This window comes from Rhipicephalus sanguineus, chromosome 3 (assembly GCF_013339695.2).
Source record: "Rhipicephalus sanguineus isolate Rsan-2018 chromosome 3, BIME_Rsan_1.4, whole genome shotgun sequence".
Taxonomy (NCBI): Eukaryota; Metazoa; Arthropoda; class Arachnida; order Ixodida; family Ixodidae; genus Rhipicephalus; species Rhipicephalus sanguineus.
This window is the reverse complement of record NC_051178.1, coordinates 107,201,238-107,463,488: the sequence shown is the minus strand read 5'-3', so window position 1 is coordinate 107,463,488 and position 262,251 is coordinate 107,201,238. Positions and strand designations below refer to the sequence as shown.

Below are 262,251 nucleotides of genomic sequence, written 5' to 3'. Positions count from 1 at the left end.
TGGGCCGGCAAGCGGATGCCAACGGCCCAGTCGACGACATTGTGGGTTTGTGAAGGAGCTCGTCTCTTTTTTTTTTTTTTTGCCTATGGGCATTCTGCAGTAAAGAGGCGGCGGCATTTGTCGTCTTCGGGGTACGTGACCACTAAAAAAAAAGGAAAAGAAAACAGTAAACTGTTCGAACGTGCTGCACCAGAGTAGCAAAAAAAAAAAAAACTGAAACGTCTACTGCGAACAAGTGCGGAGTGTCGTAGGTTCCCCCTGTCCGGACCTATGTTGGTGTCGCGATTCGATAAAAATACAAAAGAACAAAATGACACGTGCAAACGATTTGTCTGCTTTGATGGAAGCGCAGTAAAGAACAACAAAAGGAAAAGAACGGCGTTTTCTACGCTGCCAGCTCGTTGCAGCGAATGTCGTCTGCTAGGAAACCGAGTCGGAGCGAGTTCGTCCCGGCGCGCGCGGCTGCTCTCGTCTCCATCCCTACGGTCACGTGCTCCCCGCGTCACTGCTCCCCCATTGGTTGACCTTGGGCAGCCGCTCTGCCGCTCGCGAATTTTTCCAACTCCGGCGAACTCGATCGCGCGTCCACTGGTCGCTCTAAAAAACCTGTTTTTTAGAGCGACCAGTGGACGCGCGATCGAGTTCGCCGGAGTTGGAAAAATTCGCGAGCGGCAGAGCGGCTGCCCAAGGTCAACCAATGGGGGAGCAGTGACGCGGGGAGCACGTGACCGTAGGGATGGAGACGAGAGCAGCCGCGCGCGCCGGGAGGAACTCGCTCCGACTCGGTTTCCTAGCAGACGACATTCGCTGCAACGAGCTAGCAGTGTAGAAAACGCCGTTCTTTTCCTTTTGTTGTTCTTTACTGCGCTTCCATCAAAGCAGACAAATCGTTTGCACGTGTCATTTTGTTCTTTTGTATTTTTATCGAATCGTGACACCAACATAGGTCCGGACAGGGGGAACCTACGACACTCCGCACTTGTTCGCAGTAGACGTTTCAGTTTTTTTTTTTTTTTTTACTACTCTGGTGCAGCACGTTCGAACAGTTTACTGTTTTCTTTTCCTTTTTTTTTTAGTGGTCACGTACCCCGAAGACGACAAATGCCGCCGCCTCTTTACTGCAGAATGCCCATAGGCAAAAAAAAAAAAAAAAGAGACGAGCTCCTTCACAAACCCACAATGTCGTCGACTGGGCCGCCTGCATCCGGTTGCCGGCCCATACGGCGCACCAACGCCTTGCGGCATTCGAGAGCAAAAGCCACCGAAAGCCCTGTGAAAGCTTAAAACCCCAAAAACAAATTCTTTCTTTTGCTTTTCCATGGCCAAGTGTATGGGCGTGCAACATGACTTGCGTGGTAAAAAAAGAAAGCTGGAACAGAAATAAACGTGACTACTGAAGTTGTTTAATTGCACTCTGATAAACTGCACATTTTCATCATTCAAGGTTTAGGCGCGTGAAAATCGATCACCGAAGTAGAAGGCTCGTGAAACTTGCAACCCAAGCGCACCAAAACAAGCGAGCCCGGAGAAAGGAAACCCGCGGATAACGGGCGCTTCCCACAACCATCACTGCGCATCGCAGAGGCGCGCGCCGCGCAAAAGCGGTGCATGTGAAACGAAGCCGCGTCCGAGCGTCCTGCTGCCGCTCGATCGCTGCGGGCCCCGCCGCTCGGTCGCTCGCATGTGAAACAGGCTTTACGAGGACGAGCGTCTCCGCGAGCATGCCAACAATGTCCGAAACAAGACCGACGGCTTTCTGGCTATTCATTGTGGCCGGTGGAGCTGCCGCCCCGAGTTTGACAGCACCACAGTTCTGTACCGACACAGAGACGAAAGAACTCGGGTCACTGTAGAAGCGGCTCACACGAAACGTGAAGGTCGCCCCTGCGTGAGCAAGCCCTCAGTTCTACTTTGTGATAAGGAGCTCGCGTTGTTGGAAGGGGCGGGTGTGCGCACACGGTGATTCCCCTGCCCGGTTTTTGTTAGCGGGTGAGAGGGGGGGGGGGGCGGGGTGAGAGGGTAGTACTTCTCTCAATTCTTCTTCTGTTACTCTCACAGCAGTCTAGACAACTTTCTTTCGTTTCCCAAAAAATATTTAGCTGAAAGTAGCGCGCGTCCTCGTCCAGTCTCTGTGTGTTTCTTGTGGTTATTAGTGCGCTATACCGTCTTATATACTGCTGAAGTTCATTTAAATCTCCCTTTAACCGCGTTACTTCTTCCCTTGAATTTTCCGCTTCGATTTCGGTCACTCTTTTCTCAAGAATATTTATTGACTGCTCTTGCTTGTCCAATCGCGTTACAAACTCATTATACTTATCAGAGAGCATTTGCACAGAATGCTCAATGCTATGAATGGTTTTCTTCATTTCAAGCACTGATTCCATTTTCTCAGAGAGGGGCAGCAAAGAAGTTAGCATTTTCTGGATATCGCTCATTTATCAGCACTATTTGGTTCTTGTGTTGCCTTATAGTCACCATATGATGGCCTTCTTTGGTCAGGATTTGCGAAAGCACTACATTGCCAGTCATCTTGCAACTGCGTGCTAATCTGCTTGAACGCCCTCGCTGTCACTCCCGAGCATTTTCCTACATGAAAACGTGTTTCACACTCACTGCATTTCAGTGATTGCTGATTACCTGAACATTCTTTCATGCAAATGCCACAAACATCACTTCGCTTCACTGAACCTTCTAACCCCCCCCCCCCCCCCCCATTAAAACATACATATGACACTGTTGCGATATCCCAATGGGACGGCAGAGGCAGCAGCAATGCTGTTTTGGTAGTGTCTTACGAAATAGCAAGGGAATTAGTTCACCAACCTGCAAATATGGAGGCAATGCTTTATGTCGGGAAAAGCGTTACAGATACCTGCCGCTGCAGCTGCCTATCCCAGAGTGAGTGGGTGCACACGGTGAAATCGTCCAGCTGTAGTGACGTCCACGCTCGGTACTTGTGTTTCTTTCGCAGGTATCGACGAGTCTGTTCCGCAGCCGAGGCGTAGCCCTTCCACGTTAAGAGCAGCAAACCCGGTCGGCAAGTCTTCCAGTACGGAGGCACTGGTTTCGGTCGGGTAGAGTGTACTAGAACAGGGGAGTGCCCGGAACGAGCTTCAAAAAGTGAAGCCTAGGGGTGCGCGAATTTTCGAGTTTCGAATTCGAATCGCATAATACCTAGTCGAATAATTCGATTCTACTTTCGAATAGCTAGTATTCGAAGTTTCGAATAATTCGATATGACGAATATTTAAAACGCGACAAAGGCCAACGGTGCAACGTGGTTAGGGTGGGGTGTATAAAACTAACGCTAACGCCTTTATAGTATGCCTTTCGTTAAAACTTTCACCGATGTGCTGGTTCAAAGCGAGCGCATGGTTATTTTAAAGGAGGTTATCTCATTTACGCAGGTGAAAAAAACCCACGAGAAAACTTTCAAGCCCTTCGCAGCTTCGCTTCCGAAAGGAAGGCACGAACTTCTTGCTTAGTTGGGTCGCGTATGCCGCAAGCGCCGTAAAACGTACCGAGTGTGGCCCGCGAAACCCTCTGTGATTGGCTTGACATGTGAAAATTTGTTCACGCTGTGCAGTCGCCACTGCCGCACCGCACCACTCGTTCAGAAACTCCCATCGTTACGGCGCGCGCGCAGTTACAAGGCTGCTGTGAACGCGCGCCCGAAAATGTTTGGCCCAGGAGCACTCATGACGATGAAGCACAACATTACCGTTGTTCTTGCTTTGCATTTTCAATAAAATCCTTTGTATTCCATATTCGACAATTTTGGCCACTGTTCGGCACAATTCGATTCGAATTCGATTCGAGATGAAATTGCGCTATTCGCACACCCCTAGTGAAGCCCAAACGGGATCAATCCGCTTGCGGTGCTGCGACCAATAGTCTGCAATGTGTCGTCGCTTAAGAGTTGCGCGCGGCTCCGCCAAAGTGGTGCAGGGGTAGAATGCCCGCTTCCCACTCAAAAGGCCTGGGTTCGAATCGCAGCTGTAGATGGTGGGTTTATATTGTTAGTGTCACCTTTTACAGCTGTATTGGTTTTCCTTTGTTTCTTAAGGCTAGCTTCTGTTGCTACGTGTTGCTACAAAAAGTAACGTAAAGTGTGAAATCTGGTTCCGAGTATTGCATTCGCGGAAATCTCGGAGGCTGTACTTTACGTTTTTGTTCAATCCCGGGCGGTGGCACTGCAAATAACAGCGCTCACTGTCAAATTCCTTCTATTATACTTCACATTTTGCGTTACCCTTTGAAGCAACACGTAGCTACTGAAGCTAGTTTTAAGAAACAAAAGAAAACCAATACAGCTATAAAAGGTGACACTAACAATAAAAACTCACCATTTATAGCTGCGATTCGCACCTGGGCCTTTTGAGTGGGAAGCGGGCATTCTACCCCTGCACCACTTTGGCGGAGCCGCGCGCAACTCTTAAATGACGACACATTGCAGAATACCGATCACAGCGCCACAAGCGGATTGACCCTGTTTGGGCTTCGCTTTCTGTACATTGGTGCTGCGGCCGTTCCGAGCACTCCCCTGTTCTAGTACACTCTACGTCAACGTTTTTAGAACCAGTACGTTGCTCTAGGTCGGGTGAAGCGTTGCAGCTACCTGCCGCTGCGGCTGCCGAACTTCTAAAACAACGAAGCTGGGCGAAAAATTCCGATTAGAAAGTAGCAGATCGGTTTTCAAAACGTACGATCAGACAGTTTCTAACTTTTTATCCATTAAGTATAAGTGTTTTCTGCTTCCTGCCAATGCCAGTTAAATTCATGCCCGCATGCGCGCCATAGTTGCAGTGATCCCTAACGTACGTCCTGCAAACGACCATAGCAATCTGCCACGTCTGCTGCAGCTTAAAAGGAGACAGGGCAGCGACGACGGTGGTGGCTGTGCGATGACAGACCTGTCGCTTGCGGTAGCTAAGTGATATCCTCTAAGTCTTCTTATCACTGTCACGAAACGCCGCGAAGGAAGCATGTCGTTCGTACGCAGAACGCTTCAGAGCACTGCAATTACGGCGCGCAAGCGGGCATGTCACATGGTATATATATATTTCTTTATTTAGCGGGCACCTATATTAAGCAGAAAAACACTATTACTTAGTAGATAAGGCATTAGAAACTGTCTAATGGGACGTTTTGCAAATCGAACTACAACTTTCCCACTGGAATTCTGGCCCATCTTCGTTGCTTTAGAAGTTAGTTAATTAATGTTGCCCAATTAAGCAGTGAAACAGAGCACAACAAATAGTGCGACTTACTCCATATAATAGTGAGTAACATGAATTTGGTCGCGTCGTCACAAAGAGCGTCGGCCCATTTGTAAACTCTGGCTAGCATTCGCTTGGGCACCGTGCATATCCGCCAGATAGTGACCAAAGCATCGCTGTTTTTTCTTTTTGTTTTTTATATTATAAACCAAATGCGAGCTAGCTCACACAATATACGTTTCTTTTCTGACAGTTTTGTCGGACTTTGACTGGGCATGGTTTCACTCAGCCGGGCTCACTCGGAGACACGAATCGGTCTGCTGTCTTAGTTTGCGAACTAATAAGGGAGTTAGCCGACCAGTTGTCGTAATATGCTCTACTGGTTTCCTCGGTAGTAAGTAACCTGTGCGGCGTTTACAGTGCAGCATTCAAGTAATGTAAGTGTGTAGTTTAAAATTCATAAATAAGACGGCGTACTTCCAGAGATGCCTTTGTAAGGGGATCCAAATTAAGTTTGACTGCGTCGAGCTATGTGCGTTCATGCGCATTTGTTTAACTGGCCCCTTCCTTTGTGCACATTTAAGTGCAACTCCCATCACAGCAAATCAAAGCTGCGGTGTTGTACGGAGCAGGAGACATCCTCATAGCCAAATGAGCTACAACGACAGGTTAAGCTTCTGCTCACGATTAAAATCATATTTCACTCTTCAAGCGCGCAAGCCATAGCCACATCAGCATTGCCACCACAGCACCGCGATCGCGTTGCCACAAAAGGAGCGAACGCTACAAGGCCTAGTTTTATTGTACGTCGTATATTCACCGGACAAACAAACGTGTACGCCGTCTCACTTACACGATGTTCGCGGTGCTTCGTTGACCGCAATACTGTAAATGGATGCAACACGAGTAGCGCTGCCTGCATTGCACGAGTGCGTATATCGTCCCGATGGGACCGATTGGATTTTGCCTAACGTTTCGCGCTCACTCCCCGCGGGCTATGGCCGCCGGCTATCGTCGTCATTGTTGGGCAACGCGCGAAAGACGCAGGAATAAACCTCGGTCACTGTCCGGACACCGGTGGTTTTTCCGATACACTTACGATTGCATTCTCACTCCGCTTTTCTCACGGTGTAACATGAAAAGGTTGTCAGGGAACGCAGTTGCTGTCCTGAGGAAAAGAAATCCTTTTGTCGAAATGCTGGCTGCAGCGACACCACTTGTTGGACGACTTTTCATCGCTTCTTCCCCTGAACTTCTGTCTCGTACGAACTATTCAGCATGGAATTCGGGTCTTGGGGAAAGCTCGTGGTCTTGTTGCCAGTGTCAGACATTGCGAGTACCGCGGCTGCACTTCGTCTAACTGTAAAATGAGGCGGCTGGAGCTGGACGGAGTCTAGCATTTTTTGCGGTAATTTTTATAATTTAACATTTAATGTGCATGGCTACTAAAGCGGCGAGAGGGGCGTGAACTGCGTCATTTCTCTTGTAGAAAAAGCAGACAGAACTAATGCATTTGAATTTTCTATGAAAAAAGAATTCAACCAGATTCCCTTCGCGGACACTGATGAAAAAGCGAAGCTGGTGGCCTTCCTTACGTCAGGCTATCGCATTTCTATATTTTGCAAGTCTTTCAGATATGTTTTATCACTGCTCTTTATTAAACACTCTTTGTTAAGCTTTGAGGTGTTAGCATAGCTTTATTGCATCTTGGCCATACCAGTCTTATACACAGGTTTACACAGAAGCTTCAACTGTTGCCTTCTTCATTTTCAGTGGACCAGTGCTGAGTAGTGGGATTTACCAAATTTATGTGGGACATACCCGTTTATGATGGTGACAGTTTTCTGATAGGCCTCACAGTGGCATATATACCCGTTTGATGACGAGTTTTCTTCTTCATTTTTAGTGAGCCAGTGGTGAGTAGTGGGATTTACCCATTTTCTTCGGCACATACCCGTTTATGATCAGCGTATACCCCGGCGGCGCTCATGAAAGCCTCGACTAAGAACAGCTTCGCTCTTAAAAATCAAAGTTGGTCCCACCGCAACTGAAAGTTGTACGAAGTGCGGAGCATTGATTCACCTATTTGTCTGTTGTGTTTGGTGTTTATGTTCTCTTTTCTGTTATTTTCTGTTCATTTCGTACGATTACGTAATATTTCATATCGTTTTCTGTTCTGTTCTTGTGACGATAAGATTTGCTTTATGATTACATACTTCCCTTCCATAGAGTTTCTCACAATAATACCTCAGGGAAATCTGGCGCCACCGTCTTTGTGAATTTCTTAAGGTTGTCGCGATGGGAATGACGGTATGTGTGTCTGCGAGGCTTCTGTTGGCTGATCTTGAGCGAGTGGATACGGCTGCGCTAATGAAGCTTCTCTAAAACAAAGCTTTTATAAATGGACCTCATTCACGCGTATTATATTCTATAATAAAAGTCCACCCTGTACTGTACGGCATAACCAAACAACGAACGAAAGAAACAGACGACGAGCAGTCACAGAGTGAACGCTGGCTCTGTCGTCTGCCTTCCAAGTTTAGCGGGCGTTCCTTACTTTTTAAGCTTCGTAAAATTGTACATCAACGCATAAGTTTCCAAAGCTAAATAAAACTCGTTTCTGTGCAATGATAAAAAAGAAATAGCTTACTACATGCCTATTCAGTACGAAATCAACCATTTTGACGCAAGGAACACTTTGAAGCCAGACGCGTCTTCGAGGCTCTTCGTGAACGACACCGATCCGAGCCAAGTTCGAAGCTCACATATACCGTCATTCCGGTCATACCCATGCGTCCAACAGCTCACTAGCGCCAGATTTCCCTCTAGGTAATTGTGAGAAACTCTATGCTTCCCGTTTTACTGTCCTCTTTCTACCGTTTTTTAGATGCGAAGTATCTTATGGCGGAGTTCAATCCGGTGGTGGTGGTGGTGGTGGTGTGCGGCGTGACCACCCTTACCGCGCATGCGCATACCCTCGCCACTCACTCTCATCCCCTCCCCCTCTCCACTTCCCCCTCTCCCATCTCCCTCACCACTTCTCCTTTCCCTCTCCACTTTCCCTCTCCCCTCCCCCTTTCCACTCTTCCTCTGAAGCGCGGGCTAGACATGCCGAAATTCTCTCCTGCGCAACGCCGCGATGAGCACCAGCGCATGCGTGTCTCCTCCCCCTCTCTCTCCTCTCCTACGCTGCCCCCCTCTCGCACGCCTGCCGACTGCGTTCCCGGCTCGCCCTGTGAGAATTAACGGCCAGGCTAGAGGGAACACAAGACGCGCGTAGAGTTCCTCTTCGCGTTCCACGACGCGAGGTCGGTAGCATGCCCAAAGAACGCCAACGGAACGTGATCGTGCAAGTGCTCCGGCTTCGCATCGCCTCATGGTCCCCTTTAGCGGGAAATGATGTAATTTTTCAACTGTTTGCTGCTGCGAGCGCCCTGCGTTTTGTACCGGCGCTGGCGTTTCGCCTCCGCTTCTCTCTTCCGCAGATCTGTGTCGAATTCCCGGCGATGGCGTTTCGCTGTCGCTTCGCTGGCTCGTACAGGCGAATTAAACCTTCGCTGACGCTGGTGTTTACGAGCAAGCAAGCGCTGGTGTACCAAACTACTCGGCGTATGTGTATGAAACGTGGGAACTGCGTGACGCGAACGCGAGACATGAGACGACGAAAAGGCGGTCCCTTAAACGGCTCCGCAGTGCGACCTACCTTAATGAAAGCCAACACACAATGAAGCCAAGGGAGTTATAAGGGACGTTAATTGTACTGCTTTAAGTGTATTGTAGTAATTGCGATATTAATTCGAAGAAAGTAAAGTGCACGAAAAGGCAACTTGCGGCCGGCAGGGGCCGAACCTGCAACCTTCGAATAACGCGCCCGATGCTCTACCAATTCAGCTACGGCGGCGGCGGTGGCTAACACTCCGAACTTTGCATGCACATGAATACCCGACAAAGTGCAGCAGAGGACGACCGCCGCCGTAGCACAACTGGTAGAGCATCGGGCGCGTTATTCGAAGGTTGCAGGTTCGGCCCCTGCCGGCCGCAAGTTGCCTTTTCGTGCACTTTACTTTCTTGGAATTAATGTCGCAATTACTACAATACACTTAAAGCAGTACAATTAACGTCCCTTATAACTCCCTTGGCTTCATTATGTGTTGGTTTTCATTAGGTGGTATTAAACAAAAAAACGAGCCCTAAAATTCTCTTCTTTCATTTATCCGCAGTTAGAAGTGTTTTATTCAAGGATATATTTTTCCTGCTCGCAACTTTTTATGAAAGTTGCACAGCAACAATGATCCTGAAAACAATTCCTTACAAAGACTGAGAGAAACCAATGAACGTGCTTCCATATGAAGAGTTGCTGCCTATCGTCCACCGGGTGCTGATTATGGAAGGTAAGGTTCCATCATCATATAATGTTCCATCTTCTGGAACGGAAACAGATGAAGATAAATGATGATACCACGGTTGCCAAGGAAGATAAATACAGTAGATATATATTACGCGCTGCTACTAAAGGCTATCAAATAACCGCTCAAAAGGTCCCCAGGTATGAGGTACTTTTACATCTATGCGATCTTTAGTTATCATTTATTGTGATTGCAAGACGAAAACCTTTGAACACTGTGACGTGACACGTACCAAGAAAATGATCAGATCCTGAGTGGCATTGTTAGCACTGGTTATACAGTGCAGTAAAGGTTGGAAACTATGAAGTATGTCCGGAGGCCGTTTAGCACTGCTCGTACTGTCATTAATGTGACCAGTTTTTACGTGACAGGGCAGTTAATTACGTGTAAGCTCTGCTTCCGATAATTGATCGTCATACTAAAAAATATTTATTACACGGTGTACACTGGTAGTACGAGTTGTACAATGCAGAGAAGGATGTTAGTGGACATTGAAGAACTTTCGTTGGCATCCTTATTAACTCTTTCAAAGAAGTTTTAAACTGCGCGAAGAAGACAGGAAGAAAACAGGAACACTACACACACACAAGCGCTTCTGTGTCTGCGCTTGCGTGTGTATATGTGTCCCTGTTTTCGTCCTGTCTTCTTCGCGCAGTTTAAAACATTTTTGAAACCATGAACCGAATAGCCCAACAACTTGTCTTGCATCTTAACGCTATTTGTGTAATGTTTTTGTTTGTTTATTTTTCTGTTTCTGCATGTGATGGGGACACTATATAGCTTGTCGGCTTCTCGTAATTTATACTCGTCTAAGCAACAGTGCCAGCTCTTGTCTACTGTGCACTTCGATGGCTTTTTAACGATTCTTAACATTTGAACTTGGCGAAATTATCAGATAAAATGTCACAGACACGTGTTTGAAAAGTCTTTGGCAATATACATTCTACTTAAGAAGTGTTCCAAGCACTGTTCACGACGCCAGATAATGGAGGCGCGGTCATGGCCCTAGATATGCTGCCCCGTCAAGTATTACTCTAATTAATTAATGTTTAAGATAAAGAATGGTAAGTAATAAGATTCAGTTTTCGCGGAGAGCAAGCGTTTTGCCGCGCCAGGCTCTTTCCGATGCAACTTCGCGTATCGTTCCTGATACAGGAATAGCCGCGTTTCGTAATGTTTTTTTTTGTTTGTTTTCTCGTGGGGTAATAGACCGATCTCACCGTGAGTTGCACTACGCCGCCGCTGCCGCAGTGCATGCCGGTACTTAGAGTACTCGGTACGTTGAGCTGCATATAGCTGGTGCATCGTCGAGCTGCATTATCGAGCTTTAGGGGCCGTATTTGGATGAATCGCGATGGTTGGGTTCACGTGCTGCATGCTGAGATGCTACAACAGCAACCTGAAGCAAAAGGACTCGGATTTTACGTGTTTTCAAATGATGTCAAGCTCCTACAGGAATGTGTGCGACAGTCAACGAAGTCGGACGGAGCGGCAACAACCGCGCACTTTCAACGTATTGTTCACCGTGTTTGTGAATTCCGTGTGTACTGCATGGTAATTTGGCAACATTATATTGCGTCATAACAAGCTTTGTGCGCTACTGATGTGCCGATCAGCGACAGCAAAACTTCATACAACGTGTGCTCCATCCCCTCGCCGGGGCGATCGCCGCCAGCGGCGACAGGTTGGACACAACGTGTTTTCCGGGCGAAACAGAGGTCGCTTAAATATATAGCGACACCTAAACCGACCTCTCATCAAAAGCGATGGACTGTGGAGTGTATAGCGTGAACGATACATCATACCTGTGATACAAGCCAAACTTATGTGTACAGCTCGCGCCATGGAGTGCACGGCGAAATTTCGACCGTGCCGACATCGCAGCCAACTTCGCCGCCGGGATTTCCCTATTCTTTTCAAAATGTGATATTATCGCGAACGCAGCGTAACGCAGCAACAGTGGTAGCAAAGCTTAGCTTCTTATATAAGCGTAGGCGGCTCCCAACTGCAGCTTAGAAGCGGTATAGGCCTAGCGACGATATCGGCGCCGAGCAGTCAGCTGAGGCTGCCGCCGCCAGCCTGAGCGGGCTACTGCTCATCCGCCACATTGTGTGTGTCACCAAAACCTCTTACTGACTCATCCATCCCTTGTGCAGCAGGAAATATTTTGCCGTTCACAAGATTTCTGTGACGTTAGGAGGAGGAGGAGGAGGAAGGAAATGAAGGAAAGGCAGGGAGGTTAACCAGACGCGCGTCCGGTTTGCTACCCTACGCTGGGGGGAAGGGATGAAGGGATTAAAAGAAAGAAAGAAGAGGGAAGAAGGCACTGTCAGGGTACATATGCACCTGTCCATTGAATGCCTACAAGCGGTCGGTTAAGCCGGTCGATTTTAAAAACAGCAGTAATGCTCGCGTCGCTTTGCTGGCCTGCGATGCGTAGGGCCACGATCCGAGGATCTTCTCTTCGGAAAACGGTCTGTCGTCTAACTTGTTCAGCGCATCGCGCAGAACGTTTCGTTCGTTCACAAAACGTCCACAGAAACACAGTAGATGTTCTATCGTTTCGTTGCTATTGCACGAGTCACATTTTGAGGTGTCTGCCATTCCTATGCGAAAAGAGTACGCCTTCGTGAAAGCTACTCCTAACCACAGGCGGCACAGTAAAGTTGCATCACGGCGGGAGAGGTGCGATGGAACTTGGAGCTTCCTCGATGGGTCTAGTTCATGCAGGCGACGGTTCCAGACACTGGGGTCACTCAACCAAGTTTGCGTCATGGAGTCAGCGAATGAGCGTAGACCCTTTGCAGCGTCTGTCCTCGACAAGGGTATTGGGGTTGTCTGGGCATCCTCGTGAGCGGACCGAGCAGCATCATCAGCGAGGTTGTTACCCACAGTACCACAATGTCCCGGCAGCCATTGGAACACAACGTCATGTCCCTTCGATAAAGCTTGGTGAAGAGCTTCTCTCATTTCGTTCACTAACTGCTCGTGCCCCCTTCGTCGTAATGCTGATTGCAGACTCTGAAGGGATGCCTTAGAGTCGCAAAAGACAGCCCACTTTTGAGGCTGGGCTTCCGCGATATAAAGGATAGCAGCACGTAAGGCGGCAAGCTCCGCTGCTGTTGATGTCGTCCCGTGTGACACCCTGAACTTGACAGTCACTTGGCAGGCCGGAATAACAACAGCACCTGTGGAGCTGTCGGCTAGGACTGATCCATCGGTATAAATGTGTGTCCTTTGGCCATACTCCTCGTTGAGTAGTGACAATGTCGCCTGTCGTAGAGCCACTGTCGAATGACGGCTCTTCTTCGTTATTCCCGGAATTGTGAGGCGTACCTGTGGTTGTTGTAGGCACCACGGAGGCGACAGTGGTCTTGCTGCTGGAGTAAAGCCCGACGGAAGGCATTCTCTATGAGTCGACACAATCTTTGAAAACATGGCTTGCGGTCTCTGAAGTGGCAACGCAGCAATATGGTGACCGGGAACTCGGCAGAGATGTCTAATGTGAGCTCTTAAATTGTCAGTAGTGACGTATGTTGGAATCGGATGCTCTCTTGCGATCGTAATTGTCCCGTGCGTGGAGGTGCAGCGTGGTAATCCTAAGCACGTGCGTAGTGCCTGGCCTTGCAAACTTTGGAGGGTGCGGATGTTCGTCTTGCATGTATTGGCCAGCATCGGCAAGCTGTAACGTAAAAATCCCAGAAACAGTGCTCTGTAAAGCTGCATCATGGAACGTATCGATGTGCCCCAAGTTTTCCCGCAGAGGAAGCGCATTATGTGAACTATGGAAATTAGTCTTCTCTTCAAGTAAACGCAGTGGGCGCTCCACGAAAGATCCCTGTCAATAATCACACCTAGGAAGCGGATGGTTCTTCTGGTACGAGACATTTTGGCCGTTGATAATAACAGGATATGGTGTCATGGCCTTGCGTGTAAACGCGACCAACGCACATTTCTCGGTAGAGACAGAAAGACCCTGTTTGCGGAGATATGAGCAGGTTAAGGTGGCAGCCTGCTGGACTCTTGCGCGCACTTGAAGACGGGTCACAGCCGAAGACCAAAGGCAAATGTCGTCAGCATATATTGATATGTGAGCAGTACTTGGTAAAAGCTCACGAATGCCGACCATCACAAGATTAAACAAAGTGGGGCTCAATACCCCGCCCTGTGGGACGCCACGGGAAGTATAGTGGTTGGCAGTGGGACCATCTTCTGTCTGCACAAAGAAGGACCTCCTCGTCAAATAATCGCGGATCCACTGAAACATCCGACCGCCAATTCCGACAGCCTCCAAGGACTCGAGGATCGCGTCATGTGTTACGTTGTCGTACGCCCCTTTCACATCGAGAAATAGCGCCAGTGATATGCGCTTGAGGCACTTTTGCTGCTGGACAAAGGTTGTGAGGTCAATGACGTTGTCAACGGATGACCTGCCTCGCCGAAAGCCCGTCATGCAGTCTGGGTACACATTGTAGCGCTCGAGATACCATTCTAGGCGTAGAAGTATCATCCTTTCCATGACTTTCCCGACGCAACTTGCCAGGGCAATAGGGCGAAATGACGTCAAATCGAATGGAGACTTTCCTGGTTTGAGTAGTGGCACAAGCCGACTTATCTTCCATTGCTGGGGAACAATGCCAGCATGCCATGAGTGGTTGTAATATCTCAACAGCTTTCCTCTGGCCTCTTTTTCAAGGTTGGCTAAAGCGGCGTAGGTGACGCCATCAGGCCCTGGTGAAGATGATCGTCGGGAAGCCGCCAAAGATGCGTCCAGTTCTTCCATAGTGAAATCTTTGTCCATTTCTGGGATCCGGGGCTCAGGAAAAACACTCTGAACGGCGGAAGCGGGCATGGCACACACACCAGCGATTCGCGTACAAAAATCATTCGCCACTTCAAGTTGGGTGCGGCCTAGATGTAGGGCTAGAGCCATGAAAGGATGTCTTTGTTGGGGAGTCGAGCGCAAGCCACGAATAGTGCTCCAGATGCGTGACAATGGCTTGCGAGGATCCAATGACTCGCAGAATGATTTCCAGTGCTGCTCTTCAAGTTTGTCCAAACGTCGTTGGACTTTTTTCTGTATGCGCCGTGCCAGCCTTAGGTCACATATTGCCTTCGTGCGTCTGTATCTCCTTTCCGCCCTTCGGCGAAGCGTGCACAGTTTCTCCAGTTCAACGTCAAAGTCTGAACGCTTGCCGGCAAACGGGAGCATGCAGGAAGCTTCTCTCATTGCCTCTTTGATAACATCTTCCAAGTTATGGCCAATGTCTTCTCGGCATGCATTTTCCATGAGACGCTGAAATTTTTGCCAATCGATTCTCCGTATTTTATTCCTAGAGGAGGAGCTGGTAAGACCTCTGATTCGCACATAAGTTGGAATGTGGTCACTACCATGTGTTTCAATGTCTGAAAACCACTGGACTTGCGACCGGAAGCTTCTGGATACCAGGGTCAAATCTAGGCAACTGCTGTACGTAAGCCCCCGCAGGTATGTAGGACTGCCATCATTTATAAAACACAGGTCGTGCTTAGAGGCGAATGACACGAGGTTTCTTCCTTTAGCGTTGATCGTCGAACTACCCCAAAGTAAGTGATGTGCGTTGAAGTCACCAGTTATGACCCAAGGGCCACTAGTTGCTGACAATATGTCTCGTAGTCTGTCCTGTTCAAATCGTCCGGCTGGCGATATGTAGACACCAATGAGTGTGAATGACACTTTCTCCTTTCTTACACGTAAACAGACATATTGATTGTCATCATGTGGTTGAACTGCGTGGTGAACATACGTAAAATCCGTGCGAATGTATACAACCACCTTGCTGCGTTCCACGCACGTTGAAGAAACAAAAGCTTCGTACCCTGATAGTTTGAGAGGTTTTTCTACGTTTGGTTCGCAGATAACAATTACGGGAATCCGATTCGTGAATACATACGGTCGGAATGATGAGATGCGGGACCTCAGGCCTCTTGCGTTCCACTGTAGAATCGACGCTTGTCTGACCTCGTTGCGGAATGACAGGATTGGACGAGCCATGGTTTCTACTGGAGGCTTGCAAATACTGGATTTAGAGCATCCAGTACTTGTAGTGCACTCTGAGCCAGCGGGGATTTCAGATTGCTGCAGAGCTTTCGCAGGGCATCCAGCAGCGTTCGAAACATTGTGATGACTTCTTTGTCCTCCTCAGGCAGCTTGTCGGCGGCTGGTTCGGAGGTTATGGCTTTCGATGTGAACTTGGAACTTGCAGGTGGCTGTGACTTCGGCAATGTAGGCCAAACTGATTCAACAGCAACAATGCTGTTCGTCGGTTTGTTGGTCGCGCTGGCCGCCTTCGGTTTTGGAGGCAAGGGCGGTGAAAAAGAAGGGTGGTGGAGGGGCGCGGCCGATGCCGAGTCTGTGGCATTCTTTAAAGAACTGCGGCGACGATGTCGCCTCTTTCTGACGGTCTTGGCAGCCTCCCGATGCGAAGAATGGTCTCTCACCATTTGTTTCAACACTGCTATTTCCCTTTGAATTTTTGGGCATTCTTTTGACGAAGCTGCATGAGATCCATCGCAATTCGAACATTTGAGGATAGTTGCTTTGCATTCATCCGCAGAATGGGTCTCGGCGCAGCGAGAACACACTGTCTTGTTTTCGCATACGCTTTTCACGTGGCCCATCTTCATGCAGTTATAACACTGTAGTGGCTTCGGTATGAAAGGTCGCACAGGATGTCGAAAATGGCCCACCTTTACGTGCGAAGGAAGAGAGTCGCCCTTGAACACTATCTTTAGGCAGTGCGAGTTGCCCAAACGGGAAACCTTTGCGATGACGCTGGCTTCATTTGCCGGCTTGACAAGGATATCGAAGTCGGAGCTGGGAATGGCAGTATCCACGTCTTGGCGATCGACGTTTCAAATGCTGCCGCACTTAACACACTGCGCAACGTCACCGAGCTGGATGGAATGAAGGTTCGTTCCTATATTCCGTTGGGCTCTGTGACGTTAAACTTTCGCAAACGGTATGCGGCCAGTCGTCGCCCGCGGGCGCGCTTCTAACCTGCTTCACGGGGACCGTCTCGTATTCATTCACGTTTAACGCATCACTGTACTCAAAGGCCTGCGCTGACAACGCAGTGTACGTACATTAAAAGTACTGCTTGAACAAAAAAGAAGCGCAAAAAGCTCTTTTTTTTTCGATCCATCGGTTTGTTTGTTTTTTCCCCGTCTTCGTAGTCGCGGAGAGCTCTACGTTTGGGCAAGTTGTTTTCCGCACACACGTAACTCGTATCGCTCGCGTGCTGACGTTCACTAAAGATTTTTGCTCTCGTGACGACAGGAACCTGGTTTCTTTTTGAACTAATACTTATTAAGGGAAGCGACGCGCGCCCATCAACACGACGAGACGACCTGGCCACATGTAAACGTTGTCTACTGTTCTTTTTTTTCTCTTAAAGCTAGGATATGCAGTGTAACCTGAAGTAAAATAACATACATCAGAGGTCCGGACACAATTTAACACAGCGTTCAATTGTCTTCTGTGCCGACGATTCATGCCAGACGACAATATACCTGAAGCACGCAGCAAGCAGCCGCACCAGCAGCGCTCAGAGTACTCCAACTAAGATGGCGGCAGTGCGCTGTCGGAAACTCGCGCATGCGCAGATCGTCTGGTGAGATCGGTCTATTAGGAACACTCGTGATCTGGTTGATAACTGCTCTAGTGATGCTTTGCGAAGTCAATTGGTGTGAAAATACGTTTGTTGCACTCTGTTTGCATTAATGTGCACGGGAACCATTACTCACATTTGACCTTCTCCATCTATCTTCATGGTATTCGTCACCTTTCCCACGCGCACAGTACGGACAAGCAGAAATCACTTTCCTTCGCCTCCCTGCCTTTCTTTGTTCAAGTATTTGACGCGACAGTTTAACACGAAACTTGACACGCTACTCAGTGCATCATTCATTCTGTCAAAACTTTTTTCTTTACGAAACTAATACGGGACTAAGACAAAATTTCAAAACACCCTGCGTCCGGTTTCGGTTTATTTCCTTTCTGCACTATCCATGAATCATCGTGCAATTAAAGTAACCACACATTTCTAATGTAATACCCGGTACCCGAGTCAGCTGATATTTAAGTAATCAAATCATCAAATACATAATTAAATAAGGAAGCCACCCCGGGTGTAATGCTCTATGCTGTCGCTATAGTGCCTCTGAGAAAAGAATGAATGAATGAATGAATTGGCTGGTGAGAGGATACTTGAAGTAGATAATAAAGAGGTGCGAGAGTGGTCTCTTGCGGGCTACCGGGCTTCCTGCAGAAGTATAGGCGCATGTGCTGATGCAGCTGCAACTGCATCACCGTTCAAGGCTTTCACCTTTCCGCCTCCTTTCCCGACGGCTTTTCCACGAACTCCCTTTTGGACCTTGCAGTCACTATGCAGACACACAGCTGTCCTTCATTTCACTGTCACTTGTTCGAGTCACTGTAAACTAACTCCTCAAACAGTCATCAAAATCGTCGCACTTAGCCGTTCCTTCAGAACGAGTGGAGTGGCCGGTGCCATTGAAGGCGCTACTCTCTCGAAAGAAACGTATCAATTAAACACAGAAAAGAAAGCGCATTCATACGTAGGACATAACAATAGAAACGCGCTCGTCCCGTATACCGACCGGCGCTATTGCCCGGTACCGGCCTCCGCTCAACGACTGGTGCGAGAGCGAAGTCGAGGAAAGGCAACGTGGGGAGAGGAGAGAGAGGGAGAGTAAGGAGGAAGAGCAGGCAGAGGAGGAGGGACGCCGCTTACCGTCGATCGCAGTCAGCGCCGGCACGGAGCGGGCCGGTTAGTTGGTAGCGGCCGCGCGACCGGCGAACAGCGCGGCGCACTCGGCTCTTGCAAGCGGTGCGTGTGGTGTGTGCGTGTGTGCGTGCGCCGTTGCGCCCTCCTCACACGCGTTTCGGACGAAACGGCGCGGGCGCTCCAAATAAACGCCAATCATCAGCCTCATCTGTCATTGCTCCCTGAAGACTCCGTTGAAAGGAAGCTTCAAGAAGGCCCCCTCTTCTGGTCTGCGTGGGAGAGCTCCTCTTTAAAGATTATCCACTGCTCTACAGCTGCTTTCTCTCAGTTCATTGCTCGGCGTTTTGCTCCCGGGATTTTCGTTTCCACGTACCCAACCTTCCTATTTTGAAACACACCCGCCAAACGTGCGTCCCGTACAGGACCGAATGCCTCGTCTCAGTTCGCACGAAGCGATGTAACGTTAAAACGCGCGCACCGGGATTCGTTGGAGTGTTCGGCTCCTCCGTCAAACCTTCATCTCGCTGTCTTCTTTTGTCATCATATTTTTTTTTCGAGCTCCATTTCTTTTTTCTCTGGAAAACCAGGAGAACAAACTTTCTCCATGACTTGAAGACTACCAGAACAACACGTGTGTGGATGTGACGTTCTACCTTTGAGAGGTTACTTTCTTGCGCTCGATAACCAGTGGATAGGTGCGACAACGTCCACAAGCACACGACGAAGAAATCTTCCGGCTCCCGACCACTGTAAGTCACGTCAACGATTTTCTTTTGCATTGAACCTTTGCCTCGGCTGTTACATGTCGTGGGTATCTTCGCATGCCGATGATGTTTCGATAAAGCCTGGTGCGAGAAATTGCACAAATTAGCTGAATTATTATTTTTTTTCTTTTGTGCGGCATGATTTACTTTTTCGTGTGGAAAGTACTTTTTAAGCTTTTGGAAGAACAAGAGAGTGGCGATAGTCTTTCTTTCGACATGTTATAGCCATCGCTCATGACGTCGTCAAATAAGTGGAAAAGGAGACAACAATTATATACGTAAAAAAATCAAGAATGTCGATTTGACTTGCAATCCGACGACTACAATGCATAGTGGAACAGAAAAATCCAGGTGAAAAAGTGGCATCTAAACATGGTTGCACTAAAATGAAGCAGTGAGTAAAAGACGACCTGTTGGAAGCTCGCCGAAGTGCACGCAACGAACGGCATGACTTACAGGTGCCTTATATTGTTACCTTATGTTGGCGATACAAGGCTTCTTTTCTTTTCCGCTTTATATTTCATAAAATCTGATTTTTTTATTAAATGTTCAAGCTTACAATTTATATTCATATCGCCGTCAGAAATAAAGGTCTCTGAGAAGGTTGTTAAGCCCCGTGTACTCCATGTGTTTCTTTCAATTATAAGCCCAGAAACTTGATCCTTGAATGTGTGTTCTGTCATTTTTTTTTCTTTCGATGGTATACAGCATGTATTGCGCCTACCACACTAAACGGAATGGCATGGAGTGTCCAACTTCAATGTGAATCAAACTTCAATGTGGTTCAGTGTGATTTCCTGTTGATGCAAAGTGAAAAGTGAGTGCGAAAAAAATTTATTTAAAAACCAAGGTATTTCGGTGGGCGGCTTTAAAGTAAAAAAAGTAATATAAATGCGAGTATCCTTTTTTCTCTTATTCTTTCACGCGTGATACCAGCGTACAAAGAAGAACGACAATTGATGCACGATTCCATGTTATCTGATCTGTTTCGAGCCAAAAGTTTTTCAGATGTAAAAGTTCGAGCCAAAAGCTTTTCAGATGTAAAAGCGATTTATCAACTCAACGCTGGAACATAACTGCGTTTCCCGAAGACAGCAGTGAAGTGCTAGAAATTGGTTCACCCTGTGTACGTCCCATTTCTTGCCTGTTGTCATATACAACATGCAAACGAACACCTTTTTAGTCCTCTTCAGTCCCCTACAGCTTCGAAATTGCCAGAAAATGAATAGAAATTTTCTCCGCGGATTTCAACTGGGATTTCAACTCGTGCCAGTGACGCAATATTCATTTGTGAGCGGAACGCGCTAACCGCGCAGCCATCCCGCATTATTTCTTTGTCTTGGTATACAGTCGAATTCCGCTACAACGAACGCTTCTAATGCGAAGTAGAGTTACTGTATATGCTACCTTTAGGTAGCAGAGTTGCGCATCTGTCTTCCAACGCCGCTAGCAACCATGCATTGCGGAGAAGCTGCCGCTTGGGCCAATTTTTTTATTTCTCGACACCGCCGCTGTAGCGAACTGAATTAACACTAGCCATCGACAGCCAATGTTTATCGCCGGTTTTCGACACGCCAGACAGGTTAATCGGCGACACAGTAGGCATGTCGCCTGCAAAAACGAAGTGCGACTTCACTGTATAGCTGTGGTTGCTAGCCGGACCTATGCGCTACTCTGCTACCTAAAGGTAGCATATACAGTGACTCTAATGCGAAGGAGCTTGTACAACAAAGCATGTCATGTGGCCTGGCCGAATTCCTACCTATCCTATTTATTCCGAACGCCCCTACAGAGAAGACCAGTGCAGCAAACTTGCCTGTTTAACGATGCAATTCATACTTTCCGAATCGTTGAATTGTTTTATATGGAATAGGCTCAGGGGCACACGTAACGCGAAGCAGCCGAAAGAAACGGACCAATGCGGCTGCAAGGTGATTACGCGCAAACTGTTCAGAACTATAAAAGTAAAAAGGGCGAGTAAAAATGTATGACTAATATCGGCAAAGCCCTCCCTGTTCTGTGCTGGGGCATTGTGACTTGGCGTGAAATCTATGGATCTATCTCTCCTCACTCCCTGATTACGCGCCGCAGCACTCCGTGAACGTCGGTCGTATTAGGTCGGTGGTGATTGCGCATTCAGTAAGTCATACTACTCTGCAGAGGAAAATTGCTGCATTTCAATGAACATTTTTTTCCGGTCGGTGTGCGCCTTTGCTTTAGTGAAATCGTTAAAGTGCGCGATGCATATAACGAAGTGACGTTTATAACGAAAAATTACCATGGCCCCACTCGCTTCGTTATACAGGCGTTTTACTGTATTTATTTCCGCATCTATTGGAAAATCAATACAGTGGGCGTGACAACAAATGCACCAACATAAAATGCGCTATTCAGTTCGAGGGACGGTTCATTAAAATGCTTAGAAACATTTGACCGGTGGGGGGGGGGGGGTCACTTTTTGCAAGGTGCCTTGCGGCATCTGTACGTGTACTTCATAGGCAGCAATACAGCATTACTATACTCTACTTGTCTTGCACTGTACACATTGCGTGACCTTTATTCTGTACAAGATTGCAGGATGAAGTAACGTGAAGTTTATTTTCATTTCAAACAAAGGAGGAAGCCGGGGCTAAATGCTGCATGCCTGACAAAGGCTTCGGCTCCCTTGTACAGTTTGACTTCAGTTAACACAAAAACAAATCTGAGAATATAACACAATAAATGCATAAATCAGCTGCATTTGCAAGTGTACAAAAAAGCAGTTATTAAGCATAGAACAATGAAAATGATAGAGCATGATGAAAACATAGACCAGAGTCGAGTAAATATTTCTTTGCTTTCTTTTTAGACATTTTCAATGAAACATCAAAATTAACATTTGTCGACAGCTTATTAATGGCCACAGTTATCTGATAACTGTGGCCATTATCGAAACGACGTTTGCAAGTACGTTGTTTTCTTAATGCACCTTGCTAAGACGACTATCAATGATGATAAACAGGCCTCAATCTTCGAACGCGTCCCACACAAATGTAACAATAGTAATATCTGGGGTTTAACGTCCCAAAACCACGATATGATTATGACACACGCCGTAGTGGAGGGCTCCGGAAATTTCGACCACCTGGGGTCTTTAACGGGCACCGAAAACTACGCATGCGGGCCTCAAACACTTTCGCCTTCATCGAAAATGCAGCCGCCGCGGCCGGGATTCGATCGCGCGACCTTCGGGTCAGCAGTCGAGCGCCATAACCACTAGACCACCGCGGCTGGTGACGAATTGTCTTACATATATTGGTTGAAATTCAGACATTTCTGAAGGATTTCTAATTAATACCTTAAAATATGCGTAAATGAGCCTTCATCAATAATCTCGACGTCGCTCGACGCGAGATTGCAAATTATCCTTCGGTCCTGGTATTATCAGTGAACCGAGCTGGTCACAATCGGTGAAGGTTCACGGGAAAGGGGTTTTTATTTCGTGAAAACACATGAGTTATACGGAAAAAGGCCATCAAATGGGACTAGTGGACGGCCATGAGAAAGGGCGCTTGCGCATTGCACTCGTAACTTCAAACTGTTGAGCTGTCTGGCCAATGTCGTCATGGCAGCAGTTATATGCCCGAGACTCGGGTAGAGGCCCATTGTTCTTTATATGACATTTTCCCCCGATTTCCCCTGTCTCTCCGCATTTCAAATGTTACCGTCGCAAGCTTCTTGGGATCGCCTAATAAACTCCTCCCCAGTGTAGCTGTGCGAAAGGGGGATGGCTTGTCGGTTTATGTGTTCCCTCCCATGCGTTTATAGTGACATACAGTCTATTGCCGAAATTCGGTTGCGCAACTGATGCGCCACTGAGTCTGTATACGGAGACAGACGGTCTTACACGGAAGATGCCTGTAAAACGGCAAGAGCATTAATCTCGCCGTAGTAATGGAGTACCAACTCACCCAGCGCTCAGTCCTTTTAAAGCCAAGATCATGTGTAGCAATCAAGACAGCTTTCAAAGTTTTGCGCGTACCACAATCATCCTATGCAATTAGGTACTGCGTACTACTACTACTACTACTACTACTACTACTACTACTACTACTACTACTACTGCTATTATTATTATTATTATTATTATTATTATTATTATTATTATTATTATTATTATTATTATTATTATTATTATTATTATTATTAAAACTAATATTACTAATAATAACAACCCTTTTTCGTTTGTTGTACACATTGTTTTAAAGTTGTCGCATAACACAATGGTGAGTTAATGACTGCGACGCTTGTTAAGGCATAATTATCAACCAGTCTTTCAGAATTTATATATCCTTGCCACAAGGGGCATGACACAGGAGCAAATGACTGTGTGTAAATTGTATTTAGGAGCAATGCCCTGGCTCCACACTGGATTTAACTTTAGCTTTTTTTGTTGTTATTTCATTCGTTGCCATGTTTACACGACCGATAATAGGCCACGATAATTCAGTCACACAGCGTACCCTCTTTTGTCGTATAAATAATTCCCAACCCTGTTTCGATGAGACAGAAAGGTAGCAGGAATAGAGAGAGAGAGAGATAATAAAACGAGAGAAAGGCTGGGAGGTTAACCAGAATTGTAGCATCCGGTTTGCTACCCTACACTAAGGGGACGGGGAAAGGGAAGGAAAGATGGAAAGGAAAGCGGCAAGAAGTGAGGCGCGCGATAAAATAAATATAAACAAAAGAAATATCGTTTTATAATGTCCAACGAAGAAATAAAGCGGCATAGCTTCTCAAAGGCGGGCCTCAGAGATGAGCATATGCGACGTAAGTGCGTTGAAAACCATCACTTCAACCCTGCCAGATAAAAAGAGAAACAAGCAACACTGAAACGGAGGGTCGGTGACAGAAACCCACAGGGCGATACGTATTACGAGCCATAGCGGCGTTTGATGTGTATGATTTTGCTCTATAAGCATCTCTTCAAAAACGTGTGGGTCTCCCAAAACTCACGGTTCTCTACTGCTGCCGCAGTTCCACACTCACTTCATATCCTCTACGCGCATAACTTACGAGAAAAGAAATAATGAGGCGACGCTCAGAGACGACGACGCAGAGAAGCGTGAATTCCTCGAAAACGCGAGCCCCGCGCTCCTTTAATCCTGCGTTTCTTGAGTGTGAGGATGCGAGCGCAATAAGCAGCGGCGTCATTCAGCGTGTACCCGACGGGACCACTGTCTTTCTCGTATCGTTTCTTTTCTTTTCTTTTTTCTTTTTAGCGCTCGCGCTTTATGCCGAAATAGCTCCTTTGTTTTCCCGGCGCGGCGCCTACCTAATAATTCGCCGTGGCTGCGGCGTCATTACGGTCGCAAAACAGCGCTCTCGGGTGCTGTACTCTATAGCTGGTTTGATGGCCGTCATGGGACGCCGTTGCAGCCCCCACATCGCCGTTAACGCGCTGATGTGCCCCCGTATAGAAGAATACAGCCAGCAGGGAGGGAAAGAAAAGGAAATGCCGTTGCTGAAAGGGACAAAAAAGAAAAGAAAGAAGAGTATCAAAAAGTATAGAGAGCTTCGCTGAAAAGACTAATTGCTCCCTGATTTTGTGTCTTCCTATACACGGGAAGTAACAGTCTCGCTGTACCCGTAAACCGGCGCTTGTTCTTCTTGCGGACAAAAACAAAAAAGAAGAAAAAGAGAAAAAAAGAAGAAGAAAGGGGAGAGATAAAAGGACGAACCAAGAAGCTCCCCTAGGAAATATCGCGGCTACTTTTAAGAGCGGCTGACACTTGGTGTTTCCCTTGCACTTAAGACAAGAAAAAAGAACCCTTTGACTCTTTCTTTTTTGTTGTTTCTTTTTTTCGTCTATGTAACTCTCACATATGTAACTCTTTAAAGAGACACGTTAACCCTCTCTTGCAGACTCGTGCGTCCCACGAATCCCAAAAAGAGAGTTAGTTATATATAACTCTTCAAAGAGAGTTATAGATGTGAGGGTTACATACGTGGTAAAAGAGAAATAGTCATAGGATTCTTTTTATTTTTTCTTAGAGTATGCGCGCTGGATCATACGGCGTTTAGTTTTTCTTTTTTTCTTTTTCATGATTGCAAGAACTGTCAACATGAGAGGGGATTAGGATTTATTGTCCCGCCTTGGGAACACGCAGCGGCGCCTTTCCGTGGTTCTCTTAATTAGGAGTACGAAAGAAAGTTATGCTTATCTCTTGTAACGACAATTTTCTCGTTTCATATCGAATCGTTCCGCTTTTGCGAGTACCTTGATAGTGTACGTTTGTTAGTACTTTTATAACCCGGTCTGGGTGGATGCGCAAGTAATGGATAGGGCCCCTATTACATTTTAGGAAGTTGCGTACACTGTCATACAACTAAGAAATGTGGGCCAAAAAGTCGTTAAGGCCGACTGTGTTGGAGGAAGGTTGTTTTGAGCAATTTGCGCCAAGTATTAAAAACAAACATATGCGCTACGCGTGTAGAACTGGCCGAGTATTCTTTAGATTCGTATGCAACACGTCATGGCATTTTATTTCCCAATCCCCCAAGTTGGATAACTAACGGAGATAGCTGTACTAACTTTTAAAATACAAACTATAGCAAAAAGTTTCAATACAAAAGTTGTAGCGCTTGTTTGGAAATGTCGGATTATTCCACCTCCGCTAAGGTGACTGCCAATCCGCTATGCTGAGTAATTAACAAAGGTTGCTCAATGACAGTTTAATAGAACAACTCTAGCGAAGTGTATTCAATACAAAAGTTGTAGCGCTTGTTCGAAACGTGGGATTATTTCGTCTATGCGAAGCTAACTGCCCTGATTTCTTTTTTTTTTCAGCCTTTCATGAAATGCGTGAACTTTAAAAAAATGTACTTGGCGCAAGTTAGCTGAAACGCACTGAAAATAGGGAATTTTAAAAAGCAAGACCTTTCGTGTTTCTACGAGTTTTTTTTTTTTCTAATGTGGTTTATTCCGCAAGGATTTATAAATTTATTCAATAAATTCACCCATACGCTGTATCACCATGGTGCTAACGAAAATGCGAGGTTTTTCAGTGCTAACCTGTCAAGTCTGTACGTCTAGAGAGATAACTGTGAAAAGGTTGTTTGATCGTTCGGGAGTGTATCTAATGCTAAACACTGTTCCTGATGGGGTTCGATATTGTACGTATGTACTCACACATGGTGGGCTATTAATTTCCGTTATGCTGTTTTGTATTACCTTAGGCTGGTGACTCGTGCGCTGTCGTAGAAACTGTGCAAGCCACTATTGCTGTTTGTGCGCCCTCTTTTACTTCGACTGCCAGACCTAAAACTCGTTTACAGTGAGATCGTTCGCACGTCACCTCCTTTACCGCATCGTCCGTGATTCATAATTTATTGTTCGTACGAAGACCAGTGACTCAGAGGTGATAATTTTAATTTTCCCGCCAATAAGTCAGATAACTAATTTCACGCCATTGTCTACCTACTACCCAATTATACTTGCTTTATTGCTTTTATTTATATTTTTTCGCTCTTTGGTGTCCACTGTCTACTCCTAACGCCAAAATACCAAACGTGCCTTTGTCGCTGATGCCCAGAAGCACGCACAAGGCGGGGGGGGGGGTGCAGTTGCCCCTCCCCTCCTAGTTATCTACAAGGAATGCCAAGGCTGTCTCATACCTTTATTCAATCGGGCCTTTTCCATCATTGCTTACAGTTCATGGTTACGGGCATGCGGGCTTAGGCGATAATGGAGGCCGCGAACCCCTAATATTGAATTCCAAGAATGCAGCATACTGCCTCGTTTACCCCTGGAAAGCCGACGACCAGAGGCGGCGGGCCGTTGTGAGAAACACGCCATCGCTTCTTTTTAATTTCTCCATCCATTGCGAAGTTTGGTTTCTTTCGGACTCGAGCAGAGGAAGTGGGGGAGAGGGGGAGGGGGAAACGCTGCTGTGAGATTTTGCTTCCCCAATGCTAGTGCTATATTTCCAAATCATGTTTTCAGTGCGGAACGCTTTAGGGGCCCGGGCTGTCGTACGCTGTCCTACGCTGTCGTCGCTTGGCGTAACGCCGGCAAAACTACGTATAACAATAGAAAAAAAAGAGGATAGCAAGCGAAAAATTGAGAGTGAAAAAAAATGAAAAAAAAAACAGGAAGAAAAATAGAAATTCATGGAAATAAAGAGACAAAAAAAGAGAGGAGAAACTGGAAAAGAGAAAAAGAAAGAAAAATAGGAGGAAAGAGAGAGAAAACCGAAGAGAAACAAAGAAGGCTGCCCAGCTCCGCACTTCCTTCAGGCTTGGCACCACTAGTGCGATGGTGCCTTGATTTTCTTTCTCTTTCTTGCTTCTCGCCAGCTTGAGCTGTAAGTGTGGCACAAGCTTCTTAACCCTTTCAGCCGCCACCTATGAAGAACTGTCTGTAATGGCGTCAGATTTACACAAGATTATTGCAAGGCACTCGACATTGTATGGCAACAGAAATATTGTCATGATACGTCAATTTCTGCGTTTCGTAATGATTAATCTTAATTGAATCGTAAATAAATACCTAGTTGTCGTGAGATCATTTACGTTCCCTTTTTGTATAAAATAGAATCAAATCTCAGTCTAGAAATACAATGCAAAGTGTTGTCGGTTTTGTTCATTTCGAGCAAAAGAAAAAAAACGGAATACTTTTGCTATAGCCCGTGGAAAGCGGCACGTCGAAAGACCCGTCGATCATGGCAGGGCCTTCAGCAAAGTGATCAGATGCAACAGTACACTGCAAAGTGAAGTTAAATGAAGACACATTTATTGCACAAGAAGTTCAATTCATCTAAACATCGGTGTATCTTGCTGTTTCTCAGCTACGTACTATTCGACACAAATGGCAAAAGCAAGTGATGTACACAACCGCGTACAAAGCGTCTCAAAGGGTGAATTTGAAAGACTGTACGCCATGTTCCGAACGTAACACGAGGTAAAAAAAAGATTTTCGAACGATCTGTAAGACGTAGGCGACAGCTTCTTATATTGCACAAAGACGGATGCTTCATTCTGCACGAAGAAACATGCAGCTTGTGTGTCGTAATCGAACACAAACGTCTTTCTATGACGCCACGAGCGAAATTATGGCACTGAATCTTGTGAGGCGCATTTTTCAACGTGCTTACATCGGTAGCCTAGATGGTTGTCGACACGCGATCGCGTTACCTCCAAGCGCCGGTTGTTCAGGCGATTCGATACGGTGGACACACTTTGGGAGGTTCACTCACAGCATCATTATTATGTCTTCCCATGCGGCATATAATACGTGTAGTATCGGAAGAAGAACGCGTACGGTACGACGAAGGCTACGAAGTGATGAAAAAAAAAGAAAAAAAAGAAACAAGTTCGAAACGTGAGCCCGTCAGGGTGACGCCATTGACGTAAGCGGTGAGGATCACGTTTCCTCTCGCGTCGTACGCGACGCCTCTATCATATGTGACACCAGGCAGCCCGAGACAGAATGAGACGATGACACCCGCCTGCTGTGAAAAAGTGTCCTCCGGACATCGACCTTGACGGCATCATCGTATACAGCGATGCGAGGAAGCCTCGAACGGTAAACTAATAAGCAAGCAAGCTAGAAAGAAAGAAAGAAAGAAAGAAAGAAAGAAAGAAAGAAAGAAAGAAAGAAAGAAAGAAAGAAAGAAAGAAAGAAAGAAAGAAAGAAAGAAAGAAAGAAAGAAAGAAAGAAAGAAAGAAACGAAGGTCAGCTGCGACCTACGTCTCAATCTTTGCACTCATATACCCCTAGAACACGACGTTTAGTATGGTATGATGGAGGGTAGCAGGTGAACAAGATGGCCCGCAAGAGACAGACACATGGCGTGTATTCGGCGTACCCAGGCGCAAATATCAAACGGCTAGTGATTCCTACTTACCCTACTCTCTCTCTCTTTATATATATATATATATATATATATATATATATATATATATATATATACGTACGAGACCCTTTGCGCTCGTCCGCTATAGCTCACCTTATCAGGAATGAGGCGCCCTGAGGCTTACGCGGAACCACAGCAGGCTGCGCCGCTCCGAAAGATCGGCGCAGGATAACATTCCGTGCTGTCGGTGTAGGGACAAACGACTGGCGTGTACGCTGCACGAATGATGAAAAGGAATGGCATCGCCTGAGCTTCACGAGAACGGATCGTTCGGCGTGTGTTTTCCTGCTCATCTGAGGGTATACATGCGAGTGTGCAGTTATGCTCCGTTTCTGTGGTGTATGCCTCCCGAAACAGGTAGATTGCGTTGTATCGCGTTTCCACCACCCCTGTTTTTGTTTTTTAGAGTGTAATAATATCTGATCTTTAACGTCCCAAAACCACGATATGCTTATGAGAGACGCTGTTTTGCAGAGTGAGATCTGATAGACGACGTTACGTTTCTCACAATATGAACCGGCATATGGTTTGCGAGGCACTGCGACGTGCGTCGTGACCGTATCGTGGCCTAGCTGCTCAGAATAACAGAATTCCGTCGTACCATCGCCAAGTGTGTGATACGTTAAGCACGTAATAGAGTTTTTAAGCAAATATAAATGTCACTTGTATATTTAGTTAGGCCATTTGTGTGCAGTGCTGTCAAGTTCTGCACACAAATGTGCCGAGTGTGTGCCCAGACACAGTTGTTTATGAGAAAGTGTGTGCGAATATGAGAAAAAAGATGCTTGATCCCTCTGTCATAGGAATCGGTATAACACGAAAGTGAAACGTGTCGTCGTAGAAGTAGTTGATTGCTTTAGTGCGTTGGTATATCAGAGCTTGTATAATGTCTATTTTTGTTTGGCAGATGTAGCGCCGCCTGATGTGGACGCACTCACGCTGACGCCTTGGCACATCTCCGTACCGACGACTAACGCCCATGATCATGATTTAACCCTTGCGGTAGCTGAAGTTCTTTACATATTCGTGGACACCGCATATGGGTGAATGCCGTGCAAATATGGCATCAACAAGCACATAATAAACACTGATACTCAGTATGCACTCCTCGAAAGCGCCGTGAAACGCGAAGAGAAACGTTACGCCCGTCGTGTCTTCCTTCTAGCCCGGCAGTTAATTCTCACAGGGCGAGCGGGGAACGCTGTGCGACAGCCAGGAGAACGTCGGATAGCTGTTTTTCGATATGGATGGACGCTATGAGCGAGGCTTGGGCTGAAGGCATCACCTCGTGGTGTATTAAACGAAATTAAACTTCTATTGGAAACGCGCCGAATGGGACTGTCGCAGCAACGGCGCGTTTTTTTTTTTTTTTCGAGCCTGGTGGCACACGTCACCACCCCGTTATAAAGGGGACGCTCATAGCACCCATCTATCCATCCACGCAAGATCACTGTGAGAGGAAAGTGTGAAAGATAAAGGTGCGTTCATGTAGCCTCCGTTAAGTGTTTGGCGGTAGCTCAGTGGGCTAAACGCTCGCCAGCCATCGTTGCGGACCGTGAGGTCATGGGTTCCACTCCTGCCATCGGAACTTTTTCTTATGGCTTTTTTTTCTTTGCCATCTGATGGCGTTCATTTTGCTGACTTATTTCCGTGACGGAAATACGTCATGAAAATCTGGGTGGACCCCGGCATAAAACACTTTCGCTTTAAAAGCGCAAAGGAGACATGTACAAATTGCAGAAGCATCTTCGAGTTCTTGTGGCACATGAGCCAATGCTGATCCATCTAATCCGGTCGTTATCTGGCATGTCGTTAAATTATTTCGTATTTTTTCTTATGGAAAGTCACGAGGGGTGGCGATTGTTATTCGTTATGGTAAGAGCCACGCCCTTTGAGGGAGAGTATTTGATTGAAAGTTGAGAATGTCAGCACTGCTATATGCGGAAGTACGTTGTGTTGTTGTGTTTGATACTAGCTGGGAGAGCTTTAAAAAAATACGGTAAACTAGTTGGCGCACGCGTTGATAAACTTACATTATACAATCAGAAGCTTGAAGCCATAAAGAAAGAAAAAAGCTGATGAAGAAAAAAGCTGAAACTAACGGTCTGAAACTAACGGTCTGAAACCACTGGTCGGCACTCCGTTTCAAAAGGGATGCTAGTGAATAGAGACCGGATTTTATACAAATTCCTATATTGGTCCTTATGCTCCTAATGCCCTACTTTGATATATGAGCATAACTTAGAGGTTGGCAAGGACTTTCATAGTGTTTTTATAGTGCCTATAAATGCCTATTTTGAAGTTTCTGCCTGAATGCCTACAAATGCCTATAAATGCCCTTTTTTTTCAAAATCGGCGCCTAATTAGCCTCAAGTTTCGTTTTCAAATGCACTACGAGACCTTCATTTATGTTGTTAGGCAACACTGACTGTTCGGAACTCTATGGAGTCCTCTATTTCAACCAACGGTGGCGTATGCTACTCGGCACGCGCCGATCAGCATACGCCACCGCGCTGTCATGGCACGGACGGTTGACGAATGTGAAACCGCGGAGAGCATCAAGGGGAAGGAGAGCATAGAGCGAAAGAAAAATGTGGTGTGCACGAGGCTTTGGATTCGTTCTTAATTTACATTTTAAAGTGTTCCCCGCCGGGGGCTGAAATCGGCTCTACGTAATTTGACCCGGCCAGTAAAAAGTCCCCCTCCCCCTCTGGTTTTTAGTAGTCTGGCAATCTTCTGCTGCTCTGCCCTTCTCAGTTGTGCCGAAAATAAAACGCACACTCAGGAGCGTGTTGATTCGACCGTGAACACTTGACTCGCCATGCTGCAGAATAAACGGAGAGATCGTGTTCTGCGAACGATGCGGGACAAAAGACATTTGCACGGCTATGTTCAACTGTTCTCGCCTTCATATACACAAACAATAACGTTTCTCGGCTTCTTGTTGTGGGTGCAAGTCGCGCGCATCTTCGTTTGAAATTGTTTGAATTTATGTAAAAATTTATTGCGTCTATATTTACGATGCTGCAGCAACGTTATTTTTCCTGCCTGTTTATAGCGCCTAATACGCGTTTCTTTGATTAAAAATCCGGCCTATATACTAATGAATATCACCTTTATGACGAGCTACGTGTCGCCACTGTTGATAGACAAGTTTTCAAGAAACTACCAAGAAAACACGCCAGAAAACAGAAAGACGCCACTTTCTTACTGCACCAACAGAAGCGCGGACGCTGGAACGAGTTTGCAAGACTTCGCGCAAAGCGTGTTCAGCGCACGCACACACACACACACACACACACACACACACACACACACACACACACACACACACACACACACACACACACACACACACACACACAAAACGTGAATGTAATCAATTATGCATAATTAATATGAAGTGAAAGTCAGCGCTCGTCCTGTGCAATCTTCATCTCGTGTTCATGTTTTATTTATTTATTTATTTATTTATTTATTTATTTATTTATTTATTTATTTATTCGCAGATTACCTACATCACCATAGAGGCATTACATAGGAGGGAAAAAAGTATAACCAGCAATAAATGGCAGTTCGTGGAATGTGCAGGAGTGATACGCTGTATACTGCTGCAACAAGTTACCGCTGCAGCAAAATTTTCGGCCCTCTTCTCTTTCAAATTGATAGGTATAAATTATTGTTCGTTATAGACGCGCAAACTACTCACGCACGCATGCAAAATACACGCTAAGACACACGAGCACTACGCGCGCACAGTCTAAACACGTGCGCACAGACAGTGGCAGGGCAAATAATCGAGCAAATATCGATGTTGTAGCCTGGTCAAGTTTAACGTTCGTTGCCCAAGAATCAGCAAAACGGGCTGCTTCGTTCAAGACAGTCGGTGGCGATAATATGCAAAGGCACTGCATAAATTTTAGCGGTTGCGCCACTTCCACTGTTCTGGACGTCGAGCTTGGACGTCTTCTTTCTTGTCAGTATAAATTAATTTAATCCTTACTTTTCTTTGCAGTCAATGCAGATATCAATACAGCTTCTCTGTTATATCTTAATTTTTCTTTCTTTCTTTCTTTTTTTTTTGTATCGCGCAACCACTTATTGAAGACTAGAAAAAAGGTTATGACCTGTGTTCTGTGCATGTGTAGCTTACGTGCTTACTTTCGGTATATATATTTTCTTCCTTTTCGTTGTCTTCGAGCCAGAGTAACAGCACGCAGAAGAGCCTTCCCTTTCGTGTTTACTTCGTCAAGCAATAAAACAAACAAAAACAAACGCATCCATATAAAAAAACGTGGAAAGTTCCTTGCTTTCTCTTTCTTTTTAGCTTAAGTCGCAAAATAATTGGCTCCTGTCGATTCAGTGGCCCGCTTACTCTTTGGTGTGTGTCGTTTCAAGGACGGCGCCACGAGGCAAACAAATTACAACGAAACGAAAACAAAAAATAATAGAAACACTTACAACCCAAAATCCCTCTTTGCTAACATCAATGCGGATGCTTTTAAAAAGCTTTCGTCGCGCCGATTGTTTTTCAAATCAAGAACCGCGCGGGAGGAACTTCGCTATACAGCATGCATTGCGCGGTGCTTCGCCGCCGAACCGTGTCGCAGAGCTTGCCGTGCGCGCGTGCGTTTTATTGACTTTTGCGAAACCGCGCACACGGACCCTCGTAAAAATAGCGATCAGGTGAGCACAGAGTCGGCGGAATTCCGAGTATTCAAATGCATCATCTTCTGCGCTCACATAATGCACTACGAATTGCCATTAGTAATTGTTCTGCTTTCTTTTATTTAATATTGTTTTTTTTTTCTTGAATTGTGTGACGTCCCGCTCCTCGCAATATGCTCGGAGTGTTTCACCGAGCGAATGCGTCGGTTATGGGTGATGGCGCGACCACCAGGAAAGAAAGTTTTTTGGCCAAGCTCCCTTTGAAAAAAAACGCCCTTTGAAAAAAATTGTTGTTTGATGCCCTTTAGCTCAGTCGGCGCAGAACTACAGACTCTCACAAACAGGCGGGAAAATTTTTGGCAACAGAAATAAACGAGCAGAACGAGTTTTGAACTTCAAGAAAAACGTGGAACTTTTTTCAGCCATATTTGTGATGGTCGGAAAAACGCTGGGTGATTTGGCATGGAATGACCCACACACATATATATATATATATATAATATATATATATATATATATATATATATATATATATATATATATAATATATATATATATATATATATATATATATATATGTATAATATATATATATATATATATATATATATATATATATATATATATATATATATATATATATATATATATATATATATATATATATACAAAGTAATGGAAAAGGAATTGGGGTTGTATTATAGACAGCACCATGTTTGACGTCTGCATCCCAGGTCAGTGGGCATGGGCTGCAGATTGCCGTTGCGAATGCTTCACGCCGCTTGAGTTACGTCGGCGAAAAGCTGGTGGAGATACAAATTTCAAAAAATATTTCTCAAGGTAAAAATAATACCCTTTTGTAACTTTGTCTATGTTCAGCTAATACATAGAGCTTTCAAATGAAGTATCGCGCATATTTTTAGTCCGACCACCGAGGCAAGTTTTTTAACGATGAATACAGAGCTTTTCTAAAAAAAAGTGACATTCGCAATTTTTTTCCGACGATTTGCTACGCCTTCAGCGACTAAATTATTTTTGTTTTGCAGTATGTCTAACAGGCTTCCAGTATATAATTAATTTCTACCCTTTGAGTTTGCCTTGTTCCTGGAAAAAAATATCAAACTTTGCAACTTTATTCAATTTTGCTCGTGCGAAAAGCCCTCAAAGAATCGATATACATAAATAAGTCATTATTTTTACAGTTTCATCACTTCATTAGCTTGCCGGAAATACCATTTTATTGAGTGCATCCTATAAACGCCCTTTGAAAAAAATTGTTGTTTGATGCCCTTTAGCTCACTCGGCGCAGAACTAGACTCTCACAAACAGGCGGGAAAATTTTTGGCAACAGAAATAAACGAGCAGGACGAGTTTTGAACTTCAAGAAAAACGTGGAAATTTTTTCAGCCATATTTGTGATGGTCGGAAAAACGCTGGGTGATTTGGCATGGAATGACCCATATATATATATATCTATATATATATATATATATATATATATATATATATATATATATATATATATATATATATATATATCTATATATATATATATATATATATATATATATATATATATATATATATATATATATATATATAATTTTAAGACGTTTATTGACGGCGAGATTGACGGCGACGATGCACAACGACAGAGCGCGGACTCTCACGAGCACGAGCACGAGCACGAGGGGCGTGCTCTCCGAGAATAGGCGAAGAGGGTGACCCACTAGAAGGCGCTTGAGAGGACGACCCATTAGAGCGTTCCAATGCTTCTCTACAATTACCCCGGGTACGAAAAGGGAGCCGCCTGGCGACCTAACAGCTGGTCACTATGAGCGGGTCATGGTAGGGCTTGAGGCGCTCCACGTTGACAATGTCGCGCCCTCGACGGCGCATGTCCGACGATGGTTCGATAGGTTCAATCAGGTAGTTGACCGGGATGTGCGTTCGACGACACGGTAGGGGCCTTCGTATTTGGGTAGTAGTTTGGAAGAGAGGCCAGTTGCAGTGGTAGGAACCGAGAGCCATACGAGCGCTCCAGGGAGGAACGTGGCTGCAGAAGTGTTGGTGGCACTGCGAATGCTCTTCTGCCGCTCTTGGTCCTGCGTAGTAAAGGTCCTGGCAAGCTCGCGACACTCTTCAGCAAGTCTGGCTGTGGCAGAAATATGCGCACACTCCGATCGATCCGGCGTGTATGGAAGGATTGTGTCGATTGTGTGCGACGGGTGCCTGCCGTACAATAAGAAAAAGGGTGAGAAATCAGTTGTGCTTTGAGGGGCGGTATTGTAGGCGTAGGTGACGAAAGGCAGAATCGAATCCCAATTTGTGTGATCGGCGGCGACGTACATCGATAGCATGTCGCCGAGCGTGCGGTTGAAGCGTTCGGTGAGGCCATTCGTCTGCGGGTGGTAAGCAGTAGCTTTGCGGTGAACAACGTTGCACTCTTTGAGGATGGCTTCGACGACTTCCGACAGGAAGACACGGCCTCGATCGCTGAGCAGCTCCTGGGGTAGACCGTGGCGCAGCATGAACCGGTGGAGCAGGAAGGAGGCTACATCGCGCGCTGTAGCCGCTGGGAGGGCGGCAGTTTCGGCGTATCGCGTAAAGTGGTCTACAGCGACGATGGCCCAGCGGTTACCAGCCGACGTCAGAGGAAGTGGCCCATACAAATCGATGCCAACGCGCCCAAACGGCCGGTCAGGGCAAGGTAAAGGCTGTAGACCTGCTGGTGACTGGTGTGTTGAAGCTTTGCGGCGCTGACAATCGATGCAGGAGCGAACGAACTTCTGCACGTAGCGGTACATCCCTCGCCAAAAGTACCGTTGGCGAATGCGGTGGTATGTTTTCGATACCCCAGAGTGCGCACACTGCGGATCAGCGTGGAACGATTCGCATATGTCAGAACGGAGACTGCGGGGTATTACTAGTAGCCACTGGCGGCCGTCGGCGTTGTAATTGCGTCGGTGAAGGAGGTCGTCGCGAATGGCGAAATGATGGGCTTGACGACGGAACGCGCGAGTGGATGGTGTTGCCGATGAATCAGTGAGCAAGTCTATCAGTGAAGCGATCCACTGATCCTTGCGCTGTTCGGTAGCGATGGTGTGAATGTCGATGGAAGAAACGGAATTGTGAGACATTGAGCTGTGGGTATTGTCGTCAGGCAAGGGGGAGCGCGAGAGTGCGTCGGCGTCAGCATGCTGGCGTCCGTTGCGGTACAGCACGCGGATGTCGTAGTCCTGTAGGCGAAGTGCCCAGCGGGCGAGGCGGCCTGATGGATCCTTCAATGATGACAGCCAGCATAGTGCATGGTGGTCGGTGATGACATCAAATGGGCGACCATACAAATAAGGTCGAAACTTCGTAAGGGCCCAGATAATCACCAGGCATTCCTTTTCGGTGACGGTGTAATTGGTCTCGGCTTTGGTAAGCGTGCGACTTGCATATGCCACGACATATTCAGGGAACCCTGGCTTGCGCTGCGCAAGGACAGCGCCAAGGCCAACACCGCTGGCGCCCGTGTGTACCTCTGTAGGAGCCGTAGGGTCGTTGTGGCGTAGTATGGGAGGCGACGTCAACAAACGACGGAGCTTCGCGAAAGCTTCGTCGCACTCTGACGACCGCGAATTGAGCGGCCCATTACTTCCGAGGAGCTTCGTCAGCGGCGATATGATAGTCGCGAAGTTTCGAATGAAGCGCCGAAAGTAGGAACACAGTCCTACGAAACTGCGCAGTTCCTTGACGGACGTAGGTTTGGGGAACTCGGTCACGGCCCGAAGCTTGGCTCGATCGGGGAGAATACCGTCCTTGGACACGACGTAACCGAGTATAGTCAGCTGCCGTGCTGCAAATCGGCACTTCTTTAGATTCAGTTGCAGACCGGCCTCACTCAAACGCGTCAAAACATGCCGCAGGCGTTGAAGGTGCGTGGAGAAGTCCGGAGCGAAAACAACGACGTCGTCGAGGTAGCATAAGCATGTGTGCCATTTCAGGTTGCGCAGAACGGTATCCATCATGCGCTCAAAAGTGGCGGGCGCATTACACAGCCCAAACGGCATGACGTTGAATTCGTACAAGCCGTCGGGCGTGACAAAGGCGGTCTTCGGTCGAGCGTCATCAGCCATAGGTACTTGCCAGTACCCTGAGCGCAAATCAAGAGATGAAAAGAATTCTGCGCCTTGCAGGCTGTCAATCGCGTCGCCTATTCGCGGTAGTGGATACACGTCCTTGCGAGTGATCTTGTTAAGTCCTCGGTAATCCACACAGAACCGTCCCTCTTCGCCACAAGAACGACAGGAGACGCCCAGGGGCTGTTAGAAGGTCGAATAACATCGCGGCGAAGCATCTCGTCGACTTGCTCGTTGATTACACGGCGTTCTGTGGGAGATACGCGATATGGACGTTGCCGCAGTGGCGGCTGGGTGCCAGTGTCGATGCGATGCGTAACGGCGGACGTGCGGCCGAGAGAAGTTTGAGCGACATCGAAAGAAGAGCAAAATTCTTCCAACAGGCCCAGAAGCTGGGAGCGCTGGAGTGGGGTAAGGTTGTCAGCAATGGAAGAACCAAATACATCAGCGGGTGATGAACCAGACGTGGAAACAGCACCGAGCGTACTGGAACTGTGGCAGTGCATTTCATCTGGTTCGTCCATAACTTGTGCGTCTTCAAAGGGTTTCACGCTACCGAGACATTCCCCTTGCACCAACGTGACACTGTACGGGAATGGATTGATAACAAAAATAGAGGTGCTGCCCTGAGTGACTTGCACGGTCGCGAAAGGCACCAGCAAGCCTTTCCTCGTGCAAACACGGTCCGATGGCGAGAGGAGTGCAACGGTGTCGGAAAGACTTGCGCAGTAGACTGACACCGCCGTTGACGAGTTTGCAGGCACCTTGGTGTCGTCTTTGACATGTACCTTGCCCGCAGCCGATGGATTGCCTGCCGGCGTCCAATCAGGGAACGGTGAGAGCTCTATTTCGGCTGGTGCGCAATGAATGACGGCGTCGTGGAGGGAGAGAAAATCCCATCCTAGGATGACGTCGTGAGAGCAGGCATGAATTATGATCAATTCGACGGCGTACAGAGCATCCTGAATAATGACGCGGGCGGTGCACACCGCTGTAGGGTGAATACTTTGGGCGCTGGCTGTACGGAGGGAGGGACCAGAAAGTGGCGTCGTCACTTTTCGCAGTAATCGGCTAAGTTTGGCGTCCATGACGGATACGGCGGCTCCAGTGTCGATAAGGGCAGATGCGCGAACACCGTCCACAAACACGTCTATCACGTTCGATGGGCTTCGCTGAGGGCTTTCGCAGTTCGATAGCGTCGCAGCCCTTGCCTCCTGGACTGCGACGACTAGTTTTCCTGGTCACGTGAGACCGGACGTGGCCGCATAGGCAACAGTGAGCGACGTCGTGGAGACGGTGACCGGCGGGTAGATGTTGCAGCGCGGGACGTCGGTGACATAGGCGGCGCTTGGTCATAATAAGGTTGGCTTGTTCGGCTGGGCAGGGCTGATGCGACCCGAGGCGGCTCCATGCGATTGCAGTAGCGTGCGACGTGACCGGCGCAACCGCACGCGAAGCAGATGGGGCGGTTGTCGGAAGTGCGCCAGCGGTTCGCGGGTCGCATCCATGCCGCATAACGGGGCTGATATGAGGGCATTGTGGGCAGGTGTCGGGGCCTGGGGACGACGTCGACGTACGTATGCGGCACAGCCGCGTCGAAGGCCTGGGGTCCGACGACGGCTTCGGCGTAACTTCGCGGTGCAGCCACAGGAATCGCTGGGGGCGGCCTGGCTACAATATATATATATATATATATATATATGTGTGTGTGTGTGTGTGTGTGTGTGTATATATGCATTATTATCTCTTGAGAAATACTGGGGTCCCGTCAAAACGTCGCCAAAATACACGGATGTTTAGAAGGCGCATATGCTTATATTAGAAAGTTGCAGTGCGTAGCCAATTTGTGGAGTACCCATTTTTTTTTAGAAATCACGGAGGTTGCACGTAATTAGCGATAGTCATTGTCGAATTTTGAGGGCGATGACCAAACCGATCGCGCTCGGCGCGCACGAAACGCGACCACTCAGTTACGTCAGACCGGAGGCATACGGGTCAGGAAAGTGAAAGTAAGGAAAGTGAAAGTGGAAGTAAGCCCTTCGTAGTGACGTCGGCAGTGGCGTAGCCAGGGGGTGGCACACCGGGAACGTGCCCCTCACCCCTAGGATTGTTTTTTTCCCATGGGATAGAGAGCACAAAATGACACTTGACGGATCAAGGAGTCAAGGATGTCGGATCAAGGATGTCGGATCAAGGAGGTGACCCCCCCCCCCCTCGGCCTTCCGGGGGGAGGGGAGTGGTCATAATCCGGCTGGGCCCATTGGGCAGCGACTAATTGTATACACACACACACATATATATATATATATATATATATATATATATATATATATATATATATATAATATATATATATATATATATATATATATATATATATATATATATATATAATGCCCACCTTTTGCGGGTGGGAGTGTAGTCATGTGTTATGCTTCATATTTCACGTGCTTTCTTTATGAGCCGGAAAAAATGAGCACGTAATTAGTACGTTGCTGAAAATAGCGCAGTTAGATGTGATATGAGCATGCCTACATTTGCCTCATTGACATTGTAATGATTAGGTGAGTAATTGTCGAGTTAGAAACATAACTGGGACTAATTAACTAAACCTCAATCGCGAGAAAATTAGTAATAGCTACTATAGTATACTGGCAACTATATATACTAGGTGTGCTTCGTGTAACTTCGTTGTTCCTTTTTTTTTTTAATTGGGCTGCGTGATAGCTGGGACGCCCTGTATGTATATACTACATATTAAGTGGTCAATGTTAACAGATCTGTTTGGGCCGATCACAGTGTAGTGAAGCACCAACTGTATCTAGAATTGAGCAAGTGCTCATGAATATTATACAAATAAATATGTTATTCCGAGTGTATTTCGGGCATTTATTTAGTGTGCCAGCCCAATCAAACGCTAAAAGAAATTGGCATTTTGGAAACGATTTTTCGAAAACAGTTCGGGATCTAAAGGCTAAAAGTTATGTTAGCTCAAACCAAATAACATCAGCTGACTCACTGCATTGAAGACCACAGGCACGATAATGCTATAAATTATTTTCACACCTACTTGCCAAAGAATGTAGGCAATACGCATGTATCTTTGGCATTACACTAGACTTCTAATGAGCAAGTAAACGAATGAAAAATTGACTCGTAACCTCAAGAGAAGAAGGTGAACCTTCACTGATTCACTAGCAGGTAGCTTCACGCTCATGTGCCTCATGAAAGTGTGTGCTGTGCCAAGAAGACTAGACTAACATGGCGGTTACCGCTGGTGTGCAGTGTCTCGGTGAACTGCATTGGGCAGTACGACGATACCTGTTTTCTTTTCCTGTTTTGCTGACGCCACATCAACCGAATAATCGCGATTAAATCAGGGGTGAGACAGCGAAGCGATGCGGAATCAGTGGTGACACTGCAGAGTGATGCGAAGTGCGTTTGTGTCGTCCCCCAGTAAGAGGGTACTATATACGTTTACAACGGCGCTACTCTTGCTGTACCATACGCATACGTTTGTCGAGATAGTCAGTGCGGCGAAGTTTCTTGGCACCCGCGGGCCGTGCCGCACTCTTGAACGTGGTCCCGCACGAGGCGGCAGCGAACGTCAATCCACTGCGCTTTTGCTGTCGCCTATTAAAAGCGTGCAGTACACTTGACGTTATGCCAACTGCATGACCGAGCAGGTAGCTGAAGGCGCTTACTGTGATGTTCTCCTGACAAAGATAAACACTGACCTCCAGGAAGCTCTTGGGAAGCTTGAAAAGATAAATAAGCTGGCGAAGGAGACGTACAAAAAGCGAAAGCAGTCATATGTTATAAATCATATCACTGATCTTAAGCATAGATGTACTGTTATGTGACTACAATTCTTGTGTAATCTCATTTTTTTTTTCAAGTGTGATGCTTTTCAGTTTCCTTGTTTTGTTTTGTTTTTCAAATGTTCGAGGTGAACCTAGTTTTCAGAACATTTTTTTTTCAATTATTTCGTGTTTGTTACACGGGCTAGATGGGTCGCGAGGTATGTAAAATGGTAGTGTAGTTCATATCTGGCGATAATCTGTTAAAAAATTTTTCTCTAAAGGCTCTTTCATTGTTATGCGTATTCTCAGCCAATTAAAATATGTACTTGTCCCCCAAGTTGCTAAAAATTTGTTTTTTCAAGGTCATAAGACGACATATTAAATGCCGCTAGCTGCTCCAAATCAGGGTTCTTCTGCTACAAAATCGAAATTTGGCCGCTCCAAAAACTGCTCCCAATTCAGTTTCAGCCGTCTCACACCTCTTAAATGATTATTCGGAAAAATTGGGGAGCTATAATTTCTCCGCACAAAGCACTACTGCCTGCACTACGAACTCCAGCGCTTGTCAAAGGGGCGTCGCAGTGCTACAGTTGACATTGCTGGGGGGGGGGGGGGGGGGGGGGGGGCAGCCCTCCCTCCCCTGACTTTAAGCCCTAAGCCCAAGCTTTCTTCACAACTTGCTACTGTGGTGCTGCCTCTCGGAGTGCTTGACTTGGCATCTGGGCTTTAATTTATCGGCGTTTATCTATCTGCTTTTTGATTGCACGTCAGTTATCCGTTAAAACAGTATCTCCATAGGTTGTAATAAATGCCGGGGTCGTATGATGCGCACGCAGCGCTTTCGGTGGTCAACGACGTCCCGTTTATGTTTACCATTTACCATACGCGCGTACAGCGCGATACGAAGTACTGTGGCCCGCAGCGGTAACCGAGCATTTGCATAAACACACTTCTTGCAAACAAACGTCGCGCTCAGCTATCCTTGTACGGATTCGTTCGCATCGGAGAAGACTTGTTTATTTGCTTCGGATAGCTGCGATCCTCTGTATTTCCAGAGCCAACCGCGAAAGAGGGAGCAAGTGCGAGATTGTTTTCGAGAACGTTCATGAAAATGTACGCATGACAAAGCCAATGCGCTTCGTTGAGTGACATATCGTGTAGCCGTTGTCTCGGCTTTCGCATGGTGCTCGCGTGGTTTCGCCATTCGACTTCCGACCGTCGCAAACGTCCCGCTCTATTGTTTCGTGACCGTAATGAACATAATCCTTTATTTCTTAGCGTATACGCCCCCTTATGTTATTTATTTACCTTTGTTTCTTGTTTCCTTTTGGGAGATAGAAAACGCATATTTCGAGCGAAGAAACAACACAAAAGCCCATTAGGAATAACCTTAAGAATTGTTTGTCCTAATGAGGCGATGAAGAGCGATCAACTGCAGAAGAAAAAAAAAAGGATAGATGCACCCCGGGGAATTTATGAAAAGCATATAATCATGAAGAAACGACGGTATCATACTGCGCCGTTATATTTGAATGGCGAGCCTCAGTGACACGAAATTTTCAATCACAGATAACGTCGCTGTCGGACTTCGATTATAAGTGTGCTACCAAGCATGCAAAGCCACGGAGCTGGCTCTAAAGGCACAGGAAAGCCTGTGGAGAATTCAGCAGCTGGCGCTGATTATTCCACAACTTGACAGTGCTTTTTACCTCCCTTTGAAGTTTCGCTTAGTTAAGACAGTTTTGCCAAGTTTTTTCGAACTCTGGTTCATTTCCTGTAAGTGTACTGGCACAATCTTTTTTCTTGTTTTGAGCGGGTTGAGTAAGAAAAAATGTCAAGGAAAACTCAACAAATCTCTTTACTTGTTCCCAATGTTTCTGAATTCATTTTTATTTTTCTTATATTTATTAGATAGTGGCATTAGTATTGAACATCTTCCTGCGGCTCTCGAAGTAACAATAAATAACTGAAAATTTTTTAGGCAGCAGCGTAGTGAATTCCTGAGCGCGCGTTATTTTCTCCAAACGCGCTATTGAAATTTGTAGATGAAAGAAATAACGAACTCGCTCATACAAAGGGTTAATCTCACTTCCCTTAATCTTTATTTACATGTCAACTGACACACAAAAGCGCAGAAGCATTTGCATTGACAATCTATATGGATCAATCTGCAGCAGGCGTGAAAGAGCTTAATAAAAGCCTTCAATAGTAGCGCCATACACTAATACGCTGAAGCTACATATCGCAATTGTCGTCGGGCGCGAATTAACTTTGACTTTGTTTAACCCCGTGGCAAGATTACGAATGCGCACATTTACACGTTATTGCTGTCGTGCTGTCGTGTTCAACAATGACGTACAACTCAAACTTAATCAGTGTTCAGAGCAACATCTTTGAACCGAGACTCGGATTCGTTCAAGAAACGGAAGTTTGCCTGAACAAACAGACCCCGAAGCAAAAATGACTAATGTCTGACAGAAGATTTCGGACAATAATAAATCGGAAGCCACACGCTTAGACGCCTTGAGACATTGGGGATTTGGCTAAATTAAAAAAAAAAACAAAAATATTGGGACGCCTCCATCATTTTAAGATGGCTGCCGGCGTTTCTGCAATTAGCAAACTATTTCAGGATGTGTGTGCGTGCGTTAGTGGTGACGGACGTGTTTCATATGTTAACGATCATTGTCATGAACAATGACGCGTACTCAATGTCAGAATCTTGCTAGGATTATAGGCTAGCTCAACACCCATGGGCAGCGAGAGATTACACGAGTCCCTCATCTAAGCGAACAGAGCTGGCGTCAACGAGGTCCATTCAAGGACGCCGCATATCACGTGGTTCGTACGCAGGAGCCCAAGTTGGTGTGAACTGCAAAACGGCTACTTCGGGACAAAGATAAGAAAAAAGACACCGAAAAGTGCGTGAAATAGATTGCAAGCTGCAATGAAACTGAATCGGTTTAGATCTACTGACCATTCTTTCAGTACTAAGTTATCTGAAATTCGGCGGAGCCGGGATGCCTACCAGAAGAAAGAAGTGGTATGACAAAGCTTTCATTCTTATTTTTCATTTTGTACCGAGATCCCAGAAACGGCTCGTGCCTGTTACTTTACAGCTTTGGGTGTATTTTGTTTTCGCATTTCGACCATAAGGGCGCAGTAAATATTCTTGAATCTTGTTACTTTCCGTGCTGGGCTCCTTCACCAAATGTGCAGTTTACTTAATCCTAAACAATAAAAATTAAGCATAGGCTTCGAGCTCAATCGGCGCCACCATACTCGTATGTTTCCTGACTCAGCATGCATCCCATAATGGCAAAAGTGCTTTCTCCACGTTAAATTGCGGTAGATATATATACTCCTGAGGTAAATGTTTCCTTCAATGTTCTGTTAACCGGTTATACAAGCGCTGCAACATAATGCTGCACAATTAACTTGGAACTCGTTCCTCGCCGCCTTGTTTGAGTTTTTGTTGAGAAGTTCGCCCGCTTTGCTGCACGTCATGTATCTATAGGCTCTCTTACGCACACTTGGACTTCTAGGTATATGCTCGTATAGACAGCTTGGCAAGTGACCGCTTCGGCCACTGGGCAAGTGCAACAGAGCATGCGGCACTGGGCGTGTAAACATGCCGGCCCACTCCTGAAGGATGGGTATGTTTTACTGAGCAAATAAAATACAGACAAGCGCAACCGGGTAAAAGAGGTGAGGGATTCGATAACAGAAGACATGAGACGTCATCTAATTAGAAGCAAGACAAGTCAACGTCAAAAGAAGCGTATAATAGAGAATAAATCGAAGTCAACAGAACGTGACCAGAGTGGGTATACACGGAGAAACGTCGAGCTACGGAGCAGTGCAGAGATCGGTAAAAGAAAATTGAAAAAGTGAATTACATGAAAGCGAGGAATTCGGCAAAACGTTGTATTTCTGTACCGGCTTCAATGCTCCTTCATCGCAAGATGGCTTCTGTCATGATTTTTGTTGTACGTGATACCAAAAAGCGCTGCGTGTGGTTTTCCCTTGACTAATATGACAGTGATTTCCATTGATATCGAAGGGCGGTGGCAACACATAGTCACCTAGCCTCAGCTTATCGCATGCTGCTTAGTTTTAGTTCATTCTAGCTCATGCGCATGCGCATTCATTCTTGATCTGTATGTCTAGATATACCCAAACCTGTATGTCTACATATGCTCAGTATTTCTTTATATACGTGGTAACCAGTATCTCTGAAGACGGTATTTTTATAAACACGTTCCAGTTTTCCTGCCTTAGTCAGAGATGTATCTTGCTTACTTCGACCACGCAACAGTTAATACTACCAAACGCTTCGAATACCAGTGCTTCTGGAAGGTGACGTCCTCTCAGTTCTTGCTGCGCGAACAAACCGGAATATCATTACGATGGCCTGAGTCGTCTCCTTGCATTGCCAATAGCCCTCACACACTTGAGTTTAGTGGAGATATTTTCTGAAATTATTTTTTTGTCCTATATGGCAGCATGCTCGGACTTCGATTAGCAAGGCACTGCCCTCTATGTTATGGTACGGATTGTTTTCTGATTTATTTTTAGTCGCAATTGAAATTTTCATGGCATCTTTTTCATACAAACCCAATTATGCGGTTAACGCATGCACATAACCTCATACCGTGCTGAAGCATACGTGATGTCTCATCATGGAAGCTGTACTGCTTTTCTTGTTTCATGAGGCTAATTTAACATGACACCCTATTGCTTCTAAACGGCATCGATATTGAACTTATGCCTTGAGGAGAACGTGGTGATCAAGGAATCGTTTCGATAAAGACGGCTGCCGTGTTCCTATAGAACATTTCCTTTACTGAAACATTCCGCATGCCATTCCAATAAGTCCATATTTTTCCGTAAGATTCTCACGGAAATATATGGCAAATATGTGGAAAATATATGAAATATATACGTATTCCGTAACGTAACATATGGAATGTTTCAGCAACACGTGTAATTCCTTTTTTTTATTTTTTTTTTCTCCCTACTGAACGTCGGTATTGCTCTGTGCGGCTTTCACTGTTATATAAAAGCGGCGAGTTCGCGCTTTGAATGTAAAATGGGTCACAAGAAGGTAAAGGGAAACTAAAAAAAGAGCAGGCCAACTTGATATTCGCAAAGCATTGGCGTTCTTATAGAGGTTGCACTTCACTCATGACGTGATCGAGTACGGCAAGTGCCTATATATAGAACTTGGGGCCTCCACAACGCGTCCTTCGCGGCGGCAGAATTGAACTCTCAATAGGAAGGCGTGCCTCTTTCAACTTCTATAAGTGCAAAAATAGTCAGTAAAAAAAAAAACCTCAAGCACTGCCGCATCGAATCGAACGGGACACCAATTCGCGTAATGTATTCCGGTAAAGTCCCATGGGCTGATCAAGAAACGTGCGGGTGTGTTCTAATAAAAAAAAATTCTTCCTTGCAAACGAATAAAAAGCGCTGTAGAAGACCAGAATTTAAAATGCGACACTCAGGTTCAATCAGCGTATCATGGATGTTTCATAAAGTGTGCTCGATATTGTGTAAATCGGCGACGAATGGAAATGTGTTATAATGTGATATTGCCTGCGCCTTGAGCGTTAGTGGAAGAGTCCAAGAACGACCGGCAAACGTGTCCAACCTGTAATGTGCTCGAAATTAATTGCGCACACACACACACACACACACACACACACACACACACACACACACACACACACACACACACACACACACACACACACACACACACACACACACACACACACACACACACACACACACACTCATACACACACATGTCCGAACGCGCTCACACAACCACACACATCATGTGAATTGAGCGATCGTGCGCGATCGCCGAGCCATGAGTATTCCTTTACTTCTTATTCCTTCTAGGAAGAATTGAACAGAAAAAGCGCGACGAGTATCGCTGCATAGAAATATAACATTTTAGTAGTCGCTGCCGTTGGCTTCTTACGCTCTTTCATGAATGTTCAGAAAAAAATCCTCACGAACTCGTATGTCCGTGCTCACTTGAACGACATGGCCGTTAGGAGAGGTAATCAGAAACGAAACGAGAGAAATATTAGTTATTAGCATCACGTGGCACCAAGGGGAAGCAACACGAGGTCAAGAAATAATGCTACCTATTGAAAGCTTCCCAGGCTTTCTCTGGAGTTAAAATGCATCGGCCTTTAACCCAGGAGCTTGCATACGAGTGCGCATGCGCGAAAATGCCGCGCAAGAAAATACCGCACCTTGTCTTCTCATGCGTGTTCGTCATGATACCGCACGCTTGAGCGGAAACATCGCCATATCTTTCCGGGCCGATCGTTACAGGGGCCTGTTTGGACCCGCTCCGCTTTGCTCGGGGTCCGCAACGAGTGGAAAACACACAGGATATGTAATAACCTGTGGCGTCATCGTGGGTCAGTGACGTCATTCGAGTTATTCGCCGTCACGCTTGGCAGAGCGTCGCTTCCTGCAACAGGTTTGCCTTAGGCAAACCAAAGAGATTGATGTAAGGACGGGGAGTAGTGGGCCGGAGGGTAACGATAACGGAAGACCTGTTTTGTACCATATATGAATTGCAGGGGGCTTATAAGATTGTAACGAATTGAAGACACTGACACGTATCACAGGCCAGCGATTTTCTTGTCTCTATTCTAGTCACGCCGACCCATGATTTCTCTTTCGCATAATCAGCGGAGAAAGATGCCCGCGCAAGGCACACTCAGTACATTTTACGGACGTTGTTGATGCTCGCCAGCAGCGTTTACCTCCTTGCCTTCCAAATGCAGGTGAACGGACATGCTAAAACGAAATCACTACAGAGATACAGGACGTAAAAAAAAGTTTCCTGAGAGCACATATGCACAAAAAAAGTGACTCTGTCATCGTCTATTACACTCAGTACATTTTACGGACGTTGTTGATGCTCGCCAGCAGCGTTTACCTCCTTGCCTTCCAAATGCAGGTGAACGGACATGGTAAAACGAAATCACTACAGAGATACAGGACGTAAAAAAAAGTTTCCTGAGAGCACATATGCACAAAAAAAGTGACTCTGTCATCGTCTATTACAGTGGTCCGTCGAATATGCAGCGTGGTATGTTATATACCAGCCGAGTCATTAGGCAGGTTAGACCGTTCTTGCTACTTTGAAGCAGAATATTGCACATCAGTTCTGAGAAATCCCGTGAACTGGCGAAAGCGTTTAAAAAAGGTAAAGTGACAACCACCCATTTTGTAGCACAAAGCCACGAGGACATCCGTACGGATTTCTCAGAAAGAGATTCGTAGTCGGTGAAAAAGTAATCCTGTTTCAGGTGCGAATTTTTCCTTCCACAACTTTGAAACAGTACGCCAGCTAGGACGACCTCCTTACACGTCACACTACACAAGCTACTGATTTCACAAAGTGCAAACGGTGTGACCACCACCGCCTACCATGTGCATGCAAATCACGCGAAGGTTTGCCTCATGTTTCATGCGGCCACAGTCGCTTTGCGCATACGAAACTGGTCCTGAAACATCGTATAATTTTACGTGGCCGCAATGCCGTCTGACGACCTTGCGTCGAGCTACGATGTTATGCGTATGTGCACCACCGAAAGAAGCGCGTGCACTGATAGAGTATACTTGAAGTAAATGCACTCCATGCAGTGCGACGCTCTAAAGTGTACATACAGGTGTAGAAAAATGAACAAGTGAATTTACCTGCCCAAAGAAGTTGGCAGCACATGATTGCTTTAAACTATGTATACGCATATATGAAAGGCCCCACCAGGTTTGATACAAGATATACGTTAATTCAATCTATCGTAGCAGCTGAGTCCCAAAACATTGAACGGTACATCCATTCGCCATTGCTCCTACTTCGGTCGATTTACGACACGAAGACACAAAATGATAAAAGTGAGGTCAGAGGTGAGAACTGCCGCTCAACATCGACACTTCAACACAGAAGACACGGTAAAATCGAGTACAATAACACGAATGGTATCACTGCAGAAAAATTCTAGAAATCGGATCCCGGATCGTATTGAGCCCAGCGCAGATCTTACAGTAACGTAATAATGGAGTACAGCGCTTGCTACACCTTTCAGCCACTCTACATGGCGTGGAAAAGCGTGAGTTTTGTTTCTACCTTCTAGCGGCAACTTGTGCTCGCGCCTATAGGTGTCTCTCCGCTGTCATTTGGCGTGCTTCTTTTCGCGTCGCAGTTGCCGCCGACGTCCGGGCGCCCGTATGACGGCCAGGTTTCACTGACACCTATAGATTTCGACCCATGTCGCCCGGTATTTGAGTTAGAGACGTTTGCGAGAAGGAGCAGCCGGAACAGAACGTCACTCATGTAACAGTAGCCGGCGGTTCCACGAAGGGAACGGTTTGTCGTCGCCTAACAGGACGATTCCCGAACGGTGACAGCTACACGCCTCAATACGTCCGTGGCTCGAAATATTTAGTTGAGAGCAAGCCATATCTCTTTCGTGTGCTTGCACGGCGTAACTATGCGCACACGTTGGACAAATGACGGCGCGGAAAACTTGCGTTTGAGCGGCATTATTTCGGGAGCCCTGTAATTTCGAGGAGCACGGCAAATTGATGGCTTTCGTGGCATGTTGTCACGGTGCTTATCGTTTATATGTCTATACGCAGTACTTCCCAAGAGCCTTGATGCGGAATATGTAATACTGCCAAAGCGGCGAAGGAACCTTTTCTGCATCAAGTAAATTGTGCAAATGTCAATAGCGTGAAGAATACGACCCAATTCGGCCTGTTCACGTAGATTATCTGGAAGGGTAGCACACGGGTGCTCAATGAATTCTAACGGTGAATGTGTTCTTCGAGAAGATACACTGATTCGCCTTTTTGTTCATTTAATAACAGATCGCGTTTTAGGGAAGTCAAGACCGAGCGCCAAAGAGAGAGAAAGGTTAAGTGAAAGGCAGGGAGGCTGACCAGAAGTTTTTCGGTTTGCTACCCTGCACTGGGGAAGGGGGATAGAAAGACAAGGAAGAGAAAAAAATAGTAAAAATATAAACAAAAAAAACGCACACACACTCAAGCACGGGAGCTCCATAATCGTTTAGCGAGTTCGGTTGAACGCAAAAACTTCAGCAGCGCCTTCGTCGCTTTCTGGTTGGAAGCTAGAACGTTCCGGCACTCCAAAATTGATTGTTCAGAAAGCGGCTGGTCATCGCGGCGCGCGAGCGTTCCTGAGAGCTGTTGTCTTTGGGAACTATAGTGAGGACAATGATACAGGACGTCCGCAATAATTTCCTCGCTGTCACAGTGAGCACAGGCAGCACTGTCTGCCATTCCGATTCGGTAAGCAAAGCTGTTCGTGAGAGACACTCCAAGCCACAGGCGGCAGAGGACTAAAGTTAAGAAGGCTTTATATAGAAATTCGAACACTGCAGACACTCCTGATAATGATGACTAATTATACCTGTGCATTTGTAACTGGTTGGCCTTTAAACCAAACACTCGTTGAAATATATGCGTTAAGGACACTCCGTCACCAGCCACGGTGGTCTAGTGGTTATGGTGCTCGACTGTTGACCCGAAGTTCAAGGAATCGAATCCCGGCCGCGGCAGCCGCATTTTCGATGGAGGTGAAAATGTTTGAGGACCGTGTACTTAGACTTAGGTGTATGTTAAAGAACCCCAGGAGGTCGAAATTTCCGGAGCGCTCCCCTACGGCGTCCCTCATAATGGTATCGTGATTTTGGGACGTTAAACCGTAGCAATTATTATTAAAGACACTCCTCACACTGCATGACATTCGTATAGTTTTTTTTTCTTTTAGAAGCAGTTAAAGCACTTGCATGGCTCTGCGATAGCACATCGGCTTGCCACGCAGAATTCCTGGGTTCGATTCCCACTCGAACCGGTGATTTTTATTGTTTACTTGCGTCTAGTTCAATTTTTCGCTCACATCGAACGACGCCGACGCCAACACCGAAATTTCTGCGAAAAGAGCTCCTTAACGCTGTCGCGTTAACAAATAAGTGATTTAGCTCAACTCTACTAGTGAATAACCCTGTTACAAAGAGATTATAAAGATACAGCGAGTCTACCTGTTGTATAACTCGCGAATACGTTGTCGAAGCTGCTCTTCAGTATATAAACACAGAGATCGCCCGGTTGTTCAGAGCGCGTCAGTCAACAAACATTGCGGCAATGCCTCCGGCCTGTGTCACTGCTTCCTCTTCGTGTCATGCCTTTTCACAGCCTCGGTCAGAACCCACGGATCCGGGTCTTTCAGGAGCGCGTATCGAATAGCGTGACCTTATTTCGGTATTATAGCGCCATTGGTATATACATGGTGAGCTCGATGTATCGATCGGACATATACGGATTACCTCGTAATCGCATCCCCCTGATCGCAACCGGTCTGGCTTGAACGACCCCGAGAAGCAAACAGACCGATGTGTTTAGGGAGATCGAGCACCGGCCCATTTGATTGCTTGCACTGATCCCGTTGCCTTATTGTTGATTTCGAGACCGCTAAGCCCCGTAAACGCGCTCTGTACGAGGTCGCAATATTTTCGCACCCTTGTCCCGACCTTCAACCTTCATCCCGGCGAAAGCCGAAGACTTCAGATTGATTAGCCTTCACTACCGAGAGGAAATGCAAGTTGCGTTATAACTGTACCGGATCCCTCTGACTTATCAGGGCCACGTAGGATTAGAAAGGTGCTTAACTATCTGTGAAGCAACACGTCAAAACATGTAGTGAGAGTTTTGCAATGAAAAGGAGCAGCAACGACGACAGATTTCAGGGGACGCGAAAGTTGACGTGAACGGTCTGTTTAATCGCCGCGGTCTGACGTCACTTATCTTGTTTGTTTGTTTTTTTTCACATATCACGAACGCAAGGCGTCCGTTTTAAAGATACAACATGCGACGCATCTTCGTGAATTGAGCTCTTATATTGGCTTTCGTGCTCGCAAAAAAATGTTTGTTCGAATATTTCCACTAAAATTAAACATACAAAAAAACGAAGCTTAGGGGACAGGCGTTTGCTAAATGACAAACTATTGTGATCCTTGGTACAGTCGTGCAATGAGTTAATAGGAGTGTATAAAGTGTATACAAACCGAGCTTTATTCTAAGTTCATGTATACCAGCTACAGTGTTGCTCTATGTATTGAGAACATGTGGACTGACCGTTTCTGGTATGGTAACACTGAATTAACGAGCTATTTATTTATTTATTTATTTATTTATTTATTTATTTATTTATTTATTTATTTATTTACTTTTGTGCAACCGACCAAGCTAGGGTAAACACAATTTTTTTCCCGATTCTTGACGTCTCAAGTACACGATATCGTGGCGAACCACGATAATAATATAGACCACACCGCAGAGGGGCAACTTCGGTATAATTTAGACCAACGGAGGTTCGTTAACGTTCACTTAAGTAAGCATGTGGGTGTTCTTCATTGTCACCCCCGTCGAAGTTCGGTTGCCGTGGTCGCGAATTGAGAACTTGTTGCTGATTATTTCATTAGTTAATATACCTTTCTTGCATCACATCTACACTGCTCTTCGTCCCTCCCTCTGAGTCTAAAGCCCTTTATGTATTATATTATTTATTTTTTATGTCATTTTATTCTTACAAAGTTTCGATGCCGTTAGAGTGGTATTTTTCTTTCTATTATGTTCTAGGTATCTACTGGACTATCGAAAAATATGTTTTTAATTTCAGGAAGGATGTATGCGGGTGGTCGACTGATGCTGTTCGCTTCGAGCGCTCGCGCCATAGCACTGCCTATAAGCTCACCGTCCGTTTTATAGTGAGTTTCAATACAAACTAGCTTCATCAGACGACCGCTCAGCGTAACATGCTCCATCAACCGTCTGCAGCGACTAAGCTTTCGTTCTTCCCTTCGCATCTGCGAGACTTTCGTTACGGAATTTTGTGCTCTGCGCGAAACTGTTAACAGTCGGGTGAAGAGATTGCAGCTGGGTACACTCCCACGCCTAACTTCGCACGTATCGCTAGAACTCAAGACTTGAGGGTAGCGACGGAAACAATTTAAAACTTCTGTGTACGTATAAAGAAAATATATATTAAAATGTTTCGCTCAGCCCTCCGATGCGTCGCACCACTCGCCGGTGGACATGAGACGCATATATGATGGAATACGCGCTGATTAAAAAAGTTACTTGAGACAGTTTGACGAAATATGATGCAAAAAGCAATTTATGATCATCGCCTTTTGAGTACGGTTAAATTCTAGGGCTTCGTTTGCCAAAACCAAGTTATGATTACGAAGCAAGCCGCAGCTGGACACTATGCATCAGTTTTGACCACCTGGATTTCAGTTACCGCACTTACATCTATATACACGGGTGCATGTTTTTTTTTTTTTCTTTTTACATTATACCACGATCGAAGTCTGCCCTCTGCGGCCGGAAGTTGAGCACACGTACGCGACATCAGCAGCGCAGCACCTTAATCGCTAAGCTAGAACGGCGGCTATATCTCTAATAACCCTTTAGTATAAAATTCCGCGATATGTTAATGAAGTCAGTCACCGTACTGAGAACTCCGAGCGCTGCACGAAAGCTAGAGTTTCGTAACAAATAATGCTTTCATGACCTTAATTTTCTTCTTACTGTTAACGCACTCTTTTTAATGTGCTTGCTAGAATATAAGGATGCGCGGCTGTGTTAAGAGTGCAAATAAATATGGCTAATTATTATTCAGGCTCCCTTTCATCCATCACCACAAACGAACAAGAAACAGAAGAGCCTTTCACTAGTTATAAGTTTACATGCGCAAAATGATGTTCCTGCCAGGTATGAGCGCAAATTGCATGCAAATATATCTGCCCTTTGAGCCTCTAGTTCGCATCATGTAAATTGGTAACACGTTCGCGATAAACTTCCTCGACGAGGTTTTGCCCTCTGATAGCCGGCGATGCACTTAAGGGAAGGGAACGAGTATAACGATATGCAAATTTATCCGCAAGAACGCCCATGACACGATGCTGAAAGACGTTTTGCGTTTTTCAATAGCCATTGAACCGCCGATCCTTCAGCTTCTAAACAGCCCATGCAACGCGAGCGTGTTCTTTTCAGAAACGAACGCTAACGACCTGCCAGACACTCCTGCGCAAATATTGGTTACAGTTTGTATATCGGTTTATTCTACGCTCACTGTGTGTGTATTCCTTTCTCTGGCTAATGTCTACACGATTTACATTTTTACTCTGTACGTTTTCTCTCCTTTTTCATTTGGTGCATGTGTGTCAAAACTGCGCGAATTAGAATCGCATTCATTATTGTTCGAACTTCACGCATTCGAAACGGTCTTTAAAAGGTTTGGTCGTGGCACTGAGGATGTTTCACTAGCTTACGTCGCGACATTGTCCCAAGCCTCGTGACGAGGTGAAAACCTAAGTCGGAGAAGTCTAACACAACATACTCGGTGAGTGAAGCTCTTTTTCCTTATACGGGCTGCAAATAGACTAGAAAGATCAAGGAAGAATATGCGCACAAATGTTTTCTCGTTTCTATATTCTGAATCGTTAGGCCACCGGAGCTCCATTACGGCCGGACGGTAATGACTGGCACAGAAGGCGGTGCGCAGCTGCAACGCGGAAGAAGATTGATGAAACGTTTTCACGTCAATTTCTACAGCGTCGCCAAGACTGAAGTTCACACGTACTACGTGTATTAATAAACGCGATTTCAGTTTCGACACTTCCTGCATATGTTGAAACGTTTTGAGATTAATTCATGCGACATAGAGCAATATGGCAAAAGAGTTTGATAGAAGCATTCATAAGAATAGCCTATCAAGGAGGAAGCAAGCTGTTATAATGATTCGTGTTATGTGCCTTCTCTGCTCCCTCTGTTCTGACGCGTACTTCTTGCATAATGTCCTTTCCCTGTATGCGTAGTCATACACTCTTAATCATGTCCTGCTTAAAGTGGCAGTCTATAGCCCGGAAACGAGACAAAAAATCTAACGCCTATAGACTGTCTGTTTAGCCGGCACAACCTGTAGGCGGTGCCACCCGTAGCCGTCCCTCGGCGTAGTAGCTTTCTCAGCGGCTCATCTCATAGGCGGGACTCAATATAGGCCGGAGATTTTTCGTCTCGAATCCCGGCTAGTTTAAGGCCGGCTATAGACATCTCCTCGTTCCACGTGACCAGCTGTCCTGGCTACGGAGAGTCCTACCTACGGTGCGTCCCAGCTGCGGCGCGTCCTAGCTATAGGCGGTGTACGAAACGGCGAAAAAAAAAATTCACCTTTGAAGCTCTAGTCTGGGATTTGGAGGCTTAGACACACATTTTATGACATACATAATCCATATACACATATTACATTCAGAAGTAAACCACAGAAAATTTCACAGTAAACACACGCGGATTCGAACTCGCGAACACTCGATCGCCAAGCGCGTACGCTAACCACTACACCACATCACGCTGCGGCCACTGCGGTAAAAGAACGGGGGTTTATATGCACCAATGCGTCGCTACGTGCTCTGGCGTATTCGTGCAGTGGAAGTCGTATTAAAATGTAGCGTTAACTGATACGTAAGGAGACATTTTTTTAAATGACATTCATGAAAATATATACGGGGTCACTCAAGTTATTTCTGGGAGCATGCTTGAAGCGAATTTGCGTGCTTGGTATAAAAGATAAAACTGTTCCGCATATATTCGGCACTGGCGCCTCAGTGACATTTAAAGAATCTTGGTGCGCATAATACCCGAGTTCTATTGATGTTAGCCGTCAGCCTGTTGCCTTTCGTGGATTGAGCGAGTTTTCAACGTCAAGATTCGCTTGCCGTGGAACGTGTGCTCGGAATCCATCCGCGGCAACCGCACAGCGACGTAGACGATTACCGACGGAGAATCGCCGTGTTCTCAGTAACGTCGCTGGCCGCTTCACCGCCGACGGTTACCGGGCCGGTAGCCGATATCGTCACTAAGCCTATTCAGTTTATTTCGAAGCCGTAGTCGACCGTGCTTCAGAACAAACCGCTCACGCTCATATGCCAGGATGTTTTACCTGTTACCGTCGTTGGCTCGACCCTCTCCCCGTAATAATTACACACTGAGATGAACATGCGCTGATAATCGTGGTATTGTCAGCCGTATATACAATACGCAAACACGCCCGAGCAGGTGCGGTACGCCGTGCACGCACTGCAGATGAACTTCACTTGTAGAGGAACTCATCTTGGCTCTAAACGTTGGATAGTGCACGTCGCTACCCCTCAAATGAATGACACTACCCAGTAGACATTATTTTAGCTTCAATAAAAAATGTGGGCGACGTTTGCGTCGACCATGGAAGCGAGGAGCTGGCGCTGATTGCATGCAGCTTCGCAGTCGCTCGGCGGACTGCGCCCTGAAGGAAATGCCGTTTATGTTGGACGCCACTCGCGCGACATACGTGACTCGTGAATTCGGCTGTGCACGCTGTAGACGTGGCTCGCGGTTCGCCGTTCTCAGGCACGCAGTGCGCAGGCAAGAATTTGATGCTAACATGGACTGGATCTTATATCCGGCAGCACTTATCGTAGAAATATTTGTGGCGTTCTGTTAGGACTCTATCAGTGGCCATATTTTTGAGAACATCTGGATTCACGCTGAGCGGTCTCGCCGCGCTATTTAAATCACTTCACACTCATCTCAAAGCTACTATATTTTTCATATAAATTTACTTGAACATTTTCTGGAAGCGCGAGTCCATGCAATGTACTAGTATTGGTGCGAAAGGCACTTTCATGAGCATGCAGTGCCTTGTACAAATTTCACGTTTTGATAAATTTTTGACAAATCTCGCCGTGATTATTACGGCGGAACACGCAAACATTTACGAGCTACATCCACACAGCTGCATTTGCATGCGCACGCGACTGGGGAATGTTTGTTGTGCTAGAGTGCATGGGATAGCCTTCTGGAGTTTTTTACGCATACACGCACCTAATGTTTTATGTGCGGATTACCGAGACGCGTTGCGTACAGCAGAAAACCAGAACGTAGTATAGTCCTGCATTAATAGAAAATTAATTTGCCACCATCGAACAGTAGGTTCTAGTGTTGCAGAGCTATGCGCAGATGCTAAAAGACAAGGTATGGTCTACGAAAGATGCAACTTTTGGTGCAAGCTGGATTTTTTATTTTTTTATTGCGCACATGCAAAGCGGTTGCGCCTCAGTGTGGCAGTCGTCAGGAGGAACTTAAACTGCTAAATTATGACATATCGCAAGAAAGTTAACGTAGACTGGCCATTTGTCGAACATGGAGTGTTTAACGATTTCTGAACTTTTTAAGCCAATGCAGCGATGTTATACGAGGTACACCCACCGGCGTGCGCGCTTCGCCCTGGCACATATGTACGCTCCAGAGGATGGTCATTTAATTATGCAAATATTGTTTGCCATACTTATGCATTGCTTACCGTGGATTTAGGAGAAATGGGTGAACGGTTTTGCGAAATCTAGAACACCTCGTGAAAGCTCTACTGCCTGCACTTGATTTCGACAGCATGCCGTTACTAATAGCAGAACGTTAAATTAGATATGTACATTTCACGGCAAACTATTCGGGCATTTGTCCAAGGAAGAATTTTGTTTTTTATCACTACCAACCTATCTTATGTCCCAGGGGCGTAGCCAGAAATTTTTTTCGGGGGGGGGGGGGGTTCAACCATACTTTATGTATGTTCGTGCGTGCGTTTGTATGTGTGCGTGCCTATATACGCAAGCAAAATTGAAAAATTTGGGGGGGGGGGGGTTTGAACCCCCCCAACCCCCCCCTTGGCTACGCCCCTGCTATGTCCACTTGAGGACGAAGATCTCTACACTAATCCCCCATTGATCCTATCTAGCGTCTTCATTACTATTTTTGTGTGTTTGTGGCATGCACAAGAACGAAGAAAGCAGTCAGGTTGCGGTATCCCTAATGCGGACTCCCTTGACGTCAAGTGGCAGGCCCTGTAGTGGTTGATTGTTGGCTAACAGAGTTTTAGAATTGTGTAGCACACGTTGCGTTGGCTGGACACGTACGCTCTACTGTATTCGGAAAGTAACGTGCGTATACCAGTGTTTAGTCTTTGACATATGCGCAGTGGCAACAAACACAAGAAATTGTGCACACGAAGCTCTGGTTACCGTATGCTAATACTACCTCATTTTAACCACTTGGGATTTTTTTTTTAACGTCAACCGATTACATCACATAGGAGCGTTTTCACGCTCAGTTCCCCCTTGATGGGTACCTAGATTAACCATTAACAGTGAGCTTGTAAACGATAAGCATGCAGTGTGTTTAGACATGCGTATAAAATTTCGCATCGTTTTTTTTTTTTAGTAGCGGCGTTTAAAGCATAGACGCACCGCGTTCCCCATAAATGTACTGTTCAGCGGAATCATTTCGGTTGAGAATGACTTCACGGACCATACCAGCTTCATAGTTGAAGAGCACCCGCTGTGTCTAGCGTGTATACGCATGCGAGAAACAGGTACTGCTCAGGTGTAAAAATAATTATTTATTGTAAAAAAATTCAAACAGCGCTAAAAGAAATGCTCAGCGTTGAAGGAAACGATAAACGTGCCATCCGGTGTTCTTTTTTTGACAAATATATTTTGGTGCTTAACAAATACCTTTCATCTTTTCAATGTGCCTTCAGCAGCTCCCCGCCGGCAAAACACCTGGGAAACAACTGGGTTCATAATACTCTGCACAAGACGAAGTATTGAGCATACCCATTTGGCTATCTGTGGTCCTTAACATAGTACATTGTCAAGCACCAAATAAGGGCTTTCTCTAGAAGTGTGTCAACCGAAGGTTTCAGATTCTCTTGCACTTGATCGCAGTAGAACGCCTTGTTGTCGTACTCCCTCCAAATTCAGCGGTCAGGTGATGGGCGGGCTGCTGGCATGTCATCCTCACGGAAAAAAAAAGAAAAGCAGAGGACACATGCGACGTTATGTTCTTAGATCACCTGGTGTTTTCGCCCATCACACAAAAACTTCTACCTAGTAAACGGACGTTTCCAATCTATTATACACCTTGTCGAATTTTGTGTAGACAGCGTCGCAGAAGTTAGAAATATGACAGTGTTTTCAGAGGTTGCTAATGAAGCTTTTTAATAGTGTTTTAACCATAATCTTACTACAGGTATGAGAGAAAGCGTAGCATGATTTTCTCAGATATGCCCATCCGACTCCACGAAATACATGCGGGCATTGCACATCTGACCGAGTATGACTTTGACCTTGTTGAACTTCTCCATGAAACTTCCAGTTTTTCTTAAAAGTGAAGCTCTGTTTCGAATGTCGGCTGCAAGTCAAAACCACAGCACAGCCGCAATTTGATGAGAATCACGTACAAGGAAAGCAGTTTTACAAAAGACTCAGGATTCATTCGTTGAGTAAATAAAATTGCAGGCAAACTTGGCTTGAAACTTGGTTGCACACTATTGCACAATATTGCAAACGAATTTACTTTAACACCAGGGGAATGCCAGTTACGGCAAATATTTGAATGGCAGGAGCCAATGCATGATTAAAAAAAAGCCGGCAGATCCCACGCATTGTGGGAATCGATGTAATGCGAAGCAGCCAGCAAAGAGCTGCATACATCGTCTTGTATGTCATTGAGGAAAATGCGTGTCATGGTTTTCATGTTAACTCATATTATTTATGTTCGTCACACAGTAACGTCGCGCAATACCAACTTCGGGGTCGATCAAGCTAGAGAAACGGCCACCAGCGCCCCATGAGCGTGGCACGCAAGTCATGCTGTACATGACATACGTGTCATGACTTTCATGTTAACTCGTGTTATTTATGTTCCTCACACGATCACGTCGCAAGATACCAATTTCGGTGTATATCAAGCTAGCGAAACGGCCGCCAGCGCCCCATGAGCGTGGAACTTAAGACATGCTGTGCATGACATGCGTTTCATGATTTTCATGTTAACTCGTGTTATTTATGTTCGTTACACAGACATGACACAAGATACCAATTTTGGTGTATATAAATCTAGCGAAACCGCCGCCAGCGCTCCATGAGCGTGGCACGTAAGTCATGCTGTACATGACATGCGTGTCATGACTGTCATGTTAACTCGGGTTTTTATGTTCGTCACACAGTCACGTCGCGCAATACCAATTTCGTGGTAGATCAAGCTAGCGAAACGGCCGCCAGCGCTCCATGAGCGTGGCACGGAAGTCATGCTGTACATGACATGCGTGTCATGATTTTCATGTTAACTCGAGTTTTTATGTTCGTCACACAGTCACGTCGCGCAATACCAATTTTGAGGTAGATCAAGCTAGCGAAACTGCCGCCAGCGCCCCATGAGCGTGGAACTTAAGTCATGCTGTGCATGACATGCGTGTCATGATTTTCATGTTAACTCGTGTTATTTATGTTCATTACACAGTCACGTCACAAGATACCAATTTTGGTGTATATGAAGCTAGCGAAACTGCCGCCAGCGCTCCATGAGCGTGGCACGTAAGTCATGCTGTACATGACATGCGTGTCATGATTTTCATGTTAACACGAGTTTTTATGTTCGTCACACAGTCACGTCGCGCAATACCAATTTCGTGGTAGATCAAGCTAGCGAAATGGCCGCCAGCGCCCCATGAGCGTGGAACTTAAGTCATGCTGTGCATGACATGCGTGTCATGATTTTCATGTTAACTCGTGTTATTTATGTTCATTACACAGTCACGTCACAAGATACCAATTTTGGTGTATATGAAGCTAGCGAAACTGCCGCCAGCGCTCCATGAGCGTGGCACGTAAGTCATGCTGTACATGACATGCGTGTCATGATTTTCATGTTAACTCGAGTTTTTTTATGTTCGTCATACAGTCACGTCGCGCAATACCAATTTCGGGGTAGATCAAGCTAGCGAAACTGCCGCCAGCGCTCCATGAGCGTGGCACTAAGTCATGCTGTACATGACATGCGTGTCACGATTTTCATGTTAACTCGTGTTATTTATGTTCATTACACAGTCACGTCACAAGATACCAATTTTGGTGTATATCAAGCTAGCGAAACTGCCGCCAGTGCTCCATGAGCGTGGCACGTAAGTCATGCTGTACATGATATGCGTGTCATGATTTTCATGTTAACTCGAGTTTTTATGTTCGTCATACAGTCGCGTCGCGCAATACCAATTTCGGGGTAGATCAAGCTAGCGAAACTGCCGCCAGCGCCCCATGAGCGTGCCACGTAAGTCATGCTATACATGACATGCGTGTCATGATTTTCATGTTATCTCGTGTTATTTATGTTCGTTACACGGTCACATCGCAAGATACCAATTTTGGTGTGTATAAAGCTAGCGAAACGGCCGCCAGCGCACCATGAGCGTGGCACGTAAGTCATGCTGTGCATGACATGCGTGTCATGATTGGCATGTTAACTCGTGTTATTTATGTTCGTCACACAGTCACGTCGCAAGATACCCATTTTGGTGTATATCAAACTAGCGAAACGGCCGCCAGCGCACCATGAGCGTAGCATGTAAATCATGCTGTACATGACATGCGTGTCACGATTTTTATGTTATGTCTTGTCATTTATGTTCGTCATACAGTCATGTTACGCCATACCAATTTTGGTGCACATTCGATGAACCAAGTGACCAGGAGAGCACAAAGTCGTAGGCGGCTAGATAGATAGATAGATAGATAGATAGATAGATAGATAGATAGATAGATAGATAGATAGATAGATAGATAGATAGATAGATAGATAGATAGATAGATAGATAGATAGATAGATAGATAGATAGATAGATAGATAGATAGATAGATAGATAGATAGATAGATAGATAGATAGATACGCTCAAAGTCGCAGAAGTTCGCTAAGAAATGCTTCGCATTTAAAATTAATTCGCTGCGGTGGGTCAATGCTCGGCTGCGATATTTAGATGGGAGTGAAACACACACACACAAAAAGAAAAGGAATAAAAAACACAAAGAAAGATCGTATGCTCAGTTACGGCATTGTAAACAACACCACGGCCGGTGCTGCTGCTGCTGCTGCTGCTGGAGACCCTGCAAGGTGTGAGCTCCTGGCCAGTTGCTCGATAAAATTGCGCCTGGCTCTTGTGTCAGAAGGTTTTGTCACCTGCAAACGTATTCAAATTCTGCGTATACTAACACGAGGATGAACGAGAATTATATCCCTTATTACGACTGCTGTACGCACTTCACTTCTCTGTAATAACATTAACAATGAGTAATCCAACATAAATAATAAGCTGCCAACGAAAACAACAGTACTTTTATACAACCACGGTTATATATCGCTGTTGCATCGCATGAAATGATAGGTGAGATAACAAAAATGCCATCAATTAGCTAACGCCTAAATTACATATGACGCATTACTTTACCTTCATCGAGATCTGCAGTTTGCACAGGCACCACAGCTGGTGAATGATGCACTGATGTACTTGCGCACACTTGACTTGGCACTGCATAAGACCAATGGGCAAATGTGACCAGACACCACAGAAATAAGTGAAAGGACACAGTGAATACGCACATGTATTCACGAGCATGAATGAGGCTGGCTTTAAAACTTGTTAGAAATTCGGCCGCAAACCGCGTTTTAAAGACTGTCGCTATTCAGAAAGTGAAATTGCTGATTTTGCCTCCTAAAAACATGACATGAAGCTAGTCGCATCTATGAGCGCCTGATCCAATGAAACCTACTAACGTCTTCGGTACTCGTAAGTGCAGTTTCATTACTTTTTGATTGTGGAAAATTTTTCCGCTTCCTAAAGGTAAAAAAAGAAATGTAAATGCCAAATATAACGACCTACCATGCAAGCAGATCCTAATATCGTTCAACTGCTAGCAAAAATATGCTTCCTTTGATTGACGCACTGTATCATTGACCATAAATGCAGAGAACAGTTGCTAGCCGAAAGATAAGAAGCCACGCGAGAGCTAAAATTACACAGCTTGTCAAGCAACACGCATTGATCATCTCGGTGACACCTGTCAAGAGCGACGAAAGCGTCTGAACTGTATGAGATTCACAATAAATGCGACCAGCGCGATAACACGTGCGCGACTATAGAGACGGATGACGATTACAACAAAGATAAGCACTCGTATACTCCTAAGTTACTCGTACGCACACTCGTATAGTTATTTCAAAAGCCGTCAAAAGAATATTCTGGCGGTTCAATGCCGTCATTCATATACATAAGCGCAAGCATGCAACAATGTGAACGCTAACAGCACGAACATATATGTGAAGAAAGAACAGCACTCACCCAGGCAGGTATGAAGCACCGGGCTGTGTCCGCAGTGTGCGCACCAGCTAGACAGAAATGGCGCGAAAGCGTCGTGTAATCCTGCGTCAACAGCTTGCGTGCAGCCATTGCACGTCCAAGGGGATGTCGCTATGTCCTTGCAACACCCCTTAATATTGAGATAAGAGAACTTTTCCATGGCGGCCGAGTACCGGCTCACGCGGCACGCTCAACAAACCACACCAACCTATCAAACATCCGCCGCTGTCGTGGAATGCGCTAGAACTAACCCATGTCGCGCCAAGAATGCAACCCCCTTCCCGTCGCACAATATCGTCGAACTCTCGTTTTTAGCTCCTTCCTTTCTTTTCTCTGCGCAAAAATAGCAGAAGCGGAGTGCAACGGAGAACGTAGCGGCCCGTATTCCCTTTCACGCACGCGAGAGACAGTGCGTAGTTAGCTCCATGCGTATATCTCCTCGCAGCATTGCTCGCCTTTGCGGCTGACGCTGTCGGCGCATGCGTATACACCGACCCTTCCGCCGACAAGTTATAACACGCGGGAGCATACGCTGAGCTGTAGCCAGGATTCTCACTTACGCGGCCCGCACCGACGCGCCACTAATACTGCAGGCCGTCTGTAAGGTGGCGGTGAAGGGTGCACGTTTTTTATATACACTGGTCACGGCTAATTCCTTTTCGAAGGCCTACTATAGCCGGGAGTTTTCCTGAGTTTTGAAGCGTCCCGCCTACAGGGCATGCGTTAGCCAGGATTTGATTAAGAATGTAGTGAACGCAGTATATTTCGATGTACGTAAATTTCTCTTTAATAACATGCTGAAAACAATAGGCTGGGGCAGTAATGCTGACGTTTAATGAAGTATATCTCGTATACATAAGGTTTTGTGAACTTCGTTACATTGTTTATGTAGATCAGTCCTTTCTTACACATTACGGTATGCATAAGAGTCGAGACCACACATGTGTACATTACAGAAACCTATATAAGAAAGAAAACCGAGAGTGCAGGAAAAAAAAAAGACGCATTTGAACGAAAGATCTGTTTATGACGTCTAAACGTGCCGCCGTTTGTGAAGCGGTATTGCAGCTTTGTGAGTTGGGAACAGCGTGGTTGACTGAAACTGGTTCACCACTAATATGCTATTGACACTTTCTTCAAAACACCAAACATTTCCTTTCTCCGTCAATAGCTTGTGCCTCACGTCGAAACACTTGCCCTACCCAATTCACCAAGATGTGTGTCGGCCATTCTTACGGCCCCTTTGTCGTACTCTGTATTCTTGAACTCTCAGAAAATTCCGAACGAATGCAATAAAACCAATCGGCGATCTGTGGCCTGGAATAAATTGACTTCGTGCGTAATATGAACGTCTTCATGGGTGGCGTTCCAGCCATCGCATTTTTACTTGAATTTCTTCGACCCCGCTAGAAAAGGCAGTGACCCACCACGTCGTTGAACTAATAGCTAAAGACATCTCCGACTCAAGCAACCAGTCGATACTCCAGAAAACTATATGAGCTCTCTCGACTGCATTTGTAAGATACTCTGCCATTGCGGTAAACACACGAAGGCCGGAGCTCTTATTATGCTCAGCAAAGCCCCAAGTCCAATGATCACGAATGGCCTACATTCGACAACGGCACGCGTTTTCTCGAGGCCTACTTCAGCAGCTTATAACTGAGTGAGCCTGTGGACTGCTGACAGCTCAAAGTATCAGCTTAAGATTCAACGGAAAAAAAGAATCATGGTCCAAGCACTCGAATGGTTAACCAGCCAAGCTGAAATGTGATGCTTTATTATTATTATTATTATTATTATTATTATTATTATTATTATTATTATTATTATTATTATTATTATTATTATTATTATTATTATTATTATTATTATTATTATTGCCTTGCGTACAGAACTGTTCAGGTACTCGCTTCGCTCCCGTTTTTATCACAATCTGGGATCTATCGAAGCTTATTCTGATGTAGCGTTTGATTTCTTTATCAGCACATTTAAGATATATGGGCTTCAAAATTTGCATTTGGTGGCGTTAGCTTAAAGGATTTTAGGAACAACTAAAGCATTTTATGGGTAGCGATTCATGCTATGGTGGGTATCATCCCTAGCCACATATGCTAGCAAACTCAAGAGAAACTAGCGTAAGCGCGGAGACTCTCCGAGGCAGCATTGTTTCTTCAATATAATTTTTGCGCACTCACAACCCGGCGCGCTTTTTCACCGCAATAGAGCTACGCTGAAATAAAAAAATAACAAAGTTTGCTACCCGGATTAGGAAAAGCTTTTGTAGACGTCGATCTATCGATAAGGGACTTGACCTCAGGCAATTGAACAAATTCGGGACGCGTCTCTCGTGCGGGGTAACATTCAGGAAGATGTAATGAGAATCGTCCGACACATATAATTCTCGCGCGGCGTTTGGCTTGAAACGGCTTGTTTTATCCTTAGAGACCCCGCCGTTGACAATCTAAAAATCGACTCTCAATCGCGTGCAATATGCGATGGTCGTAATAAACAACCTATTAGCTAATCTCGCCTAGATACAAGATAAGGCCGCGCAGGCGGCAGCGTCCTTTGAGAGGCGCGCATGACGTGCGTTTGTAAAAAGAGTTTATCGCCACGTAATCTATGGCGTTCGCGCGTTGGCCAACACCGGTCGAGCGCCTCCTCGTTGATATGTGAAAATGTTGGCGTCGAACGCTTCCATTTGGCTTGCTGCTTTTGGCAACGCCCGCATCGTATAATATATGACGACCACCGCTCTATGCTGTCCTGGTATCTTGAATATGGAAAGAAGTGGGCGTCTGAGGAAGGCTCGAAAATTTTCTGCTTCATTACTTTGCTATATGTTTCAAAAAGCTCCTTTTCGTTAATGTGTTTCTTTTTAAAGATGATAGTCTTTCATGGGAACTTAAACGCAGAAATTTTGCTCTGTCTGTCTGTCTGTCTGTCTGTCACACGATTCACTCACCCGACCAAAGTTTAAGAACTTGCTGAACGCCCAGCCATCTTGAACTGGTAGCTGCGTTCGTACTTGTGAACATTGTCGACCAAAAAGCAAATATTACGCATATCTGAGGCGCAACATCAATACGTAAGTATTAGGTGGTGTGTTCCTTTACTAGAAAATACATAGATACGTAATTCTAAAGACGCTAGTGTTTCTTAGGCTGCGCTAAAACGGCGCAGAAACGGCCGACAGAAGACTATCGTCGTTCGATGACATTGCATCGTAGCACGCAGATACGCAGTCATTTTTTTTTTTGTTTAGCTTTTCTCGTTCCTTGTGACCTTTCCCCGGTGCAGGGTAGTAAGCTAGTCATTTAATCTTCCGGGTAACCTCCTCACCTTCTATCTATCTATCTATCTATCTATCTATCTATCTATCTATCTATCTATCTATCTATCTATCTATCTATCTATCTGTCTATCTATCTATCTATCTATCTATCTATCTATCTATCTATCTATCTATCTATCTATCTATCTATCTATCTATCTATCTATCTATCTATCTATCTTTAGTGATGTTCATGGCCTGCCACTATGCCCCCTCGCATACCTCATTCTGCTTTAAAGAAACTCGCATGTTTCCTTATGCATTCGCCTAAGACGACTCGTATAGGCGAAAGCCATCCTCTGTGGCTTTTTAACCACGCATGCTGTGTGACGCGAACGCCGGCTTTCGCCTCCAAAATGGTGAGCTTAAGTCGTACTACTGACGTCTTTAGCCACTGACATCTCTGTTCGCTTCCATGCAACAAATCCAAGCCCCTTGCAATCTTCTATACACGCCTGACGATGCCCCAAGGTGTTGTTTGTTTACAACACAAAGGCGAAGGTACAGGGCTGGGCAAAAGTTCCCAGGTGGCGCTTCCACTAAAATACATGATATGGTGCCTTGGGAAGTTTGGACCACCCCTGTGCGTATGCAATTATGACCATAAAGGGGCCGTTTTGTAAGAAAATAACAAGGCAGAGCGAGCACGAGGGACAACAATGACAAAAAAGTATCTCTCTCTCCCTCTCTCTCTCTCTCTCTCTCTCTCTCTCTCTCTCTCTCTCTCTCTCTCTCTCTATATATATATATATATATATATATATATATATATATATATATATATTATATATATATATATATATATATATATATATATATATATGTATATATATATATATATATATATATATATATATATATATATATATATATATATATATATATATATATATATATATATATATATATAGAGAGAGAGAGAGAGAGAGAGAGAGGGACGGAGCAGAAAACATAAGCTGCGAAAACCGGCGGTATGATTGAGGAAAACCATACGGGGCGAGCCTCAATTTGCAAGCTTGCAAGCGGCTTATTGCTTCCTTATGTGTAGCATCGCTCTGGCTGCGTTGGAGACATGTTTGATGTACGCACTTTGGCCCACGTCGTTGCGATGCCCTCGGGGCAAAATGAAGTAGCGGTCATTTTCTTTTTTTCTTTTTCTTTTTTTTTTCTCGCACGCTGAATGGTTGCGCGAACGGGAAACATCGCGGTTTTGTTTTGTTACTGTCGTCGCACTCGGCATCCGGCTGACGATTGGAAGCCGCGGTGATGGTGGTCGGAGGCGGGAGACGCGGAGCCAAAAAAGAAAAGAAAAATTCAGCCGTTGGCACGCTTTGCGCAAACAGTGGTAGATTATACAGGGCGCGCACACGGTATCGTATAATGACTCGCGGACGCCCATTCAGAGAGGGAAATAGTCTCGCTTTCATAATCCTAACTCTCACTTTTTCATTAGGCAGCTCGTGGAAAATTAGGAAAAAACTATCCCGCCGCGGAGAAACCGAAAGCGGCGAGTGAGTTAGCAGTACCTTCACCCGAATCAGAAAGGTTTCTCGAGAAAAGGAAATATAGTTATTGACAAATCGTATATAGACTAGAAATTTGCGCTCAAAAGAATCAATTATTCTAGGATTACAAGTCCTTTGATGTTACTGCCAGAATATAGGTGGTACCTTTTAATTTAAAAGTGCGAAAAAACTTAAAAATTTTTTTTCGCGAGGCCCCGCATCGGGTCACCATGTGTGAAAACAACCGGGGAAGAAAAACTCGATATTTTAGAATCGACGACCAGGTTTCAGTTATTCTGGAGACCAATATCGATATCAAAACGTGACGTCATATCCCCTTCAGAAATTACCCGTATATGAGATATGGCAAAAGGCTTCTTTCAAAAGTTAAAGCAGACATTCCAGTTCAACTGCACCGCCCCCCCCCCCTCCCTTCCTGCGCCCTCTCCAACCTTCAGCATCCCTACACATACAGAAGTCTAAATTTCGTGACTGCCACCCGTTAGCCGAGGTGAGTTTGAGACCGCTGGTTTATTGGAAGGAGTTTTAAGAAATAATATTTGTTGGTAGCCTATACAAAGAAAGAAAATTCGCCTTTCGCGCAGCTTTTGAAACGACAAATTGGAGTCGTTGGTTCCAGCTGAGTGGCTAACTTATATAGCAGTCGATTACGCTGACTACACTCTTGCTTTGCTATATAAGACTGTAGATACAGCTTGGGAAATGCTGACAAAACTCCGCCCATCACGCCATGCAGCGCGACGTCCCTCCTGACGTTCAGAATCTGAACACACGCCAAGTAACTACACTCCGTTTCACTGAAGATATGTGCCCAGTTTAGATTCTCTATCGTCTTCAAGTTTTTGCAAGAAATGCATTGCTCGCAAGAGAAAGGACACGACGCAGCGACTTTCCTGCATGGCTCGTTGTCTTCAGTTTTTCTTTAGGTAAGGTATTTATTCCTTACACTTTTGGTAGACGTGCTTTTAAGGCATACTGCGTGTGGTATGCGTTTATACAGTATGATTCTTTTAGAGAGAGAGAGAGGGAATATAGGAAAGGTAGAGAGGTTAACTAGACTATACGTCCAGTTTGCTACCCTACACATGGGGAGGGGAGAATAAGGGAGTAAAAGAGAGAGAGAGAAGGAGAAGAGAGACACATTTCACATGGCACACACAGTGCCGAGTTTCACAGGCGGTCACTCAATAAAGTTGCTTTCATGTACTCGTGGCTCGTGTGCCTTTCCGGGCTGATGTGCTGTGCGACCAGGCTCCCAAGGTCTTTCCTTCATTAAAGGGCCGATCATCGAGTCTACTCAAGGCAACTGACACAGTTCATTGGGCTGTAGTTTGCTTCTAAATTATCCGATTTTATTGCGATTTGCGGCAAAAGATTGGGTAAGGATGAAAATTGAATGGCCCGCATATGTGCTGCAAGGTCTGTGCTGCGTATGAATTGATGCGGTTGTTTGTGGAATCTCTTATCATGTGCTCAATTTCTTTTTAATTTATCGCGTAACGACTGAACGAGAGTCGATCAGTATGAGCTAGCTGAGGAATGGTCCCACCGACGAAGCATTTCCACACTTTATTTCCGCTAAGCGATATCTTCGTCGTTACTCTCGAATAGTTGAGCACTTCTTCATTCCCTTAGCGCCCTAATGCAAGCCGCAAAGCACCTCGGCAGTTCGTTTAGGGTAGCAATAGCTGCGGCCGTATAATACCGGAAGGTTTCGCTATATACACAGACCTTCTCACAGTCACTAACTGCGGTTCTTGGTTATTTGCGACTATATCCCATCTCATTTAGCAGCGACTGGCCACAACGTATGCATACGTTACACGTCATGAGCGCCGTTTCTCTGGGTTTTGCGAATTACCGGCTGCCTATTCAGCCGTTGGCGATATCGTCCAATATATTCCTCCCTATAGTGCGCGGCATTCGACCTTCTTAGCGCTGCTCAGAGGTAGAGAGAGAGAGAGGATGGAGGTGCGAGGAAGAGGGGGCGGTCCACAGGTGGCCTCTGACTGATGGCCCATTAAGCGCATTCTATCGGCCAAAATTGAGACGCCCCACAATTAGGCTCGAAGCGGGTCAGGGAGAGTGAGCCATCGAGAATGCGTACCCCCCTCACCTTCGTTCCGCGGTTCGATTCCGTAGCGCTTCGTTAAAGCTCCCACGAATCGCACTTGATACATGGCTAGTATAGCCGTGTAATAGGGACGGCCAGGAAACGTTGCACATTCGGAGGCGACAGCTTGCGCGGCGTGTATACAGCGGCGAGCTCGGTCGGGGAGACGAGTGGGCGGCTCATTCCATGGCCAGCCCTGTGTGGCTCATGTAGATTTCTGCCGTGTTTTCGTTCTACATTTCGCCCCTTCAGCGGCTTTCAGAAGTTACGGATACGTAACAGCTAGCCCCAATCGCAGTGCCTGCTGAGTTGTTTGGGCGGAAACCCTGGAAAGAGTTCGCTTCTGGGTGATAACTGTGGAAGATATAGGAAGCAGTGCGTGTACGACTTTCTCGTCTAAGTCACTGTGAATGTGAGGGCAGCGCTTCAATCTGTGTTGTATCTTTGCCTTGTAGTTTACTTTATTTGTATAGTGCCCGAAAGAAGCTGAGCTTGTAGACATCGACATAAGCACGTTGAAACAGATATTTTTTTTTGCAACATCTTTGCAACACATCTGTTTACGTTTGTTACGTGCAAACGAAAAAGTGGGAAATACATCAACCTGTTGATCTTAGCAGGCAGATATTTTATTATTGCCGGTGATTCTGTATAGAAATTGCATAAGATCTGACAATGTCAAGAAAGAAGATATCAATTTGGAGCTGTCAATCTCAGCAAGGAAAGGGAGGACAAAAAAGATGCTCTTATGTCGTCTACTGTGCTTCACGCAGCTTTGGAGACGTCAAAGGTTACATAAGCGCAAGACTGGTATAAAATATCTTCTTGGATATAACGCCTCAAGCGCGCTATTAAGCGCAAAGCAACGGCATGCACAACAGTGCCTCCTTGCGTCCCTGCGCAATAATGAGATGTTAACATAATGTACCGTAACGGTTTCCTTTGTGCGAGTCTGTTGCCCTGTTAGGCACCCACGTGCTTAACAGGGCAACACTTCTGTTGCTCCGGCTAACAACGACGGTCACGCGTGAAACAATGAAATGCAACAATGAAATGTGGCAACGTGACATGACAAGTGACCTCGATAAAAGATCAGATTGCCATATCAGATATGGCTCATCGCCGACAAGCTCATGATGGAGAGAGCCTTAGTTATTGGGAAACGGCGCATACAAGTGCGCATGTGACAGACGCACCTTCGAAGGACTCATTGTGTATGTACGCCCGCATCTCTGGTCACTCGCCGGCGTCGGCTTTTTGGCGAACTGTGCCGCCACCGTCCCCAGAATATGTAACCCATTTAGGCTTCACTTAAATTATAATTGAAGGCGTTTTAGAAAGAAAGCTCTCTGTTTGGAAATTCGTGTGTCTGGTTGCTTTTTTTCCGTGCAGCGCTGCCAGCACAAGAAGGCACATAAAGAACAAGGCCCACAAACCGCACTAAGTTCAAGTTTTATTAACACTATAAATGCGTGGCACTTTTCCGCAAATAAAATCACTGTTTGAACATAAGCAGTGTGAGGGTTTGTCTCAATACTTGGCGTCTGTGTATTGTTTGCGCTGCACGAGACAAATACGTTAAGTAAACGTTAGCACCACATAGCAGTAAATTGCAGGTTAGTGCACCGATTCGAAATTTTAAATTTAATATCTCAAGGTTCTAAGCGCACTCAAAGAATTCTATGCAGAGACAAAAGTAATGCTACGTCCATATGGATATTATCGCATATTCATTTATGCTGCCATGCGTGAATTCTGGCTGATTTCAGTGGATGATCGTTGTTATTTGTTTATCGATGACAGGCGAAATGTAATAATAATATATGGGGTTTAACGTCCCAAAACCACGATATGATTATGAGAGACGCCGTAGTGGAGGGCTCCGGAAATTTCGACCACCTGGGGTTCTTTAACGTGCACCTAAATCTAAGTACACGGGCCTCAAACATTTTCGCCTCCATCGAAAATGCAGCCGCCGCGGCCGGGATTCGATCCCGCGACCTTCGGGTCAGCAGTCGAGCGCCATAACCACTAGACCACCGTGGCGGGGCGACAGGCGAAATGTGCTTCCTGCCAATTAAGTATCCGCAATTTCACTAACGTTCTCATTATTTTGATAGGAAATTACTCGCGCGAACAGAACAAAGCTGCAAAACTTGAAATGTATGGTTGGGCACCGGAGACTTTCCTGGAATGCACGCGGTGCCGCAGGCGAGAAAAACGAACCGACTTGTGATTACGTTTGATTACCGCAGTCGACGCCGTGGTCCAAACTTTTTGTTTGCGTCTCCAAAGAAGATGGATCTTTTAATTAGGTCCTCGCTCCTGGTTACAGTTTATAATGAAATTTTCGACATTGCTACATTTGTTATGGCAAATATGAATGACATTCTACCTGCAATGACATTGCTACATTTATTATGGCAATATGAATGACATTCTACCTGCAATTGAGCGCGTCTTCAAGTGCTTCAAATCTGTGATACATGGTTAGCGCCATTATTAGTCAAGAGGAGAAGAGGAGGAGAAGAATCATAAAAGAAAGGCAAGGAGGTTAACAAGAGCTGAGCCCGGTATGCTACCCTGCACTGGGGAAGGGGGGAAGAGTGAAAAAGTTAGAGAGGAGCAGTGAAAATTCACTGTTGCCGCCGACGTCAGAACAGTTCCGCGCTTGGCATCACAGCAGCGCATAGAGCGTTTTTGAAGCGTCGTCAGCCATGAATCTTCCGGCAAAAAGACCATAAATACTCGGACTATTCGACTATAAATTTACTCCTACATTACGGTCGGGCGCGTGAGCACTATTCTCACCTTGACTTCATCCTCCTTTTCAGGCACAGTACTAATAAATAGTTTAGTTATGCACAAAATGTTCAAGCATTAAAGAGTCGTATTGTAATTTTAAACGTTGGCTTTAGCCTTTTAATGTCGGGGGTGCCCTCACAAATTTTTTTAGACCAGACGGAGGCCCGTGCTCCTTATTGGTCTAGCTTGGTCACGTGCAAAGCGCGACGCGGAGATACACGTTCCGAGACTATGAGAAGCAGGGGGTTAGGCGGCTGTTATTAGATAACCATCAGTTTGGTCCCACCGCAGAGGACGGAAGGTGGTGTTTAGCTTCAGCGAGGTTTTCTTTTGAGATAGATCGGCCCTTCACGCGCGAGCGTTACTCTTGAGAATGCACATTAATCACGCTGCACGTTAACTGCTCTCATTGACATTTTTATTGCTTGACGGGAGAGCGCGGGGCTTTTGATTTCGTTCTCGGCAAAGCCGTGTAACGATCCTTCCAGGCAGTCATTATATCCGGAGGCGTCTACGCGGCAGGTATAGAGGTCTCTCCGGGCTTACAGTACGACGCACTTCGCGAAGCCAGTGCACCGTGACGTACCATCGATGACCTGGTTCGATCGACACGCCCTCTCATTCACGCAGTTCCGGAGGCGCGAAAGGCTGAGTACGCGGCTTCTTTGTGATCGCCTTTCGCACCGTTCGGCTCCTCAATCAAGGTCGGCGCAGCTCTGCTTCTGGAAAGCAGCGAATATACATGTGTCCTACGTCACAGGCATCACTTCCCAGAAAGAAATATCGTGATATACAAAGAAAGTGCCGCCAGCGGGGGCGTGTGGCATTTTTTTATAGGGACCCGCTTGTGTGGTCTACAATTAGCTCGACGTCCGAGCTTTGCAGGTGTTGAAATTTATCTATACCACCGGGTTATTCCGTTGACAGCGCCCTCGAGGCGCGTATGCATTATATAGAAGAGGTGGAGGTCGTCGCAATAATGAAGAAGAATGGGTACGGTGCGAAAGCATGGCATTCACTCAATAAGTCAGTGATCGATATCAGTTTTTCCTCGTTCCGAGAAATCAGGTTGGGCGTATAATGCAATTACTGCAATCTGGGTCTCCTATCTTCTATCTAATATGCCGGTATTTCGACTCGCTCGCGACGTTTCGCTCACCTGCTGCAGAAACTGCAAAGAGAGCCACAACAAAAAACAAAGACAAAACAGAATTCCCGGAATGCGGCGCGACAGACCAAGGGGAATATATCAGAGACATATCGTGACTTATTTGACGAGCGTACAAAGTTGCAAGAAATTAGACGACAGCTGGAAGTTCTGAGGAATGCATTGCGATATTTTACTTATGAATGCGACGGCTCATGCACTCCGTGGACAAGCAATACGAACTTGTGGTAAGCTAAATGGATTAACGACAGGAACGAAGAACTTTGTCGGTTGGGATCAATGGAGCTTTCGCGGTACGGTGGGAACTATAAGCATGCGAGATTATTTCTCCTACTCACCCACTTCAAGGTCTAGTGATATATTAGGCACTGACGCTTCCGAAACGCTGAAAGCTAGAACTTCGGGCCTGTCACCCCTTGGTATAGAACGCATACGCCGGTGTCACTTAAGCGTGGCCGAACTAGGCAATGTCTTTGTTCGTTTATCGGTCGTCACCTTCGCTAATAATATTGGGAGCAGGAAACATGACTTACTTTCATTTTCATCGCTTCTATATATCAACGCCCCGCGTACATCTTCCTCATCCGTGTGTTTCATCATCAGCCGCACAGCTCCATCTTAGTCGCAGCAGCTCGAGCTTAGCTAGACTAAAGTGGTTCCTTATAATATGTCCAAGAACAAGTTTGACAGTAGTATACTCTTATGGAAACAAACTTGCAATGCAGGGTCTTTTCTATAAGCGTAATGGGGAGCCGATTTTCCGAAGTCAGTCTGGCTGACAGCCTCTTTTAAACGTATCTCAGTGATTACGATGGTATGACGCCTTCTTTTGTGACGTATTCTAGCGTAAGCACTTCTTTCTGAAATGAGCACCTGGGTTCCAGTCCTCAGAAAAGTTCCTACATAAAAATCGTTAGTAACAGAAAATATTATCCAAGTCAGATGCTGAACGTAATGCTATAGCGAAAACGGCCATTGAATAACAAAGCGCAGTTAATAATGAAGATCTTCGTTAATTGATGATGATATATGGGGTTTTATGGCGCAAGGGTCACTGATGGCCAAAGAGCGCCAGGACATGATAACAGATGTGAACAATGGTGATGTTAAGTGGCTGTATACGGGCCTAAAATTCCTCGTGCTAAAGGCGGGTAAAACATACATGCAATAAAATTATGAGAGTGACGTGGCATGGGCGCAGTGAGAATCAACTAGGGAGAGACGGCATCAGCACGAATGCCTCGTCGACATCTCTTGGGTCCAAGGGCCGCAAGGCAGGTGCTATCTTTTATGGAACCACCGCAGCAGCAACATCTACTCAGAGTTCGTGCTACGGGTTGCCTGGAAATATGAAGTGAAAACTATTTATATCCTTTAAAAACGCGAACAATGATTCTCATTTAAAAAGTGGTTCCCAACCGATGAACATGGAAGGATGCAGTGGGAATTGCTGTCGGAAGGGTAACGAAAAGTGCTTTTCGTTTCGCGAATTAGGCTTCGATTTTGCATCAACCATTACAACCATGCCATGTTGCTCGAGGATTGATGATGTAAACTTTATGCGGAGCCCGCGTGCCAATCACTCGCCAGGAACTAGAACTTTGGAGGAGGGCTAAATTCTCGGCAGTCTTCTTCAGCGGTAATCTTATTATTTATTTAGCTCCTATCTGAGTCTATATAGTTCTGATGAAAGGTTGAAAGTCGGACAGGGTTGTTCGATTTCCTTTTTTTTGACAACGCACGTTCGACCGCTGATCGTTGCCATACTAGGAGGCGAGGGGGCATATTTAACGAGGTGGCATAGTTGGTATGGTATGTCAGGCACCAAATTCACGAAACGTTTAGTGCGAAACTGCTCTTTGCCGCATTCGACCAGATTCGTTAATGATATGTTTAGCGTCACGATTTGCTGAATGCATTGTCTAATGAACTGTCCTAGCGTTAAAAATTATAGAGCCTCATATCATTTTTCACACTTCCTTTCAGCCCTATGTGCGCTGAACACACGTGAGGAGCACTTTGCGGCCTTACGTATCTGTCAGACAAGGTGGCGACACGTGTGAACGCGCTTTTTACACAGAAAATTTTCGGCCTCACTGAAGGATTTGGCTAGACAACTTGAAATGCAGTTCCGGGAATCGTTCGCCCACTTTGACAACGCCGCGCGACCCACCACCGTGTAACGTCATTCGTGCTTTTTTTTTTTTTTTTTTTGGTTGTGCCTATAAAAAATCAGCGTTACAGATGAAAATGTTTCAGCAGAACATCGTTATGAACAAATGAAAAACAAAATATCCACCCATTTGGTCTCAATAAAAAAAAAGTTAAGCACTATAAAAGCTAAAATAGTTCGACTCTTCCTTAGTCAAACGTTTCCACATGATGAGTACAGAATCTAAAGCGTCTTAATCTGCCTTTCTTTCCACTTGACCGAAACTTTCATTACAGGAAATTTTAGCAATAGACATTGAGCTTGCAACGACACTGATTTTCTAATTAATGGGTTGCAAATTTTCTCAGTTCATTATAAAGGCCTTTAATTTCGTTCATAGTTCCAGATTAAACAATGCTGCGCACTAATGGCACACACAAGGTACTTTGGTTAACCGCCTTTATGAAAGATATTCCAGAACTTGAACTAGTCGTAAGTGATTGAGGTGCCTATAACCAATGAGCAAAAACTTATTACGCATGTGTACGCCCCTGCTTGCGGTGCTGAATATAGTTGTCACAATACTTTGCAGTTCGGCGAGGAAAACGTGCCTTCGGCATACTCAAGACAGCGAAAAGTTCCGACTTAGTTTATTAAATGTTTTGGCAAAAACTTTCCAAACCAAGCCTGCAAGTTGTTGCTTCTTTGTCAGAAAAACACCAGAAAATGGTAGTTTTTCCGCAACCCAAAACGGGTACTGATTTGCTTGCTTTACTTGGCCTTTCTTCTGCGAACCCGCACGCGATGATTTCATTCTTTCAATGGAAATGTCCGCGACCTCCAACTCGCTCAAGCTTCCCCGCCACTGCTTCTCGCGCCGCTCACAAGCCACACGTCAGTCAGCCAGTTTTCGAACGATTGCTTCAAGGCCTTTCGCGCGCCCGCGTGGCGAATTTGTGGCTGCGTGAATGACAGGCGGCCGTCCGCTGCCTGCCAGAGTTCAGTCGGTCAATAGCGAGAAAACTTACGGACGTTCCCGCGAAAACGAGCAAATTCAAAGAAACGGCATTTATAGAAACCGGAGTTTCAACACAGTGAACCAAGTACGCACTTTCTCATGAATTTGAAATTATGTTTCGGTGCGGGTGGAAGAAAAGAGTAAAAACAAGCAAGAACTCGCACGCGATGTTCACTCATTCAGGGAGTTATGTTCAAAGGGAATCAAAATTTGTCTGCACTGTGTGAGAAACTCGGTGATGTAAACGACCTACGCGAACATTTTTTAGACCGCAAATACGGTTTCGTTAGAAAACTTGCCCTGTTACGGCACAGCTAAACGAATATTAGTTATGCTCTTCTATCTCTACAAGCAAGCAAAGCAATCTATCAAGATGGAAACTTGGCATTCTTGAACGCACAACGAACCTACTGCACACGAGCATCCTTGACAATATATCCTGATCAGAAGCGTAGCCAGATATTTTTTTCGGGGGGGGGGGGGGGGTTAACCATACTTTTTTTAAATTCGTGCATGCTTTTGTATGTGTGCGTGTATATATACACATGCAAAATCGAAAACTTCCGGGGGGGGGGGGGGGTCGACCCCCCCCCAAACCCCCCCTGGCTACGCCCCTGATCCCCATAGATTAAAAGGGTGCCATGACCGCCAATTCAACCTTCATACTCTGGCTGAGTAGCGGTTGATGGTCAGATAGTGGGTTTAGATTAGGAAAGACTCTAAAGCAACTTAAATGGAAGCACGGCACATCGTGGCGGTGGTTAAAGGAAAAGAGAGGCCACATTCTCGAGGTATGGGTACCCACACCACCCATCGCCTATAGTCGGGGTCCCTCACTCGCCATTAGGAAAACCGGTGGGCGCCGGACGACACTGGGAATCGAACCCTGTACCTAGCGCGTTGGAGGCGTACTCTCTAGCAATATGATCACCGCTGCGGTTGCCAAAGACAGCCACCGCTACGGGCGTAGCAGTTTCCCTTTCCTCCAATAAGCGTACTCGCTCGCTAAAGTAGAAACGAATAAAATAAAGGCACATCGTAAGCACAGCTGAAAGCAATCTAAACAGATACCGCGTAGGATCGATATATCTGGTGTATCGGGAAGCCTACGATGCGGATTTCGATGTGGCACACACACATAGGCGGGAAGTTCAACGACGCCGTTTTATCCGCTTCACGGCTCTCGGTGGCTCGCGTCATTTAATGTTCTATTCCGAGTGACGCCCTTCCCGGCCCGACTGACCCCGAGCCACGGCGTGGATGCGTTTTGTTGCCCCACTCATGGAGCCCCGTTCCAACGGAGCCACCATAGCGTGTCGAAATGCGCGTTGCATCTGGCCTGGTGGGGGCGAGCGCTGGCGCAGCCAAATCCGATCAGCCCGCTGTCAAGCCTATCAGCGGGCCCATAAATAAAGTGCAGCCAGCAGAGCAGATGTTCACTGCCGCGCGGTTCGCGTGGTGTCGGCCCACAAAATCGGCGTCGTCTCCTCCCCCCCCTCTATACAAATGTTGCTCAGATTACCCGCAGAGCAATAAGAAGCAGGGATGACGTCATTGCACTCGCGACTTATAAGCATTGATAAGAGTAAAACTGGGCTGCGCGCTTGGGACGTAATTACAGTCTTTATGCAAATATCCAGCTCAAGGGGTCGAGCTGTTCTAAATGTAGAGCCCGTCTCTGCGTGACGACACGGCTGCGCTTGTATGAAGACGAAGCGCAAAATAAAAAAGAAAAAGAAAAAAAAAAGAAGAGACAAGTGCGTTAGCGCAAATATGCATCGGCGGTTAGAAAAAAGAAGACTCGAGCACCCCAAATTTAATTTCAACTCTCTGCTGTACGACATTAATCGAAGTATTCGCATTATAGGTAAGTTAGGCCTGCTGGCGCGGTTACTAGTTCAGAGAAACGAACGAAAGGTGCGTTGCTGCCTTGCATACGTTCTGCACGCAACTAAACTGTTTTTGACCAACTATTTTATGCGCGCGCTGTCTACGTTAACATTGTAGCTTCCATTCAAAGGCATTACTAAACATACATTCTGTTCATGTATTTTACACGGGCTAGTACATAGCGTCGTAAAGTTGCTGTTTGCTTTGCGGTTCGTATAACTGTTCCGAAACATTCACGGTTTAAAAAAGTTAAAAAAAAAACTTTTCACACTCTGTTCAACACCCTGTATAAACCAGATACTGCAGCGCCACTCAGGAGCACCCGGCATCCACTACTGATAGTTATTGCGCCTCTGCATTATATAATCAAATGCAGGTACACGATGAAGGCTGTTGTGTCATGCTAACTCATCTCGAGCGAGTTTTTTCTTTTTATCAGCTTAAGGTGCACGTGCTCTCTCAATGGTTGACGCTCTCGAAATATGCATAAATGTGTCCGCCACATGGCTTGACAAGGGGCGTGATAAGAGGACCTTAGGAGGCCCCTCCCGCCAAATAGTACCTTCCTCATATAGGTACTTTCCTCAAAATAGGGGCTTTCCTCAAATAGCAAAGTCTTCAGCACTGGTCTTCAGCAAGTGCTCCCCTACCGACCGCCCCGGAAAACATTCCTCGCTACGGGTCTGCCCATGATATGCTCCTAACTACTCAAAATGCACAAAGAAGTCTGTCCAACTCGCAACACTAGATTGAAAGCAATAAAAAAAAATCGACATAGGCCACTAATTGCCTACTGCTTCTCATGACATCGACTCCCAAAATGAGCGGGATCTGCTGATTCTCTTTTTTTTTCTATTTATTGAAGGGGGCCGAGACGATGCGAGGACAATGGGAAGGCACAGCGCCACTGAGACGATGGACAAAAACACGCAGCACACACAAGGGTGCGTTACGTGTTCTTGTCCATCGTCTCAGTTGCGCTGTACCTTGCCATTGCTATGGACTAACCCGCCCAGATCAAAGTATTACTGCGAGGACAAAGCTCAGTGGCAATGAAACGGCGCTACAGTAATTGCGATACTTAAAGAAAGGCACGTACCGCGAAGCTATGAGGCCGTGCTATTTTTTCCCTCGAAGAGAGGGTTCTTACTCGACAACTTAAACGTTTTTATGCAGATTGTGGTTGCTGGCGCATTTGTTCCAGAAAGCACGATGCATTTTTTGTTTGTATTTTTATTGCCACGAAGGAGTGACGGCGTGCTTGCTTACTTTTAGCGTTCGTTAAACCAGAACTTCGATCTCTTGTTTGGGGCGGGCATCTTTAGCTGAGGGCTGCAGGTCAGGTGCTAAGTGCTACCACGATAGCGTCCGGCCGCTCCTTATCACCGATGTGCGCTCGCCGTCAGCTTTGACGTAACCAAACCCGCAGCCCTTTCGCCGACCATTCCGAGAGGCGATATATGGGGGTCAAGGTATATGTGCTCGCTCTGAACACGGGTGCGAGAGTAAACGAACCTGGCCTATTAACACTAAATAAAAGATTACACCATCTCCCGCTAAAGGGAACCGTGTGTGGATGCTAAGCAGCGCATGGGTCGACTTAAAGTTCCGTTCATCAATGGCACCTTGCCCGGTGTTAACGCGTCCTTGCAAGTGGAGCACACCATGAATTCACTGTAGTTGCTGTTGCTGTTACTCGTCCCGAACTCTTGTTGGAGCACGCCACGCGGGTTCATGGCGCGTCTGCAGAATCTCGTTTCCTGACGCCATCACGTGATTGCTGAGAGAGTGTAAGGGGTAGAGGCCACAGCGTCTCCACCACCGGACACAGCCCCCGAGCAAAAGCTGCTTCCAGGGGCGTAGCCAGAAATTTTTTTCGGGGGGCGGGGGGTTCAACCATACTTTATGTATGTTCGTGCGTGCGTTTGTATGTGTGCCTGCCTATATATGCAAGCAAAACTGAAAAAATTCGGGGGGGGGGGTTTGAACCCCCCCAACCCCCCCCCCCCCCCCCCCCCCCTTGGCTACGCCCCTGGCTGCTTCGTATCTAAAATTTGAGCTAGCCAACCCAAGTAAACGGAGCCCTTATTTTTAAAAAAATGCACGCTCCATAAATATTATTATCACTATCAGATGAATTTCTACCCTCCCGGGAAGCTGAACATGTTTCAAGCGAAAGATATCAGTCGCAAAGGGTATTTAGTGGCTACAAGCTTCGAGAATTTTCTCCATGGTGAGTACCTTTCTATATTTCATATGAGGAACCGGCGGCACTCAAGTCCCGGGTCTCTTTTTATAGCCCAGCATTCTAACCCTGGGCAAGCGTTCAAGTTAAACGATTTCGAGATGGAACACAGAACAGATGGCGGCCACGTGGACTTTTTTTTCGGTGACGGTGCTTCACAGGGCACATGTAAAATCACTGGCGCTCGGTGTCTTCTCAGTTGTCCTCGGTGTCTGTTTAATATAGAAGCCTTTTAGTCATGTTATTTTACGTCGCAACCAACCACGGAGCTCAAAATAGCTGCTGCCACGGTAGCGCCCCGACTTTGTTTTGCGTATTGCGTGAGGACAACTTTTTTCGTATGCTGAAAGAAGAACTCAGTTTGTTTTTTGTTTGATCGTTGTGCCCGCCCTGCAAATTTAAATATTCAGCGTGCGCTGGCCTCGACCACCCAGCTGTTCTGTAGTTACCTGGTGGTGTATTGCCAAAATACCTTAACGACGGTGTGCCATGCCAATATGATCTAAGGCAGATTCTTAACGACGGCGGCCGTTCACTGGCGAAGAGCACTTATATAAAAATGGAAAGAAGGCTTTGCCAGTTTGGTCCATATTTCTGCACACGCTTCTGTATAAACGTTGTGTGTCTCCTGTGTATGGACCAATGATTTCATGCTTTATCCTTCCCATGAACGCACTACATCGCGCATACACCGAGTCATTCATTAAAGAAATGCCAGTAATAAATCAACGGGTGACTCAGCGAAAAATGATGACACAGGTCACCAAGACACGTGAAGAATACATGTACTCATGCTGTCTCTAAGGTTGAACGTCTTGTTGAGACGCTGTTCAACTGAAATATTACACAGACTACACAAGAAGGCCGTAAACCTGTAAGATGTCACGGTACAGCGAATTAGTGTGCAAAGATTATGTCGGTGACACGTCAGCAGCAAGCACTTGGACATACACTTTGTACTGGAATCCGCAATAGGTCAGGTTTTAAGGAACAGTGCGAGCTGACGAGGCCTCGAGGGAGAAGCTATTGGTCAACCCCTACTCAACACCATAACCAAGAGAACAGCGCAATTACAAGCTTTATGACAGAACGCGGAAACGTGAACCTAGTGGAACAAACACAGGAGTGTCACGACTTGCTGGCGCACTATCGCAATCTGTACTTATAGCGGACCTAAATCCAGGCAGCATTACATTGGATTCAAGGCGGTAATGGGAAGGAAGGAATACGAAAGGGAGAAGGTAGGGATGGTAACCAGACAGCAGTCCGGTTGGCTACCCTACGCCGGGGGAGAGAGAAGGGGAGTGGAAAGATGGGAGAGGCAGAGAGAGAGAGAGAGGGGAGCGAAAAAAAAGGAAATGACCAATAAATGCCGCTCGCACTGTTGAATTAGTTAATTTTATGCCAATGCCGTTAAACGCACAATTGGCTTTATACCTTCAGGTGATAAAAAGAAGTGGTTAGGACGAGCTTGGTGTAAGTTTATGGTGCCGTAATTACATGGGAAGGCGTTTGAGGCTGCTTGTTATTCAATGGTGAAACACCAGTTCACACGAACGCTTGACGCTATGCCGACGAGACTTTTTAAAGCACTTCAGGGAGACTTTAAAAGCACTTCAGGCGGTTAACGAAAAGTGCTTTCAAATGACTTCACGTTGCGACGCTGCGAGGGCGTCATTGGAAACGCCTCGGCCGCGCTGATCGCCTAGACGCTCTACAGATTACAATCGCGAGGCCGAGTTTATTTATTACGCCGAGATTTCTCCGCCTGATCTCGATGAAGGAATAATCAATCGGCTGTGCATACGGCACCTGGAATAGCACGATATGCGGCGCGATAAGCGTGAGGATGACAACGACGCGCACGTCGCTTTAAGCGCTTACGACACGAGTGCAACGTGATTTTTGGTCGAGGATGGTAATGTACGAACTCTGCATCGGTAATGGTCCCTAACAGAGCCCTCGCGCGATTTGCTCGTCGGCTAATCGCCCGTGACTTACGCGCATCGCTTATTCGCATGACCAGTTGCCGATAAATCTGCACCTCCAGAGGGTGACCCTCAAGCGCCGGGGTCGACTCTCGTTCGTTCCTATTTTGCGAAACTTTTGAAAACGCGCCGTACGTGAAGTGTTTGGATACGGTCTACTTGACCACACTTGTCTCTTTGGACCAAGATGCACCTTCGGGCATTGTCGCGGAATTCTAGGTATTGAGATCGGGCATGAGGAAGTGATGGACCGTGGTATCTTTCGCACCTGTTTTGGGGGAGAAACCTTTCTCGATGAGCCCGTGTAAGGGTCGGCCACGTGTTTCTTAACGTTCTGAGCTCGGAATGCGCGGAACTTACGTAGTGTGTCAGCATTACGGAAATACGATACATAAGACAGTATCCATTACCGCGCGACGCGGACCCACGCACGTACCCACAACCACTGGAGGTTTCGTAACATGAGATCAAATGAAGAATACAGAAAAGAACTTTTATAGTTTCTGTAGCCGGTGAGAAATACCATGTTGCCGACTATGTTTCTTCGTATAAGCATCATATAGGTGACCTAAATATTTAGTTTCAATGTTCATTGTTTCCTTTCTTTCCTTTCTTTTTCGTGAGGAGGCCGTGAAGAAAGTCAAATTCTTCCTATATCCCTATCTCCAGAAACTTTTGGAAGCGGCTATACTTACTTTTGGTTCGCCTAACGTGCCTTGACTATGCATGTTCCAAACGGGCGGCGCAAAAACAAGGGACAAAGGAAAGGCTACACACCACAGAGCGCCTTCTCACAACTATATTAGAAAGAACATACACTATTTGAACCTTCACCAAGTACCACGTGCTCTTACATCATTGATGGCCGGCAGGATACATAGACATGTGTTGCTGTAAAGATTAGAAACGGTTACGAAACGATGATCATATGTACACTTTTTTTTCTTATGTGATGAAACGATTGAGGAAACAAATTTCATTGTCATGCAGTGCGATTGATGGCATGCTTACACATAGATTGCCTTTTTTATTAATGTGATGAGCCTCAACAATTTCTCTAGTAGCTTGATTGTTATGCCTGAAAATACATATGGTGTCATGAAAGTTGGGGGTGCATCCGCGTTGTGCACAGTGTCGAGCAACGTGCGAGTACGCATTGCCGTCCAATAAACGCCTGTGTTCGGACAGCCTTACATTGAGGCAACGGCCAGTTTGCCCAATGTAAACATGACTGCAGGAAAAGGGAAGCTGATATATATACAACTCCCGTTGTGCAAGACACAATCGGTGACATGTGCCTTACAGTGCAGCGTTTTTTTGTCACACCTGAACTTTTTTCTGCCAGTTTCCCTTCAACAATACCACAGATTCTATTCATTTTGTTGGGGGCGGAAAAAACAACATCCAATTCCTGCTTGCCCAGGCATCAATTCTTATGCCTTGACTCTTGGTCGATTGCTTCTTTTTGGCATACGCCACTCGTAGAACGTCATAACCGCAGGTAACCGTTGTTCCTCGACAAGGTACCCTTAGTTGGCGCTGTTGCTGTGAAGATGTTCATTACTTGCCTTCAGCGAGATTTATTCATTATGAAATAGTAGGACAAAGTATTGAGCTTCTCCTAACGCAGCAAACAGTCTATAGCTTAGTTTTGTGAATTTGGATAAACAACGCGTGCGACATGAATGACGGATGAAGCCTAACAGGGATTCTCCACTTTTGCCTGTGCACGGGTAGATCAATCTCCGCTGTGTGACAGTACATCATCTAAATGTACGTTTTTCGGGTGAAGTTCGCGAATATCTTTTTGAATGGGACTGTTCAGTGACAAGTCTGGAGAACACCTACATGGACACATTCATGTACGAAGCTGTTCTGCGGAGAGGATGCCGAACATCAGTATACTATAGCAGGTGAAAAGTTCTGCATAATTTCGGACGGTTCGAAGCAGACTTTCTCAAACACACCATACGTTCATTGCAGTAGACGTTCTATAACATCAAGAACACTGTATGCAGTCCGCACGGTGCGGCACCCTCGAAGGCACCCTCGTCCTCGAGGAGGGCGTAGCCACCGTACTCTTCCCTTGTGGCACCAAGGGGGTCCTTCCGTGACACGTGAAGGCCGCTGGGCGTTGGGGCCCACGCGGACATCTGGGCGCTTCAAAAGGTCTGTCGCCCCGAAGTAACTAACCGCTCACATAACGGGAACGGGTCGTCATCCGTGCTGACGCCGTTGTCTCTTCAATAATGATGTCGCAACCGGAAACCTCGTCGCCTCTTCGTACGGTTGCCTCGTCGATCACCTTGCTGTGCGGACCCCTTGGCGCCTCACACCCAGGCTCGGCAGGGCAACGCGCCTGCTTGAAGGTCTGTCGGCAGGCAAGCAGCCTCTGCTCCAAGCGCATCTTTCCAAAGTACAGAGATTCGCCGCTCCCTCTTCGGCGCAGGCGCCAATCGTAACAGCATGCATTACCACACAGCGCTTCAGAAACGCGAGAGGCAGAGTTCGTAGCTTGAGCCGTGAACGTGCGCACGCGTTGCGCTTCTCGCTGGCGTGTCTCTCGTTGAACCAAAGCACCCACTTGCACGGCATTCGCCCGTGAACGGCGTTGCCTTTCTGAAGCGCTTATTGGAGCCGTTTTATTGTTCGGTGCCACCGCAATCGAAGCAGTAGGCGTCGGAGGAACACCGTTGGTCTATCTGGAAGCTGCCCTAATCTGGCGAGGGGGCGTCACACCTTGACGCGAAAGGTAAAGCGCGTAACTACAGCGTCACGGAATTGAATCTCCGTGGACGCCGAATTTCATCGACCGTAGATCTTGCTACTATACTGAAGCGAAAGCTCCCGCTGCACTGAAACTACCGAAGCGCTCCCAGTCGGCGCTCGTTAGTGTCATGATGCATTATTAACTTCACTTTACCGCGGCCAGACGGCGATATCACCCCTCCAACCAAGTGCCCCGTGAGAGCAAAGTGTGAGAGATAAAAGGAGGGTTTGTGATTCATGTAAGGACTCATAAAAAAGAGTGAAAATACTCTTCTTTTTTTCTTCTTAGAGTGTAGTACCAGGCACAGAAACGACAAGAAAATCTCTACAGATGGTTAGACGCCTACTGTAGCGGAAAAACAGATGTTCTTCGCGATATATATACAACGAGTCACTAATGACTTCCAAGTGTCGCACATAACGGCAAGTTTCGGTGGTAGCGCTTGCAGACCTCTGTGCCGCTTTCAGCGCTGTCGTCGATTACGAAACACCTAAATGAATTGTGTTTTGTGGCTCTTATACGTAGCTCTCCACAGCCTTCGGTCACATTACGTCATACGACGTCAGGTTGTGAGGAAGTGTTTCGACATCTTGTTTCAGTTACTCCTGGCTCATTGCGGCATTGTTGGCAGCGACTTAGCTGACGATGCTGCTCGTTCTCCCGAAATGGGTCAAGGGTGCCCAAGAAGCTGCTCAATTCGTTTAGCGAGCATGCTCACAGCAAAAAAGAACGGTCGCTACAAAAAACGGAGAATTTTCTGGAGTTCTAGAAGCGGCTCCAACTGCCGCCTACGCAACTTGGGCTATTCGCTAATGCAGCTATATGTACCAGCTTGCCTCTTCCGCTACAAAGCAGCGTTATTGTACCACTTATATGTGGGAGTTTCGTTTACGAGCAGTAGTTCTTACCGCGTTTTGGAATGGCAGACAGTCTGGCATGCAGCTCCTTTAGATTTGGATGTCTTCCTCAGTGTGACCCTTAAAGGCGTTCTTCCCAGGCACTTTAAAGCACTTACACTGCCGCACCACTCTGATTTCATTACCATGGAATGAACCAAAACTACAAAATCTTCTTGAATTGCTGCCTTCATAACACAGTAGCACATAACATGCGTTTATTTGGCATATACCGAATGGCTGCTACGTTTCACAAAGTTCTGTGACGTCCATCTAAACGTTGCTTTCGAATAAAATATCAGCTTAGTGAAGCATATTAAGCTAACGGCCCACAGTTTGTACTTGTAACTTGACACGCCTATACAGGCGAATGTCCGTATGCCCAAAATTAATCGCTCTGTCCACCTGTCTAAAAGCGGGAGCGCACCTACGCATTAGCGTCGGGATCTTTTCATGTCTAAGTAGCTATACTTTTCTCGCTATACTGGATAACAACATGCCATTCGTCGTGAACTCTCGTTATCCCCTCCACAGAATGCTACAGCTGCTGCACACAAGGTGTTTGAGGCTTGCCGATCGGGTTACCATTGTCTCTTTTCAATTAAAGCTGTGGGCTGAGACTCGTTTGTCTCGTACCGCAAATCTACCTGTCTGAAAGTGATGTTTAGTCTCTAATTAGCAAGATCGCAGGAATGCTAAGTTTTCATTTTTTTAAATGCGAAGCATTTCTTAGCGAACTTCTGCGACTTTGAGCGTATCTATCTATCTATCTATCTATCTATCTATCTATCTATCTATCTATCTATCTATCTATCTATCTATCTATCTATCTATCTATCTATCTATCTATCTATCTATCTATCTATCTATCTATCTATCTATCTATCTATCTATCTATCTAGCCGCCTACGACTTTGTGCTCTCCTGGCCGTTTCGTTAATCGGATGTATACCAAAATTGGTGTGTCATAACATGGCCTTATTACGAACATAAATGACAGGTCATATCATGAAAAACATGACACGCATGTCATGAACAGCATGATTTACATTCCACGGCCTTTGGGCTCCCTGGCCGTTCCGTTAATCGGATGTATACCAAAATTGGTGTGTCATAACGTGGCCTTATCACGAACATAAATGACAGGTCATATCATGAAAATCATGACGCGCATGTCATGAACAGCATGATTTACATTCCACAGCCTTTGGGCTCTTGCGGTCGTTCCATTAATTTCATATATACCAAAATTGGTACGGCGTGACAAGAGTTCATGACGAACATAATGACAGGTCCTAACATGCAGATCATGACGCGCATGTCATGTGCAGCATGATTTACATGACATGGTCTCGGGGCGCTCGCGGCCGTTTAAATGAAGGGATACATACGAAAACTGGTATGACGAGACATTTCTGTATGACGAACATAACTGACACGTGGTAACATGAAAATCATGATATGCATGTCATATATGACATGATTTACATGCCACGCTCATGGAGCACTCGTGGCCGTTTCGCTAGATGGATATACACTAAAACTGGTATTGTGCGATGTGACTTTATGAAGAACATGAATAACAGGTGGTATCACGAAAACCATGACATCCATGACATGTATGTCATGATTTACATGCCACGCTCATGGTGCATTCGCGTCCGTTTCGCTTGCGTGATATACACCAAAATTGGTGTTACGCGACACGACTGTATGACGAACGTAAGTGAGACGTGGTAACATAAAAATCATGACATGCAAGTCATGTACGACCTGATTTACATGCCACGCTCACGATACGCTAGCGGCATTTTCAGTAGATTGATATACACCAAAATTGGTATTGCGCGATGTGACTGCATCACAAACGTAAATGAGAGGTGGTAACATGGAAATCATGACATGCTGGTTATGTATGTCATGATTTACATACCGCGCTCATTGTGCATTCCCGGCTGTTTCGCTAGCTTGGTATACACCAAAATTGGTATTGCGCGACGCCACTGTATGACGAACGTTAATGAAAGGTGGTAACATGATAATCATGACATGCATGAAATGTACGTCATGATTTACATGCCATGCTCATGGCGCACTCGTGGCCGTTTCGCTAGACTGATATGCACCAGAATTGGTATTGCGCGATGTGACTATGAAGAACATGAATAACAGCTGGTAACATGAAAACTATGACATGCATGCCATGTATGTCATGACTTACATGCCACGCTCATGGTGCATTCGCGGCCGTTTCGATAGCTTGATATACACCAAAATTGGTATTGCGCGATGTGACTGTATGGCGAACATAAATGAGAGATCTTAACATGCGAATCACGTTATGCATGTCATGTACGGTATGATATACATGCCGCTGTCATGGTGCGCTTCCGGCCGTTTTGTTAACTGGATATATACCAAAACTGGTATGGCATGACACGAGTGCGTGGTGAACATGAACGACAGGTCATGCATTGTATATACCAGAATATTCGTTTCATTGGCGTAGTGTATACTAGATTGTGCATGCATGCGTGCATGGCAAACATGCGATATGGCCATGGCATGAATGATTTCATTTGGCTCAAAGACAAACAAGGCGATGTATGCAGCTCTTTGCTGGCTCCTTCGCATTACATCGATTCCCACAGTGCGTGGGATCTGTCGAATTTTTTTTCACAGTTTTCTCTTTTCGTAATTGCGGTTTGCAACTTTTCAATCTCTTTGAGAATAGAGTCGCTTGTAATCGCCCTTGCCATTCAGAACCCACGGTAGCGCCATTCGCCTATGTTGTGTCGAGTTCCTTTAGCTTCGATACCAGCAGAACCATGGATAGAGGTAATCTGAGAACGGCGCAGTTCTCGTGTACGCCAGCAGTTGGCCATTTTTTCTCTCAGCTTCCACTACATATCAGGGCTCAATGACTCTCTTTATCAAATGGGGGTCCAGAATTCTTTAAGAAGTAGTAAGCGATTGTTTATTTTAGGAAATGTATACGAAAGCAATTAGGGAAAAGGAATATTTCTGCTAATGGCCCCACTGACATTCGCTATAGCTGGAGCAGGTGACACCTGTACGGCGGTCTCCATTGAATGAGGGAGGATTAAAGAACAGGAATAGATGAATATAGGATAGAAGACCAAGGAGAGGGCCCGCGAACCGCATGCACTTTAAGACAAAAATGTGTATTTGGGTCCCCGTCTTTCTGCAAAACAACAATAGTCGCCATCTATCACGTGCGTCTTCCTTGCGTTATCACTACGCTCCCGGTACTTCCGTGTAACGAATGGCGTGCGGCTATCAGCGTGACATAACGCACTTGATAGGAGAGTAGCAAGTAGCAAGGAGAGTAGCAAGTTTTCGAGCAGGGAAACGCAAGGAAGTCAGATGACGATTACTGTTGGGTGGCAGAAAGACTCCCCAAATACTCCCGCTTGCCTTCTAGCGTGGCTTACTTGTACGCATTTGCGTGCTTGTTGGGGGGCGAGGTATGTAAGTGCGCACGTACTGCTGTTCGCGAACTAAAACTCCCTTCATCCCTGACATTACATCTTGCTCGAAACGCAGTACAATGTCAGTGCTCTTTCTTCTACACGGAGGAGCCTTTTGGTACTGCTTTCAACAAAAGTCTCTGTGTATCCCTCACATTCGGTCTCGCTGCGTATGGTTGTCTCCGTACGCCATAGGCGGCGCTGTTGTACAAGCACCGACGTGAGCGGCCTACCACTCTTGATTAAAAAAAAACAAAAAAAAAACGCAAGGCTCAGTCGCTAAGAGACACATAACAAGCAAGAGTAACACTCTGCTCATCGTTAAACTGGATTGGGTTGAGCAATAGTTTAGGCAAGAGTGACGCTCTATTAATGGAAGGACAGCGAAACCGCCATCACGTTTACAGTGTTAAACAAAGGCTATTCTACACACAAAGAGCAAGGCAGTTGGGAGGGCCATCGACGGACCCAAACTTCAGCGGGGAAAGAATGCTGTGACACCGTATGCGTGGTTTGACTCGCTCGATTTTCACCAACGTCGCTCGGAGCGATTTCTCGGTGTTCGATCGCAATCGACTTTCCCTAGCAGCTTTAAATCAAGCAGGAAAAGCCAATAGCTTTTACCTGCGTTAGTTTGTTTCTTCAACCTTTGAATCAGCCTGCATCAAAGCTGAACGGCCGACGCGCATACTCTGAAGGTCAGAACCCTGTTGCCACCGTCGCGTGAAATTTTTGTGCTTTATACTTAGCGTATACTATGTCGCCGTAGTTTTGCATGCAAACTTCAAAGGGTACTTTATTTTTCCTTTTAAACTCGAAGCGAATTAGAAAGTCGCTGATGTTTATAAATTTTTAAAATGCATGCACCTATTTAGAGCGAGAGAGCCAATAATTCGCGTCGTGAATAAAGATTTTCCAGGCTTTCGATCGATATTGGAGAGTGCTTCAGCCACGGAGACAAGGTGCCGACACAGATGGCCACGCAGACGCCAAGCTGAACCCGCCGGTGATCTCGCAATGTAAGCTCTACCTACTGACTTAGCTAGGGGCGCGGGGGGGGGGGGTGTATTGGGGGAGTTTGAACCCCACTCGAAAATTTTGAATTTTGAGTGGTTATTTTGCACAGTTTCAATGTTCCGGGTTTCGATTTTGCGCGGTGAAGGCACCCAGCCCCTCCACCACGCATGAAGTCTTGGTTGAGACGACGTTTATTAGGCCGAGGATTCGGCAGCCAACAGGCAGCCAGAGGCAGAGCGCGCCCACATCAGATGACGGTGAGGACGGAAGACAAACGCATGACGATGATCCCGATAATGCGCAGACGAGGAAGAAGCACATAACATATTGTCTGTTAGTTCTCATTATTATTGTGTATAACAAAGAAAACGAGCCCTTAAAATTAACACTTCTTTCCTTCACAATAAACACGCACACATAGAAGCCCATGCACTAACATACATTAAGTATGGTTGAACTCCCCTGGCCCTGCCCATTGCTTCTATAAAACACAACCACTGTTCCAAGTTCTGTGTCAAAGATCACAGTGTGGACACCATCTGTTGAAGTTAACATTTCTACAATAAGAAGAGGTTGAAAGAAAAAGAAATCTTTTTCTCCAGCCTTAACACAGAGTATCGCCGTCTGCACATAGCTGACAGTCGGTAAATAATCGGAGTATTCCCGCGGTCGTCATAGAGACAGTGACGCCAATGCATGCTCAAGTGCTCAAACATGAGTAGTGTCCTTTTTTTTTTACTCGCAGCTTGTTGTTACTCGGAACACTCTGCAATCCATCAACTGCTCTTCGAGACCTAAAGAAATCGAGACAAAATAATAACTTGGTACAGAATAGACATGATGTGGATGCAAACATAATGTCAGCCAGTCAGAGGTAAATCCGAGATTTTATCTTTGGAGGCACTCGAACCCTCTGTGTGTGCATAGGTGACTTTGTATGTGAGCGTGTATTTATATACACAAGGAAGCGAATTTTAAAGGTAAAAACCTTACGTGCCTCACTAGATGATCGCATTGAAAAACGTGTTGTGCGGTACAGGCAGCTACGTGACCTTAGTGATAAAGATCAGATAGAAAACACGGTTCGAGCCGGAATCAAACCCAGGTATTCTGCGCAGCAGTCAAACATTCTAACCACAGAGCCACACCAGTGTATGAAACCGCTTTAGGAAAAGACCCTATAATGTCATGTTGGGCATGGAGTCACGTTAAAAAAAATCTAATATTGCCTGGAAGAATATAAAAATCGCACCAGGCACACCATGTGCATTGGATAACCAGTGGGTGGTTGAAAGATGCCAACCCACTAGAAAGGGCTGAGCTGCATTTGTCATCATCATCGCAAGCCAGCGTATATATATATTATATATATATATATATAATATCTATATATATATATCTATATATATATATATATATATATATATATATATATATATATATATATATATATATATATATATATTATATATATATATAATATATATATATTCTTTTATACTTCATCTCGTTCTGGGTAAGCTTGTGAACTGAAAAAACAATGTATTGCGCTGCAGATTTCTGGCTGTGATTTTTCACACTGTCGATGTGCGCGCATATTAAATCGGTCTGTTTTGAACACAAGAAGTCTTCAGATTTTGGACCTGCGTATAGGTACGCACGGCCGTCTTTTCCTGGAACCCGCTACGCACGGCTCTGACGCGTAGTTTCTGTTTGTCATTTGTAGCTCCACGGGATTCACGTCATGCGCTTGCGAGCTCATCGCACCACCTGTGACTCACGCATCGTGTGACTCACGAATCGAACACGTGGCGAGATAACGCCAAAAAAGAGCGTTATAGCATTGTCTACATCACTCGCTTATGCGCACGTATTTACCTCCGCACGATACCTGTCACCACGTGAGTACTACCGTTCCGGCCTACGTCGTTCATTACAGTACGATCGCGCCGGCGTATCGCGCATTTGTCGTTTCGAGTTACCGGACTCGCGAACAAAATCACGTTCTTGTCGCTTAAGCACTCGAAGAAGACACTCGCCTGCTTTTCTCTCTTGTACAGCGGACTCTTATGCTTTCTGAAATGGTGCCTAAACCACTCCGCAACCTGCCACAGTGGTCTAGTGGTTATGGTGCTCGACTGCTGACCAAAAAGGTGGCGGGATCGGATCCCGGCCGCGGCGTCCTCATTTCGATGGAAGCAAAGTGGCAGAGGTCCCTGTACTTAGATTTAGATGTTTACGTGCACGTTAAAGAACCCCAGGTGGTCGAAATTTTCGGAACCCTCCACCACGGCGTATCTCATAATCATATCGTGGTTTCGGGACGTAAAACCACAGTAATTATTGTTGTTAAACCACTCAGATTTCAAAGCCGAGAAAGCACTTTCTTTCTTGACTTCACCAACCTGCTTACAGGCGCTCTCTCTGCCCAGCCACTTACTTCTTCAAAAAAAAAAAAAAAAAAAGACGCCGACAGTTTCAACGCTAAGCCTCGAGCCTATAAGGACTTCGCGCTTTTCGGCTACACACTGTTATCTCCGATTGCGCGGTCTAAAACGCACAAAACGAAGTAAAATCAGTTCATCGCGCACGATTAGTCAAGCGAGACAAGGCTGAACGGGAGTGCGACTGCATGGCAAAGCGTGGTAGGAAAACATTGACTGCTGATATCCGACGTCTACGGACCAATCGAGAGCCTGTACGCTCATGACGTCACGTGAACAGACTGCTGGCGTCTCCTAAATCCCTAGATTTTTTTTCCTTTTACCTAAGTACCGACAACTGCCTCCTTTCCGGCCCTCTCTCACGCGCAGCCAGCGTCTGCCGCCATTTTCTTCCTTACTTGGAAGATTTACAAAGCCACGTACGTTTAAGTACATTAGCCACGCATCTTTCAGCGGACAATATATGCTAGCGGGCCGCACCTTTCTCCTCCCGCGAACCGCCCGTCATTAGTGAGCGGGAGACGCGTTTTACCAAGTGCTTGAAAAGCGTTAGGAATAACATGGCTACCGAAAACGAGCGTTAGCCAATGAGATTCGTCGGCGGCGCTTCAATGGTTGTCGGTACTTCAATGGTTGTCGGTAAGAAAGAAGAGGGAAAAATCTAGGGATTTTAGCGTCTTCAGTTGGGCAGGAAAGAGGGGTAAAGTCAGGACAGAATGACGCGCTCGTTATTTGTATTTTGAGAAGTTGTTTAGGGGACCTTTAAAAAGCGAGTGTCACTGCGAGAATCACCGACACTGCCGTGAAAGTGTCTGTCTTTGCGTGACTAGCAAAGGAATGGAATAACCGGATTTGGCGATCCGATGACTGATTACTGAGGCACCTCTGGTTTCCTTCTTCTCTTTCTTTCTTTTTTTATTTGACACGTGCACGCTCCTCTAAGCTTGTTGTGGGCATTGACGCGGCGATTGCTTGCCTGCGCTCTGGTCATGCGTCCCTCTAGATTTATTCAATGAAAATCCGTTTTCTCGTCCAATCCGTTTTCTCCTCCAGACGGGGCTCGGTCGAAGCTGCGCACCACTGGTTTTGATGAAACCATACGATGCGTGCAATATATTACGAGTATATCAAAATACGGGTCCCACAGTTGTGAAAACCTGATTTTAATTTCAAAAGTGCGTGAATTTTTCTCCACTCGTAAACAATTAGTATGTCTGTGCTTTGATGTACTTCCCGATAAGTTATCCACAATGCTGCATAGGTTTTTCGTTAATTCCTTTTATCGCTACTAAAAAAAATTATGTCCTTTTTTGACGTCTAAATATATACCTCTAAAGAACATTATTATGCAGTAAAAAAAAAGTGTGACCTTGGGACAACAAAATACTCAAATAAAAAGTGACGTCCTCAATGGCTAAGAAAAGCAGAGACAATTAACACGGAAATCGTGACGACACCACTACTCTATTGTTTACCGCAGAATAATTTTTCGAGCGCCTGTACGTCTAATTCATGATTGCGGTGTATGAGAAACGTCTGGTCAATATTGCCATCACTCTCGCTGAACGAGTTATCTGCAGTTCAGAGAACGAGAGAGAGAGAAATAGGTGGAGAGAGAGAAAGAAAGTTCAATAATGCGAGTAGCGGGGAGGTTAGTGAGGAGAGGCGTATATCTCTGGCCAGCTACTTGACACCCTACAATGAAAATGCCTGTGTTACAGTTTCAGGGGTTGCTGCTGGTTTCTTTGTAGCCATTTCCTTTTCGCAACTCTTAAATCGCCGCATATGAAACTCCTTTTAAGGCGCCAACGAGGCGCGACAAAACGCCCTCAAGGTCTCTCGCAGGCCGCTGTTTACGACCGCGCCTAATGCCGTCCCTCTAGACGCGTATTACAGTCGACGCCACAACGGTGACAGTATATGTGGTGACGTCCGCGCGGCTAAATTTGTAGCACAGTAGCCGCCTACCAGGGAGCGTTAAAAGAAAACATATAGGAAGCGAAATAATCTATAAATAAAACACGGCCGAGCCAGATGTCATTCCCAGTCGGACCAGTCGTTTAGGATCAACAATTTGGCGGACGCAAAATGTAGCGATAAGCTTTGAGAAATGCGCGAATATGTATAAAACACTCTCGGCTACCCTTTTATTTTTTCACTCAGAGAGCCAGCGTGATGGCTTAGCGGTTAGCTTGTTGCGCCGTCAAGCTCAAGAGCGCGGGTTGGGGTCGTAATCAAAAATATTTTTGTATTTCTTTTATATGCCCTGTATTTGGCATCATACTTACATCTACCTAAGCCTAACATCGCAACCTCTTATGTATACGTAGTAGATGTTTTTAATTTGATGTTATTTTTTGTTCACTTTTGTTTTGTTATGTTGTGTACCCCTCGCTCCCCTTTTAGGCTTTCTTCAATTGCTTGTGAAATAAATTAAATCAACCTAAACACTCGCGCGCTTTCATTAAGGTACGCGTTAATGAACCCCAGGTGGTCGAAATCGATCCGGAGTGCCTCACCACGACGTGCCTCATATTCCCTTGGTCGTTTTCCTACGCAAAACGTCGCAGTTTAATTTGAATTTAGTCACTGACAGGGGCAACTTTCCCAGGAAAGGTCACTGCAGTACGAAGATATTAGTTGTGCTAGTACTGGCGTAAGCACGTTAGAAGAGGAACGACAGTTTGATTGCGTATCTTTATTTCGATAATGTTTCACTTTTTGCGTATCGCTGTGTTGTAGGTTTCCAACGACACGTTCTTGATGGGCGGCTGCGTATGGTTCTAAGTACGAACTGAGCAAGAACTATGCATTATACAGATGACCACAATGACTGTTAACCAGCTATAGATTGGGCTTCCTACGTTTGAATATCTCCCGTTCGTTAAGGTTGCCCGGCATTTCATTGCTCACTCACTGTCTGTGTTCCTGCCGCATTCTCCCGTGTACTCTTTTTATCACAAGACTATTGCTTCTAGAGGTCCCTTACAAAAATGTATGTAGATGGTCTTTACTGTCTAAAACTATGTTTAGACACTCTGCAGACTGTCCAAATTCATTTCTGTAAGGGGCAAGTCCGGCAGTTAAAGAAACACAAAAGACTCTACGTGCAGGTCCCTTACCTTCATCTTTCTGGCGCCAAACGTGTTTGAAAGTTTAGCAAATATTTAACATCTCCGATAAACTTTAGAATTGCAACTATTCACTATGATTACGTATGTATGCGCATATTAAATGCGCCGACTTATCTAGACGAACGAGGATCTTTAATCCTTTTTAAAAATGCGCTATTAATAATGAGAATTTTACGCTGCATGAGCCAATATCTGATAAATTATTTTACTACACCGTAATTTCCATACTAACCCCCAGCTTTTTGTCTATTAATATTCTAATATGTTCGATGGCCCTTAGGCCTGATAAATGAACGATACACTGTTCCGAAAACCTGGACCTGTACCGAGGTTTGTAGTTCCTGCAGTACTGATCTGTTCTACGCTGGAAAACAGATTGCAAATGTAATATTACGACATAATGACATGGCAGCCATTGATTTGTCAGCTTGCAGAAGTTGGGGTAAGCTGAGTAGGCTTATGGTATGCTCATGCTCTTGTAACTATAGTCACAGATGGCACAGGCGTAGACGCCTAAAGCGATGTGTGCTAGCCTTTAATGCGTGAGCAAAGTATTGTCATCTCTGCTTCACACGCGCAGACAAGCACAGGTGGTATCGCAGATTAATAAATTATTATAAAAAAACGAGCGCAGCCTTTCAGAGAGAGGGCTTGATAAGCGTTCAGTCACGCATATTAGGTTTACGACCGAATGCCTGCCGTGATATAACAAATGAACTTAATTTGGCGTCTACAAGCAGCAGCGAGGGATAAGCTCAAGACCATTTTCGTCCGCTGCAAAGTCCCCTGCATCACTTCAGCTGGTATCTAAGGTGGACGTAGCGAAGACGAGATAAAAAGAGTTAGCAGACAACTTAATCACAGCATTAACATTGTGTCGACACAATGTAGCATGTTTTAGTCTTTTTGATTTACTGAGAACAGCGACGTATTTCTCAGGTTTATGTCTTGCTTTCAGTGTTATTCCTGATATCTTTTTTCTGGTTTTTTATTTTTTAATGATTCATTTTTTATTGTTATGCTCGCTTATTTCTGAACTCGCTTGTGGGATTCCTGTGGTTTTCTAGCTGCTTATATTGGTCCGAAATAGGCTACTGCACGTCATTCCATGTTACAAAATGGGAGTGCAGGCGGCCTAGTAAGACGTTATTCCTTAAAAAAACATAGAAAACAAGTTCGTGTATAAATAAACTGATTTCTGGGAGCACAGCACATGCTCTTTTTGCTAAGACATGGTCTCACACCCAAGCGACTTTGTTTTAACTCCTAGACACCATCGTTCAGTTTCGAAGCACCGGCACCGGACGATGAGGCGTTTAGTTGTCTTATTAAAGCCGCAAACGTTGCATGCCGCACTGCCCGCAATTCTAATTAGGAAAAACATGGTTGATAATTCGGTAATTGGAATCGGTGTAACACGAAAGTGAACCATGTCTTCACAAAAGTAGTTGACTGTTTTTCACATACATTGATGTATGAGAGCTTGCACAACGTCTACTGGTGTTTGGCAGCTATAGCCGCCTCGTGCATCGGTATGGTGGCGCCACCGCTCGGCTCAGGCGGTTGTGCCCTCTCACAAACCCCCATAGGATCCCATGCATTTTCAATGAAGTTTGCGATTCCATTGCGCAAAAACAAACTAGCGCCATCTCTCGACAATACGCCACACCGACGACGCAACATGTCCTCTTGCTTCCACCGACTGGCCATGCTCCAAGCTAACTCCTCTCTCCACTTTCTTTTATTTCTTTCGGTGGCCGTGAGAGCGCGCGCTCTGCACTGTTTCAGTTCCATCTCACCCGACAAGACCGGTTGGGCTCGTCGCTTTCGTCGCGTCTTCCTTGAACGTTGGAACGTTAATATTGTGTTAAGGCGGTGGCCACACGTCGGACGATGAGCCCTGATTTCGTTCAGTTGCCATCTCATCAACAGCAATGTTTCAGACGCCTCAGCTGTGTACTTTTGTCCGTTGGTTGCTGGACAAGATGGCCTCCTGCAAGACCGCGTTTTTCCAAGTCAGCTGTGTGTGTAGTTCTCGGCATCGTAGCAGTTTGATGACGCGAGGACGTCAACTGGTGCTACATCGTGGGAACCGCTGAAGTGACTGCAAGCTTGACGACATTGTGCCAAAATGTCCTAGCGTACTGTACGCGCACGATTGTGCTACACTTGAAATACCGCGCTTGGCCTCGCGCGTCAACCTGGTACGCCTGTGTGCAACAAGTGTGTTGTTATCGTTGTTGCGTCGGTTAATATTGAATTGCAATTGGAATACCGTTTTTGCAAAGGTGAGTGAAGCTGTAAGTAGTTGCCCTTTTATATGCTCGCTACTCCTCGAAGATTACTTCCAGAATCGCATTTTATGTTTTGTTGCACGTACCAAAGGAGAATCTAGCATACGAGATACATTACACCCGTTCGCATTTCCTGTATAAATCTGAGTAATGCACGCGTGCGCATTTCCTATATACGTCTGAGTAATGTCATGCTCAATTTAAAGCGCATGTGTTAGAGGATTGTGGCTTCAACGGTGAAAGTGATTACACATTCCGAAATATGTGATTGCAATGCAGTTAGAACTTTCTCATATGTTAACGCGGTCTGTGAACAAAAATAAAAACGCTGTGTGAATGTTTGTTGGTCATTTGCTAAAGTACTTTCACGCATTATTATGCAGCTGTGTGACGGCTGTTAAAACGTTGAGCAAGTTAGATTTTGGTTTTCTTGGCCTAGTTGAGTGCTACGAGTGTTGGGCGAAGATGAAAACGCGTGTCTTTTGTGCGTTTCTTAAGCAGGCATACAGCCGTAATAATCACTGTTGTTGTACTGTTTGGGGTGTTCAATAAAACAAGAATGCTGTTTTGTACTGCAACAGTCTTTATTTCATCTGTGTTAACAGATCACGCGAACAACTTGGACACATACACGCAGTTCATCGCGCGCACGCATAAAAAGTGGGCCTGTCATTTTAAAACAAGTAATATAGAACAATCGACGTAACAGACGGCATGGTTGTCTAGTGGAGCAGCGTCGGCAGTGCAAATATCAAACCAGAATGAAAAATGAATAGAAAAACGGCGAGTAACGGGCGCTTTGCCCACGGCTTCTTGAGCCGCGCGTATCCACCTTTCGCCACCGCTCGCCGTTGGTGGCGCCACCAGTACAACTGAAAGCAGCAGCGCACAAGGCGGATAGTGGCACATCTCCATCCCGACGACTAACGTCCATGACCACGATTAAACCTTTGTGGTAGCTGAAACAGTTACCATTCACGTGGGCACAGCATATGGTGAATCCCGCGCAAAGAGTGCATCAAGAAGCACATGTTAAACACTGGTACTCGATATGCACTGTATTATAGCGTTGTCATCTGACGAGTCAAAGGCAGAGGCGTGCGCGCCACATAAATAGGGGAACCTACGCCTGTGCTCATGCATAAACCACGCAGCGCTTCCGAAACGCGAGAGGCAGAGCTTGTAGCTTGAGCCGTGAACGCGCGAAGGCGTTCCGCTAAACGCCGGCGTCTCTCGCTGCTAGAAATCACTCACTGCGCAACATTCACCCGTCCACGTCATTGCCTTTCTGCACCGCTTATTCAAGCAGTTATATTATCCTGTACTTTCGCACTCCAAGCAGCACGCGGCGAAAAAACGCCGCTGCATGTGGAAGCTTCACTGCTCTGTCGACGAATCATCGCACTAACATGATGCGAAAGGCAAATCACGTATTGCACCGTCACCAAACCGAATCATCGCGTACGGCGCATTTCGCGATCGTTGAGTTTCCTACAATAGTGGATAGTGGCCTCCGTTACGCTCAAACTACGGAAGTGCTCCCTGTCGGCACTCGTTGGTGTCAAGATGCAGTATTCACTGCACCGCTTCTAGAAGGCGACGCCGCCCCGCCAACTTCACTGTGAGAGATGTAAGGCGCGCTTGTAAAGCCTCGTGCATCTGCGTCGCGAGTAAAGCGCCGGGTACCTGTAGTCGCGGACCGAAACGTCATTCAAGCCTACGAAACTTCTTCTGGTTTTCTTTGTCATCTGTTCGTGTACATTTCACCGATGTCACATCCGTGACGGAAATGATGTCAGTGAAGTCTAGGTGGACCCCGGCGTTAAACACCTTCGTGTTAAAATATTTGGTTCCAGCTTGGATTACCTAAAAGTTAATATTCGAAACTGGGTCCGAAAGAAAATGTAGCAGTACCGCGTTCAGAGAGGAAACAAATAAAAATATGCTCGCGATTCTTTTTACGATTGGCCCCAAAAGTATTATTGCCGGAGTGACGCGACATATTTTTGCAGACTTATTCGAACCGAAATCTCACCAAATTAGTCGTGTGGGCAACCTAAGAATCAACGCTCTCAGAGCATTTCCATTTGCGCTGCGTAATGGCTAATAGTTGCCAATGTTTGCGTACTGTGTTCACAAATAAATATCGCACCACTTAGCTCGATTTTTCCGCAAGACCGTCTCGTGATGGTACACCAAACAATAATTTCATATGTACAAAGCAAATGAGGATATATGCGTTTCATAACTAGCTATAACCTTTTCTTCGTTCGGTAAAGGCAACTGAAGAACGACGCGTTCACGTTGTCCGCACAACAAAGGCTGTGATGGCCATTGTGGCCGCGGCAGCGTGACGAAGTATTCGTTAAATGACGTACAATATGACGTCATTCGAACTCTGTCTTCTAGCCTGTCTTCATGAGAGAAAAGCTGAAAGGCCGCGAAGCTCACAGCGCTTTATACGGTATTTATCTTACTTCAAATAGGCCTCACTAAAAGATTCGCGAAGAAGAAAAAGGGAGCGTTCCCTAAACTGAATATCCGATTATGTAGAATGAATTCCAGGGATCGGCACTTTCATCTTCGGTGGAGGTTTTTGTTATACTGTACACCTCTCCTCTTTTTCCGCGAAATTTACGGTATGTGGAACGGCTCAAGTTAATGAAAGCCCTAACTATGCACTGCAGTTCTTGAAACGCAAATGCATCAACTAAGCAGCACATATTAAGAAAAATATTGGACGTAGTGCTACGCCTCCGAAACTGCCTTAAGGATATAAGGGTAACACGGGCGGCAACGATTGTTCTGCTACTCCACCACAGCTCGTTATTGCATGGGATTTGTTTATTATTCGTGCTTTTCTGCTTTACTTTCGCAGGTTCTTTTGGATATGTTTAACTCTACGCTATTACGTGTCTGTTTTAAAGCGTTAGAGCTCTAAGTATTTTTTTTTTTCTCGCAAAGCGGGAGGCGACGTGAATCTCTGCAGAATACATATGCATCACAAATTCTTGCACCTGCAACTGAAAATTTCGATCGCTAAGGTCACTTTGCATTCTTGGAGTCGTGGACTCATTTGCACACGGAAAGGTGAAGTTGATGCCGCCGAATACAATGACTAATTCTATGGCGCACGAGTAATTCCCAAGAAAGAGAGAGAAAAGTGGCGCCGCGTAGCAACGGTCTTTTTTTTTCTTTTGCTGTTTCGGAACGCACGTTGATACAACAAAAAGATCTAGAAGGCGCTGACCTGTCCACGCCAGACTAAAAGTGACTAAGAGAACAAAAAGCGCAGAAAAATTAAGTCGACCGTGCGAAAACACGCAGATTAGACAAAATCGATTCCGGCGCTCTGGATGATGCCGCTGCTCTTAGAATGTTGTTTTTTTTTTTCTTATTGCTAAAGTGCAATGCAGTGTGCCTCTCCCTTTCTAATATCCTCACTCTTGGCTATTTTTCGTGTGATATTTCACGAAAGGCATATTCTCCGCTCGAATCCGCCGGCATAGGCTATAAGACATAACTACGGCATACCAGCCTGGCGATTTTTTTTTTTCGTGCGAAAGTTCATCGCCTTAGGCTACTATAAATGAAAAAAAGCTGGAGCCGAGAGCGTGGACTTAATCCATCGTCACAAGCTCGTTGATTAGCTATCTCATTATGATCGCGCTTCCTAGAATAATTGTACGGAGCACTTTACGAAGAATTCGTCACTGGACGCGGGAGCTTTGCGTCGCAAGAAAAAACAGCTCCGGAAAGAAGAAAGCCTAACTGACCGCAGAAACAGGTGACGCAAGAGGAGAAGGAGGAGGATAAGAAAAAAGACGGAAGGACAGGGAGGTTAGCCAGTTCTCAGACCGGCTGGCTACCCTCTGCTGGGGAAAGGGGAAGGGGGAGTGAAAGATGACAGAAAAAAAGATGTTACAAAAAAAGAATAATAATACGACAAACGACACTGCTTGAAGTCTGTCTCTGAGACTAGTTGTGCGCAAAAAGCGCGACAACGCTCTCAAAGCTGCCGTGCCGAGGACGGTTTCGAATTGGAATGGCCAGCAGCCCGACATGTGATAAAGTTATCACATGTCGGGCTGCAGCTCCGATTGTCTCCTGGCAGCTACAGTTCTGTAGCTGCCAGGAGACAATCGCCCATCTTCTCTTTGAGTGTCCTTGCTTCAGTGCACCAAGAGAAGAACTGTCCAAAGTGTTAGACAGACTTGACAATCGCAAGAAGGAGTATAGAACCTAAGAACGTGAGTGGGCTGCCCAACATGTCTGGGAATAATATTGTAGCTCAAAATAAAAGGGAACTCAAGCAAACGAACGAAACGCCCAGTGTATCGTATCTTTAGCTTCCTTTAATCTTCTGCAATTGATGTATCTGGGATTATGCTCGTTACAACGGCATGAGTTAGGTGGTACGTAAACTATGTGTTCATTGGGGGTGTCTCACTGATATGGCTATCACGATAGCGGTGCAATTCTTTATAAAAAAAAAGTTCTCTGTTGGCATGTAATAATCTGATGTGTACTCAGATAAGGTCGCGTAGACGTTCTGGAAATATCATTGAAACTCCGCAACCGTACTTCCTGCTACCTTGCTCTGCCGGGGTCTTTTCGCTCTGCCCTGTTAAATGTGCACGATAACAAGGGTATTGTTTCGCAGAAAAGAAACAGACGTGTGTGAAAAAAGTCAAACACGTACATAACAGAGAACGCAGTAGCCAATCTGTGTGATAAGTGGGTCTGTACACTCGTGTTACCAAAATTTAGCCCAATTTCAACGCCGTTGAATTATAGTTTGTGTTTTGCTGATGAGCCACGGCGATATTTTAAACTCAGCGGAACGAAACAAAAACAAAAAATACACGATATGCTAAAGTGCTGCAAGAATAGAAGTTTCATAGCGATAAATTCGAGAGCCGGTTAATTCATGAAACCTGATAGGCTTATTGCGAAAAATGTTACCAAGCACCGCATCAACGAATAGACAGAGCTGCTTGGATGCATAATATTACGTCGGCTTTTACGTGCCATAACCACGATATGATTTTGAGTAGGGCTCCTTGTTTTCGGTGTTTATGTTTCTTGAAAATCGGCGGGTGTTTATCGGAGTTCATATTTTTGGCGGAAATTCGGCGTTTATCGGAGTTTTTTTCTCGTAAATCCCCAATTCTCCGAAATTCAGAGTTTTGCATTATTCTCGAAACCCCAAAATCTTCGATCAATTCATATCTGAATACTAAAATATCAAAACACACAAAGCACATTTTTTTTCTTCTAGAACGTTTGCATGCACAAAAACGTATACGCACAAGCGAAATATTTGAACGCATAACACCTGTATTTGTGCGTATAACAACCTCATGCATAAAGCTTATTGTAAAGCACGTAAGCATACTTTGCGATCTTGCTGCCAGTAATCGAAGCGCGCTCCTTTTGACTGACGACTCTTAGCTTTGAAAATGCCCTTTCAACGTTAGCGCTAGAAACAGGAAGTGCCAGAAGACGCAGCGAGAAAGCACTGGCCACTGGACATTGTGAAGTCTCCCAAACGGCAAGGGTTGAACAATGCTGGAAGCACTGATGGTTCGCACTGATGCACTGATGCATAGCACTGATAGTTCGGAAAGTCACTCAGGAGCTGGCTCATGTCGTCAGTTTCAAGAAGCAATAATTGAGAAATAGGCGCATAGGTTTCGTACGCGCAGGGCAGCTCATGCTTCACATCTGGATTCACAATTTGAACACAGTACCAAAACAATTTTTTGGTGTACTGAAGTTGATCACAATGGTTCCTCTCAGATGTCTGTCTCTACTTTTCGGCGACAGCAGCGTAGTATCCGTGAAAGTCTGCAACAGTCGTTAAGCGGCCAGTCTCGTCAAGGAGGTCCAACAGACTTGTGAAATCTGATGCGAAGACTTCGGTTGGATCACGCCATTGACTGATGAGTGCGTGCAAACGAACCCTTAGTACCGGTTAAACTTGGTGTACCAGGGTACCCTCTGCCTCAAGTTCCCTGATTGAGAGCACGGCACATGAATTGGTCTTCAGAAACCTCACCTTAACGAGCAAGTCGTGCGCAGCTTCAGGTGATGCAATAAGAATCTTAAGCTTCTCACACTTCGTTACCTTGGCTTCGTCGCTTCTCAAGAAAGACAAAATGGCGCGCCAGTGGTCCAAAATATCTTCTAGGTCTTCATAAAAAGAGAACCACCTCGACGGACATACGGTTTTCAGCGACTTGATGGACATGCCCATGGCCAAGCACACACGACCAAACTTACGGCACAGCTCCCGCGACGACTTCAACAGGGCAGGAAAGTGCACAACAAAATCGTGAACTACGTTAAACGAGCTCGTCCTGATTCCCTTCTCCAGAGCATTGTTGAGTAGGTGGTATGGATCTTTGAAGTGAACCGCCTTGAATTCGGAGTTGAAGAGTTGCAAGTCCTTGTGAAGCTTCTGGATGTAGGAGCATAATACAGCTACGTCGGAGCATAATACGGCTACGTCGCCTAAAACAGCTACGCGCGGTAAACTTTAAATTGGTCAGACCTGAAGATGCAGAAGAATCGGTAAAACCAAAAACATCATGAGCGCTTGGAACTTGCCGTTTCGATAAAGAACGGAACCAGGTCATATTGGCCCTTGAAATCAGAGTTTATCGGATAAATCCGAATTGTCAAAAATTTTACCGGCGAATGTTTATCGGATTTTTTCGGATAAAACCGAAAACACGGTGCCCTAATAAGGAGGCACGCCGTGGTGGAGGGCTCCGGAAATTTAGACCATCTGGTGTTCTCGACCGTGCCCTGTCATGGCACGGCACAGTACACGGGCTTCAGCATTTCACCTCCGTCGATACGCGACCGCCGTGGCAGGGATCGAACCCGCCACCTTCGAGTCATTAACCGAGCACTGTAACCGCTGTACGACCGAGGCGGACGGCCGCTCGGATCAGAGAGACAGGACCGTGGACATAGCGTTCTTGAATCGCGTGTATGTGTTCGGGCTTCGTTTTTGCGCCTAATGTTGCGCGTGACGTCAGCATGTGCGATCCAAAACAAAAAGAAAGGCCTACAGCAATATAGGTGCGGTCTAATTGACTACGTCGCCAGACTTATTGAACGCCTGCGATGTTATTACGTTTGCCGTACGTATAATCTTGGAGGAAAGCCTGCTGATCATTTCGACAAAACGCCCATAATTGGCACTTCCTTGTCACGACAGTAGCCGTCGCAGTATACAGCTGTATACTGTACGACCCTGAAGAAGAAGAGACACCGTTCCGCATGTATACCGCTTGCAGCCATGGGGACACGTGCAAGCGCTTTAGAATCTTAACGCTCATAAAGCGACTACGCGCTTTTCATTCAGTCGCATCAATCTTCTTTGGGATCATTCAGACCGGCGACTCAGAGAGGTCTCTCAAAGAAGTTGGCCGGTTGACTTCTCAAAAACTTTCACACCGAGAGCCGCGATCCAGTGCGCCGTTTTCTTACATGTAAACGCACTGCCCACTGCTCACGCTTCATACTGTACGTTCAGAAAAAAAAAAGGTAACGTTACACGTTCAGGGCGAATGTTTTCAGCTTTTGCAATATCGTAACCAAGCTGGCTAACGTTCTTTCTCACCTTTCGACGAAAGGGACCAACTACCAGATCGCTTTCTGTATTCATTCATTCATTCATTCATTCATTCATTCATTCATTCATTCATTCATTCATTCATTCATTCATTCATTTGCTTATTTCTCTGTCGCATACTTATAAGCAGAGCTTTCACTTGGATGCAGGCCAGGACGGGTCATTTTGGATGAACACTCGTGACGTAAAAGTTACATCGACTTCCTGTCATTTTCTTTGTTTTTTGTATTTACGCTTAGTTTTACTTTAGCGCATTCAAAGCGGGACAACTCAAGCAAGACGTTCTCCTTACGTCTGAGCAATGACATGCGCGAGAAGGAATCCTTCACCTCCCGAATTTTAAACCAACAGGGAAAACTACACAACTCCCAACTTGCACATCACTCGACATAGCCTATTGACAAGAACGAGCTGTATTGCGAGAATGTGCCAGTGCAGGTTGTGCAAAAACTTCTCAAAAGATCTTTCAGCCAGGGGCCCATAGCGAGCGGTGTATGCCTGGGCGTAAGCAAAAAGCGCGTTTTCCAGTATTTCAAAATGACAGCGGGCGGCGCGAACCTCGTTCTTCTACTTTTTTTTTTCGTTTCGCAGCGCCAACTTTCAATCTGGGAGAGTTACCGTACACTTTCGCCTTATTATTTTACTTTGGCAGGCCCACACGGCATACGCACTCGCCACTTGTCACTAAGAGACATTGACTTGCAGATGTGGGCATGCGAAATGAGCGACGGCGTCGCCCTTCTCGTGCGTTTCTTCTTCTTCTTTTTTTTTTTTTGTATGCCATTGTGCGCGAGCCTTCGGACCAACTCATATTGGCGCGGACCCTCCCTTTCTGTCGATCACGAAAAAACGGGTAATCGCGACAGTGGTGCTGTCCGTGTCCAACTGGACGGGCGCTGGTTGTCACGAAGTATCGCCGACTTCGCTGATTTCTTTTCCCGTTTATGCAAGGTCACGTCCCTCGTGTCAGCTTTCGTGTCGCCATTGTCTTAGCGCAACAAAAGAAAAACTGAATCAGAAGGACATGGTCGGCAATGAAGGATACCTGCTCATATATCTCATATATCTATAAAAACATATACTTAGGGTGCGGTTATTATCTTATACCGTTTCTCTGTCCGAAAGATGGCACATTCCACTGCCGTGACTCCGTCACTCTTGCTTGGTTCCTTTCTTGTTTTTCTACGACTGACCCATCGCTGGAATGCCGACTTCTAAATGTTGAAAAACCGTGTTCACGCACGATCTTTGAAATGCATGGCCGTTCACGCACGGCCTTTAAAACGTTGGCGTAGTATCTTGTCTAAACCTTCATATATCTTACCAGCGTGCACCTTAGTATCAAAAAAGAACGTTAAAAAAGGTATAAAATATGGTACTCCAAGTTCTCTTTTTTCCCAACGAGTTGAGAGGAAACCGGAAATCGTGGATATAGACGCGCAGTGCAGGAAGTAAGAACCTAGTTTATCACCCGGGATGACATATCAAAACTTATTTTAACGATATCAACAGAGAAGGAGATTGGTTGAGAAAGAGAAATTTGCAAATAAAACTTTGAAGCGGCATATACGTTCTTTCTCACTGAACGATTTCTTCGTGTATCACATAGCTCTATAGTTCTCTTTTGCGAAATAAAAGAGGGCACTAAGCTTCTCACAGCAGCAGCGTTTCGGCGCTGCTATAAGATAAAGGGCCCACGCAGCGCAGGAAAATGAACTGAGCATGCGCCCTTGCGAATGTAATCAGCGTTTCGCAATTTAATATTCCTCGAAACAAAGCCGGAAGTGGGGCCCGCAAGAAAAAAAAAAAGCTAGGAGGATTTCTCAGCTTTGTCTTCAAGAGTACAACGAGATAGCGTAATCGGGCCCCGTGCACAACGCCTTCTCAAGTGCTAGCCTACCTTAGGTTCTCGGTGGATGCCACAACCGCGCCGCAAGGAAACGAACGTCTGCGAGCCTAAAACTGGCCGTTTCAAACTGTCCTAGAATGCTTATTGCAGGTGAAGTTGCGAAGTGCTCACTACGCCATAATTCTGCCTTACGCGAATCAGCGAAGGGCCCACTACGCGTCCGTAAGACAACACGCGAACTCCCTTTGGTGATGCGTTTGCGGCTGATGATAATTAAATATGTCTGAGCGCTTTGTAATGGGTGGGGCTTTAATCCTCTCACTTGTTGTGCAATTCACATGTTTTGACGCCTGGCGCTATTATACGCATCTGCCACGCAATATTGCATGCTTTAGGGAGGCTACGCCCGCTACATTACATTAACAGTACATTACATTCATACAGTGTATTTTTTTCTGAAGGAGTTTCACGCAATGGCGCGGTTCTGTGGTAAAACAGCTGCTTGCCACACAGCAGGCCTAAGCTCAATTCTCACTCGAACCGGAGATTTTAAATGCGAAGTATTTCTTAGCGAACTTCTGCGACTTTGAGCGTATCTATCTATCTATCTATCTATCTATCTATCTATCTATCTATCTATCTATCTATCTATCTATCTATCTATCTATCTATCTATCTATCTATCTATCTATCTATCTATCTATCTATCTATCTATCTATCTATCTATCTATCTATCTATCTATCTATCTAGCCGCCTACGACTTTGTGCTCTCCTGGTCGCTTGCTAAATCGAATGTACACCAAAATTGGTATGGCATAACATGACTGTATGACGAACATCAATGACAAGTCATAAAATGAAAATCATGACACTCATGTCATGTACAGCATGATTTACATGCCACGCTCATGATGCGCTGGCGGCCGTTTCGCTAGCTTGATATACACCGAAATTAGTATCTTGCGATGTGACTGTGTGACGAACATAAATAACACGAGTTAACGTGAAAGTCATGACACACATGTCATGTAAAGCATGTACAGCATGACTTACGTGCCACGCTCATGGTGCGCTGGCGGCCGTTTCGCTAGCTTGATCTACCCCGAAGTAGGTATTGCGTGACGTTACTGTGTGACGAACATAAATAATAGGAGTTGACATGAAAACCATAACACGCATTTTCGTCAGTGACATACAAGACGATGTATGCAGCTCTTTGCTGGCTGCTTCGCATTACATTGATTCCCACAATGTGTGGGATTTGCCTGCTTTTTATTGTTTATTTTACGTGCATGTTTTTCTCGTTTTCGCTCACAGACAACGCTGATTTCTCGCCCTCAACCAAGGAAGCCGACGCCGACACCTGAATTTAAGCGACACGAGCTCTTTATCGTTATCAACTGAATATTAAAGGCGGGCACGTGGTTTGGCGCGAGCCAATGGGGCCCTGAACTAAGGGCTCCACCCAACGAGGACGATTCGTTAGGCCTGCATAAAAAAATTTTTCTCTCTCTCTCTCCGAAACGCACTTCACTACACCCTACTTCTAATCTTCAACTTCCATGTCCTGTTTATCCAGCTCACCAAGGAAATGTGATTGGACAATATATTCAGCAAGAGGGATCTTTACATGATCTATTGGCTCCTACAGAGTGATTAGAGTTAGGTAACCTTATGGACCCACCTAAAGTTTGAATCGTGACTCCTGCCTACGCCAACGCTTGCAGAAGATCGCAAAATGGCGGCATAGTAAAAAAATCACAGCATATCCACGGAGTGAATGATGATGAGTGGGCGAAGGTTCATCGGTAAACCGTGAATCTTCCGTGATTCTGCCCAGTACATCATCACCGACGTGAGATCGGGCGCGTTTATACTAAAGGTTCGATGAGTTATGACGACTTGCAGCTCACTTTAATTTTACATGTACGCTGTGAATTTTCATTGTTTAGAAAACCATTGCTTTAGAAAACATCTGGCGTCTTTCGTTAAGCAGCTGGCGTCTTTTCGTTTTGCGTTAGAAACATCTGGCGTTCTTTCGTTTTGCTTTTGCAAAACATCTGGCGTCTTTCGTTGGTTTATTTCATCAATCAACGGCGTTTTGAACAAAATTTTTATTGTTTAATCACGCACAGGAGAAATCTCACCAGGCACTACCTTGGAGGTAAACAATGGCTCCTAATGGGAATGAGAGACAGAAGAAGTCGGCTTTTAGCTAACACTTACACTTCTACTTCTACTAACGTTTCCTACTGGAACATGACAATGGCTGCTAATGGGGAATGAGAGACAGAAGAATTCGGCTTTTAGTTAACGCGCACGCTGCGAATTTTCATTGTTCAACAACGCACAGGAAAAATCTCCCACCGGCACCACCTTGGAGGTCAAAGCGTAAGACTGGTTACGCACTACGACTATTACGACTACGACTACGAGGGACGAACGGGTGCCGCCTTAAGGAGCTTCGCCCCTAAAATCGCAAGGCGCCCATTGGAACTTTCTTTTGTGCGATTTATTCAAAAGGGGAACGCCTACACTTTCACTTTAATTTGATCGCTTAGATTCTTGTGCAGTAACGCAACAAAAATATCGCCCCACACTGCAGCTCCTGCATGCGATAACTTGGACATTTCACTTTGAGTATATCACTATTTTGGAACAGCCGGCCCTAACGTTGCCTACTTTGTTATGCTTCTGTAATCATAAAAAAAAGGGTCGACAAGATGTGCTAATTAATGCTGAGCGCGCATTCTGAATTGTGGCCAGCTATGCATTTGGTTATATTAACGCTTCCGAGAATTTCACCGTTTCAGTATCAGAACAAACATTTTACGACGTCGCCGTATGAGAATCTTGACTTTTTCCTTAAGCTCTGAGGGCGTGCAGCCCCCTGAATGATCAATTTCGTGTCATCAGTATTGTTCATCTAACCCTCTAGGTGAATTTATGTCGATTAATTGAACAAAGTAAAGCTGAAAATGAAATTATAAAATCAAATGAAATCCTAACCCAAATGCCCTTAAATGCACTGGTCGTTTTATCTCAACCAAATCTACATGGCAATTCAAGAAGTGCAGGGAAGCATGTCACTTTTAAAAGCACCTCTCCAAGGAGAACTTCCGGTACATTTCATTTGTAGAAACCACAGGCAGTGCATTGTTCATGCGAATGCAAATATTCCATTTTGAAACGTTGTCCGTGTTTCCGTCGCTCGCCAGAAATCCATGCTTTAGCACGCATTTCTAAAGAAAATATTAATTTTAAAATACTGCGTCACTTGTGTAAAATCCTCTTAGTCAGCAGTGTTTGCGCCTTGATTTTCATCTCTGATTTCGTATGCGGTATGCTGGCCAAACCAGCTAACCACTATGAAGCCACTTGTTTTTCGTAGCCCACGTTATGGTCCCATACAGAACACCCGACGGCATGCCTACATCGTTTCATCATTCCTTACACCGATTCCGCTGAAGCTCCTAAAACAACTGCATTTCTAGGAAAGAACACCGCGTAATCTGAACGCGAGTATGTTTTCTACATTTTTTTTAAAATCTCTGTCGCATCCACCGCAGGAGCTGTTTGGACATGGCCGGATGTTGGGCGCCTGGCTGCCGGTCCCGTTGCAATAGGCGCCATGTGGTCCTTTCGCCGACCTTGTCTTGCAACTTGCGGACACTCTGCGGCCACCCTACCGATCACGTAGCCGGTCATCTCTGAAGAGCCGCTGAATATTCCGAAGAGAGAGAAAGAGAGAGACAAAAATACAAAGAAGCAGAAGGACGCACACTCCTCGCAAAAGTAGTAGCAGCTGCTGCTGCTGCATCCGACGACCGGCCAGCCTCCGGTGAGTTCATACCAACGCTCACTGCTGCTACAGACACCGCATACTTGAAACGTGCAACGCGTATATGTGAGGTTTCTGGAAGAAGGAGGAGGAAGCGCAGCAGTATATATGAAATTAGTTCTGTCAGGGGCGAAAATCGTGACGTGGTTATGAGGCACGCCGTAATGGGTTCGTTAACTTATACACTCGGTCTAAGTGTATGGCCGTTTTCTGCATTTGACCTCTTTCTAAATGCGGCTGCCGAGGCTGCTAAAGGCGGGAAGCAAACAGTTCTTGGAATGTAGTACCAGGGACCCTTCGCCCCCATTATTATCAATAACCTGCGTGGTCATTACTCTGCACTTTGAACACTGACAGAACAGGTCCAGCTGATTAAAGGTGTGGGCAGACTTGGCGCTGCGCAAAGCGCCTACGAATAGGTTGACATGCAGCACTGTGATGACAGTGGTGACACGAATCACCGATTATGATTCATGTTAACCCCATTTCTTCGCAGCAGTGACTGTTTGCAGCGTTCCCAACTACGCATTCAATACTTTTCTTATCGTTTCATGTACTTTCCAACACGCGAGACGGCGAAGTATATAGATGAGGCTTACTGTAACACTAGACAGCGAGCCGTCTGCGAAAGAGTCAGGTGCCATCAGTTACATTTATTTTTGGGATTAGTCGTAACGGGCGATTGAGCCGGGGACATGTCACAACTTACGTAAATGACAATCCTCGCATGACGTACGGGCAAGCGTTGGAAGGTTGGACACTTCTTAAGTTTCCGCTTGCATAGTTAACGACACTTTCAAAGCAAGTTAATACAAAAAAAAGAAAAAAAAAAAGGATATGAAAGAAGAGCTACGCGCTCATCGGATTCCCATAAGGTTATACCAAACTTAACGTGTCGAGTTTTTATGCTGTCTGTTCCGCGAACGCTAGGGAGTGACATTCTTGGAAATAGAAGCACACCCGTCTCCAAGCATTACACATGCATGACTCATCAGCACGTCCCTTCAGGCAGGCTGTCATATGCACATGCTACCGGTATTTCGGACGCGCCGGTGATCATTAAAGCAATCTGTGAGTATTAAAGATGTTCAAAGTACAAGGCTGAGGTAAATATTTTGCGCGAAGAACCAAGAAGTTAGCGCGAATAAAGGTCGCAGGTTTAATACCCCGCTAACCACCGGCTGCGTTAGAGGAATGTCACTTAGTAGACGGATAAATTCCAGGGCCTAGTCACCGAACCCAAATAGGCCCAAATTAGCCGCGGCGAACACATGTGCTTATTTTGACTAAAACCGGGTACTCACGCTATCGTTCGGCGCAACGAGAAAAAAAATATATATAATAAGAAAATCGCGCGCAAGAAGGCCAAAAAACTCGAGTTTTGCCGGCTAAATTGACGCCGCAGTGAAGGCGACGAGCGTCATAGATTCGCCGCTGATACGTGCAGGTGCACGCAGCCCGGCACGACTTCGTCGATGTCGCGGTATGCGTCGCCTACGCTGCGTCCGTTTTTCTCGAGTACCCAGACTGGAGGCGACGCGGACGCTCGTGGTCGTCCCTATACGTTCGGCCCCGGTCGATGGAACGCAATTTGCTTAATGCCGTGACGCCGAATAGCGCCCCGAGACGACGACAATTTAGGCCCGTCGCCGTCATCTTCGTTGGTATTTTTAGCTCTCTGAGCATATGCTAAATGAGACGTATCCATTATGCCCGAACGCTATAATGGCTACGAGGATCGGCTGTCCAATCAATTAAGCGTTTAACGTTGTGTTCCCGTGACATCTTTCACCTTAGTAGAGAGTCGTCTCCGACCATTAAAACGAGGCAATAAAAATGACAAGTTGTGGTTTAGTGGTGCAAGAGCTACAAATTGTATATAATATACATGAAACATGCGGTCGCTAAGTAGAACAAGCTCTGCGATATAAATATGTATTGCTCCATGTATTCTATTATTTACTGCGGAATGTAGATTTGGATAGAGCGGAAAGATCCGGCTCATTTTTGAATTTTATTACACAGGTGTGTCTCTTTTTTTATTTTTTCGTTTACCTGTCATCGAAGCACGACCTACGCGATCACGCAACCGAACCCACGAGTTCGTATAGCGTAGCAGAACGCGATATCTACTGGGCCACAGCAGAGGGAATGAATAATTTGTTCCTCCTCGTTTTGAAAACGGCGAAGCGAAGATCGTACGACTGATAAAGTAAGCATGATACGCAGTGATGTAACCAATCGAACCAATTCAGCCCACTCGCGTTTGCTCGCCTGCTTTTGACCTTGAAGGTGCTGCGTCATCTCGGAGTGGCTAAAATCCTCGTGGCAATAACAAAAAGTTAAGCTATTATGGAATAACCAACGTCGTCAAATGCGTAATACTTGCTTCGCATTCACTATACGTATATTGATCACAACCTGACCTGATTTAGGGGCTCCGCTTGAGGAACATATAAAGGTTACGTAACGCTCTGCTCACGCGTCACAGCTTGTACAGGTGCAGCGCATTGCGGCTATAGACTTGGGGCCGAACATCTGGCTGGGTAACGCTTAGGGGCGAAATGTCATGCACGCACGAACTCTCACCTTTCGCGCAAAACCGATAGCGCCATAATCCGCTTGCGGCTTCCGTGAAATGCACGTCCGAGACTTGCGTGGAAGAAAACTGCGGAACTTTTTAATGTTGTTACGTACGTACTTCTGGGCTCTGCCAGTCGAAGTTAGTGTATAGTGGGAATGCTTTGTACATGTAGGGCGGTTATCTAGAAAAAGAAACACTTTGTCCAAGCTGGTTACAGCAATCCGCAACACATGGCTGCCCGTGGTACGATTTCTCTTTCTTTGATGACTCAATATAAGTTATATATTTGAGGTTCTTATACAGCTTATTATCTCGTTAGGTTTCGAAACCTGTTCGTACGTTGTAAAAGTAAAAAGCAAGCGTTCAGTTTAAACGCAAATGCTGTAGTTAAAATATCAAACAAGAGTATCATCATAATGTGGGGTTTCAATACCATGGTTAGACGATGAGAGTCTGCGTAACTGTTCGCCTACGCTTCTTATGGCAAGAACAACTTACCTTGCTCCAAAGTGGGACGTTATAATGGAGAGCCAGTGGTGGGATGCCAAGTTAACTCTGCATGCTAAAATTTCATGGGATGTCGTCGTATTCGAAACACACCTTACGCTTGTTTTATTAGTTTTTTTTCTAATTGAGAGATTATTTCTTCGGGTATGTCTACCAACTCTGACTCGGCTATGTATCTGGCCTCGATATCATGAAAGTACTCTACTTGATTTTGGTTTGTGTGCCTAGCCTCGATACAATGCGCTGATAAAAAAAAAAATTTAAGAACTTGCACCTATGCGGAATTTGCACTGCTGATCCGAATGTCGCAAGATTGGATACCGGCCGTGGTGGCCGTATTTTTGGTGGAGGCGAAATGCTTGACGGCCGTGTACTTAGATCTAGGTGCACGTTAGAGAACCCCCCGGTGGTCGACATTTCCTGAGCCCTCCACTAAGGCGTCCCTCATAATCATATGGTAGTTTTGTGATGTAAAATTCCAACAATTATTATTATTATTATTATTATTATTATTATTATTATTATTATTATTATTATTATTATTATTATTATTATTATTATTATTATTATTATTATTATTATTAGGAATCGGACATGAGCCGGCCGCGTGGTAAGCGCGTGACCATCCAAAGTTGCACAGCGGTTGACAACGGGGCGCAAACCATGCAAGGCGGCATTTAAACAGGAAGAGCAGAGTCACCGTAGTGCAGTGAGTGTGTCGGCGTGCATGGACTACTCCTGCACGTGCGCCATGCGTCCTCTGCATGTAGGGTTAGACGGTCTTCATAGATGCACGGTGCCTTAATGTAATAAATCAAATAAGGCAAACGGACTCGCTGCGACGCTCCGTTCTTTCAGTATAGCTGTAATATCAGTTACACAGGAACTGTGTATACTATAGATCTGTGGTTCTCAGCCATGAATGCGTCGGGGACGCTTTGAGGACTGGTGAAGGTGATGGGGGGACCCCTTGCAGCGACGGAGAGGGTGGGGGGGGGTCATAAATTCCCCTAACATGCAGCGTGAAATAGGTACCTTTTATTTCTACCTGGCAAAGAACGGCCAAACGAAAGTGCCACGCCAATTCGAACTCAACAGCTTGCCGATCATGTGTACGGTCTGCAGCCACGTTCAACGCGTTTCTAGCTGCGTTTGCTTTTCAAGCATGGAAGCATAGAAAAAGTATGCTATGCATATGTAGCAGAAAACTGCAACAAAAGCTTTAAAGTCATGTCATGAAGAAGGGAAGACATAAGTCAGCTCCGCCGCAATGCCAAAATGCCATGCGGTGAAGCATATAAAGAACAAAAAAAAAAAAAAACCGGTAAGGGCTTTTGTCACGGGACATAATGCAGCTTCAAAGAATGTGTTTTTTTCCTCCCCGGGCACGGGTTACGCGGACCTCAAAATTAGCTTCGCGGACCCTCTGGAGTCCGCGAAGCTATTTGAGAACCACTGCTATAGGGGCTGCAAATGCTATTGAATAATTTAGATAGTCGCTGTAGATGTGTTCTACCAATTTTTTGTTGTATTGTGTGCTATATAAAAGAAGCGAGTGTCACTTTTCTCGCGTCTATAATTAAAAAAAACGCATGCGCACTATTCTGTAGCCTGACTTAATCTGAGCGACGAATGCTTTGCACAACCACCTGTGAGATAATTTAATAAAAAGAGAAAGCTATCGGACATTCAATATACAAGATGCCCAGCTTAGCACAAAATGTTTTGGAGATTAAAATGTATTTCGCGTATCAACAATAAGATACATGCTCGGAGTCCCAACTATTGCTATTGAAGACGAAAACAAATACAGGAAAGAGAAAAAGGATCATATTCATTAACATGTCATTGAAGTGCAGGCTACTAGCTAACGAGCACACTAGGGCCCCTGTAAATTAAGAACAATTGTTCCTCTATTCTATTCTTTTGTTACCAAGTGCAGCTTATGGCGCGTTCACATAGGCGATTACGTCATTACGTATAAGCTGGGTGACTCAGGATATCCACGAAACCTGAAAAGGTGAAACAAACTGAACATGGCACTTGCGTAGTTATGGTAATCCCGCCATTCCTCCGACCCACTGCTGTATCACGAAGAATATAACTTCGAATTCGTAAATGAAAAATTAATAAATAGTATTCTTGAGCATTAGCACACGTTCAGCGATGAAGGCGTACGCCAACGGCGCGACATGACTGATGAACCTGAGAACCACGAAGATAGCACTGTCTTCGTCGTTCTAAAAAAAAATGTTATTATCTGTACACCGAGCGAGGAGCTTAAAATTTATGTCACGCCTCAGCTTAGCGTTCACCCATACGTGCCTGAACTGCTTAAAGTTTGGCAGCTGCATCTCACGCGATGTCTTTCTTTCCGTGCGTCGTTCCTATCAAGGAAACCGCCTTCACACTCAAGAGATAAGACTTTCGAAATATCGCTCAATACTAAAGACATCAAATTTTGCACTCAGCTTAAAAGAGATGTAAAAACCACTAAAAAAAGTAGAGCAGATACCTCAGATGTTCACCAAAGAAGACAGTCGACGCGGCGCTTTTTCTTCACTCGTTCTTTTTTCTCTCCAAAATCAACCATTTGCGCTGTGCTAAACATGATCACGAACTACAGCCAGCTCATTCAATCTTCTACCCGTGTAAGACAGTAAACGTGCAAGATTCTTTAATTTTGCTATTAGTTTGTTTGATGATGTTAAACTGTAAGTGGGCCATGGATGCGCATGGAGCAGACTTATTTGTGAGCAAGTGTCTGTTTCTAATATTCTCCACATAAGTGAACCGTAAAAGTGCTCTAGAGGAACTATCACACCACCACACTGTCAGAGTGTCGATGCTCTATAGTCATGAATGTCCGTAGATGAAACACGCAAGGCTGACTTGTTCGGTTTTCGAACGACGCATCTCATGAAAGACGTTACATTCACCAATGTTCCGACAAGAGAGAGAGAGAGAAGAGGAAGGCAAGGTGGTTAGCCAGATGGTAGTACCTGGTGTGCTACCCTGCGCTGGGGGTGGGAAAATATGACATTAGAAGGAGAGAGCTAAAAAAATGAATAGGGACAAAAATACAATCACACACACACGACAGCAGACCGCAGGAAGCCCAATAGCGCTTGTGCGGCCTTCTTCGACGTTAAGTCTGGACGAAGGCGTAATACTCTTTCCTCTAACAGAGGCTGGTCGCCTAAATATGGTTGAGCGTCGCGTTTATCCGTGCGTGTGCGTTCTGCATAAGGATGGCCGACACCGCCGGATGCGTACACTGCGGAGATGAAGAAAGGATTCGGCATGTTCTTCGCAACTGCCCGGAGTATATAGTACGCAAAGAAAACCTCAATGTCCCGGCAAAATATCACCGTACCAGCCGTGGATGGTTACCCGCTAAGGTATTGTACCGCTAAGCACGAGAACACTGGCTTTGTTTCCTGCAACGTCCGCCACATTTCGATGGGAGTGAAATGCAGAAACATCACTGTACGTAGACTTGGGTGCAAGTTAAAGATTCCCAGAGGATCAGAATGAGTCAGGAGCTCTCCAGTACGGTGTCACTCATACATAGCCTGAGTTGCTTAGGGATGTTAAATCCCATAAAAGAACCATTTTTAGACTGGGTTCCGCGCAATTTAGAAAATATGAGCTCTTTAGTGCCTGTAAACACCACTCTTTTTACTTTCATTTTTTTTTCTCTGATCCACTTTACCCTCTAATGCCTGAACAGAGTTTCAGGCCGAGAAAAAAAGAAATCGGGGAGTTTGTACTAAGTCGCGCAAAGCTTGGCACAGCAAAGCACGGGCCCGTCTGTGCTCGTACTCCCCGTCGACCAACGCGTCTAGCTTCGAGAAGCGCGGCTTCCTCCGCGGGAGTTCGCACTTTCTTAGGACGCCCCATGACTATCTCGGAACGATCGGACGCAGCCAGTCTAAGTACTGTAGAGCGGAGGTTGCGCGCGATGCCTCCATCGGTGGGCGTGGCTTAGCTACCGCGCATGCGCGGCTTGGCCATGTGGTGCGGTATCTGGTCGCGATGCTTGCTTTCTCTTTCTTTCTATCGCCTTTTCTCTCTCTTTGCGCTCATGGCTTTAAACTGCCATGGCACGCTATGCGCGGCGTTTCCATAAGTCGCTATGCGCGGTGGTCTCCATCGCAGAGCACGTGCTGTGCTCGGCGGTTGCTAGGCAACGGCGCGGCGAGTTTTTCGCACCACCACTGCCGTCTTTATGGTTTGAGTTACAGCTTCGCTCTTAAAACACACCCTGGCACCTCAGCACGTAAGGTGCCGCGCTACTAAGTTTGACGGTACGGGTTCCATTCACGGCCACAAAGGCCGCATTTCGATAGGCTTGCATTTCATTAAATGCAACATTAGGGGTCTTTACCCACGATTACACTCAAGGACATGCATGACCATAACACTGTACATTAAACAACTATGGGACAGCTCTGGCTGAATAAAGGTATGAAGCAGACTTGGCGCACCCTTTGATGTATATATATACCTTCCCCTTGCCCCCCCCCCCCTCTCTCGCTTGTGCGCATGGCTATGGAAATTAGGTTTTAAAAATGGTTCAGTTTTATAAAACGAAAGATGCGTGCCACCGAAGTACAGCTGGACATCACGGCGATAACCTAATGGGTTGTCCACGTACGCAGCGAAATTATACGGTGTGCCTCCAGTCGCGAGGACTGCAAGTGGAAAAAACTACAAGGGCGATAAATATTGTCCTTGGACGCACATTTTGCACAAAGAATGTAACCACTATAAGTTAAAGAAAGAGGTGCACTTGGCTCCGCTTTAATCTGTTGTCGAGGTTACCCACAACGAAATGAATTATAAGCCCAGATTCACTTATGAACGTAAAAGCCCGGTATTTAATCACGCCGTCTTGTCCGCTATCAGCAACACACTGCAAAGTGTTTTCGAGTTCACCGGACAACTAGTCAGATCGCGCACACCTTCGTGGCCGAAGTACCAGCTATCGCGAAGAGGACTCTTCAATCCCCGTTTTACGCTTCGAACGATTGCACCTTGCGATATGAGGAAAGAGCTGAAGGTATCACCGATAACGCCGTTCCGACACCTGTTTGCAAATTCGAACATGCTTCGAAGCGAAGCGGCTCGCTTCTTTTATTGCCACTTAAAACATATGATTCATTGGCGGCGTGTAAACATCCTTAAGGACGCCGCCGCTTTATGAAGCCGGCACCCGAAAGTCTGGAACAGTGAAAGGTGAGGTGAAAGACATGATATCTGAATGTGAAGGACATCTGGGATTGAGATCGTGAAGAACGAAGCCTAATCAGTCTAACGAACTACTGACAATTCTGAAAGGAGTGCCTAAGAGCGTAAAGGTAAACAAACTGTACGGTGGTACGTGATCCTGTACGGCGTGTGCAAGCTTGCCGAGCTGGAAGGTGTTCACGACAGCGGCCGTAGCAACGTCCATGTTTACTTCTCTGGCTAATCCGTCCTAACGAAGAGTACAGCGGCTCTCGACACTAATCTGTTTTACGGAATGGGATTATAGGCGATGTAGTCTTCGCGAATGTCGCAGAAGCCCGTGCGGCTGATAAAAGCTCGTCCGCGATGTGACATACTAACCGTACGTTCTTGCACACGACACCCTATCAAAAAGTAAACTTCGAGGAAAACCTCTCCAATGAGTGTGAAGGCTTGTCACGTAGGAGTTTCCTATTGCATAAGCCGCAAGAAGTTTCTAAAAATAGCATCACTGCTTTGAAAATCGCCAAGTCTCGATCGTAAATGGCGGCAAGACTTCTTGCAACAGCGAAAAGTGTAGATGACCGTCAGGGGCGTAGCCAGAAATTTTTTTCGGGGGGGGGGGGGGGGTTCAACCATACTTTATGTATGTCCGTGCGTGCGTTTGTATGTGTGCGTGCCTATATACGCAAGCAAAACTGAGAAATTTCGGGTGGGTTTGAACCCCCCCAACAGCCCCCCCCCCCCCTGGCTACGCCCCTGATGACCGTGGAACAGTGAGACGCATGAAAGAGAGAGAGAGAGAGCGAAATAGATGAAAAGGAAGAGGCAGGGAGGTTAACCTGGTGCGAGCGACCGGTTTGCTACCCTGCGCAGGAGTGGGGATATAGGGGTCGGAAAGAGGGCAGAGAGAGAGGGAGCTTGGCCATTGATTATTACGCTGTAGTTATTCATAGGCTTGCGCGTAAACGCCACGAGAGCGCACTTTTCGGAAGAAATTTCCAAGCCTCTGTTACGGAGGTAATGGGCAGTTTGAGTGGCAGCTCTTTGAATTCTCGCTCGCAACTGTAGGCGTGTTACGGCGGACGTCCAAATGCAGAGATCATCCGCGTACATCGATAGCCTAACTGTGCTTGGCAGGTGCTCAAGGAGGGCAATCAGCGTAAGATTGAACAGCACAGGACTGAGTACGCCGCCCTGAGGGACGCCACGGTAGCTATAATGTGGAGATGCTTGGCCGTCCTCGGTGATCACAAAAAAGGACCGCATTGAGAGAGACGCTTGAAGCTCGGCGTTGCAGTATATAGCCACGTGCTCCCATAGTTCAATCTACTTGCGCTGTGAGAAATAATTTGATAATCTGGACGATATTCAAGGGGATCATTTTATCGTATTTTCGCTACAATGTGCAGAGATAAGCACTCGGAGTTGCTTATGCTTGACTTGACCAAAGACAAAAGACAGCAGTAATCACTTTGGGATGTCGTCCTGATTTCTCATCGCGGATAAAAGCGATGAAGGCATTGCTGAAATTCTTGAAGACAACATACTTGCATAGAGGGTTGTAGACATATAGTAATTTTGTGACTGTAAAGAGTGCGGCCTTGTGCGTGTGCGCTCCTCCTCTCTCTCTCTTTCTCGCTACCTCTAACTTTCAAGCTCCCCTGTATTTTTCCCCAGTGCAATATAGCATACCAGTACTTCTAGACTGGTTAACATCCCTGGCTTTCCTCTCTCTCCTGTTACTTCCTTCCTTCCTTAATTGTATTTGGGTCGTTTGAGAAATGTTGCTCTTCCTTGATTAATTTATAAAAACAACTTTGCCTATTACCAGCCGGATACAGTGGTACAATCAGGAGTATAATAATGATATTACGAGCGACAGTTTCCGTCAGTAAATAAAAGGAAATGTCATTGTTATCTGCCACAGTACTTTCACGCATGAATTGGCAACTTTCACGCTCTAGCGGTGGCGCAGCTGGTCATCCATCATGGCGGTCACAGGCATCGCAACGCTGCGGACGCAGTACAAATGTGCGTTGTTGGAGAAAAGCGCAGCCCGTTGCGCTTCAGTTGTCGTCCGGTATATGTTGCTGTGTAGGTCGGGATGCCTTAAGTCTTAATTCCAAGTGAGCAAATCTCGGGTACGTCAATGCCAAAACATTAGGCATGTAATTGCGTAAAATTATAAATGCAGCAGTCACCATTGCCTTACACGTTGCTGGCCAGATTATTGATGAATGTTGCTCACAAAGTATGAATTTATCAGGCGTGTTATGCGTATGGCTCATTAAAATAAGGTAAGTTCTGGGAAACGCGTTTTGTCTTGTTCTTTTTGTTTTCTGTGCTAGCTGCTCTAGCTGACCCATTCGAGTAATTAATCAAATTATTCGTCCAGGTCGTGGATTAATTCACCCTCGCGCTATTGGTTGTTAGCCGCCTGAGTAGCTTAATTGGTAGAGCAACCACACGGGACAGTCGCCGGTCCCGGGTTCAAACCCTGAACTAGGACGAATTTTGTCGTGATTCATTCATTCTCAGACAGGTGACGGCAACTTTTCCCATCGTAACCCTTCATCCACATTGCGGGGTTTTGCAGAATTGATTTGCCGCTGTCATCATCTTTCGGAAGAGGAAACCAGCGAAAAAAGATGAAGCCAGCGAAGAAGGGCAACCAGAGAGGACAAGCGCTGGGCTTTCAACTAAATGTTTGTTGAAGAGAGCCTCCATACCCGCACACATTAACCAGCAGCACATTCGTATTTGGGCCATATGAGCCGTGTCAAAGTTGCACACCTAACAGTACAAAACCATGAAACGTCTCAATGTGGCCGGCCGCGGTGGACGCATTTTCGATGGAGGCGAGAATGCTTGAGGTCCGTGTATTTAGATTTAGGTGCACATTAAAGAACCCCGGGTGGCCGAAATTTTCGGAGCCCTCCACTACGGCGTCCCTCATAATCATATCGTGGTTTTAGGACGTTAAACTGTTATTACATGAGTATTATTACAAAAATTATTATTATCATTCGGTCTTGTCAGTTGTATATAGTACCGCTTGTACAGCGACCATGTCGAGCAGAGAAATCAAGCGATAGGAATGGGAAATGAATTGTTCTAGTTCTAAAGCTCATAAAAGTCCAAGTGTACGCTTCGTATATTGAGGTGCGAAGGAAACTCATACAGTCACAGTAATATTGAGACAGTTCGCAACACCGGCAAAAAAAAATACAAACGCGACGGAAAAAGCGGCAACACTTGTATGGCTCAAGCACGCCCTACATTTCTATAATTTTGACATAGCTTTTGGCAGCCGACGACCGACGGCGCCACGGGCCGTGAAAGTTGCGGATACGTACCCTTCGAGATTTCGTCCAATGGTGTGCCCCCATTCTTGACGTGCTGTCTTCGCGTCATATCTGCCAAGTTCGATTGCTCGAGTGTTTCACACGTGCGGTGTGTCAACCACATCTACACTACAGCGAACAACTCTTTCACAAAAGCAAAAAAAAAAGTGAGAGCGACGAAGTTCTTTTATAATTGTATTAGTAGTCAACAAAGAAGCTTCCCAGTATCGCAGTGATCCTTTCTATAGCAAGATTGAGAGAGCTGCGTGCGTGCATGTGCGCGTGCGTGTGTGTGCGTTTGTGTGTGTGTGTGTGCGTGGGTGTGTTTGTGTGTGTGCGTGTGTACGTGCGTGTGTTTGTATGTGGGTGTTCGTGTGCGAGCGTGCGGGAGTGTATGTGTGCGTGCGTGTATGTGTGTATGTGTGTGTCTGTGTGTGTGCGTGTGTGTCGTATAGCGCTCGCGGGAGGCGCAATACAAGACGCGCTGTCTTGCTTTTTTATAACTGTGGTGCGGCGACGTTCAGAAAACAAAGGACACGGGTGACGAACAAAGCTTTGATCGAACGCTGTCTGGGTGCTTGTTCCGCCAAAATGACGCCAAGAAAGGGTACGTACTACTTGGATCTCCTCAAAGGAAATCTTTCTTCATCACTTGAGGCTGTTACAAAACCCAGACCTTCCCCAACCCCGTTCTACTCACGAGGATATATCCCAACATCTATTAAATTTAAAACTGCAAACTATACGGCTGGGCTCACGCATTTCTTATACACGTTCTCCGGGAATGTGTGGTTATGGGCAAAGGAAATTCAGTCTCCCCAGATGAAGCTTCGGCGCGGGGGACGGAAGTGCTGTGCAGGTCGTACATCTAAGATCAGCTATATGGGCCATCGAGCAAGCCCCTGAGGTGGCAAGGAGACAGGTTCTCCGGGCCTCGTCTTTGGCGGCTGAGGCCCAGCCCACAAATTTCCCGGACTTTTCAATAAAGTTGTCACCACCACCACCACTTTCATCTTCTTACACTCTGTCGTGGCCTCTATGCAGGCATCTCTTATGAGTGAAGGCTCTGTGTTTTCTGGCAAAGGGGAGCGCTGAAGCGGCACGTGAAAAAAAAAAAAAAGATGCACAAGAAAGACGTTTCCTTGCAAATTTGTTTTGAAGAACTATCCGCTTTCACTCGCATTCGCTTCCACCGGAGTTTCCGGTTTTTCAAAAACAGACTGAAAATGCTGTCACGTTATAGATTATGTTGCTATGTCATGTACAAAAAAATAAAATAAAATGAAACTTACAGCTCTGAAAAGCAGAAAAAATCGGGAGGGGCGGCGCTCTGTTCCTTCAGCCACTATATATGCATGAGACGAGAATTAGCTCTCTGTTCGTTTCCCGAGTTAAAATAAACGGATGTACGCACGCACTGGCCCATCTACACATAAATATGCGAAGAGACAGACATGCAATAGTTGCGACATATAACCGGCAAACCTTTCCCGTTTACTCATTCCAATTTTTCATTTTAAAGCACGTTAAACGCACGAGCGCTTTAGTTACAGAATCACTGAGCCGATTTTATCACAATTTTTTTAGAAAAATTGTTCTGCCAGTTTGGTAAGAGGGCGAGTTGAAAAAAAATTGCACCAACGGATACGCTACTGCGTAAGGAAAATTCTGACGCAGCTGTTTAGGTGTTTCAATTTTACGATATGTGAGACAAACAATTTCAGAAAGGCATGCACGTATTTCTCAGCGGCAGCAATAAGTTTGGCAGCGATTGCGTTTAGCAAAGGCGGTTCACGATGAAGTCTGATAGAAAGGTGGACTAGTTGGAAGGGGACGCATAGAAACAAGGGAGAAGTGAGGGGACCTAATGAACTAAGGTTATGTCTAGCGATCAGAATAGGTAATTCGTGCATAAGGCAAATAAAATGTGAATTAGGCTGAATGAAACGGAATTAAAGTTGAAATAAGGTGAATTGAAAGTGAATCACGTTAGCTTCACGTTTATTCACATTCAAGTGAATAAAAAGATAATCAAATGCTAACGAAAGTCCAGTAAAGTAAGAAGGTTCTGCAAGAGATTGGTTTGTTGGTTTGATGTCCTAAGGCGACTCGGGCTATGAGGTTGGCTAGGTAGTCGAGATCTCTGGATAATTTCGACCACCTGGTGTACTTTACCGTGCACTTAAATCACACAGCACGGGAGCCTCTAGCATTTCGCCTCCATCGAAATGCCACCACCGCAGCCGGAATGGAATTCACGTTTTCCGGCTCAGCAGCCAAGCACCATAACCACTAGGCCACTGCGGCAGCTACTGTGCTAGCGAATCAAATGTCAAAGTGAATTAATATGAATGAAATGTTAAGGTGTAAGGGCTTACCAAGTGATTAGAAGCGATAATTAAGGAATCAGATTAGTCCTACTTGAAAGAATGTGAAATACAGATAAATCAAATGCGAATTACAGTGAATTAAAACTGTTAACGTGTGCGAGTGAATAAATACGAATTAACACTTCGGCAACCAAGTCTCAGCATGTAGAACCAGTAGTGACGTCTAGACGACAGAAAGAAAGCAAGTAATAGGAAGTAAGAAAGCGAGGGACGGGAAAGTGTTTTGAGAGACAATGGGATTCCGCGTGAGCATTCAATCGCGTTAACTAACAGACTAAGTTTGTACTACACAGCCTGTGCAAGCTAGATGACAGGGGCCTTCGAAAGTTTTCACGGCCACGTATGAATTTAATTTTGTACGTTTATAGAAAGTACTTTGTCGTTCCCGTTGCTCAGCGCATTAGAAGCTTCTTCGTGTTAAGGAGCTCCCTTTTGAAAATTCGCTTGGACTACTGCAAGCGTCAAGACAGAAGCGAACAACACGAAGCAAAGATGACCGTTCTAATGAACTAGCCAACGGCTGGGTGGGGACCTACCTAGTTGGCCCGCTGCCTTGCCTCTCAGGACCACAATAAAGTTGTTTGTCTGTCTCTCTGTCTAATAATGGACCACCCTGTTTAGTCTAGCCAACTTTTGACAGTATTAGTTCACGCTTTTTGTTTTGTTTCCCAGAGAGGCTACGGCATGACCGAAAGACAAACAAATAACCTAAATTTGCCCTACCTGGAATAAGACATAACTCTTAATAGCGTACTCTTTATATTACACGCACACGGGAAGTGGTGCGAAAGTTATTCTGTTTTGAAGACTGCACATCTGCGAACAAAGCAGTATTCCAGACCGTTTCCTGTTATCATTAGAGGGTAATTTTAATCTGGCTTACGGTTACTTAGCAGCCGTACCGAAGGGTCGTTGCTATTGTTCGAACGCTCGTCACAACGATTGGGAACGAATCAGGCTGCTTTTCTGCGGTGTTGCCGAACAAACAACTCCTTCCTTTCTGCTTCCTGTCTTCGCGGCGCTTCTCGCGCGTTTCCTGGTCTATTTACCCAGCTCTTGTCGCGACGGGGGCTTGAGTTCGCTCAGGAGGATTTGCCCGTTGTTGACGTTCGGTGCGCGTGTCCTTGGCTGGCGATTATTCTTGGTCGCCTTGTTCGGCGCACGCCTCGGCTGTCCAGAGTTTCCTACGCGTGTCTGCTTTACGGTTGCGGGATCCGGCAATTCGGGTCCGGCGCAATTCATTATCGCGAAGTGGCCCGCGCCTTCCGCGAACGTACTACAATCATTCGCGCATCGACATGTCATGGTCATCGCCATTCAATGTCCCGAGGCCGCGTCTGTAGGCCAAGAAAAAAAAAGACAGGACGCTACATTTTGCTGCTTATTGGGACAGCAATACATTGCTCCCGTTTATTAAGGCGAAGGACTAGACGCCTCATCAAACGCGAAAATGTACCGTCGGCTTCGGCAACGGCGGCGTCGACACGAGTATTGCAAAAAATCATCACCACCTGATGACGTCACCAGGTGACTACATCATGACGTGACAGGTCACCAAAACTTGTGACGTCGTCATGACGCCACAAATTTTGTGACGTCATGGCGACGTCAATTACAATTATCAATTAAATTTTATAATTTTCTTTCCTTTTGTTTTGTGCCGGCCTTGGCTTAGCCACTTATACAACCGCCTGCGGGATTATCGATGTAGACGTGTAAAAAGAATATCACAGAGGCGCGTTGAACATCATAAACCTCGAGTACTTGTTGTGAGCCGCTGCCCTTATCGCATTTTTGCAAAACGTTCTAAGATAAGCTTCTAAAGTAAATATGTATACGTGTAAACGTGAAGTTCCTGTGCAGGTGGGATGTGAACCTTGCATGCTTTCTTACAGACGAAGAAGAACAAACTGCCGAAGAACAAACTGCCATATTCAGTTTGCTTGGAAGTGAATGCCTGGAACGTTTTACCGACAGCGAGCTCAAGATAATTTTTCTTTTTTATCGGCTTATATTAGGTGCAACGCGCTTCTGGGTTCTGTGTGGTGCATATACATTCTCATGCGACTGCATGTTCCATAGAATGACAATACGCAAAATTGTGTGCATTGTATTAAAACACACAACGTGCACTTTTAAGCGTTTAACTTTAGCTTTGTATTAGATGGAATCCCACATACGCGATGGATCCTCATCCGTTTTTACGCTCAATTGTGGCCTAAGGGAATGCAAACGACGAGTGTCCGCCGCTCTCAGTAAACTCAGCACAGAAAATATATCATTAAATGAACGAAACTTTGCTGACGGCTTATGTAAAAAGCTACCGGTAGAGAAGTTTACAAAAGCAATGTACTCGCTTAAATAGGAGCTTGAATAAAGTGCCTTCGATGCGCTGAAACACTTTCAAACTCCCTGCGCGATAAAGCTGCAGTGATATCACAAGTGCACGGTGTACACCGGTTAGTTCTAACAGAGCCGCACTGGAAGGCACACTTGCCCTCTTGTGCCCGTAGCTTATGTAAACAGGGTTTAATTTTTTTTTTTTCTTATAAACAGGTTTACACGGCATTCAAACGCGACGCATGTTTTGCTAATGCACTCGATTCCTCCGTTGAACTGCTCCACAAATCCGGTCATTAACGAAGAACCATTCTTTGAGAAGAATGCGCTAGATGCTTTACACAAATGCGACACTCGCACTGAAAAGTGCTCCTCATCAATTGCGTCGTGAGATTAAGGTATGCTCTATTGTCTTGATGTCTCGGCGCTTCTGCACCGCTCTATTAATGAAATGTTCGTGCGAGTGAAGGCAGGACGAGGATTTCGCGTCTGAATTCAACGTGACCGAACGTTGGCAGCGCAGATAAGAACGTCGGAGATCAACCGCGCCTGACAGTTTTCTTGTTTGTTTTATTGTTTTTTGAAGCGTTACCTCGGGCACCATGAGAGCCCAGTTGCTCCATAACAAGATGAGGCGTCCGCTCATTTGAATTTCTAATCCGCAGACCAGCAGGATTAAGCTGTATAGTTGACACTCGACTCGTTAGCTGCCTACAGACTAAAACGCATCGTTTGGAACCCAGCCAAGAACGCTGGCCTCAGGACATACCACGTAGGATGCAGTTGTGCCATATTCTAAGGAGCAAGCTATAAAGCCATCTTTGATACTCTTATTTCACTATAATAGCGTGAAGATGTTAAAGGGTAGCGTTCCCGGAAGTGAAGATGCGTGTCGCTGGGTCTACAATGAAATGGCCTAACCTGTACTCATGCGAAACACTAACTGTTTATGCCAGTGGCCTTTTTTTGGCAGCTTGTACTTGAGCGTCGCGACGTATTTGTATACTTAAATCGCGGATTGGCTCAGCGCCCTACCATGCATTGGCAACCCTCATAACAAAGTGCCTTATTCGTTATGCGCTTGGGGTTCTCAGAGCCGCAGCACTTTTTTATTTTACCGATATCAGTTCCCAAGAATATGAACATTGTAAATAAGATGTAGCAATTGTTGTTCACGTCTCAAAACCACAACATGATTATGAGGGACGCCGCAGCATAGGGCTCCAGAAATTTTGACCATCTGGTGTTCTTTAACGTCCACCTAAATCTAAGTACACGGGCCTTATGCATTTAGTCTTTATTGAAATGCGGCCGCCATGGCCAAGATTCGATCCCGCGACCTTCGGGTCAACAGTCAAGCACCAAAACGACTAGACCACCGTGGCTGGTGAACATGGTAAACCGAAGCAGAGTAGCCTGGAGGCATTAGAAACGCCTAACGTAGGCTCAGCCGCCCACAGAACAAGGCGGTGAGTGTCTGCTGTAGCGCTGGAACTATATAATTTTTTGTTGCGTGCGTTCGAATATCTCACTGCTGAATACTGTAAGTGATAACAGCAAAGAAATAATTGTCCTCGTTGAAATTCGGCCTGAAAGTGTAGTTTCCGTACACGACAGTATGACGCCCTAATTTCAACACGCGTAGCGAAATTCGGCGCGCACGAAAGACAAGGACACAGTGAAGGGGACAAGTGAGCGCTTACTGCAATTTCAATAAAATTTCTTGAATGCTATCTGGTCGTACAGGAAGTAAGTTAGAAACGCTTTTTACGTGGAGTGTGAAAAAAAGGGGCGATGTATTTCTTCGTTCTCGATTAACACGAAACTAGACAATGTGAGGTGTGGTAAGAAATATCTGAGCCCGTTGCGAAGGCACGAAGTGTTCGACCATCGGTGTTTCATTACTTTCACATTGCCTGGCTTCAGAATCATCACTTACCGCTTAAGGGGACCGTGCACAGCTATTTTATACTCGGGCACAAAATTTCGTGCCTTGCTTAAAGAGAAGGCTACGGCACTTTAGCGCACAAGTAACAATTGTGATGAAAATAAAGCGTAGTTAGTATAGTTACCCAAGTCACAAAGCGCGCCAGTTCACAAACCAGTTTTGTAACAGAGTCACAAAGTGCGTAAGTTAATAAACCAGTTATGTAACACAGTCACGCAGTGAGTGTCCTTAAGGGATTATACTATGTGCCGTCGAAGCCATAGGAGGGTAGTTCAAAGCAACCTAAGCTTGCAGTGACCAATATATATTGTTCAACTCGAACGGAAGCTGCGTAGTATTACTGAACAGTTATGTTCGTTAATTCCTGCGCCACATATAATGGTGCAGGCGATTTTTCGTTGTTGTTGAGTACAGACATCACTGGAGAAGATTGTTTTGGATCAGATCACGGAATCAATGAATGTAAGTGTGGTCGAGATTAACGGCCGGGGACATTATCCAGTTTGGTAGTATGTCAGGGCGAAACAAATTAATGAAATTGCAGTCACTGCGTTAAGATAGAGTGAGAGGCCTTCATCCTACCGTGGTCACAAAATAGGATCCTGTATATTGCCTTTAATATTGGAAATGGCAGTGAGTCAGCGGATATCATGAAAAAAAGGAAGGCTGACCTTTCTCTTTTATCTGAGAAAAATCTGCCTCGCTCGATTAGACAGCCAGGCATTCACAAGTAATAGGCTTATTAATCTGTTGATGAAGTCAGAAACGCACAGGGAAAAATTTTCAGGCAATTTGGCTTGTATTACGCACCCTTCAAGTTTATGTCACGCTATCACTTCAAACCGATCATTTCTGTAGGCTATGGGGAGGCTTATTTCACATTGAGAGCGCGTGGAGTAAGCTGCGGCGAGAAGCTTTTTAATGTGCGAGCATTCTTGGGCAACTCAGTCCGGAAAACCCGTGCGTTTGTGATGTAAAACTTTATTGCCTATAGGAACACATTAGGTGACGTGTAACTGCAGTGTGTTGCCCCGCCACGGTGGTCTAGTGGTTATGGCGCTCGGCTGCTGACCCGAAGGTCGCGGGATCGAATCCCGGCCGCGGCGGCTGCATTTTCGATGGAGGCGAAAAAGTCTGAGGCCCGTGTACTTAGATTTAGGTGCACGTTAAAGAACCCCAAGTGGTCGAAATTTCCGGAGCCCTCCACTACGGCGTCTCTCATAATCATATCTTGGTTTTGGGACGTTAAACCCCAGATATTATTATTAACTGAAGTGTGTCCCAGCTATGTCTAGCCAAGCTTAAAGAAAATACTACCAAAAGCTCCTAGTATATACGGTTAAAAACGTATACAGTGCGTCTGGTCCAATGTTCCCTTTCTCCAACAATACTGCGCTTGCGCTTGTGTGACTTGGTTAGTTAGAGCAAAAACCTCTAAAAATAAAAACTCAACACCTTGGCTAGCATTCGTTAGGACATCCATCCCGCAGCAATTAACCATAGCAAACAAAGTAGTGCTAGCAATCAAATAATAATAATAGCTAGGGTTTAACGTCCCGAAACCATATATGATTATGATGGACGCCGAAGTGGAGGGCTCTGGAAATTTGGACCACCTGCGGTTCATTAACGTGCACCTAAATTTATAGAAACACGGACATCTAGCATTTCGCATCCATCGAAATGCGGCCCTCGCGGCCGAGATTCGATCCCGCGACCTTCGGGTCAGCACACACAGCGAATTTCAAGAAGACGCGATCCTCTTCCGGGTTCGCAAAAGTTCATAACGTGCTCTCAGACGCCGAACGAGCTGCTCACGGTGCACGGCACGGCAACTGGCAGGATGCGTCATCTCAAGCATACGGATTAGTACCGAAGCAGCGAATCAATCTTGTATGCGCGCCGCTCGGATGGCTGCGGATCGATAAAGCAGCGGCCCGGCACGCATCAGCGTGTATACAAGCTGCGCAACAAGAACAGCGAACAGCTTTTGTTTTTTGTACTGTAGCCGCCTTATCGCGCCACACAGCATGCGCAACTTTCTTCCATCATTCTTACTGTACACTCCCCCATCTCCTTTTCTTCACGTTCCTTGTCGTTCTGATTAGCATTTCTTTTTCCGCAGCAATCCCAACGCAGGCATCTTTCAGGGTGGAACGTCGATCACTTTAAAAAGCTCGCTTGAGAACTGAACGTAGTCAGGTTGCGCTGCATAGCGATATTAACATTAATTTTCATACTTTCGGCGAGACACGAAAATGTCGCTGTGATAATCGCTCTGCTCCTACGCGCGGAAGGTTTCTGGTTGTGCAGCAGTAGACGCACAGATTGTTACGATGAATTGGTTAATAAAATCTGGGGTCTTGCGTGCCAAAACAACGATATGATAAGGCACGCCGAAAATTTTGACCATCCGGTGTTCTTTGACGTGCAGTGACATCGCACAGTACACGGGCCTCTAGCGTTTCGCCACTATTGAAATGCGACCGCCGCAGCAAGGAGCGAACCCGCGACCTTCAGGTCAGCAGCCGCGCACCGTAACCACTGTACCACCGAGGCGGACTAAGATAACTTCGTTGATGCAATAAATCGAGGTTACTGACCGAAAGAGACATTTCTATAGGTCCGCAATTCAAGGTTCCGGTGAAATGAACTGACGAATATTTTAACGAGGAAACTGATTTCTATTATGTGATAGATACCGTTGTGCGTAAGCCTTTCTCTTCTGAGTTACCAGTCATTCACGCGCACTGAGGCCTCCTGGTCAGATAAGGGCAGGTTTGTGCAAATTCACTCACGATTACCTGTTCCCGCGTAGCCCCGAACCTGCAGCGTTCAAATGATTGTGGTGTACAGTCGGGCACTTTGCGGAGTTGCTAGCAACCTGATGTTTTCCTCGAGGCCTTTGTGCTAACCAGACTCTAGTGGAAGATAGTCCGAGAGGGGGGGTTAGTTAAGTCGATGAATATATGATAATTCAACAAGAAGTCTGCTAGAAAACTTATTCTAGACCAATCTTCTGTTATTGAGCACTCCTGAGCGTCGCAAAACAAGGTAACGGGAAAATGCTATATAAGTCGCTATATCGGGAATATGTGCTATATATGTGCTATACATCACTGAAATATGAGCTATATATGAAAAACTATATATGTCGAATTCAGTTTTACGTTCAAATTGAATAGATAGAAAAATCATACGTCGCGAATTGGAACTCCGCCCGACGTCTTCGGCCCTCTGAGGGCAAAAGAGGCACTTTCCCCTTGCAACTCCATTATGCGTCCTGAAAATATGCTCGAATTAAATAGCCATATAACCACTGTAGCTATGAATATTAAGCAACATAGGTGGATGAAAATTCTGTAAATGGGCCTAATTGTATATTCCAATTGCTGAGAGAGAGAGAGTAACGAAGAGAAAAGGCAGGGAGGTTAACCAAACTTTGGCTCGGTTGGCTATCCTACACTTGGGGTGGGGGAGAGGGGCAATAATAGAAAGGAAAGGGTAGAGAAGAAAGAAGAAGAGTAAGAAAGAGATGGATGAACAGCGTGAAACTACACAACACGAACTCGCGCTGTTAGTTCACAGGCGCTCGTGAAGTCCGGTGGTCCTCAAGAAGCACAAGAGGGCTTTCGTGGCCTTGCGCATATGCGAGACCGTAGGCCAAGGTCCCAAGATCTTCTTTTCTGTCAGTGGTCTTGAGTCCAGGTGTCGGAACTTGACTTCCATACTACGTCGCTGAGCCTGATATGATGGGCAGTGGCAGAGAATGTGTTCAAGCGTCTCCTCGCAGGCGCAAATGTTGCATGCCGCACTGCTGGCCATACCAATGAGACACGAATGCGCATTCGTAAATACCACGCCCAACCACATGCGGCACAGTAAAGTTGCATCCCGTCTCGAGAGCCCGGATGGCAAACGAAGTTGCAAATTTGGGTCAATCGAATACAGGCGCGCGTTGGAAAAACCCTGCGTATTCCATTGTAGAAGAGTGATACGGTGTGCAAGTGATTGTAGTCGCCACGCGGCGTCCGTTCTCAAGAGTGGTATGGGTGTCCGCAGGTATTGGCCATGAGCCGATCGTGCAGCTTCATCCGCGCGGTCATTGCCGACAATTCCGCAATGACTCGGCAACCAATGAAATATAATATTATGTCCTTCCTCGAGTGCTTGGTGGTAGTCGTGCCTTATCTCGTACACGAATCGTTCGTGTAATCCGTGCCTTAAAGCAAACCGTAGTGTTTGTAAGGCTGGCCTGGAGTCGCAAAAGATGGCCCACCGATTAGGTGGCTGCTGAAGGATGTACCTGACCGCACCTTGAATTGCTCAGAATCTCTGACATGTCTGAGGTGTAGACGCAACAAAAAGGAAGTTTGAAAAAAAGATAGTCACCAGTTCATGCATGGCCACTTAATTATCTTGAAAACGCGGAACAATATAGTTCCTGTTTAGTGCAAGTCCGGATAGGCGAATTCGCATAATTTTTTTTTTGACGTCGTTATAGTGAATTTTGTTCGCTTCCTCGGGACGCAAACAGCCTTGCCACGAAAATAAAGTTTATTTCTCTCTCTTTTACGTTTGCTACGACCTCGCGCCTTCGCATTCCCCGGTTTTAATTAACGAACTAATAGGTAATGAGAAACCGCTCTTAAATATATTAGTGCTGTAATAAATTATAAACAAATTGCTGAAAGTACCTGTTGTCATGACTACCGTTACGACCTTGTTTTGCAAGGAGAACAGCATCCTGAATAGCTTGAAAACATGGCACGTTCCCTTTTCTCTCGCAGGTTGAACCACCCTGTTTGTCACTATGACTGGAGGCTCCCAAGTGTCCGTCACACTGGTAAGGTCAAATTCTTCATTCGATTCACTCAAGGCTCGTTCACACCGAAGGCGGAGCGGTCAAAGCGGCGAAGCGGATTTTCAACGCGACGAGGCGGCGAGTGCGCGCACCTGTTCAGAACGCACGGTTCGCCTGGCTGCCGGCGCAGCCGACTTGGCGGGGCATCTCGCGCTTTTGCGGACGTGTCGTCATCACGTGACACTGCTTGTCCGCCCGAGGCACCCGAGCGCAGGTCTCGCGCCATTTACGCCGCAAGCAGATGTCTACACCAGCACCACCGCCGCATGGCGTTGTGATTGGCAGCGGCAAAACGAAGACCTTCGGCGGGCGGAAAAAATCGGTCCCCGAGCGATCCAGCTCGCCGCCTCGTTTTCCGCCCGCGTACGCCGCCTGGAGAGGAGGTTTCCTGCGCTTTCCGCTTTCCCGCTCGTCCGCTATGGCCACTCCGCCTTCGGTGTGAACGAGCTTTTAGTGCTGCATTCTTTACTATAGCCGCAGCACCACTGCTTTTATTCATTTAAATCGTACATGTACCGGTCTTCAGACACTGTCGTCTACTAAGTGCTCGAACCCTTCTAGCACACTTACCATATACATGGGATATTTTTGTGGCAATATAATGCATATTTGCTGCTTGTAAAAAAATAATTTGGCAAACGAGCGCAGACTGCACGGCAACTGTGTGTTCCTTTGACCTTATCACTGCTCACAAAAAGTTATTAGTCAAGTAAGGAAAAAAGAAAACACTGCATTAAAGCATGATTCATACATAACAATCGCACATTGTTTCACGCATGCTAGCACTTATACTCTTCACCTGAGATTGTATCGTGCCATTCTTCTAGTGGCCGGTGGTATTCATGCGAAATACTGCTGCGTAAGCATTTATTTAATACGAATGTCGAGCCGCTGCTTCTGTTCCACCTAATTATAGTTTTTTCCAAAGCCCTAGCGATCGCTTGTGCGTATACGACCTTTTAGATACTCTCTCTATTACTTTTTTTTAAAAACAGAAGTTTTTTACTGCGCTAAAAAATATTCTCGACAGAAGACGACAATATCGCAAACAAGTTCTGCGGAAAGATGAAATGTGGATGAGAAATTATGAAATGGAAATTGGCAACCAGTCGTATGTATTACAAAGTTACGATGAAATATTCACAAGTATTTATGAGAGGGAGAGCTACAGTCCCGGCTAAGCGTTGGTCGTGGTTTCGATCCCCGGATGAGGACCAATCTTTCATTAACTATAAGAAGCTTTACTTACTGAGAAATCCGTATCGATTTCGCTGTAGCTTTGTGCTGCAAACGGCTGCATGTCCCTCTCGGAGGGCGAGAAGACAGGACGTGAGCATGTTGTCTGCGTTGTGTCTTCTATTTTCTCTGCATTGTCGCTATATTATCTACATTACACTTGGGTATTGGGCCTTCATAATTGCGTTCACGGTCTCACGATCTCACGGTCTCACGATCTATTGCTGGCTGCACATATTCTATTACTGAAATCTACCTGTAACTGTTTTTTCGATGGAGGCGAAAATGCTTGAGGCTCGTGTACTTAGGTTTAGGTGCACGTTAATGAACCCCACGTGGTCGAAATTTCCGGCGACCTCCACTACAGCGTCCCTCACAATCATATCGTGGTTTTGAGACGTTAAACACCAACAGTTATTATTATTATTATTATTATTATTATTATTATTATTATTATTATTATTATTATTATTATCATTATTATTATTATTATTATTATTATTATTATTATTATTATTATTATTATTATTATTATTATTATTATTATTATTATTATTATTACATACCTGTAACTGTTGAAGTATTGTCTCTTCTGCGCCACTGTAGCTCCTGTCAGCGTGCCTGCTGCTCTGGTGCAGCACGATTGTACACTGCTCCCGCGCCGAGCGCGTGTTCGCGCAGCTGAAGGCGCTGCGTGAATGTGAGCAACGCGCACTGTTTGACGCCGGGGACAACGACACCGGTGAGCATGTTTTGAATTATACCTATATTGATGAGTGTGAGAAGTCACAAGACAAAAAAGCCTTATATTTCCAGGAATTATTTCGCGCTAGCACGCACACTGTAGAAAGAAAAAAAAAAAAGACCGGTATTTGCCGCAAAATAACGTTGTGATCTTAACATAGGAGATGGACGCGTGCGTTTTAGGACGCGTCAACTTGTTTTATTGCGCAGCTTGACTCACAGGGAGAGAAATATATATTTAGAAAATTCAACCAGCTCCGCTTCGCGGAGACCGATGAAGCAGCGAAGCTGGTGGCGTTCCCTTCGTCAGGCTAAGGCATTTCTATGCTTTGCAAGTCTTTCGGATATGTTGTTTCACTGCTCTTTATTAAACACTCTTTGTTAAGATTTGAGCTGGTAGTATGGTTTTATTGCATCTTGATCATACCACTCTTGTACACAGGTTTACAAATGAGCCTTCGCTTAAGATGCTCCTATATGTTGTTTCAGTGCTCTTTACTAAACACTATTTGTTAAGCTTTGAGGTGGAAGTATAGCCACCACCTTTTAAAACTCCAAAGTATCGCGTGTCTGTGGTGCGACTGTGGTAACGCGCAGGCCATTTTTTGGGCTAACCGCTGCCTTCTTCCTTTTTAGTTGAAGTTGTGTGTAGTGGGATTTACCCAATTTCTGTGGAACATACGCGTTTATGATGATGATAGTTTTCTGATAGGCCGCACAAATGTCTGTGACACATAGCCGTTTATTGGGCTAACGGTTGCCTTCATTTTCAGTGGACCAGTGGTGAGTAGTGGGATTTACCCAATGTCTGTGGCGTACACCCGTTTACGATGCCCGCAAGCATTACCACGGATCCCGGACACGAAAGGCTCGACCAAGAACAGCTTCGCTGTTAAAATAAAACTCGTAGCCGTAAAGCGAAGCTTATAATTCTCAGAAAAAGTATATTGCAATATTCTAAACAGAAACAACCAGCTCCTACTGGTGTCGACAGGTGCTATACGACATCAATGTAAGAAAGTCTATTGAGATGGGCTTTCAAAGTATAGAAGTCATGCATGTAGGAATATGTTTCTATGTGTCGAGGAAAAAAGCTGTAACTTTGCAAGGTAATGATTGCAACGTAATCGATGTGAGAGTATTTTGTTCATTTCATCAGCAGCTGACTCAGTACAGCGGTGGCTCTCGAAGTCTACATGTTCTGTAGAAAACGCGTATTAAGGTGTCTAATAAAAAACTTGGGTAGCTTTGGCCACGCTATACCATTCTTGATTATGCAGTTCGAACAGTAGAGAAAAAATAACATGTAGAGAGTCTCACGTGAACATGGAAGATGGGATTTGTTTTATTCTTCTGGAAATCGATACAGTTATTACGTAGACCTCAAGTGGTCATTGCGTGGTCTGGGTTGGTTAAAATCCGGTATATTCAGAGCATGCAATAAGGAGACCAAAGTGGATGACATGTCTCTCTCAGAGACGATAAGACAGGACGTGCGCTTTGTGTTTTTTGTTAGCGTTTTGTGTTCTCTCGTCCACGTGCTGTCTTTTGCCATCAAAAACTTAATTTTCATCATTAACGCAGACGTGCTACTCGCGCAAGGCGTCACATAGCAAGGCGCTTTCTTACCTGAGATGGAAAACAGTTAGCCTACGTCCTTTCATTCAGTGCAGACACTATACTTCACTCTCTGGTGTTTTTCTTTCCTCTTCATGAACCGGCAGCCTCGTGTGACTGGCGATTCGACGGCTGGCAGTGCTGGCCACCGACGCCTGTCGGAGCCACGGCCCGCGCAGCCTGCCCAGAACTGCTGCCCGGAGAAGTGAATTCCACCGGTCAGTATACAAGTGACCTGCTCGCGGTGAACGCGGACTCGCGTGAGCCTTTTAGGGGCGAAGCTCCTTAAGGCGGCACCCGTTCGTCCCTCGTAGTCGTAGTAGTGCGTAACCAGCCGTAACGCTAGTACCAGATCTTGACCTCCAAGGTGGTGCCGGTGGGAGATTTTTCCTGTGCGTTGTTGAACAATAAAAAATTCGCAGCGTGCGCGTTAACTAAAAGCCGAATTCTTCTGTCTCTCATTCCTTATTAGCAGCCATTGGCATGTTCCAGTAGGAAACGTTAGTAGAAGTAGAAGTGTAAGTGTTAGCTAAAAGCCGACTTCTTCTGTCTCTCATTCCCATTAGCAGCCATTGTTTACCTCCAAGGTAGTGCCTGGTGAGATTTCTCCTGTGCGTGATTAAACAATAAAAATTTTGTTCAAAACGCCGTTGATTGATGAAATAAACCAACGAAAGACGCCAGATGTTTTCTAAAAGCAAAACGAAAGAACGCCAGATGTTTCTAAAGCAAAACGAAAAGACGCCAGCTGCTTAACGAAAGACGCCAGATGTTTTCTAAAGCAATGGTTTTCTAAACAATGAAAATTCACAGCGTACATGTAAAATTAAAGTGAGCTGCAAGTCGTCATAACTCTCATCGAACCTTTAGTATAAACGCGCCCGATCTCACGTCGGTGATGATGTACTGGGCAGAATTCACGGAAGATTCACGGTTTACCGATGAACCTCCGCAGCTTCGCCCACTCATCATCATTCACTCCGTGGATATGCAGTGATTTTTACCGTTCCTTTTACGCTTCAAGTCGTCAAACTGTTTCAAACGGAACTGCGCGCGAGTATTTCGTGGAAAAAATTGACGTGTGTTATTGCCGACATAAACTACTGCCGTAAGTCATGACAAAATTACTGCCACAATTCATGTATCTAGTCCAGTTAATATGTCTGCCGCCGCAGGAAAAGTAATTACCAAAGCAGCGAGCAAATATTGCATTTTTCGTATATTTTACAAATTTAGCTGACATTTCTCGAAACACCGTGTACACTGTTGCGTGCCTCAGCGCGTGCTGCAAAACTAGGACAATCGCACGAATCGCCTTTAGTTGTGCAGGTTGTTATGCACAGCACCTATCTAAAGGTTCGTGCAGGGTGCTGGGTTAGTGCTGGGTGCCAACGTTTATGTCGGTAATGGCGGGATACGGCTGAGACTATTACAAACGCTGTAGTTTTTCTTTTCGGTCTAAGGAGAAAGATGTGATTAACTGTGTGTTTCTATAGCGTGATTTAAACTGGAGCAATAAAAATGGCGATGAACGCAACGCGTACGCAAACAACGCTGCGCATTTTCACTATTGTTTATCAGCTTCGCTCACGCACCTACTGATCCGGCCGTCGAACCAGTGGTTGTCACTACGTTAGATCAACTGTATATTTGGGTAGCGCTGCTGCTCCCAGAATAACTTATAGGCAGACCTAACGTTTGCAGACTCATGTACATTCGTTCCTATGCATGCTTGAAATCTGCATGTTTGTAAATATAGGAGACGCCGCGGCGTGTGCGGCGAACAAAATGTGCGCCGCCAGCCTTGTCGATACACATTACAAAGAAATGCTGAAAATACGTGCTCTTACTTTATGCTCCTTACGCGCAAAACATGTACTTTGTGATAAACGTCAACACTTCTTCTCGACGTGTTTGTCTTTGAAAGCAGCTTACGATAATAAGTTTGCCGTTACTGCTGTAATCTCCCCGACGCGAACTGTGTACGACCTGCTTGCTTATATTAGAGAGCTCGGCCTTTTGCTTTTACTGACTCACCCCCCAAACTTGCTATGTCAGCAGTGCATAAGTTTGTGACGTGATGCTCGGCAGCCTGTTTACAGGAGCGTTGAACCTATGGGTCTTCTCGCTAGTAAAGCGTGTGCAAGCAGCGATTTCTTACGCGAGTGCGACGGCACACTTCTTAGGGTATGCCCAGAATGCATCTCCTCAATATTATCTTTCGGCGACAGCGACGGCTCTGCTGGCTAGACTCTTGGTGGCACCGATGCAAATGAGAACGCTTTTTTTTTGTTTTCGGCTGCGGCGTTCCTACGGAAAGATGCCTAGGCAAGAAAAGCGCGGCGAAAGGAGATTTGCCGCGAGACGCTCGATATTCATGCCCCCCCCCCCCCTCCCCCGTTTTCTTTTGGACATACACTGTGGTTATCTCGCGGTGTGATTTCTTTTATTCGAGACTACTTATGGAGGAGGCGAGCCCAACCAGAGGCGCACACTCAGAAGCAGAGCCTTCGCGCGGAATGTACGAACCGTCAAAGCTTCAGAATGCCTTATGAATTATAGCCCACATAGGAGTTGCCTGAAGTGCCAAAATTCCAACCCTAAATTCCTAAATGCAATAATGTGTTATGATAAGTCAGTTGCACTTATCCCAGGAAGTACTTTTGATCCCAGGAAGTATGGCATTATTTCTGTAAAGAAAAGAAAATACGGAGTCAATCCTTGTCACACGGTTGTCGAAGTTCTGCGCTTATGCGAAGTTGTGGCTCATGTCAGACGATTGCTTTTTAGCGAGCATCAGGCAGAATATTTCTAAAAAGATCTTTCACCCATTTTATATCCACGTTAGCATATATTGATCCCAAGTGCCCACGAAGTAAGAGTCTCTGGATTATGTTATCTAAGCAAAGAAAGACAGTTTGTGATTTATTCAGTAAGCGCAATATTTCGCATTATACTTCCCTGCTTTCCCTCTCAAAATACTGGCGACTAAGCAAGCAGTGACAGTCGCAAGGTTACACCGAAATCAATATTGATGAAGCATCCGAGAACACATCAGTAATGCCGGCTGATTTCCGGCAAAACTCCGCTCTTAGATCAAATAATATACTCGGCATGTGTTGTAAAATTTAAAAAAACTTCGTTATAGACACATATATTTAAGAACATGAATCGTAGTGACGTGAAAGCAACGAAGCTTCTCTTGTTCGTCAGTAAATATGTGTTAGTTCGTTGTGTGACTTTAATGCCGCATGAAGAGAAGAAGAATCCTTGAGCAGGTGGTGTCGCTGAAGTCAACGTTTGGACAAGTGGCCTTGTCTTCTTCGCAGACACTCCCCCCACTACAAAGGCGGAGGAGAGGATCCTCTCCTCCTCCGCTTTTTTTCTTGGAGCTTTGATGCTCGATTCTGTTAGTCCCTTGTATTGACAGCGAAGCTACGTTTGACGTTTGAAGTGAGGTTTGCCTGAATATGATTATCATGAGGAGATAGACCAAACGTTGGCAATTTTTCGGCGAACAAAACATTTGAGAAACTTCTTTCAAGAATAACGGTGGACAATATATCGGATTCTGACAGGATTGATCAAGACTCCTTTGCTCTTGGCGCTTTGATACAATCAAGTAGGCCAAGATATTGGGTTGGGTCAAATATTAAGGGTCGTTCCTTCTGCATTGCTTAAATCATAGAGGCATATGCAAACAACAAAACATACGTTGCAGAGTAATAGAATAAAGTAATCCCTCTCCGAGCGGTTTGAGAAACATGGTACAAAATAAATAACCGCGAATTTTCTGTCATATAGGCGCACGTCGCGATCCACTAACTACTCACCCTGCCACCTACACCACAAGCGCCCCGAGCGTGGAGTTTGCGTTCTCGTATAGAGGTTCCAATCGATTAGCTTTCCAGGCGCCGCAGCAATGAATAAGCAATATGTCGGTGCCGCACTATTTAGCAGGAGATATACAGACTGAATAAATCGATAATAAATTTAATCTTATTGCCGCAGCTGTCAACATTTCCCGAGCAATGTTACGACACGGGATGGGCTTTCTTTTCCCAGGCGCTCCATGATCGGAGTTTGCTGCTTTGGTTCGTGCTTCATCATGAGAGGCCTTACATTTTTTCTCGCCGCATTTGGTCCGGTTTATCGAGTATCTCACAGCACCGTCAACACTAATAAGCTGGTTATAATATAGCAGGTTCCGCTAGATTGCGAAAGAAAAAATCATCCTTACAGTAAAGTTTCGCATCCATCCATCCATCCTTCCTGCAATGGAGCAATTCTTCATTTAGCCAGGAAGAATGAAAGTGCTAAAGTGTTAAAGTGGTTGAGCTAGCCAACCCACTTTGTGTGGGATGTGGCATTTCGGTGGAGTCGCAGGGATAAAAGTTACGAAAGTAGGGAGGAAGTCCCTGAAAGAATGTGGCTAAGCGTTTCGTTTGTTTTTACTAGGCGCTGGTTATCAAGAACACAGTCTCTTTCTTCTTCTTCGATATTGCACTATATTGCCGTGAATACTGCGAGAGTTTAGGCTCTAGGCCTTTCTTTGTATTGGTGGCGCGCTGAAAAAGGAAGAGGCTCCTAGCCGATATGTAATCGATACGCTACAAGAGAGAAAGCAACGGGACGTAAAGAAGAAGGAGGCTAATATCAATTCCAGTCTCCCAGTTTGAAACCCTGCACTATTTGAGGGGTACGGTAAGAAAAAAGTAAAAAATAAAGCGCGGAAGTCAGGTATGGGAATTGAGGGAGAGGTGCAGAGAAATAACACATACACATGTACAGACACCTAATACATACGTGTTTCCTTAAACGAAGGTTACTTGATCGAACAAAACTCAGTATCCTCTTCATTGCCTTTTTGTGGAGAGATAGTCTTAAGCCGGCTGCCCAAGATTGTATTGCTCAGACAACGCCCTCTCTCTGAGGCGGCGGAGTCACGAGCCATTGTGTCCGAGTACCGTATAGGCTGTACAATGGCAAAGGAAAAGTTCTGCGATTTTCTCGCTGCGAGAATCATCGCAGTCCTTCTTTACATCATGCATGCCTTCTCGCTATGTCCTCTGTCTCAACGCGAACATTTCACTTTAAAAGCACGGCATGCAAGGTTATATATTTTGCATCTTGGCACTATGGGTAGGGAGGCAAAAATTTCCACGGAGGCGAAACGCCAGAGGCCTATTTACTTAGATTTAGGTGCACGTAAAAGAAGCCCAAGCGGTCGAAATTTCCGTAGTCCTCCACTGCGGCTTGCCTCATAATCATATCGTGGGTTTGGCACGTAAAGCGCCAGATAATATTATTAAAGCACCAAGCGCAAAATCGACGTGGTGTGAGCGTCGGAAACTCTTCGCAGGTTTAAAGGTAGAATCTTAGACGACGCTTACGCATCGCCCTTACTGTCGGAACGCGGCAGCGTTATCACGCCCCGTTAGCATCGCTTTCTCATTCGCTTGTCACTCTTCGTTTCTCGCTGAAGACCTTAACAGTGAAGTTAGGAAAGAAACGTCTGTGCAATGAAGATATTCCCCGTTGTAAGCTCTTCTAGGGCGTCTAGTGCGAATGCAGTTGCAAAGTGCCCACTACGCCATGGATAATATTCTCTTGCGAAGCAGCGAAGTACCCGCTACGCATCTGTAAGGCACCTACATAGCTGCATAGTTTGTCACTTTGTTGATGGTGATAATGGTGATAATATTAATGACGATGATAATAATGAAGCATGGCGGAGCCTTTTTGTAATAGATGGACAGTTTTAACTCATCAGCTTGTAATGCAATTCACAGGTGTGACGCTTGGTGTGATTCTAAGCTTCTACCACGCAATATTGCGTCTTTTAACGTGAATATTGACCCCACGTGAAGCTTCTATAGGGTCTTTTACCAAATTAAATGAAATTTCAAGCACTCACGTGGCTCTGTGGTAGAATACTTGAATGGCACGCGCAATGCCGGGGTTAGATTCCGGCTAGAAGCCTCACTTATATTCTTCGCAAGTAGCGGAATATTTTGCTCACGGTCAAGGAGGCCGACTCCGACGACACCGGATATTCTGCGACACGGGCTCTTGAAAGCTATCGTGTTAATATCCCCAGAGTGAACCGAACAGAATACGAGCATGATCTTCATGCTTATTCACATAATAGTAATGACAGACCGATGCTTTGGCGGAGTCTATCTCGTAGACTTTAAGCAATGACTGATAGGTTCTTCCCTACTGTTGCAGGTACGGCGAAATACCGGTGTCTCCCTGATGGTTCTTGGAATGGCGAAACAGGCAACTATAGCGCCTGCACAAGCTCACCTTATCAAGTAGGCACCATGGGGACTTTTGTTTCATAACGGTATATGTTAATTTGCGACGTCTATGCGTTTTTCTACATGAGATGTCCCTATTGCTTGCCTAATGTTAGAGTTGTCAAAAAGAAGAACAGTGTTCTATTCCTGACCTGAAAAGAAACATAATGTAAACAAACAGAGATTATTATCATAATTCAAGCTCGTACAAGATATGGTTGATGGCCTTGAAATGTGTGAAGTAGGAACCACGGTGATTTTTAATGCTGGCCCTCAAACTTCGAAATTGCAGTTATCCGACATCAGTAAGCAACAACTTACATTTGTAGCTTTCTTCGTCTCTCCAGTGAGCCAGGCAACGCGCCCAATAGTTTTAGATTTTCTAAACCTGATACAACATATTTTCAAACAGCTGTAAGGTCGACATATAAAACACGAAATTAGTATTCATACGCTTTATACTTTTTCGAAAACACACACACTTCTCAGATAAATCTTCATTTTACCTTCTTTAATGATAGTCCCGACAACGTAAGATGGGGGGACTACAGTATGGGGTACGTGCCTGTTGAATATACTAGAAGTCACGGAGCATAATCAGAGAAACCGCAAAACCGCATAAAATGTCAAATGCAACAAAATTCAAACGATATATTGCCTAAGTTCACAACAGCCCTGTTTAACGACAGCCACCATTTTCAGAAAAGGACACGCTGGGAAGACCAGTCAGAGGTGTCGCTGGTCTAACCACAGCGATCCGTCGTGTGTTGCCGCGTGGGCATCATCGGGTGTATAACGTACCACGGAATACGGAATACTCTCGGGAAAAAAAAGTTGACTGCTTTTCATTGGCCATTTCGAAATACGTCAGGGTCCCTACATGTGTGACGCGAAGCATGACGACACAGAACAAAGGGAATGATATTCCGTATTCCGGGATACGGTGTTCCGTGGTCGCGATATTTCCCTGCAGCGTGAGCTGGAAATTTTGAATCTATGCTGTTCATTCCAGGATACAGAGCTGACGTTGCTGCGCGCAATCGCTCACGATATTGGCGAGTACGTTCCCTGGGAACAGATCTCGGCGCGCGGAGAAAACTGGATGTGGCAGGAGAAGATCGGCCACTTCAAGCACTGCCTCGAGCACGTGCTGCTCAAGCCTCCTGTCGAGAACGGTACGAGCGTGGAGAGAGCCATGCGCGTCCATAAGCGGCGAAGATCGAATATTTCCTTCATTAACACGCGCGCCTTTCTCGCAGATGGGAACCAGACACTGTGTCCGCGTACTTGGGACGGCTGGAACTGTTGGGACGACACGCCTCCCGGTCGAACGGTGCACGCGCCCTGTCCTCAGTTCGTGGCTGGGTTTCTGTCAACCAGTAAGTTAAGTGCATCTACGGTGCATGGGCAGTTCCGCGAACATGTGGAGTGTTTCCTTAGGAAGTTCACACGTAGCGCTGCAAGTCACGGAACACTATCGCAAGATGATGCAAAAGACTGAACGAGGCACAAGAACTAGAAATGACAACAGATTATTCCTCGGCACATTGTCTATTACTTCAACGTCGCAACTAAATCTTCCTAACAGCGAAAGACGGAACTGCTCCTCGAGCATACTCGAAGGAAGGAGAGCCGCCCTAAGAATATGAGGATGCAAATATTCAATTCCTGGGTAAAAAATCATCTTACAACAACTTTGTAACTAAACGGCTGCGTTAGATTATTTCGAGAGTTTTAAGGCACGCAAAATAGTTTACTGGTGGTACCGGAGTTTGCCAAACGATATGTAGCGGATTGTAACGCAGTTATCGCAATTTTAAGCAGCAATTCACATTTTATCGCATGTAGGACGATTCCCTTGCGCCTGTGATCTAATTTTCTCTTGTTTGGCCGGATAACGCATAGCAAATCAACAACCGTTATTTGTGCATGGTGAGCGTGATTTTTCTCTGTTCTGCCGTCAACCAGTCACAACACGGCATTCATTTTTAAAGTTTTCTCCCATTTTCTCGAAAGGGCAAGCGCACAAATTGTGCACTTCAAACGGCACATGGTTCCGTCACCCTGTCACAGGACTCGTGTGGTCCAATTACACCGCATGTGTGGATACTCATGATTTACAGGTACGTATTGCACTGCGGCTACCAGGCTTAGGGGTGCAAACGACTTTTGTGAGTGCTGGTTATTACTGCTAACGACATGATGTGGCACACTAATTAATTAAATTAGCTAACTAAGTTGTTTTTCAAATGGGATTGTTAAATTTACCAGCGTACCGATTATTGCGTAGTTGAATCTAATTCAGGTACACACTACCTGTTGTATTCAAGAGATCACTTGTACGTACGTCAACAAGAAATATGTTCAAACGTCCACTAACATTTCATGCGATGTGATGGAGGGTGAACATTACGCAAATGAAGAAAATGCAGTTTCGTAATTCTTTATTACTCTTTGTTAGCCTGGCAATTACTTACGATTTGCACATTACTGAATATATGTGACAGATAGGGGCATATGTTTGAATGAAATTGTCATATCTGATATCTCAGTTATAGTTTGTCAGCACAGATACGTGTGAAAGTATTAGCAGTGTGCATAGAGGAGTCTGTTTCTCGCTGCATGATTCTATAGTGATGATGACTGCGAGCACATATAAGAAATTTGCACCATGCATGTATCTTTTTTTTCATAACATTCGCAAGAACGTTCTTACTCACTATCAATAATCTACGTCAGAAATCTGCACACTTGTCTTTTGCGGGCAGTAAAATTTCGCTTAGGAGAGCGTATGGTCCACAGAACTGGCTCAGGCGAAAAAAACAGAAGGGAATTAACATGCAACGTTTAGCTGGAAAATTCTTGCATAACATCTTGCTGGGGTAGCCACGATTTCTGCCTGCAAATCTTTATCGCGTAAGTTTTACGCCTTCTTGACTACACCGGCGTAGCGACTTCATGATTTATATGCAACTTGCGACAGGGACTGACGGCTTGTGCAACGCTTGCAGCTAGCTTATATAAGAAATATTTTTCGAATAGAGATATAAACGCTTGTAATTTCTTGCAAGGCAGATTTTCTTAAATGTGGTGTTCACCAATACCCTCGTAATTATTTTTTTCTTTCTTGCAGTTTCGAAACTTGGTCAACTCATTATACGTCACAGGATACTCAATATCACTTGTAGCACTTGTTTTATCCATGCTCATATTCTGTTACTTCAGGTGAGTGAATACTTTCGAGTTTGTTTTTAAATTGGTGCCCGTTTGTGAGCTTCGGTACGGTGTAGACTCGTCTATTACGCCAATTTATAAAACTATAATCATGTATAATACAAAAGAAACCTTGACTAATCTATGAAAGTCTCAGCATGTGTCACAGTGAGTTATAGTGTTAACTGTGTAACTTGACCCCCTCCCCCACCCTTCCGCTACCCTTATAGACACAGTACATGCTGTATCCTTCGTCCTCTTTCCTCGAAACTAGCAGGATGTGTTCCGCTAGCGCATTTATTGAGTGGCCTGGCCAAGTCGCTTTTGTTTTCCGCCTTCTCTTTGAAAGGCGAGAGAGAGAAAGATGAGCTGGAGCCATGAATCAACATATTACTGGGACAATTTTATTTGCTTTCCTCGAAGAACCGTGCGTAGTGAAATGGGTGCACTGTTCGCAGAAGATGCGTAGATCGCTCAACCACTACAACGACTGCTGAATCTCTTGCAGGTCACTTCGTTGTCGAAGGATCACAATTCACAAGAATTTGTTCACATCTTTCATTATCAACAACCTTTGTTGGATACTCTGGTACATCCACATCATCGCGCAACCACACGTGATCGCGGAAAATCCGGTAAGCAGCGGAAGAATGTTCTCCTCTACAAAATTGTATACGCTAATCATAAACGATTGACTGACATACAGGTGCGCCGCCTGCGCACGTGAAAGAACACTTCGTCTAAACAACATATTGTTCTTTGCGACAGAACTGGTGCCAAGCGCTGCACGTGGTGACACAGTACTTCCTGTTGTGCAACTACCTGTGGATGTTCTGCGAGGGCCTTTACTTGCACACGTTGCTTGTACTTGCCTTTATCGCGGAGGACAAGATCCTCAAGTGGTTTCTGCTCATCGGCTGGGGTGCGTATGAGTGAACAACGAAGTTCCTTTTATAAACCCGTGAAACACGGTATAGGATGCGTTTTTTTTTCGCTGAAGTACGTGTATTCTTATGAATACGAACGAGTTCTCTAGCACAGAGCTGCATTTTCCCGGACATCATTACACAACACAGTGTTAACATTCTTGCGTGTATCTTACCTGCCATGGTGGCTTAGCTGTTATGACATTTGGCTACTAAGCACGGGGGTGCGGCTTCGACTGCAGGCCACGGCGGCTGCGTCACGGGGAGGGTGGAAAGGAAGAACGCCTGTGCGCTTAGATTTCGTTGCACGTTTAAGGAATTGTTGTAAGGAATACTTGGCAGCCGCCAGCTACGGCGTGACAGATAATGATACCGTGAATTTGGCATACAACATTTCAGAAGATAAACAAGTTTCTATTAATGGGCGAAAAAGCCAGGAAGCGAGAAAGAAGCGAAGGAGCAACGAAGGTTGTACCGGCATGGTTATATGCGCTTTGTTACTGTCAACTGTGAAATAGGTAAAAATTGGTTGCTTGCAGGGTCCACGACAAACTGAGAAAGAGCGGGAAATATAACCTCTATTACACTCATGTCGATGTCTCTGTGATGCCGCTTGGTTATTTAGGGTCGGGGCAACCGCAAGAACGTAAGCCAGCAACACATCTTGTAATGATGCCCCAGATGCCTGTCTGAAGATACACTGAAAATGAGGAGAGTATAAATGTGTCAAGGTTCTTTTTTATTTGAGTACACAGCCGAGACGTCTTAGTTGTGCTATACCTAAGTCTGAGATCAAGGGTTACACATCACTGCAATTTATAGTCCAAGCTTCCAAGCAGCAAGAGCCAGGCTTTCCCGTAGTTTTTGCAAACTCAGGACTTGGAGACCCGTTGTTCCGCATAAAACTTTATGAGGAGAAATTGTGCAGGCGCGGGCAAGAAACGTGGGGCTAAACTACTCTGCTGAATGAAGTCAATCAAATTATTTGGCGTAGGTGTGTTTTATTTAGTGACATATTTCTATATGGGCTAACTCTCTTACCTACAATGTTAACAAAGCAGCAGCCCCGAAGTAGTCTTGCGGTACATGTATGTTTACGCGTCTTATTTTGAAAGTAGCAACCTCTGAAGTCGTTATCTCTACTCAAGCGAACTCTGAGGGATTTTCCGCCTTATAATCTCATATTTCAATAGGCTTGTTCAGACCCACCCCCCTCTTACTTTTCATTCACTGCTGTAAGAAGTGCAATTCGTAAAACTATGTTTCAGGTTCGGGTACCGCGTACTCGCATTATAAGAGACCCATTCCATATTGAAGCTCTGGCCTTCTATTCGTCCGGTGTTCTTGTTCAACTGCAAATGCGTCAGTTCGCCCCTTCGTTGTACAGCGATCGCACATCACCTCTCAGACGACGTGAATTTTACATTTAAATATGGTGCTGCCTTAGCTAACGATGGCACGCGGCACTCAGTGTTATTGGAAGGAAGTGAGTATTGTATTTCACGATGAAAAGTGCGAAAAATGCGATGTCCACTGATATAATTAGGTTTACTGGTAAGTCATTAGCAACTTGAACGCCTGCAGAAGTTACAGGAGCACTAGAGGCACCATCCCTCAAGTTAGTTCTCTCATGGGTTGAAGTTAGAGTATGTTTTTTCGTAGTTTTCTGGAACGTTTTGTGTGCTATATTACATAGGCGTGCGCACTGGGGGGGGGGGGGGGGGGGCAGGGGGGCGGCCGCCCCCCCCTATTCACCTAAGAGGGGGGCGCAAAGTCAGCCCCACGGGGGGCGCTGCGACGAACCTTCGCCCCCCCCCCCCCCGTTAAGGGTAACCCTGCGCACGCCTGTGCTATATTACATGAGAATACAAAACCGCATCCTTAACGTTCAAATAATAATGAAAATAAAAAACAGTGCTGTGCTATGTCTTACAACAACAAACGAGAGAGAGAGAGAGAGAAACAGCCATCTGCGGTGACTATAAGTGAGATATTACTTTTTGCAGGTTTTCCTTTGCTACCAATAATCGCTTACGCCGTCTTGCGATCCTTGGATCCAGAAGCGTCAAAAATGTAAGTGAATATTGTCCCGTTTCTTATTTCGTAATCGCATACTTTCTTTCACACGAAGTCTACGCGCTATAAGATGAGGGTAAACATGAAGCCGCCTAAGCTATGAATCGAATTCAAAGACGAGAAGAATTTCTTCGTGCGAAGAATATATGTCCATAGAATTAAAGTTAACCAAAAAAAGAAAGAGCTAACCTACTTAAAAACGGCATGAATTGTGTACGAGATATTCTCATGAGTGCAAGTTAGTTAAGTGAATATATGTTTAGGGCTGGATCAGCGAATCATAGTCACAGTTTATGCAGTGAATATTGTATTTTTTCCTCTCTGCCTGCGCAGGTGCTGGGTCGAGCATGACGTCTGGTATACATACATCCTCAGTGTTCCTGTTTGCTTCTCAATACTGGTACGCTCCCGCGTTCTCCTTGTAAATTTTAGCATAGAATTATGTATTAAAATCGTGAGAAATATATGATGCAGAGACAAACTTTCACATACTCACAATGTGTTTCGCTGATTTACGCAGCTGAGCTTCGCATTTCTCGTCAACATCGTCAGGGTCCTGGTCACAAAGCTTCGAGCCGTGAATTCTCCTGACAACGAAAGCACAAGGTACACATATATCCAATTTTCTTATCGTCTTTAACTTCAAGAATATAACCTAATCACCTACCCTAATCGGACGCTCAAATGAACATTCTTGCAGTCAATCATCACAGACGCACAAATGCTTAGTTGCTTTTCTAATGATTTCGTGCTCTTTGACTAGTTTTAGAAGTCTTTTGTCTATTTTTGATGCTCAAGTATCGCTTAACTTATTAATAAGGCAAGGTATTTTTATAGTAGTGCCAGTTCCCTAATCGCATAATAAAAAGTAGCAATATTGACGCAACGTCTTCATCCAAGTTTCTTCTAATGTTATTCCATTACTTCCAAGTCAGTCACATCATTTTCTTATTTATTTGTAAGAAATAAACGGATAATGCGTCAAAGTAGGGTTGTATATGAATACACCGAAGACAAAGGTAATGCTTGGTGGTCCGGCGACAGAGCGAAAGCTCGTGATAGACAACCGGACCGTTGAATCAGTGTAAGAGTATGTGTATAACGACCAAATATTAACAGGGGAGTGAGCTCAAGTGAAGGAAATCTTCCGAATAATAAGGATGGGACAGTGCGCACACGTTAGTCATTTCACTGTCACTAACGCGGAAAGCGTAAAACCACAGTGTTTTACTTGTTCTAACATATGGGACAGGAACCTTGATAATGACAAAGAAACTCGAGAAAAAGCTAAGGAACATATAGCGTGTGACTGGCGCAACCCTAAGAGATAGCAAGCAGCAGAGTTGACAAGTGAACAAGCAAGGGTAGCTAATACCATAGCAGATCTTAAGAGGAACTGGTCAAGTCGCGTCATGAGGAGGGCAGGCAACCGACGGTCTATTAGAGTGTTAGAATGAATACCAAGAGATGACAAGCGTAGAATGGTTAGGTGGAGTGATGGAATGAAAAAATTTCGAGCCATGAAATGGAATGAGCTCGCGCAGGACAGGGTGGGTTGAAGAACATTGGTGCAGGTCTCTGTCCTGCCGTGAACGTCTCTGTCCTGCTGTGAACATATTATAGGATGGCCCGGTTCTTGGCCCATCCCCCTTTGTGGGTAAGCGCCAATAGTAAGAGGTCATCATCATCATCATCATATTAGGATGATGACGATGATGATGACGACGACGATAATCATAACAGGAAGTCGCCCCCCCCCCCCCCGCCGCTTCCACCCCCCCCCCCCCCGCCTTTTATTAAGGATTTCCTTTGGGGCGGGGTGCAATGACAACATGCAGCTATAAGACAATAATGCAGCGACTTTTTAAAATGATCCGGCACTCGTACGGTGAGTAGCACTTGTGGGAAGACCGTTTCAGTAACGGGCTGGCCGAATAAAATTCTTGACATCAGTATGAAATCTTCCAATGTTACGCACTGCACATAGCTGAGCAATTTGCACCAAGAATGCTCACAAGACAGCTGTGGTGGGGAATGGAACAAAGGCAGCTGCGTTTTGCCTCGCGAAGTGCGTGGTATACTGCACACAATGTATTTGTCTGTTTGTGTCTAATATGCTAGAAATTGTAGAAGCGTGTCTCCTCGATCCGCGTAACACTACTACATGCCGACCGAATCGCAGCAAATGCTTCTAAAGATGCTGGGAGATCAATGTTTCCTTATTTGTCGTATGGCTTCCGCATATCACCAGCGCGTGTATAAAGAGATGGCAATGTTTTGAAGAAAACCTCAGGTATCTCTTTCTGAAAGACGCTGCCCTCAACTTCCGTTCCTTTGTGTGATTTATCATTCGTCATCTGTTGTTTATTTCTTACTTGTAGCCCCAACGTGACGGCTACATCGGCGAAAGGGGATCACTTATAGCTGACCCCAATGCAGTCGCGCACGTGGCACATCTCACTTCGCTTCGGACGTTATATACCGAGCACACAATGCGTCGCCGAGCATGCGTATCAGACTGTCGCGAACATCTGTCTGCAGTGGTACGCGTTCCATGCCGCGTGCTGACCTAATGTATTTCGGCAAAGAAATAGAACTGGCACAAGGACACCTTCACGTCGTGCGCAGAAAGCGCGGTGTATCAATATTGCAACACACGGTGAAGGCATTACTATGCCCAAAAAGAATGATGCGTCGATACCACATTGAATGAACACAAGGAGTCGTCTGAAAAAAAAAATGTAGGCGCGCGAACACGCGCAACAAAAAAAGAGAGGGCAGGAGAAGTGTTGTTCTGACCTCGTCTCTCGTGTCCGTGTTTGCAAGCTTACATTCTGTCAAGATGGAGGCTTGCCAATTAATTTTTTTTGTCATTCAGAAGGAGTCGTTGTCCGAAAATCAGCCAAATGGTTCCGTGGTAATGCACATGTATGTAGACAATCTAGTTGCATCCTTATGTTCGAAAAAAAATAAGAACCTTCTATCACCACGAAGCTAAAATAGAAACATATAAAATTGGGGGACATTTAAGCTTCGCCTTTAAGAGTTCAATGCGATAGCGATATCCTGACACTAGTGCGCACTTCGAACACTACGAGTGTTTAAGAGAATGCGCGCACTAAGGTGTGTGCCTTATGCAATGGGTAGCATGCTTTAAACCAGGAGCAATTATGCGCGAGAAACTTTTTCGAAGTTGCGATGCACCCACTACGTGGCCTTAAGGGAATACGCGCAGTAATGTGTGTGCCGTTTGTAATGGGTGGCTATCTTTAAACCACCAAGGCGTTATGATATTGACATGGTGTGACGCCCGATGGCAATGTACGCTTGTACCACGCAATATTACTGCGATATTACATCTCGTACTGTGACACCTGTATACAGGACGCGTATTTTTGGGTAGCATGAAAGTTACTTTCAGTGCAGTTCCAAGCAGAGGCGTGGCTATGTGGTAGAACACCTGCTTGCCACGCAGACGGCCTGGGTTCGATTCTCACTCGGACCCAACATTTTTATTATTTATTTTATTTGCAGCTTTTTCGATTTTTCGGTCACGGAGAAGATGATGATTTTTCGCTCACAACCAACGGCGCCGACACCGACGCCGACGGCGGAATTTCTGCAATACGAGCTCTTTAACGCTATCGCGTTAACATAATAGAAAAGGGGCAAGAGAGACTTCCACTGCCATTCAGGAAAACGAAAACTGTTTTTTGACCACAGGCCAGCAAAAAAAAAAAAAAAAAAAAGTGCAGCTCACTCAGAGTCACTAAAGAAATATGTTTTATTTTTTTTTATTTGTTAAATACTGCAGACCAAGAACTGGTCCAAGCAGGACAGGTACAAGAGGCAGGATATAATGAAATACACATGTGATAACATAAGGATATATTACGAGAAATGGAATATTTTTCGCCTAGGGCTCTCTCGGACTCAGACTAACCAATGTTTTCCTCAACCGGACTCACTCGTACTCAAACTCTTCAAAATATTGCTCAGCCGGACTCACTCAGACTCAGACTCACGGCACGTTTTGAGTCTGAGTGAGTCCGAGTGAGTCGACTCATGTGTGAGTTTGCCGACCTGTGATCTTGACCGCCTATGAAATAATTGATGCCTTGTAGACCAACAATGTCTTATTCATTAAGTATTGCTTGGCTTTGTAACGCATTAAAAAAATTCTATCTCACTGCGCTGCAGACATTCGCTGCCTTACGTTATTAACCTATAGTTCTACTGAAATACAACTCTGTTGTGACTCATGCTAGATTTGTTAATGCGTTTTAATATTGAGATAGCTATTTAGTGTTCATATTATTGAGTTGACTCCTTTCTGGCATATTTTTTCCAGGAAAGCTGTACGAGCAACTGTGATCTTGCTTCCCCTGTTGGGCTTGCACTACGTGGTGACACCGTTCAGACCAGACAAAGGGTCCATACTGCTCGCCTACGAGATAATATCGGCGCTGGTCACATCATTACAGGTACCAAACTGTCGTGCTGTATCAGCTTCAACTTGGTTTTCATTTCCACAGCGCTGTAGCGCTAAAATACGTATAATCTGTTTGAACAGCATAGAAGCATAATACAAGAAAGCAATTACGCACCGAGGTACTTTCTTTTTTTTTCCTTTCAACGACATTGCATATAATTAGGCAGGGTACCTTTAGGCAAAAACCTACACAAGTTGGTCAAAGTTGCCCTGAATAGCAAGATTTATATCGCTATTAATTATTAATTATATGTTGACATTTAGTTTGTTCATACTGAGTGTTTTCTTTGCGAAAAGATACATTCTATGGAAAACGAGAACATGAACACAATTGTTTTATCTATTATTTCTCTTATTTCTTCCAGGGTCTTTGCGTCGCACTTCTGTTCTGCTTCTTCAATGGAGAGGTGAGTGGACATTTTAATAATCTTTCCGCGACTATGCCCATGTAGCAGTCTAAGCTAAAGCAACCATGTACCATAAACTTGCTGTCTTTTCAGTGCCCGGTTTGGTATAATTCAAACATTTGCAAACTGATATTGAACATGATTCAAGTCATACGCTTGGGCTGCGAGTGCCCACAAAATGGAGTAATCGCGCAGCTGGGCTCCGTACCACCCTCCGCCTCCTATTTAGAGAATGCCCGCGGATACCTGAAAGGCTAGAGAAGCTGAGCAAACACTCGGACGAAGCCCCATTTAAATAAGCGTACACGTAAAAAAAATATGTGGCATCCAGCGCTAACCTAACGCCATGTGCAGCTCACGTTGTATATTAAGACCCTGCTTGCTATAGTATAGGTTACGCGAGTGCCACTGCCTCCTCGTACATTCGGGCATATGTCAATATAATCGCGCATCAGTAATGCCCGAGGAACAGTCCAAAAAATACGTTGATAGCAACGATGAAGACTAGTGACAAGCACGACTGAATCTTTCGTTTCAGGTTTTGGGCGTCCTGCGGAAAACGTTGTCGCAGACGCCTTGGTTCAGAAACAAGGCTCGTCGGATGTCGTATGCGAATACCAGCATCAGTGTAAGTCGCTTTAGAAAATCTCCGCAAAAGTATAAGTGCGTGAGTGTGATTTGAAGGCGCACAGTGACGAGAACAGAGTTCTAACGGTGACTCTCTTTGTGTCCCACATGCCTCCCGAAAAGCTTCCACCTCTGTAAAAAAAAAAGATACAAAATAAATCGAAAAGGAAGAGGGCACGGCATTTTCAATCATTGTCGCTTTTCCGCATGAAATGTTGACATTCCACCCATAATCATCATATCGCATGGCTTCCAGCCTGAAGAAGCGGAACGCCCCTTGCCTCCTCTTTTTGTCTATTCTCCACGGTGCTCTGAGTCCTTTCAGAACTGATGTGTTAAATGTATGTACGGTGCTCACGGAAGGGAACGCGTCAATTCAGGGCTAAGTAATGCGCGCACTTTGATTCCCACCGTCTTCAGTACGTGTCAAATCGGCACATAGTGATTCGTGCACTTACGTAGGAGTTGACGTCACAACTACTGGTCGTATTCGGAGCGACATGACGTAGTCATACAAGCTGTTATACTTGAAGTTTTCCGACTGTGCTCGATTCCCTGAGCACCGTACATTGCCCAAACGCTAGCGCTGCCTCATTGGCTGTTTGTACTGTGCTGTATCTGCCGTGTAAGTGGAGCCATGCAGCTTCCATCACTCTGTATTCGGCTAGCAGGGTATATAACGTTGTACGCGTACACATATTTATTCAGCACTGGAGTGCCTTTTTCTGATGCCATTGTATTTGAGCATCCCAGCAGCACCGTGACTAGTTCATGTAAAACGAATAAGCGGCGATATTTTTGTATTGCTTTCTCGCTTTTCGCCAATTGTGTGTCCCGGTTGTTGTGTCTGAGTGACCTCTACTCCCTCATAACGCTGCTCCTGTGGCCCTCTTCTTGCATTCTCCCTTTGCCCATGCATAGACCAGTGCGCGCTACAGACATTGTAGAAACACTTAGCTCTGTATACTTTATGTCTTGAAGAGGACTAGCAGCACTGTTAACTTAAGTACGTAAGCTAATTGACTAGTACACGATGCTGTCTTGAACATATGCGCAAAATTTTACAGAGCACTCAGCACACTGACTGCCCCTGCGAAATTCCGGAATATCCTGCACTCTTCACACTTACTTGAGGCGCGTGTAAGACGGATTGTCACTGGCTGAACTTCGTGAGTAGGCCTCAACTGAACAGTTTCTTCGGCTGCCTTCTTCCTCCCCCCTCTGCCCGCCTCCCGCAGAAAAGAAAAGAAATTCTGCAGCAGCGTTCATCTCATGAAGTTCCTACAAGCTCATGCGAACGCTTTCGCACCCACGTCGATAAATTCAGCTGCACAATTTTTTAAACTATAATTGTACCTTCTACACTTTCTGTGACAACATTCAAAGAACGGTAAACACTTACACAAGATACAAATTGTGACTCTATAAAATTGTTCTATACCTCTAGCAGAGACAAGATATACCTTCCGCCCTCGCTTTGGGGATTACATCTGTTTGGAAAGTTCTAAACGTAGTTTACTCAACGTTTACGAACGCTTGAAACCATTTGTACGCAAGATTTGAAATTTATGTGTAAACAGTGTAGCTAGCGTAGATACCACGTCCGAGTGACATCATGATTCCGCGAGCCTAGCTGACCGTTTTGTGAGTTACACACGGCGAGCATGCGACGAGGGAAGACCCGGCGAGTGTTATCTGGCCACCTGTGCGTAGCTTATTCAAACAGTCGCCCCTAGAAGCGTACTTGTCCAAGAATCTCGGCGTGGCGGATAATAGAGAGAAACTGACTCAGAGCTCTGAAAGCCGGCGTTCGATTTCGAAACTATTAAGAACTCGAACATTTTTTGAAACCTATGTCTCGGCGTAATGATTTTTTCGAGGACGGACCGCCAGCCAAGTCAAAGCTGTTAGAAAGAAATGCTCCGGTATTAAAAAAGAAAGAAAGCTAATGACGCAGAAGCCGGTGGCGCCACCTGGCGATCGAGAAAGGCAACACAGAGTTACCACTTACCAAGTGTCGACTCAAAACAGGGCAGTCCGGTAGACGTGATCTCCAGCTTTAGAGGTCGCGTCGAGACCGAAATCAATAGTGATTGTGAGACATATAAAATCACGGCAGCGATTACGTTTCATTGGCAATATGTCCATCTGCACAGAACATATTGAAGCAATATTTGTTTGCTTACACATTTAAACGGCGATGTCTCTGAATATGAGACGTATGGTGTACTTTCCTTTAGTTGTGTTGCTAGTCCCCTTCAATAACCATGTCACAACTGAAATGTGAATATGATTGTTTGTTTATTGCTCACTGCTTGTATAAGGAGATTGGCGATGTTCTGAGTTGAAACACGATGAAAGTGGTGGAGCAATCTTTACGTTGTGATCGATGGCGAGAGTAATAAAAGGCCAACAGTTTTGCAGTTGTAGATAAGCCGGCACAAGCCCGTCGCTTCCCGCTGTATAGCATGCCACGCATCTTGTCTGGCGGCTGCTGCATTGCTGTATAGTACAGGGCGCCCTAACACGCCTTCAGTGACGATCTCTGCTTATGACAACCTTTCCTCTTACAGCCCCGTTATCACTGCTTGCATCCCAATTTATCCCTACCCCGAGTACAAGCCCCTTCCCACTCAAGTGAGGAGCATTTCCTTCCCATTTTACCTGCTACAGGGTACACTATCAGTGTTGTTGTAAGAGTGTGCTGTGAATAGCGCTGTGTGCTCATGTTGTGGCTTGCTGTCAGTACTATAGCTAACACTGTGACTCTGTAAGTTACCTTGATGCTCCTGCCATTGTGATGCTAGAAATTAAACAGCGAATTTCGCACTTCACAGCATGTAAAATGTGTTACCACATGTCGAGATATTATGCAGCTGTACAGTATAAACGGCTTCAACAGAGCCATCAATTCAATCTGAAGATAATAGATAGTAAGACTATAGAGGACCTAACTTACCTAAGGCTGCCTAGGATAAGCAAAGTTATTGGGTGTAGATAATTTAACGAAGGCCCTGCCTTGCCTACGAATGGCTCCCGCAAAGAAAAACAAATTCACACCTTGCGATCCAGCACCTTAAGTGTACAGACTAGGCTGAATTTTCCGTGGTCTTCGCGGCCACTAAAAAATTAGTGATATATCAAGTGGGCTGTGACGACGAGCCCGTCGACTTATAGCAGTCAAACAATTCACCGCAAAGCTCTAGGCACTAATATAGTCCCGTATATTTTGCTTTCTCCAAATAATAGTGGAGTGTTCAGACAAATCAGCTCTGTAGTGGCATCAATTTTAGCTGACGTCTCCTGTACGGTAACGATTTGTCTTTGTACGTGTAGTGGACCCTCGTTATCGCATATTCATATGCAAAAAATAAAACGCAATACCAAAGATGCTTGTAATTCGAACAAACGAAAGAGCATGCGTTGTTACGCCCGGTTGCATTCACAAGCACTTAAAGTTATGTATCTTTGCTAAGCCCGCAAAGCTGTCTCCTCAAATGCACTAGCCTTCGCACAGCCAAAGTTGTATAACTAGGCCCTAATGTATGATTGATACATTGTCAGGGAACCTGGACGAGTGTTGCATTAAATGACATAAGCAACAGTGAAAGCGCTTTCTGGTGCAGTTTTCCCGCATGAAGGTTGGTATTGTATTATATATCCTACATTTTCGCTCATGCGAACAGCCGTTAAAAAGCCCAGCTAGAAGTCGTGTTTATCTTTTATACTATGTATAATATTAGGTTGTCTGGAATTACAAGGTTACATGCAGACTGGTATTTCAGGTTGCATTATGTACAGCTAAAATCGTGATGCGATTGACAGTGTTGTGTGTGTGTGCGATTGGACGGTACTGCCCAAACGAGTACAAGGGCATTTTTCTGACACAACTTCCTACTCAAAACGAATCGGGCAGACAGTCAAGGAAACGTGCAGAAGTGCATACACGTGCAGGCCAAGGAATGTCTCGCTTGAATACAAAACTCTTTTAACGCGATAGCCCTAAAGAGCTCGTTTCACAGAAATTCCGGCGTCGGTGTCGGCGTCGTTGGTTGTGAGCGGAAAATCATCTTGTCAGCGACCAAAAATTGAGAAAGATGCAAATAAAACAAATAATAAAAATCTTAGGTTTGAGTGAGAAACGAACCGAGGCCGTCTGCGTGGCAAGCAGGTGTTCTACCACAGAGCTACGCTATTGCTTGAAACTACATCGAAAAAAAAAAAACACTGTATGAATGTCATGTAGTGGAAGGAGTCTCCTTAAAGGGACACTAAAGGCAAATGTTAAGTCGACGTTGATTGCTGAAATAACGTTCCAGAAACCTCGTAGTGCTTGTTTAGTGCCAAGGAAATGCTTATTTTGAAAAAAAAAACACATTTCGGTGGACCGCATATCGTTAGCGCACTTGAAATTACCCGTCTGGAAAGGGCCTCCTGACGTAGCGTCTGCCTTGCCCAACTTTGCCCGCGTTTACTGCCCGGCAGCCGACGCTGCGGTTTCTGCTCTGAAGGGCACATTACAAGCCTTGCCCAAGTTCCGGTTGATCTCGTAATCCTCTGCACGAAAGTGCAGCGAGCGCACACGCAGATTTCTTGGTTGTTTCGTACACTGTCTCACAGGCACGGCACTCGGCCACTTCGGTGTTGGGGTTTATTTGCGGCACCCATTGGAAAGCCACGTCGGTTTCTTTGCTGCATCAGCTGTTGCTCAAGCGACGCACACCATTCAGGCACCCGGCAGCATAACGGGGACGCGACATTTCGTCGAACTTTCCGTTAGAGCGACTTTCATGAGCGTGAAGCAACAGTGCACGATACCGAAACTACCTCTCAGACTAGACCGCGCGAGCGGAGAGCAGCCCGTCGAAACTGGAACTCTTAAACCACCCGCGCCGTTCTCTGTTGCAACGCCAACTTCTTTTTTCCATGAATAAAACAGAAACACACAAGCAGAATATTGCTACGTCTTGTAATGTACGGAATGTTAATTTTTTATTATGAGTGGTTTCAGTACCAGTGAATAATTGTGCTCGGGACCTTCGACGTCATCGGGTTCATTCCAAAATGTCTCAATGGTGGCGCGTATGATGTTTTACATTTACCTTAGTTTCTCAATTAGTAGAGCACTGCTGTTGATAATACTGGCATTTTGGGCGTTCTCAAATATTCCCCTTTCACGTGACATAATTCGTTATTTGCCTTTAGTGTCCCTTTAACGCATGTAATATAGCATGACAGAAGCGTATAGAATCGCGCCAGGCATCAAAACATGTGAATTGCGCAACGAGTGATGTTTTAAAGGCCCACCCATTACAAAGCGCTCAGACATATTTAATCATCATCAGCTGCAAAACCATTAACAGAAGTGAGCAGCTGCGTAGGTTCGCGTGCTGCCTTACGGAGGCGTAGTGGGCCCTTCGCTTATTCGCAAAAGGAAGAATTATGGCGCAGTGGGCACTTCACAAGTGTCCTTGCAGTCGGCATTCTAGGATAGTTTGAAACGGCCAGTGTTAGGCGCACAGACGTTCGTTTCTTTGCGGCGCGGTTGAGGCATCCACCGAGAACCGAAGGCAGGCTAGCAATTGAGAAGGCGATGCGCGCGGTGCCCGATTACGCTATCGCTTTCTACTCTCGAAGGCGAAGCTCAAGCGTCCTTCCAAGTTTTAATTACACGGAGTGCACTGTAATCTTCTAAAGATATGCTATAACGAGGGTCTACTGCTCCGGCACCCATTCTGCAAAGACATCACTTTAGTGTGTCCAGTTCGTTAAAGCTTTCGTTTTAAGAGAAAAGTCATTTTCATCCACCTCGTCGGTGTAATCCTGCCATTGCAGTGTGCCAAATGTGTAGATTTGCTGTGTTCTGTCGTAATAATACCGTGCGCTTTTCCTGTCAATCACGATGTACGAGTTGTACAACTTGGACCAATTGGTACCTGTGCAGGAAAACAGCATCATATAGTGGAATGTTGTGTACAGTTCAAACAATACTGCTCTGTATCAAATGTATGAGCGGAACGTCGACGAATCAGTGTAGAAACCCTAAAATAAAATGATTGTTTGGAGTTGTCCGTCGTATTTGCTGTATGCCTAAATATTTTGTCCTGCTATTTTCAATTAAAGTTGGATTTCGGACCAACATTCTTTAGAGTGCATACAAGGGGGACAGTTTGCTACAAACTTAAGGAACGCCATTTGCATGGCATGCACGTTTTCGCTATGCATGATGCCTAGAATGTGGCGCTAAAATTGAGCTGCGTAATATCGCCATTACTTAGAGTGGTTAAATGAAAGATATTTTACGCAACCTATGTTGAATCAACGTTATATTTTACAATGCGAGATAGTAAGGATTCCCGGTGAACCGGATATAGAATAAATATTCATAAAAATATTATGCGATGTAACGAAACAGGGCACACTGGGTGATGTGCACGTATGCATAAGCAAACGAATGTTGTTTGTGCATGTGGAATATACAATATCAATTATTGTGTACCATCAATCTGCACTTCTGCATTTGGATACCGCGAGAGCTGCTGGAAAGAACTTGACCCAACAAATTAAAAAAATAGAACCTGCTGTTCTTGACTTCCTGACTTATTAACACATATGTCGTACCAATTCACTTATATAAGTAAAATACAGAATCAACCGTATTAGCCGCGCTTTGAAGCTTCTGCAACCGCTGTCATTGCGGATACTGAGAGATATGTCGAGCTGCAGATAATAATGAACCGAAAAAAAGCAGGGCTACGAAGAAGATGAACACTGGAGGAAACGAAGACGCATCCGCCTTGTTCCTACACCACTCGTGTTTTCCTTCAAGTTCAGTAATGTACCAACCAGCTCCACTGAACACTCTACTACTGAGTACATACACGTCGAAGTCTGTGCTCGAGGTAAACTCACCTCACGACCACCAATAGTTATTGGTTAAACAAAAGGTGCTGCAAAAGTACAGATATCAAAAGAGAATCTAGGCGTATTTTTTTTTTTTTTTTTAAAGTTTTCTACGCTCTTTAGGAAAAAGGTAGTGCAAGGAAAGATGATTTTGTTTCCTTTATTCGTTTTTGAGCAGACCTAAAGCCCAGCTTACAGAGTAGCTGTTTCCTTTACAGTTTCTGCCAAGACGCCCATCTGATGGCAGAAGTCCGTCTGTGTCGCCAAATCACCTCCAGCAGACCTTGGTGTGAGAGAAGTGAAATGCAAAGCAGGCACAACGATTGAAATATTTGCTGCATTCTTCATCTTTTGCTTCACCGCGACAGAGTAAGAGCCAGGGAGCAATTCATGGGGCAAAAATTTTACCACTTCACTCTACGAACAAGATTCAACATTAGCCTACATACTCGTCAGGGTGTGTGCATTCTAAAGCCGCGCGTCACGTCGGAGAATCGTGAACGCGAAGTTAACGGTAGTATGAGGAGACCCAGTGCTGCTAGGCGTAGAACGAACTAAATCGAGAAACCCTCTGCATTTATGGCTTGAATGCAGTTTGTCCATTATTTTAACATAGCGCATTCCATTATATGCATCGTTACCACTTGTTTCGCGTCGATTGGCTCATTTATTTATGATAGCATGATGTACAGTGTGGCACCATCCTATTTTCGTATCTCCTGCATCGAGTGGCTGAAAACATGCGGAAAATTCCTCAAGATACCCATGAGCAGGTTTTCCAGGATTCTAAAGCCGGACACCACTGCTGTGCCATTTTTTTTTGTGCTTTCGTGCGTTTTTGGTATACGTGTTCTGGAGAAGCTACATACAGTAATAAACAGGAAATGAATTTCGTACATACCATTCTATCGCTCTTATCAATACTGTTATAAGATACCCTTGAGAAAAGGGTGGAGCTTCAGTGCCACGCTCAGTTATTCACTAGAGGCGTTGTTATCTAAGCCCTCGATTAGGCGTCGATGGACAATCATTGAAGGTTGCAGAAGCCCTTACATTATACGTGGCTGTAAAAGCAACCACCCACTTCAGAGTGGGTTTTATAACTCCTATATTTCCTCTGTAAGTTTTGGTGTATTCTACTGTACACTCCTGCACACTAATTTCCACGTTGAATATTCCCCGGCGAGTTCTGTAAGCTGGATGCGTACCTGCAATGGATGCAGGTACGCATCCATTACTATGAGCCTCGAAAAATTTGGCAAGCGTGGTAATTGGTTGCAGAAGGAATATCTCAAGGTACATGACCTAAAGTCTAAAGATATTATTACTAGAGCATTCTGCTCGACGTTGCCTTGCGAGTAGAATGCAGTATTATCACGTTGCTGCGTCCATGCGTGTCTAAACAGTAAACGCCCAAGCGTTTTGCAAACATTTTCGACTCTTCTGTGCGTAAAACCGTTTCCAGACCAGTCGGACCCGCGGTAACGTGGTGGGACGTCTGCGAAGTCAGTGACGCATGGCGGAGCACTCAAACTGTTGTGTGCGCCCCTTTTTGATAATATATTTTTGAGGTATTGTGCTAAATTGCGAAGTAGATGCGGAATATACTCTAAAAAAATTGTTGAGCTGGTTGGTCGTGCACAAACAGCTGAAGCATGCTAGCGCAAAGAATAAAACGACAAACAGAAGGAAGAGGAAGAAGACAAGCGCTTGTCGTCCTCTTTCTTGTGTTTGTTGTTTTATTCCTTGCACTAATACGTCTCAGAAGAGGAGTGGGCAAAAATTCCTACGATAAGCAAAGAAGCAAGAAATCAGGTTCATTTATGGGCTCATTTATAACTGTTGGGTCGGTTACCCGAGTGTGTGACATACTGAAAAACGTCCGAGAAGATCCTCGGTGAACGCGATGCGGCTACGTAAATCGGCTGGAACTGGTACCAAATGCGCAAGTGCATCCGAGAGCTGCGCAGTTTCATATGCGTGGCCGTGATGCATAACACGTAGCTAAAGTGAACGCCTTCTATCTCCTGACGCTCTGCCAGTGTCATTCGTTCGAAATTACGCATTTATTCGGGAATAAAGAGTGAGCTTGGTCTTCGTATTCCATAAAGGTGAGTGCTGAATAACGTTCAACATCTGCACAAGTAAGTTCAACTTGTTCTAACGTCGACTAGCCTAAGTCCCTAAGAGCGAATATTGACTCTGTATACAATAGAAAACCACAATACAACTCTGCAACTATCAACATGTGCTACGTTGTCTAAAAAATAAAGTGAGAAAGCCATAACGTACTCTATACCGCTTGCATTTGATCCATGAACTCCGGTAAATATTAACTTAATGTACCATGTCAAAACCTCTTCGTTTCGCGAACAGTACTTGAAAAGAGGTTTAAAGTGATGAGGTTCCGCCTTTTAATATTAATAATATCTGGGGTTTAACGTCGCAGAACCACGATATGATTATGAGGGACGCCGTAAGGAGGGCTGCGGGAATTTCGACCACCTGGGGTTCTTTAACGTGCACCTAAATCTAAGTACACGGGCCTCAAACATTTTCGCCTACATCGAAAATGCAGCCGCCGTGGCCGGCATTCAATCCCGCGACCTTCGGGTCAGCAGTTGAGCGCCATAACCTCTAGACCACCGTGGCGGGGCGGGGAGGGGGGGGGGGGGGAGAGGTTCCACCTTTTCGGTGTGACATACTGATAACACAAAACGGTTGAGCAAACAACAAATAGCTCTCGCTGCGTTTTCCTGCCTTGAAATCGTCTATTCAGGCGCACTGCATTGTCGAGGTTTAAAGAAAATTGTTCACGACACATCGGGCAAGTCAACCCAGAGAGCTTTATGATATTTTTGGCAATATGGTGCAAGCAGAGGTTTACGCGCAAAAGCAGCGAAACACCAGAACCACTAAGCTACCTCGGCAAGTTCAAATTCATCTCTTTTGTTGATTCGAACGACTGTTTGAGACAGGCGCTGTCCTCGCCATGTGTCGAAAATAACGACTGGTCCTTCCAAAATTTCAACCTACGAACTTCTGATTACATGCCCTAGAGCTATATTGTGAGACCCATTTGTTCTTAAATTACCTGTGCCACATACCGGCAACCTTAAGAAATATTACGCAGAACGTTACGGTCGGCTGTAAACATTTATGACAGTCAATTTTAGCGTGATCATTTTCTCAATAGCGAACCGGATTCACCTGCGAAGCCCAATATTTCGCTATAAATGAAGCCTCTTTTCCGGTGATATCAGCTGGCACATATTCGAGCGTTGGGTTATGCTAACGACCATTTCCAGCGCTCGTCAATGTCATTCCAGGACTTCCACTTCGCCAACAAGTAAAAAGAAAAACGAGAATTACAAGTTACATGTAAAGCGTTACATGTAAAGCGTATTGCTGTAGTTGAAGAAAATGTAGCCTCTTTTATACAATATTAAATTTTGTAGGAACACTAAAACCCGTTGAAATGCGTCCTAATCTAAAAGATCCAGGGATGAGTTGAATGCTCGTTCATCAGGCTGCTTCTTGAAAAGCTACAAGATGAACACGAAGACAGGAGTGCGAATTCATTTCCTGCTTTCTCAACAAGCGAGAAACAGCGCATGTGTCCCGTCAGCTACGCAATTCTCACATCTTCTTCGGCTCGTAAATATCCATGCATGCTCTGAAGCATAGATATAGTAATAGCGCGTCACCCTGTATCAGTGTTAAAAGAGCGGCTTCCCAGGTAGAAAATGGTGTTGCTATTCTTCCTATTCTGACCGAATGACACACTCCAGCGCCCATGCCTAATAGCCTAAAACCCGCGACGATCGTTTGGTGGTTATGGTGCTATACTGCTGACGTGAAGGTCGCGGGATCAAATCCCGGCCGCGACCGCCGCGTTTCCATGGAGACAAAATTATAGGTGCGCGTATAAGAAACGGGTGACTGAAATATCCGGAGCCCTCCTCTACGGCGTCTCTGATTGTCATACCGTGGGTTTGGGACGTAAAGCTTCAACACTAAAGAAATCCCAATCTTTAAAGGTAAGAGAGTCTGTGATAGGCCATACGCTTCATCCAACATGACATCAAATAAGGAGACATTCATTCGGCTTCGTTCACGTCCAAAACATTCTGAGTCACTCCCGGAGATCTTTACAAAGGGGCACGCTAAAAGGGCAGGGATGTGCTTGCGCTGTCGCTGCCCTGTTATTCGAGCTCAATCAAAAGAATTCTAGACAGTCGAAGTTCTTTTTCTTCTCTCTTCGTCAATGCGATTTAGAGTTGGAGTGCCCGTGAGGTGTAGCTGGTTCTGTCTAGTACTAAAAAAGAGAACTATAAGTGGGTAAGTAAACATTTCCTGACCTCCTGCTCGATTGGACACGACACGGCACCATGGACGTGCAGGAACGGGTGGAGGTCCCGCACTCCCACGGTTCTATCGTTCGCGACGTACTGGGCGTGGGCGACTAGAAAGAGAGTTGAATTTTATCGACAGGCGGGCTGTGATTTCTCGCAAAGGGACTACGTTTGCATAAGTGCGCGCGAGTGCCGAGCGCATGCATGCATGCATGCATGCATGCATGCATGTATGTATGTATGTATGTATGTATGTATGTATGTATGTATGTATGTATGTATGTATGTATGTATGTATGTATGTATGTATGTATGTATGTATGTATGTATGTATGTATGTATGTATGTATGTATGTATGTATGTATGTATGTGCGTGCTTCTGCACGTTGGTGAGCGCGTACGTGCGCGCAGGAATGTGGAATGCTTCTAATTTTTCTCAATCCTGAGAGTGAATACAGTGTACAATTTTCGTAGAACACGTGAATGCGAAGATTTATAGCAGTTATATGCGAATATATGACAGATTCGTGCGTGTGAACAAATGGATATGGCTAATCGGAGCTATTGCTAAGCCTCATGCGGCGTAGGCCTGTGGTCGTAGAGCAGTCGTCTAGATCTTATCCGGCTGGTGGTGGGTTCAGTAAGGTTGGACGCACGTACTTCTAGAGGTACTTTCAGGGATACTTCTACCGATACGTGCTGGGGTGGTCAAAAGCTGGCAGGCTGCGCTGCCACAGGAACACGTGGGATAGCGGTCTGCGAACGTTTGACCCCTCCTGTACTTCTGACCTTAATTCAAGATATTTATGAAGGAACGTGATCCGCTTATTGTCTCGAGGGAATATTTAAGCTGTCTTTAAATGCCCCATAATTCTTTGTGATGTGACTAAAAACGCACACGATTTAGGGCAGGAGGCAAGCGTCACAGAGATGTCTCCTGTAAAAAATCTGACGATCGAATCTGGCATTCGGATTATTTCTGCTGCAGCATTTTATGTGAAATACAGTATCTCAGTACTTCGCGCATTTATGACGAACTAGGCTAAACTCTCCTCACGCACAGGGTGGTCTTCAACTTTCTTACCGTCGTAACGTGTTAGCAGCGGGAACTTAAAAAAAAAAAAAACGCCAGGCCTGCGCTGAAACCGCAGCACAGTCACAGCGAAAGCTGGAAGAGCGGCATTTCTAGAGCCCGTTGTAAGCTCTCTTGGGGCTACTAATACAAGTACACTAGCAAGGTGCCCATTACGCCTTAAATCACAATTTTTGTGAAGTTGGGAAGCACCTACTAAGCCAACATTCGTCATTCTGCGGAGAAGCGAGGCACCAGCTACACGTCTGTAATGCATTATGTGGACTTTGTTGAAGCGACGACTGATGACGATAAAGAATTATGGCTCAGCCCTTTGTAATGAGTTGGAAGCTTTAAACGACCCACCAGTTATGCAATTTGCATTGGGTGACGCCCGGTCGCTATTTCCCTCTACCGCCAGGCTGTAAAACATACGTTGACGTGGAGAGAGGGGGGGGGGGGGGGGGGCAGGAGAACTTTATTGAGACCCCCAGACCCCGAGGAAATAGATCATGCGCTTATGGGCTTCCTTCGCAACCAATACAAGTGCATTTGCGAGGACCCCACTACGCTATAAATCATTGTAATTTCTGAGAAGTAGGGAAGCACGTACTATGCCATTTTTCGTCACTCTAAGGAGAGCCGTGGTACCTGCTAAACGCATGTAAGGCATTATGCGCACTTTGTTGATGCTGTGCCTGAAGACGATGAAGATTTATGGCGGAGCTCTTTGTAATGGGCTGGAAGCATTCAACAACCTACTCGTTGTGCAATTCGCATTGTGTGACGCCTGGTTACAGAATTCGCGTTGTGCGACGCTCGGTGCTTATTTTACTTTTGTACCACGCTATATTGCATGAGTTAATGTGGTTCCTTCCCGACATGAAGCCTGTATAGGGCCTTTTTGCAAAGCAGTTTCGAGCACCGGCATGGCTCAGAGGTTCAATACTGGGCTCCCACGCAGAGGGCCCAGGTTCGAACCTCGTTGCATCTTGGAATTTTTTTCTTATTTCGAGCGATAGTGGTCACGGACACCGGTGGCGGCGGCGGCGGCGGACAACTACGGCGCCAAAGACGGCCGCTGAAATGATCTCGTAACAGCTTTCGCTGTAAAAAAGCAGACTTCAGGTAAGCGGCTTAAAGTTGGAAGCAATATTCTCAAAATATTTCCAACTACAGCGCGTCGCGCCGTATCGATCCATGGAGAGAGATGCCGGCATGGGCACCTCTCACAGTGGCCAAGCTGCAATATCATATGACCACGCACATGAAATGAACAAAGAAAGCAAACCACAGAGCACACATACCGATGACAGTGTACGATGACAGTAGCCGGGGCACATACAACTCAGAACGCTGCATAGGCAGTAGATGCAGAATAACACGGCCGTTTCAGTAATCTGATTCATAGAGTATGCCACTCTCATAGAAGAAGAGTATGCGAACATCTGCGATTTCATATTCTGCATTCAGCACTTATGTCTTATGAAGATTTTAGTTTGTGCTGCTCAGTCATCCGCACCCTGATTGCTGTGTCTCTTGTGTTTTTATCTGGCTATGGTACTGACGTGATGAATATGGGTGTGAATCAGCGTAAAACATCTTTTTTAAGGTCATAACGTACAGTTAGTCAAAACACAAGATTTTTGTTTGATTGAAAAACCAGGGGTACCCTCATTGGAGAAGTACGCGCATTGGGGAAGTACACGCAAATATCATATGTTTTCTGGGCGTGTATGTGTTGCTTATGTGCGATCACGTTTCGTAATGGTGAATTCAAAAAGAAAAAAAGAAAAGGGATGGGCGTTTTCTTGTATATGTGGGAGGGCAAACTGCGCGAACGTTTGGGCAACGAAGAAAGTTGTGCTATAGTTCGTCGGAGTATATTCATATATCTTCAAAGATAAAGGTGGACAAACAAGTAAAGGAAATGAACGTGACCTGGCGAGCGCAAACAGGATGGGTTTATTCTTTTGCAGAGGTGATAAAGCAAGAGACAGGATAGAAGTATTAGAAATTATGGAGAATAATGAACAATGCCAGCGGAGAGGACGTTGCGCAGAACTATAAACGCCCACTAAGCTGGGAAGATTTATAAAAATTCAAACAGCTCCGCTTCGCGGAAACTGATGAACCAACGGCGGCCATCCCTTCGTCAGGCTATCGCATTTCTGTGTTTTGCAAGTCTTTCAGATATGTTGTATCACTGTTCTTTGTTAAACACTCTGTGTAAAGCTTTGAGGTGGTAGTATAGTTTTATTGCATCTTGACCATACCACTCTTATACACAGGTTTACAAAGAAGCCTTCGCTTATGATGGACGTCAATGGCAACGTCATCAGGAATGTTTCTGGGAAGGCAATCTACACTTGTCTGAACGTCAATCGGCACAATCACCACTTGTTCTCTATTCCCATACTTGTCATTACCGTGCGTTAGCCCTCAGCGCGGAGAGGTTCGAGTTAAACCACAGTCACAGACACGACACGGATGCCCAAGCTTGAGAGAGAAACTCTCGCTGAAACCAAGCGTTCGCACCTATCAGATATTCACGGGAAGTCATTGTTGGCGTAGGCCTTCCATCGCTTCGGGGGCTCCTCGCAGCCGCCGTTGCCTTTCCCGATCGCTAGTATTCGCTCGTTGTACGTACTCGGGGTCTTCGGCTAGCCATCGTCGCTTCGCAGCCATTTGTTGTTGGGTTAACTGTTGCCTTCTTCATTTTTAGGGGACCAGTTTTGAGTAGGGGGATTTACCCAATGTCTGTGGCACATACCCTTTTATGATGATGATAGTTTTGTGATAGGCAGCAAAGTGGCAGATACCCGCTTGATGACGAGTTTTCTTCATTTTAAGTGAACCTGTGGTGAGTAGTGGGGTTCACCCAATTTCCGTGGCACATACCCCTAGTGGGACTAACACCCAGTTTTTGTGGCACATACCCGTTTATGATCAGCGTTACCACGGCCCCAGACATGAAATCCTCGACTAAGAACAGAATAACAGAGAGCTGAGCTAGTTGGTAAGTATTCATTCTAAAAAGACAGGGCGTGCAAACACGGACACCGTGGTAACCGCAGTGAGTGAAAAATTTGAATTCAATTGAGGAGGGTTGAAATTTTTTAAACAGTTGCCTCAGAATAATGGAATGCAATTTCTAGACATTTCCTTAACGTTTCAGAAGAACCACGCATGCTGGCAGTATTCTCCTAGATCCTCAAAACCGCTGTTAAATTTTTCGTCGAAGCATTCGAAGGTTGTAAAAAGCGGTATAGCCATGTCTTGCCTTAAACCTGCCCTCACCAAGTCGTGTGAGCACAGAATGAGTGATAGCTTGAACACACGGGTTGCGCGTCTTTTAGATGTAGGCTATCCTCGCGATGCAGTGGCCACTGTTGCTAAACGTTTAAAGAAGTCCATGACGTTAAGTCCGAGCATGGTTGCAGAAAGCGATAGGAAGAAACGTGTCGTAGGTATACCGTACATTCATTGCGTATCTCAAAGGCTAGAGAAAGTAGGAAGTAGATACGGCGTTATCGTTGTTATCACGGCTGCCAATACGCAAGATTTGTGCCGCTGTTCACGGGAAGAATGAGCGAGTTTCAGAGAAGAATCGGACCGATATTTGTTTCGTAAAACACACCAACAAATTCACTGATTGCCGCACAAGCGTGGTGTATAAGTTCCCTTTGAGCCGCGGCCGCTTCTACGTATAGGACAGACGGGCCGCTGCAACAACCAGGGATTATTGGAACATAAGAGATCGCTTACCAGAAGCTCACCTTCTGTCTATCTTTACATTGTCGAGACTAAGTGCACGCTAAAAGTCGAAGAATGCAAAAGTTTTGTACCGGCATAGGAATCGAGAAACGAGCCTGATGTTTTAGGCACGGCATATCGAGTATAGTGGTAACGCATGCGTGAGCCAACCGTCGATTAACTTGCCTTAACAGTTATTTTTCACGTATACCCTCGTATTCCGGATTGATAGGTTCGCCTATTGCATGGTCATGCGATGCAGTCGGCGTTTGTGGTGTCGTGACTAGAGCACTGCACGGGCCGTGATTCTCGGCCCAGGCCCGGCCCGGGCCCGGAACTCATTCAAGTTTACCCGCCCGAACCCGGCCCGGTGACTCAAAGCAGGACCCGGGCCCGGCCCGAACCCGAGAAAAATTTTCACCTACCCGGCCCGGCCCGGCCCGACCGCAGATCGGGCCCGACAGGGGCCCGAGACAATAATCTAGATGGTTTTGCCCAAACACCGAGTCATCAGCAAGGCGTCTTAAGCGGCAAATATCTGCGCTTTGTTGGAGGATGCTTCGCTAACAATTATACTTTAACCTACGGCAATTTTTTGTAAAGGGGCTCACGATGGAAATAGTTCAGCGGACATACTGGGTACGATGACCGTTTGTTCGGCAGTGGTATACTGCACCCATTTTTCCGCCAAATTCAATGAGGATCATCGAAAGCATTTTGTAGCAGATATTGTACACTGTAAAAAATCTGTGTAAAAGTACAGACATCATTACAGACAAAGTCTGTGGACACACAGAAAATTTCTGTTATTCGTCTTTAACAGAAATACGTACCTGAAAAAAACAGAAAATTTCTGTCTTTATAGCCGGCGCTTTACAGACGATTGATCACGTGCCTCTTAGTCATTGAAAAACAGCTATAAAAATACACTCCACCGAGTAATAAATTGCTTATATTTTAGGAAGCAAGCCAACTGCAGCAATTAATTTTGTCTCAAGTAATATGCGCATTCGTACATGTTGCGGTCCTTGCTTTCGGCGCGCTTCGATGCACAGATTCAAATTTCATGCTGCATAGGCCTATAGTTTCTTCTTTGTGGACTGGACCGACTGACGCTCCCAGTTGTTTGCTCGTCGACGGTCAGCTGTCATTGAACCACTGCGCTTTGTTACAGTTCGTCCATCAGGTGAGTGAAAGTTCCCTTGCTGCTTTATGTGATTACTGAACTCTATTCTCTATTACTGAAGTGATATTACTTGATAATGTTGTTGCTATAGCGCTCGATGACAGTGGCTCGCGTAGCCATGCACAGTTAGCAACGTTTTTTTGAACGAATGGTTCTGGAAACGTTGATTGCTAGTGCACGTCGTATTTAGCTGTGCTGCTGCGCTTAGCCGTGCGGCAGGAGGTGTAAGCAGAGCAGTGCTGCCATTTCAAATGTGCCAAGCGGCTGCCGCGGTCTGCGCAGTGTGCTTCGTTGTTACCGCGCAGAGCGTACTATCGTGCACGCGATTGCGAGAGATTGCGTCACACTGCAATGTGTTCGACCGTTGTCTCCTCTGTGATCCGCTAGTTTAGGCGCACCGAAGCGGGTGCTCCGCTAATGTTGCGATCTAAGAATGTGTTTGTGTCATGTGGCGTTGGCGGAGCAGTCCCATTTATGCGGATCGTGTGCGTCGTTAGCTTGCTATGATGTGTGATTTCTTGTTCTGCTTTGCCAGCGTAATCGCCTCGTTATAAAGGGCCAGGGGCGTAGCCACGTTAGGGCACACCTGGGCCCGTGCCCCCCCCCCCCCCCCCCGAAATTTTTTTTTGCCATAGCATACAGAGCAGAAAATGACACTCGACCACATCTGCCTGCTCGTCCCCACTACAGATCAAGGAGGTGCCCCCCCCCCCCCCCGAAAAAAATTTCTGCCTACGCCCCTGTAAAGGGCCCTTTATAGTCCAGCGCAGCGTTCGCGTCAACCAGCAGAGGTTGGCGGCGCCAGGTTCGTTGGTTCGTCACGTTACGTTGACGCGAAAACCGAGCACTCATACTCCCACTTGCGCGCCCCGCCTGCCGCGCTACGTCGACTTGACGCATACGCAGTTGAGCACGCCCGGCGTACCTTCGAAACGAAGAACGAAGAAACGCAGCCACCGTGCAGTCAGGGTCTTTGGGTACACTGTTCTTTAGGTAACGTCGCCGGCACGGATTGCAGCAAGTCGCATCTCACGCCGGCTGCAGCAGGGGCGCGGCGCGCCACGGACGCCGGACGCGCGGTCGCGCCGGCCTTTGTGCTGTATACGTTTGAATAGCGTAGCGTCGACGTTACGTCGAACTATAGAGGGTCTTTGACACCGCAGCGCTAATGTGTCTGCCTTAGTGAATTGTATCGCTCGAGATTCTGTTCAATAATATAATCACTTAAAAAGTGACGCGACGCAGTGTCCCTTTTGAGCAACGCCTCAACCCGTTTCATATTACGGTTACCGCAACGATTCTGTGCCCTCTACATGAAGAGCACTTATCGAAAAAATGCACTCGAACACGCATCTATCGAACCACACGAATTGTTGTGCCTGTGAAACAGAGGTAGAATTCCATGCAAATATCTTGGGCTTGTGCACGCAAATATAGTGCTCCTCTTCGCTGCACATCTGATATATCGAACGCGACGCCACGCCCAAGGCCTCAAAGTGCACTGCACCACACGTGCAGGAAATCCGCGCACGCGTAGCGTATACTCGCGGACAACTTTTCTTGGCAATGAAGCGAAGGCTACAGAGCCACAATGCACGTATCCTACCGCTAATGAATGTAGTCCCACAATTGCGTCCGTATTTTATGCGTGAGATATATGAAATACTCCTTTATTTTCTACATGTAGCTTTATGAGCCGGAACGCAGCGCACACAAGCGAGATATTTGTATTTCTTTTACTTTACACGTTGTCACTTAGCGTTTTTGCGTGCATGAAAAAGTCGCGCCTTTTACTCATACTTTAGACGCTGCGCAGCGTTTGCGTCGAAATGCAACGCTAGTCATCACTTTGCACGGCGTTACGAGACGCGCGCCAAACCGGACTATTTCGCGTAGCAGTACATGTGCAGACGCTCCGCCTTCGTAGCTTTCCCTTCATTGCCAAGAAAAGTTGTCCGCGAGTATAGTGTGTGTAGCGCCTGTCTTTTGTTCCTCTCCTTTTTTCTGCTTCCTTTCCTTTTTTTTTTTGAACTTTGTGTTACTACAAGATATGTATGCCTGGCGACATATAAGTTATTTTCAGTGCCACAGTCTGATAGTGTCTTTCCTCACTTCTGGCTCACTGGCTTCTTCGCTGACTGGCCGACCCACACGCCTCTGCGCGCTTATTGGTTCGCGCCTGGGTTCGGGAGAGTTGGACATGACTCATCTGTTCACAGTGCAGCAGCGGCTCGGTAAAGATGTTGAGCCAGTTCGGCGTCGTCGGCAGACGCAATCGGCAGACGCAACGGTGAAAGCAGTGTCGTTTGAGACGGCGTCACGGGGGCCTAAGGTTCTCGAACTTTCGACGCTATGCACAAGCGGCTTTGTTCGAAGCCCGCTGGCTGTTCTTGTACGCGTTTCTCCGGCGTTGGGGAAGGGTGGGTGCTTTGAAGAAGTGGCGGCCTTTGATGAATTTCCGTTCCGTTGAAGGTTTCGGCGCCGTGATTTGACGCTGGATCTGGAATGTGGTGTAAGCGCTTACTTGTTCGAAACACGCAGGCTGCTCTTGCACGCGTTTCTCTGGCATGGGGGGAGGGTGGGTGCTTTGAAGGAGTGGTGGCTTTTGATGAATTTGCGCTCCGTTGGAGGTATTGGCGCCGTGATTTGACGCTGTATCTAGAATGTGGTGTAAACGCTTACTTGTTCGAATCACGCTGGCTGTTCTTGCACGCGTTTCTCTGGCATGGGGGGAGGGTGGGTGCTTTGAAGAAGAGGCGGCTTTTGATGAATTTGCGCTCCGTCGTAGGTATCGGCGCTGTGATTTGACGCTGGATCTGGAATGTGGTGTAAACGCTTACTTGTTCGAAACACGCTGGCTATTCTTGCACGCGCTTCTCTGGCATGGGGGGAGGGTGGGTGCTTTGAAGCAGTGGTGGCTTTTGATGAATTTGCGCTCCGTTGGAGGTATTGGAGCCGTGATTTGACGCTGTATCTAGAATGTGGTGTAAACGCTTACTTGTTCGAATCACGCTGGCTGTTCTTGCACGCGTTTCTCTGGCATGGGAAGAGGGTGGGTACTTTGAAGAAGAGGCGGCTTTTGATGAATTTGCGCTCCGTCGTAGGTATCGGCGCAGTGATTTGACGCTGGATCTGGAATGTGGTGTAAGCGCTTACTTGTTCGAAACACGGTGGTTGTTCTCGCACGCGTTTAGCTAGCGTGGGGGTAGGGTGGGCGCTTTGAAGAAGTGGCGGCTTTTGATGAATTCGCGCTCCGTCGAAGGTATCGGCGCCGTGATTTGGCGCTGGATCTTGAGTGTGGTGTAAGCGCTTGCTTGTGACTACAGGGCATGTCTTTCTCGGCACTAAACTGGCCTTTTTTTATTATTCAGCACTACTTCCTTCTTGCGCATTTCACGTGTGCTGCCAGTTGAGCCCCGTCGACCTGTTCGGCTTTTCGCGCATCAAATAAATCATTTATCACCGTCGTGTGCCTGTCGACGTTGCTGCTTTTGGATACGCCAATCGGTAACCTCCCGTCTTTCTGCAAGTTTAGATATTTGTCAGAGACGTGCTATGTTTTTTATTATGAGCACAATTTCGAATATCGAATTATTTATACATCGAACTATTTCACAATCTCCATCGAATTCGATATATCCGGGCTCGATTGCACACCGAAAATAGAGCGAACCATCGCAGGTGCAGACCAGCATTTTCAGAATGCGTCATTTCACTTCCACTTAGGGCAAGAGATTCGGTGCTAATACAGCCTGAAAATCACTTGTTGATTTTTTATCTTCTTTCTTGCATTGTGCTTTTTGATAAGCATCGTTCGGGCGCTCAAAGTGTTTGAGAGTACGCAGTGTTAAAATACGTGCAAACATCCAGCTTAACAAATTGTTTAAAAGGGTATGAGCTTGAGCTTGTTGGTTTGGCTTCATAACAAGAAACAGCGCGGGCAAACGGGACAAGAAAGTCCTATCAGCCTTTCTTGTCCCGTTTGCCCGCGCGGTTTCCTGTTATTAACAAATTCTATTTTACCTCGTGTCTACTTATTCGATCAATGCTCTTTTTTTATTCAAGGATACCACCTGTGATGATGACATTGAGGAAATGCCAAGTTGGCCTTTCATATTTGCTAAAGGTATGTTATTCTCCCCTTCTAAATACAGTAAATCTTGAACCCAAATTTTCAACTTCCAGGTGGTGGTTTCCTGACAGGGAAGTCCTTCACACCTTGCATTGACAACGTTCCTCTGACGCAAGCATGCAGTCCTAGAGAGGCGTTCAAGATATTATTCCTGGCACACTTTGCGTCAACTTTGCCCACCCAAAAGAGACAAGTCTTATCCTGGAGTTCACTCATAGGTGAAATTGAAACTAAATCTTGGACACAATACTTTGGCCAATAATTTTAGCTTTCCGGTAACATTAAAAAAATGTGTGGTATATTGCTCACATAGAATACCTTTATTTATTGAGATGGCCTCATTTAGGTAACCTGAAAAGAAAGCGTTCTGAAACAAAAGTACTAAAACTAAACCATAATGCCTTCAATGAGAAGCTGCCTGTTTTATGGTATACTGCTCGCGAGTATCCACAAGCAAACTGGCTGTCAGTACTTAGACATTAGAAGGTCCAGATTCTAATTTTAGTGTTATAAAGGTTAGGAGTTTCATTTTAAACTTATGTGGCAATATTGTATTTAAAGTGATGGTAATTTAAGTTGAGATGGATGCATGCAGAAAAGCATATTCTTAATGAAGAGCAAGTAGGTGCTTTTGTAGTTACACTGTATCTAAGAATATTTAGGTTCTTGTGCACTGCTAAACGAAATTGCCTCTTCTTTTTAGGTCAATTGCCACTGTCAGTCCCGGAAAGGGCACAACGACTGACCATACACGTGGGAAACAGCACAACCTGAACCCGAAAGTGCCGTCATTGAGTAGCTCCCTGACGGACTTGACGTTTAAACATATGTGCCGGCCAACTCGAACAATATCCCCGAGAGATTCCTGAATCTGGACCCCTTGTGATACTGGGGGCATAGTGAACGAAACGGGAATTGTACGACTAACAGACAAGAAAGCCAAGGCAAGTACAGGGGATGTTATTTGTAGTCATTACGAAGTAAATGTGAAGAAAGCAAAGTGGATGAAAAGATAACATCGCGCTCGCAGGGACCGAACCTGCGACCTTCAAATAACGCATAGTGGCCGCTTGTGATAGTGTGGGCATCTCTCGTATTTCAAGATGCACATGTTGGCAACTGCCTGAACTTTTATGTTCCATGTCAATAAACTTGTTCGCATTTCACTCTATGGTGTACTGAATTAACGAATTTGTGAGAGAGGATGCGTGCTATAAAGGGGGCAATGCAGATGCAAAAAATCGTGGTGCTTTCTGTCTGAGATTTTCTGTTCTTGCACCACATACATTTAATATTGCACAACCTGTCAAATTGCCGAATTTTTGTCAACTGACGTTGCTGCCATGAGAAAGAATACAATTTCAGAATTTCTTGTTACTTAAAGCAGAAAGCCCATTTTAATTACGGAAACTTCCTGTACTGAACGAATGAAAAAAATACTTGTCCAATCACAGGATTTCTGTACTAGAAAACCAAGAGTAGTAAAATTACAGAAATTCGCTGTTAGTGCGAACCGAAAATCTATGTCAAGGTACAGAAGTTTTCTGTTACTGCCAACAGAAAAGACATTCGAAATTACAGAAATTTACTGTTGCTGAGAACAAAAAAATACGTGTAATATTACAGACATTTTCTGTTACTGAAAACGGAAAAAGCGATGGAAATTACAGAAATTTTCTGTTAGCAGGAACAGAAAAGACATGTAAAATTACAAAAACATAAAAACAGAAAACAGAAAGAGAACAGAAATTTTCTGGCAGGCCAGCTGCCAGACAATTTCTGTTTTTTTCAAGAAAAATTTTTTACAGTGTAGCAAGGAAAGTGATTTGCATCTTGAGTTCAGTTTCAACAGGGAGTGCAATAGAAAGAGAGTAGACAGAGAACAGAACGCTCTCTTCACTTTATTGTGCTCCCAACTGAAATTTAAAGCATGCTCTAATGACAATGCCAATCGTGAATACTTCTGGATATGTAGCACTTGTCTTCAGCACAGTGTTGGTGGTAACGCGTTACAAGTAACGGCGTTACCGGTAACGCGTTACTTTTTTCGGTAACTTAGCAACGTACTTGTTACAATTTAGAAGCTGTAACGGGTAACGTACTTACGTTAACATTTTTCGGTAACGTGTGGTGTCACGTTACTCGTTACTTTTTCAACCTGGGGGTGCCGTTTTCTCAGAGCTCGCCCCGACAAATTCTTTTGTCGCAGCGTCGGACTGCTGTCGGCCTGCCAGGCATTGACCACGATAGCGCCGCGGAATCGCTTTTTTTTTGTGGAAATTGTGGGGACCAATATCTTAAGAGGGGCCGACTCCTTGTGTGCAGGTTTGGGCCATCGCCACACAAAGCTTCATGTAAGCCGCATAATTCGCCATGAGAAACTGTACGGACATGCTTCTCGTGGGAGTGGATGTAGCAGATGGATTGCTGGCACCTGCGCCTTTTCGTGCCCAAAAGACAGGCCGTCCGAAGAGAAAGCGCAAGGGCTGGTTTACTCCATACCACGTGCTGATCGCGATTTTTTTTTTTTACGTGCGGGAAACGAGGAACTCCCCCGAGAGGCTGCGACAACGTAAAAACGATCTCCGCAAGTTCGCGTGACAAAGGAGTACACTCGCTGAGCATAGCATGGTAAACGACCACCGCATCGGATTCGACAACTCCCGCGTCGTCGACTTAAGCGGCTTTCTGTGGAATTCTGGCCCATCCAGGCGACAGCCGGTAACATCAACTGGTCTACAAGTGCGCTGCCGATCAAGAGTCTGCCTTATTGTGGAGAATAGACGTGACCCCCGGCTGGAAGAAAACCCTGAAAAAGAATGCGAGCGGGACGCGAAACGTAGAATTTTTTCTTGTAACGCAAAAAAAACCCTTTTTTTACTCCCTACCTTAATACCGCTGTCACACGAACAGCCTTAACCGCGGTTAAGCTAACTACGGTTACGGCCAACCACGGTTACATGTAGCTACACGGCAGACATTACCGCAGTTAGTGTAGTAATCGTGGTTATTGCAAACGGGTGATTCCACGAGAGATCGACATGGATCCGAAAATAGATATTTTAGATTTGATTGAGTATTTTATATTTTAGGCATGTCCCATGGCCAGTAGCCCGAAAATGAACTTAATTTTCTTATTAACTGCATAGTTTACGAGGGAAAAAATATCAAACATATTCAATCTGGAGGGACAAATTTCATTACCTGTCGTTCAGAAAAGTTCATGACGTTGTAAAACACAAATATTATCGTTAAAAAGAAGATATTTTGTGTATGAAATGTATGCAAAACAAAGAGTAAAGTAACATTGTTTGAAACTTGTAGAGCTAAGGAAACTGTTTTTGAAAAATGTCTAAATATGCGACATTTTATAGTAGCTACAAAGTTGATAAGGTTTATCAACTTTGTTTTAAAAATAAATTTTGTTTTTCTATCTGAAACTGCAGCGAAGTTTCTGGTTATTGAACTCCTGAGCGAGCGAGGCTGATCTTGAACGCCCTCATGTAAACGCTCGCAATTTTTGCCGTAATTATACAGGTTAAAGTGAACACAAAATGTTTATGCAGAGATATTTTTTACGTGACTAGCCAATTTAAGCATTTCTTTACTGCTACAAAATTCGCGCATCTATTTTGCCAGCAGAAGCACACCATCAGAATTACTGTAAATTAAAACTGTAGATGTAAATGTAAATGTAAAACCACCAACATTGGTGCTTTCTTTGCGCATAGCGTTGATGACTGAATCTCATATTCTGTATAATGTCACATTGAGAAAAATGGCTTCACCATGTGTCAGAGTCAGAAGCCATCACACGTAACTCTAAAGGCAACTTTAAGCCACTATACCATTGCTAACGTCCGGTACATTTGTGAAAGTAATACTCGTTAAATCAGTATTTTGGGTATAATCGTTGTTTGGGTTAGAAGTTTTATGTGAAACATAAATTTCAAATTTAAATTATTGTTATTGTAGGTTCCTGCAGCAAAGACACATCGATTAAAATTTATGATTGCGGAGTAACGGCAGAGGTAACGTCCGTTACTTTTTTTCGGTAACGGTAACGGTAACGCGTTACATTTTTTTGTAGGTAACGTAGGGCGGTAACGCGTTCCTTTTTTTGTAGTGAAACGAGTAACGTATTTAGTTACTTTTTTTCAGTAACGCCTACAACACTGCTTCAGCATAGTGGTACCTTGCCACAGCTATATAAATAAAGGGGAAAAGCCATATTTATTACCTTTGTTGTAAATACATTACCCTAGTTAAAATTATAACGAACCGCGTGCACCACGTGTAATTTTAGACATACGTATGAGCAGCCGAAAGGAAGAAGAAAAACTATTTGCATGCCATTTTTTTATATATCACACCACTGCTGGTATATACATTCTATAAGTTTTTGTGGCATAGCTTATATTTTATTTCTTCACATGTTATTGTGCAAGAAAATAAATTATCAACAGATGCCGGCTTTAAGCACGCCATGCGCTGTTGCATCACATATCCTGCCGCGCTGAAGCTTCTTTCAATGCTTGCGCTTGCCGCAGGGGCGCACATCTGCCTTGCGAATTGTGAAGGCGTCGGTAGTCGTTCTTAACTTCCACCACTGGAGCAAATATATTATGTCTTTGTGGACTTCTGCAGAATGAACATAGCTGTCCAGCTCATCCCTTCATTTCTCTCGTTCCCGAACGTCGAGCCACTCTTCAATATCATCTATAAAACTTTTCTTTGAGGGCTTTCAGCGCTGTATGTTATGCAAGGTTTGCACCGTGCTCTTCTTTTTCATATTTTAACCCCTTCAGACACGCATTATGATGCACTGTCTGTAAATGCGTCAAATTCGCATGGTATGATTCGAAGGTACTCAGTATTACATTTCAAGGAAGAAAACGAAGGAATGTGTTGTTTTGTGTGAGTTTCAGTAACAAATGTTAATTAGCATGTAACTAAATATCTAATTATTCTGCCATCAGTCAGATTCAATACTTGCGCAAAAAGAATCAACTATTAGGCCCGAAAAGCATGCACATCTTCTTTTTTGGTTGTATTCGTTTCGAGCGGAGAAAAAAAATACTCTTGACGTTGGTCCTGGAACATGGCACGTCGAACGATCGTCTAACACGGTAGTGTCTCCAGCAAAGTGATCCTCTGCAGCAATACGCAGGACAATGAAGTTAAATGACCGCTAGTAGTCCAATCAGGAAGCGTGCACGAATGTGCACACTGAATTTCAGGCCATTTGAAGAAACACGCTGCGTGGGACGCGCCTCCGAAGTTCGCGTCCCCAAACGAGGACGCCGTGTCGCAAAGGGTTAATAGTGTATGCCTTCCTAACAATGTTGTACCGGTAGAAGGTGGTCATTGGACTACGCGGGTAGGACTGGCAGGAGGTGGGCGAAGCGATTTCGATCTATTTTCGGGGTTCGTCCCACTTTGGTACTAAAGGCGTGAAAAAGCTTTTCGACATTTATTCATTGGATGCCTAATGATTCGAGGTAAAAGGACACCACCCGGCACGGAATTGGTAATTGTCCTTTGCAAGCCAGATATTTCTTCAGGCTAATATACTTTGCCCCACGCCCCATACTTTGCCCCACGCCCCATACTTTGCCCCACGCCTTGTTTATGAACCTAGGCTATTCCGGCACAATACAACGCTGTTGCGGCAGTATCATGTAACCCTCGCACTATATGCTAAGGGGTCTCAAACACGCAGCCGGCGGGCTGCATGTGGCCCACGGACCACTCGCTAGTGACCCGCGGCCCGCGCATGAATGTCTTCGTCCCATTTTTTTTTAATTTTCTTGATAAGTACGTTCTTCAGCTACACAGGCATGACAGGTCAAGAAATTTTTTTTCGTGAAGCACTCCCTGCGGTCACCATATGTTGATACATAACCGGTAAACAAAACTCCATATTTCAGAATCGGCGTCCAGATTTTAGTCATCTTGAAAACAGGTTCGATATGTTGTTGGAATCCTGCCGCGAAATCTCCCCCGCCCCCTTACCCTCGTCACTGTCCTGGCCCTTGCAGGAGTAAATTTTCGTGAATGCGTCCCGCTAGCTGAGGTGAGTCTCAGACCCCTGATATAGCGGAACGAGACGAAAGCTCAGGCGTTAACAATGTGGGCACACAAAGCAGGCTATGCATGTCCAGGTCGCGTCACATGACCACTCGGAGCCACGACAGAGCCACGGAAAAAGAATGTGTCTTTATAGGGATTCTATGTAACGAGACTCCGCGCAGTCCTTTCGTTTCAGTGGAGGGCTGCAACTTCCAAGGACGTTTCACCGCTTTGAAGCTCTGCGATCGCTCTTGCGATGATAAGTTGTAAGTATAAATTTATTATATTACATTTATTACTGCGATTACAGAATAACAATTGGGATATAAAATAATAACGAATGCACATAAAGCAAAGAATAGCGGGATGTTAACTATATAAGCGCCTGATTTATTTACTTTTAGCTCCCCCGTTTCAGATTAATCAAGTCGCCCCATATGCAAGAACAAAAATTTCAGTACGTTTTTTTTTTCGGATAAGATATGGCACATATATGTATGCACAACGCAAGTTGAACAAACTTAAAGGCACAATAAATTAAAAAGCAATTTTTCTGTTAACAGTAAATTACTAGGGGTGTGCGAATATTCGGAAATTTCAAATACCGAATCGAATAGCGTTCTATTCGATTCAGTATTCGAATAGAATAGCGCATATTCGTGATCCGAATATTTTTCGAATAGTTTTTGAATAATCAGCAACGAGCAAAAATGCTCGAAGGATTGAGACGTGCGAAGGGTAACTTTTCTCCCTTTCATCAACAAATTACCCAGATGCATGTAGTCAATCTATTTACGTCACTGTCGACGCCATATTGATCACATTATGAAGGCGTTTTGCTTAAAAATCCAGTGTATCCGAAGCAACAGTGTCAGCAATGAAATATCTTCATTATGAAACTCATGATTATGTTAAGTCATGAAAATTGCTTAATATTTAAGTGTCATTTTTTTTAAAAGCTGTTGACAAAGTGCCACCTTAAATATTGTAGTCACGGCTATATTTCAGCCTCCAGTTACGAGATATTTCGAAGGCTCTGGTTACAGCTCAGTTTATATAATCGTAGTATTTTTGTCGTTTTAAAGTAATCGCAATGATCCTTTGTTAAAGGTTGTGAATATTTGTTTCAAATAAAGTATTTTGAAATTCTTGGGCTGTTTTGAAAATTGTCACTTTATCAGTCCAGGCCTGCTTTGAAGATTGTTGTCTTACTATTCGAAAACATTTCGAATATTATTCGATTCGTATTCGTATTCGATTCGGGGTCATCACTATTCTATCCGTATTCGATTCGGTTCTAAAATTCGCTATTGGCACACCCCTATAAAATACTTTTACAATTCAAAAATTACCACGCTGCGACAAGACTCTTGGTAAGCGAGCAAACGCGCAAAAAAGAAAATGTTGGTGGCGACGCCCTCTTGAAATTCGCGCAGCAAACGCCGTGACGTCACAGACTCTGACGGTGTGTACTCGGGCCTACGTAGTTCCGAATCGGTAATGATGAACTTCATTGATACATGAGGGGGCCATAGACTTAAGATACCAAGTTTCAGGAAACTTCGTTTAGGCAATGTCCCCAAAATACGACAAATACAGTTTGAGAACGCTGACGTCACGCGTGGAGATTTCGGCGCGAAACTGAAAAAAATGGAACATTGACCTTGATTCTCTCCTCTCATAAACTTATGGTGATATTAATGAAATTCGAGTTCTCAGAGTAACTTTATTAGTCTAAACCCATCCATTGTTTCACTGCAGTGTCCCTTTAAGAACTGAGCAGTCTAAGCCCGGCCCGACCCGAGCCCGCCACCTCAAACCCGTGCCCGACCCTAAGCCCAGAGCATCAGATCCGAGCCCGGCCCGGGCCCGTCATGAAAACTGCCTTGCTCGGCCCGGGCAAGGCAGAAAACCCGGGTCCGGCCTGGCCCACGGGCCGGGCCGGGCCCGGGTTTTCGGGTAGGCCCGAGCCCGTGCAGTGCTCTAGTCGTGACTACTTGTCTGTGTCCGCGTTTGCACGCCCTGCCTTTTTAGAATGAACGACTAAGAACAGCTTCGCTGGTAAAACTTTGCAAGCTCCGAGCAGTGGGTTAAGCACTGAACGCAATAGCATAGTCTAGCATCGAGGTTTACCTTCACTCGCTGTGTTTCAACAGTACGCAGTGTCGACATGTCGGCGCGGTGCATATCTATACTACGCCCCATAATGTGTCTCCCGGCAGTTACCAGGCTTCTCAAAGATCCCGGAGAAGCTGCTTCCGCAACTTCGCACGTGACATCACGGAAGCCGCTTCTAACCATGCTGAAGTCGGATACAACTTAAGAAGGCAACAGAAGTCTCACCCTGATGACCGAAGGGCGACCGCCGAATGCCTCCGCGACTGAAGAAATAGTCCCGCCTGATAGCCGGAGGGAGAAATCAGCGGCCGTACGACTCGCAACGTCAGTCCAGAGGGCACGCGTATTGGTGCAGGCTCATAATCATTCGCCTTCAAGAAAGAAATGCCGCTGCCTTCTAAAGGTGCACCTGTCTGCAGTATCCCAACAAGGCCGCCACTATGATGTCAGTGCACAATATCATCACGTGCGCCATTGAAGATGCCCGTTCTTCAGCTGGTTAATTTTACGGTAATCGATTTATGTCTCGGAGCAAAATGCGCAGCCTGTCGTGCTGGTGGGTGTCTTGCTTACGCAGGTTCTCGATGTGCCAGTGCCCTAATATGACGGCCACAAAGACATTGATGCAAGCATTTCGTAGCGTTGTGGTAAGTAGCACTACTACCCTAGTCGTAGAGGACTAGATGGGAGGAAAGAAAATCAGTGGCCGTTGGTAAGTAAAGGTTGGTTGCGTTCCACTTCGTTCCAGCAAGCCAAGGTTCCTGAACTGGCATTTAGAACGCAGCTACCTCTCAGCTCCAGCCTCTGTTAAGCAACGCGAACACGCCAACAGATATTGCGCCACCTGGCATCTTATTCACGGCACAAAGTTGAATGGTAAGGTTAACTAGAGCAGTTTATTTCGAAATATAATTAAAAGTACGAAAGTGGAGGTGGCGCCCAGAGAGCAAAACACTCTCAGTTACAGCAAGGTGTCGTTGCTCTTGAACTACTCGGATGTCTTTTTTTTTTTCAACTATAGGCTAGTGTGACTGCGTATATGCGGGAGGACCACCATTTCAGCAATCCCAAAAGCATCAGCAGCCGTCTAGGGAATGAAATGGCACCACATCGGCGTGACGGCACTGTCTGTAAACAGCATTTTCGCCTACGTCGGTTGATTTGCGTCATGCGGTTTCAAGTGTTGCGTAAGATTTAAATCATGGGGCAAGCTCTGTTAATGAAATGTTCTATGCATCGTGTTTATGGGTGCACTTCTGGAAAATTCTTGCGATCAATTCTGCCATAGGCTTAAGCGCCATGACTTCATAGACGACATCTGCGGGCAGAATTACCGACGCCTTCACTCGGACAACAGTTTCGCAAACGTCGCTCGAATAACGCTTTCTCGACCAACCGTCTCTCTCGGGACTGACACATTAACGTTTTCTGTCCCTTTACGATTGCATTTACGAAACTGCGCCTTGGGAATTAGCCTGGTTTAACGTCAGGCCACGCGTGGTCACGCACGACCCTATAGCGACAGATGTGCGAAGCTTCATGCCTAATTAAACTAACGAGCCGGCGGTGTACGCGGGCTGTCAGCGAGAAGGTCGCGTCTGCATCCTCACTTCAGAGAACGTACCGCAGGCATGCCCTGTTTGTAATCCGCCTGCTTGCATATCTGTTCTCCGCAAATAAAGAGCGCCTGTCTCGACTTGCGCAACTTTACCTGAGGCGGAAACGGAGAGAACTTCACGATGGCTGGTAACTAACTTATGTGACTGCCCCAACTGAAGTCAGAGATAATCTGAATGCATAGCTCTCCTGGAGAACTTGCAGTCTGTAAACACACATTATGGTAGCTGTTATTTTCGGTGAAAAATTTTGACAATTGAATACACTGATAATGCCTTTTAGCTGATCACTGTAGGACTTAATGGGCCGATACAAGCGAGCAAATGGGCGTACTAAAACTGTAGGCATCAGTCGTGCATGTCCTCTAATACCGTATCAGCAAGACGAGGGCAAATGCAAACGTGCGCTCAAGTTGAGCCTTGAGTGTCCATATATTTGCTTAAAGCGAAACGTCAGAAGCCGTTTCCCAATCGGGGAAAGGGGCGCGAGCGATGCTTGGCGTTGGCGTGCCTGACGTGCGGCCTTTATTTATTTATTTATTTATTTATTTATTTGTCTCTTTCTTTCTTTCTTTCTTTCTTTCTTTCTTTCTTTCTTTCTTTCTTTTTTTCTTTCTTTCTTTTTTTCTTTCTTTATAGGTAGCGGCCGTCCCCGGAACGCTGTTTTCGGACGTAATCGGGCGCGTGGTGTTTTTCTGGTTCTTTCCAGTGTTCGTGAGCCTGTAGAACGGCCCAACGAAACGACCATCACGTGATCATGGAAACATGAGAGGTTGAATATTCTCGCAGTGGGAACTTTCCTGAAATGTGAAATTCCTGATATCGGCGTTACGCGTTGTCCAGCAGATCGATTGTAGTCCGCCAACACGAAATATTTCAACGAAGCGCCCAAACCACTTCTTCGCAATTGCTTTTTGCATCGTCGGTAGAACGCATTCACCTGCTTTAGTTCGCATGACATTGGGCAAGCATGGGTGCGTGGCCTAGTGTTCAAAGCACTAGCTTGCGGACAAGGGAGACCCGAATTCAAACGCCCGCCCCAGATATTAAATTTGTTTTAAGCAACTTAATATTAGGGCGAAAGCCTTAGATGCCTCATCAAACGCAAAAATGTACCGTCGGCGGCGTCGGCGTCGACACGAGTGATGCAAAGAGTCATCATGGCGGGATGACGTCATGATATGACGTCATAATTACATCACACATGCCAACAGTTTGAGACGTCTTTATAATGGCATCATGAAGTCACTATGACGTCACATAAAGTGACGCCACATGATGCCGCCACCACATGATATCGTTGCTTGGTCAAATGTGGCCGATCACGGAGGCAGTGCGAAACTACGTGAAGTGAAGAAAATTTGCAATGCCTCCGATTCTAGAGGCAGTGGAAATCCACGTTAAGTGCAGAAATATCTGGGATGGGGGCCCGGGAGGTTCAAGACATCGATTGATAAGAAACAACAATCCTGCGCTAATGTCGTTCTTGTGTAGATCCTGGTGTAGTACTAAATCCCGCGCTTCCATATTCAGAGGTAAATAAATGTAGCTCCACTACCGTCAAATCTGAGGAAGTGCGTAGCATGGGCACCCCAGCGATTCCCTTGGCGCTTGCCACCGCCTCGGCAGTCACGCGCTCGCCGAGGCGGTGGCGCCCACTCTTGCACGGCGCGGGCATCGGCGGATGCTTCAGAAGCATTTTGCGCAATTTTATGTAAATATTGCGATTATTTCTTGGTTATTTCTGTACTTTACATTATTCTAGACCTTGTTCGTTTATTTTGCACTGGTTTTGAGCACTGTTAGCCTTGTTTTAGGCCTGTATTGACCACTGAGTAACCATGCAACATGAAAATGAGGATGGACCGTATACCGGGCCCCTAACGTTCTGCGCACTTCAAAAAAGAAGAGGGCTTTAACCTTCAAGTTGTCTTAGGTGAAAGCATAAGGGACCGTGCGAGTTTTTCTTTGGTGCGCGTTAACTGTGGGTGAGGAAGGTTTTATTGAGATAGTAAATATATGGACACTCTCGGCTGATTTTTGCCGTCGCTGTCGCCGTCATGTCCCGGATATGTATATGTATGTAAATAAATAAAAAAGGTACAAAGAAAAATAGAGCAGAAGAAAGAAATTCCGAAGCACCCGACCGGGGATTCGAACCATCGCCCCCTCGCTGCCCAGCCTGCTGCATTAGACAACTCAACCATGCACCATGCATGCGCTAGGTAAATAAAGGCAAGGAATTTAGATACACCATTTACCGCTGGTGGTAAGCAAATCTTGGAGGAGCCTGGACGTGTTTTCTATCAAGCAACGCTCATAATTTTGTTTCAATGTGAAAACTGTCTTTGAGAAGCGCACGACAATGTGGCATTTTCTATACGTCAAAGGAAAAAAAAACAAAGAACACCGGGTGGAGGCACACCTTTCTTCAGACGCCCCCGTGTGGCAGGAGGCGCACGGGGTCACTCCGCGCGCTGCAGTTTAAAAGAAAAACAAATACCTAGGAGCGTCCTATTCTTCATTGTCGACACTTGCAGCGCGTTACTCAAGCACAAAGACGTAACAACTGTGACAGTTGTTAGTTCACGCTTGCCCTGTGCATGCCTGCGCGTTCTTTTCGGCCGTCCTTCCTTGTGCTTCAGCGCTGCGCTGCAAGTATCGAGCTGCTTCTCGTTCTTCGTGTCAGATTCCAATTTCTTGCCATCGCATTCATTGCTTCGCCCTTGCGGCGAAACTGTGACTTTTTTTTTGGAAAACCACTGTCACCAGCTACACAGATCAGTCAATGCAAGCTTCTCTTGAAAAAACAAACAAACAAACAAAAACAACATAAAAAAGAAACAGGACAGTTTCTCTTAGAGAAGATATATTCCAGACGCCTTTGTTAAAGCGAAGGTAACAATAAAGATCAAAATTTCGCAATGAACGCTGAAAGGCTCTCAGTGGGAGTGTCTGCGAAGTGAGCGGGGAAAACGCGGCTTGATCTTTGACGTAGTGTCGGCGCGAAAACACACCAATATAATTAAGGCTGTGTTTGAGTTCCCATTGGAAAAGGGTCACTAATATTGCTGACGCTACAGTCACCTTTCTAATTCTAGTTCTTCTTCTTGTAGCTTCATGTGGCCTTTGTAATGATAGACATCGCTGCTCAGGTGAGCTGACAAAGCAGTGTTACTGACATGCTGTTTAGAGGTAAAGAATTTGCCGAAACATTACATAGAGGTTGCGAAAATAGCTTTTAAGCACTTAAAATACGCATCAGGAGCCAGACACCGGTAGGTAGATTTAATAAATGTCTGCTACAGAGCAGGAGTTCTACCGCGGCAGCGCGACGTATAACTTCGGTGGAACGTATGTGGTTCACGAAAAAATATACATGTATAGAATAAAAAACGACGGCAACATTAATCCTTCCAAACGCTGCTCGTTCTTAACTTCAACAGGTATACGATAACAGGCACCATTCTTGAGAAACCTGGTTAGTTTCACTTCACGTTTCTCTGAACCCCGTCAGTCAACCGCAACGTCTCTATAACGTGCGGCGCAAATTTGTCAGCGGCAGCAAGAGGCCCGCAGTTTCTTTCTTCGGGCTGCCATGCCTGCTCAGTATTCCGTACAACAGGCGTATATTTACCTGGCAGCGACAGCAGGAAACTCAAAGCGCGATTGCCGGCATCGGTCTCATCGGATCGCGACACGTGACCACTTCACACACGTTTTTTTTTTTTCTTCGTGTTCCTCGCAGTACCATACACCACGCGCTGCGAGTCACTTTATGGCTGCGGTCACGTTCATCGCGATCCGCAAAGGAGCGTGAGCTATTCCAGGCATTCCAAATGCCGAGCCGTATATATCTCGCAATGCCTGCGCACGCATGAGCACAACAGCGGCGCTTCGGCGCCAGCGTTGTTTACACTGCCGTTTCGGGTGTGCGCGCGAAGATCGAAAGTCAGTGAAGTGCGCGTTGATTTATGGCTTCCATTAGCATCTGGTCTTCAGTGTAATATACGGGAGGTATTCGTGTGCGTGTGAAGGAGGCAAGGAGGTAATGGGTAAAAGACCCAATCACAAGATAACTGTATAAATGAGCATAGCCTTCGATGTGCCTGCTTTTTTTTCACTCTCATCCGTCTACGTAGGTAAAGACTGTAGGTAAATGTGGCGTTATTCCAGGTAATGGATATTTATGCAAACGCTCCCGCAAATAGAACACGAAGAATCCCTCAAGGAATTTTCTAAAAGAGCTGTTTACACAATTAATGGGGCTGTAGGTATTAGTGTACTGTTCCAATATTATAACAATGGTTGGGTACTTACGTCCCAAAATCACGATATGTTAATGAGCTACGCTGTAGTGAAGGGCTCCGGAAATTTCGACCACCTGGTCCTCTTTAACGTGCGCCTAAATCTAAGCACACGGACCTCTAGCATTTTGCCTGCATCGGAATGCGCCCACCGCGGCCGGGATTCAATTCCGCAACCTTCTGGTCAGCAGTCAAGTACCATAACAACAAGACCACTGTGGCAGGTGCACTGTTAGGACTACTGTTCTGGACTGGGAGTGTCAATAAAGATAGCCTAATTTTGTTTACGAAATTAAAACAAAACAGTCACAGTTTCACCGCAAGGGCGAAGCAATGAATGCGATAGCAACAAACTGTAGTGTTATACGAAGTGAGGCTGGCAGCTAACTCTTTTGTATCCGATCTCGCGTAACTACAACACGCTAGTGTATGAGAATACGGCCGCTCCAGGGAGAGATGCTCTTTCCGCATAGTCACTTCGAGTTGAGAGCACAGCACGTAGAAAGGGTATACGAGCCGCCAGCTGATGGCTCCTGAGATAGTGCGTGCGCCAGCGATTGCGACCGCGCCCTTAGAATCAAAGTTCAATGTTGCTGCTCGAGCGACACCTCCTCCCCTTGCGTCTTTTCATACTCGTTCAAGACGGGCGGGGTATTTAATTTCCTGTCTGCTTCGGTGGCAGGCCTCCCGAGCGGGGTAATGTTATCGCATGCGCGCCCTTCGAGCGACGAAAATGGGCCAGATCGTTTGATCTCTGCTTCGGCCGCGTTCGTCGCCCCCGCTCGCGCGCTTGTACCCGCGGTTGAACATACGATGCGCGGGTGGATCTTATCAATTTGGACTTTATACGAGACATGACTGCGACAGCAAAAACCCGTCGAGACTGTCCATATAAGTGCTATCGCAATAAAAAGTGTTTGCTTATAGAACGTGGCTGCTGTTCATTTTAATGGTCATTTTCAAGTATCGTTCTTTTCTGTCGGTAGTATCAAAACATTTTGACTACGAGACATAGAAATTTGACAATATTTGATATCGTACAGTTACATAAAAAGTAGTTGCCCCTTGACTCACATTTCCCCGTACCCCAGCTACATAATTGACAATTCATCTTTATACTTTGGTGGAACATATAGCGAATATTATATGCCGCAATGAAAAATACTGTTGCAGCGCATATTGACTCGATATTATTTGTTCGAAATTGTTCTTTCATTTCCGAAAAAACGCCTCAACATAGCTAATTTTAACGCTTCTTTTGGGAAGTGGTGGCTACTATATATTCGTAATATATTGCCGCGACGTCAGAAGAGAGGGCGTAAAGCCCTGAGCAAGAGTAGAGTCATAATAGAGTTACTGCGTGTGTTCCCCTTGGGAAACCTAATTACACGTTTGTCTGTACGCGCCGCTCGCACCCCTGTTCGCAGATGTGTTAACGTACACAAAGGCCACGTCTCGCAGGAAAGCCGACTTCATGACTGCATCACCGCTGGCTCCCGTTACATCACCACCGTCACGAGCCTCCTTCACGCCGGTGATTGACTATCCGGCAGCGTTCAATGCACGGCGTGTTTTCTACTGCATTTCAACTTACTTTTATTGTTACTCTTGAACAAGAGTTCCACCTGCAGTCCAGTGCAATTGTATCTCCTTCTGTTTATTTATTATGTATCGTGTTCTGCACAATATGGAAAGTTTCGGGAGACATCTCTTTTTGTTGCTCCATGACGCACCGCTGCTTCTCAGAGGGGCAAGGTTGCGACTATGCTGCTTCTTAATTGCTGTGAATTAACTGCTGCTTCTCAGCGCTGCAAAGTTGCGACTATGACGGGGTGCTGCGCACCTCTTCGTACAAACCAGCAGGTAAACAGGAAAGCAGCACTGTTTTGTAGTTAGTTCTTTTGCATAATTACATTACCAATTTTACTAGTGACAAGATCAATTAAGGGAGCGTCAAATCTGGGACTCACAAAACTGAGTGTTCGGCAATCTTCTCAGTGAACAGCCTTTTTCTGTCACCCGTCCTGCTATTACTTTTAACCACAAAATAAACTCTCTGTCTTGTAAAACATGGGCCCAGAAAAACAAGTGACACTCGAAGTAGAATGACCGTGGTGAGTGGACGCATTCGTCCGCCGTCGAAATAGCTACAGCGTGTCAAGTGCATCGGCTATTTAATGCGACTCGTTATCGATAACAGCCTAACGGTGGGTTCATGAGTGGGCTGATTACCAGCGAAGCTGTATTCGCGTTGCTGTTGTCGACGACTTTCCGATTGTTCTTCCGGCGTGAGCGCGCTGCGCCGTCTCACCATCTCCCCATCTCCGATTTCTCGCAGTGCTCTACGTCATACTGCAGTAGCGCCACCGCAATACTCCGAACCAAGAGCCAACGGCACAATCTTTCCCTTTCAGCTCTACTATTCTTCATCCCTGTACACGCAAGACGCGTAATGTATTCCCCCTCCCCCCGGCCCCTTCCCCATCCTCGGGAAGGCATAACCTAGAAGTAAATAGCCGTAATGCAAAACGAAGAGAAATAGCCCAAAATATGTCAAACTAGAACGCCAGATGTGCAAACGTACTGCTTTCCAACAGGACATTACGCATAAAGATTTGAGCACACGTTCAGGTGAGCAAAATGAGTTCACGTGCACATTTATGTAGTGAAATATTTATACGGCTTGTAATTCACAGCAAAACACGCAAGGAAAATAATTGCACATAATGCAAAACACAGGACAACAACATTGCACAATGTTGAACACACAGCAACCTATATGACACTCATTTGGCCTTTAGGATAAACTGAAGTTTATAATCTCCCAAAATGGGCTTGTTTCCTTGAAAAACCTTTTCTGAGTGACCAGCGCTCTCTTCTGCTGGCCATGCACCAATTAATTTCTGCAGAGTGAATGGGCTTCTATCAATAATCTTAAAATAAATAATGTCCCCCTACATTGATGTGATGTTGCAATGATAATAAATTCTTACCCAGTGTAGAACCGCCGATTGGCGCACAGTTTGTGTACAAAATACACAAAAAATCGTAATAATTTTTTGAAACTTCAATTCAACTAATTTTATTTATTTCCTTTTTTACACATACTTTGCCCACTGAGTGGACCTATAGCCGTAGGATAGTGTGGGTCCAAAGGAAATATTTTTTTTTTAAATAATGACACTTCGGAGAAGCAGAACTGAGGTAAGTTATGCAGTGTGCTAATACTTCACTGCATCACAGTAGAGAGTGCTGTCAAGGCATATTAATTTTTTTTTTAAAGAAAAGAATCAGAATAACAACCGTGCCTCAATATAGAGGTCCGTGTTAGGTATCACCACTTTGACAAATGTACTTTCCATTATATTACGCACTGCAGTGCGTAGGACCTTATGAATGCCTCATACAGTCTTATTTGTATACACGTTTGCGAATTTCTTTTTGATGGAGGCCCGTGTACTTAGATGCTTGAGGCTCGTGTACTTAGATTTAGGAGCACGTTAAAAAACCCCAGGCGGTCTAAATTTCCGGAGTTCTCCACTACGGCGTCTCTCATAATCATATCGTAGTTTTAGGGCGTTAAACCCCAACAATTATTATTATTATAGAATTTATTTTTTTTCTTGCGACATGAATGACTTCTAATAAAAGTACATAAAATACGGAAAAATGAATTGTTCTGTATATAGGTTCAGTTTTGTTTTCCTGTGAAAAAAGCACATTGGCAACGAAATCGCATCACATGCACATCGCACGAGATATCTTACAACTTTACGTATACGTTGCTTTCTGTGGCACAGGGGCTTTGTTCATTGCACACCTTTCGTGGCATACATTATACGAGTACGGTATGTTTTATACGAGGGGTTGTGTTATGTAGTGTAGCGGGGCACTCTTATGTAGCCCCCGGCACGACGACAGAAACCCCACCCGCCCTCCTTTTTTCACTTCCTATCTGAAGGCAAACATGGCAGTTTTGACCTCGAATGCGGTTACACAGGAACAAAGAAAGATCGCATCTGGTTGGCATTGCCCACCGGATGCCTGAAATGGGGCATTGCCCCCCCATCTTCACTTCAGACTTAGCCATGTAAAAGCCTTGTGACATGCGTATAAGCATGGTTTTTCTTCCAGTTTTTTACAGTATTGTTAACTCGCGGATTTTTTGTTCTGTTTGCCTGCAAAGACACCCCCCCCCCTTCTCTTCAGTTTGCCATATCGCCCCCGCCGTGTGGGCTTAATGCAACTCGGTCCTCCGCCTCAAAACGAAGCCGACCCGTGTTTTATACCATCGGAAACATGAGCTTTCATCCAACAACAAAAAACACTACACATATAGGTATAAGAGGCAATCCAAATCATACAGATCAGACGCAAAATAGTTTAACCATGTGTCTCTCAAGTATACTTCGATGTATTATTTAGGCGAAAGCCTTAGATTTCTCCGACTGGGAAGAAAAAGAAGACAGCTTTCGCCTTCCAGTCGCCTTAGGCAAATGCAGAAGGGAGCGTGCGACTTTTTGGAGGCGTAAGCCACCAAACCAAAGCTGGTTTTTGCACTTAAAATAGCACGACACAACCGACAGTCCTTTCGCCTACTTGTTTGTTAATATCCTGTTTGTTAATCAATCCTCGGTCCAACCAGTTTTGCAGCATATGCAACTTCAAGACACGTCTATCACATGACAAAACGAAAGACACATTCGTAATTGCTCGCAATATTGAGCACCCACTATATATATGTGGATACGCAGGAAGAGCAGATCTTCCGCAAATAATGCCCAGGCCGCCTTAAGGAAGGATGTGGGACTGCTAAAAAAATAAAGTGAGCAGCGAGCTGGGAATTAGGGATACCAAGTTCACCGAGACAACCAGGCCATAAAGGAGGCGAACAAGAAGCCGCATTGTGAGCGGCAGGCCGCCGTCTTCCTTTGTCAAAGAAGCATTGTCGCGGTTCTGTCCTGCGCCTACGGGACTTGCCTTGCGCGTAAGGAACACTGATCACGGTGGCTACAAAACGGACGTGGCGTGCATGCGCTGCCAACTCGGAGAGTCGAGTGCGGCATTGAGAGAGACAGTCTCAGTGCCGAATATATCCCAAGTACTCGCGCTTAAACGTGCCCTGGGTTCGAAATGTGCACGAATAAAAAGGAAATCAAAACATAGCTAGCGTGAACATTTTTCGAAAAGCGTCGAACGATTTAAAAAATATTTCTGTTGTAGAGTCATCTTGCGTACGCACAATTAGTAACAACTTGATGAGGGCTATCTGGTTCATAATTAGAGCGGAAAATGAAACAGCGCGACGAGGACAGGAACAACGAAGATGATTGTATTAGTGCGCGCTCTCTTCTACTATCTCAAGAGAGGCATAAACTATAGTTGAAAGGAAGACTGTGACTACGCTTGGTGATTGTGACTGGTGTGCCCATGCCTAATCTATGGCTATGCATATTTTAATTAATGCATTATTCATCGTGTGTCCCCCTACAGTCTCGGGACTATGGGACCCTAGTTTGTGAAACGTCTCCTTCACTTTATGTATCGCTACTTTACCAACAGTAAACTTGAAACTTCAAACGCTGAGAGTGTACAAAACTGCGGTTTTCTTGTAATAAACTTTCAGTTGGAAATCAGCGTTTGTCCTGGGGTATTCCTTCCTTAGGCGTCGTTTCGTTGTGCTCGTCGCGATGTGTCGTTCTTCGTTATTGCATTAACAATAATACTCGAGGCATGATACTAAAATGCGGACATTATTTTTTTTCTAGTCTGGTACGCTCTTCCGGGAGCTCTTGTAAGCATAGTCGCGAGCACAAGAAACTTAACTCACTTATATTTCTAGACCACCCCCCACCCTTCATTTGATTAGAAACCACTCATATTTTATATATTTGATATTTTTTCTGCTGGACAGTTCCGAGTGCCCTTGCAACCTTAACATAATTGCGGTGAGTGTTTATGAAATGTTTCCCAACCAGCAGTGTAACAACTATACAGAGATAGTAACACTTCGGGTTAAGTAAATGCAAGGAAAAATAGCTGCAACTCCTTCGAACAACTCGCATCGCGTTTAAACTTGTTTTCGCCTTCTGTGACGCTCACTAAAGGAAAAAAGAGACGCACTCAACTTATTCCTGGAAACATTTCACTTACTAATCGCGCTTTTCTCTTGAATACTGGCGGTTGTCGGCTTCGAGATAACTTAATAAAACTGTAAGAAATAGTTTGCGCGGAAGAATCCTTATATCAAAGAAGAAACGAAAAAATTGGAAGAAATAAAACAACGATCCCTTCTAGTTTAGAGATGTGAGAGTTCCGAACGCCATCTACTAATCGCGTTCAGCTGCAACAGTTAAAGAAAACTGGTCTTTCTTATCAACCGGGGAAAAAAAAGAAATATCAGTTGCTATTTGCCAAGGAGTGGCGGCTGCTCCTTTATATGCCACTACAAAATTGAAGGAGTTATAGGAATCAGTGAGAATGCACTCGGTTGGGCAATCCGCGAGGAAACGTGCGAAACGAGAGAGATGCATTACTGTTACATAGGCTCTAAACATGCACATTCACTGAAACAAAAACAAGAACGAAAAAAAGAAAGATCTGTTTCACTTGTGCAAGTCGTAACGCCAGAACGCTAAACAAAATTATAGAGTGCACTGCGCAGACTGCACAATTTCAAACCTGACAGCACAGAAAGCCGTAAGATGGCGTATACACAAGCATCAGTAACTATCGCATATAAAAAATACGTTGAGCGATTATTTACCTACCAACGTTTTCTCACGCATATATGAGTGCCAGTTTGTGCAACGAACATGATTTCCAAGATTTAGTTACTAGATGGCGCAAGGGTTGTCTGCGGTGATCGGTTCCAGGAGAGGATACTTTCTTGAAAAAGATGAAGCAACCCTGCGCCTATAAAGTAGGAATGTTTCGAGTTAGTGGCTAGAGCGTTCATAAACGCTTTGGTGCTGCTGGGCGTAGGCATCATAAAGCACGTCTGTTCTCTAAGGTCAACGTATAGGGCACAACTCAAAGTTGTCGAATGAGGCCATCATTATTAGCTGCATTGCACACCCACATATTCCGCAGCTTCAAGAAACATCCCGGACTATGAAAATATATTCGCTTTAGTTTTCGAACGAGGCGCTTTGTCGTACCGTACGCCATAGCATACGATGTCAAACCAGGCCCGTAGCCAAGGGGGCGGGGGGTGTAAGGTGAGGGGGCGGGGAGGGGGTTGATTTACCGACAATTAATCTTTAAAATATGTGTTCTCAAGTAGTCAAGGTCTCCAGCAAGTGCCCCCCCCCTCCCCTCCTTCCGACAAAAATTCCTGGCTACGGACTGGGTCAACCAATAATCAAACCCGACTGCGGGTTTGACTCGGGTACCCCTATTTGTATTTTGTGTAAAACTATTTTTGAACACGACGATGTTTAAACGTCAATTCTAATGAAAATGTACGACTACATCGAGAAAAATTACCGGGTGCTCTTCTTACATCGAACATCATAGAGTGCGAAACGCCCCAGTAAGTTGGCTTTCCCTCAAACGAGGTTCGCTTTTTCTCACAAAAAGTTGGCTTTCTCTCACGAGAAGCTCGCTTGCCCTCAGAAAAGGTTGGCTTTTCGTTAGAAGAAACTGGCTTTTCCTCACGGAAGGGGATTTTCCCGCATGCACTTGTGAGAGCGAGCGGCGTGATTAGGAGGGCGCCGCGCGGATCGAGATGAAACTGCCGCTACGGATCACGCGTTTTCTCCCATGATTCCTCACCGTCGCTCCCATGCGCCCGTCGTGCGCGGTCGCCGTAGGCTTCTCCGCGATTCTCAGCCCTCTTTGTCAATGCGATGGTTACCGTGGAACAATGTCCTCCGCAAAGGTGGCGATGATCAACACAGCCGAATGTGGAGAAAAGTCTGACGCCGCCGCTGTGTACGGCATATCCCCAACTACAATCCGCGGGGGAAAAAGAAAAAGAAGAAAAATTCCCGTGCACTCGTATGATGCGACCTTCCTTGTATTACTGTAAAGCGGTTCGTGCCGTGAAGCCAACTTTCGCAACCAAATTAGCGTCAGAAATAGGGTAAGTAACTTAAAAGTTTTATATCGAATTATACGATGCATCGAACCAATTCCCGCTTTTTTACCAGTTCGACACATGCGGGTTTGACTATATCCGAATGGTCGGTACTATTCGCGAAGCCGCGTTTACATGTTTCAAATAATCATGGGTGAGAACATAAGTGCTCAACGGAGGATATATGACACGCAGCCGGGGTCTACAACGAAAAAAAAGTACCGAAAGTACTTACAGTTTTATGCAAGAATATATTGGCGTGGCAATAAATTGCCGCATAAAACAGATTTCGTATGTTATTTTTCGGCATCCAAAAATCAGATATATCCCTCAACGCTGCAAGCGATCCTACATGGACAGGGTGCCCCTGCAAACCGAGTTTTAAAATATGCCGACCAGGACTTAATGTGTCAGAAGGGGCTCGGGCCCCCTCCCCTTCCATTGCTTAAGGAGGGGCTGTATCTATGGGTGTATGTATGTATATAGGTCGCCGCCCTCGGAGCCCCCCCTCCCCCCCCCCCCCCCCCCAACAATGAAGGGAGACGTTAAGCCCTGATGCTGACGCGCTCTATGATGAAACAACCAAGTGTACGTTGCTGGCTATCCCTTGGAGACAGTCGCACTGGAGGCACTCTCATTCGTTGCGTTCTTGCTAACTGCTTAATTACGCAATGTTGATTAACAAACTTTTAAAGCAACGAAGCTTGCCAAGAAATTCTAATCCGAAAGCTGTAGATTGATTTGCAAAACGTCCGGCCAGATAGTCTCTAACTTTCTGTGTAGTAATGGTTGGTGTTTTTCTGCTCACTACAAATTCAGGGGAAATACAAAAAAAAAATATAACACGCCGAACGTCCGCTTGCGCAAGCATTGTTACACTTCTTCCTTAGGTCCCTAGTACGAACAATATGCTTCCCTCGCGTCGGTTCATGACAGTGATAAGCAGAAGCAGCGGTCATCGCTTGTGCTGCCGCTAACAACAGGTGCATTATCGCACAGCCACCACCATCGTCGCTGCCCTGTCGCGATCTGTCGCCTTTTAAGCCACTGCACACCCGGCCAAACGCTACGGTCGTTTGCTGGCGGAAGGTTAGGGATTGCAGCAATTTCGGCGAGCATTGCAGCGCAAGCTGGTATGCGACGTGGTATTTTTTTTTTTTGTATTTCGCGGGCATGTGTAGTAAGTAGAAAAAGACTGATTCTTATTAACTAAAGTAAGAAGCTGTCTATTCAGACGTTTTGCAAATCGATCTACAACTTTCTGAAAGAATTTCTGGCCCAGCTTTGTTCCTTCAAAAGCTGGTTAAATAATCTTGCCTAAGTAAGCAATTAGACAAAACACCAAAAATACTGTGGCTATCGCCATGGAAATGTCAGTGATTTACCTGTGGTCGCGACGTCATAGAGTGCGTCGGAATACTTTTAAGCGCTAGCTAGTGTTAGCTAGGGTACCCTGTATAAGCGGTTAACGGCCTCTTTCTGAGATCTTCAATAAACGATGGCGCCGCACCTAGGCGTTCCCAGCGATGGCTAAAGCGTCTCTGGAATGTGAATTGCTGTGTAGTGGTGCCTCCCAATTTCTGAAAACAAAACAGCCACACCGCTGCTATTCTACAGGCGTCTCTTCCATTTCCTCAAAGAGAGCTTCCTGACTTACTCGACGCTGTCTGATACTCCGGACTATCGTCTGTTTTCAGTAGTGAAGCTTTCTGCCGGTTTTAATTTCTTTTTTTCGTGCTGTATTTCAATAATTCAGAAGGCTAGCGCGCAGAGGGAGCACACAAGTGACGATTATTGTAAGTTTGTGACGTCGGTATCGACCTGACAGATAATTAAAGAGCTGCCGAAGTAGAGCTCTTAAGCTGTCGCGAGATCACTGCTCAGTCGAGTGAGCTCGAATGAAATATAGTCGTATCGCTAGAATTAGAGCTCCGAGTCAGTCGGCCTAGGCCACACGCAATACTCAGGGTTCGTCCTAGTGCGAACACTGAAGCGTGCGCATTTCTTGTGAGCTCACCCCACCGCAGCCCACCCAATTCTGTGTACGAGCAGCGGTCACATCGTGCAACACCTGGACTCCGCGGTTCGACATCTACTAAGGCTTTTGCAAGAACGTCTCCTTTCTTGTAAACGTAGCTGTCATTTATAATTCTCGTGTGCTTTCGAAGGTTATGACACGATCCACTCTGATTATGTTACTGGAAGACAGAGCTGACTTTTAGGGGCGAAGCTCCTTAAAGCGGCACCCGTTCGTCCCTCGTAGTCGTAGTGCGTAACCGGTCGTAACGCTAGTACCAGATCTTGACCTCCAAGGTGGTACCGGTGGGAGATTTTTCTTGTGCGTTGTTGAACAATAAAAAATTCGCAGCGTGCGCGTTAACTAAAAGCCGAATTCTTATGTCTCTCATTCCCCATTAGCAGCCATTGGCATGTTCCAGTAGGAAACGTTAGTAGAAGTAGAAGTGTAAGTGTTAGCTAAAAGCCGACTTCTTCTGTCTCTCATTCCCATTAGCAGCCATTGTTTACCTCGAAGGTAGTGCCTGGTGAGATTTCTCCTGTGCGTGATTAAACAATAAAAATTTTGTTCAAAACGCCGTTGATTGATGAAATAAACCAACGTAAGACGCCAGATGTTTTCTAAAAGCAAAACGAAAGAACGCCAGATGTTTCTAAAGCAAAACGAAAAGACGCCATCTGCTTAACGAAATACGCCAGATGTTTTCTAAAGCAATGGTTTTCTAAACAATGAAAATTCACAGCGTACATGTAAAATTAAAGTGAGCTGCAAGTCGTCATAACTCTCATAGAACCTTTAGTATAAACGCGCCCGATCTCACGTCGGTGATGATGTACTGGGCAGAATTCACGGAAGATTCACGGTTTACCGATGAACCTCCGCAGCTTCGCCCACTCATCATGATTCACTCCGTGGATATGCTGTGATTTTTTTTTATTTTATTCTAACGTCACTAAAGGTAACTAGCTTCCGCAACCAATAACGAGCAAAAAAAAAAAGCTTTCCTGTATGGTGCATAATCTTTTTCTAAGTCTGTAGACGATTTTACGTCCCCGGCGAGTAGTGACCGATTCTATCCATCTTTAGAAACTTCGCCAAGAACAGATTCGTGAAGAAAGAGAAACGTTGCCGGTGCTGTCTGGCTCGCTTCTGTTTATTCGTCCATGTGTTGTTTGCGCTGTTTTTAAGATGAAGTTTAACCACTTTGCCTAATTGTCTGTTCCGTTAAATAGTGTCCGATTTCGTCGACTGCCACCTGACGCGCTTTAAGTGTCTGACTATATATTTATCTGCGCCTTACGCAACTGTCTTCAATCAACGAAACCCAATAGACCTGATTAGTTTAAGATTTCTCCAAGCGTATTGACTTCTTTTCACGTTTTTACGCACGGGTGCACGCTTCATCTGTAAGATTGCTGCAAAGCTTATTAGGGCCTGCATAAAAGCGCTTCTCAAAAGGGCGACCGCGTGCCTGCAGCAGTGCGGACCGCATGTGCACTTAGCAAACTATCGTCTTTAATATCATAGTTGTTCGCATCAATCAAAAGTGCGAGGATTTGTATAAAAAGAATGTTGGCCTCAACTGCCGCAGCTGAAATAATACGGCCACCCCCAAGCGTCACTTCTACAACGAAGCGATGAAGGGGCCGCGTAAACGATAGCGCGCGACCACAAGCGCATGATTCCAGTATTTCTTTTCGAAATAAATACTGCAAAACACGCAACAGGCACGAAAAGACAGGCGTCTGAGAGAGTATCCACCGACGGCGACGGCGCGGAGGCGCAGGCCACGAACTCGGAACGTCAACCACGTGATGTATATGTGACGCATATGGTGTGGTATTGCACAAGGCAGCCAATCGAAACGCGCTGCATGGAAGTAGTGACCATTAAATACGACTTTTTGCGATCCAATAAAGAGTCAAGTGACCCATACAGAAAAGTTTAGTCCTATTTTCTGATGCTACCACCTAAAAGGGGTCAAGAGGAGAGCTAAAGAGAATCAGGGCGCTCTGGCTCTCTTCTGACTCATTTTTTTCTTTCTTGGACCGTACGCTTGTTTCATTGCAGCGCCCATATCTATTAAGGGGCCCACTTAAAGCCGGTAGTATCTCGTAGCATACGTCAAAGTGGTTTCGATGTATTTTTCAGCCATGAGACTAGCGGTCCTTTCAAATACGTTAGAGTAGGGCTCTTCTTACATATCTTTTGACGATATGGTGACGCATGAACCTGTTTTTTACCTTGTCTTTTGAGGAGGGGGGGGGGGTGGTCTATAGAATGTCAGCCCGAATATGATCCGTGTGTGCCCGTTTTATTCTGAGACTACAAGGTGCCGCACACCACAAGCACTCAAATGCTCGAAGCGAGAAATGAATGTGGTGCGGGCAAACATCGAGAAAGCCTCGTTGCCGCTTTTTCAAAGGTGCCGAGTATAGACCGTTTCATGCAAATGCGGTCGAATGAAGTACGTTCGCTACTTTACGGATCTGCTTGCGTGTTAGGCATCTCAAAAATAGGCATAGTACCCTTGATTACTAGTGCTGCAAACCTTTGCGAGTTTGTCGGTCATTTTTCTTTTGTCAAGAGATCTTTTCTCGTAGTTGCTTCCTCACTCTTGGTTACCGTGCTTTTTAACGGCGAGATGTCCCGTCTGTTCTAAAAAAAAGAGAGACCCAAAAGTTTGTTTTTTTCTTGTTTTGAGCGACACCTTTAGAACACGGTCTCGTGCACGACGCAGAGGTCCACACAAAAGCGCTGCAGTGGTTCTCGAAGAGAAATTGACTGAGCGACTCTCTGTGACGCCGTTGGCATTTCGAATACTACGGCTACTTCAGTGGTTGTCAGTGCTTGACATTACAGAATCTGTCTTGAGCTACACGGCGCAATCAAGTTGTTCGCTTCTTGTACGTGTAGCTGTTCCTCCTGGAAACTACCGCGAGTCCCTCTTCAAGAATAGCATATGCATTGCGCCTCTTTCTGAGCTCATCTGATGACGTGAACTGGAGTGGACATCCAGTGGTGCCTGGCGGGATATATTTAGGCACTGGTTTCAGCGGGTGGAACGTGCTCTACTGTATTAGGAAATCCTGCCTGACGCGTACGGCACTTACGTTTTTATGGACACACAGCATTGCTGTTGGTGCACAGCCCTGTTTTTTGTTTCACAAAGGTATCGAGAACGTCAAACGCACTCGCAAGTAATACTATTTAATTGAGAAAGTCAGAAATATTACGAGTTCAACTAAGAACAGTGAGAACACGTATTTTTACATATCCGTGCAAGTCACGGAAAAGTGAGAGTTGATATTGTAGAATCTCTGATTGCTACTTAATCAATTGAATTATGTGACATGCTCGCTGCTTGTGGCATCAATCAATAGCCTATAATGTAAAGAAAGGATGTATGATGATTACTCAAACTTGGCAACTCGACAAGAATACCTGACGTTTCTCTAGCTTCTCTGTTCTTCAGACTGTTAGAATTTTTTTATTTGTACCGTAGCCTGAGAAGACACTTTCGTCAGACCAAGAAAGGTTCTTGTAAAATCAAACAAGCTGATAGAAACTTGTCTACAATTATTCTGAAAAAGAAAAGTAGAATGCATCTTTCTGCCGCAGCAGTGTTGTTTTGCTTACTAGTAATAGAATTATGCAATGGCTATGGAAAGCAGCGACCTGTACAAGGGTATCCCGACCACAACTCCGTTTCGCTGCAACACTGGATACACTCACGCGACGGTGTCCTCTTGTTTACTTGCACGAAGTTCGGAACAAATCTACACCATCCCATTATGGCTATTTTTCCAAGACCCTGGTAGATGTGGACTCCTCAAGGAAGGGGCCTTTTTGATATGCTGCTCCACAACAGGGCGATGAACGTAAGAACAACAGTTTTCGTCCTTAGTGGGCGTCCAGGGCAGAAAGGCTGTTCTGAGAGCATCCGACTCAGTTCTTTAATGATTTACATGACTGATTGGATATTGTTACCCTATAGTAGGACACCATCGAAAGTACCTCAATACACACGTCAAGCTAGTCAATAATATTTGAATTGCAGTTACAACGGTTCAGTATTAAAGCCACGGCGAGGTAATTTTTGTGTTTCACTCTACGGAGCAGCTGCTCTTGCTCGACACTACAGTCATTATCTGAGTGATGACGCAGTTCCTTTGACGAGAGCGTTTTCCGGGCAGACAATATTGTTTTCCTGCATATCTCAAACTCATGACGTTTCTTCCGTCCCTGTGTGTGGAAGGATGGAGGGCCTACTTGATTGATGTTCTCCATAACTTGAATGCGACCGCTAATGTCAGTGCAACCAGAGACTTAAACACAGCATATGTCGATATGATTAATGCCAAAACGGACATCTTAATCTCGTTGGTCAAAATGCGCGCAGAGGACCATTTCTTTTCTTTTTCCCATTTTCTAGCGCACACATACGACACCTTTTACGTGCGCAAAGATAACAACCAAGCGGCAGAATTGTCGCTTTTCGATCTCCTTCAAAGCTCGTACGTCGGGATTCTGTGCTTTCTTTTCTCGGCGCTCGCCGTGTTTATGACTCTCAGCGTCTTCGCCTACCTCGACTTTGGCCACGTGAATGTGCATGCCCTGGTGGACACGGGAATCTTCCTGGTGGCTTCTTTCCTCGCAAGTGCTGCGCCCGCCAACGCGGGAAGTATGAATCGGAGATGGAAATCCCATAAATCTGCGCGTATGATAACTCTCAGTTGCTGGATGCTGGCGGTTTTGCCATTTTCCATTTACTTTTGCGGCGAACTCACTTCCCGGCTCGCCGTTATAGTGCAACCAGACTATGTGAACACCACTGAGGAGCAGGAAGCAGCCCTGGAAAAGGAGGAAATTTTGTCATGCGTTATTAGAGACGGTTGCATGTACTTTGTGTTGAAATACGAAAACCCGTTCTGGAATAACACGCTTGAAAGAAAACTGAGACAAGCCCTTCGAGGGAACATTTGGAAACACCGCGTGATAGTTGATTCTGAGAGTGACTGCCTCCGATGCGCGAATAATCCATGGTTCGCGTGTTTAATGTGCGAGATGAACATGTGTGTGAAACAAAACTGCATCGAATCTAAGGAATGGCTGAACATGGCGATGGTAACCACTCCCGTTAGGAAAGACTCTCGGCTCAATCACGCCTACCGCCGGCTCTTGCAGAGAATGTTTGAGACGCACCAGATTTTTTTCCGCAATGGCATTTCGTGCGAATATGTAATGCCGGCCGGCGTGAATACCGATGACAGCGACTCCAACGAGGAAAAGTTGAAAATGTCCGAAATACTACGTCCGTGTCGATTTTGCTTGTTCCTTCTGGCGCTGTCCTTCGCTGTGCTTTGTCTGGAATTGATTTTTGCAGCCGGGGCTAAATTTTCGGGACAATATTGGTCAGGGAAAAGGGCAGTTTTCCGAAAGTATTCTGTTCTGTTTTAACTGGTCTGCTGTGGAGAGATTGATATTATCTCAGCTACTCCATTTCTATAAGTTTTACAGCGAAGAAAAGAAGAAAAAGAAGGATTACCCAAAATAGAAATTGAGCAACTAAAAAAAACATATAGCACTCTGAAACAAGGTAAAATACGAGGGTGGTCTGAAAAGTTCTTGGCCTGATGTAGAAAAAAGCGTCTTGTACCTTCAAAATTATTTTTACTATTCAACATAGTGTCCTCTCAACTCTACACATTTGGTCCATCAATGTTCCAGAGCCAGGATTCCATCCATAAAATGACTGGGGAAGTTCCGAAAAGTACTCATCCACAGCGCAATCACTTCTTCATTTGATGAAAAACGTTGCTCACCAAAAAAGGTTTTGAGTTTTGGGAACAGGTGGTTGTCCGACGGCGCCAAGTCAGGAGAATAGGGTGGGTGCTCCAACAATTCGTACTTTAAATCGTGTGATTTAGCCATTGCAAGATGCCCTTTGTGCACCGGTGCATTGTTTTGATGAAAGATGATTTTCTTCTTCTGCAAACCTGGTCATTTCTGAAGAATTTTCTGATCAGTATGAGTTAAAAGGTCAGAATAATACTCCCCAGTTATGCTTTTAGCCTTTTCAAGATAATCCACAAGCAGAATGTCTTCAGCGTCCCAAAAAACAGAGGCCATCACCATTCCTGCAGAGGGAACTGACTTGGCTTTCTTTGGTACAGAGGACCCGGCTTCAGTCCACCGCTTTGATTGTTGTTTCAATTCCGGAGTGTAATTGTGAATCCAAGTTTCATCCATAGTTATAAATATGCGCAAAAAGTCCGCAGGATGTTTGTTATACAGCTCCAAAGCATGCTGTGACATCGTCATGCGATTGCGTTTTTGCTCAGGAGTAAGGATGTGCGGCCCCCATCTTGCACAGAGCTTTTTCATGTGTAGTTCGTTATGCAAAATGTCACCTACACGTTTCACTGTGTTGCCAGCAGCCTCAGTAATTTCGCGCAACTTCACTCTCCTGTCTTCCAAAACCATATCGTGCACACGCTCAATCAATTCAGGAGTTGTTGCACTTTTCGGGCGCCCTTCGCGCGGGTCACCTTCAATGCTCTCTCTCCCCCGCTTAAACTCAGCAGCCCATTTCTTGACTGTGGAGTATGAAGGTGAATTTTGCTTGTAAACTTTAAGAAACCTTTGGTGAATTTCAATCGGAGATAAACCTTCTTTTACAAAGAACTTTTACCGAACGGTACTCAAGCTTCTCCATACCTTACGGTGCTTCACACTACACCCACTGTGATCGACTGTCAAAGCCAAACTAATAATCGGCACTAGATGGCGTTTCATCTGAGACTTGCAGTGACTTGTATGAAAGTGCACATCAGTGCTGCAAGTTCTAACCCGCGTGATTCTTATTGAGGCCGAGAACGTTTCAGACCACCGTCGTAGCATGGTAATGTAGAGTTTGCCTGCAGAAGTTCACATCGCAATAAAGCGTCCACTCGCATACAAAGTATTCTTTATTGAAACGAAGTCAAGCGCAGAGGTAATCAAGTGGATAACGCCAGGCCTGCGGGAATCACGCAGCATAGTCACAGCACAATCTGGAGGAGCGACCCTAATGCCTGTTGTAAACTATCTTAGCACGTCTACTGCAAATACAGCTGCGTATCGCTCACTACCACATAAATTATCATATTGCGATTTAGCAGAGTGCCCACTCCACGTCTGTGGGACAATGTGTGTACCTAATAGCTGCTCACTTTGTTGATACTATGACTGATGATGATGATGACGTTGATGATGGATTATGGATAAGCCATTTGTAATGGGTGGACAGCCTTAGACCACACCCTCGTTGTGCAATTGCTATTGTGTGAAGCGTACGATTCTATGCTTTTAACACTTTGTATTACATCTGTTAACGTGACTCCACACACGATATCACACCTGCATAGTGTCTTCTTCAGGAGATGTTTCAAGGAGTTGTGTGGCTCTGTAGCTGAGTGCCTGATTGGCACGATGAATGCCTGGTTTCAATTCAGGCTGGAATCTCTTTTTTTTTATGTGCGCGCTAGCCGCCACAGGTGCCGGCGACGTCGGGCTGTTGTTGGGAACACAAAACAGCTTACGCTGTCAAAAAAATGGCTGTCAGCTTGTGAATGAACTACGCCTGTGACAAAGTGCTCTGGAATCCCCAAAATTTACGTCAAACTCAGAAGCATAATGTATCCATGGGGAGGTTTCTACCAGAGGTTTGAAGACAAGTAGTGAAGCTGACACTCCGTGCGTCCACCTTCTGCAGAAGGACACTGCTTCAAGCGACTTAGAGGGTGAAGACATCCGTGCCGACGGAACAATGGCGCATTTTGCACAGGGTGCATCTATGTCTGCGAATGACTGTTTTCCTCGAACATTGAATGATGTGCTCATCGGCGCTTCGAAAATTGGAGAGCCTGCAGGGGGTCTTTCATGCAGTTGGTGCTCGCAGAAATGGTCATTCTCTGAAACCCTAAAAATTTACTTGTGCGTGTCTGAATTTGGAAGAGCTCATCATTGAGCGCTTTCACTGTTGATTGTCGTGCCCAAAATGCGTAACGAGCAGGGTAGCTTGCCCCAAAGAGTTTGGTAATTAAGGTTCAAGTGGCCATGAGAAGGTTATGAAATGCTGTTTCCTCGCCCTTTAGTCCACCTTTTCTACCGGGCTGTTGCGATCGCAGGTCATACCGACGCCACCGACCCCACCGACGCCACTGACGTTCCTAACGCAAGTTTCAAACGTGAAAAAGGGACATAGGTAAGGAACACAAGAGCGCCAGCTACTAACTGTTTGTTAACGATAAGAATTACAACAGGAGGGAAACTTACAAGCGTTCGCTGCGGATTGTGATTTGTTCTAGTGCGACGGCCAGTTTACCTTACCGAAACAAGATGGTAAATGTGCACCTTACGGATGCTGTAGCGGCCTTTGCTTCCCGTAATAATGAGACACTATAATAACTAAACATTGTGGTGAAATACGTTCACATGTCTATGAAGTGTCTCACATTGTCCTATTTACCAGCACCTACCGCAGGTTTAAAACAAATGTGTTCAACGCGTGTAAAGGTAATTTAAACCTGTTCATTATATTTTGTCTTAGTCGTGTTAGGCTGGGATAAGTGTTTGTGTGCGTGTCGATTGTCCGCGGTTGTACTTATCCGTTTTGCATGAGTTCTTGCAACACAATGTCTTATGTATATTTGTCGCCTCTGCTGCTGAAAGAAAAAAAATAGCCATAGTTACTTAAAGCTGTCAGCTACAGGACATTTCTTTTCGGCAGCTGTTCTTTGGGTAACGAACGGATTGTGATTTGTTCTAGTGCGACTGAGTGCTTGCTTGAAGTCGCGTGGCTTGTAGTTTTCTGCTTGACGCCCGTGTACTAAGATTTAGGTGCATGTTAAAGAACCCCCGGTGGTCAAAATTTCCGGAGCCCTCCACTACGGCGTCCCTTATGATTATATCGTGGTTTTGGGTCGTGAAACCCCAACAATTATTATGGTTTGCACTTATATATTTTGTGTCTTTGTAGAAATACCTGCGTTACCTGTCTCTATGGGTCTGTGCCAACTAGCTCGAATAAATTTCACGAAGCTTGCGTTTCCGCCTCTCCATATAAGAGTTGCGGATGGATTCGTTGGCTTATTTTACAGTGACCTTACAGATATTAAAGAGTAGCATTGTTGCTTTCGTGTTAGTGAGTTATTTCTTCAGAAAACAAAAAGAAAAGCTATACCCCGCCGTATCGCGCTCTTTAAGCGAGAAAATATGCAAGAAGTAAACACGGATGGCGCGGCACTTTTTGTTTCCCGCTCTATGCCATCATAACGTGAAACATTTTGACGGTGTGTGCTAAGACCTCCATGGTTATTTGTCTGTGAAAATGGATGACGGAGTATTCCAAGGGTGCCAGACACAGCAAGTTTCAAGAAATTTTAGTGGGCTAATATGGCAAAAATACGACAAACTACTTTGAAATCCGTGACGTCACAATGATGTTAAAGTACAGAAGTTTAAGCGCGCAACTTAAAATGAATCTGTGACTATCGCTTGCCCTTTCGATAATCAACCTACGGTGAAAAAGTTCATTACATGCTGGAAGTGACAGATCTGGAATAATTTATAAGTCAAAGCTGATTGAGGATTTCAATTTAACCTAATGATATTTTTACAGATTCACAGAAGTATTCCAAGCCTTTACACGAGCAAACAAGAAATGAACACCTTTGTTGTTCAAACGCTTCAACGCGAGCATGTATGGTCACTCACATTACGAAGTTACGCATGTAGCAATTACATATTTTGTTGAATATAGGCCCATGTGATCTTGTTTTGCAAGGAAGAACGTGTTCTTGGGCTAGTTGGTGTATAAGTTCGCCACCGACGTTCCTTACGCAAGTTTCAAATGTGAAAAAGGGACATAGGTAAGGAACACAAGAGCGCCAGCTACTAACTGTTTGTTAACGATAAGAATTACAACAGGAGGGAAACTTACAAGCGTTCGCTGCGGAGTGCAAGCACTTCCTCAAACTTTTTATATATCTATCAAAAGAGCACACCTCTGAGGTATGCAGTGCAATCCATACGTCAGTGACCCAAGCGAACCATTTCCTTCTTGTACGAAATGCGTCTAGAAATTCCCCCATTGTTTGGTCCTCGCCTTCGCCAACTTTGTTAATTTGTGCAAAGCGAGGTACACATCTGCAAGCCTTAATGTTCGCTAGATGAGCACCGTCGCTTTTTTTTCAGTAATATATACTGGGCTCCCTCATTCAGTAATAACAATTCCTCGGCTTTTACGCGCTAGAAGCACGGTATGATTAGTAGGCACCCCGTAGTGGATACTCCTGAATAATTTGTGTCACCTGGGGTTCTTTAAATGTAAGCACACGAGTGTCCTTTGCCTTTTGCCCTCATCGCAATGCATGTCACCGAGGCCTGAAATCGAACCCACACCCTCGAGCTTAGCGACGCGGCACCTTACAAGCTAGCTCGGTGGGTCCCTTAGCCTGTCATTAATGCGCTGTTCGGTTTTTCTGATGTAGACCTCGCCGCAGTTCAAATAACTTTCTTAGAGAATTCCCTCGGATCAACGCCTGTTAGACAACTTGTTGGTTTGGGCATGCAAAGCCCATAGGCAAATAACCTGAGCAGTGCGAAAATGCGTGGTTCCTTCTTTGTCCTCCTTTTAAATGCGAATACATTTCTTAGTCGGGCTATGTAAGGCATCCGGCGTTGTCCGCGCGCCTCTCCGCTCTCACGCCCTCTGCCATAGCAACAACTGCGGGCGCGCGCGCTTATCCTCGCCTCTAGCAACCGGAGCAGGTGGTGCGGGCGGAGTAGCGGAGAGTGAGTGAAGAGGAGGAGCGCGCTCTGGCGTGTGAGGGCGCTCGCATCGTGGGAGTTCGGCGGAGCTCCCGCGTGTGTGGAGAGAGTGTAGGAGAGGGTAGGTGCAGTGCTTCGCCGCTCCTTTTCTCGCCGTTCGCTCTCTCCTCCCTGCGCCACCGCCTCAATGCAGTGTGTTTGAAACGCGTTTGTAGCGTTTGTGCTGCCTTGGCACAGCCTGAAAACAGCGCGTTCTAAACGCGTTTGTGCTGCATTGAAGGCGGTGGCAACATCCCTGAGGTGATTATGAACGCACGTAGGAAGCGTTCGTTGAAAGAGGCGCCCAAAAGGGAGACACTTCAGCGCGTCGATGTGTCCAGCTTTACGCCATTAAAATTACTACGCCGTGTACTCTCGGCGCAAGAAATGCATTCGCATTTCCTCACGATTCCCTTCGGGGAGGTGGGGGCATTTTTTAAATGCGAAGCATTTCTTAGCGAACTTATGGCACTTTGAGCGTTTCTATCTACGTGTCTATCTATCTATCTATCTATCTATCTATCTAGCCGCCTACGTCTGGGTGCTCTCATGGTCGGCTCCTTAACTTGGTGTAGACCAAAATTGGCATGGGAGGGTAAGAGGATTTGACGAATATGATTGTCGGGTTATGGCATGAATAACGTGAAAATCCTGTAGCGTACGTCGTCAAACCCTTTCCACTTGACACGTGTGGCACATACCCGTTTACGACGGGCCGCGGTGTACGGGTATGAGCCACAGGGGATTGACAGGAACGGCGAGAACAGACAATGAAAACTTAATGCTAGAGCGTTAGGGAAAGCCAACATCGTCAGCGTTGACTCGACGAACGAAAAGAATGAAAATTAGGATCCCAGCAGGAATCGAACCCAAGCATTCTGCGTGGCAATCAGGTATTCTACCACTGAGCCAGGCCAGGTCTATAAAGTGGTTTTGGAAAAACAGCCTACGCAGGCGTAATATCGGTGCAACGTCAATTGTGGTTGTGGTGCTTGCTATCTAATTTTACAAGAAAGCAATGAACACTACATGATACTCCTACGATACAGGCGTCATATCAGATTAACGCCTGTGGTTCCAGTGTTGGCTCCGCTTTTATAGCAGTCTATTCATTACGTGGCTATTCATATGATTCGGCAAGCTATATTGAAGCATTGCTCGACCCCTGAGGAATACATTAACGAATGTTGCATATGATATCCGCATCACCGCATCGTAAAGTGTCCTTCGTCTGCCAGAACGAGGGAGTGTCCTCTTCATTTCTTACGAGGCTGGGCGATGGCCTCATGCTGACCGAGGATGATGCCAGATTGATTGACAGCCGCTTTGTAGACTAGGCTACGTAGGCCACATACGCCAAGGTAGTCTACGAATACGACAATCACCATACACTGATGTTGGTCTACGTAGCACTATCCAGGCCTATCAGCCTCGACGGCCTATACCTCACCAACGCGAAGGGTAGCTTCAGGTCCCGACATGTCGCCGGCTCTATCGACAGACAATTTGTCGACCAAATAACCGAGGCATCCACGAATTCTGATAGCTCTATTACATCACATACTTCACTACACATGGACCCCTCGTCACCACGATTCCGACCGGATCCTATAACAAGTCATGACCAGCTGCTGGTGCTCACTGATCACAGTGATGATGCCCTTGTTCAAGAACTGTCAAGAACTTCTTCCACACATGCACATGGGCTCGTGAAACGTGCGTGCGTTCTGGGGATAAGTATAAGCACTACATATCAGCTTACCGCATCTGGTGTTGGTAATACCCACGTTGCCACTGGCAGCGTTACCCAACCGTAAACTGGTTATATAACACAAATGCGGCTCTTCCACATATATGTGTCCGTATAAAATTTATACAAATCTTTAGCGTCCATTTGTAACGTGTCACTCAATAAAAAAAATTACGCCACAGTCACCTTCCCGCCGCATGCTTCGCATAACATCGACTCCCATGGTATGTGGGATCTGCTGAATCTTTATCTTTTTCTTTTATCGCGCTGCTTCAAGTGATTAGCCTGATAGGCTTTACATACCTGTTCGGCACCCCCGCTGCTTAGCATGCGAGATTCGGTGGAAACAGCTGCGCCAATATGTTGGGAGCTGCTAGTTCTTTGGGCTAGTGGCTAAGAAAGAGCAAGATACATTGCACATATGATGAATTGAACTTCCTGCATAGTCAATGGCTCTTAATTGAACCTCAGTGTCACTGTGCTGCGCATGACTGCAGCCAATCACATCGGTGAGGGCACTACACTGCTCGACGGGCCGATCGACGTGCCGCGTTGCAGGACCACTGTCAAAAGTACTATTTTTCTTTGCTGGAAATGAACACAACCAATAATATATCGTTTATTCAGTTTAAGCTTAAGATCTTGTTACGGTAAATTAGAACATTACTGACTGAAGAATAAAGAAATAACTAAAAAAATGAAAGGTCGAAATAGATTTCTCTTGCTTAAAAGTTGCACGCTATTTACGCCTAATTACTGAATCTCGCACAAAATAGCATATTACCATTTTTTAAAGTAATATCGGGTGCCTTGGAATTGTATTGTGCGCGTTTCAGACATTTGCAGGCAGTCCATCATTAGTCGCGCCTGAATGGGACACGCTGGAATTGTTTAGTGATGCGGTGATTAGGTTAGTACATGTTTAGTTTTACTTGCGCCGAACTTTCGAAATCCTCTCCGTATGCTTCACTCTCTATTTTCCCTACTTGAATGTTAGTACGCCAGCGGTGTTCCAGTTACATACTGTACAACATACATTGCGAACAACTGCTTCCACTGGAATATTTGATGGTAAATTCGGTTCCAACTGAACCGCTCTTCATTAACTTATAGCTAAATCTGTATGCGACTTCATTTTACTGTAGATCGCTGTATATAAATAATGAAAAATGGCCACATCACTGCTCATTTATCTTGTGAAATTAGACACCGCCATGAAGAACAAATCAGACTGTCTTTTTTGACGGAATGCACTTATTTTACACGACAATGAAGTGCGTATACTTCGCTTTCCTATAATTTTCATTGGTATAAACTCGACTTTAGATTGGCATTGGCTTCAACAGTCCGCGAATCATACGTTTAAATTATGATTGTTCTCTTTGTGGGAGTGTGTTGGGTGTGGTTGACGTTTGGCAATGTTGCTGTCCAGAGGTGCTCATTACGTGAGCTTAATTAAATGTTTTGTTTCTTGTAAGGCACATTCTTTGTCACATGTGCCTAAACGACAGGGTTTGGCTTTTGAGTATGTCCTCTTGCGAACCAGAGTTTTGGAAAGTGCGTTTTTCCGCTTCTTGTTCCCGACTAAAGGTTTGATTTTAGCTTGTCATTGTCATTTTTACCTTGTATGTTTAGTGTTGCTGTCATCATGAATAGTTTTTCAGGATCCGGACAGGCAGTAACAATATAACAAACATTTTACGTCACGGATCGGCAAAATTTGCGACGTCATTATGCCGTAATTGTGACGCCACTTCACGTGCTAACGTGATGAAGTGACATCGTAGCTTGGTCAAAGGTGATCTGATTACGGAGGCAATGGAAAACCAGGTGAGGCGCCTCCGATCTCAGAGGCAGTGCAAAGTCACGTCAGGTGCAGAAAGTTTTGGAAGGGTGGCGCGGCAGCATTATAACGTCTACTGAGAAGAAAAGGATGAATGCAAAGTAAACAGGTTGCTTACTTATGTAAGAATAATAAAAGTGTGTATAATGTTTCAAGAATGCTATTCAGCCTAAATTGCTCCTGCTCAGATAATTCAGTTGGGCCGCTGGGCTGAGTGACTGTTCACGTTCATGATTATTAACCTGATAGCGTTAAAGAGCTTGTTTCGCAAAACATCCGGTGTAGGCGTCGGTGTCGGCGTAGCTGGTTATGAGCGAAAAATTAGCGTCGTCAGTGAGCGAAAAATCGAAATAGATGCAAATTTATAAGGAATAAACTGTTCTTCCTTTTGAGTGGGAAGTGTAACCAGGCCTTCTCTGTGGCAAGCCGGTGTTCTGCCACATCGTCACAGCACTATAATCTGTTTCGGAAAAAAACATGTACGCGAATATAATGTCAATAAAAGTTCCTGTTGGGCGAGTAGCTGTTGCATCACATACGACACTTTTTTAGCGCAAGAGTCGAAAGGAGAGAAATCTTGGTAAGAGAAGAAGAACACAGAGCCGCAGGGCAAGCGCTAAAGATCAGCTGACTTTATTTTGAAAAAAAAAAAAAAAACACGGAAAGTAGACCGCTTGAGCGCGTGCGTTCGCGGCTGCATCCCTAATCAAGCATTGAATAAAAAATGCTATACTGCTATGGAACAAATAGAAGTATCGCTAATACACTCCGTGCCCTTGTTCTTAGTATGATAGGCTTCCAGCAACTCTTTTCCCCAAGGGTTTCTGGAACGCGTGCGCTTAAAGGGTCTACTTTCCGTGTTCTTTTTTTTTTTCGAAACAAAGTCAGTTGATGTTTAGCGCTCGCCCTGTGCAGTGCACCGTGTTCTTCTCTTACCAATATTTCTTTCCTTTCCACTCTTGCGCTAAAAAAAATGTGGAATATGACGTCGTGCGAGGAGACTCGAAGCATGTCATTTTGCGTGGCAGAAGCGTAGATTTTCACCAAGCGTCAAAAGATATGAACTGCGCGCCGAGTGGTTGTTTTGAAGGCCCACCCATTAAAAAGCGCTCATGCATAAATAATAATAATCGGCAGCAACATCGTCAACAAAGTGAAAAGATCCGAAGGTGCGCGTGTTGCCTTACGGATGTGTAGTCGGTACATTGCCAATTGGTAAAAGGAAGAATCATGGCGTAGAGGGCACATAGCAGCTGTATTTTCAGTACGTATTCCGGGGTAGTTTGAAAGGGCTTATGATACACGCACAGACGTTGTTTTCCTTGTGCCACGGTTGATGTGTCCACCCAGAAGCGAAGACAAGCTAGCGATTGAGAAGGCGATGCGAACGGGGCCCGGTTACGCTATCGCGTTCTGCTCTTGAAGGCGAAGCTCACGAGCCCCCAGTGCCTGTGGTATTTAAAGGCTGCTAACAATAGCACAGTTCAACTGGTTGAAAGAAGAAGATGATAAGGGTTCTAACGTGAGCCTCCATATCGTAGGACTTTGGAATTTTCTAACTTTCCGTAGAATTTATTGATCACCAAATGGTGGAGCCCTGATCTCGAGGTGCTTTAAACGCAAAGTATTATCAGCCTTTCTTTATATTTGCCTCGAATGGAGACTCTAAAGTCAACCTAATGCCGCCATTTCAATGGTCCAAAAGTTCACTGCTGGCTCACGTTTAAAATATCTGCAGACAAATGTACACTCAGCTTTTCTGTTTCACCCATTGTTACTAGCACATTAGCCACCCACCCACCCCCATCCACTTCGGCTTACGCACATTCTTGTTGCTGGTTGCTGTCTTGCATGGTGGCCAGGTCTTGGTGGTCCAACGTGCAGGCTATGTATAGATGAAAGCACTCAAATGAACAAAATCACATTCTGAATTACCAACTACTCGGTGATTGCGTCGCACGACATCGATTCCCGCAACGCGTGGGATCTGCCGGAATTTCTCAAAATTAAGCTTAAGCACCTCGCTCAATTATTTGTCCCACTAAGTAGTGTCCTATTTCGTCGACTGCGGCCCGACACGTAAGTGCCTAACAATATACACATGCGCTTTAAGCGACTGTCGTGAATCAACTAAAGCCAATACACCTAGTTAGTTTAGTGCATTGATTGTTCATGATATGACGCATTGGCGCACGCTGAACCTCAATATCACTGGAAATGTGATTAGGACCTTCATAAAAGCCTATCTGAAGAGGGCGATCGTGTACATGCTGCAGTGCTGACCCCCTCGGCACTTTGGAAACTATGTTATAGTTCATAGCATAACTCAAAATTGCAGGGATATTTAAAAGCAAGCATGAAAGAAATACATGGCATCCACTCATTAATTGCTGCCAATTGAAATACGAAAGCAGTACACTAACATTTCGCAGGCGCACGTGATCCATTTCTCTAGTTTAATATATGTTACCACCCCCCGCGTGACTTCCACTACGACGTCACGAAGGCGCCGCGTATATGCGCCTCCACAACCGCATCACTCTAGCGTTTTTCTCGAAATTATAACTAGGCAACACGCAAAGTGGAGCCGCCGACGGCTACGGGGAGGTGCGGCACCGCGGTCCACGGCTTCGGAGCGGAAGCCACTTGTATACATGATGCATATGATGTGGTATTGCACAAGGCAATCAATCGAAACGCGCCGCTGAGAAGTAGTGACCCTTAACGACTACTCCTTACGAGCTAATAAGGGTTCAACTGACCCATGCAGAAAAGCTTACAGTCACTTTTAGAGGTTACCACCTAAAAGAGGTAAAAAGAGGACCTATAGACAGTCATGATGGTGTGAATCTCTTCGGACTCCTTTTTTTGTGTCTAGAGCGTGCACTTGTTTAACTGGAGTGTCCAAACCTACAAAGGGGCCAACTTAGTGCTGGCAGTATCTTGTAGCATTAGTCAAAACGGCTTCAATGTGTTTTTGAACCGTGACACTGGCGGTTCTTTCGAATCTATAATGACAGAGTTCTTATATATGTTTTGATGATATCGCGACGCGTGGACGAGTTTTCTTACCAAGACTTTTGGGGGGGGGGGGGGGGGGCGTCTACTCGCTCAGTAGAGTGTGATCCCTAATATGGTCCGCATATGCCCGATTTACTCTGAGATAACGAGGTTCCGGACACCATGAAACCTCAAACACTCGAAGCCAGAAATGAATGTGGTGTGCAAAAACATCGAAAAAGCCGTTGCCGCTTCTTCAAAGGTGACGAGTAGATTGCGTTGCTTTTCCAATACGGTCAAAGGAAGTACGTTCGCTGCGTTATTCTCCTACTAGCATTTGTGGGCGTCACAAAAATAAGCAGATTACTTTTGATAACAACTACAACTGCCATTCTTTGCTATCTTGTCTTTCATTTTTCTTTTGTCAACAGATATTTTCAAGTAGTTGCTTCCTCACCCTTGGATACTGGGCTTTGTAAGGGAGAGACCTCCCGACTGTTCTAAAACAAAAATAGACCCAAAATCTTTTTTTGAGCGACATCGCTGGAATACTTTCTCGCGCATGACGCGGAGCTCTAAACGAAATCGATGCAGCGATTACCGATGGCAACTTAAATGAGCGACTCTCTGTGATGCCGCCGGCAGTTCGATCACTGTGGCTACTTTAGTGGTCATCGCCGCTTGATATTACAGAATCCATGGTGTGCTACGCCGCGAGATCAAGTTGCTTCCTTCTGCGCGTGGCTGTTTTTCCTGGCAACTGTACCGCGAGTCCTTTTTCACTGGCGAGGCAATCAATAGCATACGCACTGCACCTTCTTCTGACCTCACCTGCTGCCGTGGACGATGGATGTATGGATGGATGGATGCTATGAGCGTCCCATTTATAACGGGGCGGTCATAAGTGTGCCACCAGGCTCGACAAAAAAAAACTTTACTCTTCTTTTTCTTAGCGTTGGCCTAGTGTCTTTACTTCAATTAAAAGTATTTTACTCCAGAAAAAAAACATGTTTTAAGCTCCGTTCTCTGCCCTTTACGGCAGAATGCCCTTTTTTTCCTATATTTATTTTTGTCATTTCTCTCTAGGTTTCTGCCACCAATACTCTAACCGTCTCTTACTTATTTCAATCGCGGGTGTGTTCAGCTTTCCATTGTCTCTCCATTGGACTGGAGTGGACTTCCAGCGACACCTGGTGGGATAGATTTACGCACTTGCTGCGGTCTGTGTTACGTGCGCTACTGCACCATTGAATCCTGGCTGACGCGTACAGCGTTTAGGTTTTTATAAGCACACATCATTGCAGTTGGTGCACAGACCACTTTTTTCGCAAAGGAATGTAGTTCGTCCAAGGCACTCGCAAGTCATTCTATTTATTTCAGAAAGTCAGAAATAACAGGAGTCCCACTACGAAAAGTCATAGCAGAGAACATCTATCCACTTTAGAGAACGGAAACTGCACCTTTGGCTGCAGTACAGAAATAAGGGTAGTGGCGGCGTACTGAACTACAATACAGCGAGGTGAGATGGCTCTGCAAGTGCTATCATTATCATCAGACTAACACATTTTTGCTGCTGGTTTGCGCTGGTCGCGCTACTTGGTCGCGCTACTGCGCGACTAGCGCGAACCAGCAGCATACCACTGTCTGCGGTATTTTGTTTTTCTTTTGCGAAAGTTTAAATGCTCTGCGAAGTTTGAAATTCTCCCGCGTGACCAAAATATTTTTCTCTTTCCGAAATATTCCAGCAATGTACTTTTTCAGGGCAACAAGTCAGCACGATTTTATTGATATATTTGAGAAAGTCGCCATTATAGCTGAGACATTTGGAGTAGAATGACAAAGAGGCGACCGTTCTTGGCGACCGGTGTCGTGGCGCGGGCTCTGTTAGGGGCGAAGCACCTTATGCTTCTGCGTGTCGGCGTGCATCGTGCATCGCCGTCTGCTGTCGGGACGGTCCATTTGCTTCAGTGCAAGAGAGGGCGCCACAGCCTCAGAGCTCGCTGTGTGGCGAGTGAGAGCGAACGGCGCGCCCTGAATATGGAAACGCTCTTTGAGCGATGAACGTTGAACTACCAGCTCACAAGGAACGAAAACGTGCCCTCGCCCGCGAGAGACAACGCCGGCGCAGGCAGTGTCTGCTAACGCGTGTCTTGACTGAAAAAAAAAAACCAACTGCTCGCGTTGCACAACCGTTCACCGGCCACCCTGTATATATAGGCACTGGATCTTGATCTGCAATGCAGTGCCGGTGGGAGATTTTTCTTGTGCGTAGTTGAACAATAAAGATTCGCAGAGTGCACGTAAACTAAAACCGAACTGCGGGTCTGTGTCTAATCTTTCTTCTGTCTCTCATCGCCCATTAGCAGTGATTTTGCTGTGGGAAACAACGGCGCACAATGCCTCCACAGGTTTCACTTCAGTGGAGTTGAAACACTCCTCCGTATACATGCATCGGCCCTCCACAATTTTGTGTCGTGGAGCGTGGGATTTAGGGCCCCAAATCGTTGCGGCCCGAAAGTCTCAAAAAGACTTTCCGGACAGGGGACTCAAATGTTCGGGGACCTTGCTCGAAAACTTTCTATTGTCTAATCGTACGCAGCCTACTATTTGCGTGCAGTATGCCATAAGTAGCGGTGTTCCACGGTGATCGGTGAATATATTCTGTGTAACAACACCCTTCAAAAAATATATAATAATAATAATAATAATAATAATAATAATAATAATAATAATAATAATAATAATAATAATAATAATAATAATAATAATAATAATAATAATAATAATAATAATAATAATAATAATGGTTGAGGTTTCACGTCCCAAAACCACGATATGAATATCAGAGACGCCGCAGTGGAGGTCTCTGTAAATTTCGACCACCTAGGGTTCTTTAACATGCACCTAAATCTAAGCACACGGGGCTAAAGCATTCTCGCCTCTATCGAAAATGCGGCCCCGCGGCCGGGATTCAATCCAGTGACTTGCGGGTCAGCAGCCGAGCACCATAAGCAATAGACCACCGTGGCGGGTAGCTTTCAAAAATATAAATAAAGCGGTTACCCCCCCCCCCTTTCCTCCCTTCCTTCGGAAGCACTATACAGCAAATCTCATAGCTAGTTCTTCCAGTGGTGGAGAACTATAGCTATTATTCACACTCTTTAAAAAAATGGGGTGACCCTCGCTTCATTAAGGGAGAAAGGGCGACATCGGAAGGCTAATGCAGAGCATGTAAATATATTTTAGTAATAGCACATGTTAACTAGGTATGCGAGACCCATATTACAGACACTCACTGAATTTAATACACAATTCATTCATATGTATACAACCCATAACATGAACAGTCACTGCAGCCGCATATATACAGACCTGTTAACACATACCCTAATACAAAGCACAGACGCTTATATAGTCACTGAATTACGAGCGGCCCTGGTGGGTCAAGCGATGCGTCATTTTTCTTCAACTCTTTACATTTCATGGCTGCATCACAAGCTACGCAGGCATTGTCATATTGGAGCTATCGCTTGGCCAAGCAAATTTTTTTAAATTTAATGTTGCATAATAATGAACGTTATAATTACAGAGTTAGTTCATGTGAAAACGACCACCTCCAGCACCGTTCATACCATTCCGACGACATTTTTAAAGCAGCGCGATCTCTCGACAGCGGCCACAGATAAAATTTCCCATCTGATTTCTTTATTTTTATTGTTATTGGGGGAGGGCGCAGCATGCCGGCCAGATTATGGCTCTGGCCAGATTCGATCGCCTTCGTCGCGTCGACTGTGTTGAGTGGTTTAGCGTTGACATCTGTTATCTGGTTAAGCGTTTACCACAAGTATGGCGATGAGCCATGGGTTCGTTCAACTACTAGCCCTTCAATGACAATGCTTCTGATGCGGTAACGACCGTCTCAGTTCTGTACACGTACTGTACGTTACAACGCGGGTCGTGCGAAGCAACAAGACAAAATGGCCTCGCACCGGACGTTTTTTTTTTTTTTTTCGTAAGCGATGTCAGTGGCTCTTGGCGTCGAGGCAGCCCGACTACATGAGTAGAGGAACTAAGGCTACACCAGGCCAGTCATGGAAAACAATGCGACGCATACTACATGTTCTATAATATTTTAGTACGCCGTACCTACATGCTGCTCTGCTACAGTTACGTCACGGTATTCGCCTGGCGTGTCAACGTGCGGTCAGTGTGCGACAACTGTGTCGTTATCATTGTGGCGAATACTCTTTTAACAAAGGTGAGTGAGAGTGTTAGTAATTACCTTCTGTGCGTAGCTGTCACTAGAAGTGCATTTTGTGTTGAGCTTCGCACGTCAAAGCAGAATCATGTGTACGAGAGATACATATTGCACGCGTGCATAATTTCGTCTTAATCCTCAGTGATGGTATGCGTAATACAAAACGCACGTGATTGAAACTTTTGGCTTAATTCACAGAAGTCATTCGCTTATTTTTCAGAAAGGTGCAACTATGATGCAGTGTGACGTTGCCGCTGATTGTAATCCAGTGTAGGAAATAAACGCTCGGTGAAACCTTGCTTGCACTTTCCCTCTGTGCTTTCATACCGGTCGCGGTGGCTTAGCCGTGGGGTGTCGAATTACTAAGCTCGAGGGCGTGGGCTTGGCTCCCGGCCACGGCGGCCGCATTTCGATGGGGGCGAAATGCCAAGAACACCCGTGTGCTTATGTTTGGGCGCACGTTTAAGAGCCACAGTTGGACGAAATTAATTCGTGGTCCCACACTACCCCGTGCCTCATAATCGTGTGATGGTTATTACGCAAGCACTGTGCAGTATTATCACGTTCGCTAAAATGTTGAAGAAATTAACTTTAATGATAATAGTATCTGGGGTTTAATGTCTCAAAATCGCGATATGATTATGAGGGATGCCGTAGTGGAGGGCTCCGGAAATTTCGACCACCTGCGGTTCTTAACGTGCACCTAAATCTAAGTATCACGGGCCTCAAACGTTTTCGCTTCCATGGAAAATGCAGCCTCCGCGGCAAAGAAATTAAGTTTGGTGCTTCTTCATATTGCTTGTTGTATTTATAAGTGCTATAAGTGCCGTGCAAAATTAAAACGCGTGCGCTTGCCGAGTATATTAAAGTCGAAAAAATCCATTATTTGTGTACTGCCTAAGGTGTTCAATAAAACAAGACTGTTTTGTGAAGCAGGACTTATTGTATTTGTGAGAAACTGGTAGTGCGCAAACGCATACAAACTCGAGACGCACGAAAGTGTGCGGTGCATCGCGCACACTCCGAGTGATTAAAAAGTTCTGCTTACTACTAAGCAAAATCGCGAAATTGAGTTTACATTAACAAAGGATGGCTGATCCCTCCGTCATAGAAATCGGTATAACACGAAAGTGACTCGTGTCGTCACAGAGGTAGTTTATTGTTTATAGTACACTGGTATATGAGAGCTTTTACAGTGTCTATACTGTTGTTTGGCAGATATAGCACCGCTTGATGTGGACGCGCTCACGCTGACGCCTAGAGGCACATCTCCCTACTGACGACTAACGCCATGATCATGATTTAACCCTTGCGGTAGCTGTAGTTCTTAACATATACGTGGACACCGCATATGGTGGATCCCGCGCAAAGGTGGCATCAACAAGCACATAAGAAACGCTGATACTCGATATGCAGTCCCTCAAAGCGTCGTGAAAAGCGAAGAAACACGCTGTTTGGCGCGATGCGCCGAAGGAGAAGAAACGTCCGCACTTAACGAGTACTCTCCACAAACTCTCTTATTTACACGTCGCCTGGGTAAAACAGGAATGCCAGAGCGGCGCCCCATGTCATTCGTACAATGCAATACTGAACCGAAACCGAACACAACATGAGCTTGTGCAGAGGACACGGAGGAAGACAAGTTTCAGCGCAGTCGCATTTTCAGCGCAGCTTAAGAAACTAGGGTCTTTAAAATTGCGTATCTATGTATTTTCTATTAAAGGAACAAACCTCCTAATACTTACCTAATGATGTTGCGCCTTAGATATGCGTAATATTTACTTTTTGATCGACAACGTTCACAAGTATGAACAGCCGTACTAGTTCAAGATGGGTGGGCGGTAAGCAAGTGGTTCAACTTTGGCCGGGTGGCTGAATCGGGTGACGTGCCGACAAACAGAAAGACAGACCAAAATTTCTGCGTTTAAGTTCCCCAAGAAAGACTATCGTCTTTAAAACGCTACGCGCGTCGTGTCTTCCCTGTAGCCTCGCCGTTACTTCTCAGGCATCATTCACACAGCCGTCAAACGCTCCGTCGCGTCACCGTCACGGCACCGCGTTTCGTTAGGGGCGAGGATTTCCTAGTCGTCAGGGCTGGGCAGTATCGCGATACAAGAGTATCGCGATAGTATTTCAGAGATACTTTTGAGTATCTGTATTTCTGTATCGAGATACATTTGAAAAATGTATTTGTATCTCAGTAGTGAAATACATTTACGATGTATCGCCTGTATCACGATACTATGCAGGACACGGGTATCTCGTTACATTGTTTTCTTGTGTTGGAAATGAGTTGAGGCGTGTTTCCAATAGGGGAATGGCGTTTTTTTTTTTGCTTTTTTGTGCGAAGACACGCAAAGGCGCGCCGCCGGTCGCCGACAGATAGGGCGGCGATGGTTTCCCCTCAAGCACAGAATGGTCCATGTGGTAAAGCGCGCGACGCCGCAGATGGCAGAATCGCGGGGGCAGTGTTGCCGGCCTCTGCCGACGAAAGTCGCTGTCTCTCAAGGTCAGTGCAGCACGCCTAATTTTTTTCGGGTGGCAAGCCATTACTTCGCGACCCCCCGCGCGGATACCGCCTTGGAACAGGCTTTGCAAAGCCACCTCTCCAATGTCAGGGTGCGTTCCTAATTGATCACATGCGTGAAACAGTCTTTGTGGTAGCAGGCTCCCCCGCCGCCGGAGTCGACTTCTCCTGTTGCGGCTTTCTGAAATGGGTGCTGGTAGCGTCGGTGGTGGTGAAAGCTTCATTGAAGCCGACATGGTCAGACGGCTGAGGATTTCGAAGATGGGGACCGACTTCGGATTCTGAACAGTCAGAACAACCCAAGTGAGGGTGGAAGCGTTTCAGTATCTAGATGACCCGAGAAGAGATATCGCCACGCTGCAGGGCAATCCGGCTACGAAGGCGATATTTATTCACTATAACACGAATTTGTGCTCGCCTTCAGCGGTAGACACACTTTTTTTCTCGTGAGTCTTGTGCTGAGGCTGAACCGACACTGTTAGAAGACAGCCTATTTGAGAAGCCTACACAGCAACCTTCTCAGCAAAGCAGATCTTCAAAATTAAATGTGAGCTTTTTCTCAATTCCCTGGTGTTCATTAGTGATTCGAGTGATTTGCTTCAAGTGTTCTATTTCTAGCACAGCTTAGTTTGTTCGCCAAGTATGTCGGTTTCGGTGTCCAATCCTTGTTACTGTTGCTGTAAAATAGTGTATTTTTATTGCAATTGGTACTTGTAATTATGTCATTGTTACAAATTATGTACTTCGTCCACCCCCCCCCCCCCCCCCTGCAATGTCTTAATGGCGCTGAGGGTACTGTAATAAATAAATGAACTGAACGTTTCGATGCGCTGTAACTTTAATTACAACATTATGCTGCACTAATAAGTGTCTTTGCGTAGTATGAGTATCCTTCAAATAAAAAGTATTCCAGTATCTGTATCGCTGTATCTGTATTCCGGAATACTTTTTTGGTCTTATTGCAAAAGTATCTCCGAAATATCCCGTTACCTTAAAGGCAAATGTATCTCGGTATCTGTATTTTCGGCTCCCAGTTCATGTATTTCGATATCTGTATTCCGGAATACTTTTCTGAGTATCTCTGCCCAGCCCTGCTAGTCGGTCATCCCCCAAAACGTGTTGACAATGACGTAGAGCACCGTTGTCAACCCTTTTAAATGCGAAGCATTTCTTAGCGAACTTCTCCGAGTTTGAGCGTATCTATCTATCTATCTATCTATCTATCTATCTATCTATCTATCTATCTATCTATCTATCTATCTATCTATCTATCTATCTATCTATCTATTTATCTATCTATCTATCTATCTATCTATCTATCTATCTATCTATCTATCTATCTATCTATCTATCTATCTAGCCGCCTACGACTTTGTGCTCTCCTGGCCGTTTCGTTAATCGGATGTATACCAAAATTGGTATGGAATAACATGACCGTATTACGAACATAAATGACAGGTCATAACATGAAAATCATGACATGCATGTCATGAACAGCATGATTTACATTCCACGGCCTTGGGGCTCTTGCGGCCATTTCGTTAGTTTCATATATACCAAAGCTAGTATGACGTGACAAGAGTTCATGGCGAACGTAATGACAGGTCCTAACGTGCAAATCATGACACGCATGTCATGTGCGGCATGATTTACATGACATGGTCTCGGGGCGCTCGCGGCCGTTTAAATGAATGGATATATACGAAAACTGGTATAACGACACATTTCGACATGACGAACATAACTGACACGTGGTAACATGAAAATCATGACACGCGCGTCATGCACGTCATGATTTACATGCCACGCTCATGACGCACTCGCGGCCGTTTCGCTAGATTGATATGCATCAAAATTGGTATTGCGCGATGTGACTGTATCAAGAACGTGAATAACAAGTGGTAACATGAAAACCAAGACATGCATGTCATGATTTACATGCCACGCTCATGGTGCATTCGCGGACGTTTCACTAGCTTGATATACGCCAAAATTGGTATTGCGCTACGCGCCTGTATGACGAACGTAAATGAGAGGCGGTAACATGAAAATCGTGACAGGCACGTCATATGCGACATGATTTACATGCCACGCTCATGATGCGGTCGTGGCCGTTTCGCTCGCTGGATATACACCAAAATTGGTGTTGCGCAACGTGACTGTATGACAAACATATATGACAGGTGGTAACTTGAAAATTATGATATGCATATCATTTACGGCATGATTTACATGCCACGCTCATTGTCCGATCGCGGCCGTTTCGCTAGCTTGATATACACTAAAATTGGCATTGCGTGACGCGAATGTATGACGAACATAAATGACAGGTGGTAACATGATAACCATGACATGCATGTCATGTGTGGCATGATTTACATGCCACGCTCATGGTTGACTCGCGGCCATTTCGCTCGTTCGATATACACCAAAATTGGTACTGTGCGATGTGACTGTATGACGAACGTAAATGACAGGTCCTAACATGCGAATTACGTTATGCATGTCATGTACGGTATGTTTTACATGACACTGTTATGGTGCGCTTCCGGCCGTGTAGATAACTGGATATATACCAAAATTGGTATGGCATGACAGGAGTGCGTGATGAACATAATTGACCGTTCATGCAGTGTATATACCAGAATATACGTTTCACTGGCATGGTATATACCACGTTGTGCATGCACGCGTGCATGGCAAACATGCGATATATGGTGAACTAGATGCCATGGCATGAATGATTTCATTTAACTCAAAAATAAACAAAGATGTATGCAGCTCTTTGCTGGCTGCTTCGCATTACATCGATTCCCACAGTGCGTGGGATCTGCCGGATTTTTTTTTTTTTGAGAAGAAAACGACTGTGAAATACTCGCCCTTAACGAAACGCGGTGCCGTGACGGTGACGCGGCGGAGCGTTTGACGGCTGTGTGAATGATGCCTCACAGGGCGAGCGGCAAAGGCGGTGCGGCAGCCAGGCGAGCGTCGGAGAGCTATTTTTCGATATGGATGCATGTTATGAGCAAGGGACCTTACTATAAGCGAGGCTTAGCCGCCACCCCACGGTGCGTCAAAGCGTTGAGGAAATTAAACTTGTATTGGAAACGCGCCGAATGGAACGGCCGTAGCAACGGCGCGTTTTTTTTTTGTTTTTTTTTCAGCCTAGTGGCACAGATGTCACCGCCCCGTTTTAAAGGGAACGCTCATAGCATCGATCCATTCATCCACCATCCATCCATTCAAGAACACTGTGAGAGGAAAGGGTGAAAGATAAAAGGCGCGTTCGTGTAGCCTCCGTAATGTGTTTGGCGATATCTAAGTGGGCTATACGCCCGCCAGCCATCGTCGCGGACCGAGAGGTCATGGGTTCGACTCCCATGAACGAAAATTTTTTTATAGTTTTTTTTCTTTGCCATTTTATGACGTTCATTTTGCTGACGTACTTCCGTGACGGAAATATGTCATGAATGTCTTGGTGGGCCCCGGCATAAAACACTTTCGTGTTAAAAAACGACACAGACGTTATAACTGTACAAAATAAAACAAAACAATCAACGTCACTCGTCCACGGCTCGCATAATCCTAAGTACAAGTAATCGCCCGCGACTGCCCCAGCTCGGGTTGTGCTGGATAGTCTGAGACTGCCAAGTGGACGAAAAGGTCAGAGTTTCACCGCAAGGGCGAAGCAATGAATGCGATAGCAACAAACTGTTGTGTAACAAGAAGTGATAAATAATATTAATATCTGGGGTTTAACGTCCCAAAACTACGATATGATTATGAGAGACGCCGTAGTGGAGGGCTCCGGAAATCTCGACCACCTGGGGTTCTTTAACGTGCACCTAAATCTACGTACACGGGCCTCAAACATTTTCGCCTTCATCGAAAATGCAGCCACCGCGGCTGTTACACGAAGTCAGGCTGGCAGCTGTTTTGTATCCGATCTCGCATAACTACAAAACGCTGGTGTAAGAGAATACGGCCGTTCCAGGGAGACATGCTCTCCGCATGGTCACTTCGCATTGAAAGCGCAGCACGTAGAAGGATATACGAGCCGCCCGCTGTGAAGGCTTACGAGATAGCACGCGTGCCAGACGATCGCGACCGCGTCCTTAGATTCAAAGTTCAAAGTTGCTCTTTGCGCGACACCCCCTCCCCCAACCCTTGCGTCTTGGCGTCTTTAAGGCTCGTTAAAGGCGGGCGGGGCGTTTCCTGTCTGTTTCGACGGCAGGCCTCCAGAGCGGGGTGATGTTATCGCATGCACCCTCCGAGCGACGGAAATGAGCCGGGTCGTTTTGCCCTCTGCTTCGGCCACGTTCGTCGCCGCCTCTAGCGCGTTTTACCCGCGGTAGAACGTACAATGCGCAGGGGATCTTCTCAATTTGGACTTCATACTGGAAGGACATGACGGCGACGGCGACGGCAAAAACCCGCCGAGACTGTGCATATCATTGCTATCGTAATAAAATCACGAAAGGATGCGGAATATAACACCCGTAGCGCAGATGGCGGCAGCTCTCCGCAGCACCAAATCACGACGTAACTCGGCGTGCGCATGTGCCCGCCCGCAATACCACGTCCTTAAGGAGAAACGTTTCTTCTCTGGCGCTGGCCGCAAGAGGGCGCGACGAGTAAAGCGTCCGCAAAGGAGAAAGTCGCTCCTCTGAAGGAGCAACGCAGCCCGTTGCTCTATCCTCGCTCACTTTATTTTTATAGTGCACCACCCACTCTAGGAGAATACCAGATGCAACTGTGCGTATTTCATTCATGCACGCTATATCGTAAAGTGTTGTAGCAGGCGTGTAGTAGGCGTGTGCCCACAACGATAAGAATCGCTAGAAAAAAAACATGTAGCTGCTCGCAGCTGTAAATTGTAACTGAGGCTCAACGGCTTGAAACATTCGCCAGGGCAACAGAGCGAAACTTCTTCACAAACATGTATAAGTGTAACATTTCAAGAAACACCCCCACATCGTACCAGATATTAGGGTTTTATATTTGAACACATGCCCTTCATGCACCCTTATTTCAAATAAGGGTGTGCAAAATTCGTTTGTGTCGTAATTACACCCTTTGAAAAAAATGTCAGAAATAAGGGTGTACCAAGGGTGTGAAAAGGTTTACAGTGTACGTTCTTAGTGTCATGTATAGAACATGCGTTGAGAGGAAAGCCGTATGCGGTTCTTTGAAAAGGTGGCAAGATAGGCTGACACATAATTGGATGCATGTGCATAGTCGAGGTGGAGGTCTTGCATTTGTATCCTTTTCTATATTACTAAGAGTGAGTCATGTTACAGTGGACGTCATTGTTTAAAAGATATTATTTTCATATAAAAATGTTGCATTTCCGGGAAATGTAATGGCCGCTTGAAAACCACTTGGGCGATTCCTTCGCTCGGTCTCGTCACAAGACTCCTTTTGACCGTGTGTTGGTGAAAAGTACGTAGTTCTTTCCCCCTCCTCCTCCTCCGCATATTGAAGTCTCCCTTTTCCTTTCCTTCCCCAAAACAGGATAGCCAATATTGCTCAGTTGTGTTAACCTCCATGCCTTTTTCTAATGACTACTCCGACTTCGATTCTCGCTCTTTCTTGTGTCTACAATGAGTTAAAAGTCCCTGTGCCAACGGCACCGAAGAATTGATTAAAAATCCAGACACCACAATGACAAGGCACCGTCGCCGCGTTCCTTAGCGTGCACATATTTTCATGAAAGTTTCCTTCAGAGAAGTAGTTTATGGTCATCTTGTTGCGCCTTTTCCTTTTACTTGTCACCTGAGAACAGGGAACTTTGTTGGTCGTAGTGTAAATAATTTAATTAGGAAGGTTGTTTAAGAATTCACACTACAATGATTGCACCAAAGGAAGTGCGTGGCACTTCCTGTTTATCGACAATAACATATCTTTTTTTCAAAATGTCGCACAGCGCTCGTATTATGTGATTGATCAGTGTACATGAGACCGCCAATAATGCGGCCTCATGTAAGGGTGTAGCATAAGCAACTGGCAGTCTAATAGTGTGTGACGGAACGTCTACATCAACACTGCAGTCTAGCTCTGCGCGAGAAATTCGAGATTGCATTCGCGAACGGCGACAGTTTCGATCGCGGCATTCGTTTGCTGGTGTCTGTGTTCTCGCTGTCTGCTAATTAAATGTGGGGAGTTTAGCGCAGTCCGCTTCATAATTGAGTCGGCTAAATTAGCTCTCCTGAAGCGGCTTGTTTATTTTCCTGTGTATTGAGTCCTCGTGACAACCTTGGACGGCAGTTCGCCACTCAGTGTTGGTCCCGGCTGACGTGATAATGCTCGTCGCTCGAAGTGGTTTTGTGATGACATGGATGCATTCTTGGTGTCAGCAGTAGTCTATCTGAAACATTCTATATCGTCGTGCCTACGTATGCGAGGCATGAACGTTGCCTAACCGCTACATCAACGTCTGAGCCTCCGACAGCAAGGCATTTCTCCTAAAAGAACAGACTTCGTTGTTTGCTTCAAATTGAAAAGTCTCTGAGAAAATTTATGAGGTTTATCAGGTTTGTGAAAAGTGTTACTGAATGTGTATACTGAATCTTTGATTTTCACCAATCATCGGCTAAAGTACTCGGAAGCACTGAGGGGCCACTCTCGAAATTCTTCGATGTGTGGAAATGTCACTCGTGAAATCAATATTATATCATCTGTGAGAAGTTCGAGATCGCAGTAATTGACTTCGTGGCAAAGATTGATTAACCGTTTTTTTTTTCAGGGTAACGAAGCCTCGTGATAATACATGTTAGAAACGTGAAGCACAAAATGAGCATGCATCTCGCAAAAGTAGTCTTCTCTGTTTTGACCATTCTCTATACTGGAGATTCCGCAGTTCGGCTGACTGCTCAGAACTACACTGGAATAAATTCAAGTTCTCTGGAATACTGGATAAGCACTCGAGATGATGTGATATTTATTGCTTGCTCTGCTGGTCGGGCAAACATGCAGCACCCCCTGCTCGCTGTCCTTCCGAAAGCATGGACAAGCTGGTCTGGTGACCCGCGAAATGCTTATCAGATGTTGTTGCAAAACACGGCGATGAATTCCAAAACGGTAGTTTTTATTGTGAGATCGCCCCAAGATCGCGTCCTGTGTCCACCGCACACACTGAGGCACCCATTTTTCTTTCAGATGACGGACTGGATAATGTTACCTGCGAGCCAAAGCATGCCAAGGCGCAGAGAAGTACTTCCAGTTGAACAGACGTTGCTTACTTGCAAGCGGAGCGCTCCTCTTGTAACTTCTGCTAAAGAGGACCTATTCTGTCTTTCACTGAATGGAGCAAGAGAGTTATACCGTCAGTATGACCATAAGATCAGCGAAGACACGACATCGTTCAAGTCGGCGTTTTCAGGACAGCATGTCTCCTTTGGCTGCATTCGCCGAAGAAAGATAGGAGTTCCATTCGATTACGGCTGCATAGGCACATTTTACGATGACATATTTAGCATCCTCCGAAACATGAATGCGACATACAAGCTTTCAAGATATCAGTCTACGACTCTGGCTACGAATTTCATGTTTTCTGGCAGAACCGATGTCCTAATAACTCCAGTCAAGCAAGAAGACATAGGTTTCCGGTTCCTTTTATATCCCAGGCCGCTAGTATTCACGCGCGAAACGTTTTACGTGCGCAACGACCGCTCCCGAGCGAAGGTATCGTCTTTCGAGCTTCTTGAAGTTTCGTACCTGGGTATTACTTGCACATTTTTTGCCATGCTAGCAACGCTGCTGACCTTGGGCCTTTTCGACTACCTTGAACTGCGGCGACTCAACGTGGAAGCGCTGGGGGACTCGGCAATGTTCCTGGTGGCGTCTTTTCTCGCTACATCGGCACCGGTTGCCGTGGATAATTCAGGGAGAAATGTGCGGTTTCATAAACTCGGGCGCCTCCTAATAGTTGGTGTTTGGATGCTGGGGATCTTGCCGTTGTCAGTTTACTATCGCAGCGAGCTCACTTCCCGTCTGATGGTATCGATTCCACCGGACTCCGTGGACACAATAGAGGAGCTGGAAACGGCGCTCGATAAAAAGCAAATATTACCGTGCCTTGTAAGAGATGGTTGTTACCACTCTGTCGTGGACGGTCGCTCTGAATACGCGAACAGGAATCTCGACAGCAAATTGAGGCGCGCTTTCCAGGCAAACATGAATAAGACCAGGTTGTTGCATGAATCGGCCGAAGAGTGTCTTCGTTGCGCAAGTAGACCAGGTTTTGTGTGTTTGCTCTGCGAGTTTGAAGAGTGCTCACACGTTTCCAGAGGCACCTACGTTGCGTCGCAAGAGCCGCTCAATGTAGCGATAGCCACGACTCCTATGCGAAAGAACTTCCCCCTTGCGGGAGCCTACGACCGCCTTCTACAGAGATTGTTCGAGACCTCACAAGTTCGTTTTATTACTTCAGATCCTTGCGACGCTGACACTACAGCAGGGGCCCATTTGAATGAATATAAAGAAGTTTTAGACATCTTCGAAGTATCTACATTCTTCGGGGTTTTTATGGCGCTTATGTCACTTTCCATTGTTGTGTTCCTTTCAGAGCTATTCCTGGGTGATTGCATGTAAACCTTAAATACGATAACAAGTTGTTTTATTGCTTGAATATTTGCTTTAAGCGTTATCGGAAGCTGAAGCTCTTAGAGTGCTCAATCATTCGCGAGAGTCATTCATTCGTGACATTGGCCAGAGCTGTACATACAGATAGGAACAACACTGGTGCTGGACATCTTGAAGAAGAGTCTTTCTATCGGCCCAAAAACATAGATAAGGAAACAAAGTTAATTGGGAAGCACACAACTAACTAACATTCAAATAACAAAATTAAAGCCCGGGAAAAGCAAGAAAAAAAAGAGGAAATAGAAAAAAAACTGAAAGAAAGACAACCCTGTGGAGAAATGCCTTACGCGTGACTTGCACTTACGTAGCTACTATGTTGACTAGATGCAAGAGCTCCCTTTAAAGCGTTTATAGCTGAAGCGCATTTAACTTGTGAACGAGAAGCGACTCTCAATGTGCTATCTCTTTTATAGCGGAATTTTGACGGTATATGTAAGGCTTCAATTCTTTTAAATTGTGGCCTGCCATGTTGAAGTGCTTTGCCACTGCTGACTCAAGTTTTGCCACCGTGGCAGCGCAGTACATGTGCAATATAACATTAATTCGCTGTTCTGTTTCTTCTATGTGTTGTTGGATACACTCGGAACATGTATCTTGTATTGATCACTGAGTATTGCGTACGGCTGAATAATTGTCTGCCTTAGTAATAACGATTTCTTTACGCTATAGTAAGCTTTTTGTTTTCAATCTTGACAACACGAGATGTTTGCGTCCAGACTATGCTGTTCGCCTTTGCCGCTGTGTCTGTCTTTGCACAATTTGTACTGACGTGTGTAAGCAAGTTTGTGATGCCGGCAACAAAGACTTGTGAGTGAAATATTGCATGCTTTTTTAAACAATACTGCTTTTATCTGCACAACATGGTAAACCTGCGGACACAAGTTTGGATGTAGCAAAATCCACTCGGAAAACCAGAAACCACCTGGAGTGCGCTCAAGTTTGTGTTGTTTTCAATATTTGCCTCATCACAATACGACTGTCACTCGAATAAATATCCTTGCTGTGTTGGTACGGACTTCACTAGTCTCCTCGCCTACGTTACACAGATTTCTGAAAGTCATACAGACGCCGAAGGAATAACCAGAAGTAGCAACCATAATGGACTAAAAGACGCGAATGTTCCATCTTACTGCTTCTTGTACTGCCATGAGTCACGACTGAATTGTCATGCACCAAGCAAAAACGTGAGACTTGGTTTTGTGGCACTGAAAATTGAGGCATATAGCGTGGAGTGTATATGTCTGCTGGCATAACTTGCAGCAGCGTGCTTCACTTTAAAGAAAACATCGTGAAATACGAATAAGCGTGCAATACTTGCAGTCTTGGTCGTTATATGCGCTAACAGGTGCCAAACGGCTGCCGCTGCAGGGGAGCACATTTTATCAGTGTAGGGCATGCTGGGCTATAACTTCGTCTGCTGGATCGCAATACATTATGTAGCATGTACGAGGTATGGTGTAAGTAGGCGGAGGAGAGAAAAAAAAACGACCGCCGAGCTTGGTTTAGAAAAATGGAAATTCTACTTTGTTGGTAGCCACATACATGGAGATGAGCAATCTATGTGGTGGCAGTGGGCAGAGCTGCTACACAAGGGCACAAAAGTCCCTGCGCGTATTGTAAAGAGGAGCTTTTGTCCGAATATTCTCCTCGCCTGTGGTGAATATTACGTAAGGCAGGGAGGTCGCCGCCCAAATGAACTCCTTACGGACCTCAACAACGCAAAAAGCGGTTGTTGAGGCTGGCTAGCATTGTCAGGATGTGCCTGGCTATTGGTCATTCAGTGAAGCACGGTGTTGGAGAAAAGCGAAGACCCTCGGACTATTAGTACATTTGCGAGGTACACATTACACCAATCATCAATTTGCACACAACTACTCGCTGCATCATTTTGTGAGTTAGCGAAGTACCCACCACGCGGCTGTTCGAGCCGGATTTCAACCCAGACACTCTGCGTGGCATATTCCACCACATAACCACGCCAGTGCTTGACGCTCACTCGCAGAACACCCTATACAGGCGTCATGTCCTGCAATGATTCACGTTTACAGATGGTATATTGAGGCAGATAAGTAATAACACCGTGTCAGACCATGCGAAATGCGCATAGAGTAGGTGGTTTGAAGCTTCCCAGCCATTACAAATGGCTCAGCCAGTATTTTTCATCGTCATCAGCCACATCATCAACAAAGTGCACATAATGCCTTACGAACTCGTGGTAGGTACCTCGCTACTCCGAAAAAAGATGAATTGCGGCTGAGTGGGTACTCTCCCAGCGTACAAACGGGTGATGATTTATAGCGTAGAGGGTACCTTAGAACTCTACTTGCAGTATTTGCCCCAATAGAGTTCAGAGCAGCCTCTGGAAAGGCCGCTCTTCCAGCTTTCTCTGTGACTGTATTGCGTGTTCCGCGTATGTCTGGAGTTATTTTTTGTTCATTATTATTGTGGACCGTAGCTCCGACGGACACTCCGTGGCGGTGGATACATCGCGCACCAAAATTGGCTGCTGTTGTGAGTTCAAAACAGCTTATGCTTTGGAATAAGAATTAGGTACCTTGAATGCTGATTATGGTGAGTATGATATCTAAGACACTCGGGCTTCTGTGATACATTTATACCTTCACAGTTTAAAATAAGAACGTTTGTTAAAGTTGGTGCATGTGTCGTGGCCTCTATTTTCTAGAGTATTCCTTGCGCTTCGTTTGCAGTATAAGGGAGCTTCCATACGAACTTCTACACTTCGGTTTAGGTTAGTATCAGTCTGAGAGGGCACATGTGTGCCGCAAGCGAAACGCTGCGCAAACATTTTGCTAAATTCAAACGTAAAATACGGGGCTACTCGTGCACCATCAGCGCCATCACGTAAATAAGGCCGCGGTAGAAGGAAGGCCACGCGCCATGTCAGCATGCACAGTGGCTCTTTTTTTCGTGTTTTGCGGTGAATGTTCACATCCAGGAGAGGCAGAAGTGCCTAGGTCTTCCAATTGCACTGAACGCAAATTTTTAGTGGCACTAGCTCCGAATGAAATTCTTGTTTCTCTTACAAGCCCTTGCGGCCAAGCACTTAATTCTGGTTTTGCGAATATTCAGAAATATAATTATAAAAAATCGAAATCCACCCTTGTATTTCACGTTAAGGGTCATATTTTGTAGATATGATATCGGAGCATAAGTTCACTTAAGATAAGTGCCGTAACTGTCAGAATAAGTAATGAAAAATAACGGATTGAGTTGATTGAAATATTGTGAGCAGCTGCGATTGTTGCGTGGATTGACGAAGCAGATAAAACCACACGCTTACATCTACGTGTCCTCTGAGATCCGTATCGGTAACACGCGGCACGCAAAGTTAACCCATCGAATGCACCAGCGCATGTGAATGCCGACGGGCAAGTGCCACTAGCAAGACACCTAAGTCAAGCATTAGGCTCGCGTCAGAAAATTTTAGTGCGAAGCATTTCTTAGCGAACTTTGTGACTATGAGCATATCTATCTATCTATCTATCTATCTATCTATCTATCTATCTATCTATCTATCTATCTATCTATCTATCTATCTATCTATCTATCTATCTATCTATCTATCTATCTATCTATCTATCTATCTATCTATCTAGCCGCCTACGACTTCCTGCCTTCCATGTATGCCAAAATTGGTGTGGCATGTCATGACTGTATTGTGAACATAAATGATAGGTCATAACATGACAGGCATGCCATAACAGTCATGACAGGCATGTCATGAACGGCATGATATAAATGCCACTGTTGTGGGACTCTTCCGGCCATTTCGTTAGATTGATATATACCAAAATTGGTATCACGTGACGAGAGTGCATGTCCAATATAACTGTCAGGTCAAAACGTACAAATCATGAAATGCATGTCATGTACAGCGTGATTTACATGACCTGGTCTCGGCGCGCTCGAGGCCGTTTCATTAAATTGGTATATGCCAAATTTGGTATGACTAGACATTTTTTACTGGATAAGATTCGTCCAATTTAACAAGGAACTCACTCGAACTGCTCAGTTTTCTGAACACAGCTACATAGTATGTGGCGTTCTTTCTTTTAAGAAAGCCAAGTTCACTTTAAGTGAAACTGAGAAAAACGCAGTTGTTTGGTACTGACAATATAGTCGGGGCTCCTCCAACAATTATATTCCAGCGTGCTTCTGTCACCAAAATATCTCAAATCTATATAGCGGCTAAAATCTGTATAGCCCACTATCGTCCCTATTTAGCAGTGAAATTTGAATTTGGCTCTTATGGATTTGAAGCAGTGCTGGGCAGTATCGAAGATAAATGTATCATCGATACCATCTTAGATCTTGTATCTGCGTCGCGATACGGCTCGCAAGACGTGTATCAGTATCTGTATTTCCGATGCATTGAAGAATGTATCGTGTATCTTAAGAGACAAGATATTACGATCGCAACACTACGATGCGAAACAACGAATGTTAGTTGAATTCCGCTTCTCAAGCTGATACTGCTCTCACTAAGACACCCGATTAAAATTAAAACAATGACATTATTTTATCTTTCAGCCATAGTCTTTCAGCGAGGGCAGGTGGTGAGCTGTGAGCGTCCCTATTGAGGGAGCAGAGTCACGTGGTGGCGCTCGCGTCGTCTCGACAGACAAACGCGCGAACGTCTACGCCCAGGCGACGTTTTGGTTTCACGGTTTCTTTTTTTTTTTACTTGTGTCAGTGCTATGGCACTTGCCTCTTAGCCACCATCCTGTGCCACCTACTGCGATGCGTGCGGCGTATTTTGCACAAATTCTTATGCCGCTGTTGTATCATTATCATACTTTCTCTTGCGTTGTGCTTCGTTACGAAGTCCGAAGAATGCAAGAAAAGGGGTTGCCTTGCGTCTCGTGACTTTCACACATCGGCAATTCGAAGGACCTCGTCGATGAAAGTTTGACTTAAATGCAGTGAGACTGACTTATATGCAAACAAGATTCGAACTGCTATAGCACCACTGGTACGGATGCTGGATTTAACAGAACAAGCATTCACTTAACAGAAGCTATCTTGGCGTAGGTCTCTTTTCCTTTTATTCAATGAGTTTTGAAAATCATAATTGGATTGTTCGCACAAGTTCTTTCTAGGCTGTCCTTTTCCATCCCATACATTACTTAGGTATCTGTATTGCTTTTTCCGGGTCTGCTTACCTCAATATGTCTTTAACGCGCTGGCAAGGTAAGCTCTATGCTTTATTCTTACACTCTAAGAAAAAAAGGTGTCCTTTGGCTCTCTTTTTTATACATGTAAGAGTCACATGTGTAGCACTCCCTTGAGAGAGGCAAGTTGACGCTCTTTAGGAGAGTCGTGGAATGACTCTCTTTTGGAAAGTCGTGCGTTCCACGACTCTCCTAAAGAGGGTCAACGTGCCCCTCTAAAGAGAGTGCTGCACATATGACTCTCACATGTGTAAAAAGAGAGTCACAGTTCTCAGAGTGTACTTTTAGCTGTCTGCGTTACTTCTGCTACTGCTTAAAAACATATTTTACTTAAGTTTCCTGTTGTGTAAAGGCGACGTTGAGAACAAATGTATAATAATCTGCGCTTGCTTTGAGTATACAGCAACAAAAGTTCTGCTTACTGGTTAGTAAAATAGCGAAATTGAGTTTTCATGATAACAACATAAATTATTAGGAGCCATCTCAAAGGTGTTAGCAAATAGGCTGGAGAAACATTGTTATACAAAATGCTCCGTTTTTCTAATGAGCGTCTCAACGAGTCGGTTTGCGCTATTGTACATAGGCACTCAATTTTCTGTGGTCTTACCTTAAATGCCTAATTGTCATGGCTACTAGGGGTTACCCGCCGCGGTGGTCTAGTGGTTATGGTGCTTTAATGCTAACCCATAGGTCGCCGCGGCCGCAATTTGATGCCCGTGTGCTTATATTTAAGTTTTATAACACCACGTGGTCGAAACTTCCGGAGCCTTCCACTATGGCGTCTATAATTATCATATCGTGGGTCCGCGAGACGTCAAGCTCAACCATTTAGCTCTTGGGGGTGCCGCCTGTATTGGGTTCCTTTACTTATTCAATGTTTTTGATAAGAACCACTTTTCTATTTTACTTACTTATATTTGATTTTCTTTTTTAGTCTGCTCTAAATATCTTTATCTTACTAATCACCAGGTGATCGGAGCTTCAGTGGCAATATAGTGAGAATAGTGGCGGTATCCTGCGGCACTTTGTGCAACTATAGAACACGTCTGTCACCTTTTTTGGGCTGCAGATGTTCTCTCATAAAAGAAAAATTGTTAGAAGATCGCACATTACTGAATACGTCGCTAACGAACGTTTTACGCCAGCAGATAAGTACAATATAAAGGTACTTGCGATTTCACGTACTCTGCGTAAACAATAGGGGTCGCAAAGAATGTGGCTACCAGCTTCTCGCTGATGTACAAGCGTCCGGTGATCGGGTATTGCGAAAACCGTGTTACGTTTACGGGCAAGGTAGAACTTGACAACGGTATTTGCACCATTGTGCGGAGGCTTCTTATTGAAGTTCTTGTGATTAGATGCCAGCCCGCTAGCTGATTGGCAAGCAGAGCATCGACTCCACCCAATTAAAAAAGAGGCAAACAAAAACCGTTACCAGCGAAGTGCATAAAGAGCTGTCATGTTAAGCAGCTAAAGCAACCCCAATAAGTTGTTTCGGAAGAAAAGTAATATACCTTCAGCAAAAAATACAAAACTTTTGAGGTACTAACAGACATTTCATTCAAACGAAACAAAATTGGTCGCAGTTAATAAACTTTCAAGTGAACACTTTTCTGCATCGGCGTTTAGTGCTACATTACCGTATATACATATATATAATAACAAATTTCCGAATGTATCGAAGTATTTTAAGATAAAATTGGAATATGTCGTTCCGGATACAATCGGGGTTGTTGTATCTTGTATATGTATCTCAAGTACTTCTTGCCTGAGTATCTAGTATCGTGTCGCGATACAATTTCAAATAATCTTTGCCCAGCCCTGATTTGAACACGTCATTTCGGCTAGCACTTGCTTTGCAAAAGACGTATGAATGGCAGCGAATGAACGATTTAGCAATATTTTCCGACAAAATTAACGTTATCAACGGTGTCCTCCTTTGTTGGGAAGGCCTAATGGCGATCACTAGACTAGAAGAGCGAGTGGTGCTTCCTGGCAACACGCGCGGCGCTCTGGACTGTCGGCAGCGTTTTCTTGTTCTTGGCATCTATTGAAGGCATAAAAAAAATTGGCAGATCCCACTCCTTGTGGGAATCGGTTTCACGCGAAGCAGTCAGCGAGTACTCCTATGCTGTATTTTTATGGCTTTGAGCCAAGCGTTACGAGGTGGATCGACGTGTTTTTGTAACTGTAGTAGCTGTGTGCACATTGTGGGCTTACTTGGAAGTCCGAACGTCGGCAAAACTGGAGTTTAAATGGTAACTTATGGTCACGTAACGTCAGAACTCACGTTAGAGCACATACGTCAGTATTATCGAAACGAAGTGCACATTACGATGAAATCATGGGAATAATATACGTAGCTTTCGTTAATGCGTCCCTCCGGGGTCGAGCAACGCTTGAATATAGCTTGCTGAATCATACGAATACAAATTTAATGTTTATTAGACTGCTCTAAAAACGCAGCCAACACTAGAACCACAGACATTAGCCTGACATGACGCCCGCATCGTACGAGTACATATGTAGTGCTATTGCTTTGTCATAAAATTAGACAGCCAGCACCACAACCCCAAATGACGCTGCACCGGCATTACGCCTGCATAGGGTGCATTTCCAAACCAGTTTCTAGACCTGACGTTGCTCTGTGGTAGTATAGCTGACTGCCACGCAGAATGCTTGGGTTCGATTCCTGTTGGGATCCTAATTTTTATTCTTTCCATTCGTGGTGTCAGCGCTGCAACTTTGAAAAATGGTGATAACAAGATCGAGAACACTGAAATGAACGTTTATCAAAAGGTTAGTTTCTTCCGAAAGCCGTGTAAATGGGCCATGCTAATTCAAAAGGAGCTTTATGAAGCGTTCGATAATGCGTACGTTTTTTCTGCCATATGATAACATGCTTTACGTTTGCATGTGACAAAGTTTAGCTTGCGTCATGTCCGCCTGTGTCTAGATCTTTTGTCTCTTTCCTGTGGGCGCATGTGCGACACAGATGCTTACAGAGTCGCGTCTTGAAATGACTTCGTGGCATTTGCCATCGTCCATCCATGTGTTATCTTGACGTGAAAGTAGGTTTGCGCAGTGGTCTCCAAACTGAACAAGACGCTTGCGCAGTGTCAGTACAATCAAGCGGCGCCAACAGTAACTCATCTACCGCAATTACAGAAGCGCCGGAGAAAGATCTTTCAGAATAGTATTTTCACGTTGGTGTCAAAGAAACTAGCACTCGGTTTACCTCTGAGAGAAGACATTCCGTATTTTAAGGATAAATAAACGCCTCTAGTAACGTATTATGATAGTTTACACGAAATTGTCGTTACCATATGTAGTAGCAGGGTTGCAACTGTGATTTTTATTAGGCAAAAAAATTATCAGAGCCAAAATCAGAGTGCCATATCAGATATCTTATTTTCATGCACGCGCAACTCGTTGGTTGATACGTAACCACAAAGAGCATCGTATCACATTCGTCACTAGAATCATTGCTAGTGCATAAGTATGTAATGAAGTAGTAATGTTTCGAAAAAGGCAATATCATGAAAACAGAAAAGTGGTAACAGTATATTGTCACTTGGTCGTGACGTCGACGAAGGCAGCACTCAGCGCGTCAGAGATGAAACTCTTTATTTGGCTGAACTTGTGGCCAGGAAACTGAAAAGCAATACACTGATAGCGGCGAAAGAGCGTCGACCGTCGATCAACTGACAAGCGGTAAAGCGCGTCGGCTTTTATACAGGCGCTATCGAACTTTCCAGCGATATCGCTGCTTGTTGCGCAATCTCTAGAATAAGCTCGAGTGTTCGCGTCTTCCGCGCAATCTTAACAAAATGATCTAGAATAATCGCGAAGCTTCTCGAACGATCATGTGCGGTTTACGCTGAGCGTTGCTGACAGTCTTTGTGGGCAAAAACCAAATACAGCAAAAGTGATAAGAAGAAACGCACGTGGCAAAGCCCCCCCTCTGAAAAAGCATCGTCCCGATGCCTAAAACAGAACGGCCGGGGGGGGGTTGGCTAATGCATGCAACAATAAATAACTCAATCAAGCAAGAACAATAAGCACATGCAATAAAGTACAATACTAAAGCAAAAGTACAGTCCTCAGATTAACTAACGCGCGTAATATGGCTTGAGGCTCACGACATGGACGACTTCAGGTCGCGCACGGCGCCGCTGAGAGGTCGTAATGTCGTCAGGGACAACCTCGTAGTCCAGTGCGCCGAGGCGTTGAAGTACCCTGTACGGTCCGAAGTAACGTCGAACAAGTTTCTCACTAAGTCCCCGTCGGCGTATTGGCGTCCATACCCATACACGGTCACCGGGTTGGTATTCCATGTGGCGTCGTCGAAGAATGTAGCGGCGGCTGTCAGTCGTCCGCTGGTTCTTGATCCGTAGGCGGGCGAGCTGTCATGCTTCTTCGGCGCGCTGTAGATAGGTGGTCACGTCGATATTTTCCTCATCGGTCACGTTTGGTAACATGGCGTCGAGCGTCGTTGCCGGGCTTCGTCCGTAGGCCAACTTGTATGGCGTCATCTGCGTCGTTTCTTGTACGGCCGTGTTGTACGCGAAGCTCACGTACGGAAGGATGGCGTCCCACGTCTTGTGTTCGACGTCCACGTACATGGCCAGCATGTCGGCGATGGTCTTATTGAGACGCTCGGTCAGGCCGTTGGTCTGTGGGTGGTACGCGGTGGTCTGGCGGTGGCTTGTGGGGCTGTATTCCAAGATCGCTTGAGTTAGGACAGCCGTAAACGCCGTACCTCTGTCGGTGAGGAGAACCTCTGGGGCGCCATGCCGCAAGACGATGTGCTCCACGAAGAACTTGGCTACCTCGGCGGCACCGCCTTTGGGCAAGGCCTTTGTCTCGGCGTAGCGGGTGAGGTAGTCAGTTGCCACGACGATCCACTTGTTTCCGGTATTGGACGTCGGGAACGGCCCCAGTAAGTCCATCCCGATTTGCTGGAACGGCCGCCGAGGTGGCGCGATAGGTTGCAGAAGTCCGGCTGGCCTAGTGGGCGGTGTCTTGCGTCGCTGACAGTCCCGGCAGGTCTTTACGTAACGGGTGACGTCGGCAGAAAGGCGCGGCCAGTAGTACTTCTCCTGTATTCTTGCTAGCGTGCGAGAAACACCCAGGTGTCCAGACGTCGGGTCGTCGCGCAGAGCCTGGAGGACCTCTGGGCGCAATGCCGAGGGTACCCCGAGAAGGCAATCGGCTTGAAGCGGTGAGAAGTTCTTCTTTAGGAGAACACCGTTGCGCAAGAAAAACGACGTCAGTCCCCGCGTGAATACCTTCGGAACAACGGTGGTCCTGCACTCGAGGTATTCCACAAGGCCCCTGAGTTGTGGGTCCGCTCGCTGTCGTTCGGCGAAGTCGTCGGCACTTATGGTTCCCAAGAAGCAGTCGTCCTTCTTGTCGTCCTGCGGCGGTGGGTCGACGGGGGCGCGAGACAGGCAGTCAGCGTCGGAATGTTTTCTTCCGGACTTGTAAACGACGGTAATGTCGAATTATTGAAGTCGTAGGCTCCACCGTGCAAGCCGACCTGAAGGGCCCTGCTAGTTAGCTAGCCAACCCAATGCGTGGTGGTCGCTCACAACTTTGAAGGGCCTGCCGTAGAGGTAGGGGCGAAACTTGGATGTAGCCCAGATGATCGCTAGGCACTTCTTTTCCGTTGTGGAATAGTTCGTTTCTGCTTTTGATAGCGACCGGCTCGCATAACTGATGACCCTTTCCTGCCCGTCAGTCTTCTGCACAAAGACGGCGCCGAGTCCTACGCTGCTTGCGTCGGTGTGGATTTCCGTATCGGCGTATTCATCGAAATGCGCTAGTATCGGAGGCATCTGAAGGCGTCGTTTCAGTTCTTCACATGCTTCGATTTGCGCCGTTTCCCACTTGAATGGCACGTCGGTCTTCGTGAGGTGAGTTAGCGGCTCGGCGATTCGTGAAAATTCCTTGACGAAGCGCCTGTATAGGCGCACAAGCCGAGAAAACGGCGCACGGCTTTGGTGTCGGTGGGTGGCGGGAAGGCAGCGATGGCAGCTGTTTTCCGCGGGTCTGGGCGAACACCATCCCTGCTGATAACGTGACCTAAAAATAAGAGCTCCTCGTACGCGAAGCGGCACTCTTCAGGCTTCAGGGTGAGGCCGGAGGTCTTGATTGCTTCAAGTACAGCTTCAAGGCGCCGGAGGTGTTCGTCGAAGCTTCAGGCAAGCACGACGACGTCGTCCAAGCACACGAGGCACGTCTGTCACTTCAAGCCGGCCAGTACTGTATCCATAACGCGTTGGAAAGTCGCGGGCGCCGAGCAAAGACCAAAGGGTATGACCTTGAACTCGAACAGGCCGTCTGGTGTTATGAAGGCAGTCTTTTCTCGGTCTCTCTCGTCGACTTCGATTTGCCAGTAGCCGGTCTTGAGGTCCATCGACGAAAAGTACTTGGCGTTGTGGAGTCGATCTAGGGCGTCATCTATTCTTGGGAGAGGGTACACGTCCTTCTTCGTGATTTTGTTCAGGCGACAATAATCGACGCAGAAACGTAGGGTTCCATCCCTCTTACTAACACTACGGGAGACGCCCACGGACTCTTGGACGGCTGGATGATGTCGTCGCGTAGCATTTCATCGACTTGTTTCTTAACGGCGTCCCTTTCTCGCGTCGAAACCCGGTAGAGACTCTGACGGAGTGGTCGAGCATTTTCTTCCGATACGGCGTTTGCCGGACCCGTGATGACGACGAGAAACTGTCCTTGTATTTCTTCAGAAGGCATCGGAGCTGTTGTTGTTGGCGGGCGGAAAGGCTTGGGTTTACGTCGAAGGATGGCTCAGGCATTGCGGTTGTCATTGTAGCTTCGTCAGAATCTGAAAAGGCAAACGCATCGCTGACAGCCAAGATTTCTTCGATGTACGCAATCGTCGTGCCCCTGCTCAGGTGTCTGTATTCTTGGCTGAAATTCGTTAGCATCACGCTTCCTTTTCCTTCATGCAACCGAGCAATGCCCCTTGTGACGCAAATGTCACGGTCTAGCAGCAAACGCTGACCGGTCTCGATGACACCTTCGATGCATTCAGCCGTTTCGGTGCCGACGGAAATTATGATGCTGGATTCTAGGAGGAATGGTGACCTGATTCTCGAGGACGTTCAGGGCATGTTGACATGGGTTCGTATCCGGCGATGTCGCTTTCTCCGACGATAGGGATATCGACTTGGTTCTTCAGTCGATGACGGCGCCGTGGTCACTTGGGAAGTCCATTCCAAGTATCACAACCCTGGAGCAGTTTTGTAGGATTACGAAGCTCGCAGGATAAGTCCAGTTGTTGATGGTGACTCTCGCCGTGGAGACACCAATCGGCGTTATGAGATGGCCTCCAGCGGTCCGGATCTCGGGGCCTTCCCAAGCAGTCCTAACTTTTTTCAACTTTGCTGCGAACGGCGCACTGATGACGGAATAGTCGGCTCCAGTATCGACGAGAGCGGTGACGTTGTGGCCGTCGATCAGAACGTCGAGGTCGCTAGTCCGCCGTCTTGCGTTGCGGTTACGTCGCGGCGTCGGGTCACGGCTACGTCGGTTTGCACCGCTGCTTCCGCGTTGCGTCGTCAGGTCTGCTTCCGGTCGCAAAGTTTCGTCTTCAGGGCGTCAACGTCGTTCGGCGTGCGGCGGGGGCTCGGAACTTCGTCGCGGTGTCGTCGTCGACGGTGGAGGATCTTCAGCATTTCGTCGTTCAGCAGCCGCACCTCCATCGGTTGCTGCCCTTAGTTTTCCGAATATGGGCTAGGCGACCGGCCCCAGTTTGGGCCAGTGTACTGCGGGCGGTGCGGTGACATGTAGCGGCCGGGCGACGGCGAGCGGAAAGGTCGTCGTTCTTGCCACAGTGTGCTTGTGAGGTAGTCGTCGATGTCGCCAGGCCGTTCGCCTGGCTGCGGGCGCGGCGCGTTGACGGCGAATCCGCGTAGCCCCATCTGTCTGTACTGGCAGCGGCGGTACGTGTGGCCGGCCTCCCCGCAGTGGTAGCAGAGCGGGCGGTTGTCAGGGGCGCGCCAAACGTCGGTCTTCCTCGGCGTGTATCGCTGGCCGGCTGGCGGGCGGTATGACGTCGGTGGTGGCGGCGGTGGTGCCTGGCGGCGGAACTGCTGTGGCGGCGCAGCGTCTTGACGTGGGCGAGGAGGTGGGGCGTTGCGTCGGGCTGCAGCAGCATAGCTCATTGCTTGCAGCTGCGGCGGTGTCGGCGCCACTTCGGGCGGTGCAAAAGGTGCGAGCTTTCGCAGCTCCCCTCGCACGATGGCTCGGATCATTTCGAGCAAGTCGTCGGATCCGAGGGCATGAACAGCTGCTCTGGCTAGGGTTAGGGTCAGTAATCGCGCCAGTAAGGATCATTCGTCCATTCCATTTTTTTTTCAAACATTCATGTTCAGAGGATCCTAACAATTACGACAAGAGCGATCGAGAAGCTGTATCAAAGCACGTAATTGTTCGCAGCGGAAAGCAGATTCTGTAGTTGTGCATTTCAGACTGAATAACATTTGCTGACATGCAAAGTGATGGAGTCTCAGCAGGATATTCAGCATATTGAGAACAACCCCATTATTAGGCAACGCAAAAATAGCCGAGAAAAAGTAAAAACGTTTATCAGCAGCCAGAAGAATATTTAAAACGCAGCATTCGCCAGTGTTTTGACACGAGCGATAAGAAACGCGTCTTACCTCGCAAATAACACTGTTCTTTGTCGAAACAAAGTTCTTTCGGCCGATGTTGTGCAGCCGCTGATTCTTGCGCAGGCCATCACGCTTACCTTGCTGTATCATGAAAAGTGCATAGCCATTTGTGTGGTAGGCGTAAAAGCAGCAAAAGCACGGCATAGTGCGACACACAGCGCAAAAAACAAAGTGCACGCAACGTTTGCTACGCGGAGACTCGGCGAAAAATGGGGTGAGCGAAAAAGAAAAAAAATTGGCCGCGTATCTGCGTGCTTCGCTGCAAATGTCGTCTAAAGACGATAGAAGAGGCGCTGCGTGAGATATGGACGCCATCCGGCAATACGTCGGGAAACACGAGTGCTGTGTTGCGGGCTGGTAGTCCCGGCGCAGCGGCAGGCGAAGACCGGCGGTGACCAACGCGACCGGTGGGGACGCCGGCCAGCCCGAACACGCTGTTTGGCGCGATGCGCCGAAGGAGAAGAAACGTCCGCACTCAACGAGTACTCTCCACAAACTCTCTTACTTACACGTCGCCTGGGTAAAACAGGAATGCCAGAGCGGCGCCCCCTGTCATTCGTACAATGCAATACTGAACCGAAACCGAAACACAACATGAGCTTGTGCAGAGGGCACGGAGGAAGACAAGTTTCAGCGCAGTCGCATTTTCAGCGCACCTTAAGAAACTAGGGTTGTAACATTGTAGGGCGAGTAGGGCCAGAAGGACAGTCACGACGAAAACCTGCCTCCTCAGTCGTATTCGCCTGTAACGTTGCTGTGGCTTCGCGTTCCCTCCTCCGCTCCTGGCCTTTCCACAAAGCTACTGCCTAAGTACGAAGGCCCCTACCGCGTCCTACGTCAAGCATCCCCAGTTAACTATATGATTGAGCCTGTTCAATCATCTACGGACCACCGTCGTCGCGGCCGCGAGACTGTTCACGTCGATCGACTGAGGCCGCATTATGACCCACCAGTTGTACCTGTTCCTTAGGTCGCCAGGAGGCCAGGATGGCTCCTTTTCCGCGGGGGAGTGATTTGTAACATGGTAGGGCGCAGACAAGAACGCCTGCGAAAGAAGACGACGAAGACGGTTGTTGTTGGCGCTCGCGCTTGCTCGGCTTGGACCGCTGATCGCTTCAGCTGTGGCAATCTTTTATTAAACGCGTTACTGTCTCAACTTTAAACGCATACCATCAAGGTCTTTAAAATTGCGTATCTATGTATTTTCTGTTAAAGGAACACACCGCCTAATACTTACCTAGTGATGTTGCGCCTCAGATATGCGTAATGTTTGCTTTTTGATCAACAATGTACACAAGTATGAACCTATTCAGCCGTTCACGATGGCTGGCCCTTGGGCAAGTGGTTCAACTTTGGCCGAGTGGCTGAATCGAGGGACGTGCCGACAAACAGAAAGACAGACAGAAGGACAGACAGAAAGACAGACCAAAATTTCTGCTTTTAAGTTCCCCAAGAAAGACTATCGTCTTTAAAAATATATGGCAGATCCCACGCACTGTGGGAATCGATGTAATGCGAAGCAGCCAGCAACTAGCTACTACATCGCCTTGTTTGTCTTTCAGACAAGTGAAGTCATTCATGCCATGGCATCTAGTTCACCATCGCATGTTTGCCATGCATGTATGCATGTAAATCCGGTATATACCATGCGAATGAAACGTATATTCGGAATATACAACGCATGACCTGCCATTTATGTTCATCACGCACTAGTGGCATGCTATACCAATTTTGGTATATATCGAGTTAACAAAACGGCCGGAAGCGCACCATGACATGCCTGCCATGATTCGCATGTTAGGACCTGTCATTTCTGTTCGTCATACAGTCCCGTTGCGCAATACCAATTTCGGTGCATATCAAGACAGCAAAACGGCTGCGAGCGCACCGTGACCGTGGTATGTAAATCATGCCGCGCATGACGTGCATGTCGTGATTTGCACGTTACCACCTCTGATGTACGTTCACCATACAGTACCATCGCGCAATAACGTTTTTGGTGTATATAAAGCCAGCGATTCGGCCGCGAGTACCATGAGCGTGGTATGTAAATCATGTCGTAAATGACTTGCCTGTCATGATTTTCACGTTGCCACCTCTGATTTACTCTCATTATACAGTCTCGTCACGCAATGCCAATTTTGGTGTATATCAAGCGAGCGAAATGGCCGCGAGGGCACCATGAGCGCGGCACGTAAATAATCAAGGTCGTGCATGACTTGCATGTCATGATTTTCACGTTATCACCTCTATTACGTTCATGATACAGTCTCGTCGCGCAATACCAATTTTGGTGTATATAAAGCCAGCGATAAAGCCACGAGTGCACCATGAGCGCGGCACGTAAATAATGTCGTTCATGACATGCATGTCATGATTTTCATGTTACGATTTGTCAGTTACGTTCGTCATACAGAAATGTCTTATCATGGCAGTTTTGATATGTGATTTGAAGTGTGATGATGTAATTCATTTAAGTGGCCACGAGCGCCCTGAGACCATGCAATGTAAATAATGCTGTAAATGGCATGCGCGTCATGATTTGCACTTTAGGACCAGTCACTTATGGTCGTCATACACTCTTGTCACGCCATACCAATTTTGGTATATATCTCAACGAAACGGCCGCAAGAGCCCCAAGACCGTGGCATGTAAATCATGCTGTTCATGACATGCGTGTCATGATTTTCATGTTATGACCCGTCATCTATGTTCGTAATACGGTCATGTCATGTCATACCAATTTTGGTATACATCCCATTAACGAAACGGCCAGGAGAGCACAAAGTCGTAGGCGGATAGATAGATAGATAGATAGATAGATAGATAGATAGATAGATAGATAGATAGATAGATAGATAGATAGATAGATAGATAGATAGATAGATAGATAGATAGATAGATAGATAGATAGATAGATAGATAGATAGATAGATAGATAGATAGATAGATAGATAGATAGATAGATAGATAGATAGGCTTAAAGTCGCAGAAGTTCGCTAAGAGATGCTTGGCATTTAAAAAAATACCAGCGAAACGCTAGATCCAGCGTCTCTAAGGGAAACCGCGAAAGAGACCAATCGTCGTGCAGAAAAAGCGGCGGAGAACAGGAGGACGCGAAAGGGGTCAGGAGGAAGAGAGGAGAATGCGCGCGCGGCGGCGAGTACAATGAATAGCGGTACTTGCCCAAGATCAAGGGGCTTTAAGCATCCGCAAAGGAGAGAGTCGCCGCTCCGAAGGAGGGACGCAGCCTGCTGCTGCATTTTCGCCCCCCCCCCCCCTTTTTTTTAGAGTGTACTGTCGGAGGCTCAGACGTTGTTGTAGCGGTTAGGTAACATCGATGTCTCGCGTACGTAAGCAAGCCCAGATAAAATGTTTCAATTATGCAACTGCCGACACCGAGGATGTATTCATGCCATCATAAAAGCACTTCGAGCGACGAGGATTATCACGTCAGCCGGGACCAACATTGAGTGGCGAACTGTCGTCCGAGGTATTTACAAGGACACAATATACAGGCAAATAAACAAGTCCCTTCGGGAGACCTAATTTGGACGACTCTATTATGAAGAGGACTGCGGTAAACTGTCGGCGACTAATTATGAGACAGCGAGAACAGCGACACCAGCAAACGACTGCCGCGATCGAAACTGTCGCCGTTCGCGAATGCAATCTCGATCTTCTCCCGCTGGCAAAGACTGCAATGTTGATGTAGACGTCCTGTCACGCCAGAATAAACTGCCAGTTGCTTACGCTACAACCTTACGGGATACCACATTATTGGCGGTCTCATGCACACTGATCAATCACATAATACGCGTGCTCTGCGACATTAAAAAAAAGAATTTGTTATTGCGGATAAGCGGGAAGGGCCGCGCACTGACTTCGGTGCAATCATTGTAGTGCGAATTTTTAAACAACCTTCCTAATTAAAGTATTCACACTACGACCAACACGGTTCCCCGTTCTCAGGCGACAAGGAAAAGGAAAAGGCGCAACAAGATGAGCATAAACTACTTCTCTGAAGAAAACTTCCATGAAAAGCTATGCCCGCTATGTAACACAGCGACGGTGCCTTCTCGTTATGATGTCTGGATTCGAAATCAATTCTTCGGTGTCGTTGGCATCGAGACTTTCAACTCGTTCAAGACCCAAGAAAGAGCGAAAAGCGAAGTGGGAGTAGTCGTTAAAAAAGGCTGGGAGATTAGCCCGAATGAGATAGATTGGTTATTCTGTTTTGGGGAAGGAAATGAAAACGGGGACTTCGATAAGTAGAGGAGGAGAGCAAGCAAAGAAGTCCGTGCTTTGCGTCAACACATGGTCACCAGAGCCTTGTTACGGGACCGAGCGAATTGCCCAAGCTGTTTTTGGAGCGACAATTACTGTTGCTCTAATTCGTACATTTATTATAACCTTAATGAAAACCAGCAGATACCAAAGCCAAGGAAGGTATAGGGGATGGTTATTGTACCGTTTTAACTGTATTGTAGTAATAGTGATATAGATGTGAAGAAAGTAAAGTGGACCAAAGGACAACTTGCCGCCGGAAGGGACCGACGCTGCAACCTTCGGATAAGGCTAAGCAATTATTTTTGAACACTAAATACATATTCTTCCAGTACCACGCACGGTGATTGTGTAATAAAGGATTTACTGGCAGTGACTTGCAGTCAAGTACTTTCAAGGCTAAAAAGCTAGTAGCACCCGACCCGACTTCAGTAGTTGTAGCTACTAGCTACACTCTTAGAAGAAAAGGCGTCGGGGCACTCCCTTTGTGAGAGTTTTGGCTTGTCCCGCTCGGCACTTCCTTTTCCGGGGTGAAACAACTCCCTCTAGAGAAGGAGTGATTCAACGCCTCCTCATGGAGTACAGTACTCCGTCTGCGATAGAGTGAAAGCACTCCTACGAGGGAGTAAAGCTATCACGTTGAAAAAGCTTTGAAATAAAATTAATCGAGCACAGAAAATGGCACATTCATACGCGCACACATTCACGCAACCAAAACACGTAGAGCGCTCGCAACCGAAACGCATACATTAGAGGATTTTAGTCTGTCCGGCACCGGAATACCGGGTGTGAACTGCGCATACGCACGCCCGGTAACATGGCCGCGCCGCTGAAAGCGATTGCCGTCCACCTCGAATCTATCAAGTGGTCGTCGCGCGCTCTGTCGCTCGTTATATCCGAACGGATGCTTTATTTGCTTTAGGTTCACGTCCTGAAGCTTCGACAGCAAGGTATTCGTGTCGATTCGGCACCGTTTTCGAGAGCCATACTCAAATAATCAACGATGTTGGCTTAGCGAGCGACAATTCCGGAATCTCGAAGGTCATACATTATGTATCGGTTAGTTGTTTTTATCCTTCATAGCTGGCGCAACTTGACGTGGCGGCAGCTACGGCACACAAAGCGGCTGCGAAAAAGAAAAATTTTGGCACTCGAACAGCGTTTCACGGAATAATTTCTGTAATGCTTATCTCTAGGGGTAATTAGAAAGTGGACATCAATTTAAACACGCACGTATGACAACACATACAAATCGCACACGACACAGGAATCGAACTCATGACCACAAGCACCGAAAGCAGACACTCTAACGACTGCGCCACAGAACCACCGCGTGCTTCGTTGACTTTTCACGGCCTTGTATATTTACCAAGTGGTTTGCAACGAGAGGGCGGAGCTTGCTACTTCTTTTTTTGCATCATCGGCGTGTGTTTGCGCGTGGATTAGGTTAGTAAATAGTTAGCGCGGCGCCATGAACTCACGAAGGCCACCATTAGCACCTTCAGCTCCGACTCCTGTTCGTCGTTTATCGTGCCGCAAGAGAAATGATAAACGTGTGTTTTTTGTGTGTTCACCATACATCGTGGATGTCTCGCTCGCCCAAAAATTTGCCCATACCGGCGTGAAAAGTACCTTTAGATAGCGAAACTCACGTATGTGTATTCTACGAGCGTGTGCTGTTGGAGCAGTTTTGGTTATTTTTGCCGCGAGCTGCAAATGTCGGCAGTGCGTTCTCAGCTGTTCGAAGACCATCATATGTCGCATATTTTTGTTACATACGTCGATGTCAGAGTTCCAAGGGTATTTTAGCGTGCACCTATACAAGCATGTGCATTTATTGCGCGTGTAGGTGCTGTTGCGATCTGCACGCAGGGTCAGCGGCACCTCTGAGCAGTTAGACGAATATTTGCGTGATGAGCACTTACGCGCGCTGAAGCACGATATACAGTGCTTCTGAATTAGTCATAGTCAGTATTTATTTGCTTTTATACTCGGAGACTAGCTACCTTTTACTAAGTAACCCTTACTCTTCCGTATCACGCCGTCGTTCAAATGTGTGTCGAAGGCGTCCACCAAGGTTAAGCACGATGTCCATTAATTCGCGAGTGACATGTCTCCCTTAAAATAGAAAAGATAATACTGTTGCGCCTCTGTATTGCGAACGTCCGCGTGTAGTTGGCACTACTCCTGAAGAGATTGTGCAGTACCTATTAAAAAAAAAAGGGGCATTATTGTATGCCTCAGTGAAACAGCTGTTCTTCAGAAAATAAGGTGTCATTTTAATTAGGATATTTTTGTCACGGCAGGACACAACTTGACTTTTTCGTGATTCAGAATTACACATAGCACGAACATGAGTGCAGCAGATAAATAAAAACTGAAAAAAGTGGGTGCCATGTGCACTCCTACTACCTCGTGTACCTGTAGTTGATTCCAAATCTACAAATTATGCGACCATTGATAAATGATCAACCCATCAATGTTCGATCACAGTTGATCTGTTTCCGTTTACTGCCTGTCGCTTATTTGCACGATGTTTTGCAAGAATCATCGGTTAAACCCATTTCGTAACGCAAGCATTATCTATAGCACGCAGTGGTTCTAAAGGGGGGGGGGGGGGGCTCAGCGAAGCCATTTCTGGGGGTCCGCGAAACGCATCTTCGAACAAAAAAGAGAATACGCTTTTTTGAAGAAACAATATGTCCAATAACAGCGGCCCCCACTATTTTTTGTTTTGCTTCCCCGCATAAGGGTTATGCATTGCGGCGGAGCTGACTTATGCTTTCCATGAGATGGCTGTAAAGCTTTTACTGCAATTTTCTACCACATGTGCTTTTCCAGGCTTGCATATTTGAAGAGAAAGCGTAGCGAGAAACAACTGAAATGTGGCGGCAGATCGCACAACTTAGTGACAAGCTGTTGAGATTGAATTGGCGTGGCACTTTAGTTTGACCATTCTTTGCCACGGGGAAACGCAAGGCACCTGTTTCACGCTGCATGTTGTGCTAATTTATAAGCCCTCACTCCCCCCCCCCTCCTTCTCACTGCAAGGGGTCCCTCATCACTTCCACCAGTCCACAAGGGGTCTCCAAAACATCCATGGCTGAGAACCACGACCTATGTATCAGAGCCTGAACAATTTCTTTTACATGTACAAGGACTTTTTTGGTTGAATGCATTAGAAATTCTTAAAACTTCAAATGATACAATAAATGCTGGTTGTAGCACTTTATTAGAATCAAAACAATAACATTCACAATGTCAATGTAAATTATACATTTTCATCTACCACAGAACCTATGCTCATTATTGAACAGATGAAACAACATACACAATGCAACCTGAGCACTAATTCACAGCAGTAAAATATTATGAAAGTATTGTTCGAAAATTCATCACAAAGCAAGACACATACACTTCGAAATGCCAGTATGCAAGTACAATCCAAAGAGATGGCATGCACAGCAGTGGCGTAGCCAGGGGGGCACACCGGGCATCCCTCGCCCCCCCCCCCCCCCCTCGAATTTTTTTTTATTTGCTATGGCATACAGAGCCCAAAATGACAACTGAACACATCTGCCTGCCCGGCTCCCACTTCAAATCAAGGAGACGACCCCCCCCCCCCCCCCCGAAAAAAATATCTGCCTATGCCTCTGATGCACAGAGAACTTGGTGTCTGCTTACACATGAAGGCAACTCGATAAGTAATAAAGGCTTGCAGCACTTAGGCATGGTGGTGTACCATTTTTCTTATATATAGCATTAGTTTGCCCTCAGGCATGAAAACATGTTACGCATGATTGTGCTGTTCAATGTTTTGTATAAAGACCTGTGGTGTCGACCATAGATCCATCTGCCAAGGTTTGTAAACACAGTCGCCGTTATTCACATATTTTTAAGAAATAATGTAAATTTATAAAGTTAAGCTTGGGAACATGGCATTATTTCGCAACCCTATTCACCCGCATTATTATGCATAAATAGTAGACCAATGGTTACAATATTTACATGCCAGCTAGTGCCATGAAATGCGACCGGAAAATTGGTTCCTCGTCACCTTCAACAGCTCAATTTATGGCTCATGCAGAAGTGCCACATTGAAAATGAATCCGCGAATACCGTGACAGGAAAGTTACCTCGGAGTTAGGCAATAACATGCTTTGAATTAAAAATTGCCCATCAATACTGGTAGTGGCTTGACACATTAGAGCCAAGGACTGGACATGCCATGAGGTTGAATAAAAATTGAACAGGGAATAAATAACGGCTGTAAAACAGTAAAGAACCATGCTTAGTAAATTAAATGAGTTTACATTCAGCATCTTTTCAAGCCATGTAAAATTTTCAAATGCACACTGTTATTGGAAAGTTTGGACTCAGCACCGTGCATAACACAGTGCAGCAGTCCAAGTGCTGACAATCCTAAATACTGAGAGATGTACAAGATCATCAGTATAGTATACTGTAAGGCACAGGAGTGTTCACAGAAGAGACCGTCTTGTAGACAAACAGGTGGGACAGAACTGTTGCTGCTTTGCCAAAAGTGTTCAGTCTTCCTGAAAAAGATATCAAGCAAAGAAGTCTTAAGCTTGCTGCATCCATACAAAATACCCACTTGTCTTCTCTTACTGCAGACTTTTCCGAAAAACCAGAAAAATACAAAATTAAGAAGCTGCCAAGTATTTTCTTGTGAGATATGCAATGAGTGTGCAGCACACTTTCATTCTCGTAATATCTAGAAAGACGCAGCATTATAATACAGAAAGACGAGGCTCAATTGCTTGTCCATGTTTTGCTGCCATGTTTTTATACACCTAGCAAAAGAACAAGGTACAATAGCTAGTGTGCAGTGTTGCTTGTTGCTTTGTGGAGGCAACTCCTATTACAAAAATAATTCATTTATCCTCAAAACTTAGTGCAAGTTCTCCCAAATAAATTATTTAAAATCCTAGGCTAGACGGGACAAAATATAGATATATAGTACTTATGAGGCATGTCACAGTGGACAGCCTCGATTTTTTAATTTACATTTAAATATAAAGCTCTGTTTATGCCAAAGCAACATCTAGATGTTGTCTTTCTCGCAGCACTTCGGACTAAACCAGCTGTGCACATAGCACCTGCCTGTAAGCACTGCACCATCCTGCTTCTGCCAACTATGAAATGCGTGCATACTGAAAATTTTATATGCTGCTTACTGCTTGCTGTTACCTTAAATCTCCCCTAGCCAACACAAACTAGACAAGCAATTAATAGAACTATCAAGTGGAAATGAATGTAAAAATTTTCCTAACAGTGATAACTTAAATCACAAGGCGCATGCAGCCCATCCTATGTTAGTCCTGTTGTGACTCACAACAGGACTAACATTTGTGTCGCAAATTGTGAACGGTTTTGAAACTACCAAACAAAAAAATAAAGTTAAACACCATAATAACATTGCGCTAGTGAGCTTCAATGTATATCGATGTATATGCCACTTCATTGTTAAGGTAATGCATCACAATACTGACCGTTTGAAGCAAAACGGGAATGTGAACTAGTTGGCGGGTAATAGGCGAGGTTCAAGTTTAGGCAATAAAGCTTTCAGTTGTGAGTAAGCGCTCTTGATGTGCACTTTCTTGTCCTTGTCTTCTTAGCACTGCCGTTATATAAGTACTGACCATTTCGCCAGGAACACTATGAATCCCTCACAATACAGTCAATATCATGCTACAGGTGTCTATTATCGAGGCACTCCACTGTAAATTCAATATAGTGTTATAGGCATGACAGAGTGCAGGTGCAGATTCTGCATACTGTATCGGATGACTGAGATAAGAGCTACCATGACACTGTACTCAAAAAAGTGATACTCCCAATGTTTCCAATGTATCAATGACTTGCTTCATTAAACACAGGTATGCATTGCACAATTCAGAAATGGATTCTGTTTGATCACTCTCTCCTAACGAGATTACTGCTACCAACCCAGGTTCTGTGAAGCATCCAGATGAGCTTCAAGAGTTCTTATCAAGCTGCTGGTGTCCACAGCTGCATAGTGTTGCATGTGCAATCTTGAGCACCTTCTGCAAAGAAAAAAAAATGTACAGATTTTTTGCAGTGACTCACTATTTCATGCTGCACTAAACAGCTGTAAAGCACACCAATACCTAATTCAGATAACCGGCATAAATTCAGTTAGACGTCCATGCATGCAACAATCTTTTAACTCTAAATTTATTATCCTAATGCACTCGAACACCAAGAACTAATTCAGTACATATTACAAAACTGGCAGTGTAGATAAAGCGTTTTTTTTTATCTCAGGAAAGCCAGGTTCCAGAGCTTTTTCATTGCTGCTCCCGTTTGATGTTAGCATTGAAAGTGCTGCTGTGCTTCTTACGCAAAAGTGAGCTTAGAGACAGATTTTACGAGGCATCATACTCTTCTTTCCTGCTTTGTTCTTTTTCTGTAAAGTTTCTTTTGTATTATCCTTTATTCCTCGTACCCTCTTCCTTTGCACAGCATGGCCAGCCAGTTTGAGAAGCGGCTAACCTGCCTGTCTTCCCATCTATTTCTTTCTTTCCTTCCTTCATTTTAAGTCTTGCAGCATTTACAAATATACACATCAAGTTCAGTAGTGTAGTGTTGCCAACTGCACAAACATTCATAACCTACAGCCAACCTACAGCCAACCACAAATTTCACTGCCTGTGCGAGACTAGAAAGCAAATACTTGTGGTTTCAAGTTCACTCCACACCTACCATTTCGTCAAAAACACAGCATTTGATTTTCTGATAAATTAAGTTATTTGCCGTGTATCATGCTAATGAAAGAGCTCGAAACAAAGCATGATACAGCTAGGAGTAGGTGCACAACAGCACATCCTTTGAGAATATGTGATAGAGTCATCTGGTGACCTGCGGGCCATTGTCTACTGCCTCTGGTGCTGCACTAAACACAATATTCACATTCACCAAGAAGCATGAAGGTAGGAAGCTTACATATGACTTAAAGAAGTAAACCATAAGAAATGACGAAAGGTGTTCTGTTCTTGCTGAACATTAGTTTTTTTTTTAACTGTGATAATGTTTAATGGCTG

The 262,251-nt window shown here is 45.6% G+C and overlaps 1 protein-coding gene across 4 annotated transcripts; it reads left to right on the top strand.

Moving 5' to 3' along the window:
* Positions 1-18,692: 18,692 nt before the first annotated feature.
* Positions 18,693-165,721, top strand: LOC119386912 (calcitonin gene-related peptide type 1 receptor-like). 4 transcript variants are annotated; one of them, XR_005182405.2, is made up of 21 exons: positions 18,693-19,163; positions 113,366-113,637; positions 136,776-136,831; positions 138,692-138,827; positions 140,554-140,664; positions 146,678-146,763; positions 147,761-147,923; positions 148,008-148,127; positions 148,765-148,871; positions 149,882-149,973; positions 150,470-150,596; positions 150,730-150,883; positions 152,894-152,960; positions 153,297-153,363; positions 153,484-153,569; positions 157,315-157,447; positions 157,821-157,862; positions 158,401-158,490; positions 159,557-159,658; positions 161,063-161,126; positions 165,611-165,721. XR_005182405.2 is itself a non-coding variant. In XM_049413305.1 (20 exons), the coding sequence occupies exons 3-19, from the start codon at positions 136,799-136,801 to the stop codon at positions 159,620-159,622; spliced, it is 1,680 nt and encodes a 559-aa protein (XP_049269262.1). In that variant the 5' UTR covers positions 18,693-19,163; positions 113,366-113,637; positions 136,776-136,798; the 3' UTR covers positions 159,623-159,658; positions 165,611-165,721. The 4 variants fall into 4 exon arrangements, 3 of the variants coding, with proteins under 3 accessions (XP_049269262.1, XP_037510125.1, XP_037510124.1); XM_049413305.1 differs by lacking the exon at positions 161,063-161,126; XM_037654196.2 differs by lacking the exon at positions 159,557-159,658 and having other exon boundaries at positions 18,697-19,163.
* The last annotated feature ends 96,530 nt before the right edge of the window (positions 165,722-262,251 follow it).

What these genes read in the sequence shown, in the direction of transcription:
- LOC119386912 (XM_037654196.2), top strand. Translation starts at nt 136,799, where the DNA reads ATGACTGGAGGCTCCCAAGTGTCCGTCACACTG. An exon ending in CCCAAGTGTCCGTCACACTG is followed by an intron (nt 136,832 to 138,691) that starts GTAAGGTCAAAT and finishes GCGCCACTGTAG; the next exon opens with CTCCTGTCAGCGTGCCTGCT. An exon ending in CTGTTTGCTTCTCAATACTG is followed by an intron (nt 153,364 to 153,483) that starts GTACGCTCCCGC and finishes TGATTTACGCAG; the next exon opens with CTGAGCTTCGCATTTCTCGT.